The 288,358-nt window shown below is 44.2% G+C and overlaps 1 protein-coding gene across 1 annotated transcript; it reads left to right on the top strand.

The window, feature by feature from the left end:
* The first annotated feature begins 52,273 nt into the window (after window positions 1-52,273).
* SLC38A8 (solute carrier family 38 member 8) lies at window positions 52,274-250,278 on the top strand. The gene is made up of 10 exons (XM_069215726.1): window positions 52,274-52,718; window positions 87,618-87,816; window positions 140,511-140,670; window positions 166,396-166,500; window positions 169,010-169,067; window positions 171,277-171,391; window positions 184,056-184,203; window positions 191,019-191,218; window positions 214,407-214,458; window positions 249,933-250,278. Exons 1-10 carry the CDS (start codon window positions 52,530-52,532, stop codon window positions 250,033-250,035), a joined length of 1,329 nt encoding a protein of 442 aa, XP_069071827.1. The 5' UTR covers window positions 52,274-52,529; the 3' UTR covers window positions 250,036-250,278.
* Window positions 250,279-288,358: the final 38,080 nt, after the last annotated feature.

Here is a 288,358-nt window from a genome sequence, read left to right as displayed (position 1 = left end):
ACAGTTCTGAATTAACAGTTTTGATTAAAGTAGGAAGCTAATGGCGGGATCGGGGTGTGGTGGGGGCCGGTAGCTGCCCAGTCAATCAGATATGTTCGCTGTTGCGTAGTTTACACTTTAGAGGCATTCTCACTGCCTTACTATGTCAAGGCCAGTCTCACCCCAACTGTGGGAAGTGACCTGCAGGTGCTGTTTTACCGACTGTGTATTCTGATTCGTAAATGTTTATGTTCAACGTGCTGAGCAGATTCCACACCTTAGGTTGCTTGGTGAGTTTATTTTGAGGTAAACACGTTTTAGAGGTATACTGACAGGTTTGTTTAAAGACAGTCTCTTGATCTTTTTACTTGCCAGCTCAGTGAGCCACATCAAACTGTCAGAGAAATGTTTTGTGGGCACGGGGGACACACACTAATATATAATGGGTAGGGACTGGTTATCAACAGAAACACAATGGATCATGACCTAATTAGGACCAATCAGTTAAACGCTGCTGGCCACAATCAGGGTGTAAAGGCACAAGACCAGAACCAATTGACCATAGAGTACACCTGTAAGGCCCGCGTGTCTGCCAAAAATGTTTTGAGCCTGTTAAGCAGGGGTCTGCCACCAAGTAGCTTGGGAGCTACTGATATCTCGCCAGTTCCCTGTAAGTAGCTCATGGAAGCCCAGCCCAGAGGGTCAGAGCGAGGGTCTGGGCACATTGAAGAAGATAGCGATACTCATTTTCAGGCTCCAGGAGTCGAAGCAAGACAAACTAATGGCAGTCCTCCAAATAAACAGACACATACTGTGACAGCCCGCTGCAGTGGGATGGCCTGCAACATGACCACGTCTTCCCGCAGTCTATTAAAGTTGTATAGAGATTGGTCAGATTGCATCCCTCGTTCTATCACGCTGTGGAAAAATTAACACTTGGTTATGAAAGAATGATGGAAGGAGAAAGAGTAGATTTGCTTTTGTGCGGGGCTGCAAGGTGTGATAATTAGCGGTAATCATATATGGGAAGGTCAGAACTGGAATCTTATTGGACATGGTCATTTTTAGAGATGTAAAAAAATCTGCTTAATTTGCTTTTGTACATAAAAGTATGCATAATTACGGAAATTCAAATCCGTCATTTAGTGCTCTTTATGGCGCAAAATGCACAAGTGAATCAAGTTTTAATGCAAACGTACAATTTTCACAAAAAAGTGGAAGAAACACTGCTGCCGTAAACAAAAGTGCTTGCATATGGCTCTTTGCATTTATCCAGCACTCCAGTGTGATATAAGTACGTGATGTGGCTAATTGCTGTAATTTTTAATGCTGTAAAAAGCACAGTGCGAAATTCCCAAAACTACGCTAATCACAGCAGTATCATTTACATTTCACCCAGGCCTATTCACATTGTATCAGTGATAATATTCATGAGTAGCTCATTGTGATATTTATTGATGAAACTTAGCTCTCATCATAGAATAAGTTGGAGACCCCCTGCTGCAACGCAACAGCCAGACTCATCAACAGGATCAACCCCCATAGAAGCGAAGGCATACGAGACATACTGTTTTGGGACTTATCCAGGAAGTTGATGAGCATACCCCTTTCCTTACCTTACCTGCTCCTTTGCAATGCACCATTTAACAGTGTGTACCTCCTAAAAGGTCTACCCGTATTAGTTATATTTTATAACTTATAAATGCAAACAGTTCATCATCATAAATGTTTATTTTGACTAAAAATCCCCAAAACATACAACACAATTATAAAATAATAAAACAGTATTATATACATTGAATACTATATACATTCAGGCATCAGATTAAAAACACAATCCAGCAGATCAAGCTGAAGTCTACGGTACGACATCCAAAACTGTTTTCCGTGTGCCCCAAGCAATACTTAAGGACTTGCTCACTGCAAAGACAATAAAAGCAGACATATCTATTTTAAAAATCCTAAAAGCAATTATATACTGCTTGACACCCAAATTCTTACACTCTGGCCGAAGTCATTTCTGGTGGGCATCTTGATAGACTGGGCAGAAGAGTAAGAAGTGCATGTCTGATTCCATTGCAGCATGGCAAGTAGGGCAAATATCTGTACTCAAATCATCCTTGCCCCACTTCCTTGTAAATGCATTCTGGGGTCTAAATTGAAAGAATAGGTTTCTTACTGTTGATGGGTACATATCATCTAAAAATACCTCGAACCTCAGTACATGCTTGAAATCCAGGAATTGGCTTGCCGGCCCCCCACTTATTGAGGTTAGTGGCCAACCATCAATAACATTGTGCTAATACATGCTCTTCAATTGAGTTGCAGTGCACGTAGCAATATGAAGAGGGTCATCCTAAAGTTCTTTTAAGCCCCACTTGCAGAGCCATGTGCCCAAGTGGTTAAGCTAAGGAATCTTAAAGTTGGTATCCAGGATAAACAATTCCCGGAGTCTGTTCCAATAATATTCCATTTCTAGGAAGGACCAAACTTTGTGCCCATACAAAATTGGTCTTAAGGCTGCCAGGTGGGATATTCTTTTTAGGTCCAGATCAGGAGATAAAGGCAAAAGCGGGGAGCTATAAGGGACATTAAGTAAGGATTTAACAAACCTATTTTCTGATAATCCTAAAGTGCTGGTATTATGTGAGCCCCATAGCTTAGCCCAGGATTGCCAAGCTTTGTGCTTTGGCCCAATAGGCAAATAAAGCATGCAAGAGAGATGTCGACCTTGCATCTCTAAACATGCATCTAATTGCCATGGCCTTTTGCTGAGTTATTACGCTGTACTTCTGGACTTAGGGACCCCAGGATAATGTATTGGCTATCTTGATGCCCAAATAATCAAGTCAAGTTGCTCCTCTGGTTCTTACCCAATTTTAAGCCAATATAAATGCACATAGTTCTATTTGTTTAACTGGGGAAGGATTTAGGAGGTGTGCTCCATGAACATCTGGCACACATCAGGTTCAGGGAGAAGTTGTGACCTGTTTTTATACAGTGAGCAAATTTCAGCCTAAGGATGTTCCATCAAGTCAATCAATATTGCGCAGAGATGCTCTCAACATCTGTACGAAAGATAGAGTCCTCTTTTCTAGTACAGTTATTGAGCTTTTTACAGGATGTGAACAAAGTTATACAGGTTAAAGCAAAGCTAGTTCACAAAAATATTCTTGTTGACACTTTCAGGAGAGGTTTCTAAATGATCCCTCAACTCTAAAGCACTTTTTACAGTGATCTGATTAGGTGGTGTCAACTTTTTTTTTTCTTACAGGGCTCAGATAAGCCGTACGAAGGCATTTGACAGGGAGTTTACGTTTTAACATTAGTAAAAACTCCCTTTGTCAGTTAGCAATAATTCTTTATTTGTGGGTGAGTTAATTCAAGTTTAAAAACTTTATTAAGAATGTACAATATTTGACTGTTTGTCATGAAAATCAAGATCACATTCATTCATAAAAAATAACTGAATAAACAGGACAAATTATCATACAAGGGGCCCTAAAACATATAATTCTAAATGATCGAAAGTACTCTATAAAGTAAAAAATAAATCAGAACTGGTTAACAGAACAAATCAGCACCTTACATTATGAACAAGAACAGATAAAGACAAACAGTAAGAAAGACCTAGAATACATGACATGAGTAAGAAACAGTATTAAATGACAATATAAAAGCAAGAAGTTGCATAACCACGATAAATGCATTTTATATACATTTCATAAGAAAAATTACATACTGAACTCATATGGAGAACCTAACAGTTATAAATGCAAAATTGCGGAGTTTTCCGTATAGTATTATCGAATGGTAATAGTGAAGATCAGTTACAACATTGGTCAAGGGTAACTAGAGATTAACTCATTTACTAAATAAAAGCAATAATCTAAAATTAAATCTGTCCTATCTATAATTGTGAGAAACCATGTTCCACTGAGTTTTAGAAGGAATGTTATCTGTGTTCTTCCAATGTGAAGTTAGGTCCTGGAAAGCCACTGCCACCATAATATCAAATAATTTGCCCTTCGAGCAATAGTTGACCCACGTCTTATGATCACCTCCTAAGAAAACATTTATGAATACAAAGGAATAGAGGCTTCACAAATATGAAAACTTTTCAGTCACACTTCAGACATAGGAAAACGGGATCATAGGACATAGAATAAACATATGCATGGCGACACCTATCTGAAAACCACAAGACAAACAATGTTCATGATTTAAAGACTTTATTTTATACAAGTCAACAGGGGTATACAGCAATCTATTATTAAAATAAAATAGGAGTTGACTGGTGCTAGCAGAAAGAGAAATAGAGCAGATTTTGAACCAAATTAACCAAATTCAAACCCACAGATAAAGGCCAAACATATTAATGGTAAGTTTCCCATACAAGATTAATGACTGTTTTTTTCTAGGAGCCTAAGAAGAAACAAGAGCCTGTTATATAACGGAAGCATTACTTCCATTTAAACTGATTGCTAACACTGTAGGTACACAATCACCTGGAGTACCCAATGTATAACTGATATCCAAAGATTGTTTCAGAGAATGCACACGCTTATCATTGTGTCCACTACAATAACTTGGCAGACCCTACACTTGCATTACCTCCTGAATGGAAACAAAATTCCATATTGTTCTGATATTTTTGAAACTAGACGGATCTGGCTAGACAACCACATTTTTTTAAAACAGAACACTGTCACCAATTTTGTTTTTGTTACAATGCCATACAAGACTTAAAAGAAACTGATTTTGTTGTGATACTATGTCTCTAAAGGGGGGTTCCATAAAAACACAAATATTTAATGATAGGAGATATACAGAATTTAGGAGCCTATGGCATGACAAAGACTTCTTTTTAAGAAAAGGAAGCAAAACCTGATTGTTCGATTTCTCGACATTTCGGAATACCATTTCCTGAGAACTTGGAAACAACTTTCCATATCTGCTTGAAACCAAAAGCTGAATACTATTTAATAAAATCTGAAACATTAGCCTCAATTTAGGTTGTTTAAGTTCCTCCAAAGAAATCCTTGCCATAGAAAGCTAGAAAACAAACTGTTAAGCTTAAAAAATAATTCCCAAGGTATCTAATAGGCATTTAGTAATTGGAAGATTAATCATTTTAACTGTTCATAGATAATCAAACCAAGAAGGAAATAGTGAAGGCCACGTTTCTGCTAAGTTGGTAACCCTAGTTTGATTTCATCTAGGTTAACTTTAACATACTTAGGGCCTAATCCTTTGCATACCTAGCTGTTTGTATTAGCAATTCTGAATTTGTTTTTATACTTGCTTAAAGCACACTGAAACATGAATTATTGCACATTTAGTAATATTTTATATGTGTTGTCTTTGTGTTATTCCATGTTGTACACTGCATATTTAGCCTTACTGTTCAAGAAACTGCAGCCTTGATCTGAAGCTGGCATAACAAAACAAGAACTTCACAATTAGTGAAGTCAGCCTTTTTACCATAACTTGTTGTCTTTCTTCCTCAATATAGTATCACATTTTCCCATGAGAAGAGCCTGATATCTGGTCAGAAGTGCCCATCTAGTGTTTCTGTTTAATCATGTGCCCTGGTCTCTGCCCTTTACATTTTTAAAAAGTATATAAGTATTGTGATAGATGGTATAGAATTTAGCACTACATGTGCCAGCTGATCAGACAATGGAGAGTTGATCCACTTGAAATGGGAAACTGCACTTAAAATATTTTTGATGCATACCTCTATTTTTCATTAAACATGTTACACTGTTGTATGTTCTTTCCCCCAAGAGTCTGGTTTCTTTCACAGTACACAGAATTAGAGTATCATGTCTCTAAACATTTAATTTTAGTGCAGTTCCAAAGTACATCAAATTGTGGCATGCATCCCTAAAAAAACATTACGTATAGGCAAAACCTCAAATTTCTCAATATTCAATTCATACTCTGCGACTTCAGAAAAAGCATTCAATTCTTTCAAAAAAATTAAGGAAAGAAGTCTCAGATCTACATACAAAAATCAAAACCTCATCGGCCTACGCTGTAAATGTAACTTCTTGTCCATGAAATACAAAACTTGAGGATTTAGATCTCATTAAGCATCTAAAAAGGCTAAATTAAATAGCAAAGGGATAGTGGGTACCCCTACCCCTTCTAAGCAGAAAATAAGATTAGCAGACCATTTACAAAAAATGTGGATTAGTAGACCATTTACAAACAATGAAGCACTTGAATATGAAATATAGCAAAGAAATATAATTTATAATCCTAGGACCACACCATGCAACTTTAGGGATATCAACAAAAAATCCCAGCTCACACAATCAAAAGGTTTTTCAGCTCCCAATATGATAAAAATCCCAGCTCACACAATCAAAAGGTTTTTCAGCTCCCAATATGATAGGTGCTATTGATTCTTTAACAACTGAAGCACCATTGATAGCCTTTAATAATGTACTAGAAATATAAAAAAAATAACTCTGTTCTTGTGAAATAGCTTATAATCAATATTTGGTATTGAGATGGGTCTGTAATTTCTACAAGCTGAGGGATCCCAAACCTTTGTTGAGACAAGACACAGCAAGGCACCCATAAAATACCCTCTGTTACCAATAGACAAAAAATAATTACATATTAAAAAGCAAATTACGGATCAAAATCTTGGAAAACTGTAGACAAAAGTCAACAATAACACCTTCAAATTCAGGAGCTTTTCTTTAAACAACCTATTAAAAGCAGTATATAATTATTTTAGTCCCACATCTTTTTTTGATAATGACAAACCCTTATTGTTATCTCTTTTTAAGTTTAGCAAATAAATATAAGTGAATCAGAGAGGAGAGCATTCAGAAGTATATAATTCCGTAGAACAGTCTCAAAGCAATTAGAAATATCTGAGAGCTTGCAGGTGCGTGATTTACAATCTCGCATCTGGTGGATCTTTTTAAGTTGACTAAGATGCCAAAGTAGTTGGCAATAATAAAACAATTCATTTTTCGTGAAGCCCATTGGGCCACACAATAAGGACCAGGAATCGGTGATTGAAGTTAAGTAATTTTTAATACCAGTTAATAATCAGTTCAGTATATATGCATGTCAAGAGAATATTAAACAGATACAAGGTTACAGCTAGCAAGCTGAAATATTGCAATAGGCTCAGTCTCAGTAGGATAAGATACAAAATAATCACAGCCACAGCAATACAGAAACTGAGAATTAGAAATAGGTGTTCCTTAAAGAAACTCTCATTCTCTCACCTAAACATGAATATATTCTAAAGTAATCTAATCAAGATTCTAAGTTTAGTTTAAGGATGTTTTATGCAGTGGGGTCTCAAGGAAATTCTGAAATGCTTGAAGGTGTCAGCACAGTGAAAACTCCAGCAGAGGTCTTCCAGAATTGGATTAAGTGTTTAGCATGAAGCCTCACACTTCCAAGAATAAAGGAAAGCAGAGAGGTCTGTACCCCTCAAAGTCTCAGGGAATCATCTCTAACTTCCAACAGCGTGAACATTAATTAAAACAAACAGAACTTTCAGCAACAATGATATGTCTTCCTAAGCCAACAGGAACCAATCAGTTTGCTTATAAATCAAAAGGGTACACTGTTCCACAAAGACAGAAATCCACTGGGCACATTTGGAAAATGCAGTCAGCGGTTAGGTTCCCCGCTGTGGACTCTCACCCTTAACTAGGCGAAGCCAGTCCTGGGCTGAAATTATCCCATGGAGCACCATCCCAAATTGAGGATGGCACACATCGACTTAGATTATTAGGTGTGTAGCTCTATGAGTAAGTTAATTATTTTCATTTCTCCAGTACACATTTTTGCAATTAGCATAGTGTAGGAGTCCAATATTTTTTCCTTTTGATTTTTTTGATTTTGGTACTGAAGAAACGCCATCTGATATATAAGAACACCTTAGGCGTGAAACATGTTGACCTTCTTTGGTGATTGAAGACAGGTTTCCTTCTCACACTCATATTTCGATTGGAATGGTGGAACATTATTTCCTGCCCACTCCCCATTACATTTTTAACCTTGACCTAGACCCTCGACGATTAATAAATTTGGGTTTGTGAGGTTCTTGAGCCAATTTTAATCCTTTTTTTTTACTGTAGGTCCAAGTTTACTCCTACTAACCTTTGATCACGGCACACACGACCAGATAAGATCTCCGGCAAAGAGCCCCCTGAGGGGCCAGTCAGATATTGCAGCGCCAGTCTTACGACGAGCATACCCTATGATAAAGCATGACATCCTAATGGATGTGTGAGGGTTTACAAAGTGGCCAGTAGATTTCTGTCTTTGTGGAACAATGTACCCTTTTGATTTATAAGTTACATTGGGAGACTGTACACTGGACCAAATAAACCTCCTTGTCCCTCTTATGGTTAGATATACCAATCAGTTTGCTTCTTGTGGTGTGCATTTGCAATATCACCTGAATTTCCCACCCCACAGAAGTTGGACAGTTACTGCAACTTTTAGCGTCCCCCTTCCCGATATGTGAAGAATGGGATGCTTCATATGCTCTTTAGGTCTTCAGGTTTCTTGCCAAGATTTCTCTTCTCAGGCCTTGCTAACAATAAACTAATACATACAACATTCTCCTTTCTCTAGCTCAGAAAACCATGAGAACACACCTGCAAAATACATTTCAAAATTAAGGCCTTTAGTCAGGCTAATTTTAACTATTCATGTGCATTTTGAATATATGATTATACATGCACACACATAACTTTCAAAATAAATGCAAAATGTATGCATGTTACTTCTGAAAATGCCAATTAAAGTATAAATATGAACATGAATAATGAATATATGAAAGCAATTTAAATGAACATTAGTGTGCACATTTATAAAGTTTCAGTTTCACAATAGTTACAGTTCATTAATACATTTATATGTTCACACATGTTAATATTATTTAAGGCACACAGTAAATATAATGTCAAAAATAAATGTGAAATTGCTCAATAGTAACGTGTAAAGGATGGTGTTTAAATTGTGCTACTCCAATCCCTCCTCTGATGGCGATGACAGCCATAATCATAACACACATATGAATCCTTATCAGGTGAAATCAAGTCAAAGGCTTCAAGTTCTCAACAACTATTGTTTTCTAGTATTTTCTAGGTGTTTCATGTCATCATAAAATCTACACTAATTTTCTTCTGTTTCCATATACCTTCTAGTTCTTTTCAGTACCTTTCCATGTTATCCTTCCTTCCTTGCTTTTATACTCCTGTATCCTTTAAAGGTAAAGAACAGACATATTGCACAGATGGCGATAACAATAAGAAGTCTCAAGATAGAACCCAATATTCCACATCCTAGATTTCCAAACCATTTGCCAATTTCTAGAAAACACACCTCCAATTGCTTCCCAAACACCTGTAGCTTCTAAGTCCTTCAGATCTCCTTTCAGATTGGTAATGTTCTTAATGTATTTCTTTAAGTCCTTACTCTTGTCAGGGATTTAGGTACAGCATTGCTGGAACTTTAACATTTTGCAGACACTGCCCTCTTTCGCGAGAAGGATGTCTAATGCAAGACAATTCTGCAAAACCACGGATCTCATGGACAAATATCTAATCTTGAGATCATTCAAGATTACACCTGCAGATGGAATCACTTTACCAAAAATGTCTCTCACAATTTCAGCACCAATACTACCTCGTTTAGTTCTAGTTTTCATTTCCACACAGGATCATTCAAATGTTCCACGTGATAAATCTTTGGGAAAACTGCACCTAAATAACATGTACCATACCATCTCCTGGGCAATTTGAAATATGCATGCTCTCCAAAAACAAAATAAACTCCAGGAATAACGTGAACTTGTCCGCCCAGGAACAGAAGCCAAATTCCTAAATATTCAAAAAATTGTCACAATCACTTCTACCCATGTACTTAGCATTAAGGGACAATTTATATCTACCTGGACATAATTTCTCTTTGTGTTGCCAATCTAAAAGTAGTACAGGCATAACTCATAAGTCTCGTTGTTTCGCTTCTTCCTTTTTCCACTTTCCTTCATAGCTTTGATCCCATCCTATTTTCCCCCTTGCATCTATTGCTCTCTTCCTGTATTTTGATAAGTCCAAAAATTTATTTTCAACCTATGAGCATAAGCTGTATCCAGTGTCATATTGAGTTTAAGGAAACCATTAACTGTCTCCATTTTCTTAGCATGAAGACTCAAATACTTTAACAAAGGAACTTCAGAAAATACCAAATCATAATTCGAATAAGAATATTGGAAATGTCCCTTTCCATAAAACAGACTTACAAGAAGGCTACACGTAACACACGTATGAGGAATATGGTGAAAGACAATTCCCTCTGCCGCTGAGGCAGGTAAGTGCGTCCAGTGACATTGAGTCAAATAGGAAGATCATGACAGCAATTCAACAGAATGCAGATGGACCTCATCAAAATACCTGGTTGCAACGGGCTGAGAAATGTCCAGTTTGAAGCTGTTGCCACGTATCCAAGTCTGGAGCAGTGCCATGACTTTAGTCCTGGCGACTGGGAATTTGTGAAAAAACATGTTTGGAAAATGTATCCGGAGCGTAGGTGGCATGGACCGTACCAGGTCATTCTAGTGCTGAATACTGCTGTTAGTGTGGGGGTCTTCCCAACTGGATTCATGCAGCCAACACTCATAGATTAGGGTGTCCTCTTGATGATGTGACAGTACCTCTTCCTGAAGTGTAACCCACAATCGAGAGACAGCAAGATTAGGGTACACTGGATGGCGGATTGGCGCGTGCACTTTCATCTCGTACTTTTACAGTGGGAACGTGCCCAGGGCCCCTTGACAATTCAAAGAGAATCAGCAAAACCATCTAGAAAAAAAAACCTAAAATGTTTGGGGAACCAGTATCTCAGCGTGTCAGGTCTAACACTTGTCCCCCCACCCCCAGCCGAAAGTGGGAGGGTTCTACCCAGCTTCTAGGAAGTTATTCTCACTGAGGTGGAAAATTCTAGATAAACTGTCCGCAGTGGAGTGGTTCCCCCGGGCTTCACACTAAAGACCATTCCCTGTAGGGAGATGGACCATCTCAACAGCTTTGGATTCTCACCCCTCATCTGCATCAGCCACCGGAGAGGTCTATGGTCCATCTGGACCAGGAAGCAGGTGCCAAACAGATAAGGTCTCAACTTCTTCTGGATGCAGACCACCGCAAATGCTTCTCTTTTGATCGCTCTCCAGGAGATGAAGGCTACTGGCTAGACTATGCCTTCTTTGGTCAGCTGACATAGCACTACCCCAATGCTGTATTCGGAGGCGTCCGTCTGAATGATTAACTGGGAATAGTCAGGGGCCCAAGCACCGGGGCGGTCCACATGGCTTGCTTGAGGGAGTCAAATGCGGCCTTGCAGGCCTCGGTCCATATCACGTTTCGGGGCTGCTTCTTTGAGGTCAGCGCCATCAAGATGTCACAATGGTGCCATTCCCCTTGATGAACCTCTGGTAGTAAACAGTGAGGCCCAGGAAGGCTCTGATGCCCGTCTGGGTCTTGTGGGGCTCCCAGGCTAGGATGGCCTCAATCTTAGCCTGGAGGGGATGCACAGTTCCCCAGCCCAACCAGTGCCGCAAGTAGACCACTGATCCTTGCCCTATCTGGCACTTGCTGGCCTTGATAGTGTGGTGGTTCACTCTCTTACTCCTCTCCATCTGTCACCATTAGCATGGTGAACTCGGACCTCTCAAAGTTTGGTTTGAGGCAACTGACCTATAGTACCCTGAGGGGCTTACTCAGGGGCTTTAGATCCACCAGATAGGTGGTCTCTCCTTTTCTCCGTATCACCTCATAGGACCCGGTCCATTGGTCCTGGAGGGCCCCCGGCTCCACAGTCTCTATCACCCACACTTTTTGGCCAGGTGTCAACTCCACTGGAGTGGCGTTCCGCTCATACCATTCTTTCATGACATCCTGGCTGGCTTGTAAGTTGTGGGTGGCTTGCTTCTAGAACCTGGCCATTTGGCTCTGGAAAGCCAGTATGTAGCTCACTATATCCCTGGGAGTTCTTGTGGGAGACTGCTCCTAGCCGTCCTTGACCAAACTCAGAGGTCCCTAACCGGGTGCCCGAATAGAAGCTCGAAGGGACTAAACCCCACTCCATTCTGGGGGTTCTCCTGGTAGGCAAACAACGGGCACAGTAAAAGGATATCCCACTTTTCCTCAGGGCCTCTGACAGGCCTCTGAATATACCTTTCAAGGCCATTCATTTGGGGGTGGTACAGGGTGGAGAACTTATACGTCACTCCACACTCCTTCCACATGGCTTGCATGTAAGCCGACATAAAGTTTGTGTCCCTGTCAGACACCACCTCCTTGGGGAATCCCACTTGGGTAAAAATTCCCATCAGGGCCTTCGCCACCACAGGTGCAGTCTTGTTCCTCAGAGGGATCGCCACTGGCTACTGAGTGGCTTGATCCACCTGAACCAGAATGAACCTGTGCCCGGCAGCCGTTTGGGATCTACAGGCCCTACTATGTTGATGCCCATCCTTACAAATGAGGTGTCAATGACGTGCAAAGGTTGAAGGGGGGCTTTAAGCTTCGGCCCCACATTGCCACTAGCCTGTCAGGTCTCACAGGTCCCGTAGAATGCATCTAAGGACACCCTGAATCTGGGGCTATAAACGTGGGGACAAGGCCGCGCAAAGGTCTTGTCCCAGCCCCATATGTCCTGCCTGGTGAATGTCATGGGCCTATTTCAGTAGGAAGGCCCGATAACACTGGGGACCACCAGGGCCCTTTGGGTTCCCAGCCAGGAACCCTAGGCTTACTGTACAGTATATTGTCTTCCCAGTAAAGGTGAGGGGTCCTGAATTCATCACCAGCTGCTTAGGCTTCAGCTTGTTGTTTCAGGCCCTCAAGGGTGGGGCACTCTCTCTGTACCCAACAGAACTCTTCCATGGTGGGGCCTCCTTGCACTTGCAAATCAGTAAGCTTGGCCAGGGCACCAGGAGAAGTAACGTCCTCTTTAGTGGATGCCGGAGGGGCTTCAGTGAGTCCCGCGTCAGTCTCACCATAAGTAAATTCTGTGGCCCCATACTCTTCCCCTTTTAGCAGGGTGCTGGGTCACTGTCTCAGACTCCAGCCCCTTCTGGCTCCCTTCCCCGGGGAGCCATGGACCGTGTGGTTGTACAGATCCATTCCGTAAACCCCAACATTTCTACTATAGCCCGGACCTCCACTTTTTTCCAGAACATAGAAACGTCCACTTTCTAGAAAGTGGCATTTGTAGGATAATTTTGACAAAACCACCTTTACCATAAGAAGGGGTGTGTCATTGTGAATTCAATGATAGTAAACATAAAATGCTCCACTGCAATCCATGATTGCAGCCAGCATTAATTATAAACTGAGAACCCACATGGGTATTCTGCACTCCCTGGGCACATGTGCCCGGGTGCACGCACAAGCTTGCATGGGCAAGCTGGACACAAGTTTAGAATCACCAAAAAGGTGCAAGTGTGCCCATACAGGCATGCTGTGGCAGGCTCAGCATACATAAAAACACCATTGTGTAAGTGTGCACATATTGGCTAGTGGGTGTAGGATAGGCATGTGCACTTTCACCCTGTACTTTTACAGTGTGAAAGTGCTCAGAGCCCGCCAGCCTTTTAAAGAGAATCAGGAAAAAACTCCTAGAAAAAGACACAACAAAAGTTTGGGGAACCACTACCTCCATGTGTCAAGTCTAACAGCCATACATCATCATCTCTCTTCACACATCTCGCTCTGATCCAACCCTGCTGTTCTGCCTCTGACACATCCTCCTGCAATCTCTTCACTTCCTCTCAGGAATCAATAGTTGACAACAAAAGGTTAAAGATGGTTATAGTTGGTCTCACTTTCAGATTAATTTACATATTCACCGATGAATGTTTGTAACCCATGAGCACATTATTGTGCAACTCCATCAGCATAACAGTGGCCACTGACAGTTGTTGCAGGCAGCTGTAGAGCTTCAAGCAATCTCATGACATGTTTCCCGTTGTGGATTGGGGATCCAGATGATGTTATAAATATTCTTTGTGACCACAACTGACCGAAGTCAGAACCAACACCAAAGCCATACTATCTGTAAAAATAGTCCCTCTCAGTTGTTCAGAGACACAGCAAGCAGTAGTAAGAGTTATCAGTTCAGCCACTTGTGCCGAGAACACCCCTCAAAGCCAGGATGTTTCAACTACCCCTTAGACTGTACAGACTGCATAAGCAGCTCTCAAGTTTCCTTCATTGTCTCTTAAACATGACTCATCCACACACAGTATGTAATCAGATTCTACTAGTGGCTCATCTCAGATATCTGGCCTCTGCTTGGTGCATAGTTCAGTAATGCCGAGACAATCATGCTCAACCTCCTCATCATTTCTTATATCAGTGAGAAAAATCTAAGTGTCAGGATTTAAAGTAGCACATCCCTTAAGGGTCACATTTTCTGCAGCCAGTATAATCTGTTTGTATTTTGTCAACAGGTTATTTGTCAAATGCTGTGTGCGGGTATATGTCAACAAAATCTCAATTGAATGTGGCACAAGAACAGTTAGAGAATGTCCCATCACATACTTTTACACCGTTCTACGCTGACATATACTGCTGCCACAGCTTTAAGGCATCCGGGCTATCCTGCTGCTACAGAACTAAGAGTAGCAGAAAAGTACGCCAATGGCCATCTTTCATTTCTGTGCATCTGTGTAAGCACTGAGAGACTGCAGCACTCCCTCTCACTGTAGAAAAGAATAAGGGCCAGATGTAGCAAAGGTTTTTACCCATTCTGTGTCTATGGGAAAAAGTGTTCGTACATATGGCCCTAAAAGCTTTATTGTAATTAGGCATTCCTAGTGCCAGGCACAACAGAGACTATCTCAGCTCTAGGAAGGCAATTGAGCAGTCATTATCCCATGGTATCAGATAAGTCACATTTTTGTGTGTCAGCCTCTGTAAAAGCTTGACCACTAAGGAAATCTATGTATCCACTGGCAACAGTAGCCCACCACTCCCAAAAACATACTGACTTCTCTGGGTGGTTGGTGGATTCATTTCAAGATTCTTTCTTGGGACACCTACCTTGCTGTTTTCTCAATGTAATGTCTGAGATACAAAACGTCCTTCTGACTTTACTTACTCATGGACATTTTAGGGGAATTCTCAGCTAAGTGGTTCAACAATACAATGGTGTCTCGTTTGCAAGCTTCTTGAGTATTAGACACCACTAACATGTCGTCAATATAGTGAATTAGGACAGAGCTACAGGGCATGATTAGAGCCTCAGAATTCTTTTTGAGGATCTGATTAAAGATTAAGGGACTCTCTGTATACCCTTGTGGGACTCTGCACCATGAAAAAAAAACAGTTCTGGAACCAGAAGACGAACATGTACTGGCTGTCCTCATGGAAGGATACAGAGAAAAATACCTGACACAAATTGTTGACAGTGAATTACTCAGCCTCACATGGAATATGAAACAAAATAACAGCTGGATTTGGTACCACAGGACAACAGGGAACAAGAATACTATTAGTCCTTCTCAGGTCCTGCACTATGTGGTATTTACCACTAGGCGTCTGCAAGCCCATATTGTGTGAATTATATGGACTCTTCATTATCTTCTTCAAAATGCCTTGTTGTATCATTGACTCAACCACTGGAGAAATCCAAGCAAATTTCTCAGGAGTCAGATTGTACTGTGGGGTTCTTGGATACTCAACATTGGGTTTTACTTTTATGTGAACAGGCTCAATGCCCTTTATGAGATCAACATATTTTCCTGAAAAGTCTCAGACCCCAGGCTTTATCTTATCCTTAAGGTCTAGTGGTAAATCCTCAGATGTCATTACGGGATACAACCCAACCTCTGGCCCTTGACTTATAAGTTTAAAGTCTACATCTTCATCATGGGTCTGAAGCTCCACTCCTTTTGGGGTACAATAGATAATGCAGTTTAATTTTCACAACAAATCACGTCCTAGTAAGCTCACAGGACTCGAATCACACACCACAAACTGGCAATTTTCCTCAAAGGATGCTATTTTAATGGGCACCTCTTCTGTTAGGGGTTTGTCATTTGCTTATTTGCAACTCCTACAACTTGGATTATTTTTCACGAGAGGGGTAGGTTTGGAACTTTTACTGTACTAACAGTAGAGCGGGTAGCAACAGTATTGATCAAGAAATATACAGGGTGGTCATTCACCTCACCTTCTACAAATGGACCACTCTGGTCTTCCTCTAAGACTGTGCCAAGTAAGCAATCTTTCTTCCCCCTTATGCATTGTGATTGTTATTGATCGGAGCCATAGCCCTCATGTGCGGCAAACATAGGAAATTGCTGAAAAGGATTTTGATTTTGGAAGGAATCCTGATTTAAATTTGGAGCTTGATTTGAATGAAATTGGTGACCATTTCCATTTTGCAGTGGCATTAGAGCTTATGGAACTTGCATCACTGGAGCTTGGGGCACATTAGAATTTTGCATTCCCGGTCTCACTATTTTCTGTGACTGTACAGAGTTATTACTCTGGGACTGTGTAAACCCTGAATTCTGGACCTGTTTCTCATTCATCACTCTGTTAGGATTAAGACGATATTCCCGGTTCTAATGCCCTAACTTATTGCAATAATGATAAGGATTCGATCTTTTCAAAGTTGCCATGTCAATCCCAGAACTCTGGCCCATTGAAACACCATGACCTCTACCTTGTTGTGGGAACCCATTTCTACCTTGTATCATATCAGCTCCCTGCTGGTACACTCTGCATAGAACCAACATTCCCTACAAAAAGATGATTCTCGCTTCCTCTCTGTGCTGCGTTCATCTGTGCAACCATCAATTTCCCCTTCCCTTGCTTCTGCTTCATTTACAATTCATCACTACAATATTTCACAAATCTTGCAATCTCATCAACCGATTTATTCTGCCAACAGATCAGATGCTGTTGAATCATCAAGCTAACCTCAAGTCTCAATCCTGTCACAAAACCGGCCACAAACTTTTCCATATCTTTTGATTTGAGAGTCTCCATTCCACTGAGCTGCTTAAACACCTGGAACAATTTCTCATAAAAGGCATGCACTGACTATTTGGGTTCATAAGTCCTCCTGTCAACTTTAACTCAATGAAAGGGGCTCATTATGATAATGGCGGGATACCCTGCCAACACCCACGGTGACGTTCGATAGAAGACTCCCAGCGCGGCAATGCCCCTGCCGGCCCTATAATGATTTTCCTGCTGGGCCGGCGGGCAGAAACAGTGTTTCTGCCCACCGGCCCAGTGGGAATCAGGGCCTTTACATTGACACTGGCTCCAAATAGAGCCGGCGCCAATGTGGCAGTGCGGTGGGTGCAGCACCCGTCATGCATTTCACTGCCCGTAATTCGGGCAGTGAAAAGCACGACGGGGCTGTGCATGGGGGCCTGAGTCACCCATTCCGCCAACCTTTCCCTAGCAGTGTAAACAGCCAGGAAAAGGCTGATGGAATTGGACTCATAATCTGCAGGGCAGCTCTGCTTGCAGCGCTGCCCTGTCGGATCTGAAACGCCACCACGGCCAGGCTGCCTGGTGGTGGCAGCCTGGTGGAGGCAGCGTTTCCACCGTGGCGTTTACACCATAGTCATAATAGGGTGGGTAGACTGACACTACCGCCGCGGTCCACCCGCCACCGTGAGTCTGGCGGTTCGATTCATAATGAGGGCCAATGTCTTTAGCTGGTATTTTTCCTTTCAAAAAGGTTTTTCCCCTTTGATACATTTTCATCACCAACAGTGATGAGGCATCTGATATTGGATTTCTCTGAGGTTCCACTCTACAGCCACTTTACATTCTGCACACAAATCACTCAATACCACAATGTCAAAAGAGGTATTCAAATCCACCCACAAGACTAGTGAAATCTCACAAATTGAACAACCTGTTTATACCATTCCACTGGTTTTTCTCTCAATTTTGGGAAATCACTGGTGAGTGATGCATGATCACTCTTACTCCAAAGCACGTGGCCATAACTTCCACAAGGCACTTCCTTCAATGGAAACTTTGAAGTGCCCTCTCTATCCAATAAAGAGAGAGATGGCAAGTTTTCACTTGATCTTTCTTCTTTGACCATCTGCAATCCCACTGATCTAGCTCACTTCATTTTCGGATGCTACTAATTAATTCCTTAATTTGCATTTTTATTCCTGATGTTCTCATACTGTAAATGTCATTCTCTTCATAACATACACAATAGCTTTTCTACAATTACTTGGTTTACCTTAAATATACATCATAAGTTAGGGCCAATTTAGACAATTTATCATGAGTATGTCCTGCACACTTAGTGATGACTTTACACTTGAATACAAGTTTGTTTTCTTGGTAGACATCTAATCGGGAAAGACCAAATTTCCTTGTATTATCTCATCCAGTTCTAACTTTAGTCTGATCACATCCACCACATTTTCCCTCTTCAGGGACTGAATTATTTCCCTGCCTAATTAAGGACCTCCACTTTCTCTTGGGGACTCATTGAAAAATCTAATCAAATCAACTAGTTCTCGGGAATTAGTACCATTCTGTACTATAGAGGTATTGGCCATTATCCTTTCTCTGGGACTACTGTTGCTGTCACTTTGAGGTGAATTCCAAACATACATGTTAGAATTTTTTGATCTTTGAGTGGACTCTACAACAGGAGTAAACCTGTAAGATTCATGGCTGATGCTAGAGAGGCAACATAAGGGGTGTTAGAAATGGGGTTTTTGGTTGGCAGTCAGGATGCCCTCTGTCCAAGCAAGAACCCTCACTCTAGTCAGGGTAAGTCACACACAATCCAAAATCAGCCTGTGCCCACCCTCTGGTAGCTTGGCACGAGCAGTCAGGCTTAACTTAGAAGGCAATGTGTAAAGCATTTGTGCAATAAATCATACAACACCATAGCAAAACACCCCAAAAATACACTACACAGTGTTTAGAAAAATATATAATATTTATCTGGGTATCTTCAGGTCAAAACGATCAAAGTTGCAATATGAATTTGTAAAGATATCACTGAAAAGTGATATAAAGTGTCTTAAGTCTTTAGAAAGTAAACAAAGTCTCTTTCAAACACAAAGTACCTGGTTTCTGGTGGGGAATCTCCTCAGAGGGCCACAGGAGAAGAGGTACGTGGAAAACTGGTGAGTGCGTCGATTTCTCCTCAGCACACACGGACTTGCGTCGTTATTTTCCACGCGGGGAGTCGTGCGTCGTTTTCCGGCGCGCGGACAGTCTCTTTCTGTGGTTCGCGGGGAGTACCAGATGTCCCGGGTCTGTGCGTGGATTTTCCTGCTTGTTTTCCGGCTGCGCGTCGTTCTGCGGGGCTGCGCGTCGAAGTTTCGATCTCACGGCAGGCGTCGTGTCGATTTCTCCTGGGGAGTCGGGCGGCGTTGTCCTTGCGAGGCCGTGCGTCAAAGTTTTGATCTCACGGCAGGCGTCGCGTCGATTTCTCCTGGGAAGTCGGGCAGCCTTGTCCTTGCGAGGCCGTGCGTCAAAGTTTCGATCTCACGGCAGGCGTCGCGTCGATTTCTCCCGGGAAGTCGGGCGGCGTTGTCCTTGCGAGGCCGTGCGTCAAAGTTTCGGTCGTCCCGAAGGCGTCGCGTCGATCAGCGTCGGTGTGCAGCGTTTTTCTTGCCGCGGAACAAGCTATGCGTCGAAAATTTCGGCGCACGGAGCGTCCAAGAGGAAGAGAGAAGTCTTTTTGGTCCTGAGACTTCAGGGAACAGGAGGCAAGCTCTATCCAAGCCCTTGGAGAGCACTTTTACAGCCAGACAAGAGTTCAGCAAGGCAACAGGCCTACAGCAAGGCAGCAGTCCTTTGTAGAAAAGCAGACAGGTGAGTCCTTTGAGCAGCCAGGCAGTTCTTCTTGGCAGGATGTAGTTTCTGGTTCAGGTTTCTTCTCCAGCAAGTGTCTGATGAGGTAGGGCAGAGGCCCTGTTTTATACTAAGTTGTGCCTTTGAAGTGGGGGTGACTTCAAAGAGTGTCTAAGAAATGCACCAAGCCCCCTTTCAGTTCAATCCTGTCTGCCAGAGTCCCAGTAGGGGGTGTGGCAGTCCTTTGTGTGAGGGCAGGCTCTCCACCCTCCCAGCCCAGGAAGACCCATTCAAAATGCAGATGTATGCAAGTGAGGCTGAGTACCCTGTGTTTGGGGTGTGTCTGAGTGAATGCTCAAGGAGCTGTCAACTAAACCTAGCCAGACGTGGATTGAAGGGCACAACAAGATTTTAGTGCAAAGAAATGCTCACTTTCTAAAAGTGGCATTTCTAGAATAGTAATAATAAATCCGACTTCACCAGTCAGCAGGACTTTATATTACCATTCTGGCCATACTAAATATGACCTTCCTGCTCCTTTCAGATCAGCAGCTGCCACTTCAACAGTGTATGAGGGCAGCCCCAATGTTAGCCTATGAAGGGAGCAGGCCTCACAGTAGTGTAAAAACAAATTTAGGAGTTTTACACTACCAGGACATATAACTACACAGGTACATGTCCTGCCTTTTACCTACACAGCACCCTGCTCTAGGGATTACCTAGGGCACACATTAGGGATGACTTATATGTAGAAAAAGGGGAGTTCTAGGCTTGGCAAGTACTTTTAAATGCCAAGTCGAAGTGGCCGTGAGACTGCACACACAGGCCTTGCAATGGCAGGCCTGAGACAAGGTTAAGGGGCTACTGAAGTGGGTGGCACAACCAGTGCTGCAGGCCCACTAGCAGCATTTAATCTACAGGCCCTAGGCACATATAGTGCACTCTGCTAGGGACTTATAAGTATATTAAATAGCCAATCATGGATAAACCAATCAATAGTATAATTTACACAGAGAGCATATGCACTTTAGCACTGGTTAGCAGTGGTAAGGTGCCCAGAGGTCAAAAGCCAACAACAACAGGTCAGAAAAAATAGGAGGAAGGAGGCAAAAAGTTTGGGGATGACCCTGTCAAAAAGCCAGGTCCAACAAGGGGTATTTACCTTAGTCGTCCCTGGGACCAAAGGAGAATTTGCTGATATATCTACTCCAGTAAGGACTGTTAAAGTATGTGTTATTGTTCCTGTAACTTGGGTTTATACAAATGAACTGCAGGAGCAAAAGTGACCGGAACAGTGATTGCATTTGGGGCACTGGGAACAGTAGAGTTATCAGGGGCACTAATCCCTAAACTCGCTCCCATATGGTTCTTACTAGTATTTAGTGGTGCGGTGGCTACTCCAGAGTTTCCACTGGCAACTGCACCATTCACTTTCTCTGGTTGGTCCACTTTATATGGAGGCGGATGTGTCGATAACAACACATCTAGAAAATCATCCCTAGAATCACTATCGCTGTCTTTGCCTGTACTCTTTGAGTTTCCTGTCGCTTTCCCCTTGTTCTTCCCTTTCGTTTCTTTCCTTTTCTCAGGTTCTTCACTCATCAATGCAGGGTGGTGTCTAGTTCCCTCTACTATATCAGTTCTTCACTGCTGTTGTTCTGCATCCCATCTAGCACTGGCAAAGCTACGCACTGCCTTTCAGACTCTTACCTGATATTTTAACTTTTGCCTATCATGAGCTGTGTGCTCCCAAGCATTAAGTGCTTCAAACTGTGTGTGCCTAGGAGGTGGCTTCATTTTGTACAACATATTTTTCAATGATTTTCAAATTAATTATGCCATAGGGTGAGAACATCAATGCACCTTCTTTCTCTGTAATCTCATGCCATTGAATCAGCCAAATACATGTGTGAAGGCCCACATTTATGGCCATACAATGACCTAGAGTGTCTTCAGGTGGTGCCTCTTCCCCCTCTCGAACAGGTATTCTCACATCTCCTGGAATCAGATTTCGTATAGCCTTAAAGAATTTCATTTTTCAATAATAATGTCAATAATCACAAACAGGATGCGATCTCAAAAAACGAATACATTCTTTTTGCTAGCAATTTTCATCTGTTGTTAACAACTGATAACAGCATGCCACTAACACCAACTATCAAATCTCAGCCTGACACACTGTGACGTCCTTCTTATTCCTCGCAGCACCTCACCCTACTTTACAATTCAATGTGAACATTGCAATATAAGCATAGCAAACGTTCCAAGCAAATTCAACAGACTTTGTCTGCTCCACTAAAAAATTGGTAGTATTCAATCACACAGGAAATGGTCCGGAGCAACACTTTCCATTCTACTCTGACTCACACTTGAGTGAAACCTTGACCAGTGAGGAATCACCCAGATTAGAGTAGCTTCATCCCTGTGCAAGAGGATACACCACACCAATCGCACCTCACTCTCACACAAAGGTATTTGTCCCTATCTCAATTATGTAGCTGATGGTACCTCACAACTAACACCACCAAACTTAGCAGACAATTACAACATAGTGTAATCTACGCACCGGGATCTTAGGCTCCATTCACCCCGATAACCACTTCAATTCCTTTGCATTAAGCGCTTCCACATCCGCACAACAACTCAAAGCATAACAGCATCACACCACGCAATCTCAGCAAAACACCTTAAGCTAGCAATGTGTGACCCTATTGATACTCACTTCATTCCAAATTTCTAGAATACCCCTGCTCCTCAGAAATGGGACATGGGCTTTGGGGTCAAGAATGGGCTTGGGTAAGACTAGGATCTCACAGGGATACATTAACTTGCTCTGTCCCAATAACTAAACCATTCGACGTGCTACTATCAGAGTACACAGGTGCGTGATTTACAATCTTTCATCTGGTGGATCTTCTTAAGTTGACTGAGATGCCAAGAGAGTTAGCAATAATAAAACAGTTCAATTTTCATGAAGCCTATTTGGCCACACAATAAGGGCCAGGAATCGGTGATTGAACACAAGTACTTTTTATTACCAGTTAATGTTCAGTTCAGTATATATATGCATGTCAGGAGAATATTAAAAATAAACAGGATTAAAGCTGGCTAGCTGAAATATCACAATAGGTTCAGTCTCAGTAGAATAGGATACAAAATAATCACAGCCACAGGAATACAGAAACTGAGAATTATAAATAGGTGCCCCTTGAAGAAACTCCAATTCTCTCGCCCAAACATGAATAAGTTCTAAAGTCATCTAATCAAGATTCTGAGTTTAGAATAAGGATGGTTTATAGAGTGGGGACTGAAGGAAATCAGGAAATGCCAGAAGGTGTCAGCACATTGAAGACTCCAGTAGAGTGTTTCAGAATTGAAATAAGTGTTTTGCTTGAAGCTTCACACTTGCAAGAATAAAGGAAGCAGAGAGGTCTGTCTCCCTCAAGGTCTAAGGAAGTGTGCTCTAACTTCTAACAGTGTGAACATTGTTTAAAACAAACATAACCTTCAGCAACAATTGTATCTCTTCCCATCCCACCAGGAACCAATCATTCACTTCTCATGGTGTGCACTTGCAACATCACCTGAATTTCCCATCCCACAGAACTTAGACAGGTACTGCAACCTTGAACATCTCTGTTCCTGATACGTGATAAATAGGAGGCTTCATCTGTTCATTAGGTCTTCAATGTTTGTTTCTCATCTCAATCCTTGGCATCAATAAACATATACATACAACAATAAAATCATGAGAACGCACCAGCAAAAGAAAGAACACGCTAACCAGGCAAACTACATTTTAAAATGAAGGCCTTTATTCAGGCTAACTTTAACTAAACACTTAATGTGCATTCCACATACATGATTACACATGCACACATATAACTTTCAAAATAAATGCAGAGCATGAACAAAAGAAACGTGTGTTGCTTCTGCAAATATTACTTAAAGTGTAAATATGAACATGAAAAATGAATACAACAAAGCAATTGACATTAGTGAACACATTTCTAACGCTTCAATTTCCTAATAGCTACATTTCATTAAATGTATTTGAGTTCATACAATTTAATATTATTTAAGGCACAGTATATATAACATCAAAAATAAATGCAAAATTGCACAACATGTAAAGGATTGGGTCTAGAACGCGCTACTCTATTTCCATATCATTAAATACATTTACTCCTTAACATGACCAATATTCTTCACTTGAGTTTACTTTTTTGATCTTAAGAAAATTAACTAGGGCTTTACCAGATCTATTTGAACCCTGTAAAATCTTTCATTGGCTTTAAACAAAAAAAATCAAGCACTCTCCCTTGACTTCTTATTAAACTACATCTTTGTAGCAATCAGCTGCTCTATCCCATTATAATGAGAGGTATAGAAATTATAGTCCAACTTAATTATTTTGTCTAAAATAGCTCAATGCAGCCTTCTAAGCAATATTCTTCTTAAAAGGCACATACTTCATAATAATCTTAGGTGAACTGAATAAATATTAATGAATACTCATAGGTGAATCATCAATGCTACTGAACATAAAAAAAACATTTATATATATATTCTTTTTACTCACATCAAAATATCTTATGTTGTAGTAGGGTAGCATTAATCCTCCATCGAATAGGCCTAACCCTTAACAGTAAGATATGAAGATCAGTGAGAACAGGGACATGATCCAATAACAGGATTTCAGCAGTCTCTGTATTAACCGAAGAATGGGTAAGGCCTTTACTTAAAACAATATATATAATCAATTCTGGATTGAGAATTATGAATCATGGAATAAAATGTATATTCTTTAATGTCAGGATTAAATAGGTTCCCAACATCAGTTAAAGCTCTTTGCTAGAAACCCTTCTAAAGGTTCTCTGCTTTGCATTCAGCACACATATAACTTTGGAATGTATATCTGTAAAAGCGTAAATGATTTGGTTGCATGCAGTTACCACCCAAAATAATCCTGTCTCGAGGACACGTTAACATTTTAGTTAGAAACCTATCCCAAAAGGTGGTATCGAAATGATTAGGATCATAAACATTTTTAAAAATCAGCCTAATCTAGCAACGTAGCATAGGACAAAGCTAAATCAAACGCCCTATAATTTAACCATTGTAATTGTTCTTTTCGTTTTGCAGCTGCAAGCTCTGCCATCACATTAGTAAAAGAAGAAAGGAAATAATTAGGCCACTTGGTTATGGACACCATTTAGAAGTCACATTTGCAAGTCCTACCTTCGCTCTTGCGACCCTTGCAGAGGCGTAACAGAAGCTAAACGAGGCACTCATTAACCTTTTAAAACTCTAATTATTGTTGCTCCTTCAGAGGGTCTGGTAAAAGGCATCTCAAAGTCTCTGGCTGTCACTGGGCCTTTTTAGGGGAGATAAATAAAGCAGAGAGGAGGTAGAAAAGGAAAACGTAGTAGCCAACCAGGGGCCGCAGAGAGGCCAGAAGAGAGGAAGAAGACACATTAGACAGACAGATGAGGCACTGAAAGACAAACGTGTGAGAGAGAGGGTGAGAGAGAAATAAACAGCTAAGTTTGATTAGGAGAAACATCCTGTGGGGATAGAGATGTGTGATCGAGAGGGGGACAGATGAGAGAGAGGAGATGAAGACACAGACTGGTGAAAAAGAGACTGCAGAGAGACAGGGAGGGGAAGACAGGTTTTAGCCATCACAGAATGACAAAAGAGAAAAGCAAGCTAAGACAGACAGAAATGGAGGGGGAGTTAGGTGTGAGAAAGATGATAAAGAGACAGACTAGAAAGAGGCAGCAGAGAAGGGAGGCAGATGAGAAACAGATATCCGACAGAAGGAGGACATAGGCGATAGTCAGGGAGAAAAGAGAGTTAAAAAAAGATGGCAAGTAGGAGACAGATGTAAGAAAAGTAAAGATAGACTGCTATGAGAGTTCAGGCAGCCAGAAAAATGTGGATGAAGTTAAGAGTCAAAAGCAAGAGCTGAGATGTGGTGGAATGGACACATAGATGTCATAAAGGGGTCACCAGGAGTTGCAGCTGTGCTCTTTTTGCTTCCTCTTTGTGATCCCTTGCACTGCTTTTGTCGCATCTGCTTTCAGAGGTGGCAAAATAGGTGCTAAGAAAACATGAGTGGCTTGTCTTTATGGGCATCAGGGGTCTGCCCTCCTTGTTTTACTGGTTATTTTTTTATACTACTATTGTCTACCAATCACTATTAGAATAATAGAAATGTAGCTGGCATGTGACATTATTGACAGCTGAGGTAAGTAAAATAAAATGCTGTGAAATATATGCTGTGAGTGTGTGTGAAGGTGTTTGTGTAAAAGAGAACATTTATGTGGGAGATTGTGTCTGGTGGTATGAGCATGTGTGAGTTTAGGTGTGTCTGTGTGTGTGAAGAGCAGTGAAAGAGTGAGAGTGAGGGTGAATGTCAATGGGTATATAATTCAGTCAGAGAGAGTGAGAAGGAGTGAATGGGTGAGCGAATGAGAGAAAGAATTAATGTAAGTGAGTAATCATGAGTGAAAATGAATGAGTGGCATTACGGTCAGGGAGCGTAATGAGAATGAATCGCAGTAAGTGTAACTATGAATGAGAAAAAATGAATCATAGTGAGTGAGAATTGTTTCTTCTATTTCTGTTTTCTAAATCTTCCAAATTTTCTGTGAGCCGCTTAAGAGATTTATCCACTTTGGACAATATGTTAACTTTCCCCACAACATCTTCTGTGTCAATTTCAGATTCTCTCTTGTCTGGACCAGACCAGTACCATCCAATTATTCGCAGAGTCTTATTAGTGTCAACAATGAAATATTTCAAAGTTTTGATTTCCGCTAATAAATCTCAAACATGGAAGTAGTAGGAGCTTTTGATGCTGAGGTTGGGTCCTTTTTAGGTCTTTTAATCACATTTTCACTGGAATCTTTTCCAGAAATTGTTCCTGAGCCAAAGGGTCTCACCAACATACCACTGGAAATCACGATTTAAAACAATGGGAACCCAAATTGGTCACTGCACTCCTACTTCCTTATCATTTTTTCCAATGGGATGGAACTAAGGGCCAGATGTAGGAAGCATTTTTCTAGTCGCAAAGGGGCCAATTCGCAGAATCGGCCCGTTTGCGACTAGAAAAATGCTTTTTGGGATGTAGAAAGCCCAAACTGGGATTCGGTAACTTGTTACCGAATCGCAGTTTGGGTTTTGCAATTCGATATTAGGAAGGGGCGTGTCAGGGGCATCCCTTCCTAATACCAAATTTAGATGGTATGTATGATTGTTTTGTGACCGGAAATGCGGTCGCAAAACAATCGCAGTTAGCACCAATTTCAAACTGGTGCTAACCCATTCGCAAAAGGAAAGGGGTCTGCAGGGGACCCCTTCTCCTTTGAGAATGTATGTGAAAAAGAAATTTCAGAGCAGGCAGTGGTCCTCCCAGACTTTTCATTTTTGTTCTCGAAATGCATTGATTTCCTTTAAGGAAAACGGGCTGCATTTTTAAAAAAATACTGCTTTATTTAAAAGCAGTCACAGACATGGTGGTCTGCTGACACCAGCAGGCTACCATCCCTGTGAGTGCCACCATTCCCAATGGGGTCGCAAATTGAGACCTACCTCATGAATATTAATGAGGTAGGTCATTTGCGACCCCATTGTGAATCGCAGACACTGTAATTGACACTGTTGTACATCCGGTTTCGCGACTCGCAAGTTGCGAGTCGCAAAACCGGATCTTCGTACATGTGGCCCCAGGTGTCTTAAAACAGAAAGTGGAATCTTGGATGATACTTTTTTGCACTTCTCATAGATTTGCATGACAGAAAATATATGCATAAATGTCAAAAGAAGAATCTTTGGACGCACAACCAATAATTGACTGCCTTCAAATGACATTTCATTATGTAGTCTACACAATGTCACAGAGCCATAGTGGGGTCCTGCTGGTTTTTCATTCGGGATAAACATAGCCAGCCATTAGTAATTCAGTATAAGTACTAGCAATACCTCCACAACAATGAATAAGGCTGGCAAATGCTTCCCAGTAAGGCATATCAGTATCACAACGGGAAAAAAAAATAGCGGGAAAGACTAAGCATTGCCTGAGGACAACAGAGAAGGCACCATAACTGTGTTGAAAACACAAAACACTTGCCTCAAAAACATACTTCCATCTCCACCAGCTCTCCGCTGCTGTGACCTGTAGTTTCAATATCACGAAATTCATATCAAGCTGGCAACACCAGCAAAACATACTGTTACTTCTGTGGCGAGTGGAAGTCGGATGACTACTTCCATCATTGTCAAACTATGCAAATCAAAGTTCAATTGCAACAAGCTTTTATCAGTCATGTGTGCCTGGCACAACTGTAAACCACTATACAAATCTCAACCCTAAAGAAAAAGTACTTGTCCATAATGTAGATATGAGTAGGCTGAACAATTTAGGTGCAGAGATTGATCTGCTGTGCTCCGGTACTGTGAATGATTCTGTTCACTACACTCTAGTCTGTTACACACTGTTTATTTCAATCTGCCCAGTAGCAAAGGAGGGATTGTTTACCCATTTAGGAACAACCATTTTACTAAACCAACCCACATTCAAATGCACTCAAGCTATTAGTTCTACTGATAAAGTTACACATCTGCAGTTTAGAATTGTGCACTTTCAGAAGAAAGCTGAAGTTCTACATTTTAATATTTGTATATTAATTTACTTAATCCTACTAATTTGTTACTGGATTCCAAAATGGTGTGCCACCATCAGCTCTTCTGCACAACAAAGCCTATTTGAACAAGAAAGACCCATGCAGCTTCAGTAAAAAATGACATCTTGCTACCAGTACTGCAATATCATCAACAGCATCTTTTATAACTTTTTTGAATTGCACGTCTTATAACATTATCGGTGAGGTCAGATCCCTCCCTTGCTCTTTTGTAATGACCAAATATCTGTTTTCAAATCATAGATGCCCTAGTGTTGCTGGGATACCACTATATAATCCCTTCATCATGAGCAGCAGTCTAGTCACTTACACTGCTTTCAGTCACAATTACACACAAGAACCAATCAAGTGCTGATTCACCTCACAAAATCCATTCAGTCATCACCTATGCTTCTGCTATTCAAGCAGCACCTATAAATCTAGTCTGCATTAATAAATCTGTTCTTTTCTGGGATCTGCTCCTATTGGAGATCTAATTGTGCTAGGTTTCCCTTCCTATATAGAGCTACTCTTCAGGAGTGACCCAATGATCCTAATGTGACTGTAAAAGGGAGTTTGAGCCTGAACTGGTCGCACAACATGAGACGCATAAACTTCATCAGAGAAAATACTGCACATTTCAAGGTCTGATCACAAAGGTAAATCTGGCTGTAAATGTATACTTGCAATTGGATTTACCTCATTTATGTTCACCAGGAATTCGCAACTGAATTTCTTGCAGATGTAAGTCCTTTCACAGGTGCTGAGATCTCCGCCACAAGTGAGGAGATCTCCTCACCCACAAGTACTGCTCATGGTGTAGGTTTGAGGGAGTTTTTTAGTTTTCCAAGGCATTGTTAGCCTTGGACGTACAAACAAGTATGTTGTAGTCGTTCACAAAGTACTATCTTTCAGTTTTCTAGCCCAGAAAGAATTGTATATTTACTTCAGCCAAATGCTGGCATAAAATGTCCTTTCCAGTTTGGAAAGGGAAAAGGATCACCTCCAAATTTACTGTGGGTGTAGCGGGAAGGGTTTCTGCACACTGAAAGGTATTTCAATGCAGAATAAAAAAGTACATTTGCACTAGGGAAATCATTCCCGCTGTGCAAGAGGGCTCTGTACAGAGGGAATGCATTACAAATAAGTTAATTATGTGTGTTAGAAATGGGGTCTTTGGTTGACAGTCAGGTTCAAGCAAGGACCCTCACTCTAGTCAGGGTAAAAGAGAATCACCCTCAGCTAACCCCTGCTTACCCCCTTGGTAGCTTGGCAGAGCAGTAGGCTTAACTTCAGAGTGCTAGGTGTAAAGTATTTGTACCAACACACACAGTAACTTAATGAAAACCCTACAAAATGACACAACACAGGTTTAGAAAAATAGGAAATATTTATCTAAACAAAACAAGACCAAACGACAAAAATCCACCATACACAAGTCAAGTTATCAATACAAATGCAAAAAGAGTCTTTAAGTAGTTTTAAACACACACTAGCACTGCTAGCATAAAATTGTACCTGGTGCGCATCAAAAATAACCCCGCACAGGCAGGTGTGCGTAAAAAAAAAAAACCAGCACGGATGGGTGTGAGTCAGAAATCCAGCTGCACGATGATCCGAAAACCCTGCAGCGCAGGTTGTGATCTCCCAGCCTCTGTCAGTGATGTCGTTTCTCCTGCTCCATGCGTCGATTCTTTGGTCGCGTTTCCTGTGAGCATCGTTTCTCAGCTGCGGAGCCGGCGGCGCATCGTTTTTTCAGCCACAGATCGGAGTTGCATCAATCTTTTCCCACACAGCGCTCTGTGCGTGGATTTCCTTGTCTTTAGGCTGCCAGCTTCACCTTTCAGGGTCCCAGTAACTGGATGGGCACCACAGGGCAGAGTAGGAGTCCCTCCAGAGACTCCAGGTGCTGGCATAGAGAAATCTTTGCTGTCCCTGAAACTTCAAACAACAGGAGGCAAGCTCTAGATCAAGCCCTTGGAGATTTCGTCTCAAGATGGAAGGCACACAAAGTCCAGTCTTTGCCCTCTTACTCTGGCAGAAGCAGCAACTGCAGGATAGCTCCACAAAGCACAGTCACAAGCAGGGCAGCTCTTCTTCCTCAGCTATTCAGCTCTTCTCCAGGCAGAGGTCCCTCTTGGTTCCAGAAGTGTTTCTAAAGTCTGTGGTTTTAGGTGCCCTTCATATACCCAATTTCTCCTTTGAAGTAGGCCTACCTCAAAGTAAAGTCTCTTTTGAATTTGAAATCCTGCCTTGCCCAGGCCAGGCCCAAGACACTCACCAGGGGGTTGGAGACTGCATTGTGTGAGGGCAGGCACAGCCCTTTCAGGTGTGAATGACCACTCCTCCCCTCCTTCATAGCGCAGATGGGTCATCAGGGTATGCAGGCTACACCCCAACTCCGTTTGTGTCACTGTCATAGTTTTATAAATAAATCAAGACCAAAATGACAAAAATCCAAATTTTAGAAGAATAAAAAAGTTTTAGTGCGTGGAAGAAAATAGCGCTTTAGGGATTACTTTAGGCAGCACTGTACCGGGGCAAAGTAAAAGTTCAGACTGAACTCAATGAAGCAAGGCTGGCTACAGGACCCATGCAGGCCCTCGTGAACAAAGTACCTTTCCTGGTTGCAACAGCAAGATGCGTGGTGAGATGAGTCGATCGGGTACTCGCAGGGATGGCAATGCCTAAGGCCTTGAGGAAAAAGAGGGATATCCTCTTGGCATGCCTTCTGTTTGTATATATCAAGGTGCCACAGAAGGTAGAGGGTTTCAGCCCCTTCGAACTTTTGTATGTACACCCTGTCAGAGGACCTCTGAGTTTGGTCAAGGAAGGGTGGAAGGAAGCTCCCAGGAAAGTTCCCCAGGATGTAGTAAGCTACATGCTGGCCTTCAGGAGCCAAATGGCTAAGTTGTGGAAGCAAGCTTCAGACAGCTTAGAGGTTATCCAGGCTGTGATGAAAGATTGCTATAACCAAAATTCTACCACTGTGGAACTGCAGCTTGGACAGAATGTTTGGGTTAAGGAACCTATGGAACCCAGCACCCTTTAGGACCATTGGTTTGGGCTTTATGGGGTAATTAAGAGAAAGGGTGAGGCCACCTACCTGGTGGACCTCAAGACCTCTAGGCAACCCCACAGGTCCTGCATGTCAGTAACCTCAAACCCCGTTTTGAGAGGTCTGAGCTCACCCTGATGGTGACAGATGGAGAAGAGGCAGTGGAGAGTGAACCTCTTCCTGACCTCTTAGATTCCAATGAGAAAGATGGGTTTGTGTATGGAGTAATCCTTTCCTCCAGTCTAACTCCTGAACAGCAGAGAGACTGCCGCCAAGTGTTGGGACAGTACTTTTCTCTGTTCTCCCTTATTCTTGGGACTACCAATGTGTGTACCCATGATGAGGATACAGGGGTCAACCTCCCTTTCAAGAAAAAATCTTACGGGTTGTCAGATAAGGTGAGGGCCATTATTAAGAGTGAAGTCTCTAAAATGTTGGAATTGGGGTTGATAGAACCCTCCAGGAGCCCCCGGTCCAGTCCTGTGGTTCTGGTACCAAAGACTGCCCCACCAAGCACCACACCTGAACTCAAGTTTCTGTGTGGATTACAGATGGCTAAACACAGTCACAAAGACAGATGCTCATCCCATTCTCTGGGCTGATGAGCTTATTGACAGGTTAGGGGCTGCCCAGTACTTAAGTACCTTTGATCTTACATCAGGGTACTGGCAGATCACTCTAACAGAAGGTGCCAAGGGGAGGTCAGCCTTCTCCACTCCAGAGGGCCACTACCAGTTTGGAGTAATGCCCTTAGGACTCAATAATGCCCCTGCCCCCTTCCACAGGTTGGTGAACCACATCCTTGTTGGGATGGAGACCCTCTCAACTGCCTTTCTGGATGACAGGGCTGTCTTCAGTAGGAGCTGGGAGGACCACCTTTTTCACCTTCAGGAAATAGTTCAGGCTTTGTAACAGGCAGGCCTGACTATCAAGGCCAGCAAGTGCCAGATAGGGCTGGGATCTGTGGGGTACCTGTGAGACCTGGTGGGCAGGTGTAAGGTGCAGCATCTCCAGGCCAAGATAGAGACTGACATGGCTTGGGAGCCTCTCCAAATCCCAGACTGAGGTCAGAGCATTCTTGGCCCTCACTGGGTACTACAGGAGGTTTGTCAAAGGATATGGCAACATTGTTGCCCCCTTGACAGGGCTGACTTCTAAGAAGCAGCCCAGTAATGTGATTTGAACAGAGGCATGCAGAAAAGCATTTGACTCCCTTAGCAGGCCATGTGCACAGCTCCTGTGCTCAAGGCCCCTGACTTCACCAAGGAATTTTTCATTCAGACAGATTCCTCAGAACTTGGCATGGGGGTAATACTTTCACAATTTAATGACGGGCCTAGACTAACCTGTAGCCTTCATTTACTGGAGGTTACTCCCCAGGGAACAAAGGTGGAGTGCTATAGAAAGACGCTTTTGCTGTGGTCAGGGCACTGAAGAAGTTGAGGCAATTCCTGTTTGTCACTCACTTCTTGATTCAGACTGACCACAGGCCACTCAGGTGGCTAATTCATATAAGGGGTGAGAATCCAAAATTGTTGAGTTGGTCCATTGCTCTACAGGGTGTGGACTTCAGGGTGGAACAGACCAGGAATAGACCACACCAATTCTGACGGTCTGTCCAGGTTTCTCTGCAGTTATTGATGAGAACTCCCTAGAGGCTGGATAGACCAATCATCCTTAGGGTGGTCCTCCACCAAACATTTTGCCTGATTGCCTCATATTTTTGCTGCTTCTTTTTGTAGGACTTAGGACTCTGAGCACTTTACCACTGCTGACCAGTGCTAAGGTGCAAGGGCTTCTCCCCTAAACATGGTGAGATTGGTGTATAGACAATTGGCATATTTAATTTATTTGTGAGGCTCTTGTAAAGTGGATACCATATACACAGGGCTGTTAATGGAATGCTACTAGTGGGCCTGCAACACTGATTGCGCCATCCACTAAAGTAGCCCTTTAAACATGCCTCAGGCCTGCCACTACAGAGTCTGGGTGTGCAGTTTTCTGCCACCTAGACACTTCGACTTGGCAGTTAAAACCCTTTCCCAAGACTTAGGGGGTTATTACAACTTTGGAGGAGGTGTTAATCCGTCCCAAAAGTGATGGTAAAGTGACGGATATACTACCAGCCGTATTACGAGTTCCATAGGATATAATGGACTCGTAATACGGCTGGTGGTATATCCGTCACTTTACCATCACTTTTGGGACGGATTAACACCTCCTTCAAAGTTGTAATAACCCCCTTAAACTCCCATTTATTACACATGTCACCCCTAAGGTAGGCCCTAGGTAGCCCACACGGTAGAGTGCTGTGTAAGTAAAAGGTAGGACATGCACTTTTAAGTTTTACATGTCCTGGTTATTGAAAAACTCCCAAAGTCGGTTTTCACTACTGTGAGGCCTACTCCTCTCATAGGCTAACATTGGCAATTCCTTGATACACATGTTTCATATCTTTGGAATGGTAATGATAAATCCTCTTTACTAGTAACGTTGGATTTACCTTTACTATTGTAGAAATGCCACTTTTAGAAAGTGGGCATTTCTCTGCTCTTACAGCCCTGAGTTCCCATCTGCACTCATCTGTATTCATCTGCATTCTGGTGGCTATTCCTGGGCAGGAAGGGCAGGAGAGTCCCCACACAAAGGGCTGATTACCCTCTAATGATAGTCTGGAGAGAGGGCTGAGGAAGAAAGGATCCTTGTGCACTCCAAAGAGTCTTGTTGAACCCCTCAACAAGCCCATGTGTTTGTGGATGGTAAGGGGTAGAGATCTTGTAGTTCACCCCACACTCCTTCCACATTGATTGCATATAAGCAGACATGAAGTTGGTGCCCCTGTCAGACACCTTTTCCTTGGGGAAGCCCACTTGTGTAAAAATCCCCATCAGTGCCTTTGCCACTGTAGGTTCAGTTGTGGTCCTCAGTGGGATTGCCTCTGAGTACCTAGTGGCATGATCCACCAGGATAAATCTGTTGCCTATAGCAGTCTGGGGATCTACAGGCCCAACAATGTTGGTGCACTCTCTCTCAAAGGGTGTGCTAACAACAGGCAAGGGATAAAGGGGGGCTTTAAGCCTCTGCCTCATCTTCCCACTGGCCTGGTAGGTCACACAAGACCTACAGAACGCATCAGAGACATTCTTGATCCTAGGCCAATAAAAGTAAGGGACATGCCTTGCAAAGATCTTGTCTTGGCCCAGGTGTCCCGCCAGGGGAATTTCATGAGCCAGCTCCAGTAGGAAGGCCCTGTAACTTTGGGGGACCACCAGGGCCCTTGTCCCATGCACAGGGACCTTAGGTTCACCGTAAAGGAGGATGTCTTCCCAGTAAATGTGATGACTACCTGAGGCATCACCTGCTGCCTGGGCTTCAGTCTGTTGCCTCATGCCCTCAAGGGTGGGGCACACCCTCTGTGCCTGACAGAACTACTCCTTGGTGGGTCCTCCTTCCATGTGCCATCCAGCAAGCTCTGGCAGGTCATCAAGGGGAGCAATATCTTTCTTAGTGGGTTCTGGGGCGGCCACTGAAAGTGCCCATCCACCCCACTAGGAGAGAACTCAGGGGTTGGTTTTCTACACCCTCTGCCTTTCCTCTTCTTAGCAGCTGGTCGGGCCATTTTTCGAGGCTCCAGCCCTTTTTGACTCCTATTCTGGGCCGCTATGGTCCTTGTTGTGGCACAGATCCACTAAGGTAACCCCAAAATCTCCACATGAGCCTTGAGTTCCACTTCCTTCCAAGTAGTATGCTTAAGGTCATTACCTATCAAACAATCCACAGGCATGATAGGGCTCACTGCAACTTTCAGAAGATCTGATCCCCCCTCCCATGGAATAGGAGCCACTGGATAGAGACTATCTCTGTTGTCAGCCACCACAACTTGGTAGAATGCACTGGGTATCACCTGCTCTGGGGACACTGGCTGACTCCTTACTATAGTCATGCTGGCACTGTGTCCCTCAGAGCATCCACACCCTGCCCATTGATGGTGACCCATTGCCTATACTTGGTAGTATCAGAGGCCAGATGGATTTTAGGAACCACCTCACTGTCACCCATGAACACTAGGGTAACCTCACTAAACTCCCCCCCATTAACTGGGAAAAACTCCTCCCCCCAGGTCTAAACTCACATCCCCTGGGACCTTTCCTCCAGTGGGAGGCTTTGCTCTTTTTGGATACTTTGACCCCCCCCCCCCCATTGTAGTGTCCATACTCACTGCACTCATAGCACTTGGGAGTTATTGTCAGGATAGCTTTTCGTTTGGTGGCCAGATTGGGAATGAGAACCAGACCCCCACCCTGTGAGTTGTTTTGGGGGCTATTAGAGAAATCTGGCGGTCATTCTGACCGCGGCAGGCGGCGGTCGCCGCCCGCCATGCGGTCACCGCCGAATTACCGCACCTTGACCGCGGCGGCCATTCGGGCTTTCCCGCTGGGCCGGCAGGCGCCCGCCAAAGGAGCGCCCGCCGGCCCAGCGGGAAAGACCCTGCAACGAGGAAGCCGGCTCCGAATGGAGCCGGCGGAGTTGCAGGGGTGCGACGGGTGCAGTGGCACTCGTCGCGATTTTCACTGTCTGCTAAGCAGACAGTGAAAATCTTTGTGGGGCCCTGTTAGGGGGCCCCTGCACTGCCCATGCCAGTGGCATGGGCAGTGCAGGGGCCCCCAGGTGCCCCACGACACCCGTTCCCGCCAGCCTGGTTCTGGCGGTGAAAACCGCCAGAAACAGGCTGGCGGGAAGGGGGTCGGAATCCCCATGGCGGCGCTGAGGATTCCCTGGGCCAGGGGAAAACCGGCGGGAAACCGCCGGTTCCCCTTTTCTGACCGCGGCTTTACCGCCGGGGTCAGAATAGCCCAGGAAGCACCGCCAGCCTGTTGGCGGTGCTTCCGCTGCCCTCCGCCCTAGCGGTTTCAAACCGCCAGGGTTGGAATGAGGGCCTCTGTCTTTTATCTTCCTCCTCCTTCTTCTGGTGGAAACCCTGACCACACTTTTGGGAATCCACACCAGATACCCTTTTGGACATTCTGGTGCTGACCCAGATGTCTGCCTCCTCAGCAAGCTTCCTGAGGTCAGAAAGTTTACTATCCACTGGGTGCTGGCACAGCTCAGTAAAATAACCTCCTTTCCTCTAGAGTTTGCTCCTTTTTTAGTTGGGCAAACGTTTGTTCCTGCTACAGCTTGGCAAGCTCTAGCTTTAGTTTTCTCTCCTCCCTCCTGCCTGCCAGCTATTCTGGGGACAGGTTCCTTGATGAAATGATGCTCCCTGGTCTGGGAGCCATCAGTGCTTCTAGCAAATTGTTGACCCCTTCCACAGGCAGTCCCATATCCATATTAGAATCTAGGTTAAGCTCCTCCTCTGGAATTTCTGTCTCCTCCTCCTGGGACCTCAGTCCCTGCATTCTAGGCCTCTGCCCAGGCTTTTAGAGCTTTCTACAGCTCCACCTTCTGGGTGAAGCCTCTCATGGACACATGAAACTCCTTTCAAAAATCTTTGAGCCGGGGCACAGTAAAGGATTCTAACTTGGACAGCTCAAAATCAGTCACTTCAGTTGCAAATGCAGGTGTGGCTTCTCCAGAGTGAAACATGGTTTAGTGCAAAAATTAAAAAAGTAATTTAGGGAGAATTCTGAAAGCCTGTGCTCACCCTCTGGTAGCTTGGCACAGAGCAGTCAGGTTTATCCAAAGAGGCAATGTGTAAAGTATTTGTGCAACACACACACAGTAACACAATGAAAACACCACAAAAAGACTCCACACACATTTAGAAAAATAAACAATAACTTTATAAATAAATCAAGATTAAAATAACAAAAATACAATAGGTAGAAGTTCAGTTATACATTTTTGAAGAATAAAATAATTGAAGAGTTATAGCGCTTGGAAGCAATGGTTTTTTAGAGGTAACTTTAGGTTGCATTGGACTGGCACAAAGTCAAAGTTTGGGCCAACCTCAATAGAGTGCAGGCTGGCTACAGGGATGACAATGCGTTGATCTGTCCCACGCAGTGAAGGAAATGCGTCAGTTCTGAAGACAAGCACTGGAGTCGAGATGCATTTGTTCTGAAGTGCGATGCGCCGGGTTTCTGCATGAGGTCAAGGGATGCGTCGATCTCTTTAGACTGTTGTGGCTGCGATGCGTGGATCCGACATGCCGGGTTCTCAAGGCGATGCAGTGATTCCAAGGGCAATGCACCGATTCAGCTCCTGCAACTGGTTTGATGCGTCGGTGCTGCGCATGCAGACTGGAGATGCGTTGATTTCTGTGATGCAAGCATATGGGTCAGCTTCCAATAAACCAGGCACAGCAGCAGGGGAAGAGACTTTGATATCCCTGAGTTTCTAGCAACAGGAGCCAAGCCTTCAAGACCTTGAAGATCACTTGGGGTCCAAGGCAGAGTCCAGCTCTCCTTCAGCAGAGTCAGAGAGCAGCAGGCAGCAGGGCAGCACAGCAGAAAAACAGTCCTTCCAGGTCAGGAGTCCAGCAGACTGGCAGTCCTTGATACAGCACAGATGTTCTTCTAACAAAATCCAGTTGTAGGTCTGGAAGTGTCAGAATTGGTGGGATCAAAAACAATCCAGCACTTGTACCCAAATGTACCTTTGAAGTGGGTGTGACTTCAAAGAAGGGTCTTAGAAGTACATAAGGCCTCTTTCATCCTCAGCCCTGTCTCCAAACTATCATTAGGGGGTGATCAGTGTAGGGAAAGGTGCGGAAGACATTGTAACGCGAAGAGTTAATTAGCTTGAACAGTGTAGATGAGCGTGATGCCTGCTGAAGCCAGAACAACGTGGAAAAAATTCACGATGTTTGCTTTCAAGCTTGTTTTCTTTTGACATTCCGTAGATAAACTTATTCGCAGCTGCATGTGTGAGAAACAGGCTGTAAAGGAGAGTCAGTCTCAACCTTGAGAACGAGACCACAGTAAAAGATGGAATGAAAACAATGGCCAGGGAATGGCAAGGCAGCCAAGAGACATATACTGATAACATAGCTAGAAAATACTGGAAGGGGGTAGAATCCAAGCTTCAGGTTATTTAAACACTGAAAGGTGGGTGAGGGAATTTTGAAGCTCGCAGATGGAGTTATGAAACTGTAATCTTCAGACCCAGAGCTGCCTCCCTGTTTTGCTGTTCCAAGACCGTGACGCTCGAGGGGGAGAGAGGTCCAAGCGGGCGGTAGAGGGCTTCCCAGCATTCGTGGACTAAGTTAAGTTCCACCCAGGGATGAAAGGCTTTTTGTTTCTCTGCTCTATTATTATGATTGATTATTATATTTGCACTGTGTTTATAATCTGAGAAATTCAGCTCATTTATAGCTTTTTTTCCTGCCTTACTGAACATCATAGTGTGAGTCTGCCACAGTAATTGAAATATGCATTTTAGTGTGCAGTAAATCAAAGCTTATCTGAAGTATTCAACTCGTTAATATTCTGCTCCCTGAACATCGTAGTGTATCACATGTTGGTATACAGTTATTCCAAGTTTATATCTGTCAATTAACTCTTTGCTCTGATGTATACATAGAAGCTCTTTGTAGTGTACTTATATATATACATATATATAGATGCTTTTTTTTTATTTGCTATTCTTACTCTGTCAATGAACTCTTTGCTCATTTGTATACATAGATACTATCTGCAGTGCACATATATATGAATAGATGCTTTTCATTGCTATTCTTATTCCATTATTGTTAATGTGCTAAATGCCTGCATTTACCTGAAATTATAGTAAAGCTAAATTGTATTCATAATTGGCGTGTGGTCCTTCATTGAGCGTCCTTATAGACTTATACCAAACAGGTGTCAACCAGCCACCTGGATAAGACATTTGGTAACAGAAGTGGGGTTTTAGTCAATAATGCCTCTTTGGGGACGTAAGAAAAGTGAGGCAGAGAGCGGAAGGCAGCATGGGGCAGAAGCCAGATCCATTCCCGGGTGGTTAGCAACTGACCCGTTCTCTGGTGTGGCAGGGCTCCTGAACCGGTGGGCAGCGCCGGTGTTATGGGAGACATTAGATGAGAAAGTGACTCCCCTTTTAGTGGAAGATGCAGTTGAGAGTGTGAAGCTAAAAGGGGCAAAGCTGGAGCTGAAAGCAGCAGGGCAAGTGGGATGGCTTTTTCTGTCTGCGTTCCATACGGTATACAGGAAAACATTAACACAAGATGCAGAAATAAGAAAACTGCGGGATGAGGTTGCAGCCCTGCAGGAAAGGCAGTTACTTATGAAAGAAACTTTAGAAAGTGCAGTGAATAGGGGTGATCAAATGGAGGCAAGGTGCACCGCATTAGCAGTTCGAGTAGCAAAACAGAAGAGTAGGCAGAAGCTTAAAATACCCTCAGCTGTGCAAGTGAGGGCAATGGCACGCAAAGAAAACTGGGATCCTTATACTTGGGATGGAACAGTTTCAGATAATGATGATGACTGGAATTGGGAGGATGAGGTGGAAGTACGTGTAGCAGAACTAGGTGGAGTTGAAAGTGGAGAAGGACGTGCAGGTGAAATTGAAGGTGAAAGGGGAAGTGTAATGGAGGTTCGCCCACTCGTGCAGAATAAATCAAAGGGGGTGAATGGTGGGCAAATATAGAATTCACGTTTGGTAAGAGATTATACACAGAGTGAATTGTTAGAAATAACTTGTATGTTTAGGCAGATGCCTACAGAGCCCTTGTTTAAATGGTTGGTGAGATTGTGGGACACTGGAGCAGATGGTACATATTTATCACCAACTGAACTTTTGAAAATGGGATCAGTAACTACACACGCTATGTTAGGGAAACGGTTACGAGGTGCACAGGGGCAACAAGCTTTCTCTCTAATGGGTTGGTTGATGGAAGGAGTGAAGCAATTGTACCCAACTGCTATAGATGTGGAGGAGAGTTGGGGTCCTTGGCATACGATTTCAGAGGCAAATGAACAACTGCGAGAAATGGGGATGCAGAACGCAGTATACTCCCAACAATTTTTAGGACCTGATGTTGAACCCGTGACAGCAGGGATCAGGGGACGGTTAATCAGAAATGCCCCTCCGCATATGAAAGGTGCCTTGTTGGCCCTTCTAGGACCCGCTCAGGGAAGACCAGTGGGGGATGTGGTATTATTAATGGCACAATTAGAAGGGCTTGATAGACAGAAATCAGCAAGAGCAGTGGGGCAGGACAATAAGTATAAGGGAAAAGAATCTACAATAAAAGTGACCAGACGACAAATGTGGATAGATTTGTTGAGTGCTGGGGTGAAGAAAGAGGAGATAGATGGAAAGCCTACCCCTTATCTGTTTAATAAATGGAAAGCATTGCTGCGTAGACAGAAAGAGAAAGAGGCAGTTGATGAGAAACAGCCCTCAGCACCACCCATGGAAGAGTCTGAGAAGGAAAAAACTGAATCAGGGAAAAATAGGAAGGTGCCTGTCTCAACTCTATATCCTGACATGTCCAGCGATGGATGGGAAGTCCCAGACCCCTTATTATGAAGGTCAGGCCAAACCCCGGGGGTCAGAGCAGTGCAAGAGGTAAGCCCCGGGGACAGGCGGCCATATGTACCTCTCATCATTTATTGGTACAAAGGAACACAACATGTTATGGCACTGCTCAAAACAGGTGCAGAAGTAACTTTGATAAATGGAAACCCTAAGAGGCTGCCAGGGAAGGGTGTGATCATTAATGGTTGCGGGGGTGCAGAGACAGAGGCCAAACCTGTTAAGCTTAAATTGTCAATCGGTAAAGGACCCCCGTTCACTGCAGAAGTTTTCATAGCTGAAGTACCAGAATACATTATTGCCATGGATTTGTTACTAGGCAAAACTATTGATACGCAATGGGGAACATTTACTTTTGGTGTGAGGAGCGTATACATAAAGAAATCTAGGACAGTTCTGGTTGGGCATGCAAAGTGGAGTCCATTACATGTGCCTCCTCCAAAGGAGCATACCCGGAGGTCATAAAGAGATTTCAGAAACCATACAGGGGTTGCTAGATGCAGGTGTGTTAAGGCCGACTGTGAGCCCATTTAACTCTCCTATATGGCCCGTGAAGAAACCAGATGATACATATCGAATGACTGTCGACTATTGACAACTGAATAAAGTGGCTCCACCTTTGGCAGCCACCGTCCCAGACATCATCACACTGGTGGAACAGTTGAGTAAAGATGTGGGGGAATGGCATGCCGTGATTGATCTAGCAAACGCCTTCTTTTCAATTGATATCGATGAGGCCAGTCAAGACCAATTTGCAATAAGCTGGCAGGACAGACAATTCACATTCAGGAAGTTGCAACAGGGGTACGTGCATAGTCCCACGTTGTGTCAGGGGCTAATAGCCAGAGATTTAGCCAATTTCTCAGCTGGAGACACCCGACTTGCACATTACATTGATGGCATCATGGTCACTGGGGACACTAAAGAGCAAGTCACAGACACGCTGGAAAGATTAATTTAATACTTACAGCAGAGGGGATGGGCTATTAACCCAAAAAAGGTCCAAGGCCGGGTACAAGAGGTGAAATTCCTGGGCGCTATTTGGTCAGGACCAGTAAAAAGAATACCACAGAAGGTGATTGATACGGTACAGCAGCTAAAGACTCCTTCAACTAAGGCAGAAGCACAACGATTTATTGGTTTGATGGGATTCTGGAGACAACATATCCCTCACTTAGGATTAATATTGAGACCACTATATCAAGTTACACGAAAAAAGCACCCTTTCCAATGGGGACCTGAACAGCAAGAGGCCTTTGAGGGAGCAAAAGATGCATTACAGAACTATTTTGCGTTAGGTCCCATCACAGAAGGAGACCCATTTGAGCTGGAAATGATAGTACAGGATGATGTAGTGATGTGAAGTTTATGGCAGAGGCAAGGAAAAAAGAAAGTGCCACAGGGATTTTGGTCGAAGAGATTAACTCCCTCCATGAGCAATTACACCCCGTTAGAAAAAGAACTAGCAGGAGCATACTGGGCGTTAGTGGAAACAGAGCACATAACTGGTGACCGGCCGGTTACCCTAAGAACACGGGTCCCCTTACTAGGCTGGATAAGAGAAGGAGGGGTTGGCACTAAAGTAGGCAGGGCGCAGGAGTCTACCATCTTAAAGTGGAAATGGTATCTGCAGCAGAGGGCAAAACCGGGGCCAGCAGGAGTGTCGAAGTTACAAGAAGATATGCTGGGGGCAGTGGATTTACAAGCAATGGTCCCCTCACCAGAGCCATCTGAGATGGAGTCCTCACCACTTAAAACAGCCCCACCTTTTGAACAGCTCACAGAAGAAGAACAGCAAAATGCGTGGTTCACAGATGGTACCGCCCGGTACATCAAGGAAAGAGACAATGGCAAACAGTCGCATTCCAGCCTGCTACAGAAACGCTGTTGCTGCGAGGAGGAAATAATGGATCAAGTCAGCTTGCAGAACTGCAGGGGGTAGCAGCAGTGATCGAACAGGCCCCCATTGGAGAGAAAACGTTTGGGTACACTGACAGCTGGGCCACCTACCAAGGACTAGAAAGCTGGGCCCCGACTTGGCGCAAGGATGGATGGAAAATCAAAGGCACCCCCATTTGGGGAGGCGAGCAGCTATGGGAAGAGATGTGGGAGAAAGGGCACAAATGTCAAATCTATGTGGGACATGTGGACGCCCATTGCCCATCAGACACCTCTCTTGTATCTCTATTCAACAACACCGCAGATCAGATGGCCAAAACACGAACAGTAATCATCAATGAGGAGGCTGAAGCTGCTCTAGCAAACTGGGCTCATGCAACATCAGGACATCTAGGAGAGAATGGCACTTATGCATGGGCACAGCAACGACAGATTCCAGTCACTAAAGAACAGGTCCAACAAGCAGTAAAAGAGTGCCCCACATGCAACCAGATAAAACAAATGCCCCTGCAAAAGAAGCCTAGCGGCCATATCAGAAGTGGAACCGCAGCCGCTACAGTGTGGCAATTGGACTATATCGGGCCACTACCAAAGGAAGGAGGAAAAAGCTACGCATTGACCATGGTGGACACCTACTCTGGCCTTATGTTGGGTATGCCCTGTAAGTCTGCAGACCAAAAGTCCACTTTGCGAGGGCTAAACTACCTGATAAAACATTATGGGGTGCCTGATGAAATCCAAACGGATAGGGGCACACACTTTTCAGGGAAAACAGTGCAGGATTGAGCGCAGGAACAGGGAATTCGGTGGTTTTTACACCTTAGTTATTATCCACAAGCTGCAGGCATGATTGAGCGATATAACGGATTGTTGAAAGAACAGCTAAAAAAGTTATCAGACTCTAAAAGGATGGAGTAGTAATTTATACAAAGCCTTGTTTGAATTGAACAATAGACCAGTTGGGCAGCAGACTCCTTTCATTCGGATGACAGGGCATGATAAAGAAATCACCCACACAATGATTGTCTGGAAAACAGACCCTCGAGCTTGGTTACCTTTACAGGCTACTTCTGGCAGTATAGGACTGGACCTGTTTGCTCCAGAGGATGGAGAAATACCGGTAGGACAGGTGAAGACTATTCCCCTAGGAATAAGAGTGAGAGTACCATCCGGAACATATGGTAGAATTGCCCCTCGATCCAGCCTAGCCATCAAGGGAGTGTCAGTGCTAGGGGGAGTCATAGACCCAGATTTTAGAGGAGAGGTTAAAGTAGTATTATTGAACCAAGGAGATGCTACTGTATCGTATCAAGCACATGACAGACTTGCCCAATTGATTTGTGAACAAGCGTATACCCCCACATTGAAGAAAGATCTGCCCCCCGACCCCCGATAACACTCAGAGAGGTGAAGGAGGATTTGGAAGCACAGGAAGAAGAGTATGGGTGCATCATCCAGGGAAAAAGCCAGAGGCAGGAGAGATATTGAGTCAAGGGGTGGGGAGTACGTATGTTGTACTTTTAAAGAATTCTAATGTTCCTGTATTTGTACCTGCAGTGAGACTTACCCCACCGTCGTAAATGATGACATCAGCATCGATGACGTGGTTCCTGTTTGCGGTCATGATTATAACCGGAAAAAGTATATTAGTCCGACCAAATGTGGCAGAGAATGTCATCACGGACCTTCATGTCACTTGTGCACCTCAAGCCGCTAGGGTAACTGATGACCAGGGAAATGTTTCACTCTGCAACGTGAAGGTACCTGGAGGCAAATGGATGGCTGCCAAAGCTCGAACCTGGAAGGTAACTGGACAGCAAATCCGACATGCCAACGGACTGAACGAGTTGCAGGGAATGCCCGCAACGGTACAGGCTTTGAATTACATGCTAAACATGATATGTAAATATTGTGATACCATTGTACCTTTTACACCAGTACAGACATATCCGTGTAGATCTTATGATTGTTTAAACAAACAAGATATTTTACCAGGACATGTGGTGGTTGTTACAATATCTAAAAGAACTACAGGAGTTCGATACTCCAAACCACCTGCCTTTATGTTTTATGTAGCCGAAAGACGCGTGGTCAGCAATTTAGGCAACGTTTCCATAGTTCGATATAGAATAGGATGTAAGCAAGCTTTACATGCAAGCATAATTAACCATATTGTGTTACAGATAACTATTGCCAAGGGGAATGTCTCTAAGTACGATCCATTATGTACACCATGGACACTACAGTTATGGCCCTTGCCGAAGTTACGCATCAGAAGAGATCTAGGATCCATGATAGCCGGGGCCACCGGAATTGGGGTAGGGGCCCTGAACGCTTTTGATATTGAAGCCATCAGGAATAAGCTATCTTCAACAGGATATAATACAGGGGAGGTCATAAAAGTAATTTCACAATGGGGGCCCACACACTCACAAGAAGTATGGAAGGTTCTGCATGGGTTGTATCGTGATTGGCAATGGCATCATTTCACTTATGAACAATTTGGAAAAAGCTTTCAAAGCACCCAAACAATGTCCAAAGGAATTCAGTGCATACTATGGCAAAGTATTGTTAATCAACAGTATGTAGACTTCAAAGCGGAATGGGGACAGCTTCAAGGTGAATATTGGAGACAACAATTGCATTTGCCTGAGGAAATATGGGTAAAGCCTATACAATTCCATTGTGAGGGAGAGATGTGTTATGCTCATTTTGATTTAGCTAGAAGTAATCTTCCTCCTGAAATATGGTGCCCCTTTATATTGCACCCTGTAGTAATAGGTGAAGAATGGTGGATACCTCACACTGACAAAAAATGGATTGATCAAACAAATCACACCGTAGATCCCACTAGATGTGCAGATTGGTCTAAGGGGTGGGTATGTACCCACACTGGACGGGCGCTAGACCCATGCCTTCACCCAATACCAGGAGAATGTGAATGGTTACCTTATCCTATTAATGGCACAGACTTATATCAGATAGGAACAGAGAGTATATGTTACGTTACTAATCACCCCTTACTTATTAACGGATTTGTACAAACCACCGGAGAGCAGGTAATGTGTATGTGCAATATTACCAGCATTATTGGCATAAGTACTCACATCCTATACCCCCCGACTAAGTTCACCACAACCACATTACAGACGCAAATGCAAGCACAGTTAGAATGGAACATCCCGCTTGTTGTGAAGCTACCTAGATTAGAGGCAATCAGGCGCTACGCACAAATCACATTTGCTAAATTCAACATGGCAGCTAAATGTACCAAGGATGCAGCCATACAGATGACCATAGGCGCCAAACAGCTTATGCACACTGCTACACGCATCCAGCAAGAAACTGAGCACCATTGGTATGACATCTTCTTAGGTTGGGCACCAGGAGCTACGAAAACACTAAATATAGTGTTACATCCGCTAATCTGGTTATTGATTGTCTGTGTCACGCTAATGATTATACTATGTAGACTATATGTACGCACAAACCAGCTTTATACTAAAATGCAGGCGCTTAGAATAATGCTAACAAGTATTCGTAGCAATCTAGCTAGCGAAGTGTTACAATAAATACTTCTGGTTTTGCAAGCATCGCGCTCATCTAAGGGGTGGAGTGATCAGTGTAGGGAAAGGTGCGGAAGACATTCTAACCCAAAGGGTTAATTAGCTTGAACAGTGTAGATGAGCGTGATGCCTGCCGAAGCCAGAACAACGTGGAAGAAATTCACGATGTTCGCTTTCAAGCTTGTTTTCTTTTGACATTCCGTAGATAAACTTATTCGCAGCTGCATGTGTGAAAAACAGGCTGTAAAGGAGAGTCAGTCTCAACCTTGAGAACGAGACCACAGTAAAAGATGGAATGAAAACAATGGCCAGGGAATAGCAAGGCAGCCAAGAGACATATACTGATAACATAGCTAGAAAATACTGGAAGGGGGTAGAATCCAAGCTTCAGGTTATTTAAACACTGAAAGGTGGGTGAGGGAATTTTGAAGCTCGCAGATGGAGTTATGAAACTGTCATCTTCAGACCCAGAGCTGCCTCCCTGTTTTGCTGTTTTAAGACCGTGACACTCAAGGGGGAGAGAGGTCCAAGCGCGCGGTAGAGGGCTTCCCAGCATTCGTGGACTAAATTAAGTTCCACCCAGGGATGAAAGGCTTTTTGTTTCGCTGCTTTATTATTATGATTGATTATTATACTTGCACTGTGTTTATAATCTGAGAAATTCAGCTCGTTTATAGCTTTTTTTCCTGCCTTACTGAACATCGTAGTGTGAGTCTGCCACAGTAATTGAAATATGCATTTTAGTGTGCAGTAAATCAAAGCTTATCTGAAGTATTCAACTCGTTAATATTCTGCTCCCTGAACATCGTAGTGTATCACATGTTGGTATACAGTTATTCCAAGTTTATATCTGTCAATGAACTCTTTGCTCAGATGTATACATAGATGCTCTTTGTAGTGTACTTATAATATATAAACATATATATATATAGATGCTTTTTTTTTATTTGCTATTCTTACTCTGTCAATGAAGTCTTTGCTCATTCGTATACATAGATACTATCTGTAGTGCACATATATATGAATAGATGCTTTTCATTGCTATTCTTATTCCACTATTGTTAATGTGCTAAATGCCTGAATTTACCTGAAATTATAGTAAAGCTAAATTGTATTCATAATTGGTGTGTGGTCCTTCATTGAGCGTCCTTATTGGCTTATACCGAACAGGTGTCAACCAGCCACCTTGATAAGACAGGGGGTAATTAGCCTTTGTGTGGGGACAGGCACTGTCTATTCAGGTGTGTAATCCCCTTCCACCCTTACTGCCCAGGAAGAGCCATCGGAATGCAGATGAGTGCAGATGGGTACTGAGACACACCTAGCCTTCCTGTGTTTGTGGCTGTCTAAAGAGAATGCACAAGGAGTAGCTGTCACCCACCCCAGACGTGTATTAGAGACAGGCTGCACGAACACAGAGCTGTAAGAGCAGAGAAAAGACCACTTTCTGAAAATGGCATTTCTAAAATAGTAATGGTAAATCCAACTTTACCAGTAAAGAGGACTTATCATTACCATTCCAAAGATATGAAACATGGAACAGCTACTCATTTCCAATCAGGAATTACATCTTAAAAGTGGATCAAGGAATTCCCAGTGTTAGCCAATGAGAGGAGTAGCCCTCACTGTAGTGAAAACTGGCTTTGTGAGTTTTTCACTACCAGAACATGTCAAACTTAAAAATACATGTCCTACCTTTTACTTATACAGCGCCCTGCCGTGTGGGCTACCTAGGGCCTACCTTAGGGGTGACATGTGTAATAAAAGGGAGTTTAAGGCTTGGGGAAGGGTTTTGAAAGCCAAGTGAAAGTGGCAGTAAAACTGCACACACAGGCTCTGCAGTAGCAGGCCTAAGACATGTTTAAAGGGCTACTTCAGTGGGTGGCACAATCAGTGCTGCAGGCCCACTAGTTGCATTTAATTATCAGGACCTGGGTATATGGTATGCCACTTTACAAGGGACGTAAAGTAAATTAAATATGCCAATTGAGTATACACCAATATTGCCATGTTTATGGGAGAAGCACATGCACTTAGCACTGGTCAGCAGTGATAAAGTGCTCAGAGTCCTAAGGCCAACAAAAAGAATCAGCACAAATATGAGGCAAGTAGGCAAACTGTTTGGGGGAAGACCACCTTAAGGATGACAGATAAAACAAAGTCTGATCTCAACTTAGTTTAAAAATGTAACATGAGTCACAGTCACAGTTGGTATTCTGATCTACTTACACACAAATAATAATAATCCCTCAAATTGAGCAGCATACATGAGGTTTACATCAACAATGACCTAGCTGGACAACAAAGCCCCAGGGGCCTAACCAGTATGTGCATGCACTTTCTGCACCTCAAGAGCACATTGGTGTTGCAGGACTAGCCGCAGATGCTTATGTGGCCCCAACAATCAAGGCAGCAGACATGTAGCTAGCTATTACGGGTGGCACACAGTCAGTGATCCCCCTGAGGGCGACACTGCAAGGGGCGAAATGGGGTCCCATGGACCTCCCAGCCATATTTTTCTTCTATCTTGAAAATATTTGAGGCCCTCTGACAAAGGCACCCTCCTTTAACACAACTCCTAGCCAGAGGATTACACAAAACAGAAAGCCTTCTAATCTGGGATCAACTGTCCCAATTTTGGCTCAGACAGTATCAGAGCTCTCAAGTTTATGAAGTCCATTTGTAACTAGTTCGTCCAATTCCAGTTACTTTGTTGCATTCAGGGAGCTGTAGACCTCATTTTAGACTTGGATCAGTAGGACTTCTAATCCCAGAAGGCAAATTGAAAAATTTGCCATGGATGAATGTAAGATGGTGGCAGTATGAAGAAGTACAACTGCAGAAGGCTGAAGATTAAATGTAGTATGATGCTCTGAATAAATGACTCACTCACCAAGAACCTCTGCAAAATTCAGTTAATCTCAAAGCCCCTTTTCAAAGACGCACCACACACATTAATTTCAAGTGACTTCAAGAGGTCCGGAACAACATTACATGAGGAGGTCTGCAGATACCGATATTCTACAGTGAGCTACTCTTGCATGAAATTGGGAAACTTGAGAGCTATCCTCTACCATTATTGTCTAGAAGGCTTGTTATCACTGGCATCAACATGTCCTGAGGGTCGTCTGACACCTTATTCTAAAGACCTGCACCACAGGCAACTTACGAAATTGACGGCCTATGATTCAGAAACTCTCCTAGTCAGAGCTGTGAAGTTTGCCTGCTCCATGCGTGAGCGAGTGTTTTCTTAAAGGTTTGTCAGCTCCATGCGTGAGCCAGTGTTTTCTTAAAGGTTATGGGGGCTCAGGGAGGAAACATTATGAGTGCCTCTGTTCAGAACAATTTTGAATTATATTACCCAAAAAGTAAGAGAAGAATTTTCCTTTCGCACGGGCCCCTTGGAAGGTGGCGGCCCTGAGCAATTGTCTTCTTTGCCAGTGCTTTCAAATGCCTCTGGTGTGAATAGCTTATCCAGGAGTATTCTGGGATTTGTAGTTCTTGTTTATAATTGGTTAAACATGGTTACACTCCCAGAATGCAACAAAATAAACAGAACTAGGTGAACTGCTCATGCATGGAACTGGGCAAATTAAGAGCTTTGCAACAGGCACTTGAGTGGTCCTGACTCTGATGCCTTCTAGTCATTGGGGCTTTGACGCTCCTTATTTATAGTCAGTCTGGTACTTGGTTATTGATTATTATCTCAAGATATAATTGTCAAATTGAAATAATACAAATAAAATATACCAAATGTAGCACTGTAAATATATGTGTTACATTGAATATTACAATATATATTGAATTAAAAACACTAAATTACTTTGAGTGATACCTTAAAGGGACGGACTAGCTTAGAGGTGTCTAATGTAAGAAAAGAAGTAAAGGCTCCATGACATAGTTGCCTGATGACCGATGATAATATAAATGAGTTCCATTAAGCTAAAATGTATGTAAATGTATTCTTCGAGGTTATGCTCAAACTCTAACATTCATAAGGAAAATGTTACTCTGGGACCCTGTATATTGGAGATTAGGTTGTGGAAGTTAGAAAGGGAGTGGAGCCTCGAGTGCCAGCATCATAAGGGGCAGAGTACGATAGTCAATGTATACACCTATTATTTTGTCAACAAGGACAAGTGCGACAGTCAATCTGTTGTGATTTGTCACAGGAAGGCTGCGTGTTAGCATATCTTACAGGGTTAAGGCACCGGCTGCAGCGATCTTTCTGTACCCAGCAACTTCCAGGGAATAAGAACATTAAGACAACTATGGTGGGTAACTCACTTGTCATAGAGATCTGTGTGTGGTCTAGCTGCAGGTCCCACTCATCATAAAATAGCACAGAGGGTTAATAAAGACTTCTTAGTACAGACAACTCCAATCGCTGCCTTCTGTAGACCCCACAAACATTTTAAATTATGACTTTGTGTTTCTCCAAACTGAGCTTTCAACATGAAGCGCCTACCAGATGTTAGGGGCGACTCCTACACCTTGGAACCCCAGCTGTGGTGTGCTGCTTCTATCCAGGTTTTTACTTTGTATTCTGAAACTTATATTTGTGTTTATTACATTACAAAGCCGGGCTTCAAAAGACAGAATTCAAAGACAAAAATCTGGACTAGAGCAGCACTTCACACAAGGACCTGTGAAATGTGGCATCATGTAGCTCTCATTATATTTTATAGCACTTGCTATTCACTGATTTACACACTGCTTTAATTCTATGCTTCTGCATGATATAAAAACGCTCTGCCACATATAGTGGGACGAATAACACAGTAATAGCAATTAAACAAAATTAAATTAGTATTTGCTACATAAATGGTTGTGTAATTACTAATATATAGAGATACAGCTGACAGTCTTCCAGTTGATGCATATCTCTTGCATACAGAGGTTGTAAAAGTTAAAAACGGCATTTAAAATTATAGTTTCTCACTTAAGCACTTGTGAAGTGACACTGAACTGCGTGTTTTTTTCTCTCTATATATGGGACTCAAATATAATAAGTGGTGATTGAACTTTAAGTGAGGCATACGTGTTCGGCCCAGTCGGACGTGAAAATAAGCTCCCTCGCTTCTTCAGGTTGCCGCTCTGCACTCAAAGCGTTTGCCCTGCTGAACGCGTAGGTAATTTACTCTTTGACAAAGTTAACATATTTCAACGAGGCGTCCCGGATCCGCCTCAATAAGAGCTGTGAAATCCGGGATGCGGTCACACACATCTCATTTCTTACTCTGGTGTCGATGCCTCCCAGTAACCCTCGGGGCCTCTTAAATGAATTCGCATGTCGAAAAGTCTCCCTGAGATTTCAAGGTGCCGGGTGCCTAATGAAAGTAGATTAACCAGCATTTTCTCTTTTAATGCAATCTAGGGTTTGCAAATCTTTGCTCCGGCTTCGTATTCTGGACTACAAGTACCAAATGCAAAGATAAACTGTAGCCCTGAACAAACTACTTACACGTGACCTGACCTGACGCTGAATCACGTCGTAGGTACTACTAATGGAGAGCAGTGCAGGTTAGGTCAGAGGTCACGCATACCCCAATGCCCCCTCGTGCACACCCAGGTCACTGCAGAATGTCGCAAGGCTCTGTTAGTCACTGTGCTCCAATGTTTGACTTACATCTGGAAGAATTTAATTAAACTGACAGCCACTGGTGATTGGGGCAAGCAGCGACAGCTAATTGGATCACACAGCCTGCTCTCTGATTGGTGGAGAGTTTTCTTTTCTTGTACCCTTGGCTGTGCTCAGGCCCACATGCTTGCACACTTAGGTAGAGTGGCTGGTCCACCGAAGGCATGATGCGGCTAATGTAGGAAACATTTGCATTTCGTTTTAAGAAAACAAGGTTCTTTGCACTTACTGTACCTGCAGATCAAGACGACTGATCCATGGGCCGGCTCTGACCCTCACTGGCCTGGTTTCAGGTGCGGTTTTTAAACCTTCAGATCTGAAGTTGCTTCTTCGGTTAGTAAGAGGGGAGCAGCCTTCGCGGGAATGGAGGAGTTGGCCCGAGAGAGCATTAGCCTGCTATCTAGACCTGCGCTGGACACGGGGAGCCCCAATTTATCTACATTTGGAGCTGTTTTTATAACGCTGAAATCTGCCCTCGGGGCAGGACTTCTGAACTTCCCGTGGGCGTTCAGTAAAGCCGGGGGTATATACTCCGCTGTGACTGTGGAGCTGGTAAGTACAACAGATGGAGATTCATGGCTTTTAAAGATTGCTTAAATGTGACTTATGCTCAGGGTTTTTTTTATAGCGCCTCTCACTTTTGCGTCTAAGTGGTTTTGCTGCTATTTGCGAAGAAACGGTGAAAATGTGAGCAAGACGTGTTTCCAAAATTGCAAAACACTGTATTTTCAACAATAATTTCGTAGCATGTATATTTGTATATACTTGGCTTATTGCCTGAAGCACCTCTTACGCTGACCATCACATATTTTCTCGGTGACTGTGTATAGGGCATCTGCAAGGAGAGTAAGACGGGAACCTGGTGAAGACAATTGAATGAGGCTGTCTGACCTTTTGACTTTGAACTGTTTACAGTTTTATTAGAAGAACAATGAGTTGAAAGCCCACTGCACCTCACAAAGGAATAACAACCAGCAAGGCAAATATGGCAGATTTGAGAAGACCAGCATCTGCAGAGCTCCCAGGCTTCCCAGATACAAGCACGAGTAACACATCAAAAACCATGGTTAATCGTTGCATTCTGTGATTTGTAGTCCTGTTTCCATTATACAATGGGCTACAATTCTCAAAATGCACAGAATAAACCTGGACTGGCTGAGCGAGTCATGCAGGTAGTGGGTTCCTGGGGAATCTTGAGGACTGCCAATGCAGCTCTCTTTACTGAAGGTGTTTTTGTATAAGTAGTTCTTGGGTAGAAAAGTGGAACTACCCCTCTCGGTGGAGTCAAAGCCTCTCTGGGTATTTTAACAAATCGGTAAAAAGACATCTTGCTAACAGCTGTACTATGAAGCCAGACCTAATCCAAGTTATGAAAGGGGTAGGTAAAAGCTTAATTTCTGATTCAGCTTTTCTTGGGCAGTCTGAGAAAAATATTTATTTGCTACCAATGTCAATTTTGTAACTGGAGTCTTAAAATCGCTTCCCTGTAATTATATTATATTATATTATATTATGTTGTATTTGCATTTATATAGCACTTCCTACCCCTGGTGAGGTGTTAAGTATAGTACATCGGACAGCACACTGCTCTGGAACCCAGAGTTAGTAGTTAGTCCAGTGTTTTTGGTTATTTTTAGTTATGGGGATCGGTCTTGTGCACTCAAAAAAACTGTTCCATTCATTTATGTTTCTTTGACAAAAGGTGGAAATGTCAGTCTTGGGCAACTTGCAGAAATAGTTTAGTAGAGTTTAAGGTGAAGATGCATGTGACTTGGAGAAGGTTGTGCTCCGAATGAAGAAGCATACAGTGTATGGAAAGGAAGGAGAACCCTTTGAAAAGAGAGGTGACCCTCAGATATTTTAATAAATATCAGTTTTCGTTCAGGAGTTCAGAGGACTTTTTAATGAAATGGCATGCAATTCCAGGATGCTAGAGCGTAGAAGGAAACCACAATATTTGCACGTGAAGATTGTGCTATATTACTTTGATAAGAGACCGCTGGATAACAGTTTCAGCAGTGAGAGCTGATCAGCTCAAAGTCATGGCTGGACACAAACATTGAAAGGAGATTCTGCACGTACTGGTGCGGATGTCAACTGATGTTCACCCTTACGTTTTGGCTCTCTATATTAATTATAAAGTACAGTGGGATCACAGTATTAAAAAGCACAGTGGGATCCATTTTGGAGATTTCTGGTTTGACATGGCACAAGACTGTAGTGATTTGTGTTCTAAAGTAGAAATGTAGATTAAGCACCAGGAGTACCTAGTTACTGGTCTCGAAGAAGTTTAAATGATTAAATGTCTTTTTTCACTGAGTTGTCGATTTTAAAGCAGTGATGACTTGGACACTATTCAACAGCATGTTTCCTCTCTTTCCTTTGCATGCCTAGGTACCGACAATATTCTTATATATTTTCTTTGTGTACAATGAGGCCTCTCAAAAATACTCAAGGACTGATTATTTATATATATCAGAGTACTTTTGCAGCACCATTTCAGGATCACACCATTTTTAGTGACGCTGGTAAATCTTTTAACCGCTCTAGCACAGAGAGGCCGTTTCACTGGCATAAGGTGCGCCTTAAAAGTACATATAATATACCTAGCGTCATGAGCTGTATCATCAAGCTATGGACAGGCACAGAACCGAGCTGTGCGCTTTTTGAATGTAATCACTCTCCTTACAGCACATAAAGGGCCAGATGTACGAAGCATTTTACCGGTTGCAAACGGCCCATCGTGCCGGTAAAATGCATTTTGCCACGTACAAAAGGCACAAAGTGACTCAGTAACTTGTTACTGAATCACATTTAGTTTTTGCGATTCGGTGTTAGGAAGGGGCATGTTTGGGGCGTCCCTTCCTAATACCAAATAGCAGTGGTATGAATGAATATTTTGTGTTTGAAATGCTGTCGCAAAACATTCATATTTTACCGACTCCTCAGAGGAGGCGGTAATTCATTCGCAAACCAGAAGGGGTCCCTAAGGGGCCCCTTTCCCCTTTGTGAATGTTGGCAAAAACATTTTTTAAGAGTAGGCAGTGGTCCATTTTAAGAGCAGGCAGTGGTCCACGGACACGGATAATAAATATTAATGAGGCAGGTCCTTTGCGACCCATTTGTGAATCGTAAAGAGTAACTGAGAAACTGTAGTACTTCACAGTTTGTGATTTCCTAATTGCGAATCGCAAAAATTTGCTATTAGGAAAAAGCAAACCACTTTTTTCGTACATATGGCCCATAGTAACTTGGAATCCTTTAGCAGTGGTTGGAGTTAGTGCATGAGCTGCAGACAGCCCAGCTCAGAAACACAATGCAACAACCAAAGTACTGTGTTTTCAAGCTGCGCTGCCTGCACTTTATGTACTAATTTACATGGTTACAGCATGCACAGTTTCGTTCAAAAGAGATGCCTGGCTCTCTCCTGCACTTCTGCAAGAGTGGATTTTGGTACTTTCAGAAAGCTTTGCTACTTTATCTTTCATGTGCACCGAAGTTTGGACTCAGTGGTGCAAACCCTATTAGTCGGTGCAAAACTTCATTTTTATTTTTTTGTCTTTTCATGTTGTGAAATATTAGTGCAAAACAAAAGTGTTTTGCACCTTTGTTTTGCATGCGATGTAATCGGGAAATACTGCTGTAAATTTGCACTGGCAATGTGATTTAATTTGGACACAGTTATGTCAATTTTGATCATCATTTGCTAGACCGCTGTCTTTTCATATTCACTTTCCTTTCTTCTTTAATTCATAGAGTAGTGCCATATCAGTCCTTTTTTAAATTTTTTATTTTTATTTATTTTTTATTGATCACGCCTTTGGAGCTAGCCACCGAGGATCTGCACCCCGCAAGCAGCTCCATGTGTGAAATTCATGGTAGTGGGATATAATCAGAGATGCTGAACTTGTCTCAAATCATGTGTTGCCCTTTACACTAAACATGTTGTTGTGTGCCAAAGAGTGAGTGTCTGTGCTCGTGTAACACCAAGGCCGAACTGACCGTTTATATTCTAAGTTCAAAATCGGACAATAGTCCGACATGGAGTCTGTTGTCTTTGCAAAGAAAAATCTGTCTCACATCCCAAATTCAGTAGTTCTTTATAGCATTTCAGCAGCAGGGGTCCAGGTCCTTAGCATGGAGGATAGTGGCACCAGGGGTTGAGCTCCTAATGCCAAATTATTAAAAGGTAATCGTCATTCAGAAGTATCATTACATAAAACATGCGCACTCTAAGCACCCCCCCCCCCCCCCCCAAAATGAACAATCAAGTGTCACACTTAGCCTGCGTGCAAGTGGCACTGAATTACCAAACAATATTGATTCGAAAATATGGGGAAAACGCAGGTATGTATGCTAGCAAAGACATGAGCACTGAAGAATGAAACATTGTCTGCGTGTTCCTCAGGCAGTAGCTAGTAAATGGTTACTGTGAAGATACATATCACCAGAGCACAGAGCTATGGAACTGTTTGGATTATGAGTATTTTGCAAAATGCTGAAGGAATTTATTCAGCTGCAGCTGCACATTTGGAAACAAGAAAGCATATTTGAAATTTGAAGCGCACAACGCATGACAATTTATTTGAGGCCTTGTTATGTCAACTTTAACTCTATTATGGAAAAAATACAACTCATTTTACTTTTTGTGGCTTATTCTTGTTAATTAAACACTGTAGGAGGCTGGACTGGCTTGTAGTGAGTACCAAGGGGTACTAGCACCTTGCACCAGGCCCAGTTATCCCTTATTAGTGTATAGGGTGTCTAGCAGCTTAGGCTGATAGATAATGGTAGCTTAGCAGAGCAGCTCAGGCTGAACTAGGAGACGTGTGAAGCTACTACAGTACCACTTAGTGTCATATGCACAATATCATAAGAAAACACAATACACAGTTATACTAAAAATAAAGGTACTTTATTTTTATGACAATATGCCAAAGTATCTTAGAGTGTACCCTCAGGGAGAGGATAGCAAATATACACAAGATATATATACACAATAGCAAAAATATGCAGTATAGTCTTAGAAAACAGTGCAAACAATGTATAGTTACAATAGGATGCAATGGGGAAACATAGGGATAGGGGCAACACAAACCATATACTCCAAAAGTGGAATGCGAACCACGAATGGACCCCAAACCTATGTGACCTTGTAGAGGGTCGCTGGGACTATTAGAAAATAGTGAGAGTTAGAAAAATAACCCTCCCCAAGACCTTGAAAAGTGAGTGCAAAGTGCACTAAAGTTCCCCTAAGGACAAAGAAGTCGTGTTAGACGAATAATGCAGGAAAGACACAAACCAGCAATGCAACAACTGTGGATTTCCAATCTAGGGTACCTGTGGAACAAGGGGACCAAGTCCAAAAGTCACAAGCAAGTCGGAGATGGGCAAATGCCCAGGAAATGCCAGCTGTGGGTGCAAAGAAGCTTCTACTGGACAGAAGAAGCTGAGGTTTCTGCAGGAACGAAAAGGGCTAGAGACTTCTCCTTTGGTGAACGGATCCCTCTCGCCGTGGAGAGTCGTGCAGAAGTGTTTTCCCGCTGAAAGAACGCCAACAAGCCTTGCTAGCTGCAAATCGTGCAGTTAGCGTTTTTGGACGCTGCTGAGGCCCAGGAGGGACCAGGAGGTCGCAAATTGGACCAGCAGAGAGAGGGGACGTCGAGCAAGACAAGGAGCCCTCTCTGAAGCAGGTAGCACCCGGAGAAGTGCCAGAAACAGGCACTACGAGGATGCGTGAAACGGTGCTCACCCGAAGTCGCACAAAGGAGTCCCACGTCGCCGGAGACCAACTTAGAAAGTCGTGCAATGCAGGTTAGAGTGCCGTGGACCCAGGCTTGGCTGTGCACAAAGGATTTCCGCCGGAAGTGCACAGGGGCCGGAGTAGCTGCAAAAGTCGCGGCTCCCAGCAATGCAGCCCAGCGAGGTGAGGCAAGGACTTACCTCCACCAAACTTGGACCGAAGAGTCACTGGACTGTGGGGGTCACTTGGACAGAGTCGCTGGATTCGAGGGACCTCGCTCGTCGTGCTGAGAGGAGACCCAAGGGACCGGTAATGCAGCTTTTTGGTGCCTGCGGTTGCAGGGGGAAGATTCGTCGACCCACGGGAGATTTCTTCGGAGCTTCTGGTACAGAGAGGAGGCAGACTACCCCCACAGCATGCACAAGCAGGAAAACAGTCGAGAAGGCGGCAGGATCAGCGTTACAGAGTTGCAGTAGTCGTCTTTGCTACTATGTTGCAGTTTTGCAGGCTTCCAGCGCGGTCAGCAGTCGATTCCTTGGCAGAAGGTGAAGAGAGAGATGCAGAGGAACTCGGATGAGCTCTTGCATTCGTTACCTAAAGTTTCCCCAGAGACAGAGACCCTAAATAGCCATAAAAGAGGGTTTGGCTACCTAGGAGAGAGGATAGGCTACTAACACCTGAAGGAGCCTATCAGAAGGAGTCTCTGACGTCACCTGGTGGCACTGGCCACTCAGAGCAGTCCAGTGTGCCAGCAGCACCTCTGTTTCCAAGATGGCAGAGGTCTGGAGCACACTGGAGGAGCTCTGGACACCTCCCAGGGGAGGTGCAGGTCAGGGGAGTGGTCACTCGCCTTTCCTTTGTCCAGTTTCGCGCCAGAGCAGGGGCTAAGGGGTCCCTGAACCGGTGTAGACTGGCTTATGCAGAATTGGGCACATCTGTGCCCAACAAAGCATTTCCAGAGGCTGGGGGAGGCTACTCCTCCCCTGCCTTCACACCATTTTCCAAAGGGAGAGGGTGTAACACCCTCTCTCAGAGGAAGTTCTTTGTTCTGCCATCCTGGGCCAGGCCTGGCTGGACCCCAGGAGGGCAGATGCCTGTCTGAGGGGTTGGCAGCAGCTGCAGTGAAACCCCAGGAAGGGCAGTTTGGCAGTACCAGGGTCTGTGCTACAGACCACTGGGATCATGGGATTGTGCCAACTATGCCAGGATGGTATAGAGGGGGCAATTCCATGATCATAGACATGTTACATGGCCATATTCGGAGTTACCATTGTGAAGCTACATATAGGTAGTGACCTATATGTAGTGCACGCGTGTAATGGTGTCCCCGCACTCACAAAGTTCAGGGAATTGGCTCTGAACAATGTGGGGGCACCTTGGCTAGTGCCAGGGTGCCCTCACACTAAGTAACTTTGCACCTAACCTTTACCAGGTAAAGGTTAGACATATAGGTGACTTATAAGTTACTTAAGTGCAGTGTAAAATGGCTGTGAAATAACGTGGACGTTATTTCACTCAGGCTGCAGTGGCAGGCCTGTGTAAGAATTGTCAGAGCTCCCTATGGGTGGCAAAAGAAATGCTGCAGCCCATAGGGATCTCCTGGAACCCCAATACCCTGGGTACCTCAGTACCATATACTAGGGAATTATAAGGGTGTTCCAGTAAGCCAATGTAAATTGGTAAAAATGGTCACTAGCCTGTTAGTGACAATTTGGAAAGAAATGAGAGAGCATAACCACTGAGGTTCTGATTAGCAGAGCCTCAGTGAGACAGTTAGTCACTACACAGGTAACACATTCAGGCACACTTATGAGCACTGGGGCCCTGGGTTACCAGGGTCCCAGTGACACATACAACTAAAACAACATATATACAGTGAAAAATGGGGGTAACATGCCAGGCAAGATGGTACTTTCCTACAAACACATCATGTTATTAATTCTAATTCGGTATCTCAGGTAAAAGTCTGGGGAAGGAGTCATAATGACACCTCTTTGTTCTTATAATCCCTTCCAGTGAAGTCGGTTGCTGGTGTAGTGTATTTTAGCACAAAACTGCTTTGTGCTACCTATTTTCAACTGTCTGTAGTGATCACTCCACACACATTGAAGATAAAATAAGTATTTATTGAGTCCTGGGTAATTACATCAAGAACTGCTCCCAACACTGGCCCATCACCTTCTCCTCCCAACATTGTATCCCCACTATTATGTACACATTCTCCCCAGAACATTCATGTTGAAATGTGATGAAAAGGTTACATCAACACAACACACCTTCCCCTTTTGTAATATCAAAATATAAATAATACATAGGAAATAAAAAAAATAATTACATCTTACATCAACATTGTATTTATCTAATACTGTAATAATAATTAAGCAATAATGTAACTCACGCAGGAATACAAGAAATTTAGGAAAAAAAATCCTTGTGGTAATTTGGTTGAGAGATTCTTCAACCACTTCTGCTCACACTATTATCCTCAATTCTCCACTCATCTACCTCCTGAACAGCATGATGCTCATTAAGTTCATGTTGTGTATTAGGAACCGGAACCAATGGAGGGCTACACAACACCTGTGACTTATCTGCATTATTACAATCACTAACAAGCTTTATTTCGGCCAAAGCCATAGAAGCACAGTAAAATATACACAAATAACACAACAAATAAATATAAGACGTATACAACATCACAACAAGAATAAAAGTCCTAAAAACAATAGTGATATAAATATGTGCAACCAGAATATAACAATATAAAAGCGATTGCCCATGTATCACTTTAAAAGAATTAACAAACCCATCTGTGAAGATTCCACATAATACCCAAGAATTTTGCCAGAGAAACAACAAAGAATTGGAATCAAACCTTAAGATCTGCAATCGCAAAGCCACAAGATGACTACGCACGCCCAATCTTCTGCAGATCAGAGCCAACTGCTGCTGCAAGGACGTACATAGTACAGGCATAACAAAGGACATGAGCAATGTTTTTCCTTGACTAGGTGCATGCCGGACACATGTCCATGACACTGGTGTGCTAACCAACAGTAAATGTGTTCAAGGCCAGTGTACCCACTCTGAACTGGAAGTAAAGCTTCCGGTCCAAGGGTGCGGTGATCAGTTCCCAGAAAGATTCAAAGGCAGGTGAAGCCTTAAAGAGGTAGAATTCCTCAACTAGTCTAAATGAACAAGTTTCCTAAAACCATCTGCTTCCACACTATCCCAGTTGAGTCTTCTAAACATTCTTGGGTGGGAAAGGGGTTGCCACTGAATGATCCCATAGGCCGGCTAGTCCAAGACTGTGAAGCAAATGTCGAATGCAGCGAAGCCACTGTACAGTATAAAATTGTTCTGTAGCCATGACATCCTGCAGTGCCAGTACCTAATAGGCCAATTCAGGATTGGTCCTCAGCCATCTCCAGAACAGCAGTAGACACAACCTGGTCTTACCCTCAAAGTTTTTCAGACCCAAATCGCAACAAAGTGGATGCAAAGGGGTACTAGATGGAAGGAAGGCCAGATTACGAATAAACCTGCTCTCCACTAAAAAGAGGAGATCAAGTATGGAACAGACCATAATTCAGCCACATAAAGCACAGAGGCCAGAAGTGTAGATTCATATATATAAAGCACTGGGGAAATTCGCCTAAAGTAGGAATAACAATACTCCCTAGTGAGGTAATTTGGGTAAACTTCAGTGCAGCTTTACTAAGAAGGTGTTTCCAAGACAAAGATTTGGAAATCGTAATTCCTAGATAAGAAAATCTATCCACCATCTCAATGGACTCCCCTTCCGTAGCCACTCTTCCCTTAGAGGACTTGTGAGGATTAAACACCATCACCTTGGTTTTATCCTTGTTGACCTCAAGACCCCTAGCAGAGCAGAAGTCCACAAATGTTGGAGGAGCTTGTGCAGATTGTTCGGGGTCTTGGTGATCAAAAGGATGACATTCACAAAGAGGAGAATCAGGACTGTTGCCAGCCAGCAACGGCACATATTCATCTATTGATCGTAAGAAATAAACAATGACATATAAAGAGAAGACCATGGGTGCCAGAACACAGCCCTGTCGTACACTGTGCAGAATTGGAATCTCCTCTTTTATTTGACCCCGATTTTTCCCCCCCCCCCCCCCTCCCAAAATCTGACTTGCGCAGTATTACCATCATGTAAATGTCTTAACCAAGAAAAAAGACTCGAGGCATCTTCATTTTGTATAACACCCACCAAAGGGTCGGCCTTGGGACTAGATCAAATGCTGATAGAAGGTCCACAAATGCAACATATAAGGATCTTTAACCTATATTGACGGCATGCCTATACCTCAATAAGGGGTAAAGGACCTGATCAATTGTAGAAATCCTAGCGCAAAAGGCGGCTTAATAGGGGCTGATGATGTCACCGTTTATCATCCAGTCATGATTTCTTATAGATAGTGACAACAACTGCCCTTTTCCAAGACTTTGGAATATCTGCCCCTACAGCTATAACGTTAGCAATGATGAGAATATAGCAAGCCCACAGATTAGATAGAAAAACGTCAACTGGGACTCCATCTGGCTCAGCGGTTCTGACTTGAGCCACAGCAGAAAGTGATTTTGAAACATTCACAATGTTGAAGAGAGATGCCCGGAATGTTAAAGCAGTAAGAGGTGATGGAAAACTGCTGAGATTGGACGTTGGTATCTCTGAATAGTGGTTTGAAAAGTGTGCAATGTTGCTGACAAGTTCACTATAGGCCTCCTTATCTTTATGGGCTACAATGTGCCAAAACTGGGATAAATCTCTAATTGTCCAGGCTTCAAAAAGGCCATTCCATCTCAGGGAGTCCCACCTCCTCTTGGCAGAAGATAGAGGATTCATAGCACGTCCTGGCTAAGATGGTGGCCCTGGGGTCTCCTAATCAAATAGCATGGACCAGTTTGTGATGCAAGTCCCTGCACTCTTTATTCAACCATAAATTATTTTTGCCAGGCCAACCTCCTTTTGCTTTTAACTGGAACAACAAAGTATCCTGCAACCCGTTCAAAAAGAGCCTTGCGGACTCTTGTATACCTTCCAGGGTATGATGTCCCTGGTTAATCCGAGACAAGAGCTACCAAATCTTCTGTGAGGTCAGAGTTGAGATTAGTCACAAAGTCAGGACGATTTTCTAACTAGCACTTAAGGTGGCGTTTATCAGAAGTCACTGTTACTTCCTTTGAGGACAACAGTGGACTAGGAACTAAAAGTACAGATGAAAACAAAGGAGTAAGACTTAAGGAGAGGGGATTGTGATCACTCTTTGAGCTCTCAACTAGCACCATATCAATAAGTGAGTCCCAAAGCCTTACGTCTATTAAAAGGTAATCAGTCCTACTTGTGTGAAGAGGTTTATTAAAGGTACGGGCTTCCCTACTATCGGATTTTGTGCAACCATTAACAGCCCTAACATTCTCCTACTACTCTTTCAATTTCATGATCCATACCCGGCCACCTATAGTACTCCTTAACTATTCTCTTACTCTTCACAATTCCTAAATGACCTTCATGACAGAAGCACACAATGCGATTCCTTAACATACTAGGTGGGACAATTTTTGTATCTCTCATCAATAGGTTTCTAACTACTGATAATTCATTCCGAATTTTCCAAAATCAATGATATTTCTTTTCCTAAGAATCCTTCACCTGCCAGCCTTCTATTATCCATTGTATAATCAATTTCAACATTTCATCCTCTTTCATAGCATCACACCATTCTCTCTCACTTATTGCCAGGCCTCCCTTATATTCCGTCCAAGCTATACTAAATTAATATTCCTCATCATGGGACACTTCTCTCAGTGGTAATGGTAATCTACTTAGACAATCTGCCACTCTATTTTTAACTCCTGGGACATATTGCACTGTATAATTGTAATCAAACAATCTCATAGACAAGCGAGCTATTCTAGGAGTCGCCTTTAACAGTCCTTCAGTTGTAAGTAACTTTAACAAAGGTTTATGATTGCATCCGATTAAGACCTCAAAACCCCATTTATATTGTAAGAACATTTCCATACTCCATACCACCGCTGAAGTCTCCTTTTCTATAACTGAATAACGTTCCTCTGCTGGAGTCCATGTTCTGGAAGCATATGCTTCTCACTTTCATCCTTATCGATTTGAGTTAACACTGCTCCTAAGCCTTTACTCACATCTGTGGTCACAATGCATTCAAATTTTGGATCAAAACCTTGAAGTACCTCTGATCAATTTGAAAGAATTACATTTGTTCTGCAAATGTACTTCAAGGTTTTGATCCAAGTATAGTTTGATCAATTTGCAAAATGACATTTGTTCTGCAAACTATAATTGTAATTTGTCTTCCCATTTAAATTCAAAACTGTTCTTCAAACGTTGCCTTAAATTTTAGAAGTCTTTTCAGCAAAGTTCCTTACAAACTTCAAATAAAATTCAACTTATCCTAAAAAAAAAACAAGGATCTTAGTTCCTCTTTATTAGTTGGCATTGGTGTGTCTTTAATAGCCTCCACCAATTCCTTTTTTGGTTTCACACCATCCTTCGTGATTGTATGACCAAGATAATTCAATGACTACTGCAAATTTACATTTTGGGGCTTCAACAGCTAACCCACATTCCTCCAGTTTTCCAAAAACGTTCCTCACTCTCTCTCATTATGCTCCTGTTTAATTGCTCCCATGATAAAAAAATTGTCTTGAAAAACAGTGTTCCTTTGCTTTTGTTGAACAACTGGAACATGAATTTTCCAAAGACTGCTGCCCAGAGGCTAGTCCAAATGGCATTCTAACAAAGTGTAAACATTCCATGGGTGTCATAAACGCAGTGAAATTCTTTCTGTCCTGATGTAAAGGGATCTGATGGTATGCAGAGGAAATATCTATTGATGTAAACCACTGCATACCTTTGGTCAATGACAACATTTCATTTATTTTAGGAAGAGGAAACCTCTCCACAACAATGTTTCTATTCAACTCTCTCAAATCAACACATAGACGTATTTTGCCATTAGGTCATCACGCTACCACTAATGGCGCAATCCATTCCGTATCATCAACTTGCTCAATAATACCGGCATTCAAACGTTTTTCTATTTCGCCTTCTACTTCATCTCTTACAGTCACAGGTAAGTCCCTAATTTTGTGAAATTTTTTGTTTGGCATCCTTCTTTACAATTATTTTATGGCAAAAAACCCTTATCTTGCCAATTTTTCTTGAAAATACTTGAGGAAACTCTGTCTTCATATGTTCTGCCATATCCCCACCTAATTCCTCATTCATTACTAATACTTGTTTCCTGCTGTTAGGATTCAATATTCTATCCAATTCATTTTAGTCCTTCCACCCCAAAACACATGAACCTTCCTTGGCCACCTACAAGTTTCTAATGGCTTTCCTATTTTTATATTCAAATGTTAGTACTCTGTTCCCCAACATAGGAATCTGTTCTCCTGTGAAACTTTCTGGAAAAATATCAGGAGGAACTAGATCACTTCCCAATTTTCCCTCCGTCTACTGCCAAACACGTTCATTCACAATAGTAAATGGGGGCCCTGAATCTGCAACAATCAGTATTTCTATCCCACCTAACTTAATTTCACATACTGGTTTATTTCTTGTATCTCTAGAAAGTACACATTCAGGATTTCCATTCTCTTCACCAATAACACAAAGTACACCATCCCTGACATCACCACTCTTCTCATCTTCTGAACTGCTAGAATTCTCTTCCAGTGACTTCCCATTGGATTCTTTAATGCATTTGATTCTGTTATTGTTGCTATGCCTTTTACACACTCTTGCAAAATGGCCTTTAATATCACATGCTGCGCATTTTTGGTTGATTGCTAGGCAGGTTTTACTGTAGGCGAGCTGATTTAAGCTGCCACAATGATAACACTTCCTCCCCTCTGAGATATGGTTACCATAATTCTTCTGTTTCTCTTACGCCATTTTATCTGTACCACTTACTGTACTACTTTTTCTTTGAATTTTTCTTTTAGAACTCTATTAACCATTTCACTACTCTCTAATGGCTGTTGCGAGTTAGCTTTAAATCAAATCAAATCAAATCATTAGCATTTATAAAGCGCGCTACTCACCCGTGCGGGTCTCAAGGCGCTAGGGACAAAGGGGGTGGTTATCGCTGCTCGAACAGCCAGGTCTTTAGGAGTCTCCGGAAAGCGGAGTGGTCCTGGGTGGTCCTGAGGCTGGTGGGGAGGGAGTTCCAGGTCTTGGCCGCCAGGAAGGAGAAAGATCTCCCACCCGCCGTGGAGCGTCGGATGCGAGGGACGGCGGTGAGTGCGAGGCCAGAGGAGCGGAGGGGGCGGAGGGGGCGGGTGGGGACGTAGAAGTTGAGGCGTCTGTTGAGGTATTCCGGTCCCTTGTCGTGGAGGGCTTTGTGTGCGTGGGTGAGAAGTCGGAAGGTGATCCTTTTGCTGACTGGGAGCCAATGCAGGTGTCTCAGGTGTGCAGAGATGTGGCTGTTGCGGGGTACGTCGAGGATGAGGCGGGCTGAGGCGTTTTGAATGCGTTGCAGGCGATTTTGGAGTTTGGCGGTGGTCCCAGCGTAGAGGGTGTTGCCGTAGTCCAGGCGGCTCGTGACGAGGGCGTGAGTCACGGTTTTTCTGGTGTCGGCGGGGATCCAGCGGAAGATCTTGCGGAGCATGCGGAGGGTGAGGAAGCAGGCGGAGGACACGGCGTTGACTTGCTTGGTCATGGTGAGAAGGGGGTCCAAGATGAAGCCGAGGTTGCGGGCGTGGTCTGCGGGGGTCGGTGCGGTGCCGAGGGCCGTGGGCCACCAGGAGTCGTCCCAGGCGGACGGGGTGTTGCCGATTATGAGGACTTCAGTTTTTTCAGAGTTCAGCTTTAGGCGGCTGAGCCTCATCCAATCTGCGACGTCCTTCATACCCTCTTGTAGGGTGGTCTTGGCGCTGGCGGGGTCCTTGGTGAGGGCCCACATTTTACTACATTTATTTTAGATTTCTGCCCTGCGAACAATCAAAATGACTTCATTCAATTGTGATTCTCCATGAGGCCATAGTCTTTCTTGAATCATGTGGTTATTCACGTGCATCGGCTCCTCACCAATTCCTTGTACTGATCACTCCACACGTGTTGAAGATAAATCCAGCATTTATTGAGTCCAGGGTAATTACATTAGGAATTGCTCCCAACAATGGCCCATCTCCTTCTCTGCCCAACATTCTGTCCACAACTATTGTATACACATTCTACCCAGTACATTCTTTGTAGAATTGTGCTGAAAAGATTACCTCAGCACAGTCATCCCTGCCTCCTTGATAGGGAAACATGTTTATTGTATACCTTACAAAGACTATCACATAAATTTAATGACCCTAAGTTGTACATTGTAAAAGTGAAAATGTTTTATTCAACTGGAATCTAAACCATTAAAAAAACAACCCCACAAGCTACTTCCACTTCAGATTATCAGGCAATTTGTGAACCCAGAATCAGTCTGGAATATCGTGTTATCTGTAGATCTATGAAATGGCTTTGCTAACTTTTTCATAATAAACTACTTGGAACATATGGGAAAGCAACAGTCAGTCCTATACAGTTCTGATGAAATAAAGTAACATGCAGTCCTCTCCTCACAATACTATCTACAGGGTGAATAACATTTATCTCTATAGAATTAATTAATTTTAAATTCTCCATTAGGTTCTGATATACCCTTCTTCACTATTTTAAAACCTTCTTTTAATCCCATTATCTTCCAGATGCCTTCATAAATGTCCCTGTAAATATCTATTTTGATCCCTGTATATATCTATTCAAAATGTCTCCACCATATCGGCAGGTCATGTACAAGCCGAGAAGACAGACTCATAAAATTGCAGGAATGTATAGTCCAATCAAGAAACTACCTTATGGGCAGACTGGGAACAGACCTACTTGAAATATCCCATCACTTGCTGCAGTTTCTGGTTTAGATGAAGATCTCAAAACTTTTTCTTCATATAGTACTCTGTAATACTAGTCATAATTGACTGCTTCCTAAGATTGTAATGATGCCAATCCGTGACACAATACCACACATATTCTCTTCCTTTCTGAATGGAAATTCCACTGGAAGGAGACCATGTGCTCGCTTAGGAGTACTTTAGGTGTACTTCGGAGGCCATGTTTGCCACTCAGTCACAGTCCATTGGCGTAATACGTCAGGACCTAATTTTAATAGGCGGTAAAAAGATGAATGGGAATGGGCAGAGGAGAGGCAAATGGCTATTGTAATTACAGACCAGAAACTGGTGGATGACCTCAGATTGGAGGCAATTTGTAGACAGACTGCCAGGCACCAGAGGCGATCAGGAGATGCCAGTAATGAAGAAGTTTACATTGGGAACTATATTCTGGGAGGCGACGGATGCCCCCACTGCCTAATGGGTCCTGTGTCTGCATGTCTCTTTTATATGGATATTTTGTTTCTCCATCAATGGTATTCTGATAGTATATAAAGATATCTACTCAATACTTGTATTTTTTCCATTCTAGAACATCCAATAAAAATATTTTAAAAAGCAGGGTGTAACGCCTTCACTTTCTCATATTCATAGAACTATCGAAGACTCAATGGCCAAGCAAAATAACTCCATGTCTTAGTGGCAAGCAGCTGACATCCATGTTCATTTTAGAGTAAAAACATTCCAATGCTGTTAAAATCTAGAAACATGTTGTTTTATCTCTTTACCTTTTTATGTTAAGTCTAGCAGGCCACTTCCCAGCCACCTCCATGCCCTTTGTGAGGATGAGTGATGAAGGAAAGAAGGGTAGTTAATTAATAAGGATGGTGTCCCATCGCAATCCAGTGAGCTGGTCAAAGGAATAACTATCCTAGTCGAGGCATGTCTAAAGAAGAAGTTGATATATGTTGGAAATAAGTTTGGAGATGAAAGTAAATAATCCAATAATCTATGACCTTGGAATATAACTGGATGAAGGGATCACCAGCTTTAGGTAGCTGATGGTGAAGGGTCTGGCTTATACTTCAGATGTGTTTGAGGACATAGGGTGGTTATTTCATAGGAATTCCATAAGGGAGGCAGAAAAGATGTCTGTTATTCTCTTCTGAACCCTCAGGGCCTTTTTCCTATAGTTTTAGGCTTAGCATAAGGGAGTTCGCTCAAGTTGTACTTTTTGGAATGTAGTGGTTTTTTTTTTTGTTTTTTTCCTTTTTTTTTCCCTTAGGTGCTTGTATTTCAAAGAAGGCTGATGTATGCAGGCTGTAAGATGGGCTGGTACGTGTGGGTCGGAGCCTGGGATGTGACCATGTAGTGGTTTATGTATTAGTAAATAACAGGGCTACCCTTTGGCGGTCATTTAATGAAAGTTTACTAAGTTGAGCTTGGTGTGACGGTTAATGTGATCTGTTACCGAGAAAAGTATGGCACTTCTACAGAATGGGTTGTTCTGTATATTTTTATTCAGGTTTAAAACAGAAAAAATATAAACAAGGATATCAGTTGTACAAAAGCACATTAAAACATTGGCAAAAGAGGGCAATGAGCTCATTCACTTTCTGAACTGCAGATGATTATTTCAGAGGGGGCTGAAGCATCCCGCACCTCAACATCCAGCACCTATGCTCGAAGTGGTAGGTAGTGTACATATTTGAACATGTGGGGCATACATGAAGTTTCAAGTCTGTTGTCGGTTTGGTTTTCTGATTAGTTTCCAGTTTGATTTTCAGGTTAATTTAAATTTTGTTTAATTGCTCACCTTTTTGTCCTCTTGCCTACACTCCACTGACGCCCTCTTAAGTAGGGACTGGTAAGCTCATGTGGCCTCTCTATCCCCAGCTCCAACTGCAGGCAGTGGTCCTCCCAGCAAGTTGTCTGATGTACATCGCTGAAGCTCGCTGGTTAGCAGTCTTTTATATACAGGACATGTCACAATGGAGAATCTTTCACATATCATTATTACATCACCATTCTGTGGGTGATAATGTGTTTCCAAGCTAAACAAGCATTTGCAATGCAACAGGTCACACACTTTCTTAAGTTAGAGCTATTGGCATTGTAAATTCCTAACTGACATTTCTTGCCACATAAATTTTTCAACCCTGCCTCATAATGTCGTCTTTTCCTGCCATATAATTCCAGTGGCCTGGCATTTAACTAAAACACTTCCATTTACCTTCATCCTCTCTCTTAAAATATATTCAATTTATCATATAAACATTTATCAGAAATAAACTTTTGCATTAGAGTGTAATGCTCAAAAATATCATTTGGGACGGATTGAAGGGTGAAAGGAAAGAGGGAGTCAGGAGTAAAGATGGAGAGGACAAGTGGTGTAGTAAAGGTGTCATTGGCCCTGGAGTAAGAAAGGAAGATGGTTAACTGCAATTTTGGTAGGAAAATACAGCAGTAATTAGAGTTGAGTGAGGTCCATAGGTCTCTGGGCTCTGGTGCCACTGCACCTGTTGCTCCATTGACACCTAAGCCTCAGGAGAGAAAGTGGATGAGCTAGAAAAAGAGAAGCAAAAGGAATACAACAGGCAAAAATAAGAAAGAAGGGTTTGCAAAGAAATAAGAGAACGAGAAAATTAAAACACAACTAAGCGAAACAGAGCAAACGTGTGAGACAAAAGAAAAAAGGGAAGGAAGCTAGCAAACGAAAGATAGAGGAAAAATAATAAAGTGTGAACAAGAGAAAAATGAACATTAGAGAAAAATAAGAGATGGTGATAGAAACAAGCAGCGAAAGAACATGGGTGTGTATGTACTGACCTATCTTCCCCAGACAAAGAATGGGAAAACCACTTTTCTGGCACTGTTTTTGCTGGTGTTAGGACTCTGCACACTTTACCGCTGCTAATCAGTGCTAAAGTGCATATGCTGTCTCCCTTAAACATGATAACATTGGTTAATTCCCAATCTGCATATTTGATTCATTTGTAAGTCCCTAGTAAAGTGCACTGCATGTGCACAGGGCCTGTAAAACAAATGCTTTTAGTGGGCCTGCAGCACTGATTGTGCCACCCACATAAGTAGCCCCTTAGCCATGTCTCAGGCCTGCCATTGCAAGGCCTGTGTGTGCAGTTTCACTGCCACTTCGACTTGGCATTTAAAAGTACTTGCCAAGCCTCAAACTCCCCTTTTTCTACACATAAGTCACCCCTAAGATAGGCTGTAGGTAACCTATAGGGCAGGGTGCTATGTAGGTAAAAGGGAGGACATGTACATGTGTATTTTATATGTCCTGGTGGTGGAACACTTCTAAAATTCGTTTTCCACTACTGTGAGGCCTGCTCCTTTCATAGGATAACATTAGGGCTACCCTCATATACTGCTTGAGTGGTAGATTCTGATGAGAATGGTAATAGAAAATCCTGCTTATTGGTGAGGTTGGATTTTATATTACTATTTTAGAAATGCCACTTTTAGAAATTGAGCATTTTTCTGCACTTAAAATCCATCTGTGCCTAACAGCTTGTCTCAAATCCACATCTGGGCTGGTTGAAAGCTTCCTTGTGCATTTCACCCAGACAACCAACACCGGCTACTCAGTTACACCTGCACACTGAATGGGTCTTCCTGGGCTGGGAGGGTGGAGGGATCTGACACTTCCATTTGAAAGGCTAGTGGCCTACCCTCACACAATGGGCTGCCAAACCCACTACTGGGACCCTGGCAGACAAACCTGTACTGAAAGGGGACCTTGTGCACTTCACAACCACTCTTTGAAGTCTTCCCCCACTTCAAAGGCATTTTTAGGTATATATACTGGGTCCCTGACCCCACCAAATTAGACACTTCTGGACCAGATCCTGCAACCTGTCAAGTGGCTGCCCAAAGGACTCACCCGGACTGCTTTGCTGTGAAGGACTGCTGCCTTGCTGTTGCCCTGCTACCTTGCTGGCCTCCAACTTTGCTGAGAAGTGCTCTCCAGGGGCTTGGATTGAGCTTGCCTCCTGGTTCTGAAGTCTCAGGGCCAAAAAGACTTCCTCTCTTCAAGGAAACTCCTTGTGCACCAGAAATGATGCACAGCCTTCCCTGCGACGAGAAAATCGCTGCATTGCCGAACCGGAACGATGCAGCCTGACTTCCCGAGTGGAGATTGATGCAGCACCTGCGCCCCCTACTTCGATGCACAGCCATACCGGATTGACGGACAGCTGAGCTGGAACGACGCAGCCTGAGTGAAGAATTGACACAGCGCCTGCTGTGCGTCAGACTCTGACGCATCGGCCACCAGATCCATGCAGCGCCCGTGATTTTATCTCACACGCCCAGGATTTACATGCATCGTCCCTGGGCATCAAAAGAACCCCGCATCGCAGTGAGGATCCAAGATGTGCATCAGAAATCAACGCAAAGCCCATGCAGTGTGGGAAGAAACAACGCATCGTCTGTGCAGCGTCAGAAAATCCGACGCACACCTTCCTTTTTCTACTCCTCTCCTCCTCTGCGGTCTCCATGTGTGTAATTTTGACGCAAACCAGGTACTTTGTGCACGTGAGACAATTGTTGATTTTTAAAGACTTGTGACTCTTCTTAGCATTGCAAAAGTGATATTTCAACTTGTGCTTATCGAATCTTGATCGTTTTGACCTTAATTTAATCAGATAAAACTTGTATATTTTTATAAACCTGTGTGGTGTATTTTTGAGGTGTTTTTCACTGTGTTATTGCATGGTTTATTGCACAAATACTTTACACATTGCCTTCTAAGTGAAGCCTGACTGCTCAGTGCCAAGCTACCAGAGGGTGGGCACAGGATAATTTTGATTGTGTGTGACTTACCCTGAGGATTGTGGACCCTACGTGGGCAAGGGTGTTTACCTCTGCCAACTAGAGACACCATTTCTAACAGTTACTATAACATTTCAGCAGCCAGTACTAATTCCGCTGGCAGAGCGGCAGAATATACAGGGAGTGCAGAATTATTAGGCAAGTTGTATTTTTGAGGATTAATTTTATTATTGAACAACAACCATGTTCTCAATGAACCCAAAAAACTCATTAATATCAAAGCTGAATATTTTTGGAAGTAGTTTTTAGTTTGTTTTTAGTTTTAGCTATGTTAGGGGGATATCTGTGTGTGCAGGTGACTATCACTGTGCATAATTATTAGGCAACTTAACAAAAAAATATATATACCCATTTCAATTATTTATTATTACCAGTGAAACCAATATAACATCTCAACATTCACAAATATACATTTCTGACATTCAAAAACAAAACAAAAACAAATCAGTGACCAATATAGCCACCTTTCTTTGCAAGGACACTCAAAAGCCTGCCATCCATGGATTCTGTCAGTGTTTTGATCTGTTCACCATCAACATTGCGTGCAGCAGCAACCACAGCCTCCCAGACACTGTTCAGAGAGGTGTACTGTTTTCCCTCCTTGTAAATCTCACATTTGATGATGGACCACAGGTTCTCAATGGGGTTCAGATCAGGTGAACAAGGAGGCCATGTCATTAGATTTCCTTCTTTTATACCCTTTCTTGCCAGCCACGCTGTGGAGTACTTGGACGCGTGTGATGGAGCATTGTCCTGCATGAAAATCATGTTTTTCTTGAAGGATGCAGACTTCTTCCTGTACCACTGCTTGAAGAAGGTGTCTTCCAGGAACTGGCAGTAGGACTGGGAGTTGAGCTTGACTCCATCCTCAACCCGAAAAGGCCCCACAAGCTCATCTTTGATGATACCAGCCCAAACCAGTACTCCACCTCCACCTTGCTGGCGTCTGAGTCGGACTGGAGCTCTCTGCCCTTTACCAATCCAGCCACGGGCCCATCCATCTGGCCCATCAAGACTCACTCATTTCATCAGTCCATAAAACCTTAGAAAAATCAGTCTTGAGATATTTCTTGGCCCAGTCTTGACGTTTCTGCTTGTGTGTCTTGTTCAGTGGTGGTCGTCTTTCAGCCTTTCTTACCTTGGCCATGTCTCTGAGTATTGCACACCTTGTGCTTTTGGGCACTCCAGTGATGTTGCAGCTCTGAAATATGGCCAAACTGGTGGCAAGTGGCATCGTGGCAGCTGCACGCTTGACTTTTCTCAGTTCATGGGCAGTTATTTTGCGCCTTGGTTTTTCCACACGCTTCTTGCGACCCTGTTGACTATTTTGAATGAAACGCTTGATTGTTCGATGATCACGCTTCAGAAGCTTTGCAATTTTAAGAGTGCTGCATCCCTCTGCAAGATATCTCACTATTTTTGACTTTTCTGAGCCTGTCAAGTCCTTCTTTTGACCCATTTTGCCAAAGGAAAGGAAGTTGCCTAATAATTATGCACACCTGATATAGGGTGTTGATGTCATTAGACCACACCCCTTCTCATTACAGAGATGCACATCACCTAATATGCTTAATTGGTAGTAGGCTTTCGAGCCTATACAGCTTGGAGTAAGACAACATGCATAACGATGATGATGTGGTCAAAATACTAATTTGCCTAATAATTCTGCACTCCCTGTAGTAAGTAAATCCACGTTATCAGAGTAACACGGAATTACTAAATGTCTCAAAATCCACCAGCTGAATTAATATTTCTGCCCTCCCCTAGTAAAAATGCAAAGGGTGTTTAGAGCATTTACTTTATATCATGTTCTCCAGCATGTAGACTTTTGTAGGTTGACTTTTTAATCAGGGTAAAGAACATTTTCAGCACAGTGTCCTTGAGATTCAGCCTCCTTGTGACAACTGCTTATTACTGTTTGTGTAATTCTTACAAAGGATGCTTGTGACTTTGAGGTCTCTGAGTGTTTGTAGCTCTTCCCAGTAGCTGTATTCCCGTGGGCCATGTTTCGAGCCAGTGGTATATATGTGCACTGTATCAAGTGCATCCCTTTTACAGCTTTGCATGAAGTGCTGCTTCATCCACACTTTACTGCTTGGCCTGAGAGTGTGTTCTGTGACGAGACACTGCTAAAGCAGTGAGTGCTGCTATTTGAATTTAACTTCCCCAGCTAAACGCATGTTTCAAGTGGGGTAAATTGTAATGAAAATGCTCACTTCTACCCAATTGAAAAAACTCACAGGGCTGAGCATGGACGTCAGTTCACCAAAATGCCAGGGGTAGCAGAAGTGCCATCCTGTGCCCTTTGACCTCCACCTTCACTCACAGACACATACTTACACATGCATGCAGTTCACACACACACACACACACACACACACACACACACACACACGTACATCATACATTTAAAAACATTTTTACTTTCCTCAAATGCCATGGAAGGGCATATTCAAGCTAATTGTCGCTGATTTGTTACATTGATAGTGAATATTATGTTATAGTTCCCTATTAGTGTAATATAAATTGACAGAAAACAAAGAACGGAGTCCCAACTGACGTCCAGAAGGACGAGCTGCCCCTGTGTTCCAGGCACTGACTGTGCCACCTCTGAGGCCAGGGGTCGCAAAGGGCAAGTCCGGGGTCGCAGCTGTAACCCCTGGTGACCTCTTTGACTTCCATGGCTATAAGCCTGTCAATACACCTAAGCACCAGTTGTACCTGCTTGCACAAGCAATTTCATGATTTGGTCTTATGCCACACCACTTTCAATGTTCACCAGCCACCCCTGGGATTTAGACATTTCTTTTGTTGCGGCAGAACGCTGTAGATTTTCTTGATTCAAGCAAGGGAAAACTATTACATCTTTAAGCAATACACTGCAGCTCTAAGAAGAATGTGAGTACTTGCATTTTTCTAGATATATACAGTCACCCCTCCTTAGACATGCCTTCTTTAGTGAAAGGTGAGAGTTTTTGTGTAATAAGAAGAAATTTTAATCAGAAACCTTGACGTCAATTTATATCGCTTCAGAAGTTTGGATGATTGTATGCTGAAAGATTTGACTTCCTTTAATTCTACGATCCTATACACGAGAATTGCAGGCTACAATGGTAGTAACATTATCAGCCCTAAAGGTAAAATATAATTTTGACAGTTTGAGTGCCGCTCCAACACTGACACAGGGCTGTTTTCAGCAATTTGAGGCCGCCAGTAGTGGGAATCATATGAAAGAGACAGTCATGATTATTTAAGCATATCACTCTATTACATCCATTTTAACTATTCATTTGTAAAATAGGTTAACCATTTTTTTCTGATAATGCAAGAAGTTACACTCTGGTTTGTCATCAAATCTGAGAATATGGTACATGTCAGGAAAAACATCTGGTGTTCAGCACCATATTTTTTATTTAAAAAAGTAACGCTAGTGTCCAGACATTCGGAATATACAAAATAGCCTAAGGTACTAATAATGCTTTTCCCAATATTGTTTTGCTTCTACACAGATTATGGGTTGAACCTTCTGGAAAAAAAAAAGGGGGCCCTTTTCTGAAATCGGGATCTTCCAGCCTTCAGGGAAATAACAGTTTTTGACATGCAGAGATGGTGGTGTTGCAGTTCCGAAGAATATGCATTTTATACAAGCTAAATAACTTTTTAGGTCTCGTCTGCTGACAGCTAATGCGTTGTTGCAGTGAGACCTATTGTTTATAGTAAGGGGCTTGGAGTTAGCTCAAAGGTTACCACTCGTTGACTTGATTGTCGTTCTTATTTGCTACCTCCCAATTGTCAGGCGCCTGCCAATGCGACTTCCCGTATTTTAGTTTGGAACATACACCAAGTACTGATTGATTTAGTTTTGATTACTGTTCTCACTCTGTACTGTTTGTAAAACTGTCATAAATAATCGGTTGAGCTCTACCCTCCCTTTCCTCTGCACCGCCAAAATCCTCACTCTAAATATGTACATATAAGTTTCTTAGGGCATGGTCTTTCAGTCATTACTCACCTTACATCAAACCACAAAACTATAAACTATTACTACCCAAATTGTTCCTCAATTACGTTATCAAGCCCACTTTGTTTAATATCTCAGTGTGTTTTGTTTGTTTTTGTTTACCTTCATGACGTACAGGAATACATTTTCAATGGTGGTTGGTAGGATAAGCGCAGGAAATTCACGCCCGATTTGTTAATTGTGCTTGATGATATTCCAATGACAAGTAGAACTAATTTATTGTATGCTGCATGCTGTTGTAGACTCACTTCGATGGACAACAAACATTGAGCAGGGTATGCTACTGGCTTGCCTTGTGATTAAAGTTTGATGGCATGGGTGTGACCGATACACCTCTTCTGCATGCTTGCTTCACTTTTGGCGTGGCTTGGTTCCATTATTCATTTAGATTTCCATAATTCATTTTCGTGCACGATTTGTGATCTCTCTTGTGCACGTTGCTAGGCTCTATGAATGATTTGCTAGGTGAATGATTGCTAGGCGGTATGAATTGATTTCCGCATACTCTACTCCTGATCATTTTTGTGTCTGTCGTGTTTTTTTTTCATTTTTTTTTTTTTTTTTTTCGCTTCTCTCTTTTCTAGCTAAGACTGGCTTGTATACATTGTAATTTTCTCTCACCCAAATTCCTCTACCTTGATGATGATCCTTTTGTTCCCTTTTAAGGATCGAAAGGTTGTTTACTTCAGTACCTAGACTCAAGTGTAAAATATTGTTATTACTGTACATATGAGCACTGGGACTTTGTAGGTAATGACTAACAATTTAGTCTATTTCGTCACACTTTTAAGCCTGAGCTTCTTTAGTCAGAATTGACTGTTTTTTCTCTTTTTGCTGTTCCACACAATTATTGAATATCTATGCACAATAAATATATACGTATGTCTACTGCTCATAAATCGTAGGTTTGATTCTATTCCGGTGTATGTTGCGTTGCTCTTACGGTTTATTCGAGGACCCTTGTTCTTTTAGAAATGCATGTAATCCTGCTCCCTCTAGGCCAGGTGCCTCCAACCAGTCAATTGGGAGCTTACAGTTTTGTAAATCAGCACAGGGGCATTTCTCCTTTTAACATTTAGGTAAATCTGTGGTTACTATACATTATTATCACCAGTCTGTAGATAGCGGGGGCCTGATAATGAGCAGTGCTGGAGTTAGATTTATGACCCATGGTGAGGTACAGAGGTGTATAAATGAAGTACTAAGCTATCTAACTCTTAAGTCCTTCATAACTCAGTATTGGAGGTGAGAACAAAATGTTTATCAATACTTTTAAATCACAGAAAATGAAAATGAAAAGTTACCTTAATGATTAAGTTAACTTTTGAATTTCATTTTCTCAATCTTTTTTCAGTGTTTCATTTACAAACACCAGGCCTCTTGCTCACAGTCGCGAGTAGAACTCCATGCCATAGCTGTAACTGAAATATACAGTGTTTGTTTAAATGGGAGAAATTTAAAGCGCAGAAACATGATCTGTGTTATGAACTGTTTTCACTTTATATTTCTCCCATTTAAAAAAAATATAAAAAATAATTGTAGGTTTGTGTTTTACGTGTAACACGACAGTTTATATATCATTCTTTTGAATTGTGCAATCTCAAACATATTTTTTAACCAAGTTTGGACAGTTGGCAAAGCATTTGATTTCCAGAAACATAATATGTTAATTTTAGCTATGCCGATCGCTGTAGACAGCCATCTAAACACCTGTGAAGAGAGCTTACCTAGACCATGAGTATCATGTAGTAAAAATAAGCGAGGTGACTGAGATGTAATATTGGGGACATTTTTTCTCAGGTATTGTAATATTTGTATCCAAAATTGTTGTATTTCAGTACATTCCCATAAGAGATGTACGATATCGCAGTTGGGTTGGCAACATCTCCAGCAATCAGAGTTATTACTGAGTTTGGCAGAGCATAATTTAGAAGGTGACCAATGAGATCAATGTAGAATTTTGAAGTAATTAAATTTCAACCTTGTATCACGAAGGCCCTGATTGTAAATTTCCAGTACTTTAGACTATTCTTTGTCTGAGTAATATTAAGTCTTGTAGACCACCATAATTTTACATTTCTAGATGTATCATCTGAAAAAGATTTATCAATTAATAATGAATTTAAGCCTGATACCATGCCTTTGAAGTTTTTCCACATGTAAATATAACGAGCAATGGATGAGTGTATCATAGAATCTATAGTTGGATTTGTTATAGGGTTAAGAATTGTTATTAATAATACATTATTAAATTGTGATTGCAGGAGTTTATACGTATCTTTTAGTTGTGAGAATGGCTTCAAGGAGTTATTCTGTGTGTATATGTCTGATAGATTATTAATTTTATGATTTTTCCAGACACACCAATTAAGTTCTTTACCTTTGTATATAATTGCTTAGTTATTCCATATTGGAGCATTTAAATGTATATGAATATTACAGTTTATAATTGTATGTGCTTTTTGCCCAGCCACTTGGGAGGAGTATATGATTGGATTGGAGAGTTGTGAGAATTTTGGACATTTAGTGTAATAGCCATGGGGGTAGTGGTTTTCAATAGGAATTGTTCCAATTTCACCCATATGGGTGGGTTTTCGTTCTTGGATATCATATAAGTTGTGTGTGATAGTTGTTGTGCTATCCAATAGTTTTCTAAGTGTGGAAGTCTAAGGCCTCCTTTTAAAGAGGATGAATGCAATTTTGAACCACTTATACAAGGGTTTTTTTACTCCCCAAATAAACTGAGTTATCAAAGATGCTGTATTTTTTAAAACTTTAGAAGTAATAGGAAGTGATAACATACCAAAGACGTAATTACATTTTGGAATTGTATTCATTTTAATAATCTGTATTCTTCCCCATAGCGATAGATTCAATTGAGACCATCTAGTAAAATCTCTTTTAAGTCTAACTATTATGGGATTTAAATTATCCATCATAATATTCTTCAACCCTGTATTAAGTAGGATCCCAAGATATTTCAAATGTGGTGATTTCCATTTAAAAGAGAAATTGTTTAATACGGATGAAGTAGTATTGTTCTTTGGTAAAGCTTCACATTTAGACCAGTTAATCTTATAACCAGAAAATGTTGAGAATTGATTTAATAGATTAATCAGGTTTTTGACTGAGGAGTTAGATAATGTGAGTAGAATATCGTCTGCATAATAAAAAGCTTTAACCTCGCCTGTTGAAGTAGCAATACATTGTATGTTAGCATTTTGTCTAATTGCAATGGCTAAGGGTTCTAATGCAATAAGAAATAACAAAGGGGATAGTGGACATCCTTGTCGGGTCCCTCGTAGAATTTTAAAATAAGGAGATGTAAAACCATTACATGTGATCGCGGCTGTAGGAAGTTGATACATTCCCTTAGTTAATGTAATGAAATCAATACCAATACACATTCTATTCATAGTTCGAAATAAATATCCCCATTCTACTCTGTCAAATGCCTTTTCAGCATCTAAGGATCATACAATATTTTCTTCTATTTTATTACGTTGTTGCCATAATAAATGTAGAATTGTTCGAAGGTGATTTGAGGAGGATTGAGTTGGAACAAAACCTACTTGAGAGGGATGAATAAGTGTTGTGATGACTGAATTTAATCTTATCGCAAGTATTTTACCCAAAATTTTAATATCAGAGTTATTAAGGAAATAGATCTATAACTGGAACATTCCAATGGGTCTTTATCCGGTTTGAGAATTACAGTAATACATGCTCGCAGAAATTCTGGGGGAAAGTGACCCTTTTTTAAAGCTTCATTAAAGAAGGATTGTAACAATGGAATAATTTGGGCTTTTGTGATTTTGTAAAATTCAGTGGGAAAGCCGTCTTCTCCAGGGGCTTTACTTGTAGCTAAACAATCAATAGCTTTTGCAATCTCTTATGTTGATATAGGTCCCTCTAGTCTTAATTTTTGTGCTTGTTAATCTTGGGATCTTTAGGTTGGTGAAAAAATCATCTTCCTCCTTTGTATCTTCGCAGTTCAATGATGGCTAAAGTGTTTGATAATAAGTTTGGAATTGTGTAATAATGTCTGTTGGTAAAGTAAATAAGTAATTTGAAGAATTTTTAATAATAGGTATCGCTCTGGATGATTCCTGTTGGCGTAATTGATAAGCTAAAAGACGTCCCGCTTTCTCCCCTCTTTCATAGTGACGTTGTCAAATTAGGAATAAACATTTTTCGGCCTGAGAGGTATATAGATTATTGAGTCTGAGTTTAACTGATATCAGATTCTCAGGTGATTCAGATTTGTTATAATCTTTTGAAAGTGCTATAACCTCATTTTTCTAATGAATTCCTTCCATTATTCAATTTTCTTTTAGAAGATATGAATCTCTCATAATCATTCCTCTAATGACTGCTTTGCCTGCTCCCCATAATACACTAGCATCTGTAACTGAGTCTCTATTCTATACAAGGAATTGGTCAACATGTTGGCAGAGACTCAATTTAGCTTGAGGTGTCTTATACATAGAGGGATTGAATCTTCAATTAGCTTTGGGAGATTGTGTTAATCCAATATTAATATGTAAGTTTATTAAATCATGATCTGAGAGGCTATAAGGAACAATTCCTGCAGATGTTATTGATTGTATCATTGCGGATAAGGTTAAAAAATTATCTATTCTGGAGCGAATTGAGTGTGCACAAGATGTAAAGGTATAATCTCTGTCATCTGGGTGTAAAAGACGCCATGGTTCTTTTAATGCTAAATCATCTATAAGATCTTTCAATATATATCTATCATTTGAATGATGAGTATCTGGTTTGTCAGATTTATTAATGAATGGGTCCATAGTAACATTCCAATCTCCTCCAATCAATACTTTTGTAGACCCAAAGGAAGATAATAATCTACTAGTCTTTGAAATGAATATTGTTTTGGAATCATTGGGTGCATATATCGTGCCTATAATCATAAAAGAATTTCTAATACAAATTTTAACAAATGCATATCTGCCTTCATCATCTAACCATGTTTGAATAATTTTGTATGGTAAATTTTTATGAAAAAGAATAGCTACTCCACATTTCCGAATAGGTGTGTCATCGTTATTAGAATTACTTTGCGTTATGCTAGCATGTATAACTTGACCAACCTAGTCTCTTTTCAATTTTTCACTTTCTGATTCATTAAGATGTGTTTCTTGTGCTAAAGCAATATCTGTTTTTTGTTGTCCAAGAAAATTAACTATCTTCTTTCTCTTGATAAAATGTGTCAAACCATTAACATTCAAAGAAATACCATTTAAAGGTTTTAACTTGTTAATGGACATGTGAAAACCAACAAAATAATATCAATCAAAATTCTAATAATAAAAAGAGAAGGAATATAAAAATATGAATAAGAGATGAATAATAAAGATGAGAATTGGAGAAAGAAGAAATATAAGAAATTATAAAGTTTCAAATATGTCAATAAGTAATTATATTATAGATGAGTTTTTAAATCAGTGTGACTTTTATATTAATTTAGTAAAAGGAAAGTATTACTTATTAAAATGATCAAATAAATTGTCCAACACGAGTGATAAGACAATTTTGTACACTTAACACCTAAACTTTTATCTGGGGATATAAGCCAGAGAGTCATGAAGAGGAGAATAGAGAAGGGGGAAAATAAAGCCATTTCAAATATATGATATGAAGTATCCTACATCATAAATAAATATGATCTTGTAATGAGATGTATTTTGAATAGAAAGTAGATAAAGCAATAATATTTCCGCTCTATTCAAGTTTTTAAAGGCGATCTAGATTTATCTCTCGGTTGATACTTTTTCCATGCTTTAAATTTACCACCATGTGTCCATTGTCGTTGAACAGTCTCCCATTCTCCTTGATCTATGTCCTCTGGAGTGGTGGGAGATGAGAATTCTTTAGTTGTTGAGGGTGAGGAAGTCTTATGCTCCATCTCGGAATCTTTGTCATCTAAGTCATTCAAAAAGGATTCCAAGTCGTGAGGATCTGAATATTCTTTGGTTTTCCCTTGAAAAGTCACAATCATAATAGCTGGATCCAAAAGACCATATTTTATATCTCTTTTCTTTAATCTGTTGCGTAGATTTAAGAATTGTTTCCTTTTGAGATTTGTAGGTGCTGAATAATCTGCTGTGATTATTACCTGAGATGTTTCATATGGACCATGATTTTTGGCAGCCATAATAATCTGACGGGCTTGTTGATGGCGTAAACAGCAAGCTAAAATATGTCTAGGTCTTGTGGATTGGATTATTCCACGTGAGCTCTCTGAAATTCTAATGGCACTGTAAAAGTAATGTTCGTCAGGGTTGGGAGAAAGTTAGTCAAAAAGTATAGAATATTGTCTTTCTCTGTTTGCTCTGGAAGACCTATAATTCTAAGGTTATTCCTTCTGCTCCGGTCCTCTAAATAGGTCATTTTTTGCTGAATATACCAAATATCTTGGCTAGTATCAGGTGTCTTATCTATGCGGATTTCAATATCTGTCAATCGATTGTCCATTAATTGCATACAAGATTGAAACTTGACCACTTCGTTCCTCAAGTCTTGAACTTCCATAGTATTAGTAGGCACTGTATTTTCCAAAGAAGCAATGGAAGATTTTATGGCTAATAGTTCTTTTAAGATAGTATCCATAGCTGTTGAAGGTGATTCAGTAGGGTCAGCCATTATGTGTTTGGTTTCAGTGATAACTGGTATGGATTGCAAGGCTGCACTATATGACAGTTGTCTTATAACTTTAGGATCTGACATAGTAGACTTCAATTATCTTCTAAGATTTTGTTTACAATAATTATTAAAGTTTGTATCTATCATTATAGAATCTTTGTTGCAAAGTCAATTGTAAATCTTTTTTAAATGAAGGAAAGATAAAATGTTTCAGGTTCCACATCCTTGTACAGATGTGTTGTTTACCTTATTCTTATTTAGTCAACTTCTTATTAGAGCGCTACTACTTTGACATATATATCATACTTATTCTTGTCTTTAGATACTACATTGCTCTTTGATGTTCAACAATCGAATTTTGAGGAAGTGTGACCTTATTTCTTGAAAAATGTTTGATGTCGGAAAAGTAACTTTTGGTTCGTTTCCCTGACTCCAATCCACTCGGCTTTAAGGGAGAGTCGTCAAATTCCACGGCATTTGGCTCCGTTCTCACCTACATCATTTTTAAAGTAGTTGCAAAACAAATGGATCGTTGATTATATATCCATTATTATCCGGTAGATTTCCGATGAATTATTATCTTTTTTTTTGAAGATTTTGTTGTCGAAGAATTAACTTTTGGTTCGATTTCCCCAGTTCCGTTCTACCCGTCTAAAAGGGAGTCGCCAAATTCCACTGCATTTATCTCCGCTCTCACTAATGTCATTTCTCAATGGATTGCAGAGCAAGTGGAACGTGGATTATAGGTCCAATACCATCCGTTAGGTTTCCGATGAAGTATTTTCTAGTTTTTTGAAGACTTTTCTGTTGTTGAAGTAACTTTTGGCTCGATTCCTCGTCTTCGTTTCATTTGGCTTTTAAGGGAGAGTCGTCAAATTCCACTGTGTTGGTTCACTTACATCGCTTCTAAAGGAGATGCAGAGCGAGTGGATTGCAGATTTTAAATCCAGTAGCATCCATTAGGTTTCCGATGAAGTATTTTCTAGTTTTTTGAAGACTTTGCTGTCATAGAAGTAACTTTTGGCTCGATTTCCCCATCTCCGTTCCATCCAGCTTTAAGGGAGCGTCGTCAAATTCCACAGCGTTTGGCTCTGCTCTCCCTTATATCATTTCTAAAGGAGTTGCAGAGCAAGTGGATCGTGGATTATAGGTACAGAAGTATCCGTTAGGTTTCTGATGAAGTACTTTCCTGTTTTTTTAAGGTTTTGATGTCGGAGAAGTAACTTTTGGCTCTATTTCCCATCTCCATTCTACCCAGCTCTAAGGAAGAGCTGCCATCTTCCACGGCGCTTGGCTCTGCCCCCTGATTTTGTGTTTCTTGACTTCCGGATCAGCGCGAGTCAGCTCTGAGCATGCTGCACACTGCAGCTGCTTTAGAGAGATGCACTGCACAGAGCTCAGGGAGCCACCGTCACTCACAGAAGACTGAGGGAGGGGGAGCCCTGCCACGCCCTGGCCTGCGGTTGTTGTGTCCATTATGCCCCATTCCAAATCCCACATCTTTCTGCAAGTCTGACACCAAATATTCTAATATTCTGTTCACCGGAGCTAAACTGGTAGACGGCCAGTTTTACCACCTTATTAATAGCATTCTTAGTTAATTAAGGTGGCTGTACAAGACTCTCGCTCTGGCCATAATCTGGGGAGTAGCTTCAAGGGGGTGTTTGGGGAGTTACCCCCCCCCCCCCCCAGATAAATCTATTTTCTTGAAGGTAGTTGGGTACAAGTATTTTCAGTCGGATTTCAACAGAATTCTTTACATACACTCAGACAATAAATGCACACACTCTGTTTGAAAGTCCTCAAATATTGGTTATTTTACACAATATTGTGTTTTCCCTCCTACTACTTATACCAAACCACATTCCTTTCTCTTTCCTCTGCCCTTTAAGCTACTCAGGTGTGCCCTGCTTGTCCTGTAATGTATTAAAACAATATATGCCAGCCTGATTGTTGGAAAATCCAAAGCCGTCACCACCCCAATCTTACATACCAGGCTACGCCCCTGACTATTATAACTGTTTACCACAAATTGAGCTCGTCTGCCCTCACTTCGATACCGCTTTTACTGATAGATTGATGCAATTTAGATAAACAAAACTGCCCTGTGTGATGGCATATTCCTATACCCCGTGGTTGATACACACTCCCCCACGTCCACCCTATCTGGTAGGCAGTGCTTAATTTGTAAATAAAAACGTGCAGGTGCCCAAAGCTCTCCTCTTAAACACATGGCTGCTGCAATTAAATGTGTGAACACAGAATACTGAGACAGGGTAATCCTGAAGCCATCTCGGGCCTCCTCAATCCCTATAAAGGCACTTGCTGCCCCTTCAGCTCACTCTAGCAGCTTTCTACTTTCTCCCTTTGTGACGCTTTTTAGTTTTTCCCTTCCTCCATCTTTCCAGTATGTGTCTTTTGCTTGCCGTAAATTCTTTAGGCAGAAGACTAAGCCCCGGCCCTCAAAAATAAGTGACGGTGCTCAGCACCGGAAACAACAAGCACAAATTAAGCACTGCTGGTAGGCCATGGAAACGGACAGTGTGCCAGGTTGCTGTTTAATTCATAATAGTGGGATAGTTACTGCCATAAAGGTTTAAAATGCATGTATCCCCTATAATATAATGCTTTGAACATTATGAATTCTGTCCTTGCATGCATTCACAGTTCAGTTAAAAAATGTTGGGACCCACTATCCCAAGCTGAACAAGCTCCTTATCATACTTTGCTGCAACGGCTTGTACTAAGATGAATGGCATCCCCTAGCTGTGACTTTGCACTCATTAGCTAACAACCCATTTGATTTTGTTGTGTCCTGGTAGAAATATGAATTCACTATTTTGCCACATAGAAGACATGTATGCATTTCCTTTTTGAGGGGTCACTGAGGAGGGGTGCCCATTGGTCTGTATTTTCTGGAAATACCCCTGTCGTAATCTGTTTTAGGCGACCCCTATGAACCTGCAGCTCCAGTCTATATTGAATATATGAAATCTGATCCATTTGTACTCCCTCCCACTGGCCATTAAAGTCTGATATTTGCCTCCCAAAATCCAGGCAGGCAATGTAACATTACAGCCGTAGTTGTAAATCTGCTCTGTCTTCTTTGGAGGTTTTTAAAGTTCTGCTCACAACTTGTTTCGGAACAGCAAGGGAAAAAGTGGAACTCCAAGAAGTTCTTGGAGAAGAATGATGGACTATAAAAAAAAAAAAAGAAAAGAAAGGCAGGTTTTAGGCCTGCAGTTTTAACCTTTTAGCTTGTCCACGTTCGATCAAATGAACTTCAATTTTCATTGAATGCAAGTTACATAGAGTGACCAGGTACCATAAGCTGTTGGTATATTGTTTGTGTTGGTGAGATGAGGCACTCCCTTCATTCAGATTTGTACAAGGCTTTAAAGTTCTTCTAGGAAAGAACATCCATCCAAGATGTCCGCCAGTGCACCCACAGATGGTTGTTATCCTGATCTTTGTGCTCCTTTGAATATTTGTAGCATATTGCTATTATGGCATTTCAGCAGTGGACTTGAGGCTACAAGTTGAAGATGTGTTATGCGAATGATAGTACTATGACATTGGTGTAACCAGAGGAGCCTTAAATTGTTTTCTTTGCCAGCACAAAAGAACTAAAAAAATGTGGTAATAGATGAGATTCATCTTGCTGTTAATAAACCTTTAGTCTGATGCTTTGCGTCTCCCACGATACCCTGCACCCCTAACCCCTCCAAGTATGCTGTTAAATGGCTGGTTTAAAAGGTAAAAATATTTTCTCCAGTTTGCCCGAAATCCCAGATGTCTTTCTGATTTTTTTTTTTTTTTTTGTGGTTGCTGTATCATACTTGTCCTACACCCATGCCAGCCATGCAGGGTTCCTGGTGTGTCTGTCTTTATTGGCGTTCCCTTTTATGACATCTGTTTTTACTCTTTGGGCAGTGTTAAGTTCAGGGGAGGGTGGTTGTACTCCCCACAGCCTTCTAAAGTAAGTATCTCATCCTAAGCAACACAGTTGGGGAAAATAAAGATTCCAAAAGATCTATGGGAGAGCGCTCTTATTGCCATAATTAAACTGAAACAAGGACCACCAGCACTCAACAACTTTTATCTTCTAATTCTAAGACCAGAAACAATGTACACAAAAGTGCCTTTAGGATATTTTGAGTACACATGTTGTTGTATTCCTGACTAATGCTGCCATACGTGAACATGTTGACTTTTATCTCCCCAGGTCTCCTTGATATTTCTGATCAGTGGTCTGGTGATCCTGGGTTATGCCTCATCGATCAGTAAGCAATCCACATATCAGGGTGTGGTGAAGGAGGTCTGTAGTCCGGCCCTGGGGAAGCTATGTGAAATCTGCTTTCTTTTGAACCTCTTCATGATCTCTGTGGCCTTCCTGAAGGTTATAGAAGATCAGCTGGATAAATGTAAGTGTGCATTTGCTTCAGTTCTTTCCAGAAATGTTGATACTTTCTGAACTGCCCACTAATCTCTACAGGTGGAGGGAGCACACAGCTGGCACATTAGCACCTGTCTTCCCAGGTGTAATATAGTGTATGCATTGCATTGTAGTGTTACTACTCACAAGCATAGTTGTTTCCTATCAAATGTTATCTGCCACTCAGACTAAATAGACAACTCACTGCTGATGAATGGCAACTACCATGTAACATGCTTAGAGAAGTTTTGCACATGCTGTGCTAATATTTGATGGTGAACAGCTTTACTTGTGGCTTTTCATCATCAACTGCAAATGTGGCTTTTGAAAGGGATTACACCTGTCTTGGGGTCAAGACCTCCAGGTTACAGGAGCGACTGTTGCTTTCTACACTTGACGGTTGTGTGCACTTTGAGGTGCTTTACCAGGATCCTTGTTGATGTCTTTTGGCGCTTCAGAGGTATAAGTTGCAAAGTGCAAGTACTAGAATGGAGAACTATGGAACTCCGTATGCTATTCGAGTTGTTAGAGAAAGATTTGCCTACTTTAATCTGTTGCTGCTGATTAATCATGTAGGATTCAAGCCACTTTATATGCTTATTTTTTATAGTAATGCACTGTCGTAAGGGGAGGATGCTTAATCAAGGCCTATGATTTGCAAAATACCAGTTTTCTGTGCTGCTTGCTGCTCTAAAACAAGAATGTCATCTGTAACTCTTTGCACTCATGGCAGAATGTTTGTAGTTTGTCAAAAAGGACCTGATGTCCACAGCTAACAAATGAGCTGTACCTTAAAATGTCCCATGCTGCACCGACCATGCACACTTGAGAATGAAAAACCGAATTAATAACAAGCCTTTTCAATACAACGGGTCTCGCATTTACTCGAGTTAGAGCTATTAGCGTTGTAAAGAAGAAAAACGCAGCTCAATCGCACTATGTAAAATGCAGCGCGATCGCGCTGTGTGGAAAGTAAACAGATAAAGTAGTCCGGACACCATGCTGAAAATATCGATCCTTGTATGTTTTTGGTACTTTACCGGTGCTGTGTAGGTGGGGTAGGTCGCTCCCCCTGCCGCTGCAGCTCCTCCAAGTTCCCGAGTTCCTGTGTTCCTGAGACCCACCTAACTGTAAGTACCCCCCTCCTCCCAGCCCCTCGCCCTGCCCCGCGCCACTCACCTTCTCTCCTGCTCCTGCTTCTTTTCCTCCTCTCTGTCTCTTCCTCCTCGCTCCCCCTCTGCAATCTTCTTCTGTGTTCTTCTGTTCTTCTCTTCTGTTCTTCTGTTCTTCTGTTCTTCCCTTCTGTTCTTCTGTGTTCTTCCGGTCTTCTGTGTTCTTCTTCTCGGTGCTTCTGTGTTCTTCTTCTCGGTTCTTCTGTGTTCTTCTGTGTTCTTCTGTGTTCTTCTGTGTTCTTCTGTGTTCTTCTGCTCTTACGATCTTCTGTTCTTCTTCTGTTCTTCTGTTCTTCTGTTCTTCTGTTCTTCTGTTCTTCTGTTCTTCTGTTCTTCTGTTCTCCTGTCTTCGGCTCTTCTACCTCCTCCGTCTTCTTCCCCCGAGCCTGCCCTCCTGCTCCTTCCTCATCCCCCTCCCTCACTCGCCTCCCCCTCTCTCACCCCTAGCTAACCCGTTCGCTATCTACCTCCCTCACTCCTCCTATCTTCCTATCTCTCTAGCTCCCTATCTCACTATCTAACTCCCCCACTCTCCACCTCCTCCTACCTACCTATCTGTCTATCTATCTATTTCCCTATCTATCGACTTCTCTATCTATTTTCTCTATCTATTTCTCTATCTCTCCCCCCTCCCGCCACCCCCTCTACTACCTATCTCCCTATCCTCTCACTCTACCTCTCTCCCTCACCCACCTCTACAACCCCCCCTCCCCTATCTTCACAACCCTACTCCTATCTCTCTCCCTAATCTCCAAACCTCCTAACACTCACCCTCCTCCACCCTAAACCCCCTCCCCCAGCTCCTCTCACTCTACCTGTCCCCCCCCCTCCCTCGCGCTTTCCCGCCGCGACATCCTGCACGCCCCCGCCCCCCAGCTCCCATTCGCCCCCAGCTGACCCCTCCCCCCCCCCCTCCTACCTCTTATGGCGGCCGCTGCGCGACAGTGGTAGCGACCCTTGACCCAAGGGTAGGTCGCTCCCCCTGCCGCTGCAGCTCCTCCAAGTTCCCGAGTTCCTGTGTTCCTGAGACCCACCTAACTGTAAGTACCCCCCTCCTCCCAGCCCCTCGCCCTGCCCCGCGCCACTCACCTTCTCTCCTGCTCCTGCTTCTTTTCCTCCTCTCTCTCTTCCTCCTCGCTCCCCCTCTGCAATCTTCTTCTGTGTTCTTCTGTTCTTCTCTTCTGTTCTTCTGTTCTTCTGTTCTTCTGTGTTCTTCCGGTCTTCTGTGTTCTTCTTCTCTGTTCTTCTCGGTGCTTCTGTGTTCTTCTTCTCGGTTCTTCTGTGTTCTTCTGTGTTCTTCTGTGTTCTTCTGTGTTCTTCTGTGTTCTTCTGTGTTCTTCTGTGTTCTTCTGTCTTCGGCTCTTCTACCTCCTCCGTCTTCTTCCCCCGAGCCTGCCCTCCTGCTCCTTCCTCATCCCCCTCCCTCACTCGCCTCCCCCTCTCTCACCCCTAGCTAACCCGTTCGCTATCTACCTCCCTCACTCCTCCTATCTTCCTATCTCTCTAGCTCCCTATCTCACTATCTAACTCCCCCACTCTCCACCTCCTCCTACCTACCTATCTGTCTATCTATCTATTTCCCTATCTATCGACTTCTCTATCTATTTTCTCTATCTATTTCTCTATCTCTCCCCCCCTCCCGCCACCCCCTCTACTACCTATCTCCCTATCCTCTCACTCTACCTCTTTCCCTCACCCACCTCTACAACCCCCCCTCCCCTATCTTCACAACCCTACTCCGATCTCTCTCCCTAATCTCCAAACCTCCTAACACTCACCCTCCTCCACCCTAAACCCCCTCCCCCAGCTCCTCTCACTCTACCTGTCCCCCCCCTCCCTCGCGCTTTCCCGCCGCGACCTCCTGCACGCCCCCGCCCCCCAGCTCCCATTCGCCCCCAGCTGACCCCTCCCCCCCCCCCCTACCTCTTATGGCGGCCGCTGCGCGACAGTGGTAGCGACCCTTGACCCAAGGGTAGGTCGCTCCCCCTGCCGCTGCAGATCCTCCAAGTTCCCGAGTTCCTGTGTTCCTGAGACCCACCTAACTGTAAGTACCCCCCTCCTCCCAGCCCCTCGCCCTGCCCCGCGCCACTCACCTTCTCTCCTGCTCCTGCTTCTTTTCCTCCTCTCTGTCTCTTCCTCCTCGCTCCCCCTCTGCAATCTTCTTCTGTGTTCTTCTGTTCTTCTCTTCTGTTCTTCTGTTCTTCTGTTCTTCCCTTCTGTTCTTCTGTGTTCTTCCGGTCTTCTGTGTTCTTCTTCTCTGTTCTTCTCGGTGCTTCTGTGTTCTTCTTCTCGGTTCTTCTGTGTTCTTCTCTGTTCTTCTCTGTTCTTCTCTGTTCTTCTGCTCTTCCGATCTTCTGTTCTTCTGTTCTTCTGTCTTCTGTTCTCCTGTCTTCGGCTCTTCTACCTCCTCCGTCTTCTTCCCCCGAGCCTGCCCTCCTGCTCCTTCCTCATCCCCCTCCCTCACTCGCCTCCCCCTCTCTCACCCCTAGCTAACCCGTTCGCTATCTACCTCCCTCACTCCTCCTATCTTCCTATCTCTCTAGCTCCCTATCTCACTATCTAACTCCCCCACTCTCCACCTCCTCCTACCTACCTATCTGTCTATCTATCTATTTCCCTATCTATCGACTTCTCTATCTATTTTCTCTATCTATTTCTCTATCTCTCCCCCCCTCCCGCCACCCCCTCTACTACCTATCTCCCTATCCTCTCACTCTACCTCTCTCCCTCACCCACCTCTACAACCCCCCCTCCCCTATCTTCACAACCCTACTCCTATCTCTCTCCCTAATCTCCAAACCTCCTAACACTCACCCTCCTCCACCCTAAACCCCCTCCCCCAGCTCCTCTCACTCTACCTGTCCCCCCCCCTCCCTCGCGCTTTCCCGCCGCGACCTCCTGCACGCCCCCACCCCCCAGCTCCCATTCGCCCCCAGCTGACCCCTCCACCCCCCCCCCAACCTCTTATGGCGGCCGCTGCGCGACAGTGGTAGCGACCCTTGACCCAAGGGTAGGTCGCTCCCCCTGCCGCTGCAGCTCCTCCAAGTTCCCGAGTTCCTGTGTTCCTGAGACCCACCTAACTGTAAGTACCCCCCTCCTCCCAGCCCCTCGCCCTGCCCCGCGCCACTCACCTTCTCTCCTGCTCCTGCTTCTTTTCCTCCTCTCTGTCTCTTCCTCCTCGCTCCCCCTCTGCAATCTTCTTCTGTGTTCTTCTGTTCTTCTGTTCTTCTGTTCTTCTGTTCTTCTGTTCTTCTGTTCTTCTGTTCTTCTGTTCTTCTGTTCTTCTGTTCTTCTGTTCTTCTGTTCTTCTGTTCTTCTGTTCTTCTGTTCTTCTGTTCTTGTGTTCTTGTGTTCTTGTGTTCTTCTGTTCTTCTGTGTTCTTCCGGTCTTCTGTGTTCTTCTTCTCTGTTCTTCTCGGTGCTTCTGTGTTCTTCTTCTCTGTTCTTCTCTGTTCTTCTCTGTTCTTCTCTGTTCTTCTCTGTTCTTCTCTGTTCTTCTCTGTTCTTCTCTGTTCTTCTCTGTTCTTCTCTGTTCTTCTGCTCTTCCGATCTTCTGTGCTTCTGTCTTCTGTTCTTCTGTTCTTCTGTCTTCTGTTCTCCTGTCTTCGGCTCTTCTACCTCCTCCGTCTTCTTCCCCCGAGCCTGCCCTCCTGCTCCTTCCTCATCCCCCTCCCTCACTCGCCTCCCCCTCTCTCACCCCTAGCTAACCCGTTCGCTATCTACCTCCCTCACTCCTCCTATCTTCCTATCTCTCTAGCTCCCTATCTCACTATCTAACTCCCCCACTCTCCACCTCCTCCTACCTACCTATCTGTCTATCTATCTATTTCCCTATCTATCGACTTCTCTATCTATTTTCTCTATCTATTTCTCTATCTCTCCCCCCTCCCGCCACCCCCTCTACTACCTATCTCCCTATCCTCTCACTCTACCTCTCTCCCTCACCCACCTCTACAACCCCCCCTCCCCTATCTTCACAACCCTACTCCTATCTCTCTCCCTAATCTCCAAACCTCCTAACACTCACCCTCCTCCACCCTAAACCCCCTCCCCCAGCTCCTCTCACTCTACCTGTCCCCCCCTCCCTCGCGCTTTCCCGCCGCGACCTCCTGCACGCCCCCGCCCCCCAGCTCCCATTCGCCCCCAGCTGACCCCTCCCCCCCCCCCCTCCTACCTCTTATGGCGGCCGCTGCGCGACTGCGCAGCGGGCGCGCGCAGCGGGCACGCCGCTGGCGCGCCAGAGGCGCGCCAGAGGCAAGCCCGTCTGCGCCCGTCCGCGCCTGGCCCGCGCCCAGCGCCACGACCCCTGGTCCCCAGCTCCCCCAAACCCCGCTGATCCGCTACGACCCCACCACCCTCCACGCCCTCAACCCAGGGCGCTCCAAAACCTGCTTCCTAGCTCACCCCAAACGCACCCATGGACCCTTCGCCTGCAACTCCTGCAAACGCATCTTCCACCACGCAACTACCACGACCACAAGCCCACGCGCCATCAACCACCTCAAGTGCATCCTGATCAACGCTCGTTCCGTCCACAAGCACGCCGTTGAACTTTGGGACCTCCTGGACTCCACAGCCCCGGACATCGCCTTCATCACGGAGACATGGATGAACGCCTCCTCTGCTCCAGACATCGCTACCCGCCATCCCCGAAGGCTACAAGATCTCCAGAAAAGACCGCACCAACCAAGTAGGAGGAGGTGTCGCCATCATCTTCAAAGACTCCATCAGCGTCACCACCTCCACCGAAGACCCCCCCCCCTCGCCGCTGAACACCTGCATTTTCAGATTCGCACCGACCAAAGGACCACCCTCAGAGGATCCCTCGTCTACCGTCCTCCCGGACCTCGCGCCTCTTTCAGCGACGCCATCGCCGACTTCATCTCCCCGCACGCCCTCGCCTCACCGGACTACATCCTCCTAGGCGACCTCAACTTCCATCTGGAACAAAACAACGACCCCAACACCACCACCCTGCTCGACAACCTCGCCAACCTCGGTCTCAAACAACTGGTGAACACCGCCACCCACATCGCCGGACACACGCTCGACCCTATCTTCTCCGCCAGCAAACACGTCTTCTTCAGCCACACCTCTGCCCTACACTGGACCGACCACAGCTGCGTCCACTTCACATTCCGACGCGAGACCTCCCACCTCCGCACTCAACCCATCCCTCATCGACAGTGGAACAAGATCCCTGAAGAGCAACTCTTCTCCGCTCTCGCCGCCAACCAACCCACCCTCACCACCGACCCCAACGACGCAGCTCTCAACCTCACAAACTGGATCTCCAACTGCGCTGACAACCTTGCTCCCCTCAAACGCACGCATCGACAGACCAACACCAAAAAACCTCTCTGGTTCTCTGACACCCTCAAAGAATCAAAGAAAACTTGTCGTGCCCTTGAGAAGGCCTGGCGCAAGGACCACACCGCTGACAACATGACCGCCCTCAAGAACGCTACACGCGAACACCACCACCTGATCCGCACTGCCAAAAGGAACTTTTTCACCGACAGACTAGACAAAAACAGCCACAACAGCAGAGAACTCTTCAGCATCGTCAAAGAGTTCTCCAACCCCAGCGCCAGCGCCAACGCCGTCACGCCCTCACAGGATTTGTGCGAATCCCTCGCCACTTTCTTCCATCGCAAGATCAGCGACCTCCACGACAGCTTCGGACACCAGACCCAACCATACACCACTGAACCCGCTTCCCCGGACATCACCCTCAACAACTGGACCCACATCAACACGGAAGAAACCAAATCCATCATGAACTCTATCCACTCCGGCGCCCCTTCGGACCCCTGCCCGCACTTCATCTTTAACAAAGCCAACTACATCATCGCCCCGCACCTCCAGACCGTCATCAACTCTTCTTTTTCTTCTGCTACCTTCCCCGAATGCTGGAAGCACGCTGAAGTCAACGCCCTACTAAAGAAACCTACGGCTGACCCAAGCGACCTGAAAAACTTCCGCCCCATCTCTCTTCTATCTTTCCCAGCCAAGGTAATAGAAAAGACCGTCAACAAACAGCTGACCACCTTCCTGGAAGACAACAACCTGCTCGACCCCTCACAAACCGGATTCCGAACCAACCACAGCACGGAAACCGCCCTCATCTCAGTCACAGACGACATCAGAACCCTGATGGACAACGGTGAAACAGTCGCCCTCATTCTCCTCGACCTCTCGGCTGCCTTTGACACCGTCTGTCACCGCACCCTAATCACCCACCTACGCTCCACCGGGATCCAAGGCCAGGCCCTGGACTGGATCGCCTCCTTCCTCGCTAACCGCTCCCAAAGAGTTTACCTCCCTCCGTTTCGCTCAGAACCCACCAAGATCATCTGCGGCGTACCTCAAGGCTCATCGCTCAGCCCGACACTCTTCAATGTCTACATGAGCCCCCTCGCCGACATCGTACGCAAGCACGACATCATCATCACCTCCTACGCCGACGACACCCAACTTGTACTCTCCCTCACCAAGGACCCCGCCAGCGCCAAGACCAACCTACAAGAGGGTATGAAGGACGTCGCAGATTGGATGAGGCTCAGCCGCCTAAAGCTGAACTCTGAAAAAACGGAAGTCCTCATCCTCGGCAACACCCCGTCCGCATGGGACGACTCCTGGTGGCCCACGGCCCTCGGCACCGCACCGACCCCCGCAGACCACGCCCGCAACCTCGGCTTCATCTTGGACCCTCTTCTCACCATGACCAAGCAAGTCAACGCCGTGTCCTCCGCCTGCTTCCTCACTCTCCGCATGCTCCGTAAGATCTTCTGCTGGATCCCCGCCGACACCAGAAAAACCGTGACCCACGCCCTCGTCACGAGCCGCCTGGACTACGGCAACACCCTCTACGCCGGGACCACAGCCAAACTCCAAAACCGCCTGCAACGCATCCAAAACGCCTCGGCCCGCCTCATCCTCGACGTACCCCGCAACAGCCACATCTCCGCCCACCTGAGACACCTGCATTGGCTCCCAGTCAGCAAAAGGATCACCTTCCGTCTTCTCACCCATGCACACAAAGCCCTCCACAACAAGGGACCGGAATACCTCAACAGACGCCTCCGCTTCTACGTCCCCACCCACCCCCTCCGCTCCGCTGGCCTCGCACTTGCTGCCGTCCCTCGCACCCGCCGCTCCACGGCGGGTGGGAGATCTTTCTCCTTCCTGGCGGCCAAGACCTGGAACTCCCTCCCCACCAGCCTCAGGACCACTCCGCTTTCCGGAGACTCCTAAAGACTTGGCTGTTCGAGCAGCGATAACCCCCCCTTTCCCCCCTAGCGCCTTGAGACCCGCACGGGTGAGTAGCGCGCTTTATAAATGTTAATGATTTGATTTGATTTGAAACACCGGAAAAGGCATGACGTATGCATGCCTTTCACAAATGAAAGCAAGCTGATTTTAAAAGGCAAGCCCACGAACCAATGTAAGTGACTGACGTGACACGGGCATGGTTAGAAGCCCAAAGAGAGATTACAGAATGGGACCCCTCCCCCCTTTTATCTGGCCGTGTCGGGATCCACTCCTGGACGCCAACATTGTAAAGTATTCAAATTCGACTTTACAGTGTTGGCGTCTGGGTGTGGATTGTGACACCGGTGATAGTAAGATGTATCATACACAGTGGCAAAGAACCCAACGGTCGATTGAGAACACAGTTATCCTGCTGATTAAAGATACCTTGGCAACAAGTTCTGATCGTTGATTTGTTAAATGTTATGAAATGGCACCCTTCCCCCAATATTTACCTTTTGCAGACAAGTTTCACCTTGTCAGATTTCCCACACCTCGCCTACACTTTTCAAAAATGTGAAATGTTAGTATGTTTTCCTGGGTGTTGGGTGAACCGAGGCTCAAGAATTCCTGACACGATTGTGAAATATCAGTGATAAACAGTATCTAAAATACTCCGTACGTGGATACAGTTTTTGTTGGTCCTCTCCAGTGTGAGGTGTCCAAATACACATTGTCTCGTTTTGCCAGAGTGAGATCTAGCTTTTGTTATTTCATTTATTTCTTCCTTTCTTACATCTAAATGAATTACAACTTGTGGTATGTGGGACTTTATAGTGTAGGATGAGAGAGAGCCCCGTGAATTGCTCACCCAGAACAGCTGCCATGCACATGGTCGGCCGAGGCCAAGAGAGACCCGCACGTCAGCATACCTAGCTTTACAACCTGTTCATATTTTTTTTGTGACAGACGTTCAGTTCCTACAAAGTGGGCAGATGTGGAGGGAACACCCCCCTGTACTGCTCCCCCAGGTGCTGACCAGGAGATGGTTAGTAGAGGCCAGAGAGAGACGCGACTGGAGCCAGGATTGCTACTCCCTCATCTATTTCTGGTTTTTAAATTGTTCACTGGTGTCCAGGGGACATTAGTCCCCCAGTAGGGAAGATTAGTGGTCCACTCTCACCCCCTCCATTTCCCCCCCCCTCCAAAAAAAATCTACTCTCCCAAGTTATCTGCAATGTAGATGGTGGGTTAAGGCCACAGAGAGGCACACCTTGTGTTAGCATGCTGGGCTACCCACTCTTTAGATTTATTCCCTTATTTTAAGTGATCTCCTGGTGCTTAGGAGGCTTTACCAGTTCCCGGGGTGTGAGGGTCTGATTGGGAGCTAATAACTCCCGTCTCCTCCTCCTCGATGTAACTAACATTCTGATGATGGGCAGGCATCCCAGAAAGGCATTGCCAGCACATTCAAGTGCTTGCACGGTTTTCTTTTGCTAGAGAAAAAAAGATGTGTGGTATTGAGGGTGCATTTTAGGTGTGAATAGGGGGGGCAATACTCCTGATCTGCTCCTAAAAAGGAGGGTGCTTAAAATGGATATTGTGAGTGTAGATCCGTGAGAGAGAAGTTGCCTTGAATCCATGGATGTCAACTGACCGAAATGCCCGGGGTAGCTGAAGGGACATCTTACCCTATTTGACCTCCACTTTCACTCATGCGCACATACTTACAAATACACACAAATGCACCCTTGCTCCCACTTTTTCTCACATAAACACAAAGTCACCTGCAAGCACATACACACAACATCCTTTTAAAAGCATTTTTTACTTACCTAAACTACCACGGAATGTCATATTCCAGCTAATTGTACTCCATTTTTATTACACTAATGATGAATAATGTATAATTATTAACCATTATTGCAATAAAAAAATTTGACAGAAAACAAAGAAAGTGGAGTCTCAAGTGACTTCAACAAGGACGAACTACTACTGTGTTCCTGGCACTGAATTTGCCACATTTTGAGGCCAGGAGTCGCAAAGGCAGTGCCAGGGGTCGTAAGGGGTAGTCCAGGGGTCGCAGCTGGGGTGAACCTTAAATGATGTCCATGCATGAACCTTCAGCACATCATCCTTGTCATCTAAGATGCTTTTATCTTTTGAGTGTGGCACTCCAGTTGGTAATGCCTCCTATATCTGCATTACCCTCTGGGAGCAGTAGGTTTGTGTGATGGGGTTGGGGAGGTGTTGTCATGCTTTTGGGAGATGCTTCCAGACCTGGATTTAGATCCTGAAATCACCCTATAATTATTCCTGTATTAATCCCAGTACCTCACGGGGTGGGCATAGCAAGTGAATGTGCCCTATGCTCTGTATGGGGGACATGGAGAAGGTTCCCCATAAAATGTTTTGGAAAGACAATGTTGCTTAATGCTCTTTACAGTACACATTCCCAAATATATTGGCTAAAATGAAACTGCTTTTTAAGGCAGTGTGTCTCATGAAATAACATGTAGCAGTAGGTAAGATCTGACTTCAGTGTAATACATTACCAATAATTGACCCAAACATCATCATGAATTGGCACTATTAATACTGAAACAACCTTTTTTTTCTTCCAGTACATAACGTGGATCTTTTCAGATGAATCCCCAAATATCATTCTTAGATGAATAAGTACAAACAAAACTGAAATTCCTTATTTTCAGAATATAACCCTCTTCCCAACTACCAGTTTTTCAGCCACTAAGTCCGTTATTGTAACCCTCAAATACCTGCGTTTCTTGCATTCACTTCTTCCCCCCCTCCTCCCCCCCAAATAGGCAGAACACAACTCACATAATTGTCGAAGAGCTGCCAAGCATATGGAAATGGTAGTAACGAAAATTCAAGGATGCTCACCTTATACTAGCATGTGCATTAGAATGTATGGTTTGCCAGAATACATCAGTGCAGCACAGTTGTTAGTGATAGAATGCCATAACAAAGGTGCTAGGTCTACGGGTGGGAGGACTACGTTATGCAGCAGCAGGCTACTGGAGTTGAAGGGAGGTTAATGTGGATGCTATATGTCAAGACGAGACCGCCACCAGGTGCACACATAATCGCTTCTCCTACATTGCCCACTCAGTATGCATTTACTTTACATTTTATAAATCCTTCCTTTCCAGGTTACTTTCCGGTCCTGCTGGCTGACAGATTGCAGTGTCTCATTTTGCATGGCTCTTACCCATATTTCCTGGCTCCTGCAGGAAAGTCACGATTTTTAGCATTGTTACCCCTACATTTTGCCTGTTTATCATCGTGCTTAGACTGTTTTCACAGGGATCCTGCTAACCAGGACTCCAGTGATTGTGCTCTCTCCTCTAAATTTGGTAGTTTTGGTACCCTTTACAACCCACAATTGGCAAACTGGTGTACCCCTGTAAGTCCCTAGTATATGGTACTTAGGAACCCAGGGAATTGGTACACAAGGGGTCCCCCACGGGCTGCAGCATGTATTGTGCCACCCTTGGGAGCGCATGCAAACTGTCTGCAGGCTTGCCATTGCATGCACCCTTTCACTGCTGGTCACTGTAAGTCACCCTTATGGTAGGCCCTCCTAGCCCAGAGGGCAGGGTGCAAGTTAGTTTGTGTGAGGACACCTCTTCATGAGCCGAGGTGCCCCTAAAACGCTAGTTCCAATGCACTTGACTTCGTGAGTGCGAGGAAGCCAACCATTTTACCCATGTGCTGGCCACAGGTCACTCACTACCTACGGTTCAGCTACATCATGGTAATTCTGACACCAAAAATGCCTAGGTTCAAACATGTTGGAATCGTACCCCAATACTAATGTCAATATTGGTGGCATGATTCTATGCACTCTGGGGGCTCCTTAGAGGACCCCCCCCCCCAGTATTGCTTCTACCTGTTTTTCAGGGTTTGCGAGCAGTCAGCACTGCTGCGGCCCCTCAGACAGGTTTCTGCAATTGCAACATTTCCACAGCTATGCATCCTCTGGGGTCAGCAAGACTTCATCTGCACCAAAGAAGCAAGAAGGAATCTCCCTTGGAGTGAATGAGTTGCTCCCTTCATCCGTAGGCACCTAATGCAATGACAACAGGCTGCTGGGATCTTCTGCCATCCGGCTGCGGGAAGAATCTCCAACACAGGTTGTGTATTTGAGTGGTCCCTTTAGTCCTCTTTACCTGCTGTCCAACTTGGGAGATGGTGAGCCCTTGCCTGTCCTTGCAGGACAGTACCCCTATGCACTGCGACCCTTACAACAACTAAGGCTTGTTGACTCCTGCTCCAAAGGATCTTCAGGCTCCAAGTAGCCATGGCCTCAGCACTTCATCCTTGTAAGGAAAGTCTTTCCTCTGCTGCTCCAGCGGCGTGGGACTCCTCTCAAGGTGTGCTGATTGGGCCTCACTGCAACTTCATGTGCCTGCTGCCAGTGGGTTACCTGTTGGGGCTGTGACTGCTTCTGCTGGCTTTCCCGACTGCTGAGGATTAGCCCCTACTCCCCTCCAAAGGTTGAGTCCGCTGGACCTTGCTGGTCCTTTTCTTCCCTGGAAATCTTATTTTGCTCCAACTTTCATTTGCCAAGGCTTATTAGCGGTCCTCCTGACGACTGACCATCTGCGACCTGGGGACCAACATGGGGCATTATCTGCATGACTCCAAGGACCTCTCTGCAGCTCCTGGGCTCAACAGCTGAACAACTTCTTCCACCCAGATCTACATCCCCAGAAGGGTGGGTAGTGGCTCCTGCCCCGTCTGGACACTCCCGTGTGGACTGGACTCAGTCTACTTTTTCAGGGCACCTTCTTCCGGAATCCATTGTTGGGTTCCATCGGACTGATCCTGATCTTGCACTCTTCCTCTTTTCAAGTCCCTGTGTTAGTCTGTGGGAAGACCAGATACTTAACTCTGCTCTCCTGGTTGCTGGGGGGGGTCACCTCAATAGTCGCATCTTGGGGTCCTGAGTTCTCCCAGCTCCCCTCTAACTACTCCACATCCTTGGGTGGGGGAATTTATTTCACATTATTCCACTATTTTAGTATATGGTTTGGCCCCTATTATTAACTAATGTTTACCAATGCGCTTGTTATTCCTATATGCTAATGCGCGTGTGTGTGTGTGTATGTATGTATGTATGTGTATATATGTATATATATATATATATATATATTGTGTACTTTCCTCCAGTTGGGGGACTGCCTATAAGTAATCTAGTTCAGTGTTGCCATACAAAAGTACCTTTTATTGTTGCTACACTGTGTGGTTCCTGTCAGGAGTGATAAGTTATGGTGTGACTGCTGTGGTATTGCAAGTGCTTTACACTCCTCCTAGGCAAGTAGGCTGCTCACAACAGCTACCACTAGAGAGCCCTGGCTTCCTAGACACTGTCTTCATTCACCAATTGGGGTTGCCTGGGTCTGGTATAAGGTGCAAACACCATAGGTGTCCACCACACCAGGCCAGCTTCCTACAGCACCTAGTAGGCATTTCAGGCTCATGTCATTAGGTTGGGAATGAAAAGCCTTATCTGCCCCTAATTTGGCCAGAAAGGCCTTGTGTGATAAGAACATGGGGCTGCTGATTTGAAGAATGACCTGGAGAATACAATCTGAGTAGGCTGACCAATCAATTGAAATAGGATCTGTCAGGAACGTCATCACACATGCAGAGTGTTGATGGCTACTTTCGATTTCTACCCAGAAACCTGACGTAATAGTGTAGCGATCTATTTTTCTGAGGGTTGAAATTTCGTGCACCAACAAATAAATACTGGACTGACCTGGAATCCTGTGGGACAGATTTGCGGTGCCAGGATAAATACAGCTTACCCAAACTGGTATAATAATCTGGAGCACTGTGATGTTTCTCAGTCAAAACACGTGTTTATAGTATCTCTGTTTCAATTTATTACAACATAGGTAAAATAGATACAAGTGTCTATAAATGCATGATCCTTTATATGATAACATCTTTCACCTTACATCTCATTTTCAATCTGTTGGATACAGTAAACTATCATTTACAATTAAATGGACAAAGGTCAGCCAGTATGTATCGTATTATTTATATATATATATATATATATATATATATATATATATATATATACACACACACAGTATTTCCATATTAATCCCAGTACATCACCGGGTGAGTGGTCCCATTCCCTGAAGAAGTCTAGCAAGACTTGACCTTAGGACTCTGTGCACTTTAGCACTGGTTAGCAGTGATAATTGTGTATCTAAACATAGTTTGATTAGCATACACCTTATTGGCATATTTAATTTACTTATAAGTACCTTGTTAAAGTGGTATACTATATGCTACAGGCCTGTAAATTAAATGCTATCAGAGGGCCTGCAGCATGCATTGTGCCACCCTCTTAAATATTACCTTAAAACATATCTCAGCCATGCCACTACAGCCTCAATGCAGTTTTAAACTGCCATGTCAAAGTAGCATTAAAACCCCCTTGCCAAGCCTGAAGCTCGCATTTTATTACATATACGTCACCGTTGAGGGAGGCCCTAGGTAGCCCTTAGGGCAGGGTGCTGTGTAACCAAAGGTTTGGACATGTATTTTTACATTTTACATGTTCTCGTAAAAAAGAAAAAAAATCCTTTTTCACTACTGTAAGGCCTATTGCTTCTATAGGATGACATTGGAGTTTCATTATTACATTTAATAAGCTGTAATTTCCGTTTGGGAGCAGGTAGCTCTGATCTCTGACGTTTTAATGATAAACCCTCTTTATTGGTCAGATTTTTAATTACAATTTTGAAAATGCCACTTTTAGAAAGTTGGCATTTTCCTGCCTTTAGCCCTTTGTGCCTATAGCCTCTCTTGGGTCACTGGGTTTAGCTGAAAGTTTTACTTTGTGAATTCCTCTGAGACAGTCTCACAATAAAGGGATTGTGTTCTGTGTTCCTGTGTGGGCCATCTGCTGGCAGGGAGGCATAGTGGAGCAGTGGACAGCCCACTTGCAACTGAATAACCTTTGCCCTGCCTTAATACAATGGACCTAACACCCCCACATTGTCACTGCAGCCAGCTTCAATCAATCAATCAGTATTTGTATAGTGCTGCTTGGTCACCCCTGAAGGTATCCGGAGGTTAAGAAGGTCTCAGTCGAAAAGCCAGGTTTTCAGTCTCCTTCTGAAGTCTGCTTGGGAGGGTGCTGTACGTAGATGAAGGGACAGGTCATTCAAGGTCTTGGAGGCAATGTAGGAGAAGGAATGACCACTTCTGTGACGGATGCAGGGTGTGTGTGCGAGGGCCAGGGAGGTGGAGCGTAGGTGTCTGGCGGGTTGGTGGGAGTTCACACAGTGGTTTATGTATGCTGGTCCCTGATCGTATAAGGCTTTGTAGGTGTGTGTGTGAGAATTTTTAAATGGCATTTCTTCTGGATGGGGAGCCAGTGGAGGTTCCTGTGGTTGAGTGACACTGGCTTTTTTTTTTTTTTAGAAGGCTGAGGATAAGTCTGGCTGCTGCATTCTGCATTCTGTATGATCTTGAGGATTTGAGTTGAGATGCCAGCATAGAGCATGTTGCCATAGTGTAGCTGACTGTGACGAGGGCCTGGGTGACTGTCTTTCTGGTGTTGGCAGGGATCTATCTGAAGAGTCAACTAAGTAAGAGAAGAGTGTGGAAGCAGGAGGAGGCTACTGTGTTGATTTGATGCTTCAATGGTCATTTTACTGGTGAGGATGATGCCGCAGTTGTGGGTGTAGTCCGTGGGTCTGGGTCCAGGTTCGGAGGGCCACATGCTGTTGTCCCATAGGGAGGTGTTTTTTCCCGAAGATCAGCACTTCGGTCTTGTCTGAGTTGAGCTGAATCTAGTTGATTCTCATCCAGTCTGCAACACTGGTCATAGCATTGCAGAAGTTAGTACTAGTGGTGGAGGGGGCTTCAGTGAGTGAGAGGATGAGTTGTCATCTGCATAGGATATGATGTTGAGTCCGTGGGATCTGACATTTTTGGCGACAGGAGTCTTGTAAGTGTTGAACAGGGTGGGGCTAACGGACGATCCTTGGGGTACGCCTCAGATTACTTTTTTTTTTGTTTGGAGGTGAAAGGTAGCAAGCGGATTCTCTGCATTCATTCTGGAAAGGAGGCGATCCACTTGAGGGTGCTTCCCTGGACGCCAATGCTGTTGAGTCTGCTGATGAGGGTGTGGTTGGATACGGTGTTGAATGCAGCTGATAGGTCAAGGAGGATCAGGGCTGCTGCCTCCTTTCAGTCAAGGACGGATCTGATGTTGTTGGAAGCCGCTATCAAGGCAGTCTTCCTGCTGTGGTTGGCGCGGAAGCCAGATTAGGAGGTGTCAGAAAATTGTTTTTCTCCTGGTGTTCAGTGAGCTGGTGGTTTATGGCCTTCTCAAGGACTGACTTTGGTGGATTATGGGAGCGGAGAGAAGGGGTGGTAATTTTTGGGTTTGCTGGGGTTGGTAGAGTGTGTCTTCAGGAGGGGGCTGACCTCAGCGTGTTTCGATCTGCCAGGGAAGGTCGCTGTGGTGATGGAAGTGTTGAAGATGTTGGTAAGTTCCGCAAAAATTTCCTGGCTTCTGGGGGTTGGAAAACATGGTGGGAACAGGGGTTAGTGAGAGCTCTGGAGTGGATGGAAGACATGATGGCTGTGGTGGTGTGCATGGTGAGCGGAATCCTTGGAGTGATTGCTTGGTTGGAGTGCATATGTGTGCAGACGTTGTTGAAGTTAAAAGCAGTGGGTTGGGGGTCGAAGTTGTTGTAGATGGTGGCTATCTGGCTGTGGCAATTGTCCATTAGGGTGCCACAGAGTTGTTTGGGAGGGGAAATTGTTTTCTCTGTGTCTGACGTGCAGGAGAATTTCTTGACTATGTTAAACTGTAAACTTCGTACTTGTATAGCGCACTACTCACCCAGTAGGGTCTCAAGGTGCTGTACGCATACCGCTGTGGAACCCCTCCTGGCTTTTCCCTGTGAGGTGCCCACTCCTGGGCAGCCTCCAAGGTGAAGCTAGGCATCCCAGCGCTGTTGGGGCCGTTGTGGAGATTAAGTAAGCTATTGCCCAGAGTTACAGAGTGGGACCCATGAATTCAATTAGGCACCGATGCGAGAATTATCAGGTCCGAGGAAATTGAGCTCAAGACCCGCCGAGGCGGGAATTGAACCCTGGTCCGGGGCCAGATTTCTACATCAGGGTCTGCCACTCTAACCATTGAGCCACACTTCTCCACCGAAAGAGTTCTTTCGAGTCGTCAGCACTTATTTAGATGTCGTCCGTGGTTTCCTTGATTCATTGTACTTGTTGGGAGCTGATTTTGTAGGCAGTTCAGGAGGAGGGGTTTTTGGTGGTATGCCATTGTTTTTCTAGTTGTTTGCAGTTGTAATTGATGGTTCTGAGTTCTGGAGTATACCTGGCTTGTCTTAGGTTATGTTGTTTGGCTGGCTTCATGGGGGCGACTCCATGGGTGTATTTGGTGATCCAGGTGGAGAAGCTCTGCACGGCCTGCACTAGGTATGACATGGCTTTGGGCTAGATGGTGTTGAGGGCCTGTGCCCACTGAGTCTCAGTCACATCATCAATAGCAGTGAAAGGAACTGGAGGCTTGGTGATGGTGCCCTGTGTGCCTGTGATGGTGAAGGGGACGAAGGCATGCTTGGTCCAGGTGAGTTTTGTGACATGATTGCCCTTGACTTTGTCACCTGATGTGAAGACAGGGTCCAGTGTGTGTCCTGCTCTGTGTGGGGTAGATGACCAGTTCAGTGAGTCCTATGTTGCTCATGCTCTTGAGGAGAATGGTAGAGTGAAAAAGTTGCTAGATTAGTGTCAAGAATGTTCAATTCATTTAATGACACGGAGGCTAGGATTATGCTTCTTTCTTTACTACTCTTAACACAGCAGCCAATAAAATTATTTGTAACAAATCACATTAACGAAGATCATTAGACTACATAACCCATCATGCTCTTGTTCCCATTCACTAATCCCATGTGAGCTAATCCTTCAAGAGTCCAATACGCTCCCATAACTTCCTCTTTCTTTGCAGATTTGAGTTAAGTTGTTCAAAAAATAACATTAAACATTGAATATCCGATGACGAACTGACCATCTCCAATGGCCCAACGATATTCTTGCTGGGTACTTCGAACCATTTGAAAATCTGGGGATCTGTCCTCATTCTGTCTTTTGATCGGCACCTAAAACCAAGATAGGATGTTAACATGAATACCCTCAGTAACTGCAATCAGGGGAGGGCGAAATGCCATAAAACCAATAAACAATACACCTGAAACATCTCAACATGTTGACATTATTATATTTACCACAGTTATATCATCTGTTATTCTCCTGGAATCACAGAAAACAGGATGGGATAGTCCTTGACTCCTTGTCCTTAATAGAATTGAAAATTCTTGGTGCGTAAGCTAGCACATTTTTTATTCTATGTTCGGACCGGAGGCTCAGATTATGCTAGCTTAAAAGCTGGTTAATTACCATTGATGCAACATCCCCTACAGGTTTATAATAGAATTGTTTGAAAGTTGAATCTGATGACCAGTCGACTGCTTTCATTATATCTTGACGAGAAGTGCCTGGAGCTATAGATTTTGAAACCATTGTACCCCTCATGGAATGTGCTCCAAACACTCCAATATCAACACCAGACCCCTTCATAACATCTCTAAGCCGCCTAGATATAGTTGCTGATGAAACAGGTTTGAAAGGTTTTTGTAAAGCAATCAATAACTGTCCGTTCGGGTCATTCCTAACTGCCTGAGTACTGTATTCATAAGTCTTTAACAATTTAGCTACACATAACTGTTCATTAAATGGAAAATCAGGATACACAATAGTCTTGGTAAATGTTTTTGTTCTTCTAGTAATGGAAAAAGAAACTCTTTCTGGAGTAAATACTCTACCTGCAAGATCGAGCACCCTTACGTCCTCTGTTCTTCGGCAAGACACTAGATGAAGCAACATAGCTAATTTGGCAGAAAGCTGCTTTCTACTAAACAAATTGTTCTGGGGCCATTTCTTGAAAAGGTTTAATACCATATTTACATCCACAAAAAGGTATACGTGGTTTGTGGGGCATTCAAAACTGATACCTTTCAATAATTTTCAAATCACTGGGTGCATACCCACAGAAGTGTTACCTACCTGTACATGAACAGCTGCAATGGTGGAACAAACATTATTTTCTGACTCGTAAGATAACCCTTCTGAGGCCTTACAGAAAATTCACAATATCTGTAATGTCTGCTTCCATGGGATCTACGTACCGTTCCAGGCACCAACCCACCCAGCCTCTCCAAGCTGACTCGTATTATTTCCTGGTAGAGGGGGCCCATGCTTGCTTAATTCATTTTGCAGCTGTCTGAAATTCCTGGCAAACACCACTGTTGCCTGACAGCCTCCAGGCCATCATGGAAAATTGCTCCAATGGTACCAGCGGAAGAAGTTCGCCCAGAGGTCCCCGGATCATGTCCTGACTCCACTGAAGAAGCAGAGGGCAATCGCATGTCAATGCTAACTGAATCAGAACCCAGGGTTGTGCTTTCCAAAATGGTGTGACTAAGATCACTTCTGCCACCTCACCTGAGTGACCACTCTCAATATCATGGCAAAGGGGGGTTAGGCGTAATTCATAGCTCTTGGTCAGACCTGAAGAAAAGCATCTGTCTCCATCACCAATGGTTCCGGTCTCCAGCTGAAGAACTTCTTCAGCTTGTGATTCAATTGAGAGGCAAACAGGTCGATGTAGCAAGGCCCCCACGTTTCCTGGATCAGAGCAAATAACAGAGGATGCAGTTTCCAATGGCTGGGGTCTCTCAGATACCTGGAGTTCCAGTCCACAAGTATGTTGGATTGTCCCGTAATGTATACCGTCATTACTGAGATCTTGCGATCCTGGCAAAGATGCCAAAAATCCTTGGCTGTCTCTGCCAGGAGTCTGGACGTGGTGCTCCCCCATTTTGTTGATGTATTGAACCGCAGAGATGTTGTCCATCCTCCGCAGAATGCAACACAATATATTCTTCAGGGACAGTGCCTGAATAGCGAAGGAGCCTGACAGAAGTTCTAGGCAACTGATGTGCATATCTAATTAGGGAAGGAACCACCTGCCTCCTGTAGATACATCGCCACAACGTGAGCCCCATCCCCATCGGCTGGCATCAGATTCTATGATAACGTCTGCTTGAGACCCAAAATTTCCTTGCCATTCCACGCATCGATGTGCTTCAGCCACTATCGCAGTTCTGCTCGGACCTCTGTAGCTAGAGTAACTTGTTTGGTGTAAGCCAAGCCTTTCCGTAGATATTGAATCTTTAGTCTCTGTAAGGCTCGGTAATGCAGCAGGCCAGGAAACACTGCTTGGATAAATGAAGCGAGGAGGCCCACCAATCTTGCCATCACACGCAAAGACACAATTGGTCTGGGCAGGGCCAGCTCCATTCTTTCTTGATATCTCGAAGTTTGGATTTGGGGAGTAGGAGCATCGCTCTGTCGAAGTCCACGAAGAATCCCAGAAACTCAATGGACTGAGATGGGTCTTAACTGGATTTCTTTTTTGTTGATCATGAATCCTAGGTCCTGCAGAAGGTTGATTGTCATTTGGAGGTGCTCGATCACTGTCTCGTGCGATTGTGCCATGATCAGTATGTTGTCCAAGTAGACGATCATGCGTAGCTCTTTCTCCCTCAGGTACACTATTGTTGGCAGGTTCATCCCCTGACTTTTTGCCTCCTTCCTAATTTTTTCTGACGTCTTGCTGTTTGCTCTAGGACTTTGAGTGCTTAATCAATGCTGATCAGTGCAAAAGTGCAGGTGCTCTTCCTTCTAAAGTTGGTATGATAGGCTTATACCTAATTGGCATATTTAATTTGCCTGTAAGTCCCTTGTACAGTGGTATCTCTATACCCAAGGCCTGTAAATTAATTGCTACTAGTGGGCCTGCAGCACTGCTTGCGCCACCCACTGAAGTAGCCTTTCAAACCTATCTCAGGCCTGCTAGCGCAGGGCCTGTGTGCGCAGTTTTCTGTCACAGGGACCTGGCATCTAAATTTACTTGCCAGGCCCAGAACTCCCCTTTCACTACATTTAAGTTACCTCTAAGGTAGGCCCTAGCTAGCCCTATGGGCAGGGTGATATGTATGTAGAAGGCGGGACATGTGCCAGGTTGCGTGGCCTGTCCTGGTAGTGACCAGCAGCGTAACTTGGTGTCTGACTACAGTGAGTGCTGCTTTCTCATAGGATTGCATTAGAAATGCTCTGCCTTATATGTAGGGGGTATTGTCTGATTTATAATGGGTAGTGTAGGCATGTTTGGTATGGTTGTAATGGTGATGTGAAATGCTGCTTACTGGTGGAAGTGGATTTTTTTATTACTATTACAGAAATGCCACTTCTAGAAAGTGAGCATTTCTCTGCGCTTATGACTCTGGTGTTTTGCAGCTTGACTCCAAGTCACGTCTGGGCAGAGTGACAGTTGGGCTTTGTACATACTTTTCAGACCGCCTGTACACAGGGAGGGTGGAGGTGTCACAGAGGTGCATCTGCATACTGAATAGCCTTCCTGGGCTGAGAAGGAAGAGGCGGGGCACACCTGCATTTGTAAAGGCTGTCCCCTGGCCTCACACAGTAGGGTTGTTTACCCCCAACTGATACTTGGAGCCAGTGCTGGAGAAAAGAGGGGGCACTCCCAGAACCAGTTGTAACTGTTTGGAACCTCCTCTCCCCTTTCTTTGTGAAACACACTGTAAAGCTTAGTACAAGTACAGGGGCGTTTTCCCCACAATTTGGAGACACTTGGAATTTACCTGGAACTGGACACAGACTGATGGAGGGACTCCCCAGGAACCACCATGGACTGCTGCTGCTCTGCTGACTTGTGACCTGCTTGGTCATGTGAGGAACTGCCAACTGCCTGCATTTACGTTATGCTAGCCCCTGCAACTGCCTGCGGTGATGTTGGAGGAGTGCTGTTTGTGATGTTTATGGATATGGGTATAGCTCCTTGAAGAGCACTCTGAATGCTGCCTTGGGACTTTGAAGAGCGCTTCTGTTCGCTATCCTAAGCGTTTTGGAAAGTGCTGCCATGGCCCCTCTACACTCGTGGAGCACTTACCGCAGTGAATGATCACTGAAGCGACCTGGGCGTGTCGAAAATCGAGAGCACGCTCCCTGAGGTGCCTCTGGGGCACGAGTGAAACCTGAGAAGGAGCGAGCGCGCTCCTACCATGCCCCCCAGGGCAAAGAGCGCTCTGCAGAGTGCCCCCGGGGCACAAGTAGGCACCCGCTTCGTGCCTGCCCACATGTGGAGCCTTTGTTTCTCTAAGGGAAACGGGCGGGGAAGAAAGGCTCATTGGAGGCTCCCTGCCCCACCAGAGTCACTCACTGGAGTCCTGACGACGGGCAGGGGGGAAAGGAAGCCTCAACAGAGGTTCCCCCTGCCCCAATGGAGGCCCCCAATCTTCTCCTGAGACCGCGGGTGGGACTGAAGCCTCCCCGGAGGCCCCCTGCACCGCAGGTCTCCCTAAGGTAGCCCTACTTGCTCTTTTGGGGGCATTGTGTGCCCCCTCCCTCATTGGAGGGTCAGTTGAGGCCCAGGTGGGGCCCTCTGAGATCACAGGTCCCAGGAAGGGCCCATTATAAAACCGGAGGTGGTGTGTGTCGCCCCCCCCTCCTGCCCTATTCTTCAAAATGGTCCTCAGAATGAGCACATGGAGTGCCGGGGCCCCATTTTGTCCCTCTTGGCACTAGGAGTGCCTTTACATCACAAAGCAGGTACTTTTGAAGGACATATGATTCATGATGTTCTTGATATAGACATGATATAGTATTGTGTTAACCTGTTTCTTCCTGTGATGTGCCCTATATGTCTGCTAAATGTTCCTTTTTATGGGCATTCTATGCTAATATGTTTTCTTGACTTGCTATGTGTTTTATAATGCTCTTGGGACAGGCATTTATGATACTGTAATGACAAGTGCATTTGTGTAGTAAAGTGATTCCTGACTACTGCTTATATCGCAGGATATTAAGTAACCTGTGTATTATATGTGACTCCTGCTGGTTCTGCAGAGCAACTAATGTGTAACGTTCTGACCACTGCTGAGGTAGCAGGAAATTACTGACATGTGTTTGGTCTAATAATTGTGTTGTGTACAATACAGTATTTTCATATAACTTGGTGTTGTGTTTCCTTTGTGGTGGGGATAGTGCGTCACGTGTGTTGTGCAAACGCTTTACACATTGCCTCTGGGATAGGCCTGACTGCTCGTGCCAAGCTACCAAGGGGGTGAGCAGGGGTTATTTTGGATGTGTAACTCCCTTGGCCTAACTAGAGTGGGTGGGTTCTGCCTGGCTTAGGTGCATACCCTAGCCAACAAGGCTTATGTTGCAGAATATTAAGTAACCTGTGTGTTATATGTGAGTATTGCTGGTTCTGCAGAGTAACTAATGTGTAACGTTCAGACAACTGCTAATGTAGCAGGATAGCACTGACATGTGTTTGGTCTAATAATTGTGTTATGTACAATACAGTATATTTTCATATAACTTGGTGTTGTGTTTCCTTTGTGGTGGGGATAGTGCGTCACATGTGTTGTGCAAACGCTTTACACATTGCCTCTGGGTCACTGCTTGTGCCAAGCTACCAAGGGGGTGGGTTCTGCCTGGCTTAGGTGCATACCCTAGCCAAACAGAAACCCCATTTCCTACAGCTGCCATCGGCTTCGTGACGTTGGTGAAGCACCATTGGGCTGAGGACGGGCCGAACAGGAGCAAAAGGTACTCAAACCACTGGTTCCCTCCATTGGAACTGTAAGAATCGTCTGTGTGGAGGGAAAATGGGAATAGTCAGATAAGCGTCTTGTAGGTCCAGGTGGACTATCCAATCGTCTTCTTGAAGAAGGTCCCGCAGAAGATGGATTCCCTCCATCTTGAAGTGCCTGTAAACAATCCAGAAATTGAAATCACGCAAGTTCAAAAGGAGCCTGTGACTTCCTCCTTTCTTCTGCACTAGGAAGATGTTGCTGAAGAAACTGTGGTGGTCATGATAGCAACGTGCCACTGCATGTTTTTGCAGCAACTCTTCTATTTCTGCATCTATAAAAGATGCCTCTTGTTGGGGGAAAAAGTCAAATGTCTTGGAAGGTACTGCTGAGAGAGGGTCTGGTAAAACTCTATCTGAAAAACCTCAACTGTCTGAAGGTCCCACGCATCGCGTGTCAGTGACTTCCAGCTGTGCATAAATAATAGTATTCCCTCGAGCCTCTGCTGGATCTTGGCTTGTTGTAGCCGTCTCGAAAGGGAAAAAAAGTTGACTCCTCTAGCGGAGTCTTGGAATGCTCCTCTTTGGGTGCCTTGCAAAGACTGACGGCCTGGCGAGCGGCCCCTACCTCACCAGACCCTGGCAAAAAGGTTTGTATGAAAAACCTTTCTCAGGGAAGTTTGGGCCTTATCCAAGGCTGTGAAGGTGCTGACATACTCCCTATGTCATTAACAAACTTCCCTCCAAATAGTAGGCTGTCTGCCAAGGGACCAGCTTCCGCTGGTGCAAAATCAGTCTGTTTGGAGTCTATCCTCATAAGGATGGACTTCCGACGTTCAGTTGAGATGGCACAGTTGGCGTAGCCAAGGAGACAAATTGCACACTGGGTCCATTCAGTCAAGATATCTGGGTCAATGGCGTCACCTTTTTCTTTGGCGTTTAGGGTCATCTCTAAAATATGTCCAGCAGTTTGTCTAGGCATGCTCTCCATGCCCACACCCTTTTTAGGGTCTCAGGCATAATTTGCGTAAGAACTTTTTATGCTAAGGTCCACCTTTGGCAACCTTTTCTAGCACGTCTGTCTGGGACATTCCGCCCTGAGGCAATTGCGCTCATCTTTGTCAAAGGGTTTATGCAAGGTATTGTGCGTATAATCTGCCACAGCTCGTGCCGGGCCCAGTCTGAGGATCTAGGCTGGACCATGCTCTCAGGGTCGAAGTTGAATGGGACAGAGATGAGGGCAGAGGGTGAGGAGAATTGCCTTTTATTTCCAGGGTGGTGGGGGTCATTCATCCTCTGAACTCCCTGATCCAGGAGAGTCGAAATCAGAGTCAGAACTTGAGGAGAAATGGCTGCGCTTGGTCTTGGATGCACAGTATTTGTGATCCTCTGTCGACTTTTGATCCAGAGAAGAGAAAACCTCCTTATGTGGCCAGTGTTTTTTCTTGTCCTCATGCCTTACGAGGCACCTCAGAAGGCTCCCCCGTTGAGTTTGCGGAAGAAGGCATACGGCGGCCTTGACCTTTGGCATATAACTGCAGTTATGCCATGATGGTTCACAGTGCTACCGCCAAGGCTTTATTTATGGAATGTTGGACTGAGGCATCCAAGGCCTGAAATGCATCCCCCCTGCATTGTTCTCCAGATCTTCCTGAGGAAACCCATCATAGTATTCTGCCCCTTTAAAAAATTCTCTATCCAACATATTATTGGAATGGCTAAGGTCCAAGTCACACTTGGATTCACTGGGGAGCTGCCCCAAGGGGCAGAAAATTAGGTGGTAAGAAGGAAAAAGCAGTCTTCCATCCAGATCGACTACTTATGCTTCTCAGGAAAGCCTGTAATATTATTCTTATAGCCCACGCCTACTCTGGGGTCATGGACATTAACAGTGTGTGCACCGAGCTCAAATATGTAGAAATATATTGAAACAAACTTTCCATATATATCAATATATATGAAATTGCTGTCCTAAGTCTGCCGAATGTGTCCGTTTCGTGCTCTGATGTCAGTTACTGAGCACGCTTTGCCTAGCGACGGAGCGCTTGCTGTCAAAAGTATTGACTCACTCGTGCATAGCCCAGTCCTACCAAAAAGAAGCCCAGTCTCGCTATGCGTGTTGTCCCAGACTCGTTAATAGGCCTGATCCAGGAAGGTACGATGCGGCTGAGAAGCCATTGCAAAGCAGCCTTCACGTGAAGCGAGGGAGATGGTCCTACTTGTGCGCAACACAGAGGCTCCGAGCATCAGCTCACCGCTTCATCTAGTGCTTATGAAGTGAGTACACACTGTGTAAGTCGCAGGAGGTGATACACCTTGTACTGCACACACAACAGCTTATTTCTGCATACAAATGTCACATTTAGCGAGAACCATAAATCATACTTATCTTCGTGTGTGAGCAGCAAAGAAACAGTGTTCATGTTTAATAACATCCTATCTCGGCTTTAGGTGCCGATCAAAAGACAGAGTGAGGACAGATCCCCAGGTTTTTGTGTGGACGTGATGGTTATGGCTCCAAATACCCAGTGTTAGAAATGGGGTTTTTGGTTGGCAGTTAGGTTGCCCTCTGTCCAAGCAAGAACCCTCACTCTAGTCAGGGTAAGTCACACACAATCCAAAATCAGCCTGTGCTCACCCTCCGGTAGCTTGGCACGAGCAGTCAGGCTTAACTTAGAAGGCAATGTGTAAAGCATTTGTGCAATAAATCATACAACACCATAGTATAACACCACAAAAATACACCACACAGTGTTTAGAAAAATATAGAATATTTATCTGGGTAATTGTAGGTCAAAACGATCAAAGTTGCAATACGAATTTGTAAAGATATCACTGAAAAGTGATATTAAGAGTCTTTAAGTCTTTAAAAAGCAATAAAGTGTCTTTCAAGCACAGAGTACCTGGTTTCTGGTGGGAAATCTCCTCAGAGGGCCACAGGAGAAGAGATGCGTGGAAAAAGGGGTGTGTGCGTCGTTTTCCGCTCAGCACACACAGACTTGCGTCGTTCTTTTCCACGCGGGGAAGTCGGGCGTCGTTTTCCGGCGCGCAGACAGTCTCTTTTTGTGGATCGCGGGGATTACCAGATGTCCCGGGTCTGTGCGTGGATTCTCCTGCTTATTTTCCGGCTGCGCGTCGTTCTGCGGGGCTGCGCGTCGAAGTTTCGATCTCACGGTAGGCGTCGCGTCGATTTCTCCTTGGAAGTCGGGCGGCGTTGTCCTTGCGAGGCTGTGCGTCGAAATTTTGGTCTCACGGCAGGCGTCGCGTCGATTTCTCCTTGGAAGTCGGGCGGCGTTGTCCTTGCGAGGCCGTGCGTCAAAGTTTCGCACTCACGGTAGGCGTCGCGTCGATTTCTCCTTGGAAGTCGGGCGGCTTTGTCCTTGCGAGGTTGTGCGTCGAAGTCTCGATCGTCCCGAGGGCGTCGCGTTGATCAGCGTCGGTGTGCGGCGTTTTTCTCGCCGCGAAACAAGCTGTGCGTCGAAATTTTCGGCGCACGGAGCGTCCACGTGAAAGGAAGAAGTCTTTTTGGTCCTGAGACTTCAAGGAACAGGAGGCAAGCTCTATCCAAGCCCTTGGAGAGCACTTTCACAGCCAGACAAGAGTTCAGCAAGGCAGCAGGGCAACAGCAAGACAGCAGTCCTTTGGAGAAAGCAGACAGGTGAGTCCTTTGAGCAGCCAGGCAGTTCTTCTTGGCAGGATGTAGTTTCTGGTTCAGGTTTCTTCTCCAGCAAGTGTCTGATGAGGTAGGGCAGAGGCCCTGTTTTATACTAAGTTGTGCCTTTGAAGTGGGGGTGATTTCAAAGAGTCTCTAAGAAATGCACCAAGTTCCCTTTCAGCTCAATCCTGTCTGCCAGAGTCCCAGTAGGGGGTGTGGCAGTCCTTTGTGTGAGGGCAGGCCCTCCACCCTCCCAGCCCAGGAAGACCCATTCAAAATGCAGATGTATGCAAGTGAGGCTGAGTACCCTGTGTTTGGGGTGTGTCTGAGTGAATGCACAAGGAGCTGTCAACTAAACCTAGCCAGACGTGGATTGAAGGGCACAACAAGTTTTTAGTGCAAAGAAATGCTCACTTTCTAAAAGTGGCATTTCTAGAATAGTAATATTAAATCCGACTTCACCAGTCAGCAGGACTTTATAGTACCATTCTGGCCATACTAAATATGACCTTCCTGCTCCTTTCAGATCAGCAGCTGCCACTTCAACAGTGTATGAGGGCAGCCCCAATGTTAGCCTATGAAGGGAGCAGGCCTCACAGTAGTGTAAAAAACGAATTTAGGAGTTTTACACTACTAGGACATATAACTACACAGGTACATGTCCTGCCTTTTACCTACACAGCACCCTGCTCTAGGGGTTACCTAGGGCACACATTAGGGATGACTTATATGTAGAAAAAGGGGAGTTCTAGGCTTGGCAAGTACTTTTAAATGCCAAGTCGAAGTGGCAGTGAAACTGCACACACAGGCCTTGCAATGGCAGGCCTGAGACAAGGTTAAGGGGCTACTGAGGTGGGTGGCACAACCAGTGCTGCAGGCCCACTAGTAGCATTTAATCTACATGCCCTAGGCACAGGTAGTGCACTCTACTAGGGACTTACAGGTAAATTAAATAGTCAATCATGGATAAACCAATCAATAGTACAATTTACACAGAGAGCATATGCACTTTAGCACTGGTTAGCAGTGGTAAAGTGCTCAGAGGTCAAAAGCCAACAACAACAGGTCAGAAAAAATAGGAGGAAGGAGGCAAAAAGTTTGGGGATGTCCCTGTCAAAAAGCCAGGTCCAACATGACCCCCCACCAGCCTAAAGCCAGGGGAGAACAATCACTATCCTGATGTACTTCCCTGTTTGAGGCGACAGAACAAGGACCCAGGCCCACAACAGCAGGGGCATGCTCCAGTTCTTCGCCTTCCTGACTCCAATGGGATCCCTCTGTCCATACTCTCAGGGCCCACTAAGCCCATCCATGGGGAACCTTTCTCCTTTCCTGCGGATCCCATCTGTGCAGCACCTAACCTTACTTTGCTCACAGATGTATCCCAGGAGCAGGATAGTACCCCCATGACCAACATAGTGGTGTTGCCCACTCTACCCCTGGGGTGTGACACTTGTCCCCTCCCCAGGGATAACTCTGTCCACCCGGACAGCAAGCCACAGTGATTACTGACAGCTGCCAGGGATGAGAGCCAGGCCCCAGGCCTCTCAAAGCTCTCCAACCACTGTGGCTGTGGAGAGTGGGGGGCGGTAGCCCCAGGTGCTGGGCACCCTTTAACCACTCTCCCCTCCACCAGGTCAGGGATGACAGCCTGAACCTGGTCCTCCTCTCTGGGGCTTTGTACCCTCCCTCCTGGAGCGGTACCCCCAGAGTCCAACATGGCCAGGGGGCTTACAGAAGTCGCCCTGTACCATTCCTCCACCAGTGCAGGGCTGTTAACCTGCCACTGGCCCTCCAACCTGGGGTCTGTACCTTCAGGTTGGACTAGGGCCCGGGGTGAGGCTTCCCTCCCCCTGCCCTCCCTTCTGGGGTCCAGCACCCTCCAACTAGGAGTGGCCTCCTCAGAAGACAACATGGTAGGGGCACTGTTATCAGTAGCCCCTCCCTCCAGGTCCGGGGGGACACCCTGAACCTGGTCTTCCAGCCCAGGGTCTGTACCCTCAGACTGGATCACCGCCTGGCAAACCAGGACTTCCTGGGAGGCACACCTACCCCCCACCAGGTCAGAGTTTAACCTCTGCACCTGCCCATTCAACTCAGAGTCACCACCCTGAAGTTGAACAATTGCCTGGCACGCCAGGACTTCCTGGAGGGCACACTGACCCTCCACCAGGTCAGAGTTTAACCTCTGCACCTGACCATTCAACTCAGAGTCACCACCCTGAAGTTGAACAATTGCCTGGCGCACCAGGACTTTCTGGGAGGCACACCTACCTCCCACCAGGTCAGAGTTTAACCTCTGAGCCTGGTTCTCCAACCCAGGGTCACCACCCTGAGGTTGGGCAATTGCCTGGCACGCCAGGACTTTCTGGGGGGCACACCTACCCCCCACCAGGTCAGAGTTTAACCTCTGAACCTGGTCATCCAACCCAGAGTCAACACCCTGAGGTTGGACAATTGCCTGGCACAGCAGGGCTTCTTGGGAGGCACACCTACCTCCCACCAGGTCAGAGTTTAACCTCTGAACCTGGGTATCCAACCCAGAGTCAGCACTCTGAAGTTGAACAATTGCCTGGCACGCCAGGACTTCCTGGAGGGCACACTGACCCTCCACCAGGTCAGAGTTTAACCTCTGAACCTGGTTCTCCAACCTAGGGTCACCATCCTGAGGTTGGACAACTGCCTGGTACACCAGGGCTTTCTGGGGGGCACACCTACCCCCCACCAGGTAAGAGGTTAACCTCTGAACCTGGATATCCAACCCAGAGTCACCACCCTGAGGTTGAACCATTGCCTGGCAGGCCAGGACTTTCAGGGAGGCACACCTACCTCCCACCAGGTCAGAGTTTAACCTCTGAACCTGGCCATCCAACCCAGAGTCGACACCCTGAGGTTGGACAACTGCCTGGCACGCCAGGACTTTCTGGGGGGCACACCTACCCCCCACCAGGTCAGAGTTTGCCCTCTTCACCTGGTAAGCCAACCCAGAGTCACCACCCTGAGGTTGAGCCATTGCCTGGCATTCCAGGACTTTCTGGGGGGCACATCTACCCCCCACCAGGTCAAAGTTTAACCTCTGAACCTGGCCATCCAACCCAGAGTCGACACCCTGAGGTTGGACAACTGCCTGGCACGCCAGGACTTTCTGGGGGGCACATCTACCCCCCACCAGGTCAAAGTTTAACCTCTGAACCCGGTTATCCAACCCAGAGTCACCACCCTGAGGTTGAATCTTTGCCTGGCATGCCAGGACTTCCTGGGGGGCACTCTCACCCCCCACAAGGGACACGCCGTCCCCAAGGGCCACACAAGAGTCTGGTTGGCGCAGGTCTCCCGACCTCTGCCCATCCGGCAGAGTCTGGGTTTCCCCCAAACCAGAAACGGTCTCACCTGGGTCATTCCTGGGGGGCTCTGCTCTCAGAGCTGACCCCTGACTTTCAAGATCCTCCACTGGGGTCTGCCACCCCCTCTCAACCCTATGTCTGGACTTCTGCACCCCCTCACTAGGAGTGGTACTGCCAGACACCAGAACTGTTGGGATGCTGTCTACAGTCATCCCCCCAAGTTCTTCTGACACTGCGGGGCTTCCTTCAAAAGGTGGCCCTACGGTACAGGTTAGGCTCTGAGACCTACCTGGGACACTACAATCCTCTCCCACCTCACTTGGTCGGGAACCACCTAGACCACTCCCTTCAGGAGCACCCCCAAATGCCTCTTCAGACTCTCTGGTACTCACCCAAAAGTCTGCCTCCACTGTAAGTTCCCTGGGGTCAGAGAACTCACACTCCACCTGGTGTTGGCGTAGCTCTGGAAAATAAGGACCAGACATATGCTCTCCAGCAATTACATCACTCTGCCCTTCACATGTATTAACCACAGTACCCTTCACCCAACCATCTAGTAACTCAGCCTTGGAAAAGCACTCTACATCACCCTCTTGAGACTGGTGAGACAGTTTCTGTCTGTCCCTGACACTCAACCCAAACTCTTCTGGGATGTCTCTACACTCTATATCCAGGACGTCCACCAGGGGGGAACCCTTTTCTCTGTCACTCTCTGCTAGAGTCAGTAAAGTGTCCCTCCCCCCAGTAGGAATATGACTCCCTGTGCCAGTTCCCCAATCCTTCTCAGGGACCCTGTGCATAACTGGAACTACCTCATACCCTTGAACTGCCTGGGGTGTGTCAACTCCCTTCTTCAAGTTGGGCACCACATCTCTGGGCTTGTGCCCTTCTTCAGCAGTACTAGATGCAAGATTTTTGCTGCCACCATCTGAACTGGACTCAGCCCTTCCGGCCTCCAGTTTCAGCTCTTTACAGCTCAGCTCTTGAGCTGCAATCTTTTCTTCTTCCAGGGCTAAGAGACTTGCTGCCTCAGCCCTTTCAATAAACTCATCTAGCTCTTCCATCCACCGTGCTTGAGCCATGAGCCATTCCTTTTTCACTGGGTCTCTTTCCTCATCTGAGTCGTCCTCCTCCTCCTCTGAGGGGTACTTAGTCATTTGGTTTCTTGCTGCCTCTCTCTCTGCCCATCTGTCTTCCTCCCAGACTATGTAGGCATGTAGCATCTCTGCTTTAGTAGATTTCTTTGCTACAGTAAGGCCACATTCTCTGCAAAGCTTCCTTAGGTCCGCCTTAGTGAGGTGGTCAGTAGGCAAAAAGAATAAGTAGGTAAGCGATCCCATTCTGATAGGATCTTACCAGCAAAAACCAAAATCCAAAGTCCAAAATATCAATAGTATATCCAGGAGGACATCAGAGACCAAAAGTCAAAAAAGAGATAAAAAATCAAGTTGACCTTCAACTGTGGGTAGGTAGTGAAATACTTAGCTACTGTATGTCACTGCACAAACACAAGTCCTATCCTCACCGCTGATCACCAATGTTAGAAATGGGGTTTTTGGTTGGCAGTTAGGTTGCCCTCTGTCCAAGCAAGAACCCTCACTCTAGTCAGGGTAAGTCACACACAATCCAAAATCAGCCTGTGCTCACCCTCCGGTAGCTTGGCACGAGCAGTCAGGCTTAACTTAGAAGGCAATGTGTAAAGCATTTGTGCAATAAATCATACAACACCATAGTATAACACCACAAAAATACACCACACAGTGTTTAGAAAAATATAGAATATTTATCTGGGTAATTGTAGGTCAAAACGATCAAAGTTGCAATACGAATTTGTAAAGATATCACTGAAAAGTGATATTAAGAGTCTTTAAGTCTTTAAAAAGCAATAAAGTGTCTTTCAAGCACAGAGTACCTGGTTTCTGGTGGGAAATCTCCTCAGAGGGCCACAGGAGAAGAGATGCGTGGAAAAAGGGGTGTGTGCGTCGTTTTCCGCTCAGCACACACAGACTTGCGTCGTTCTTTTCCACGCGGGGAAGTCGGGCGTCGTTTTCCGGCGCGCAGACAGTCTCTTTTTGTGGATCGCGGGGATTACCAGATGTCCCGGGTCTGTGCGTGGATTCTCCTGCTTATTTTCCGGCTGCGCGTCGAAGTTTCGATCTCACGGTAGGCGTCGCGTTGATTTCTCCTTGGAAGTCGGGCGGCGTTGTCCTTGCGAGGCTGTGCGTCGAAATTTTGGTCTCACGGCAGGCGTCGCGTCGATTTCTCCTTGGAAGTCGGGCGGCGTTGTCCTTGCGAGGCCGTGCGTCAAAGTTTCGCACTCACGGTAGGCGTCGCGTCGATTTCTCCTTGGAAGTCGGGCGGCTTTGTCCTTGCGAGGTTGTGCGTCGAAGTCTCGATCGTCCCGAGGGCGTCGCGTTGATCAGCGTCGGTGTGCGGCGTTTTTCTCGCCGCGAAACAAGCTGTGCGTCGAAATTTTCGGCGCACGGAGCGTCCACGTGAAAGGAAGAAGTCTTTTGGGTCCTGAGACTTCAAGGAACAGGAGGCAAGCTCTATCCAAGCCCTTGGAGAGCACTTTCACAGCCAGACAAGAGTTCAGCAAGGCAGCAGGGCAACAGCAAGACAGCAGTCCTTTGGAGAAAGCAGACAGGTGAGTCCTTTGAGCAGCCAGGCAGTTCTTCTTGGCAGGATGTAGTTTCTGGTTCAGGTTTCTTCTCCAGCAAGTGTCTGATGAGGTAGGGCAGAGGCCCTGTTTTATACTAAGTTGTGCCTTTGAAGTGGGGGTGATTTCAAAGAGTCTCTAAGAAATGCACCAAGTTCCCTTTCAGCTCAATCCTGTCTGCCAGAGTCCCAGTAGGGGGTGTGGCAGTCCTTTGTGTGAGGGCAGGCCCTCCACCCTCCCAGCCCAGGAAGACCCATTCAAAATGCAGATGTATGCAAGTGAGGCTGAGTACCCTGTGTTTGGGGTGTGTCTGAGTGAATGCACAAGGAGCTGTCAACTAAACCTAGCCAGACGTGGATTGAAGGGCACAACAAGTTTTTAGTGCAAAGAAATGCTCACTTTCTAAAAGTGGCATTTCTAGAATAGTAATATTAAATCCGACTTCACCAGTCAGCAGGACTTTATAGTACCATTCTGGCCATACTAAATATGACCTTCCTGCTCCTTTCAGATCAGCAGCTGCCACTTCAACAGTGTATGAGGGCAGCCCCAATGTTAGCCTATGAAGGGAGCAGGCCTCACAGTAGTGTAAAAAACGAATTTAGGAGTTTTACACTACTAGGACATATAACTACACAGGTACATGTCCTGCCTTTTACCTACACAGCACCCTGCTCTAGGGGTTACCTAGGGCACACATTAGGGATGACTTATATGTAGAAAAAGGGGAGTTCTAGGCTTGGCAAGTACTTTTAAATGCCAAGTCGAAGTGGCAGTGAAACTGCACACACAGGCCTTGCAATGGCAGGCCTGAGACAAGGTTAAGGGGCTACTGAGGTGGGTGGCACAACCAGTGCTGCAGGCCCACTAGTAGCATTTAATCTACATGCCCTAGGCACAGGTAGTGCACTCTACTAGGGACTTACAGGTAAATTAAATAGTCAATCATGGATAAACCAATCAATAGTACAATTTACACAGAGAGCATATGCACTTTAGCACTGGTTAGCAGTGGTAAAGTGCTCAGAGGTCAAAAGCCAACAACAACAGGTCAGAAAAAATAGGAGGAAGGAGGCAAAAAGTTTGGGGATGTCCCTGTCAAAAAGCCAGGTCCAACACCCAGCAAGAATATTGTTGGGCTGTTAGAGATGTTTAATCTAACTGTGGTTCTATCAAAACAGCGCAGTTGGTACCTAGAAAGAAAAAGCAAATATGTATAATAATCAATTCAGATATACCTATCCTCAGGGTGGATCAGCAAAGCAGAATCAGTCTTCGTCCTCAGGACATAAGAATTAAAAAAGGGCAAAGTATTTAAGCATTAAAGGTAAGCACTTCTCTAGTCAAGACGCATTAGAAAATAATAACCTTTTGGTCAGGAAAAATGGGCAGTAAGCTGTCTTCTCTCAGAATGCATGACCGTCTTCTCTCTCTGCAGTGTTGTTAAGTCAAAACTGTTAAAGCTATCCCCTAAATCCCTATTGGTCAGTCAATCGTATGTTCACACTGTGTCCAATAAAACTTAAATCTCAAATCTATGAATTCTAATATTTCTCTGTTCCCATATTGTTGATTGGTTCGTCTTGCAATGTCCTCATCATCCGACTTATCAGGTAACAATATTGTTGCAGCTTCTACTCTAGTCAGTATCTTCATTGTTCTTGTTGTGGGAAAGTCAGTCTCAAACACAATACTCCTAAAATGTTGCATTAGCAAGAACATCATCTCCTAGCGGTCGGTTCACACGAAAAACTTCTGTTATGAGCACATTTAAACCATACAATAGAGATTCACAGTTTAACTCACTTGGCCAGCATTTTTTATTAAACGCTAAGAAATTCAACTTTTACATGAGGCCTGGCAAGTAGGCCAAGAAACTCGCTAAGTTAAGGCCTACAATTAATAAAGCTAAAGCTTAATTCATAACCCTCAATATGATATATTACTGCATTAGTCTAACATATATTCAACATTTCATAATATTAAATCATTGATTAGTACATTTCGTTAACATTGGTGGCCATTCTTCATAATCACATTTTCAAATGCGTGCATTATTTTTCTACGTTATTACATTTTCTACATAAACTTTTTATTCAAAATACATAAACACTCATCAATAATATTTATTAAAACACCTGAACTGGCAATCCCTCCTCTGATAATTAAATATGTAATCACACTAACTATTACTCACAAATTCTTTGCGCCAGCTAACATTTCTTCATAATTTCGTTTTCCCCTTGAATTTTCCCTGAAAAATGTTTCCCTTGTCTTTTCTTTCCTCCTCTGATTTATTCTTTGACCTTTACAATTTAATTATTTTACATAATTTGCATAATCCCCATATTCCCAATAGACAGACCACAACAATTAATATCCCTTGTAATATTTTCAATAGAATCCCATTCCAAATGTTGCAGAGCCAATTTCCCACTGAAGCAAACCCTTTGCCAACCTTTTCCTAAACACCTGGTTCTTTCAAATCGGCACTTGGATTAGTCAGATTAGGAAGTATGGGCCAGATGTAGCACAGGGTTTTTCCCATTCTGTGTCAATGGGAAAATGTGTTCGTACATATGGCCCTAAGTCTCTTATCTCTTTACTGTTATCAGGTATATACGAACAACAATGCCTAGAATTAATCATTCTACAGACTCCACCATCCTTCAATATCATCTTGCTTTAGACATTCTTTTAGCGAAGAGTCATATCTCTATCAGCAGCCAATTCAGTATCGATCAAGAGTACGGCCCATGAAAAAATTGTCAGCATGTTATCCACAACAGTAGACAACTTTCGAATCTTTATCGAATTCAGAACGACTCCCACTGAAGGAATCACTGCTCCAAATGTATCTCACACTATAGCAGAAAATGACTCCCTCCTCTCTCTCTCTTATGATGTAATTCCGTCCCTTCTGGAAACTTTTTCAATTCCTCCATTTGATAAATCTTTGAGAAAACTATCCCCAAATAACGTCCCATACCATCCTCTTGGAAGACAGTAATAAGCATTAAGTCCACAGATGTAGTAAATCCCTGGAATTGCAGGGTCCTGTCCATTCAACAAAAACGTCCATTTACTCTGAAACAGAAACACCTGCCTACATTCACTTGTTCCAACAAATAGTGTCAGTGCGCGATTTAGGCCTTTAGATACAAAGTTTCCCTACATGTTGTGCATCTGAAGCTAATTTCCCTTGCGTTTTATTGCACTATAAGCATAATCATTCTTGTAAGTCCTTTTCTCTAAGCCTTTTTCTAAGTTCTCTATTAATGATTTTCTCCAGTCGTCTGTGTGATCTAAGAAGCTTTTCTCTAAAGGTGTCAAATTATTTTTATGCGCATAAGCTGTGCCAAACGTCAATGTAGGTTCAAAGAAATCTCTTACTATTACTATGTCATTATCCTTAATTACTCTACCCTAATACCTAATTATAGGAACAAACAAAACACTACATCATAGTTTGAGTAAAAGTTCTGGATGCACTCATGATTATAAAATCTTGTAAGTAACAGACTACAACCTATCCCATTGGTTAAAGGCAGACTATGACAGGTGTCTCCTTCCTCGACTGATGAAGGAATCTGCATACACACAAAGCAGTTCTTCGCATCCATTGTCTCAACCTACTCAATAAGCAATAGAAAACATTACAAAAAAGTTCTCCTTGTGCATTAGTATCTTCATGCAAATATTTCTCATCAAACCTAAACTTCTCTAATGGAGTTAGTGCAGTAGTTGTTTGAAAAGCAGAAGTATGGTTGGATCCTCTCTTATCAAGAACAGACATACCCACAATCAATACCACAAACAATATCCCACAAATAATCACCAATGTTCATATATTTACAGCACCTAGCATCTCTACCTTGTTGACTAATGTTACTCATGATCTGTAAAGAATCTGATAGCAGAAGAACATTTAGAAAACACTTACATCAAAAATAAACAACTTCTTTCAGCAGTTCAGTTTCACTTCCAGGATCCCTTGTCCTAATCGGTTAGCAGCTTGTCAAAATCAGGTTTCAAAAGTCAAATGAGGTTATCAATGTCTCTTCCGGGTACTTCAACAGTTTCTTTCTCAAAAAGTTCTCTCTCAGATTGTTTCAACCCAGAACTTCTCTATCAAACAAAAAGACATAAACACTTGCTGCCATTCGTTTGTAGTTGCGATTCAGGACCTGCGTATCTACGACTTGCTATTCTCTTTCTTTTCAATTTTCCATCACCACTCAGCTCTCCTTCACTTAGATCTTCTCTTCTTGTTGTATCTATTTATCCTCAATTGTTGGTTCAACAACCACTTATTTTCTTTACTCCACTTGTGACTCCGGCCACTTATCTCCTTTCAGTGGACTCTCTCAGTATTCTCTTCAGAATCGAACGTGAACCTTCTGCTTGTTCTGTGGTGTTTTCTCTTGACGAACCTGCAACCGGTTCAGGAGGAGTCAGATCACTTTGACTCTGATCTGCTTCAACTCCTTCCCCTTCTGGGTCTGGCAATTGCTCTGTTTGTCTCTCAAGATCCTCTGCTTCTGAGAAAGCCCTCCTCTGACTAGGCTTTCCTGCTGCTTCAATTGAGATAGGCTCTCCCTCCCTCCTGGAAGTCTTCTCCTTAGTCTCTCAGAGGAGTGACTCAACCATCCTAAACAAGCTCAAATCCGGTCTCCGTTCCCCTTTGCTCTCTTCCGGCCCTGAGACTTTTCACACTATCGTTGGTACTCTCAGCAACGCATCTTCATGATCCAGTGGACATGCCACTTTCTCTGTGTGACTTGCATGAATCCAGTTCAGAATTCCAGCACACTTTACAGCTGTGGTAGTTGTCAGAACTGCCTGGTATGGTCCCTCCAACGAGGCTCCAAACACGTCTTTCTCACGTGCTTTCGGATGACAACCCAGTCCCCAGCTCTCAGGTTGTGCCCTGGGTCATGGATCGGTGGCAGTGTGTTGGCCTCCACCTTCTGAGGAAAAAGAGCGGACCACATCAGCCAGACCTTTGAAGTAATCCAAAACCATATCATCTGTAATGTTGACAAGTGCATTTGCTGGCACCACTGGTAACCTCATTGCTCTGCCCAGGAGTATCTCGTGTGGCGACAATGCTATCTTCTTGTCAGGTGTGTTTCTCATTCACATCAGCACTAAAGACAGTGCGTCAATCCATTTCAAATTCATAGCCGCACATATCTTTGCAACTCTTGACTTCAATGTTCCATTCATCTGTTCCACTAGTCCTGATGCTTCAGGGCGGTAACTACAATGCAACTTCTGCTCAATGTTCAATGCTGCACACAGTAATTTACTTACTATATTGTTGAAGTGACTTCCCTTATCTGATTCTAAAGAGATTGTAAAGCTGAAACGCTGTATCAGTTTCCTAAGCAGTAGTTTCGCTACTGTGAGACTATCATTTCTTCGGGTAGGGTACGCTTCAATCCAGTGACTAAGGACACAAACAATCACCAACACATCTCAAACCTCCACACAGGCATCTCCATAAAATCATTTTGCATTCTGCTGAATGGACCTCCCGCTCTTCTAATGTGGCTCAAATTAACTACTGTCTCTTTCACTGTATTTAATTGTTGGCAAATGACACATTGATGGCAAACTACTTCAGCAACTTGTCTAAACTTTGGGTTGAACCAATCATGTTTGAACAAATAAACCATGTCATCCCTCCCAATATGTGCTTGACCATGATAGCACCTTGCCATTTGAGATAACAGGCGATTTGGAAAAACCAACTGACCCTCCTCAGAAACCCACAATTCATCTTATCTTTGCACACGTTTCATTTTGCTCCATGAACGTTTTTCCTCCCTGTCAACATTATTCTGCAATGTTTTCAGCTCTTCCATGGTATCAATTATTTTCAGTGCATAGCTTGTCAAGTTTCATCTTCTTCAGGTAACCGTTCCCACTTGTCTTTGAACGATATACAGTTCAATGTGCAAAACCTTACGACTTGATCCGCATATCCATTTCCCAATGAGACATAGTCCTGCGACTTCAGATGTGCATTGCACTTCACCACAGCAATCTTTTCAGGCATTTGAATAACATGTAACAATTCTTTAATTCTCTCACCATTTCTCACTGGTGAACCAGAAGAGGTCAGGAAACCTCTCTGTGACCACAATTGACCAAAATCATGGAATATTCCAAATCCGTACTGTCTATCCGTATAGATGGTAACTTTCAGCTGAGCAGAAACATGGCACGCTCTAGTAAGGGCTATCCGTTCTGCTACTTGGGCAGACTACACTCCTTGAATCCAAGAAGCTTCCAAGGTACCTATAATTGTGCGCACAGCATATCCTGCTCTGTGTCCCTGTATTGTCTCTGACAAGAACCATCGACAAAGATAATTTGGTCATTTTCTTCCAATCGGGTAGCTCTAATGTCAGGTCTCAGTTTTTTGTGCACAAGTCAGCTACTTCAAGATAATCATGCTCAACATCTTCCTCTTTCTCAATTTCAGCATTTTCACTTGGAAGTAAAGTTGTCTGGTTCAGCACTATACATCTTTTTAGTGACACATTTGGTGACCCTAAAATACTCGTTTCGTATCTAGTTAACCTCGCACTAGTCAAGTGTTGGGTTTTCGTCCTTTTCCGTAGAATCTCAATAGTGAGGTATTATTACAGTCAGGGGATGTCCCTTCACATTGCCCTCACAGTGTGTAAGGCTTTGACCAACTGCACGCAAACAACCCCAAAGTAGTTGAAAAATATGCTACTGGGCAGTTTACACCTCCATGGACCTGTGTCAAGAACATGCCTTATGCTCATGACAAAATAATGTGAAAGGTTTTGTGTAATTGGGCATACCCAATGCTGGAGCCCTGCACAGGCTCTCTCTCAAATCAGTGAACACTCTCATTTCATCCTGGTCTAACACTATGGGATCAGTGACTTCCTTGTGAGTCAGCTTCTACAGTGGTCTTGAAATGACTGAAAAATGTTGAATCCATTGGCGAAAATAACCCACCATCCCTAGAAACATCCTAACCTCTCTCTGTATAGTCTGTGGATTTATCTGCAATATTGTTGTAATCCTTTCTCTGGATATCTTTCTTGAACATTTTCTCAATCTGGTGACCCAAATATTTCACTACTTTCTGACAGTACTGCAATATCAGTGGAGACAATTTATGACCATTCTTTCCTAAATGGTTCAATAGGGCAATTGTATCATACTTGCACTCATCCCTTGTTTTAGACGCAATCAGTAAGTTATCAATGTACTGCATCAAGGTCAATTGGAAAGGCAATTACGACGACTCCAAATTCTTTTTCAAGATCTGATTGAATATGGAAGGTGACTCTGAATACCTTTGAGGAGTTCTGCACCAGCGATAGACTTGATCCAGGAATTTGAAACAAAAAAAAAATTGGCTATCCTCATGAAGAGGCACGGAGAAGAATGCTTGTGACAAATCGATGACCGTGAACCACTCGGCATCCCATGGAATTTGGAACATTATCCCAGTCGGATTTGGCACCACTGGACCATATTTGAGCAGAATCTCATTTATTTTTCCCAAATCCTGAACAATCCGAAGATTCCCACCGGGCTTCTTCAAACCCATTAATAGTGAGTTACATGGACAGCTCAATACTTCTTTCAGAACACCTTGCTTTACAAAGTCTGCAATTATCTGAGCCACTTTTATCAGGACATCTTGCGGCATGTGGTACTGAGGAAGTTAGGGGAAAACTGCATTCGGCTTCAACTTAACAATAACTTTGGTTCCACTCCCTTTATCAAACCTACTTCTTTTCCTGTGAAATCCCACACTTTCTCCTTAACCGTTCCTTGTAACTCAGAATGAAGCTCTTTCACTGTGAACATCAGGAAAAATTCAATCAAAGGGTACTCCTCATTTGGAGTTTCACATTCTATCTCTGGGGCATGTTCTTCTTCATCATCACTATTAGTCTGAATCTCAGTTCCATCATTTCGACAAGTAATTAAACACCTTGTTTTCCAAAACAAGTCGCTTCCCAGTAGGGATACCAGACTTGAATCGCAGACTACAAATTTATGCAATCCCTGGAAGTTGTCAATCTCAATTTGAGCTGGATCTGTAATCGGGTTTGTCAAATACTGGTTTACTACTCCCGCGACCTGAACTGTTCTACCTGAAAGAGGCAAATTTGGAACTTCTGCACTTCTCACTGTAGAGCGTGTAGCTCCTGTGTCAACCAAAAATGAAATCTTGTGACCCATAACTTTTCCCTTCACATAGGGTCCTCTTTGATCTACGTCTAAGGCGGTCGCAAGCACACATGGCTCCTCATCTGAACTGTCACTTGTCCATTCATCTTTTATTTAATTCTCACTGTGTAACGGGAATTGGTGCTCTGTGTTACTATTTCTGTTTTGCCTCTGACCTGTGACCTTTTGAGAAAGCATCATCTGTTGCTGCTCCATTGGGGCTTGAGGTATTTGAATTTACTGTCTAGGTACCATGGGAGCCTGCTGTTGTATCGACTGCAACTGTGACGTTTGTGCACAAGGCATTCCTGCACCATCATTGGACACTCCTGTTTCCAATGTGCCACGGCTTTGCAAATGTGACATGGCAATAGCTTCTTCATTCCCTGCACATCATTCTGAACCACTACAGTATTCAAATCTGGACCACGATTCATATTGCCTCCACGACCTCTACCTCTCATCTGAGACTGGAACATCTAATTTACCTGCTGCTGCTGGGGCAATTGCTGTGAAATTCTCTTGCACTCCTGTTTGAGCGGCTTTAATCTACATCACCATCGCCTTCTCTTTCAACTTTTTTTGCTTCAACTCAATCTCATCACTACAGTATTTTGCATACTGCAACACCTCATCAGTCGGCTTTGCTAGCCAGCAAATCAAATGACTCTTAATAATCTGGCTAATTTCAGGTCTCAATCCATCCACAAATCTGAGCACAAAAGGAAGCATGTCTTCTACCTCAATTGTTTCTGTACCACTATAATGCTTGAATGCCTGCAACAATCTCTCATGGTACGCATGTATTGACTCCTTTGTTTCCTGAGCTGTCCTATCAGTTCTCTGCCAATCAGTATTCTTGGGCAAAATCCTAGATTTCAGAAACTTAATCACCTTATAGTAATATTTTGTTACTTAAGGAAATGGTGCACCTGTATTCTTGCCTCTCTCTGGTTCACTTGTTGGCCAATCTACACTCCTCCTAAATTCGATCCACAGATCTGCTGGAACCACTATCTCTAATAATGTGTTCAAGTCTTCCCACAAACACTTTGCAAGTTTCATGAACCTGTCTGTCTGCTGATACCACTCTAATGGTTTTTCTCTCAATTTTGGATAATCATTTGTATATGACAGAATGTCACTTCTGCTCCAAGGGACATGAACAAAATTTCCCCCTGGAATCTCTCTCATTGGCAACTTTTTTTTACTGGATCATTATCCTGCTGCACATTTTTAGTCCGCTCCTAAGAATCCTGTTTTCTCTTGTCTCTTTTCTTTACCCATCTGCCTTCCCACTTGTCTAATGCTCCCCAGGGCTGAGCACTTTGAAGCAATTATTTAAGGTGTGCCTTCGTTCCGGCAGATCTCATGTGTTCGAAATCTTTAGCTTCAAGATATAACCTGTAACTCCTTTTCAAATGCTTTGTTTTCTCTATCTCTATGCCGTACTTGTCTACTAATCTCTGATGCACATTGCTCACTTCTCTCGTAATCTTTGGGCACAAATATCTCAACTCAGCCTCTGTGTAGGATTCTAACCTATTCACCCCTGTAGTTCCCTCAATGAGTTCACCCACTTCCATGCTTAGCCTAGCACAATTCAAATGCTCCTCTTCTTTAGCAGCACTCTGTGGGGTATTCAACTTGTCTAACCATTCAATTAATTGCTGTGCTGTCAGTCCTTGTAGCAACATGTTACTTGCTTGAACCGGTGACACCTGCTGTGCAACTGCATTCGGAGTCTGCAGTGTCAATAATTTCAAACTCTGGCTACCGTTTGGCCCTGTCACCGTGGAGTAAATCTTGGCATTACCTGCGGCTGCACTTGGGGCAGTAAAATCGGAGTCCACTCAGTCTGAACAGTATTGGTCTCGGGAAGACCTGCTCTGTGGGCACCACTAACTTTGTATTCGTTTCCATAATGGGCACATCAGGATAAATTCTCTGCACCTGTGGTGGTTGCATCTGGGTCTGCACTACAGGAGTAGTAGGCACATTAGGACCACTTTTCACCACATACTGTGTCAGGTTATCATTAACCTGTACCGGACTCGCTGTCCCATTAACCTGTCTGAGCTGTCAGATCAGTACTGGTACTTGGACCACTCATCTACTGTATATGGTTGTGGTTGATCTCTCAATAACCGTGTAATAAACTCATCATCATCCGATTCCTCCTCTACAGTTGAAGACTTTCTAGCCTCCTTACACTAGGTTGGACTTTTACTAGTTTTCCTAGTAGCTTTCTTTCTTTCCTTCCTTCTCATTCTCCTGCGTTATTGCCAGAAACAAATTAATCTCTTGCAAAGTCTCCATTCTCCATGCTTTCTGAACACAGTCCCAGCTAGCCTCTGCTAGAGTCTTTCCTGCCTTTCTCATCCTCCTCTTGAATTTCAGTTGCTGGTGCTGTCTAGATACTAGCTCCCAAATCGCTAATGCCTCAGACTTTGCTGGTCTCGGAAGGGGCTTCGGTTCACATAGCACCATCCTTAAATGCCCCAAAACCCTCAAATTGAACGTCCCATTTGTAGGAAACGCTAAGTTCCCATCTTTCTCTGTCAATTTGCACCATCGCTTTAGCCAAATACATGGCTCGACACCCTTCTCTTCCATTACAATGTAAGCTGGTGTATTTTCTGGCGGTGTAGCCTCGCCTACACTTGCTGAAATGTACTTATCTTCCCCTAAAGCACTTTTCAATGCTTTGAAAAACTTAATCTTTTATACTTTTTGTTTATTCAAAATCAAATCAGGAAGTGACTTTTAATCCCAAGATTCCTTTCACCTATGTTCTCAACCAATTGCCTTTTATGGATGGCTGCCAATCCGTGCGTGACCCTTCTCACTAATCGACCTATCCAAACGCTGCTAAAATGCCATCACACTAATATGTACTGCGGCTGACAAAGTCTTGCGGCTCGTCCTCATTCACTCCAATTCACACAAAACTAATGCAAAATATTGAAAGCACTAATCAAAAAACAAATCTGCTGGTTTACTACAGGAAAGGTAACACAATCACTTCAGAAACCTTACATATTTTTCACTGATGGCTCTTCCCGCACTTACAGCTACTCCTTTCTCGGTCTCCCAAATTCGCAAGCAAAATTCGACCCACAAATTTTACTCTCAACTGATCAATGGGTCTGTCCTGGTGCACATAGGACTCGCCAAATCTCAGTCTAAATTTTCTTTCACTTACTGTGATTCACACACTGACTTGTCGACCACGCCCGATCAACCTATTATACCAGACAGATTACAACATAAAACCAAGTGTCTCATACACTTTTCAATATACTCCTGAGTCTTAGACCACTCAGGGTCCGTACATCAACAACCACATGGACAATTTTTGAGCACAAAACACCACACTCATATGAAGTTCGACTTCCCTACTCTCATACTACAGAGTACGCACACTCCCACTGCAACTTCATTTGGAGTACGCAAACTCCCTAAAATCCTTGCAAACCTCACAATTCACCTGCGATTTGCATAAACTGTGCAAGCACAATCTATTTCACTCAAATTATCACTATAATGCCGGGAACATCCTCAAACACCCATTAGCAGGATCCAGGATCTGGGAAACTCATTTCTGGACTTAAGGGAACATAATTTTCTCTCCAATTATCATCATTCAAAAACAAAATCCAAATCTCAATAATAATGAGTTCTTCTACCACCTCTGGGATCTTCAATCCTGCTATTATTTCTGTTAACACCGGTCACTCTGTACAGATCATATATGGCAAGCTGTTGATGAGACGAACCATCAGTCCTTTACCATGTCTCTGTTAGTCTATTATTCTATATCTGACTTCTATGGTAAGCTCTTAAGACCATCAGTCTGCTACCATCTCTGTTAGCGCGTCTGACCTTAATAATTAAACTTACAAGGGGATGCGAATAGGTTAATGAACCTTTTGACTCGAAATTAAGATGTTCTTACCATAGATCAGTACATAACCAATAATCAATGGAGTCAGTAATTGTCACACATCATGACCTTTCAGTCATGAATAACCACACTTTTAGTAAAGGTTTAGAATGTTTATTTCCCTGTATTAACAATGCTAAGGTCATGTAGAGTAATCTCAATATCAAATGAAAAACCTACAAAAACAATACTGGTTGTCCGAAGCGGCAGAAGAAACACCAGCTAATCAAAGCTTGAACTACAGCACATTCTAAAGTTATGGTGCAAATCAATAACAAAGTCAACTGTGTAAGCGTTATAAAATACATGGAATTCAGCAGAGAAATTAGTCAAGCATTCGTCCCTGTTATCGTAAGTCATTAGTGAGAATCCTTAACTAACATCAAATTAGCCTCAGCATGTTGGGCTTCATGCAAAACGATTTAGTAACACAAATTTGGAAAAACATCTTACTATGGTTCTATCAAAACCGCACAGTTAGTACCTAGAAAGAAAAAGCAAATATGCATAATAATCACAATTCGGATATACCTATCTTCAGGGTGGATCAGCAAATCAGAATCCGTTTTCGTCCTCAGGACGTCCGTCGATCAGCAAAGTATCGGGCTTCAGCATCAGAATTTAAAAATGGCAAAGTCTTTAAGCATTAAAGTTAAGCATGTCTCTAGTCAAGACGCATGAGAAAATAATAACCTTTTGGTCAGGAAAAATGGGCAGTAAGCTGTCTTCTCAGAATGAATGACCGTCCTCTCTCTCTGCAGTGTTGTTAAGTCAAAACTGTTAAATCTATCCTCTAAATCCCTATTGGTCAGTTAGTCATATGTTCACACTGTGTCTAATAAAAATAAAATCTCCAATCTATTAATTCTGAAAATGTCTCCATTCTCATATTGTTGATTGGTTCATCTTGCGATGTCCTCATCATCTGTCTTGTCAGGTAACAATATTGTTGCAGCTCCTTCTCTAGTCCGTATCTTCATTGTTCTTGTCCTGGGAAAGTCAGTCTCACACACATTACACATAAAATGTTGCATTAGCAAGAACATGCAGTCTGTTCACACGAAAAGTTTCCATTATGAGCACATGTAAACAATACAATAGAGATTCACAGTTTAACTCGCATGGTCAGCATGTTTTATTAAACGCTAAGAAATACAGCCTTTACATGAGGCCTGGCAAGTAGGCCAAGACACTTGCTAAGTTAAGGCCTACAATTAATAAAGCTAAGGCTTAATTCATAACCCTCAATATGACATATTACTGCATTAGTCTAACATATTCAACATTTCATAATATATTCAATCATTGATTAGTACATTTTGTTAACATTGGTGGCCATTCTTCGTAATCACATTTCCAAATGTGTGCATTATTTTTCTACATTATTACATTTTCTACAAAAACTTATTATTCAAAAGATATAAACACTCATTAATATTTTTTATTAGAACACCTGCGCTATCACAGGGTATTCTGAGTAAGAAAACCTATTTGATTCCGGGTAATTCCTATCATGCTGGACTTCCCTGAGCGTCTAGTTTTCAGAAATGTCTGACTTTGGTAGGATTCTCTAGGTGATTAATGTGCCCAAGCCTGTATATCACAGCTACCTACGTTGCCATAATGTATCTGTTTTCATGCAAAAACGTTGACATTGCATTTTGGGGCCTTTCCTGTTGAATTCGGGAACTGTTTTTATGTCCAAGAGTAGTGTTGAAATGCTGAATAGTAGCATTTTTAGTTGAATTTCCCTCTGTTTATTGGCTTCCTAATGTAATCGAGTGTGCAAATAGGAACGCATTTTGCACGCTGCCCCTGAATCACATGACGATATGGGTAACTCCAAATTTCGTAGTTGTCCAAATAAGCAATATTCCTTTTCTCTATATCTAGGGCACATTTAAAAAACTGCCTAAGGTCCCATTGTTCATTCATTACATTTTGCCTTAAGAGCTGGTGTACCTTCAGTACATAATGTAATACAATTATAATCTGCTGATCAGCTATTGTCTCTTGGGCGCACCTGTTCTTGGACAACAGTCAAGCATTATATATTCCCGGAACCAGAAAGGTCCGAAGGAAGTAATGGTATATGTACTTTTCTTAAGTCCATCGGGGTAAAAAAGAATAAGTTGATAATATTGTCACACGTTGCTTTTCTTCTTACTGTCATTTTTTTTTTTCCAATGATTATTTTCTTTGGGAAAACAAAGCTATATATACATAGTTTAACTCGTGGTAAATTTAGAATGTTGTCTAATTTTCAGAAACGTATAGTTTTTTTTAGGTTCTTCTCAGTTTTCACCACAAACTGCTTCCTTCCGAAACTGTGACGACGATGCTCGTAGCACAGCAAATGGTACGTTGATGCAATTTTTAGAAGAAAAAAGGCGTTTTCTTGCACAGCGCATTTTTCTGAAAAAGCCAAACTTTGGCTATATTTTGTCTGTTTAATCAGATACCTCTGAATCCACAAACCCTGTCTGTACTTTCAGAATTCCCAAAATGTAGGAAACATTTGTAAGAAAAAACGTTTAAAAAAGGGTTAAGCATGCAGGGCCCCAAACTTCAATAATATCTTGGAATGAGAGGAGACGGCTTTATTAACTAAGGAATTAAGGCATCATCAGCTGAAATATAAGGGTGTATGTGTGTGTGTATGCATATATATATCTAAATACTCATTGAAAAACCGGCCAAAGTAATGTTATAGTTATGTGCAAATTCCAGTGGCAACGTAATGTTTTAAACGCAAAATACCACTAAAATTGACTAGTTATAATGATCTCTAGTAACTATAACTTGCCCTCACAGCAAGTACAATGTTGTCATCAATAATGTTATTTCACATGTGGCAGTGATGTTATTAATGAAGGCATAGATCATGTCATAAGTGATGTAATGTCAGGCATTTTAGCAGTACATGGCCAAGGTGGAGGATCAGTGCTTAATTTGTGCTTGTTGTTTCCAGTGCTGAGCACCGGCACTTGTTTTTGAGGGCCGGCACTTAGTCTTATGCCTCAAGCATTTACTGCGAGCAAAACACACATATGGGAAAGACTGAGGAAGAGAAAAACGAAAAAGCGTCACGATGAGAGAAAGCAGAAAGCTGCTAGAGTGAGCTGAATGGGCAGGGAGTGGCTTTATATGGATTGAAGAGGCCCGAGATGGCAGCGGGATTACGCTGCATCAGTATTCCGTGTTTGTACATTTAACTGCAGCAGCCGCGTGTTTAAGAGAAGGGCTTTGAGCACCGGCACCTTTCTGTTTACAAATTAAGCACTGTGGAGGATTCTTGCTGGAGCCAGCGTACCTCCTGCACTGCAATGGAGCTCTCGGGAGCACCTCTGGCGAGAGTCTAGCAGGATGGTTACTAGTAAACAAAAAACAATCTTCCTATGGTAACTAGGTCCAAAAGAGAAGGTGTTATGTATTTCTTTTTTTTTCTTTCTTTTTTTTTTACATTAGATGTTTAGTTTGGGGCTGATTGCTTTGTTCTTCAAAGTGTACCTAATAGGCTCTCATTTGCATTTTTTTCTTTAATTTTAACTGATTACAGTTCTATTGTACTGCGAGTTATAATCAATATAAAGTGGGCATCAACAATCCCTGCCTAAAGAGAGGCATACTTTTGACCGATGGGAATGAGGATGTTTTGATGTATTTATTTTTTCACCTTTTTTTTTATAAATTGCCAATAAGACAATGGGAAATGGTGAAGGTCAGTGCATTTAGGCAATTTAGCAATTCAATGGCTGCAGCATTCACCACAAATTAGGATTTACTGCATTTGCCAAATAATTTGCAGAATTTACTAGATTGTTCTTTCTAGCACAAATTAACAAATATAACCCTGACTTAAAATGTGCCATATAATTTGTGTTTTGTTATTTTTTTGCAGCATAACTTTGCCTCATCATTTGGCTATTTGGGCTGCATAATCCAGACCACATTACACAAAGTCCGATTCTATTTATATATTTATTTTATTTTTTGTAAGCATGGAGATATTAAGTTTTTGATCGGATGCAAAACTTGAAGCTCGTTCCGTACTTCTAAAGTCAGCAGCTCTAGCCGTTAAGCCACATCCCATTTCCTCTGGGGCCATGCCTAGGTTTCAGGTCAATGTACCTCTTCAGCACATAGTAAGGCTACATTACATGCAAAATATTAGTTTATGATAGATGTGCAATCCAATCACCTGGGCTGGTTGACTTAGATGGTGCTGAATGAGTACAGTATAGCACCAACATGTATGGATTACAAAGATGGAATTGCTGCAGTTGTGCACCAACATTTGGACTGATACTTGCAGGAAATGTGGTCTTTTTGCAGGGTCGCCCCACGTTGCTTGACCCTATATGTTTGCTTGCTGTAGAACTCTGTGCATTTTACCCCTGAAAAACAGTGATAAAAAGTGCTTGTGCTTCCCATGGTGAAATTGGCATACCCTAGATTGGCATGTTTAACCTAACTATATGCACCAAGTATATGATAAAAAGGGTACCCACGACCTGTAAGTTACATGTCACTACTGGACTGCAGCACTCACTGTGCCATCCACTACAATGACCGTGTAAGCATTAGTGCAGGCCTAGCATTGGTAGCCTTACTATCGCAGTTTTAAATTGCAAACCCATCTGTCAAAACAGCCTGTTTTGAGAGGTCAAAACCTTTCTTTTAAATATTTATAAGTAACCTCTATGCATAAATTATTGCCCAAATGGCAGGCTACGTGGTGTTTAAATGTAGGAAATTAATGTTAAAATGTTCTTACAGTGAAAAAGCCCTCAAGCTAGTTTCATTGTAGCACGGTGGCTATTTCATAGTGAAGTGCTAAGTTACAATACTACATTTAATACTACTAATTTCCTGTAGGAAATGGATAGAAAACTAATAGACAGATAGAATTGTATAGTTATTGAAAATACAACACCGTGGCGAAGTCTGATGTTCGGTACGTTTTAAGGGAAAGGTACCTTTAGAAAGTTACCTTGTCCCTGCCTGAAGCCTCTGGAGACCTATTTTCAATAATTCTTCCACTTCTTCCAGCTACGAATTAGTATTTGAAGAGGTGCGACAGCTGCTCCCAGACCCAATACAAAAGATGTGGGTGGAAGGAAAAGTTGTTCCCTTGACAGGAAGACCAGTAGAGTTGCATACTGCATTAACTTCAAAGAGGTCTCCTATGTCACAGGCAAATGTTAGCTGACACCTGGAAAGTGCCTTTACTTTGTCACACACCCCACAAGCCATGGAGTAACTGATGACAGCTGGCCTCAGTTTGACTTTACATTGTTAAATCCTGCTGGTCTGATCTGCTGTGTTTTTTTTTAAAATTTATATACATATAACTCAAAGGGTCAGTTTAAAGGAGGGGAAACAGGAGGCCAAAACATTTCTTATGTATACCCTGCCTGCACACCATGCTTTGGTATACCATACTTATGTCTCTAGGGGTATTGTGGATATAGTGACTGTCCCAAACTGGCTTTTAGTGTTAGGTGTGAAAGGACACTAGGATTACACTCACAGTACATACTCTTCTCTCCCCCCCCGCCCCACACACACACACACACACAGCCCTCAGAGCTTAGGTTTAGTGTGGCAGAAGACTTCTGCCATCTTGAAAATCAATAAAGGGAATAGGATTGGCCCTGGGAACTTTTACCCCATTGCAAAGGGTGTGCCCAGGAGTCATTCCCACCTACTATCTAGTACTGGGACCGGCATAAATGTGACATGAGCACACTTGGACCTGTGGAGGATCAAAAGAGGACTGTATCTGCTATCTGAGACCTGAGAAGAGCCTAGAAGTTTGACCTGGACCCAAGAAAGACAACAGCTCCAAAGTAGTTGACTCAAAGGATCATAAGGATGACCTACGTTTAAGGCTACAGGGACACAACATCAAGCATTTTCCTGTAGCTTCCCAGCTGACCTGTGGCAACTGTACCATTTGTCCTCTGCCTGACACACTGTGTGTTGCTAAGTGCTTTCCCTGAGGTCCTGGTGTGTTTTAGAAATGTACTGCTGTGATGTATTGAGATTTAAAAGACTAAAGTCCGAAGGTAAAACCTTTGAGGATGAACCTGGTTGATGTATCCAATGCACACTCCATTGCAGTATTCATCAAATTGCACCTAGGTCCCGGTCTACCATGTCCATTGATTATCACTGGCACTTATTACTTAAAATGACAACAGTTCAATAAGGCAAACCAGAGCTATGAATTTTTAAAGTTTTTTTTATTTATTAAATAAAGTTGTTTTTTTTTTAATTTTATTTTATTTTTTAATTATTTTTCATTTTGCATTTTAAATTGTTTACTGTTTTGGTACTGCATAAATACTTCACACATTGTCCTAAATTAAGCATGCTTGCTCTGTACTGTAGCTCAGGTTCATTTAATGAGTTTGAGGCTTCACCCTAACAAGGGCTGTGATTATTCCTTGAGGTCAGTAGTCACCCACACAAAACAATCCAGTTTCTTACAATACATCACTGAAAAATTGCCCCAAATGTAGTCCTAAAATAACACCAGTGCAAGCTCTGTGAATTGACCTAGCACTGGGTATAGTATGCTTTGATTACTGGGATTAATTTTCCACAGCCTCTTGTCATTTGTATAATACATGTATGCTTCTTTTTTGTAGTGTTTGATTCATTGAACTTCAATGAAACAATGAGTGGTGATGACATGGACTACCCCTCTCACTGGTACACTGATCAGCGGTTCACTTTGTCGGTTGTCTGTATTGTGATCATCCTTCCTCTATCCATTCCCAAGGAGATAGAATTCCAGAAATACACAAGGTAAGAAAAGCAAAAAGAGTAACAATGAGTGCATCCTTGGCGTGAGTTCCTTTGGTCTACACAACATGTTGGCTTTCTAGACCTAGCTCTTCTGCTTGGAAAGGGGTGTGTTAAAATGTAGCGGAATGTTGTTTGAGAAGACAAACTGGACCTAAAAGATAGGTTTATTTTTGCAGCAGGTTTTTGTTTCGTTTTGGCATTTTATTTATTATTGTAATTGCTAGGTACAGTCTAAAAATATCTTGGGCACCACAGCAGTATCCCTTGGCTGAAGGTATAGAACATTAACTCTTGAAAAGGCTAGAGGGATGGGAGTTTTGCACCCCAGTTCTTCCATAGTGCTTGATAACTTTGTGTTTCAAATCTTTGAAGTTGTTGTTTCAGACGCCTTTTGTGGGTCACTTCTGAGTACACTTGGATTCCCTCTCCACTGCCTTCTGGTCCAGCAACTGGACACTTTTTGATGGTTACAGTGTTGTAAAACCGAGGTGCCTGCTTCACTTTTGACCCTTTAATATTCTAATGACTTACACTGTTGATATAAACTTTGACAGATAGTGTTGGTGAGCCCCTGTGACTGTAAACCATGTGATTGTGCATGTGTATCGATTCCATACTTAGTTGGCAAAATTATGGCTAAACTGGTATTTATAGCTAAATAAGGACCCTGTAACCTTGGCACAGAATAATTTATTGCAGTATTTTGGTAGGATGTTACCACATCATTTTGCATAAGCTCAGTGCGCTTTCATTGGTTTGCGCTGCACAAATGTGGCACATGCAAACATGGTAATTATCTGCTTGTTGAGAAGCGCTGTTTTATTTTCCAGAGTTGCGGCTGGGTTCATGTTTTCTTGCACTAAGTACCCTTTGCCATGGTGAAAGCAGGATTTGCCAGACCAGCTGTTTGGCATAAAAGAGATTAGAGCAGGCGTGTGCGTGTGTGTGTGTGTGTGTGTGTGTGTGTTTTAACACTGCAGCAATCCTTTACACACCACCGAGAACTTTGGTTTAAGTGCACAACGAAAATTGGCTACTGGAGAAATCAAACATTGCTAAATAATTAAAGCACAAAGGTAGCAAATTACATCTCTTCCAGGAGAAGGGAAAGCTCCACTTTTTTTTTTTTTAGAAGCAGCGCCTACTTTCTCTATTATAGATCTGTAACAGAAATGTATCAAAGCTGCCCCTCCAATCTCTTCACTGTCAAAGTTTGGAGGGACTAGGCAGAGTCAAGACCGGGCACACGTGGTCCAAGGAGGGTACTCAACAGGACACATTTGGTGGTGAAGGAGGGTACATGGCAGAGCAGACGTGATGCAGGCAGGGTACATGGCAGGGCTCACGTGGCGGAGGCGTTCAACGATCGCACGGTGTGTACTACACCAGTAACCAAGAAGTGATGGTCTAAATTGTGTGATTAATTCCTTCTTTCCAATTAATTAGTGTATTTCCTACGGCCAAGGTTTTCTAAGAAGAAGGACACTTTCTTACAGCCTGTGTATTTGCCAGCTTTCATTCGCTCACAGTTGACAACTGGGTGGTCTTATGAAATACCCAAAGCGCTGATAAATGAAGTCCCTAATTTTCTCGTCCCATCCACTGTCGTTCCTGTTTCTTATCCCCCATCTGCCAGGTATCACTTTCTTCCTGCCCCTACTGTCCGTTTGTTTCACCTAACCTCCAACCACCCCGTCTGTTTCTTCTCCTCCCCATGCCTGCCTTGTCCATGTATTCTCCTCGCTCCCAACAGAAAAAAGAAAAAAAAGCACCCTGACGCTTCATAGCTCTTCACCAAATGTAAACACCTTCCCATTCACCACTCCCATTGGACTGACAAAGCTAATTGATTCCCCCATGTTCTCCTATCGTTTTGATATCCTCTATCTGCATATTTCACACCTCATCTATTTCCTCTTCTGTACGCTTATTTTTACTCTGTCCTTGTCCTGTATTTACTTTCTTACATCTCCTTCTTCACCTCGCCGTCCCCCGTACGCATACAGCACTCCTACTCACTTGTAAGTACTGCGTTTTCATTTACTTTCGCAGTCTAAATATTTTGACATCTGTGTACCTCCTTCACATACGTTTGCCCAAAATCACAGTTCCAATTCCACCACTCCGTTCAGTAGGCAGTGTAAGACATTGAGGTAAGCCTCGACTCTAGCGCTCTCAAATGTGCTGCGCCATAAACGGCAACGCTCGGCCTGGCTCACACAGACGCCTACCTACAAGTGACTCCGTAGGCGCTGGTAAAAAGTAATATGCAGCTAGAAAAATAACTACAGAAAAACAGCTTCCTGGAAAAAAATAGTCTTAGGAAAGTAAATTAAGTTAAACGTGAAATGTGCACAGGACCAAAGTCGCTGATGTGGATTGACCATATGGTTTGTACAGTCATTATTCAAAAATAGATAAATGTTTTTTTTCCTCTTAAGTGAGTTACATAATTATATCGCTCCGTAGGAATGCATTTTAATGTCTGCTTCCAAATACCAGTCTCACTTAAAGTCGTGCCTTTTATTGGAAACATTTACATATTTAGTGGACCTGAGTGAACAAGCGCTTTCATGCAAGATTCCCAACACCCTCCCCATCCTTCCAGCCACTTATCCCCAACATGTAGTTGCTAACGAGATGCAGGGACACGTACTACCTTTTTGGGGAAAGTTCCTAACTTAAAATGATCACTAGGTGATTTCAAGATGTCTGTCTATGTTTGACCAAAAGCCATCCCTATTCCCCAATTGGAAGGTTTCCAATTTCTAGCTCTTTGGCATTACCCATCAAATGGGTCTTGTGTTCATTGCTAAAACGTCTTGTCATAAAGACTGTATCCACTGGCCTCCTGGAGAGCCTTTAAGGATACGTCTATTGTACAATAAAATTGGGATCACAGAATCATCCATTTTAGACTCAATTTTTGGATGAATATTTTGAAATAGGATTGTTTTACCTTGGGGAACTGTAGACTAATCTGTGACACATAGCAGGTATTTTTTTCAGTTTTAAATATTGCGAATTTGTCTCAAAGGCATTGAAACTTTACAGTAGAACCGGACAAAATACGTTTTTAGGCATGTTGAGGTTGTGATTGCAGGATGATGAGTCGAGGCCAGGATCAGAACCTGGTTCCTCAGTTCCAAGGTCTGTATCGCGAGATGATTATGAGAAGGATGTTCTAGTATATCAGCAATGGCTTGAAGGACCCTGTTGGAACCCCTCACCTCCCTAAACCCAGAATGGTGCTGCTTGTTGCATATGCTTAAGTCCAGCCTGTCGCAGAGGGTTACCAGGAGGTTTTGTAGAGCAGAATTCTATTCGAAGCAGCCTAGGTTGCCTGGCGGCGGGGCTCGGTTATTGAATACACCCGTTTCCATCGCAGATCTGCTGGTCTCCAGCTTTCTTTTGAAGAAAACCAGCCCTGCACTACGGGGCCTGCTCTACGGCACTTGGAACCATTTGTTTATTCCTTCACTGCGTATAATGATGCAGGCCATTAATCGTGTAATTTAGTTTAATAAATCAGCTCACATTCTCTGCTAAGTGCAGCAGGCTTCCTAATGGAATGGTTCGTTTTGTCCCGGTTTATTCTGTCCCCATAAATCTAAATTCCGCTTGTTATTGTGGATATAAATTAAAATGAGTATCTCTACGCTGATGGTAATTACATCAGCCTTTTACTGATGGTAGTTGCCAGGTCATTATAGTAGCGTGCAGTGCATCATTCGGGAACCTAATCTTTTATTGTCGAAGGATAAGAAACTGGGACTTCGGAGCCAAAGTATGTACTTATTATCCACGGTCTGAAAACCCTCTTCACATCCTGCGAGACGATTTCAGATGTCACATAAGAATGCTGCAGTTATCGGTGTTCACATAATGTATAAAGCTATTGTCCATTTAAATGTCTGACAAAGAGTGTGTGCAATTTGTTAATTATGAACACCAAGGGTTATGAACGAACTCATATATTTTTTTTTTTTTTATAAATACAGGAGTCATAATAGAGAAAAAAAATATATTGATCCAGATACTGTATCTCTAAAGGCCACCAACCAATGTCAATCCAGAATGCTCCCTCGCTTGATGTTGTCTGCCTCGGTTTTGACACATATATTGTGACATCATTCACCAAATGTCCTCTTTAAAGCTACTGATGGCAAAATGGCCGCTGCAGTAGTCTGGCAATAGAGCTCTATGTATATTTGTATGGATGTGGTATTTCAATGACCCAGACCTAGCCAAAAGACAGAGAACGTTGTCAACTGAGAGGAGAGTTAGTTGATTTGTGGACTGTTGATGCATTGTGATGTAGTGTTCTTTAAAGAGGTGCATCTCCAGCTCTTTTCTAAATTGGAGCACAATTGGTGTGGACATGATGCATACGAGGATTTGGTCCAGATCGAGGGTGTATTGATGGAAAAGGCCTGCTGTGTTTTTTTTCTTTTTTACTCTTCTCAGCTGGGAGTCTGATGGTGTCTTGGCTATAGATGTGCTGAGAACCACTACATATAGTGAGCTTGTCTCTGAGATAAGAGTGCTAGTCATGATGGTGTTGTAAATGATGCAGCTGGCTTTGAGGATGGTGAAGTCTGGTAAAGGGAACCAATGGAGTTCCATCAGGATGAGAGGATGTGATCCTATTTCTTCAGGCCCTGGATGATCCATGCAGAAGCGTGTAAAATAACAATGTCTCAAAAGGTATCATTATGCATTTTCAAAAAGATAAAAACAAATGGGCGTTTTGACCATAGTCGACTAACTCAGCAGATTGTACGGCTAAATGGCTTAAGACATGATGATTTGAGATTATTTAACTTTTTTCCCATGCCTAACACCTTCAAAATTACTTTTCCATCTCGCTATGTACATTGTTCTAGTTTACTCTGTTTTCACATGATTTACATGCGCCATTCATGTTCCTTTCTCCACAAGCCCTATGGCCCTCCTTACAACCCTGTCGGTCGGTGGTAAAGTGGCAGTAATACCGCCAGCAGGCTGACGGTAAAAAAAAAAAATGGGATTTGGACCATTGCGGTTACTGCCATCCAAGACCGCCACTTTAACACACCGACTGCCAGGGTGGTAACGGCCGCTGGGCTGGAGACTTCAGTCTCCAGCCCGGCGGCCGCCACAATCCCACCCTCTGGATTACGACCCGGTCTACCACTATGGTTTTTGTGCCAAACTTACTGCCACAAAAACCATGGCAGTAGGCACTATCAGTGCCAGAGAATCCCTTCCCTGGCACTGTTAGGGGTCTCCCCTGCCCCCTCCCTCTCCTGCCCCCCCCCCCCACATATACACACCCACACGCGCACCCATATACACACATGCACACACGTATACCCACCACCACCCATGCATGCACACATACATACCCACACACCGCAACACACACACACCAACATACCTTGTCACACACATGCATTCACAACACTCACAATCACTCATTCACGTACGCAACCTACGCAACTCACACCCGCATGCAAGCATACCAAAACATACACACAACACCCCCAGCCCCCTCTCTGGTCGGAGAACCGGACTTACCTGCTTGCAGGAGGTCCTCCAGCTGGAGACGTTCCGCGGCGCTGCTGTCAGCAGCAGCGTCCGCCAGCAAAACACTGCGAGGCCGTATCATTGCTCCTGATACGGTCGGTGGTGTTTTGCTGGTGTGGCGGTACTGCTGTCAGCAGCGCCACCTTGTCATCCGCCGCCATGACAGTCGGCGGTGTTCCGCCAGCATTCTTTCGGAATACCTTCAGCGGTCATGATACCGGTAGACGGCTGGTAGCCACAGCGGCGGTATGTTGGTGGCCGTCGCCGTGGCAGTAGGCAGTCAATACCGCCAATGTTGGAATGAGGGCCCATGTGTTCACTCTTTGAATTTTTGCACAATATACTAAGATTGTGTTGCTGTTTTCTACTTATGTACAGAATGATAATCTGCATTATTTGTAGTTTGGAGCCTTTAATTTTTCTTTTAATTTGTTTTTCCCTCTTTGAATAAGCATAATGATACCTATTGAGACATTGTTGCATGTTATCAGTTTTCTCCTGTTGTCTTATAAGAAGTATGCAGGATGCAATCAATGGGTGCCAGTCTAGTGTGTGAGAGGCCATGGAGCAGGGTGTTCCCACTATTCAGATGCAAGAGTATGAGAACTCGAACAGCAGTTCAGAAGGTGCATTCTGGAAGATATGGTTACACTCTGTTTAGAAGAAATAGCTGGTACCAGGCAGTCTTACTTTGGTAATGGCTTTGTTAATGCTTTCTCATCTCATTGATTCTTTGTTTTAGGCACTTGTGTCATTCAAACCTGAAAGCTTTGCTTAGTCCGGTGATACTCAAAGTGAGGCCCGGGGTCCACATGTGGCCCGCTGGACCTTTGTGTGGCCCACCGTTCATCAGCCATACTGGACTTCTGTTGATTTGACAGAGCTCTAACATAAAAAAAATGTTAAATAAACGGGCATGTATTAATTTACAAGTTATTTGCAGTTAAACAGAGGAATGAACTAGGCACTCCTGAACTGCTTAACCATAGGAACATCTTCATTTATAAAGACATCTTGCAGCAAGCATGTAAAAATGATACACTTTTTAAAATTTTGAAGAGACTATTTCATCAACATGCAGAAACTTTCACCTTAGTAAATCAGATTATATCAGTGCATTGAAGTATTTCTTTAATTATTTTTTTAAAAAGGTGATCGTTTTCAAACATGAATTTGGAAACATTCATGCTTCCCCACCACTCTGGCAACAATGCAAACAGTGAACTAAGAGATAACAACTGACTTATGTGCACCCTTTGGGTGGCTGGGGTTGCAATCATACATGAACAGCACTATAGTTAATTAAATGACACGCAGGAGAAGTTTTTGTTCAGCACACACTTTGAAGCCAAATCCTGGAATCTATTTGTAACTTTATTTTTTTGCTGTGTGGGAACCCATTAAGCAAGCAATGTTGTGGAGGGCAAAGAACGTCTCTGTCAATTATGTCAGTAAAAGTGTCTGTAATATGCTCCCAGTATGTTGTGAGCTGCCTGCAAGCCCAAGGCTTGTGCAACAGTTCAGCTCACTCCTCATGCCATCTCAGGCATTTTGCACTTGTGATATGGAAGTGACTATTAATTGTCCCTGGTGTAAGGTAAGCCCGATGGATTACATAGAAGTTAATCAACTTGAAGCGGTCATTCCTCAATGCCCCTGGTATCCTCTCCATTATGTCAGCCCAGTTTTGATCGGTGTGGGGCCTCCTAGGTCAGATTTCCATTTTGTTTGGAGACCATGTAAAGGCACAAGACCATCCGCCCCAATCGATCTGTACAAATAAGCCACAGCTTTATAACTCCCGGAGGATGTAAAAATATATTGACAGGTCTTATGATGTGGTGGTTCCTCTAATACCCTGCTCTAGTGTTTACCTATCACAGACGTCATTACCCTATATAAGAGAAATTAGCCTCCAGGGAGGTCATGTTCAGGCCCAAATTCTTAGAACCAGACGAGAGCATACTCCCTGTACAAGTCCCCAATCACTGTTGTCCCCACTTTCGTCAAGGTCTAATCCTCTCCAGTCTCCCCCGTGGGGCAGTGCTCCTAGTTGTCTCAGTGGTATGTCTGGTGAGTATGGGATCTTCATACAGGTCTTCTGCAGCATTCTGACCAACTGTGCTGCTGTGTCAAACTATGTTGTCTTCCTCTCACTTGGGTACCACAGCCTCAGTATTGCGACCATTGTGGATAGTGCGCACCTAGGTGCCAGTCTGCTCTCCAACCACTGCATCAGCCACTGTTGCTGTACAGCAAATAATAATTTTCAAAGTCCAGTACTGCTAGCCCTCAGTTGTCGTTTGGTCTCTTTGGGGTGTTTAAAGCTATGCACCTGTGGCTCGATTTCAACCCTCCCCCTTCTCTCCCTTCCCCTGTAAGTCCTGCATGAGGGAATCCAGCTCTTTGAATACAGCCCTAGAGATCCATATTGGTGGGACACCAAAGTAATAAAGTAATCGCAGTAGGGCAATCATCTTTACTAACGCCACTGTGCCCACTACTGAGAGAAGAAGTGTGCTCCAAAACTCCATACACCTCTTAAGGTACCTAGTAGCTGTCCCTACATTTCCATCTGGTAGGTCAGCAAGGTCATGATAAATTTAACACCTAGATACTGAAAACAGGCTTATGCCCATTGAATCCCAGCGAAGGTCGACAGTTTAGTGCGGTTTGAAATCGTGGAGAGCACCTGCGATTTTGTTTTTCCCCAGTTGACCCTCAGCCCAGAAAAACACCCATGTCGTTCCAGCAATCCTTTGCATGTGCCAGTTCAGTGGAGGAGTCATGAAGAAAAATGAAAAGGTCATCAGCCTATAACGCAATGTGATGTGTTCGGCCCCCACTCAGCATTCCCCTCTAAATAGTCCCAGTCCTAGCATAGGCAGCTAAAGGTCCTATTACCAGGCCAAACAATGGTGACAGTTGACAGCCTTTCCTGGTGCCTCTGTCCACCTGATAACATTCTGATACATATCCCCAGCGCGTACCATGACTGTTGGGCCAGAATACAGAAGTCTAGTCCATACTATGGAGTACACATCCAGTGAAAACTGATCCATGACCATGTAAAGAAAGATCCACTCAGGGTCATCGAATGCCTTCCCAATATCAGCCGTAAACACTACTGCCTTTGTGTGGTCATAGGTGTCTGACTCCAAAATTGCCAATAATCTTTGAATATTAATAGCTGTGTTGCAGCCAGGGATGAAACCAGCCTGATCCGGGTGAATAAGGTTGGCATCTGGGGAAGAAGTCTCGTAGCAGGGATCCTGCTAAGGACCTTGTAGTGTTTAATATCGATAAAGGAGGATAGGCCTCTTTGCAATGCACCATCTTCCCAGGCTTCAACAGGGAGACCACCAGACCCTCCTGGGTGGCACTGGAAGTGTGCCTGTGTCTTTAAAGGCATTGAAAAGGTCAACTAATTTAGGGGCGAAGTCATCCACATAAGTAGATAAAATTCTACGAGGAGACAGTTCCCGGCATTTTACCCCTGGTCATTGCTTTAAATGCTACTTTGTCCTCGGCAGTGTTTTTGTCTCTGCCCAAAGCTGCTACATCGGTCAGGCTAGTGTCTGAAAAGCGAAGTGTCCTAAAAACTCCTCTACATCCGCAACAGAATCATGTGACCAGCTAGTATAAAGTGTAGAGTAATGGTCCTGAAAGTCCCTATTAATGTCTTCTTGGTTGAAGATGCAAGTGCCCTAAGTCCGTTTCAGTTGCTAGGTTTGCTGAACCCCTCTTAGTCTGATTCTCCAGCCATGCCAGTAGCGTGCCACTACGGTCTTGTTCTGCATGTATCTTAATCTGACAGTTCCTACAGTCAAAGCTCCTATGGCCCTCTACTTTCTCTGCTACCTTTTCTTTCACCTTCAAGTGCTCCAATTGGGTCTGTGGGTGGCCCGGTCTCTGGAGTTCTGCTCTGCCGAAAGCTTCCTCCTCCTCTGCGATCTCTACTAATATGGTACGACTCATCCCACCACCTCCGGGTGCCACCTGCCCCTGATGATGATTTTGCAGGCATCCCATTCAGTTTGTGGATCAGATGCCCCTCCCTCGTTATCTGATATATACTGCTGTATGGTTTCCTGTATGATTTCCTGAAATGCTGCGTCTTCTAAAGCCTCCGGCTTTCCAAGTTTGTATCCAAGGTCTCCCCTTCCCCCCCCCCCCCAAACCAGAGTCACTAGTAATAAGTTATAGTCTGACTATGTGCCTGACAGGTATTTCATTGAGCTGATATTTCCATGTAGAGCAGGAGTGCATAAAAAGGTATTGAAACATATGTGGAGGTATTAGAGGGCAGATAAGTAGGATGTAACCTCGTCTAGAAATCAACTAGAGCCTACTCCACCTGCCAATCCGTAAACATGCAGTCTACTACTTGAGAATCAGCCCATGGTGGGTAAGATCTATCTAGCCCCGGCTCTACTGAAGCACATTACAAATCCCCTCCTATCATTATTTTGCCTGCTAAATAGGGGGTCAGTACTCTGGACAGTGTAGCAAAGAAGCCCTCTGTTCTAAATTTGTTGCATATATATTTAGAAACCTTATGTCCCATCCATTCAATCATCCTGTGACCACTGTGCATCTCCCCTCTGGATCAACCAAGTCTCCTGTGTGTTGAAAGGGAATGCCGGGTCTAATCCAAATAATGTACCCCAGGCAAATGCTGAGTGTTTGGTATAATACACCTGCCCTCTCTACCTCCGTTGGAGGGCGGCCCCTTCTTTAGCCATTAAGTGGGACTTCAGTACTGGTCTTCAAGGTGCACAGGAGTGCCTGTGCAAACAAACAAATAAGTGGAGGGTGTGTGGTTTGCTAGGACACCCTTCCTCCCACCCATCCCTAATAAAATAGCTGGTAACTCTCCACTGTGACCCAGAGGTCTCCATACGCAGTCACATTAACACCTTGTGCCAACCCTAATCATTCACCTCTCCAAGAAAAATGCTTGTCCACTCCCATGTCTCTCATATTAAGTCATCAGCCGTGCCTGTCATCCCCTTTGGCATTGGAACAACAGTCAGAACTGCTCCCAGAGTCTGACTTATTGTCCATGTTGTCCACATCCTCCGAGGTCAGGCTTGCTTCCCCACTACTCATTGCTGCTGCCTCTATTGCTCTCTGCTGGTCCCAGATGGCCTCGTCGTTCAATGGGGCTATGATGTCTACTGAGTTTACTCCATCTGCTTCAAGGTCGCAAGTGCAGATCCTGGCTAGGGCCTGCCTGGGTGTACAGGTCTATCCAGTTACACACAGCTTGTGGAGTTCCAAAAACTGCACTCCGTCAGGCATCTGGATTCAAAGTTTAACAGGGAACAACATGGCTTAGGGAATTTCCATCTTTCTTGGTGTTTCTAGACGTCCAGAAATGTTGCCCACTGCATTTGGACCTCCCTCATGAAAATATGGAATATCATGATTTTGCTGTTTTCATTTTCTACTGTAAGTTTGTCCTTCTTCCTGGCTTGAGTTAAGATATGATTTCTGTCCCTGTAATGAAGGAGTTTAGCAATTATCGGCCAAGGGGACACTTCAAGCAGTGGTGGGCGTGCCAGGACCCTGTGAGCTCACTCTAAGACATAGAAGGAGAATGACCAACTGGTGCCACCTCTTCTCTTAGCCACTTCTCCAGTTAGGGCAGCATGTTTGTTCCTTTGATCCTCTCCAGCAAACTCCGAACACGGATATTATTTCTCCTGGACGGTTCTCTGCATCTTCTGCTCTTAACTCCAGTACTTGGACCTTTCCTTCCATTGTCGTGAGGCGTTTGGGAAGGTTTATCATGTCAGCTGGCAGCTCCAGGATCATCCTTTTGGCTGTTGTAACCCTTTCTGCTAAGCATTGGTAATCATCCTTGAATTCCCAGTTTCGCAATCAGTGTATCAATTTTAGTTTCCAGTGCCTTCCAGGAAGTCGTGATTGCTTGGAGTATGTCTTATAATGTGGGGCCCCTCCATTATTTCCCTAGGGCAGAAGGACAGATCATCACCCCTGGTTGTCATTGCTGTGCCTGTGAAAGTTAACCCAGGTGTACCCTGGTCCCTCTTTTTGACTGACTTTCCCATGCAGCCCACTAGGGCTTGACCCCAAGTGCTGTACCAACTGGATGTAAGTGCACTGGCAGTGTCACACTGTGGGTCTTGCCGCAATCTACCCTGATGAGCCTTCATGCCAGTGTTGCCCCTACCAAGGCTTTTTGTGCACATACTCAAAATGTTGCCGTAAGTGCACCGGGTATGCCCAGACGTGGGACCCCGGCTCACTTTGCCACTGGAGTCTAGCTAGCCTGGCTGATGAAGTGATACCCTGAAACCGGTCCCAGGATGCTTGTTTCTGGTCAACGGAGGACCTGGCCTGGCAGTTCCGGCTGGACTGTTCCCATGGGTAACGGGGTCAAGACCGATTTGCATATGGCTGGGTCCAAACTAGGGTGGGGTGGTGAGCAAAATAATTGATGAATTAAACCCAGATCTGTGACCGGATGTCAGGGCTACACTTCCAGGGGGTCTGTATGAAGCTCAACAGGGCCCACCTCCAGATACCTCCAAATCTGAGTGCTCTTATAGCGCAGGTTTTTGGAGTGATCTGATGAGGGGAAGGTTGTAGGATGGGATCCAGCGGGAAAGGAGATCTGAGAAAACAAAAAGGTCATAGGAAAACAATACAAAGCTTGTTAACAATTCTGCACAGACTTGAACTGCAGTCTGGTGTAAGGCTTTCCGATTACTTTGAATTTTGAGTTACAGTATAGAAAGATGATTGAGAAAATGAAAAGGCGCAAGGACTTTCAGCAGTGGGTTTTGTCGAGCCTTTCCTTAATAAACATGCAATTGGTTGTCTAATGATACCTTCTTTGATGTAATATATATATGCCACAACATTCACCCACTTATGCTATTTTTGCATCATGAAGATCGTAAGTCAGCAATAAAACTCTTCAACTTGTAATCCTATTTATCATGTTTATAAAACTCTTGACTTCAGAGTTAGTTGCAGGCTAAACAATATTTTTAAAAGAATTCAGTGCACTTTTAATTGTATGAAAACATTCTGCCTGGAAGATGCTGAACTCAGTGTGACCCTGTAATAAATCAAACAGACCTCAGGACACAAAACTCAAATAACTGGAAAGCTACATCCAATCCAGATGCAATTTCTTAGAAAGAATAATCTTACCTTCAGAGCAGGGCCTGCTCTGGAAATACACTCTGCTCTGCTAGAGGCTCACATGAAGATTAATGAGCGAGATGACTGCATTTGATAACAGGAGACACTCGCAGGAAAGCTGTGCAATGCCAGCTAACTGACTGGATTGAGGAAAAGTTCCTTAGGAATGTCTTCACCGAGATGAGAGCAAACCGGACTGCCACCAGGGAGCCCCAGAGCAACAGTGAGCATCGTTTGCTGGGTGGGACCAGTTTTATACTAAGTGCCACGCCCAAGATGGTGGCTGTACAGCACGCTGGGAATTGTGGTCTCTTTCAGACTACTACAATGAAGCAGCACAACACTAGCAAACAGCTATATGGAGGAACAAACATTTGTTTAACATTCAAGATATGCCATATAATACCATAAAATATCTCATGGGGTAATAGCACAGTTTCATAAGAAAATGAACAACAAGACCACCAGTTAGCTTTGCAGGCGGCCTCGTGAGCTTTCCCACAAGATGGTTTGGCACACAATGGTAACAATGAGCGCACAGGTAACTTAGCAGGGGCGCGCCCTAGAGCGCGCATCAGCTGTGTTCTGACACTGGGGGTGGTGAATGTTTGATTGGTTCCACATTCCATCCATCATTTCTGTTTGTTTTTCTTTTGGTGGACCTTCGCAGCAAACCAATGGCATTGAAAGCCAAGCTTTCTCAAAATTGATGTCCAGTCAGGAAAGAGTGATATCTCAGCAATCTTCTTCTACTGTCTCTGGATTTTGCATGGTGGAAGGAAGGAGCTGGTGCCAAGAGATCTGTAGATTATGGATTGCACACACACTCTATATCCAAACCCGCCTTTATTTTAGGAAGTTCCCTGCAAGGTATATGTGTGAAAAGGATCTCCGTAACGTTGCTAGGTCAAGCAGGACTCAGCAGGGACTGTTTTATTCACCCCTAACCCAACAGATATCAAAAGGTTCTCAGAGAGGTGTATTACACCATCTGCTGCAAATTTGCAGATTTCATTCCAAAAATAGTTTCTAGGTCAAAAGGTTAGAAAGTTACTAAACAAAAGTGGCATACACGATTTTGCACAGTGGCAGACCATTTGATAAGGTTAACTGGCCACCTTTCAGTTAGTGATTATTGTATTCAGGTCGTCAACTAGTACTGAGTTGCAATCTTGCACAATCAGTATGATGGTCGTCAAAACGCTAAAAGAACAATATGATACAGCTTAAGTGTGACACTTTGACTCCTATATTGCCACTTCCTGCCATATACCTTTTCATCCTGGTCCATAATTTTATCCTCCATTGCCTCACCATTCTGTGGCCCTGTTCATAAAATGACACAGAGAGAACATGCTGTGAGTGGGGAATAATGAGCTGAGAAAAATGTTGATAGGCCCTCTCCCCTATATGTTAGCAGGTTTCAAAGGCCTGTGCCCTTGAAGTCCATCCGGTTTTAGTTATAAACATCTACTAAATCAATATTTCTGTACTGAAATATTGTCTTTTTTTTTTCTATACTTAATTTGAAAATGACTAAAATATCTACTACCAAAATATTGACTATAAATAATATAGAAAGTATAATAAAAATCTGCTACAACAATATAGAATGTTTTAATAAAAGTAGAAAATAGCTACTACAAAGAATTGTAAAATACTGTTAAAATAATTAAATATAAAGTTTAAATATTGGTAAAGTCATACGTTATTTATTTTATACAAATATATACAATTAATAAAACGTTTTTTAAACAAACATTAATAAATGAACTAATTGCATTGCAAATGTTAATTTTTTAAATACAATTCATACTTTAAAAGTCGATTTTTATTTAACAATTTTCTGTGATCATACTATACAAATGTTCTACTTTAAAAAAAAAAAAAAATAGTACGTTACTCAGAACATAATAAAAAAATTACAACATGCAAATAACTTATTTTAATTTAAAAACAAATACCAGCACCATAACTTAAATGATACCAGTGGACAGTAACACTCATTGTGCCATCCACTGCAGTGGCTCTATAAAGCTTGTCCCCAGACCTACCATTGTAGCCTTGCTGTTCAAGTTTAAACAGCTAATTCGACCTGTCAAAATAATCCTTTTTTTGACAGGCTTACTTACACTTTCCATTTAAAGTATAGGTCACGCATAAGTAGGCCTTGTTGCCCAAAAGGGAAGATGCATGGTATTTGAAAGTAGGACTTTAAAAGTTTAATGTTAAATATGTCTTTACAGTTACACCTCAAAGCTATTTTCACTGAATCTGTGTTGGATATTCCAGAAGAAATCAATGGGATGCAGTATTTAGTTTATTAATCCCTTTGGTGCTGAGGACAGAACAACTCTGTTTTCAGCACAGGTGCTTGTGTGCTGAGGATGGAACCGTTATGTCCTCGTCACAGCAGAGGGATTTGGTTTTTTTAAAAACCGCCTCTGTAACTGAGAAAGAGCTTTCCTAGCTCCTGAGGCTGTTTTTAGTTTTCATTGAAATGACGAGCAGCGCACATGGTGCGTTGACATCATCATTTCAGTGAACACAAAAGTGAAATAAGCTGATCGCCTCATTTCACTTTCACTGCCTCGGTGCTCGGGGAGCTATATTAGGCAGATGGGAGGGTTGTCATTGGAAAGGGGGGAATCTCTCCTTTGCAGTGGTAACCCTCTTTAGTGGATCCCTGCTGGGGGATCACTGCAGGAGGGTGATCCACCAAGCAGGGATCCAGTCCACTATGCACTTTGGAGGGGAGAGAGACCTTTTGGGCAACGGCTTTTGCTCCCCCCAACCCATAATATTTTGACCAGTTCGGTCTTTTTGCCCTCACGCGGGGAGGAGGGGATGAGGGGGGTGTGGTGTGGGAAATGGCAGAATTTTCCCCTGATCTGCTCCCCGGGGGGGGGGGGGAAGGCAGAAAATCCACTAGGCATCAGGGTTTTTTTTTTTTTTTTTTTAATTCAAACCTAGGGTTGGGGGCTGCTCAAAATGGGCATGCCAATGCCCCCATTCCTCCCAAGACAAAGGGCAACAGTCCTTCTGCCCTGCCTGGGGGCAGATGGGTGTTATTACCCCTGATCTGACCCCACCACCTGGTGGGTAGAAAGCCCACTAGATGCCAGGGAATATTTTTTTATTTATTTATGCGGTAATTACCTCCATCTGCCCCCCCATGGAGCGGTGGGAGAAAGACTGTGTCCCCATTTATTTTAGGCAAGGGCACTAGCCTATCATTTACGGGGCTAGGTTTCCAATAGTCATGATGAGGAATGGCATCAGCCTCGACGCGGCCCATGGAGAGGTGGCTCGGGGCTCTTCCAATGGTGGAGTGTGGGGTTTGACAACAGTCTAGCAGAAATTAATATATGGTGAGATCAGGGGCTATCTGGTAGGCGGAGGCAATTCTTATTACCTTTATTGGGAGTTCTCATAAACCTTTCCATTCACTTGAGTCCACCTGGGAGTAATCTCCCTATGCGCTATTCCTAGGGATCTCAAATACTCTGCATGTTCGCGACTCTGGAATGGAGGACTACTGCCAGTTTTGAGCTCTTTGATCAGACCAAGGGAGGCCAGGATTTTTTTCATTCTTCGGTATTACTTCACTGGTCATTAGTGAAGTAACTGTTTCCAACTCTGGGTATTTTGAAAAGTCATCGACAGCACCATTGTGTGCCTCCCATCTGGGAGATTTCTGAAATCCAGGGTTGCCTTGGTCCACGCTGTCTCAACTGGGGCCGGCCCGCATGGCTCCCCGGCTGCTTGACACTAATGACATGACCTTATCAGGTCCTCCACCTTCTCATCCATCAGCGGCAACCATGCTTTAGTTCCTAGGTCTTCACTATGCCCTGGTGACCAGCATGGGCCAGCTGAATAGCTCGGTCTGTGAGGCTGGTGAGAATTATCATCCATTAGAATTGACAGTTAGTTCCTGATGAACATGGTATAAACTTTCCATGATCCTTCTAGCTTCCTCGGTGAGGTGGTGCCATTGTTTTGTACCATGTCCCACTTTTTGGTTTTCATTGACTCCAGAGACTTTTGAATGCGACCACAAGTCTCCTGCATTGGTGTCATCTTTCGGTGTTTCGGTCTGTTGGGTGCTGGCATAACTGCGTTGACCATTTCTGCTTTGATCAGACCCTGTAATGCTGCTTCCATATGGGAGGCCTTCACTTTTGACAACTCTTACATGGCCAGGATGTCAGCTAGTGATCTCCCTGACTCTTCTAGAATGCGTTCTCTTAATTTCGTTGAGGCATACCCTTGGATATTTTGTCCCCTGTTTTCCTCATTCTCACTAGTAAAATCACATGTGCTGGCAGGTTCTTTGAGCCGCATGTAAAACATACCAATGGACTCCTCAGATTGTTGTCTGGCTTGTCTGAATACAAACCTTTCATAGCCAGTGTTGGCCATGGGTTCCAAGTGCACCTTTAGGGCTGCAGTTAGTGAGGTGTGTCTTCGGCTCTGATTCCACAATTGTTTTGGCTATTTGGTGTATGTTTTTACCCTGGGATGTGATATCATGGCTCTCTTCTGTATATTTTTTACCTTGGTGGCTTCGAAAAACAGTAGCTCTCTCTCTACCCAATCTTTCCATCTCGAAGCATGAGCTGATGGGGCACCCTCTACAACAAATGGCTCAATGGAAGGTATGGTGGCCATTGTGATGTGGTGTTGGTTATGGCGTCACTGAACTTTAGCGTCTTCGTTGCTGTACTTTCACTGTTAATGGATATTCACTTTGTTTGTGGTGGTGCCTGTCTTTACTGATAGATATATTTTTCTTTTGATGCCTTGTGTGTCTTTTTTTCCCACAGTGTTGTGCTAAATCTGTTTTTTTTTTTTTTTTTTTTTTTTTATTGTGTGTGCTGCTCCGCTCACCTTGTCATCCGGTATTCTGTTAGCTGGGTTGTGCACGCGGGGCATCTGTGTTGCTTTAAGACGCTTACCCCAGTGCCTGGCTCCACGTGTTTGCAGGGGGTGGGGCCACACTCGACTCCAAGGCGTTCTCCTCCCAAGTGCATGTTGCGCGCTGCAACAGACATTGGCTGTTCCTCCCTTGGGCCACTTACACCTTTTCTGCCACTCTGCTGTCAGGGGAGGTGTCCACAAAGATCGGGTGGGCTCTGATCCCAATGCCATAGACAGCAAGCCCAACTCCAGATATGGCATACCACGTCCTTTGGCATGAAGCCGTCACATCAGAATCTGCACAGCAGGTAAGACTCCCTTATTGCCAGCGTTGTCGGCTATTGTCCTGCCACTGGCAACGGAGTGGGGAAACATGATTGCAATGAAGACTCTGACACAAGTCGTGCTTTTAATAACTACGGTCCGGCTGGTGGTTTCACTCTTCGCGTGACTGAATCTGCCTGCCGACCTTGTCGCTTTATTATCCTCTGGTCAGGTGACCAGAAAGGCTGGAAGATTATAACATACAAGCAGGGGTGCATTGACTACTACTCCTCATCACTCAATTGTAGTGTTGCGACAGTGACTGAACTGGGTCGCAAGCGCTACTATGTACAGACACCTGTAACCACACAGTGCTAACTATGTGCTAAAAAAAAAAAAACCTGCTGTGACTTGGTCACTTGCAATGGTTCAAATCATTAGTGTGTCTGACATCCATGAAGTTTGAGCTTCTCCAGCTGAGCTTCTAAATGGTCAGATGCCGGTACACATGGACAATTACTAGTTCGTTACTTACTGCGTTAGCACTGCAGCACATCGAGTTAAATTCCACAATGTCAGCACAGGTCACTGCCGTTACTTTCAACTCCGAGACAGACTGGTCAAAAAATATTGTTTTCAACTATGCCAAAATGCCAAGGAGGTAGGATGTAGTGTTTCTGACATTTAGGCTTGCTTCAATTTATTCACCGCTTACTACCGTTCACTACACAGTTTCTCTTTTACATGGCCTGCAAAGCTAGGTGTTCTGTCACGGTTATTAAAATTATTAAAATAACTTGCCAAAAGCAACCACCAGTGTAAACTATCCATCCAGCATCGATAGAACATAGAATAGAGCCGTTCCTCCCTAAGCCCGCAAACACCATCTGTCATAATTCCTAAAGTTTTTCAAAAGAGGAAAGACCTGTTATATAACTTCTTCAAATGTATTGCTAGTACACTGCAGGTTATTTAATTATTGTGATCTGCAGGTTGCATATATGAAGAGCTAAATGGAAAATTCACAATGGACTTTAGTTTTGCATGCACGCTAAAGGCAAAATGCCTGGGATTTCCTTCACCTCACCAACATAGTTTTAGAACTTCTACTGCGCCCTATTTATGGCCTGAGAAATGCCTTACAGCTTTAATAATTAAACTGGTTTGCCAAAAGCAGGATTCTTATGTCCTTCCAAATGTCAAACAATACATGAAAGCCATTTTGTCAGGATATAAACAAAAACACATGACTGACTGGCAAAAGTTCAGATGGCCTCGGCCTGTAGGCTGCTTTGCTGTATGTAGAATAATCTTTGGGAAAGGAAATCCCTGGAGGACCCATTTGCCTCTGATCATGCACACTAGGTTGCCGTTGTGAGCAGGCCAGGGGTCCTGCTGGTCATGATGGCTTTGCTTGTCCACTACATCAACATAGCCAGCTGTATCATTTACAATGTTTGTAAATGGTACATCTGATTTTGATGATGGAGTGGACCAGCAATAGGAGCTCAGGAAGGATGGTGAGGTGATCATATTTCTTACTCGCTGAATAATACATGAAGTGCGTTGTAAGGTGCCTTCTCAGGTTTATGTCTTGGTGTCTCGTGTGCAGTCTGACAATAACTTGTATTTCCTCAGTCAATTCATTTGTAAAGATATTTCAATAACTAAATAAAGAAATCTGTGAGGTACTAAGCTTTGTTATTTTAAAGTCCATTATAAATATCTCTGTTTACAGAATAGACCAGCTACATCATTATCATGTTAACGGGTGCGCATGGGTGTGAGTTATAATTACCTTACGGCACAAGTTATAGTTACTTGAGGTAACTCTAACTGTAACTGGTAAATTTCGATGGTTTTGTGCATTTAAAATGTAAACCTAACTATAACATGCCTATAATCTTTGTTTTTTTTAAGGAGAAAGAAAAAAAAAAAAATATATATATATATATACACACACACACACACACACGTAGATGATCTGATCACTTTCACAAAGGTCTCAAGAAATCCACCCACTCATACAATCCTACACTACCAAGGACTGTAAAAGATGTAAGTTCATGTCTCACCCTCATTTTACCCCATGCTAGCAACATTTCTGATAATGTTTGTAGTCCCAGATTACCTGAAAATCAGCGAGGTCACTCCTTTTCCTAAAAGACTCACTATGGACAAGACCTGAACCACTTCTGCCCTGTATACAATCTCATCTGTCAGTCACAGAGCCTGAAAAGGGAAAGGTGTGTTGAAAAACAAATGGAAACAAATCTACTAGATGTATTTAAGCCAGGCTTTAGATCCTGCTGCAGCACATAGACTCTAATACTACATATAATAGAAGACATGCTATGTATATTATATGGCTGATAGTCTTGTCCCATTGTTCTTCCCAACCTCACTGCTTGTCATTAACACCATTGACCATGCCTCCTTGATGGAAAATCTTGAAAATGTGCATGGGAATCTGTGGCATGGTTAGGAGTATCCTATCTTGCCAATTATTCTCAACTAGCCAAATTATTTAATGCTCCCCAAGGTCCCATCTTCTCCTAAACACTCTTCAATCTGTGATTGGAACCTTTGACTTGCCTTCTGAGGCATTCCTATGTCTCCTTCTACTTGTTTTCTGATGTCGCACCGCTGTACCAAAATGTTTCTTTATTCGGAAGACCTAGATGCTATTGCGAAGAATCTCTAGTTATCTACAAGCATGGATGTTTCTATACCGTCTCAAAATGAAACCTCAAAGATGGAATTCTTAAGACTCCCCACTCAACACCCACCCACCAACCCCCCCCCCCCCCCCCTCTTACAAACAGCAAAACCCTGGTACAGTTCAACAAACCCACTCGATTGCATAGTTTAAAACCACAACCTTTTTAGGATTTCCCCGGCAAAATATAATTCTACACAGCCACTTCAGTACACTAGCCAACACTAAATGAAACTAATCCAGGGAACCAAATCCTCATCCCTACTGATGACTTCAAATGTTTTTCACTTTCTAGTATTCTCCATCCTTGATTACGACCACTCTTTATTGTGTGATATTTTCACAATACACCTGACCCCTCTAAAAACAACCCTCAGTGCAGCAGCTCAACTAAAATCGGGCACCTGGAGGTTAGACCACATAACTCCCTAACCCCTTCACCCTAAAGTGGAGTCCCCTTGACACTAGAAGCTCATTCAAGCTGCCCTGTATTGTTTGCATTTTCTGTACATGGAAAGAGACTACCTCACCTGCAAATTAGTTATCTCTGGTGGCTCCCACTTACTTTGAAATGCAGACTCTCCTTCTGGAAATCCCTTCTTTAAAAGACCTTAAGAACCATGAAGGAGTCCTTGTTAGACAGTGCCTCCAGGATATAGAACACCATACCTCCTACTATACGGACCAGCACCTCCTGTGACCTCTTTAAGAGTGATCTCAAGGATTAACTATTCCATCATTCCTTTCTAATATGACCAGACCTACCATCGCTTGCAATGCGCGACTAAGTCCAAAGTCATCACAAATACCTATACCGGAGTTCTGGTTGACCTCAGACTCACTTCATAATCCGAATAAATATTGAAAGTTTCTGTTGTTAATAGGATTGAATGAACCGGATTCCACTCTCCCAAACACACAAGCACCACCTTTCAAGACTACATTACAATTGCCGATTGCTAACTTATGCAGTTATGCACTTGCACACATCCACTGTACAGAGTATTGGCTTAATATGGAACTGCTATATGCTCATTATTTTATACCTCATGTTATTTTTACTATTTTTTTTTTTTTGTTAACCCTCCTTTGTAAAGCACCGTACTCTAATAGAAAATGTTTGTCCAGCGATAAAGATGCAAATAAATAAATTGCTGAATGTCGGTGGAAGTGCTGCCTTTAGTAGCCATGTTGTCTCTATCAGGATATCTGTTGGTTGCTGATCAGGGATTTGACTTGTTGGGCAACATGACTTCTCTATTTCCCTCTATATGACTGAGCAGAGCAGAAGCAGCACACTGATGGATTGACAGGGAAGAGTAAAGTGAGGTGGAGGGGAATAGCAAACAAGGATTCATCTGAAAACCTATGCTGTATCTAAGGTGTAGAAAATCTTTCAATGGTCTTAGCAAACATTTTACTTCAGTGGAACCTAAACACAACGGAAGGCTTTACATTTTATTAAAATACCAGATGCCATTGTTATGCAATATATTCTTTAATGCTACTCCACTGCAGCACTTAAAAAACACAACATATTTTAACAATCCAAAAAGGTATTAAAATAGCGTCAATACACTACATATACTGCAGAATCCCTAGACCATTCCGCTTTGTTATGCCTCTTCAGTGGCAGTAAGTAGATTTTTCTTTCTATTAATATTTGTTCAGCTTTAGGATAATATTTTACAATTGAGTTTCTGCCAGGTTATGTTCGTGAGAGTGTGTTTATAAAGGCTGCGTGCAGACACCAGCTCTAGCTGCACAGCAGGGCTCCAGTTACTCTGACCAAGCACCATTGTCATTGGTCTTAGAGAACCAGGAAATGGAAAAAGAAACAGTGGTTCAGTGGTTCCCATTTTTATACAGTAAAAGCAGACCGGAGATAGGATCCACTACCTGTGTTTTCAGAACTGGTATAAGTTTGTTCCCTTTTCCTAACCGTATCTGTCACATGGTCACGGCAGAGTGAGTAATATAGTTCACATCTCTTTTGAGTCTGTGTCTTGAGACATGTCAGTCTCTTGTGACATGGGAGATGGTATTTTGTGGCATCACTCGCCAGATCACCACACCCTTAGTCTGATAAGGCTTGAGGGTTAAGGAGGAACTATGGGACCACAAATCACTCTTCTTTTCCAGCACCTCCTTTCTGTCTCTGAAGACCCAGTGAGGTGGTGGATCAGTGTTTCCCTCCCAAACCCTCCCTTTTCATTCTGAAGGGGCCAGGAGAGGCAGGGAGACCAGGAAAGTGGCCTCTGTACTTTCTGTGACATTTCAGAAGTGAAACAATACTACCCTGATGTCACAGAAATAAATTATTTCTATAGGATCCCAGTATTGTTGTGGGAAGCTCTAAAGAACAATATGGTTGGCAGTAATTTTGTGGCTGCTCTTGGTAGAGCAAACATGCTGTGGTATGTGCCACTGAACATGCAGGAAGTTTATTCCTGCCTGACTGAAACCACCCACTAGATGAAGACCAACTGCCTAAAGCTGTACACTGACAAGACTGAAATCGTGATCTTCGTGGAGGGCACATCAACGTGGGACTGCACATGGTGGTCAAAAGAGCTAGGACTGATACACAATCTCCTCACACATGCTAATAACCTCATCACCATCAAAAGCAAACTCGTCTTGACTGCCCAAGTCAATGCCTTCACCACCTCATTCTTCACATACCCTTAGGATGCTAAGGAATATTTTGAAATGGCTCCAAATTAGCACCCAAAAAACAGACCGACAGATTCTCTCTCTCTCTCTCTCTCTCTCTCTCTCTCTCTCTCTCTCTCTCTCTCTCTCTCTCTCTCTCTCTCTCTCTCGCCCGCGTCACAAGCAAGCTGGACTATGGGAACATCCTCCATGCTGGGATCAACAAAAACTCACCAGAAGGCTGCAAACCATTCAGAATTCTGTGGGCAGCAACAACCTCTCTTGCTGTGCTCACATCGCACCACACGTGAAGAACCTCCACTGGCTCCCCAGTCACAAATGAGCACAATTCATATTCCTCAACCATACTTTCAAGGCACTACATAAAACTGTCCAGCATACCTCATCAATCACATCTGCTTTAAAAAACCTTCCAGAAACCTCTGCTCTTCTGGACTCCTACTTGCACACATCCCATGCACATGGAAAACCAAATCCGGTTACGCCTTCTCCTACATTGCTCCTTCAGCATGGAATGACCTGCCGCTACACATAAGCACTTCCTCCTCACTTCTTGAATTCTGCAGGAAGCTGAAAATCAAACTTTTCAACTAGTACTTTAGTCTTGAAGGGTGGCTTGACTCAAACCTGCTCAGCATCAGTGTACCCTCCCTGAATGATAGTGTGCTCAAAAAAACTCTCCATAACATCGTGTTAGCGTTGGAGTAGCTTTTTAATTAAATGTATTGCCCACCAATATTAGATCAATGCATCACACCAGGTTCCTTTCTATCAGCAACACTTTTGAACTTTTACATGAAGACTCAATACACACAGCTTAACAGTAAAAAAAATATATGTTTGTCAGTGCTGATAATCCTCCACTGTGTGTGAATCTGCACACCAAATGACACTTCAGCTCCGTTACACTCATAGAAGTACACGAATGGATGACTTATCAGCACCCTAAACTAAATCCTTTCAAAAAATGAATTCCTATTTTTTTCCTACCCCAAACAGCAACAATTCAGTGCAGCAGTGGCTCAAACTTTTTTTTTCCATTTTAGACCACTATACATAGTGTATTGCACAAAACACAAAGTTTGTCCTAGACAGGCACTTCGACCTACAAATGCATAAGTGCCTAGCTAAAGAAGAGCAAAACCAATTAAACTAATGTCATGAAATAAGATCCCCATCCCAGAAGAAGATCAGACACATACCTCAAGTGCTAGTGCTTCAGAACCGCACTTCGCCCATTCCCTGTTATAGGAAATTCCCAATTTCCATGTAACTCCGTTTAAGGCTGTGTTACATGTAGAAGCCAGGCTCATTCCAGGGGCAAGGAACCTCGACCACATCACTCTCCTGTTGATCTCATTTATTAGGCTACCAATAGGAGCTAGAAGCCACTATAATTAGCCTGCATTGCATGCAAAGCTGCCTGTGAAAGAGCTCCAAACTGCCTGTACCAGTAATAGACAATCACTCCTAGGCCATGCTCTCTGAGACAACTTGCTGCTGGAAATTGCGGGCTTCAACAAACCGATTCTGAAACACCGCTTCTTGGGAAATGCACCCAGGCGTGGAACGCCATTCCTTACTCATCAAAACACTTCCTACTTCTAAACATTAAAGAAGGCACTCAAGGAACTACTGACCCATCAATGTTGATCTGAATAGCCATCCACATGACTCTTGCGTGGGTCAACTGTCTCGTAGACTGAATGTTTTTATACGACTAATTTCTCTCCCTCAAGTATACTGAATGGTAGTGTTGCCTTTAGATTATTTTGCTTGTATATATCATATTTTTCTGTGTAAAACTATGCTGCTAATCACTAATATTTTTAAAGTATCCTAAAAAATTTTTATCTAGTTTGCGCTATATAAATATTTTCATAAATGTGGTAGGCGAAGGTTTTTGTTTAATTTAAGTCTTTCACTCTTTCATTCTGTACGTTTTATGGATAAAAAATGTAGACGTAAGCTAAAATCCTTTGCTTGTTTGGAAATAGAGGTCTTAGACATTTCACCAGTTTTCTAGTATCCTTGTTGATATTCAGCCATGTACTGAAGTATTTTTTGAAGTAGCGTTTACAGTTGTCAGCTTTCTTTACTCTTGCTAACCTCCACATGTACCTGGATAGCCGGGAACCCTTAATGTGGATGAGGTATGTCTCACACATCCATTCACATCTTCAGTGGCTTTGGTGGGCTGCACATTCTGCTGCAGCAGCCCCAGTTCAGAATGCAAATGGTAAGTTTCACTACTGCATTTGCCCCACTTGTCTATGAAACAGAGGTGTGGTGGAGTCTCTAAAATGCGCTTCTTTTGTGTGAGCAGGCTGGGAGACAATGGAGCTCAACATCAATGATTACGCTCGACCTCTGACCTCTACTACCTTTGCTTTTAGCATTCTAGGTACCTTGGCTTCTTGTTATTTGGCGGTGGTTGTTGTGGTCAAATATTACCTAATGAACGAGCACCCAGTGTTTCAAGACCGCCATAATTCCTCAAGGTATGTCTCATTTCATAAGTCCTTTCTTGTACTTTTGTTATTGTGTGTTAACTGCAGGACGTCTTTGTTAATGATCTGACAAGAGGGCTATAACATTAAGGCTTCTACAAGATGTTTTCGCAGAGACTGCTGGGTGTATCTACTATTCAGGAAGTCTTTCTCGAAACATCACAGGAATCTGAAATTGTAAAGTCGGCCCTCCAATTCATATGTGATCCTACCTCTCTATTTATAGGACGTTTCTCCCATAGTATATGTGGTGGGTCTCCTTTTAGGTGAGTGTAACTTATTCATTCACCTTTTACCATCTTTTCCCCTGGAGCTCATTTAAGGGTGGTCAGGACAATCCATGCACTCCCTGGATTGCTCTTTCGTGCCCGTGGCCCTGACATTGCTGTTGTGGTCTCGAGCGCCATGACGGCAGTACGAGGACCAGAAGGTGAATGCGGGATCCTAAAGTTCCTTTCTTCTGCCCTTCTTTGTCCCCTCAAGTGCAAGTATGGGGCTGATGCAGGGTAGGGGTGAGGCAAGTCAAACGTGATTTCATTTATTGTGCAGTTTGTATAAGGCACTAAAAACCATCTTGTGGTAGCCTTTGACTGGTTTGTGGTAGAGTACATTAGGGCAGAGGGCAGTCAACCAGTCGGCGAAATGATATTGTCTTCTGGTCTGAATCCTGGTGCAAGTAGATCGAGGTGCAGTGTTAACGTCTTAGTAGGTTTACCTGTGTCCTTTGTGGCCTGGATCTGACTGACAGTGGCCCGTCTCAGGCATCTGTAACTACTGGCCAAAGGCTGAGGTCTGCCACTCCTGCTGTCCATGGCAACTTGGTGAATTGATGTCCACGCTGTTACCCACTTCAGCTGTTGTAACCAGTGACATTAGGCCACTAGTTTATACATTTACTGTGTTTGAAATGTATTTGAATGTTATACCCATCCTCAGGAAAAAATACCCAATGTAGATTAGTGAGGAGTGGACTGCCCACCACAACCTAAACATATGTTTGTCCACTGTTTCCATGTGATTATTTTATGAACTTGAGTTCCTGCCCTATAACTTGCAGACTACTTGATAACAATTGTCTCGCTGCTATAACCCATAGCCTCAAATTTTGAAGTTTGTATTCAAGGAGTACCCCCACAGCCGTTAACGCAGTTCCCGTTCTCAATATATGTATATGTATGTGTCCCTAGTACATGGGCATTTGTGAAAGTGATGACGTTTCCAGGAAGATGGGATTGTTTATGGGAAGATTTGAGAAAATCGGAAATGAGATCGGAACCTAACCGAGGGAGACAAGGCATTTTGACCTATATGCTTAGCTTTCTTGGTCACCTTTGCTAATGGTGTTTGAACAAGCAGGCGTCAGTGATGATTTTGCTTGGAAATAGGGATAGTTTAAAAGAGGGTAAAATGGAATATATTTACAAGTAAATATGTGTCCTTATCTCTTGCTAATTTAGTTATTTATTTGACTTGGGAAAGAATTGGTCAGATTTGCATTATTTTCTGTCCTTTACAAAACAAGGAATTTAATAAATCAATGTCGCTTCACATTTAGATTGTTAGAGATGGGGCTTCAGTTCCAGTGAAAACCCGTACAAACCGTTTATTGTTACAAGAGAGTCAACAATGGCACAACATCCTTCATCGCCGTCATCTTCTGTGAAAGTAGCCATCCTTTTTATTGAACCCTTCCCCACCGACCCTCACTCCCACCACCTTCCCGAAACTGACGTATAAAGAGGTATACTGGTCTTCGGAAAATTGCTCATGGCGGGGAGTGTTTGAGACATAAGGCAAGGTAGAGTGAAGGCAGAAGTGCAGCAATATAATCTGGGATCTCAGCAATCCGTCCAGTGTTTGGCTCTGGGTGTTCATCGATCCTCGCTGTGACAGGATCTGGGCGGTCAGTAATCCTTGCGCTGATAGGATTCCCCTTTTGGTGTTCTGAATCATTGAAATGTGTGTTGTTGGTATGGACCCCATAATTTGTGTACGACATTTGAAATACGTGTTGGTCAGGACCATGCATGACCTTGCCATGCGTTTATGTGGTGAAAAAGGCCAAAAGGGTAATATTTCAGGATTAAGGAGGAGTCGCGGGCCTTCAGGGCATTTCCTAATGGTCCTATGCCACTTGGGAATTTTGACTATTGACTTGGTAGCTGGAAAAAAAACGATTTTCCTAATATGTTCAGCTATTGGCACAACTTAATCGTGGAGAACTATCTTGGCTTTCTCATTAAATATTGACCCAACTAAAAATATTTAACTGTTGGCTATAGAGTGAGACAGAATATCAAAACGAGTGTCCAAATTACTGTGTCATTAGCTTCCTGCACACCCCCTTTTCCCTTCACCAAAAAGCGAATTTCCCAACTTTCGGTGACCTCGTAGAGCAACGACATTGATAAGATCACGCTATTCAGTTCCCAAATATCAATATGTTTAATAATGCCTTTCTTCCTAATGTTTCATTCACCTGTTTTTTCCCATCATGCAGTGCTTCTTCCTTGGCTTCCATATTCAGTGTTGTGCCGACAATCTGCTTTGGATTTCAGGTAAACTGCACTTCATGTTTATAGAGTGTATCGAATTGTATGCATTAATCCAATATCAACACTGGGTTTGAGAAGGTTTCATTTCTATGTTTCTGTGTATTGCAGTATCTTAATTTGCTTAATAGGTACACAACGGAAAGCCCCAGTGTTGACACGCCACTGTTTTTATCACCAAAAATCAAACTGTGTAATCACAGCCTTCTGACAAATATTATTCCTTCACTGTACGAGATTTGAAAATGACAACACACAAAACTGCAAATCCCCTACTAGGAGACGTGTCCATGTTACAGCATGCTATAATAATCAGCATAACAAACATTTAATTCTCAATGATAAAGGGTGAACTAGGGACCGACTAAGTCGAATTGACTATTTGGCATCAACACAGACTGCTCACACCTGTATTTAGAAAAATACTTTGAATATTTAAAGTTGACACATTGGTGACATCAACTGCTTGATTCGCCTACAAGCACATTGCGACTCTAAATGGTGCATGTTTGTGAAGTATGGCTGCACCGGTAACCTAAACCTCTATCACTCTTTTGCACGTATGGAACATGAGCCTGACTCTTAAAATGATGAAGCAGCTGGGAGCGAATGGGATATGATCAACAAAATCCTCCCATCACCTTATGCGACCTTGGTGTAACACACTTAGTGGCCAATTCTATGCCCAGTCCTGGCTTCCTTGCTGTGTGTACCACAGGATCCAAGCTGCACCCCACAGATGAGGCCTGACCAGGCTGACACCGTCTGGGGTTGCCTGTGCTCCCTTCTGAGGATTGCCTCACCTGGCAGTGCAGGATGGGCTATTCCTATGAGAAGCGGGGCCAGTACTGATTTGCATAAGGCAGGCCTCTGTCTAGAATGGCCCATTGGGCTAACCGCATTTTTTTGTGCAATTGATAAACTGTGTTGCTACCACTACAATATTGTTGGTCATATGTGGTCTCTTTACACATAGTATTATATGTCTGATCTGTATTCTTTCGATTGTGCTTTGTACTGAAATGGTGTATAATATACTCCTTGCAGATGTCAGTGTGTGTATATAGAGTAAATATACACAGTTTGTGGTAAGCATCTATGAAAAAAACTAGGTGCAGAAGCCGTTTTCACAACTTGTGGGTCTCGAAGCATCAATATTTTTAGGGGCACCACTTGTTAATAACCAAGGCTCGAACAGAAGTGCACTGATCTTTGGCGCAAAAGGTTGCATACGACGTCGGTAGCTCCTAGAGCTTTCCATGAAAGGGCGCATGTCTGTTCCATACCGTCCTCTGTTTTTGATTGCTTGCTGTGCCACTGCACCAACTTAATGAAATACGTTGGTAATGCTTAGAACGTCTGACGTGTCGTCACTTCGACAGCTGTTGGCATTGCACAAATAACCAATTACCTTTCTTCCAGAAGAGCTGTCTTTGCGCACACACCTGAGCTTCTAACCCCTATGATGATTGTGCGTGGGTTAGTAATTTAGGACGGGGAAGCGCTTCCTGGGAAGTCAGGTCACTGATGAGCAATCGGAGGCCTACGTTTAGAATTTCTGACGTTGTCTTTGCATATGTTATTTCGAGGAGCTGTATAATCTTAGAAAGCCCCTTCTGTTTGGATCGCTGGCTACCTCCTGGTGCGCAGGAATCCTTCCATTTCTCGTACACGCATGGGAGCGTTTCCCCACTAATCTACGTACCTCGTGGGGCGCCAAATGTTAGGAAAAAATAAAATTTCAAAAAATAGATATGAGGGAATGGAATGATGCTGGTGCCCGAAGTGATGCACTGGGTGGGGCTGTTGGGGATGGTGGGGTCTCGGGGAGCAGTTTGATTGAATGAATGTAATTTCTGATTTAAGTTTTGAGAAAGGAATCGATTCTGCTTTTGTTATGTTTTAAAGAATGAGCCTAAAAGGCCATGCGGTTAATTCAAATGTATCAGTTTAAACCCTTTGACGTGCACCTGTGATTAAATGAATGCCATCACATTGATGTGTAGGCCAGTATTCCGCCCCTTGGATTTCAACCCTGGGAAAGACCTCTTCTCACACTCTTTAGTTAGTCATCTAGTTTGCTGCCACAATCATACTCTGGTGCAGTGGTGAATCGAGAAGTGCTCCATTACATTGGACAGTTAGCTCATAGGCGCCCTGAATCTGGACTGCGTTTACGCGGGTGCGTAATGTGCGTATTTCTTTCGCCTTTTAGTGCCACGAGTCTTCCATTGCCATCTACAGCAGCATGCGGAACCAGAAGCTCCTCAACTGGGTCATGACGTCTGTCGTCTCCATGTTGTTCTGCCTAGTGATTTACTCCCTCACAGGTAAGGTACATCTACACTTTGTTAAAAAGTAAAACACGGAAAAAGATGTTGTAACTTGTGCGTTTATTGAAAAGGGCAGCTTGTGTGAAATATTGTTGTGCTCTATTTGGAATGTCCATCAAATACAGGTAATTTGCACTTGGTAACAACAGTGTATATTCACGAGGCTTTACATTAGGAGTTTGTATAAAGTCCAGAGCCCCTTGCAATTTAAGTGAAAATAGACGGGGTTAAGTAAATTTGCTGAGGGTTTTTGATGGAAGCAACAAAATCCTAAGATCTTCTGGGAACCAACCACAGCTAAAGCAAGCCACCAAAAACGCCTGAATGGTTCATGTCCCTGTTCGATCCAGTCTGAGCATCATTTTCATTTTGAAAACTACAGTATATTATTGTGGGTTTCTTCTGCCATCTCCCAACAGTGTTAAATGTCTCCCTTAATGGAATTCCAAAACAATTCTTTTTTCGGTCTTTACTACATTTGTAATGAGGCCATTATGCAGCAGTCAACTTGCAATCGTCCGGGGCAAGAATTCATAATATGTGCCAAGAAGTGCTTTTGTGTGTGTGTGTGTGGTTTTTGTTGTAGATGTTGTATTTTTTTTTTTTTGGGGGGGGGGTCTGGGGGTTCACAGTCTTATGCCCTGGTTAAGGGGGGCGTTCTAATGTGCGACTTTACAAATAAAATAAATACAATTTAAACACAAAAGACAACTGCTTTTTCGTGATTATTTCCTAAATGGCGATGGTGGTTGCTGGTCAGCAAGCCGCTGAGTAAATAATGAAGTTTCTCTGCTTTTACCCGGCTGTTGGCTAAATAGTAGATATTCTACACCGTTTAGCTGGCAGTCGTGAAAATAGCAGGAAAAACCTCACTCCTTACCCGTGCATTAGTAAGTAACAGATTATGGGCCTGATTCTAACTTTGGAGGACGGTGTTAAACCGTCCCAAAAGTGGCGGATATACCACCTACCGTATTACGAGTCCATTATATCCTATGGAACTCGTAATACGGTAGGTGGTATATCCGCCACTTTTGGGACGGTTTAACACCGTCCTCCAAAGTTAGAATCAGGCCCTATGTGCTGTTTTGCTGGTAAAGTAAAGAAAAATACTATTTACCTGCCCTATAGCTATATACTTCATATATACTAAATGGCTGGTAGTTATGTAAACAGATAATAAACTTCTTTATTCACCTGGCCAATGGATAAAGACGACACTTTAGACACTATTTGACTAGTGACCAGGCATATTCAAAAGAAACCCTCTTTTACCCAACTTCTAGCTGAATAGCAGAAATTGTACTATTTATCGAGTGTCCTCCGAGATAGAAAATAAATGTCACAATTTACACAGAGGCTGGCTAAATATCAGACGTTATGTACAATTTGCTATGTACTAGGCCACCAGCCAAAGAAACATCATTACTTACCTGGCTGCTGACTATCTAGCAGAACGTATCTAGTGTTTGGCCAGCAAAAATGCCAATATCAAAGAAATATTATTATTTACCTGGCGCCTAGATAAATAGCGGACAGTAAGCACAATTTGGTCAGTATCGGTAAAATATCAGTCAATGACATAATGTATCATTATACCTAGCACCGTTTTAAAGTGGCACTTAACATCAAGTAAAAAGAGAAACAAGGCGTGAACACAATTGACTTCTGTCTCCTTTTGCAAGTTAGTGACAAAACTGCCTTAAGTGCAGTTTAAGGCCCGAACAGAACTAGCTCATAGGTCTAAGGGTCCATTTAAGAGACATTTTGATTGCCTCTGAGTTAATTTGAAAGACAGGGCTCAGAATGCCGCTCTATTATTTCAAAAGCTGAGACGCGACAACTTGGTAGGCCTTTTATGGAGCGATCACTTACTTCACAAATGCTCCTGCTCCTTTAGGTTTACCTAAACGTAGTGTTTTAGGAAGCTTTCTATTTTGCTTCTTAAGGCATGTTCTTGTTCTGAAGTAGAACCTTTTGTAGATTCCTTTGCAGTTAGCATGTTTAGGTAGGAGGATTGTTATTTGATGCTGCTCACCAGCTTGTGTGCTCCAGACTGGCTTCTCTGTTTTTTACTCAATGAACCTGCATCTTGACTGAACAATATTGCCCCCTTGTGCATCAAAAGTATTACTCTGATTAGGTGGCTAATGACTGTGTGCCAAGATTCTGATGACTAAGGGACACCCAAATTGTACCCATTCTGAGTGAAACTGGTTACTGCCCGCCATTCCAGGCTGTGCAATGACCGGTCTTAGTGCTAGCAAATTCATTTTTCACAAGATGTTTAACCAATGTCCCTGTTGGAAGATTGGAAACTGGAATCCAGATCCCCCAAGATGTACCTTACTCATGAATGGAAGCCCTGTATCTATGGTTTACTGAATCGTGAGGTACATTTGAGCCTGGGTGCATGCTGCGCAATTTGGACCCCCCATAATAGGCTGTTTTGGTCCATGCTAGACATGCTAGCCTTCACATACTGCTTCCTAGGCCTGCCTTCCTGAAACCAGTTATAGTTAGTGGATGAGGGGAAAGCTAGCAACGTATTTCCTTTGTCACATTAGGCTTCCCACTGCATTGTGACATCCACTTTCCTGTTCCCTATGTTGCTATTGGTCCCTAAGGCATTGCGATCAGATAGAGGACTCTCTGGCCTAGAGCCACCAAAACAGCTTTCACCAGTCTGCACTGGTCGACCAGTGATTCTTGGCATCAGAATCCAGGACAAGCTGGACAACAAAAGGAAGAAGCACTCTTCTAGGATTGTACTACTTTGTGTTGCAAGGATTGTATAGTGCTTCTGGCCCCTGGTAAGATGACAAAGCACTTCTGGGCCATCAGCTAAAGAAATCCAGTTTTTTGTGCATGGTTGGTATTGTGTGGCATATTTGGGAAACAATGGGTACCATACATGAGGGTCGAAAATGTGCTCCAGTCATTTCATAGCAGACCTGTGGTTGTGCTTAAACATGAAGTGAAGATGAAAGTTTTCAGAGATATATATGTTGCATTTACAGACGCATCCCATCTTCTTGGTGGTTGTGCTTGGTTGGTAGATTGTGGGGTTGGTAGTCTGGCCTATTTGGAAAGTATTAGGTATCGTGGAAGTTTCAGAAGATTGCTCCAATCGTGTGACAATTTAAAAGGTGCGCTTATGCATGGAGTGGGACGGAAAAGTGCAAGATAGGAGCCTAACTTACCCACCACCATCCCATATTCTGACTTATTTTTGCTCACCTGTGGAGGAACGACAAGAGTATACCCTCCAGTATTAAGTGAAACTACACCATACCTTAGTCAAGATTCCCTTAATGTAGACATAAAACAGAGAGCTTTCAAAAGGCAAAAGTGGCACTATCGGAACAAAAATACCCTCCCTTTGACTCAGGCACAAAGTCGACATACAAGGAGTGCATTGGGAGGCAAAGTAATCACATTGCTTCCATGTCTCGTAGTGATTGGCTCTGTTGCTACTCTCAATTCCTAGTTACTTTCCCTCATTATGGCAGTGAATATTCGGAAATAAAACACTGAAACTACTTTCTAAAAAAAGGTTGATACAATAACAACTTTTCTCGAAGTTTTAACTCTCAATAGAACAACCTAATCTTCCCTCAGGAGATGGGTACATAATGCAAATTACACAAAAAGTCCTGGAAGAATTATTTTAGAAAAACTTTCAAACGAGCATCAGATGATTTGGATTCTAATAAAAAATGTTTTAGATATTAATTTAAGGATGCAGTCTTTGAAAGCCAATAACGTATATACAAATCAAAATTGCCAGCCATTTGTAATGTTATTTCAATAGAAAAATCACAAATATTATCAAACTGTACAATATAGCTTCCTTATAGGGTCCTATAGACATTTGTTACATGACCAAGTCGTAACATTTTCTATGAGTGTTTCCAAGAAAAGAGCTTGCATTATTGAGAACCACTAAATCTCAAACGACTTTGGACCCAATTGAGATCTTGGTGGACAAGTTACTCCGTCACAATGGTGAAGGATATTCCATCTGCCGAAAAATAATTCCCATAGGATATAATGGGATCTATAGTTTGGTGGACGGGATATCTGTCACCTTTGTGACAGAATAACTCGTCCCCCAAGTTCTCAATCAAGCCCTTTATGCTTAGAGTGCATGTGGTATTGGTGGGTGCATTATGCAAACCCACTCCTGCAGCAGTGACTTCGATGATACAGAACCAAAGAGGCAGTTTCACTTGGCGCAATTACCCTGGGCAGGGATAAGTGTGGCAGGCCTGAATGGCGGATGTTTGTGCTCTGCAAGTGTGGCAGATTGACTGGAAGCAGACAGGAGCTTGGTTCCAGGAAATGCAGGCCCTCGGCTGTATCTCCAGTGGATGGTCATCTCCAGGAGCTGCAGTCTCCCAGAATATATTAGCACTTTTACATTAGTGGCGAGAATAGCTCCTCTTGCATGGCGCACCCAACATCAGGCAGTAGACCACCAGTCTTCTAGCATATTGCATGGATGCCAAACAACACAATATTGCTCTTTAGTTGAATGTCTTGGTGCAGTTTATTATGGGAACTGCTCAGAGAAACTGGTAGACACATTATAACACAGGTCGACTCCTGACTTTGCTGCATCAGGAAGTCAGCTTCTTGTTGATGTTCATTACATTGAGAACATTCTGGCCTTCTCTTCCTGGACCATCTCTGCACCTGCAGGGCCTGGCACTGTTCTTTCCTCTGACAAGGCAGGCAAGAAGGCTTCTCTCTACGTACTAAAAAGACCATCAGCTCCTCCATCAAGAAGTGCAGACTTCAGTTAATGTCCCCTCACCACTGGTACACTGGCTGTCATGCAGACCCACATCTGGTCACACAGCAGCTTTTTGAGTACTCTTCAGAGAACCCCTTCCTTGTGTCGTAATTTGGACTCTTGCTCTGGGCAAGACTGCTGGTTAAAGGATGACAGTACTTTTGCTTGTAGGCGACTATGCCTTTCCTACAACAAGTCGCAACTGTTGTCCCAACCTTACCGGCTCACTAGCAGCACCTCACCAGAAACACAATAGTAAAAGGTGATTTGTGGCAGCCTGTACGCATGGACTCGAGAATAAGACATCTCAGGGAGTGTCGTGGTTAAACAGAGATTACCCCTTTCTCACAGATATATCATGTCTCATACAAACACAGGCAATGACAAAGGTGCAGTAAAGTTTCAACAGTTTTTATTCAACATAACTGCAATTTGCGATAAGTTGCATGGGCTGCAATGATCAGGATAATGAATAATGCAAGAAACAGAATTGTGAAGACGAGAGTCATTATTACAAAGACCCCCACCATCTTGCAATGCATAGAAAACTCATACGAGATGTACTATGCCCTAATACCCTAATGTGAAAGGCCTAACCTCCTACCTAAAGGAGAGCTGGGTTTGTTAAACCTAATCTGCCAATGCCACGTCCATGAGAGGAGCCCCCAACCCTTGTTACCTTGGAATGAGGTCTCTATCTCAGACTCCGCAGGGACACGAAGACTGGGTCAGCGTCAAGACGACTGCAGCATCGATATCCGCGATGGTGGCGATGCCCTCTGGTCGGAATCCCTCTGATTATCTGTCTAAAGTGCGATGTATTTATACAGATCTTCAAGGACCCCTGACGTAGGTGTGTTCCTAAACAATAGATAACAGACATGCTTGGGACGGCAATTAATATCAACAATCCCTCGAAAGTATAGAGAGGGAAAATCCCTAAGTGTGAACACCTACTGTTTGTTTGTCTTTGTTGCTTGATCTTGACGCCTTAGCACAATGACACTGATAATGTAACTCATAACAAGTGGCCTAACTATCAACAAGGCAGCCTTCTTAGAAGAATTAAATAATTAAATGAGCTAAAACAGAGCAAGCTAAGTAGGTTAAAAGTCACTAGGTGACGGGGGTATGAGTCTGCAAGCCAGAGGCTAAGCTAACTCCTGTTATCCCATTAAAACGAACTAGGATTCACTACACTTGTTCCTGAAGAATGTTGAACATGAACAAAGCAGGGTTGTTTGGGACCCTCTGAATAGTGCCAAAAAAGGTCCTTCCCGAGGAAAGTAAGTAAAAGCAACACCAGAGCGAGGCATTGCAAGTAGCCTGTAGGTTTACACTGGAATCCAAGAGCTGACTCTGCCAAAAGCTTTGGTGAGCAATCCATAAATGGATTGTTGCTTCAGACTCACTTGAGTGGGACAGAAGTCAACCTCGTATTCCAGTCCAGGCTGCGTAAGGCACAACATAGCGGACTGCAGTACTCTACAGGTAAACCGCCTTTCACAGAGCCAGTGACCACATGTAAGAGAAAAGGGAGGAGTCATGTTTTAAAGGAGGCATAATTAGCAGCAACTCTTATGGCTGAAGCCCAGTTGGATTTGTGGGAATGTTTGGGCCATTCCCTCTTGATAGAATTCCACCACTGGGGAATTGGAACCTTTGTGCCCTCCCTGATCCTTTTGAACTTCACCCTGTATAAAGGAGAAAGAAAGTTGTCAGATTGGGGAACATTCAGGCTACAAGCCAGAGATTACCACTGATTTTGTTTACCTCCGGTAGGAGTCACAAAGGAAAAAACGGGAGGTTAATCTTAAGGTGGGGAGGATGAGCATGCATGCTACACACCTGAGATGACCACTGCATCTTTTGCCCAGGACAGGGAAGAATTTTCAAAGGAAAGTTGAGGAAGGAGGGATTTGTGGTGTAAACTAATCCCCACAATATAATCACCTAATGGATAATGTATTCTTCAATGGTTGAAGAATGGGATTGTAACTAATTGAACTGAATATCGTGGGAATGTGAAGGGATGCTCCCAGTAAATGGGAGAAAGATAAACAGGCATCAAAGACACAGCACATAAACACAGAGAGAGATTGTATTATTTGACTTCATCACAAAAATTAAGTGAAATAAGACACTGTGAGTAAACAGACGTTTTGTTACCTCTATTCTTGTGACACCTGGGTCGTTCATTTTACAGTTAATCTTTTGGAGAAGGGGATTTAAAACCATGGTCTAAGGTTTCAGACCTTTGCTCAAGTATAATTTTTCTGCTGTAGCTCAAATGTTGCCATTGTGAAAGGTACTGGTTATCCCAGCAGGTAGCTATGGTGCTGAGTTGAAGAAAAACTATCCAAAACAAGGGCACAAAAAGTATGAGATCTCTACACCTGACTGTCATCCGTCTTCTGAAGCAGTCATCAGGCCAGGGAAAAGGGAAGGCTCTACTTGGAATGGGCTCACCTTTAACAGCAGCGACTGTTGACCTACTCCTCACTTCTACAATCCAAAAAATGTCATTGCTCAGGAAGAACTCATCAGCAGCTCTTTGCTAACAAAGACCTCATTGAATTTCTATGGGTAGCCTTTTCTCCATTCTCCCTGTCTTCTGTGTCTTGGTTTCCATCCTCCAGCCGCAGTGGTAAAGTGATAAACCAGCATGGCACACAGTCTTACTTCTGTACACTTGCTAAACATCCACTGCACATACATGCACTCAACACTCGCATGGAATGTCAGCACAAAGTTCTGGGTGTCACACATACTATTCCACTGGTCTTGATACTAACACCCTGTTAGCTGTCATCCCAAAAACATATGCTGCATATGCACCTCCACAACCCTTCATCTTGCCATCAGAATTTCGCAGACCACGTATCTAATGCTGAAGCTACCCCTGCTGGCCTTGGTTCTCTGTGCTAACAAAGCTGGCAAATCAGAACTGTTTGTTACTTGGGGTCCCTCTCTATGCTATTTTAGCCTGTAGGCAGCTTTCCTGAGCCCTAGTCTGCTCATCAGAGCCTTCTTTTGATCCCGAGCTCTCCTTTGCTCATTGTGAAATCTCTTTGACCCCCTCCCATTTTGTTAGCCATTAAACATTTTTGCTGACTGCAGACTTCTGTGTTTTTCAAACCCTTTTTGCCATCCTTGCCAGACCACAATCTTTTGCACCCATCAATCTTTAGACCCCTGTGCCACGTTTCTGTCCCTCTTCTCTCTGATCCACCCTTAAACCAATGTGCCAGCATCAGATAGTGTCTACTGACACTAAGAACACTCACTGTTACAGCCTGGGTTTTTAGTCACTTTGTCTGCTCTGATATTTCAGCAAATACTTACCAGCAGTTCCATAAGTGCCTTGATAACAAAGTTGACCGCATAAGAAGCATGAATAAGAATTAATTACAAAGGGGGTGTCCTAATACATGTGATCTAGATTCATGTAGGTCTCCACCTCTGTCTGGACCTACACTGGAAACCACTGGAGATTTTTCCCTTGGCCTCACATGCATGGTCTAGCACTGCAGGCCCAATCTGAGGGTGGTCCCATCCCCTGAGTCTCCCAGCCTTGTTCTACTACTGAGAGGACTTGGGAGGAATCCCCACTGCCCATGTACTCGCAGCCATTGTCTAGCGCTGCAAAGCCCAAGGAAACATGGTCCTCTTCCTGGGGCATCACAAATATATGACTCAGCACTATGAATCCCAAGGAAAGGGCCTCCCCTCCTGGGAAAAACCCTCATGGTCTTGCTCTGTAGGGCCCAGGTAGGGTGGCCAACTTTCTATTTTCACTTCAGAGGGACTTTGAGCGTGTGGAAATTACATGAGACACGAGAAGACGCGTGTTGGGGAAGAGGAGGGCTATGAGTTGTGAGTCACATAGCACATTTTTGGAGATTCATTCTAAATCACCCCCCACTCCTTCAAACCAGGCTATCTTAAAGGATCACTCAGCTGGACATTTAGTTTGAGTGTGATTACTATTCATCCTGAATTTGGGTTCTGATCCTTTTACCATTTCCTGGAGTAAGCCTGGACTGCTCGCTAGTCCATATTTTGAGAGACACTTAAAAATGAACTCTGGATTCCCAGTAGATTGGAATAATCTTAAGCTTTTAAACACTAGTGGTTAATATCCCTATGTACCATGCATTCTGCCAAGTAATCATTTACTGCCACAAGACCCAATCTATTCGTACATTTTAGTCATGGAACTGGGACATTTGACATCTATTATCGACTTCACCTGAATATCATGGGAAAAAGACACTGTATTGTAAGGCAGGGCAAGGCCCAACACAAGACATCATTTCCCAGGGAAGGGCTGCCCTTTGGTCTTTCCATCAGAATCACCTCCACCCCAGTTACGGTCTAGAGGGATGGATAGAAATATGAAATCAGGAGATATATTTTAACCCACTCTTCCATTTGGCCAAATTGTGTGCACTTATGCAATACATTTTTTTTACCTATATCTATCCACCCTTTTTGGCAAGATTGAGAGTATTTCGAGTCAATAAAAATCTGCTAGTAAATGTGTGGTTAAACAAATGGATGGAATATTTTCTGGGGGAAGGGGCAAGTGCTGCATCACATGGTATATTCATCAAAGTGCAACACAGCAGTAAATGTACAGTTTTTGTAGCAGAGTGCTGCGGTCTCGGGTCTACTAATTTAACTGTTTGATTCTGGGCATATAAAGCGCTCCGTGTGCCTCCGTCCACTGACCTCACAATTTGTCAGCACTTTCAAATGGGATTAATGCGGAAGAAAGACCCCAAGGCATAGTCGCAGGACAAGTCCCCAGCGTGATTTTATTTCACACAAATGAGCCCTAGTTTCATCTCATTCACTGAATGTTCTCCCGGAGCTGCTTTGTGCAGGACCCCTCCTGCGCTTCAGCTCCTCCCTCGCAGCCACCTACAAGTCACAGGGCTGCTTGTCCTTTAGTGCCTCTTTGTGGGCAATCTGACAAGAGCCGCAATTGCAGGGCACACCTGCAGAATGGGACACTGAGGTTCATTGCAGAGCTTCACTGAGGACTTGTGCTTAATTTGTAACATAATGTGTGCCAGTGCCCACAACACTGCTCAAAAGACTGCAGCCGGTGCTATTAAATGTCCCCGCGCTGATTAACAAGGCTGCGTAGTCCTGCATCCACCTCAAGGCCGCTTTTATCCACTGCCAGATGCTCCCTGCCCCTTTATCTCACTCTTGCAGACTCCTGCTTTCTCCCTTGTTGATGGTTTTTCCGTTTTCTCTTCCTTCTCTTTTCCCGTTTGCATGTTTTCCCGTGTTGCTCTCTGGGAATACCTGGTAAGAAGAAATAGGTGCTCGTGAATCTCATCTGCCCCAAAAATGAGCGTTGGTGGGCCCCACCAGCAACCACTGGCTCAAATTAAGCATTGCTGGTTCCGACATAGGGGTGCAATCGACTGCTCATGGCCTTGTGCTGTTAGCAGTGTTGAGTGCAGAGCCTGGCAGTTAAGAACCCAAGAATCAGAAGTGGGGCTGCACAGCAACAGGTTTGTGTCCCTATGGTGGCACCTATTAGTGTTGGACAGCTAAATTCCTCAGTACCTGCACAGTATTTGTGGGACTACAACTGTTTTCTCCACTATGGTATCCCAAAGGGTGGCTGGTTTGTGGACGTAATAACTACGATGGGCAAGTAGCTGAGGTCTTCTCTCACCACTGACTGGCCATGGTTTACATGCAAGTTAACCAAAACCTGTGATTAATGAACTTGCAACAAATGTAAACCCACTGAAAAAATGGTCGGTGGAATCCATTGAAGTTACAAACAGAAAGCTAAATGTAATGTACTTTCCCTGTGGCTGACAACGCTATGCATAGAATTCCATTTGCAAGAATCCCTTCCAGGATTCAACCTTCTTATTCCTCCACCGCTTAAAACCATCTTTCTAACCCTTGAAAAATGAAAGCGAGCTTTAACGTGAGCTCTCAAGCAAATGCTGAATTCATTAGTAAAAACGTGTTTGCAGATTTACCTTTGCTGAGTTGGTGCCCATTTTTACAGTCAAGCAATGTTTGTGAATACTGTAATACAATGGCGTTGCTAATTAGCAGAGAAAGCATTAACTCCTGGCAACAAGAAATGTGAACAAGGCAAAGATTCCTATTGAAGTTTTGGGAACGGTGCCATGTCTTTGTAATGTGTTTTTTGATCAGCTGAGCCTATCTACAAAAACAACAGTGCTGAGGGATACATTCTTTTGTTGTTGACGAGGTGAGTGGTTGAAAGGGCTAGAACATGTACATCCCTTATGAGATTTGGTGGAGTGGCGTTTGTTGTGGTCTCTGGCTACGCTATATCAATACAACAAATAAATACTATGAAATAAGTACGAAACGATGTATAAATACTACAAATAAAATACAGTTGTTGGTGATGTATGCCCCATACAGTGTATTGCCAGATTGTGGTTTACTAAAGCCATCCTAAGATCACTTTGCAACTGGGTTTTGTTCCACGCTAATTCCTTTACCTATGATGTTTACTCTGAGGAGAGGCACAAACACTAACACAGCTCATGTTCTGCACTACGAAGGAACAAATAAACCACCTTCACTTCTGTGCCTAGGAAAATGGCATGCAAGCATCATTCATCATTTACCTCATCCACCATATAAACGGCCAGCCTTCAGTCTTTTCCGCTGTACTTTCCAGTTGGTTTCACTGTTGCACAAGGTTGTGCCCTTGTCCAACAACTGGTTGCCCACAGTTATTAATCACAAACAAAATATCCGAGATACAGCCAATCAAGAGTCATGCATTTCCAAGTTGCCATTTGATAATCCAAATTATTATTCAAAGATATCCCTTTAGCAATAGTGTGATTTTGTTCGATCTTTATTTGGTAGCAGTTCATCAGCACGATTACAACTAACGTGTTTTGGTCTTCACCAGGAGAACTTCTTCAGGGCTAATATTACTGGTATGCTTGAAAAACGTCTACTGAGTGTATAACATACATGTGTCTGCGCGCGTGTTATACCAGAATGCTTTTCTAGATGCGAAAGACAACGGTCCTGTTTTAAAGCTGTCCTGGTAAGGATAGAAACGCATTGCTATGATCATGTTGATGAACTGTTACCAAAAAAAGATCAAATGAAATCGCCACCTGTTGCTATGCTAGAAAGGAGTTCCAAGCTGCTCAGAGAGGGCTCTCAGGGGGCCTGTCAGGGCTGCTATGACTCTGCTCTAATGGAGACCAGGTGGCAGGTTTTGAGGAAGTGTGAGGGTAAGGTGGTGGACGGTGGAGGGTTTCGCGGCTGGAGGCAAGTTATTTGTTTGTTTCACATGGGGACAGGAAGAAGAATCCATGTTCTTCATGACCCGCATTACTCCTCTAGAGCTGCGTAGGAGCTGAAAGCAGGGACTGGCGATTTTGTGGAACATACACAACATAAAATTATACACCAGTAAAAAGTGAGTACTGGGGATACTTTTCACATTAGAGACCTGAGTGACATCAAAGGTAATTAGAGTTTTACTTTTGCTATCTATTTGTCACTCGGAACCCCTCGCTGAAAAACCCTGTTTATTCACTGTTACTCATCTGTAAATCTAATTGTTATTTTCTGCCATCCATCTGCTGCTTCCATATTAGTGCAGATCATATAAACAATGACACTGGAATGCTCCTTTCTCTAGTTGACAGCAATCAGTTGAGTGAACGGTGCATTGAGGTAACGTCTCACTGGTATTGTACTCTGTTTTGTAATGAAGTACAGAGGCATTGCAAGCCCATTTTATGGCTGCTTAAATGTGAATCTGGTGATTGTGCTGTTGTACACTCTGAGCTTCAGTTTGTTGCTACTCTTCTTTTCTAGGACTTTACGGCTATTTGACCTTCGGGGACGATGTTGCTGCGGACATTCTGATGTCCTACCCAGGAAATGACACAGTCGTCATTATAGCAAGAGTACTTTTCGCTGTTTCCATTATTACGATCTACCCCATCGTTCTCCTGCTGGGCAGGTATTTGAAGGACCAGAATTGAAATCCTGCTTACTGTCTCTTAACCCCCTGCCAACATGTCCTTACGCCAATCCATGCCATACATCTTATTCTTCATGCTTTGAATAGCTTTCTAAAAAAATTACAGTAGTACCTGAACGCTAAAAGACAAATTATTGCCACAGAGAAGGGACCTGAGGCCAGATGTATGAAGCAGTTTTCAAGTCCCAAACGGCGAATCAGTCAGTTTGCGACTTGAAAAATGCTATTTGGGATGTACAAAGCCCAAACTGCGATTCTGTAACTTGTTACCGAATCGCAGTTTGGGTTTTGCGATTCAGTATTAGGAAGGGGCGTGACAAGGGCTTCCCTTCCTAATACCGAATCCAGATGTTATGTATGATTGTTTTGTGACTGCGAATGCGGACGCACAACAGTCGCAGTTAGCACCAGTTTCAAACTGGTGCTAACCCATTCGCAAAAGGGAAGGGGTCCACATGGGACCCCTTCCCCTTTGTGAATGGTAGCGAAAATATTTTTTCAGAGCAGGCAGTGGGCGCACGGACCACTGCCTGCTCTGAAAAAATGAAAAAAAACTTTTCATTTTTGTTTTTGAAATGCGTTCCGTTTTCCTTTTAAAGAAAACAGGCTGGATTTAAAAAACATTTAAAAAAAGAAGGGGGATTCGGAGGATTAATGGTCCAGTGTATGCCCTCCTGTGGATACTACTATGCAATGAAATACACTGTTCCAAAAAGAAAGACAGGGTAAATACTATGGAGTCCTAATTATTAGGAGCAAGAGTCCTCACACACCCTATTGGGTGTCATGCTTCCTCATCGGACGTGCTCCTCGTCAGGCTGGCGCTGCAATGTCTGACGGGCACCCCCCGTAGGGGGGCTCTTTGCCAGAGATCTTTTCTCGATGATGCCACAAACCCCAGGTGTGAGTAAGGAGAAAAAGAGGAGAGAACAGAAAAACTAAAATTAGCTCAAGACCGTAACTGAATACTAAGTTTATTTGTCTGTTTAGGGTGATGGCCAAGATTAAAAATGTAACAAGGGAGTAAAATAGAGATAATGCTCAACCACTCTATATCATTTATTAAGGAAGAGAGGAGGCCAGGAAGTACCAGACCTACCTCAAAATGAGGTCGACATGTTTCACGTCTCCATGGTCCAAAAAGATCCTATGAAGCTTCTTTAGGACCTAATGCATCTTAAACTTCTCCTACTATAAACTAAATTGACTCCTGCAATCTGTCAGAAAAAAAGTTACCAGTCGCTTACATGAGTCCAATCTGTCCCGAACTTGCTGTTCCTATTAGACACCCTGAGGATGTATAAAAACAGTTAACAACATGTAGCTTATTTTCTAGATAATCATTGTCAGGATAAGTACAAAATGTCGTCAATAAAACAAGAAACAAGTGACAAACTGTGCACCACAAAGTGATGGTGTTGAAGGTGGCAAACCCATGCAAAGTGAATAAAGATGGGCTTACCCTCCCAAGTAGGGACCGGGCTTCATAGGACCACACAGGCCATTAGCCAGGCTTGCAAAAACTCTAATCGTCAAGAAGACAAAAAAGCAAAAAAACACACACCTCTGTTACAGTACAGATTGAGACTTAATCCATATAGTGTGCTTAACTTGTACTCTAATTGTATGCAAAATGTATCTGAGAGCACATGTTTAACCCACCCTTATAGTGTTACTAGAGCTGGTCTTGATTAAAAGAAACAGGAGACTAATATGGATACAGGGTTACTGTGTCTGATTATTTATACAGTGGAAAAGAACTTCACTTCAGCCCTGCACACAACTCCTAAGTGGACAGGCAGTAAAAGTGTCATGTTCGTAATACGAACAATCTGCCAAGCGCAAACAGAAATGTGTAAAAAAAAAGTCGGGAGTTCTCCAATTAATTAACCAGACCCGGAAATACACACAAAGGGGAACACTGGCTCGGAATCCGAACCCACGTTGCTTCCCCTTCCATTAAAGTAATCGCATACCCGGAGACAACGTGCTATACTGCCGCCTCCCGAACTGGGGAGGCCCTCACATCATTTCCCATATTTTAATGATTAAACAAACGAATGTCCGGGGCACTTACTTTTCTAGTCCTGGTTGCGTGTAGGTAACCTACCCCTGGCCGCGCTCCCGAATGATAAAGGGAGCCGCGGGCCGAGGGGTAGTAGTAGTCCTTAGCCCGGAAGCGAGAGCGTAATTCTGAAGGTCTCGTTGCCAGGCAACGCGGCTTGGCGCGTCCAGGAAAACCATCGATCGTGATGGTAGAAATAAAAAAAAAAGGGGAGCAGTACTGGCTCGTATTTGCCAGAACCTGTAGACAGCAGCCATAACAGAATGTATGGAGTAACATAAAAAGCTTCCATGCAAATAGGCAAAAGTATTACTCTAAGGACTACGCCGAACAGCTGGTTCATTTGAAAAGCAGCATAGTTTGTGTAATGAAGGACTGGCACAAAAACAAAAAGCAGTGGATGTCTGATATCCAAAACACTGTCCGTTTAAAATTATTATAGAAAGACTTGTCAAATAACACAGTGATTTTCAATAATGTGTGTAAGGGGTACAGGATTGAGTTGTATAAAGGCCATACTCGGGAGGCAGATGAATGCCAACATATGTTTAGTAGACAGTATAGGTTAATATACCTGCAATACAAGGGTGCTTCAATGCGAAAAATTAATCCAAGGAATATCATCATTTAGTCCTTGGAGATGTGTATTAAGTTTATACACCCAAGGTTGCTCCAGTTCAAAGAGAAATCTCGTACCCTTCTGAGCGCAAGTCTGCAGTACGACCCACCACATGTCTTCCAGACTATGGTTTGCTTCTATGTAGTGAACACTTAATTTAGTTGTGGCTCGACCGCAACAAATATTACTACGGTGTTTATTAATCCTCAATTTTACTGCTCTAGTAGTCATTCCTACATACCGTAGATTACAAGGGCAGGTGATCAAGTAAACACAGTTTACAGCGGTCGAGCCACGACTAAATTAAGTGTTCACTACATAAACTTAATACACATCTCCAAGGACTAAATGATGATATTCCTTGGATTAATTTTCGCATTGAAGCACCCTTGTATTGCAGGAATATTAACCTATACTGTCTACTATACATATGTTGGAATTCATCTGCCTCCCGAGTATGGCCTTTATACAACTCGATCCTGCACCCCTTACACACACATTATTGAAAATCACTGTTATTTAACAAGTCTTTCTATAATAATTTTAAACGGACAGTGTTTTGGATATCCGACATCCACTGCTTTTTGTTTTTGTGCCGGTCCTTCATTACATGAACTATGCTGCTTTTCAAATGAACCAGCTGTTCGGCGTAGTCCTTAGAGTAATACTTTTGCCTATTTGCATGGAAGCTTTTTATGTTACTCCATATGTTCTGTTATGGCTGCTATCTACAGGTTCTAGCAAATACGAGCCAGTACTGCTCCCCTTTTTTTTTTTTTTATTTCTACCATCACGATCTATGGTTTTCCTGGACGCGCCAAGCCGTGTTGCCTGGCAACGAGAGCGTCAGCATTACGCTCTCGCTTCCGGGCTAAGGACTTCTTCTACCCCTCGGCCCGCGGCTCCCTTTATCATTCAGGAGCGCGGCCAAGAGTGGGTTACCTACACGCAACCAGGACTAGAAAAGTTCGTTCGTTTAATCATTAACATATGGGAAATGATGTGAGAGCCCCCCCAGTTCGGGAGGCGGCAGTATAGAACGTTGTCTCCGGGTATGCGATTACTTTAATGGAAGGGGAAGCAACGAGGGTTCGGATTCCGAGCCAGTGTTCCCCTTTGTGTGTAATCCTGGGTCTGGTTAATTATTCGGAGAACTCCCAACTTGTTTTTGACACATTTCTGTTTGCTCTTGGCAGATCGTTCGTATTACGAACATGACACTTTTACTGCCTGTCCACTTAGGAGTTGTGTGCAGGGCTGAAGTGAAGTTCTTTTCCGCTGTATAAATAATCAGACACAGTAACCCCGTATCCATACTAGTCTCCTGTTTCTTTTAATCAAGACCAGCTCTAGTAACACTATACGGGTGGGTTAAACATGTGCTCTCAGATACATTTTGCATACAATTATTGTACAAGTTAAGCACACTATATGGATTAAGTCTCAATCTGTACTGTAACAGAGGTGTGTGTTTTTTTTGCTTTTTTGTCTTCTTGACAATTAGAGTTTTTGCAAGCCTGGCTAATGGCCTGTGTGGTCCCATGAAGCCCGGTACCTACTTGGGAGGGTAAACCCATCTTTATTCACTTTGCATGGGTTTGCCACCTTCAACACCATCACTTTGTGGTGCACAGTTTGTCACTTGTTTCTTGTTTTATTGATGACATTTTGTACTTATCCTGACAATGATTATCTAGAAAATAAGCTACATGTTGTTAACTGTTTTTATACATCCTCAGGGTGACTAATAGGAACAGCAAGTTCGGGTCAGATTGGACTCATGTAAGTGACTGGTAACTTTTTTTCTGACAGTTACAGATTGCAAGAGTCAATTTAGTTTAGTTTATAGTAGGAGAAGTTTAAGATGCATTAGGTCCTGAAGAAGCGTCATAGGATCCTTTTGGACCATAGAGACGTGAAACATGTCGACCTCATTTTGAGGTAGGTCTGGTAGTTCCTGGCCTCCTCTCTTCCTTAAGTTGATATAGAGTGGTTGAGCATTATCTCTATTTCACTCTCTTGTTACATTTTTAATCTTGGCCATCACACTACACAGACAAATAAACTTAGTTTTCATTTAGGGTCTTGAGCTAATTTTAGTTTTTCTATTGTTCTCTCCTCTTTTTCTCCTTACTCACGCTTGGGGCTTGTGGCATCATCGAGAAAAGATCTCCGGCAAAGAGCCCCACTATGGGGGGTGCCCGTCAGACATTGCAGCGCCGGCCTGACGAGGAGCACGTCTGATGATGAAGCATGACACCCAATAGGGTGTGTGAGGATTCTTGCTCCTAATAATTAGGACACCATAGTATTTACCCTGTATTTCTTTTTGGAACAGTGTATTTCATTGCATAGTTGCATTTAAAAAACAAACAAAAAAAAAGAGCTTTATTTAAAAGCAGTCACAGACATGGAGGTCTGCTGTCTCAACGCAGGCCACCATCCCTGTGACGGCGGCCATTCTCAATGAGGTTGCAAATTGCGACCTACCCCATGAATATTTGAGGTAGGTCATTTGCAACCCCATTGGGAATCGCAAACAGTGTCATTGACACTGTTGTACATCAGATTTTGCGACTCACAAATTTTGAGTCGCTCTGACACGCAATTTGCGAGTCGCAAAACCTGATTTTTTTTTTACATATGGCCTCTGGTGAGGTTACCAGATGTCTCAAGCCTAGAGTTGAGAAGATACAGGACCCTGTATGGCGGCCAGTATTTTTAAGGTTGCCCCTTTTCCCTTGAAGCTGCTGGCTTCAGTTAACAAAATTGTTCCTGCAGAGGAAAGTTTAATTTTAATGTAAAATGTATTTAGGCTCCTCATTTTGTTGAACTCCCCGATTGTGGAAGCCCTTCCGAAATATTCTGCTCATTTACACAAGTGTGGAAGTATGTGCATGGCAGAAATATCTAACAGGAAGGAGCAAGTCAAATAGAGTAAATACCTTGGAAAAGGAAGTTGGGACTGAAGAAATGGAAGCAAACCACCACATGTAATATAATAGCATTCAATATTGCCATTTCAATTTCCTGTATATGTGAAGACCCTTCTAAAATATTTCGTTCTCCTGTATTATTAACTTTCTTAAATCTTCCAAGTGGAAAGGTATACAGTCAGAACATGAGTTTACAACTCCCAGGGAGAGTTTGTGCTCTGTACCCTGATCTGATGACACATTTTCATCAAAGGGCTCGTTAGATGTCTGATCTGACTTTAAACAGCTGTTATGAAGTATACGATGCAAGGAAGGTAATAACCATATTTGATGCCAATGTTTTGTTGTAATGCCCAAATGTCATTGGTTTAACCTGTAGATGTCAGTCCCGGTTACCACCTGCTGTCTGAGGACTGATGTATCACAAATCCATTTGAAAAATGTGGATTATTTCTCAAGAACCGCATCACTTTAGAATGAACAAGCAGTCCTAAAAAGAAAATCTAGCATTGCAAAATCGATGGCTCCACAGGAAGTCAATCTAAATCGTTAGGAAATCCCCTCTATAATTTAAATGTATTTAAATCTGGTCATGAAGTCTGAAACCTTTTCATACACAGATGAAAGATAATATGCTCCTGGTTTATATGCTGGAATATTTTATGAATGTAGTTTTTGGGATTACAAAGTGATGGCAGAATCTTGCGTGCCCGAAAATTCCTAGTCTGTGCCGCCAGTACCATGGCAACTAAGTCGTTGCATTTTAAACAAATGTCATCTATTATCTATTAGAAGCTCCAATCATTGTAGACCCTAATGGACATACATCCACATTACAAATTGTGTGTTTTCTCATAGGAGGAGGAGAAAAGTGCTTTATACATCTTTCTCAAAGAATGAGAAGATGTCTCATGACCATTCTTTGTTTCGCAAGCATGCAGGTTTCTCAAATAGTAAATGTACTCTCTCAAGCATTTCTTTTGATACTGGCTTCTCTTGTCTTTGTGCTCTGTAGGATAATTGAATTCTTCATTGATTTACACCTAGATCATCCACAGTTTTGTTTGTTACAAACAGCTAACACTACTAATCTTCTGGTGTATTTTGTCTTCTTTTCTTTCTTTTCTCCCCTTTACAAAAATATGGCATTAATTGGCATGTGTCTGTTTGCTAGGGCTGTCATACAAGAATATTGGATCCACTACAAACGCCGATACCTGGTGATCACAGAACCCTATGAAAAGTTTGTTCGGTTCGTACTCACCTTCTTGTGGGTTCTCGTGACGCTCATCATTGCCATGTTTGTTCCAGACATCAGTGAAGTCATCTCCATCATTGGTGGCATTGGCGCTTTCTTCATTTTCATCTTCCCTGGTAATTATGCAAGAGCTTCTGTTATCCATGGAAGCATTGATCCACACATTCCTTCTACCTAAATGGAGAGGTGTTGCTACAAATGAGCATGTCATTTTCAGTAAGAGGGTGTTAAATTGGACTCTTCTATTCACCAAGCCTAATGTATTTAAGTTGATATACCTTAATGTCTTAAATGTAGCTCACTAAAAATATCTTTAATGTTTTACTGGAAGCAATAATGAATGTAAAGGTGCACGATGGTTGAAGAGAGCAATCCTTGTTTATTTTAATCAATTCCAGGGCAATTGGATATTTCCTGGAAATTACCAATAATGTAGATTACTGAATGCTCGAATTACAAAAAAAAGTAGAGATCCCTGCATTATACAGAATAGAATGCTTCAGCAATGATCGGATATCAGAATTCGCATTACTTGCATCCGGTCTTCAAAGTCAAAGCTCTTGCATGGTAGAAGATGAGTATGCCATTAAAAAAAGTTACACTTATGAGGCCCAAAAGCAAGACGCCTTTTGAGCTATTTTGTTGCATCTTGAGCAAGAAGTGATGGATACCAGAATGAACAGTCAGAATTCACCTCCAGCCACCAGTCCATGTAGTAATAGAGTGTAAGCCAAATGTCATAACTGGGTCAAACCAGTCTTGCTTCTGCTTACTAAGTTTGTTTATTGTCCAGTGGTCGCCGAAGGCTGCGTTAATTCCTCTTTATCAGTATAGTGTATTAATAATTCTAGCCTCAATATTGAAATTGCTGCATGAAAATGGATATCAAGAATATTGTTGGAATCCTGAAGGGCTCATTGGCTAAGGTTTCAAGGAAAGTAGTCCTAGGCATGTCTTCTATAATAAGATATCCCACTCTGGAGGTTGAATCGTTTGATTAATGATCATGCAGAGGTGGGTCATAAAATTGATGCTTGGTTTTATTTCACAGTTTTTGAGAGCGGGTTGGAAATGTATGTATGTAATAAAAAATAAGAAAAAGCCATATCAGAAGAAGAGGGCTATTCCAGTACCTCAATTAACCGCAGGACAAGAGGGAATTCTGTATTAGTCATAGTTTTCTTTTTTTAGATTTATTTGACATGGGGGTGTGCGCATGGTACAACTACTTCCTAATAAGAATAAGCAAGTTAATTGGAGTAAATCATTTGGAAAAGGAGCCTGGGACATAGGATGTGTCAGCAAAGCATCCCATGCAATATAATGTAATTTAATATTGCTGCGTCCTATTCCTATTTTTGTAAAAACCCACCTGTATATGGTACTCATCTTCCATAAAGTTTACCCTGGATGGTCACATTTCCTTTGGCTGAGAAGCTTGCATTGTCTCAAAGATGTTGGGCTTCAGTTCTCTCAATCTGGGCACTAAATCGTCATCTGAACTTTTTCAAACCCCCTACTCATGATCCTGTTTGCATAGTAGGTCAACAACAGCAAAATAGACTAGTAGTTGGCATTTGATACATGGGACACCCTTTCCCTAACCTCGAGCTCCCCATGCCTCTCTTTTGGCTGCAGATATCAACCTTGAGCTGTATGGGAACCTACTGCAGCTATATCTTTTAAACATCTAGACATCATCAGGTTTCTATCTCATGTCAGACTGCCCTGCCAGATTGGTCGGTCTGGGCAATACACTGAACAAGATGTTTAATTTGCAACTTTTTTTTTAAATAAAACATGGTAGTTTTCATTAGTCTCCCTTGCACAAGAGCATATCCCATCCAAGACTTGAAACATACGTAGATTGGGTTTGGGGTTAGCAGTGAACCACAAACTTGACCATGCTTTTGAGGGGTAGAGATTCCTTGGTGGGGAGATATCTGTACTGTTTGGGCATGGGGTTGAACGGCACACGGGAGAACCTATAAACCGCAGACATTTCTGAAAACTAGAGACACAGGGAAGTGCATGGTGATGTGGCTTCTTGAACTTCCATCACAATGTATTGCCTAGAATTCACTATAAATATCAAAGTACGGGTAAAAATCCCATTTCCATCACTTTTTATGTGGAAAAAAGTGCAAAACATCAGGGAAATGTCAAAAGTCTTAGAATCCAATGTTTCCACATTTTGTCCAATAAACACAGTGGTCCGTATCATGGGACAGAAATAGCCCACATTATGATCATGTGAAGACCACATTGACCCTTTTTGACTTCATACAATCACAGATTTTGCATGCTTCTTCCTTTACAATAGGGCCACCTACCCATGTGGTGTACTGCTTTATTGGTATAAGTGTTTGTACACTGGGTGCTGTACCCCACAAAATCCTGAACGTTCTGTCATAGAAATGTGAGGAAAACCTTTTTATTTATCAATGGTTGACCTGAGCAGGGTATTCTGGGTAATAATAAGAGGGTGTGGGGGGGGTCATGTATCATCCACGCAAGGCACACCAGCCAAGTTGTCTAGTGCTAAGGAATGTCTGAGGTTGGTAGGTTTCCCTATGTGCAGGACCAGATGGCTATCAGCCTCAGGAAGTTGCCAGATGATGTTTGGATTTTTTCATAGCCCAAGAAAAAATTCAAACCACGTCTGTCTCCTCACTGAGGCACAGACATGTCAACTGCCAAGAAGTTGCAGCTAAAGCAAATATTGCAAGTGAAGAAGAAATGCAGCGAGTGAAGTTTTTTTAAAAACAACTATAACTGGGGCTTGGATTATTGGTCTTCCAAAAAACCTTATCTATCCTACATTTTCTTTCCTTATGTAACTTTTAAATTACACTTTCTGTCTGGAGAATGGAAGAAGGTTACTTGCCTACATATAAACGTAATGACAGTTTGAACTTAAAGTAGCCATGTAACTATTTGCTTTGGGGTTGCATGATTGTTATTTAACGTATTTTTATTTTGAAATACGGTGAATGGTCCAGTATAGTCTGTCACCTTAGAGATTTGCTGTGGATCTGGTTACTAGGCAGCATGTGGTTTACACAAGCTAAAAGGGCCAGCCTGTGCTAGGTGGTGCTTTTTATGACGGGCTCCTCAACCAATTTCCAGGTTCTCTCACCGTCACAAATAAGACCACCCTGAGCTCCTGTTAGGCTCTCGACTTGTTTGCATTACTCTACTTTGATGTCATGGTCGAAACAGTTTCCAGCTATAGGAACCAGACCATTCTTAACGTTACTGTTGATTTCCTGTATGACAGAGAATAAGTCAACCATGTGAGTTGCTGAAAGATACCAATGCTCGGGAGATGTAGTTACAGTATGAATATTTTTCTTATACACTGTATGAACTGTTCTTTAAAACACTCTGCCCTACTGGTAGATGGCGATGTCCCTTTAAACAGGTTGCAGCCTTGTCGTGCAGCATATTCTCTGCCCCATGGGCTGTACGTTATTACATGCAAAGTAGCCATATTGGGGATGGATTTACTGTTCATAAATTGTACTGGCCCATCTTGTGTCAGTCTTGATGTGAAATCTTTATTTTCCATTTGCAAGCACAGCAGACATACTGACAAGTCTCATGTTTTGCTGTCTTACTGAGATGAGCCTGTGCTTATGGCATATTGTAACAAGCATCGGCAAAGCCAATAGGTCTCGCCTACACAAGAGCTATTGGCTTTGGAAATGTGTTTTGCCATGGTGTACACCAGGGTAGCTGCTGTTCAGCATGGCTAAAAGTTAGTGGCATGGTGTGTCAGAGTGGAGGGGTAAGTAGTGTCGTAGAATGGATTTATTGGAATGCTGTAAAGTGGAGTAGGAGGAATAGAGTGTCGTAGAGGGGAGTAGAGTTCAGTGGCAGTATTGTGGTGTGGGGTGGAATAAGGTTAAGTGGGTTGGACTGGATTGAGGTAGTGGGGTGGATTGTAGTAGAGTAGAGTGGGGTGGGTTGGGTAGATTGAGTGGGGAGGTTTGGTGTGTGGTGGGTTGAATTGGAGTGGGTGGATTTGAGGGGGGTGGGGTAGATTAGATTAGATTGGATTGGGTTAGTTTAGTTGGTTTGGATTGGTGTGGTAGGCTGGGATGGATGGATTGAGGGATGGATTGGAGTGGGGTGGATTAGAGTGGGGTGGATTGGATGGGGTGGGGCAGTTTGGATTGGGTGGGGCGGTTTGGATTCACTGGATTGGGGTGGATTGGATTGGATTGGATTGGATTGTAGAGGGGGAGGATTGGATTAGGGTGGGGTGGATTGGATTGGGGTGCCCAGGATGGACTGTAGTGGGGTGGGCAGGATGGTTTGAAGGGTGATGGATTGGATTGGGATATAGTGGGTGGATCAGAGTAGAATATGGTGGATTGAGTGAGTGGGGTAGATTGAAATGGGGTGGATTGGGGTGGGGTAGATTGGATTGGATTGGATTGGGGTGGGGTGTGTTTGATTGGATTTGGGTGGACTGGAGTGTGGTGGGGTGGAATGGAGTGTAGTGGACTGAACTGGGGTGGGGTGGATAGGTTAGAGTGGGGTGGATTGGAGAGGGATTGGATTGGAGTAGGGTGGATTGGATTGCATTGAAATGAGGTGAGGTGGACTGGAGGTGATGTTTGGATTGAAGGTGGGTGGATTGGGGTGGATTGGATTCAGATTGATTGGACTGGCATGGATTGCATTGAGATGAGTTGGATTGGCGTGGGATGAATTGACTGGACTGGGGTGGACTGAGTGGGGTGTATCTGATTGAAGTGGATTTGAGTGAGATGGAGTGGATTGAGTGGGGTGAATTAGATTGAGCGGATTAGGGTGGGGCAGATTTGAGTGGATTGTGGTGGATTGGGAGTGTGGTGGATTGGATTGGTGTGGCATGGATTGATTTAAAACGGGGTGGACTTGGTTGAAGTGGGGTAGATTATGGTAGTTTGGAATGGGTGGATCGACTGGAGTAGGATGCACTAATGTGGAATGGATTGGATTGGAGTGGGGTGGATTAAAATGGATAGTATTGGAGTGGAATGGACAGGGGTGGTGTGGGTGGATTGGATTGAGATGGATTGGGTAGCAGAGGACTTGATTGGGGTGAGGTGGGATGGACTGGAGTGGGTGGGTTGCATTGGAGTGGGTTAAATTGGTCTGGAATGGACTGGAGTGGATTGGGGTGGGCCGGCTTGGATTGGGGTGAGATGGTTTGGATTGGAGTGAGGTAGATTGTACTGGGCTGGATTGGTGTGCGGGAGGACTGGATCGGTGTGGGGAGGACTGTGTGGGTTGGATTGGAGTGAGGTGAATTGGATTTGAGTGGGATGGATTGGGATGAGGTGAGGTGGCTTGGATTAGAGTGGGACATATTATTTTGGCCTTGAGTGGGTTGTTTGAGACCGAAGTGGGATGGGTGGAGTGGGGCAGGTTGTTCTGAATTAAAGTACGGCTGTTTGGAGTTGAAGCAGATTAAAATGGATTGAAGGTGGGCAGATTATTTTGGATTGGAATGAGGCAGATTGAAGTGGGGCGATAGGAATGGGACAGATTGCTTTGGATTGGAGTGGGGAAGTTTGGAGTGAGGTGTATTGTTTTGGTTTGGAGTGGGGCAGATCAGAGTGGGCCCACGAGCAAAAACAAAAGAAAACATGAGTGGAAAATGAGAAAAGACGACTTTGCAAAATAAAAGAAAGTTAGCTATTAAAAATAGAAAATTACTATTTTGTTTGTCCTGCTGGGCACATGTTTGCCAGTCACAAACCTTCTGTTTGCAGGACACTACAAGTCAAAAAGAACAAAATAGTACCTCGATCGGGTCAGGAGCAGAGGTCAGGCTTTGATTAAGTTTAATCAATTAATGCTTGGTCCTTGAGCCACAGAGAGAAACGGAAATTATGCGAGGCTGAAGTGACAAATTATGCAGCTGTAAAGATGTGTCATGCAAGCCAACAAACGGTGAGTGACACAGGCTCCAAGCCCTTTACTGTACACAACAGAGTCTCGCAAGTGAAACGCATGCGCTAGTGCATGCACTTGCAGACGCGACCCCAAAAATGTTTTCTAGTCCAACAGAAACGTATGGGTACTTTTCTCTGCATACAAGTAATTGGACAGTGCCAATGCCAATCATCTAATCATTTAGGATTTCCTAAGTGATATAATGGCAAGGTCCAGGATTAAATTATGTCATGAAACTGTTTTTTCTACAATTTCTTTTGATCTCCTTAATGGTTTATATATTCACTGGTGAAACCTCAGCCTTTTGAAGAGTTGTGTGGACAGAAGGGAAAGATTGTATGCCCCCACAGTATGGTGAGTGCAGAAAGATTGTATGTCTCCGGACCTCAGTAGAAAATGCCCTCGGGAAAGCCTCCATCTCTTCTGAATGGTTGCATTTGCCATGGCCATAGTAGGCGGCAGATTAAGAACAGTGGTGCTTTTCAATTGCAGTGTCTAGATCTGCAACTACGGCAATGTTCGATATTCAACTGCACCCTCCGGTTGAGGTGGGATCTCTGTAGGAGGAGGTAAGGGACCAGGGAAAGGGTAGGAGGGTAGGGGGGAAATTGGGGAATAAAGCATGTGCAGGGGCACGAGAAAAAACATTGAAGGTACCCCTAGGGGTCTGCCTTATGCATAGTTTTGGGTGATTATTATTATTATTATTATTTTTTATCTTTTTTTCTTTCTGGGGCTAACCAGAAACTAATGTCAGTGAGAATTGCACTGGTGATGTTCCGCCTTTCAGTGTTAATAACAATGCGGAGCGCATATTCCATATGGTACCGACCCACACACTGCTGCAAGGTTAGAAGGTGTGCCATCGTGCGAACCGAACCTTGAACCGCTGAGAACCGTTCAGTGAAAAATTACAGGATCCTGGTTTTTTGTTTTCACCTACACTTTTGGCTTCTTTCTTCTCCCTTGTTTCGCTCCACTGGAGCAGTTTAAACAAATACATATATTTTCTGCTAGGAAGAACCCATGCAGTGCATTTGATTAAAAGAATAGGTGGCAGGTGGCAAAGGCCCCTCGATGCGGCAAAACCCCATTTGGTGAGCCAAAGTCAGACTATGTTACATATGCTGTGTGCAAATAGCAGACACAAGGCCCGCTGCGACAGAAAAGCTCAATTCCATGGAATAATGTATGTAGACACAATAAAGCAGCTGGATTTCTGACCAAGCGATGTGAAGGCAGAGGTGAAGAGGCCTTCTTTGCTCCCCACACCCCTGCTAATCTACTTTTTCTATACCTTTATGGTGTAGCTCACAGCTTCTGTGGAAGGAGTGGCCTAAAAATGTCCCTCCTTGGCAAACCTGACGAACATTGGAAACAGAAAAATGTATTTACAGCAGCTCGAATTATAAAAATAAAAAAAAAAATACACAGGATAGATGTAATCATTCTGTCAATGGACTTTAATAGTCTTCTATCCAGTATAACAGCAAATCGTGTCCCGTTTACAGATAATCAACGGTTCACATCTATTTTAACATAGGTGATGTCCTTATTAGCTTATGGTCACATTTTTCAGTTCATTTGCTACAAACTGATTTAGTACATGCACACGCTGCTTAGTCGTAGGGATTATTTTCTCTTTAGAAAGGTTTACTTCAACCTTTGGTGTCAGTTGGGCTTGAGCGTGCTGGATCTTGGAAGTCCTGAGCAGGTGAGAGTAGTGGGGTGGGGATGGGGATGGGGATGGGGTTGGGTGGATGGTCCCAAAATGCATTTTCCCCATGCAGTTTCCCACAGGAATTTTAGACACAACTACAGCCGGGAACCACTGGACGGAATTACACCAAATTTGGCAAAAAGCTAAATCTTGTCCTAGAAAGAGTAATTTTTATTTTTTTATTTTTTTAATTTGGTACAAATCTGTTCAGTAGTTTTGGTGTTATTAAAGAAATAAGATTTGTGTATATCTAGAGATGCAGATCCACACGCCAAGAGCAATGCTGTGATTGGTTGGCTGCAACCGGGGGGGGGGGGGGGTGTAGGATAAAGTGTAAATAAGGATATAAGGGGTCAGGATAGCGGTATCTGAACCCCATGGGACTGACAGAAGAGTCTGTTAGGGACCCTTAATGGGCAATAAATTGTCTCAAAACTTGTTTTTGGGGTGTACGCGGAAATGCTGCTCCACCATGGTACTCAGCATGGTCCCCATGTGAATCTGCATCATATCGATACCCCAAATAAATAACTTACACCCAATGACAGGCCCACTCACAAAACCCCTCACACACACACTCACGCATGCATCCATTCCGAGACCAGAGAACCACTCACACACCCACTTGCAGACCCACACAGGCATTCACACACCTACTCCTACACCTACTGCAACACCTACTCACACAACTACTCACACTCATACAGTCGCCCACCCATTCCGAGACCCAGAAAACCAGATGAACACTCCGTTCACCCACCCATGCAGCCACTCACACACCCACTTAGTCAGAAAACTGTTACACACCCATTCACAGACCCATGCAAACACTAACACACCCACCTATACGCCCACTTACGGATCCAATTACCCCCTTATGCACCCACGCGAGTGGGTATATAAGTGAGTGTATCCCACTTACGGACTCCCATTAAGGGACCTACTTATACACCCCCATTTAGGGACCCACTTATACACCCGCCCACTTAAACACACAACCGCTTACGGACCCAGTTATACACCCTCTTATGGACCCACGACCCAGTTATACACCCGCTTACAGACCCAGTTATACACCCGCTTACGGACCCAGTTATACACCCGCTGACGGGCCCACTCAAACACAGACCTGCTGACGGACCCACTCATGCACCCGCCCGCTGACGGACCCACTCATGCACCCGCCCGCTGACGGACCCACTCATGCACCCGCCCGCTGACGGACCGCCTTATGCACCTCCTTACGGACCACCTTACAGACACACCTGCTGACGGACCCACTTACACACACACACACACACCCGCTGACGGACTCACTTCCGGACCCTCTTGTAGTCCCACTTCCGGACCCTCTTGTAGTCCCACTTCCGGACCCTCTTGTAGTCCCATTTATGGACCCTCTTGTAGTCCCATTTATGGACCCACTTACACATATACACACAGAGCCACTTACAGACCCTTTATGGACCCACACAGCCAGTGACACATCTACTCACACACACTCAGACACAACCACGGAACTACTTACACTCTGACTCGCACACCTTTGCAGCCACCTACACACCCACTCACACATCCAGAAAACAACTTTGTTACCCATACAGGTACTAGACTGTTAGTCACACACCTTCACAGTTACACAGCTATTCACACACCCGCACACAGGCAGTGATACAGGTAAATAAATCACAATAAGATATGTTTTTATTAAACGTGTTTTTGTTTTGTATTCAATGTGTGCTTTTTTTGGGAACAGATCCACCTGCAGTTTAGCCAGCAGACCCCTTATTTGGCAGGGGATCAGTGGCATATCCATAGCTGAGTGAGAAATTAAAAGGATTTAGAAACAAAAAGTGCCAGTGTTTTAGAAAGGGATTGGCTCTGAATAGAGCCTTTGCGATTATGATGTGTAGATGATAATTACACATATAACAGGATGCAGTATTTTAGGTTTTTGAGGAACAACCTGTTGAATATACGCCATCTTTTCAATATATTTAGTCCTTATCGAAGCACACATTGTTATGGTACACAGAGCCCAGGTTGGGGTCTCGGAGAAATGCTGAAACACCTTTATTGGTATGTTTCCTGGTTTTCTCTATCTGCTGACAAAATTGGATTGACCACTGCCACTTCTGTCTTTGGCAAATGCTGGGGAACACCAAGGCGTATATGTATGTGTGTATGTGACATTAATTTAGCAAAGAATTTCCAGTCCTACCTCAGTAATTGTGCCTAGGTCATTGTCTCCACAGTACACAATCATGAGTTCTGGATGTTGGCAATCTGCAATGCTTTCAACTAAAGGCAGTAATTGATGCCACTGAAAAAACACAAAGTTTACATGAACGTTATAGTTAGACATAGCATTAAAAAAAATAGAAATTTACTGGAAAAAAATAAAGGTTACAGGTATGGAAAGTAGAATTAAAAATAAAAAAAAACTTAGAAATTCACTAAAAACCAAAGGTTAAAGGGATGTTATAGTTAGGTTCAGATTCTGCACACACAAAACTACAGAAATTCAGCAACTATAGCTATCTCAAATAACTATAGCTCATGCTCTAAGGCAGGGTTCTGCAAAGTTGGTCCTGGAGAGCCGGGTCCATGCCAGGTTTTTAGCATATCCACATTTAGAAAAATGTAGATTTCTGAAACATCTTTTTTCTAAATGTGGATATGCTAAAAACCTGGCATGGACCCGGCTCTCCAGGACCGACTTTGCAGAACCCTGCCCTGAGGTAACTATACCTCCCACCCATGCCACGCACTGCTAATTACCTCACATATTACATCAGTCATGACATCTGCTATGACATCATTGATGATAGCACTGTAACATTTGCAGTGAAATTATTGATGAGAAAACTGTGATAGGAAGGGCGCGAGTTATAGTTACCTTATGGTTATCCCAAGTACTTAATACTTGTGCCCTAACTATAATTGCTGAAATACTATGGTTTTGTATGTTTAAAATCTGAACCTAACTATAAAGCCCCTGTAACCTTTTTTTAGTGAATGAAACTATATATATATATATATATATATATATATATATTATATAATAATGTTTTTTCTCTGTGTAGATGTATTTATAGCCACTCTCTGTAGATGTGTTTATAGCCATTCAAAAGTACTTGATTAATGCCAACCCCAGTAGAAGTGCAGCAGGCTGAATCTACTGCATGAAGGGGTCATAAAATGACTCTGCCAGGAACTCCACTGTATGCCCAGGCATGGGTCCTTTGCTCACTGTGCCACTGGAACTGAGCCCATGCTGATGGGCCCTAATAAGGGCAAAACAGGTTTTGGGTTGGTTTTGTTCCAGTTCAGAGAGGATTTGGCTGAGTAGGTCAGGATTTAGCCTAGTAGGTCATGCTGGACTGTTCAGTTGGAGCAGGGTTGAAACTGATTACATAAGGCTGGTCCCAAACTGAGGTGGCATGTTGAGTGAAAAATGATGGATTTGGAAGCGGCCCAAGCGATTGTCTGTGGCTGAAAACAATTCAAACATTCCATCGACCACGTTGTTGTTGATGCCCTGGCAACATCTGATCAACAAGAAATAGTCTGTTTTAATGGTTCTACAATGCAAAGAATGAAAAAGGTGACTCCTTAAATTCAGGCCCTCATTAGTACACAAAAGAACATTCTGTTTGAAAGTGGGTTTGCAGTTGTTTTCAAAAAAGTGGATTATGGATTAAACTACTAGCAAACCTGTGAAATAACATTGCATTCTCTGTCTCTCAAGTTCAGTTTGTAGAAAGTTGGCTCTGTATATACTATCTCAAAGTAAGAGATAGTGTGCACAGAGTCCAAGGGTTCCCCTTAGAGGTAAGATAGTGGCAAAACTAGATAATTCTAATGCTCTATTTTGTGGTAGTGTGGTCGAGCAATAGGCTTATCAGAGGGTAGTGTTAAGCATTTGTTGTACACACACAGGTAATAAATGAGGAACACACACTCAGACTTAACTCCAGGCCAATAGTATTTATATAGAAAAATATATTTTCTTAATTTATTTTAGAACCACAAGATTCAAGATTTGAAGTAAATACATAAAATGCAGGGTACTCCACACCGGTAAATAAGGAACTTTGAATTAGGGCAGTAACTTACAGTTTTAGTAAAAATGGCAATAAACTATTTTAAAAGTGGACACAGTGCAAAAATAAACAGTTCCTGGAGGAGGTAAGTAATGGTTAGTTTGACAGGTAAGTAAGACACTTACAAGTCTAAGTTCCTGGGCATAGGCAGCCCACCTTTGGGGGTTCAAGCCAACCCCAAAGTTACCACACCTGCAGCACGGGCCCGTCGGGTGCAGAGGTCAAACAGGTGCCCAAAACACATAGGCGCCTATGAAAAACAGGGGTGCTCCGGTTCCAGTGTGCCTACAGGTAATTACCTGCATCTTTGGAGGGCAGACCAGGGGGTTTTTGTAGAGCACTGGGGGGTGGGGGGGAACACTAGTAGACACCAAAACACACCCTCAGTGGCACAGGGGCGGCCAGGTGCAGTGTGCAAAGCAGGCTTCTGGTTTATAATTGAAATCAATGGAGGGACCCGGGGGTCACTCTAGCGGTGCAGGCAGGGCACAGGGGGGCTTCTCAGGCCAGCCACCATCTGGGCTAGGCAGAGGGTCACCTGGTGGTCACTCCTGCACTGAGGTTCGGTTCCTTCTGTTCCTGGGGCTGCAGTGCAGTGCTTGGTCCAGGCGTCGGGTTCCATGTTAGACAGTCGCGGTCAGGGGGAGCCTCTGGATTCTCTCTGCATGAGTCGCTGTGGGGGTCCAGGGGATCGTCTCGGGCTACTCATGAGGTTGCAGTCGCCTGGGAGTCCTCCCTGTAGTATTGGTTCTATGGAGCTCGAGCCGGGGCCGTCGGGTGCAGAGGGTGAAGTCTCACGCTTCCGACGGGAAGAGTGAGTTCTTTAGAAGTTGCTTCTTTGTTGCCAAAGAAGTTGCTGTTATTGAGCAGAGCACAGGAGTTTCTTGGTCCTTTGGTTCAGGGCAGTCCTCTGAGGCTTCAGAGGTCGCTGGTCCCTGTCGGATGCGTCACTTTTGCAGTTTTCTTCCGGTCAGGAGACAGGCCGGGAGGGCTGGGGGCAAAGCAGTTGTCATCTCTGTCGTCTCTGCAGGGCTTTCAGGTCAGCAGTCCTTCTTGTTTCAGGTTGCAGGAATCTAATTTCCTGGGTTCTTGGGTGCCCCTAAATACTACATTTAGGGGTGTGTTTAGGTCTGGGGGGCAGTAGCCAATGGCTACTGTCCTGGAGGGTGGCTACACCCTCTTTGTGCCTCCTCCCTGGGTGGGGTGGGGTGGGGTGGGGGGCACATCCCGGATCCTATTGGGGGAATCCTCCAAACTTAAGATGGAGGATTTCTAAAGGCAGGGGTCACCTCAGCTCAGGGCACCTTAGGGGCGGTCCTGACTGGTGGGTGACTTCTCCTTGTTTAGTTTATCTCCTCCAGCCTTGCCGCCAAAAGTGAGGGCAGTGGCCGGAGGGGCGGGCATCTCCACTAGCTCGGATGCCCTGTGGCACTGTGACAAAAGGGGTGAGCGTTGAGGCTTACCTCTAGGTGTTACAGTTCCTGCAGGGGGTGTGAAGCACCTTCACCCAGTACAGGCTTGGTTCCTGGCCACAGAGAGCACAAAGGCTTTCACCCCAGGGCGGGCAGAAACTCATCTGAGTGACAGGCTTGCACTGACCTGTCAGTCCTGCACTGAAGGATTGGGTAAATTACAGGGGGCATCTTCTAAGACGCCCTCTGTGTGCATTTTGTAATAAATCCAACACTGGCATCAGTGTGGGTTTATTATTATGAGACGTTTGATATCAAACATCCCAGTATTCAGTGTAGCCATTATGGAACTGTGGAGTTTGTTTTTGACAAACTCCCAGACCATATACTTAATATGGCCACACTGTACTTACAATGTCTAAGAATGGACTTAGACACTGTAGGGGCATATTGCTCATGCAGCCATGCCCTCACCTGTGGTATAGTGCATTCTGCCTTAGGGCTGTAAGGCCTACTAGAGGGGTGACTTACCTATGCCACAGGAAGTATTTTGTGTGCATAGCACCCTGAGGGGAATGCCATGTCGACTTTGCCTTTTCCTCCCCACCAACACACACAATTTGCAATGGCAAGTCTGCATGTGTTAGGTGAGGGGTCCCAAAGGGTGGCACAACACATGCTGCAGTCCCTAGGAGACTTTCCCTGGTCACAGGGCCCTTGGTACCACTGGTACCTTTTACAAGGGACTTATCAGTGTGCCAGGGGTGTGCCAATTGTGGAAACAATGGTCCATTTTAAGTGAAAGAACAGTGGTGCTTGGGCCTGGTTAGCAGGGTCCCAACACACTTCTCAGTCAAGTCAGCATCAATAGCAGGCAAAAAGTGGGGGGATAACTGCAACAGGGAGCCAGTTTCCTACACAGTTGTTTAGGGCAAACTAAGTTTCAGTTGTGGCCAGCTCCCATATACAACGGGGGGTTGGGAGGGGGCATTCAATATCAATAAAAGTTTTTTTAAAAAGGCACCTACATGGTGAAGATCGTTGCGCATCATCTCTCGCAACTCCGACAGGTGACGTCACAGGAACCAGAAAACTCCACAAGCCAATCCTGACGCTGGTAACCAGCATGAAACCAGAGTCCGGATTGGTGGGAGCGGGTTCTCTGAGCTCGCTGGAGGCCTGTGCCTTCTCTAGCCCAGCTGTCTTAAGATAGCTGGGTTAGAGATGTTTAAAGTGTGCATGTGTGGCCTGCCGTCGCAAGATGGCCGGCCAAAGAGACATGCGCACTTTAAACATGTGCACAGCTCCCTGCTGCCACCCAGCAACAATTGCCAATCCCCGTCCTGACACTCAGTTCAGGACGGGGCATTGAAAAATAAAACGGTAGTAAAAAAAGATTACCATTTTTATTTTTCGGGTATGGGGGCATTTTGTTGGCGGGGTAACGCTCCTCTGCCCACTTTGAGGGGCCGCCCCTGATAAGTTTAAATAATTGGAAATAGCTGGTTAAAATGTGACTGGAAGGAGCACAACCCCAGTAGAATTGTCCTTTCTAATTTGTAGTGATTAGCATATGTAAATCTAGTGTAACTGAAGAATCTGTGATTTGCATATTCATGTGTAGAAAGTCTTCATGTTTTATCAGTTTCTCAGGATGGATTTTCATGCAGCTGGTAGCTGTATAGAAAGAGCTGATTAAACGCAATGAGTAGGTTGTCACAGACGCGGATTACTAGCAAATGATTTTGTAAATATTATTCTTCGATATTTAAGGGGACGGTTTTCCATATAAGGAAAAAAGCCAATATGTTTCTCTTCATCCAACGAAGCCTAAAAGATACATTGATGGCGAGTGTATGAGATGAAACGCCATTCATTGTTTGAGGCAGGGACCCAGCCGTTTGCTATGATTGTTTCTTTCGAAGAAAAACAGAACAATTGATGGGCAGAGTGCTTGAATTAATTTCAGTCACTGGTAACTGGAAACTACTCTTAATGCCTTATAGCCTATAGTTACGTTTTTTAAAATACTTTTGCATTACTCTGGTCTTGGTCAGGTCTGGAAATGAGCCTCCAATAGGAATATTCCAGCCATTCGTTTCCGGTCAGATCTCCTTTGGATGAGGATATAAGCAATGCTAGACCTTGTTTGCTGTGCCATCGAAATTCAACTTGCACGTCAATGATAATGCCCAAAGCCGTAACCAGTCTGTTGCTTTTGTTCCCATGCAGAAGGGATGTCTACGAGCAATTCAGGTTGCAAATTGCACATGGTTTGTCCCCTTCTGCAATAGTGCAAACAAGCTAAAAACACAATGGCATGGAATGTGCCCGGATTAACTAGCAGTGGTTCGGATACATTCAGTTATTTGAATTTAACACTTTTTTTTTGCTAATTATTTATCTGTTAAAGGCAGGAGATGCCAACATTGATGTGTGAGTGCTGGAGTTTGTGAATGATTTTCCTTTTGATTCTTGGTAGGCACATTATTCTTTATACATTTCCTGAAAATTTGGTATGTTGTTAATTATCGTTAGCTAACTGTGGACGCCTTTGTGCAGTGAGGCACGGTGTACAGTGATTTGAGCGAGGTGTTTCGTAGGACAGTTGTTCTTTGCAAAAGGGCACAGTTCGTTTTTTCATTAATTTTGATCAATATTGCCATTCGCTTAAACATGCAAAAGCAGTTGTTTAAATATATATATATATATATATATATATATATATATATATATATATATATATATATATATATATATATATATATATTAAAGCATCAAACACAAATTCAGCAGTCATAGCACTGTTACAAATTGTAATATCAGTATATTTCTCTACCACCCCCCCCACCCCCCCACCCCCACCCTTGTGTCACAAATGTAGATTTCTCAGCCTCTGTCCTCCGCGGTCGGGATCTCGTGCATTGCAGTGTTGATCATGTGTACATATATTGCCCCTGTGAGTGTTCAATCTCGTCCAGATTTTCGCCTATTTCCTGGGGGCAGCCTCTACTCTTATATGCCACCCGTTCCGCCAACATACACCAATATATATATATTTTTAAAATCTCTTTATTGAGCTTTTCCTGAGAAAGCAACCCAGAAAACCCAAAAAGAGAACATGGAGCAAAACCAGTTCTAGCACAATATGCATTGTTAGATATGAGTCCAGCATATCCAGTCTCATCAGCATATCGACGACACAGTGGGGCATAAATAGGCAAATTTAAAAAGCTGGGAAAGGCGGAAGCGGGGAGGGAGAGAAGAAACAGGGGGAGGTGGGTCTCTTAGAAGTCCAGAGTCACGGTCAAGATTTGGGCACAGAATACAGCAACTCTCCACATGACTCTCAGCTCAGGGACCCTCCCCCACCACGCCCCCTATGCCATCCTCATCATCTACCTGTGTCTGGCCAGCAATTCCCTCATCTTTATCCCCCAAATTATAATAGCACATCAGGGCCCCGTACTTTTTTTTTTTTTTTTTTTTCTTCCAAGGGCAGCCTCTACTTCTGTAAGTTAATCTCCCTGCTGCCATGTACATGTCCATTCCAACCTTCCACTCTTGAAGCGTGGTAGTCTCCGGCACACCCAAGTATCTAGCTAAATCTAGTTTGGCTACTATCGGGCCCAAATTACAGAATAGGAGCTTTGCCCTCAGGAGATCAATTTCAGTGGGTATACCTTACAGAACATACTTTGAGTCAAGTGGGATATCCACTGCATTTCCTGAAAGATAGCCACTCAGTATGTCTGAATGGTGTCACAACTTCAGAGCATGTGAAGGAAGTTTCCCCTGGTATCCCTACATTGAAAGCATTCCGGTGACGCTGCTCTCCCCATCCTATGCAGTCTACCTCAGTCATAATAAATAGAGTGGAGTACCTTGAATTGTTCTACTCGCAGCCGGGATTTAATTGCTATCTCCCAGCGATACATTAGGGCTACACCCAGTCAGTATCCTCAAATTCCCCAAGTTCGCCCTTTCATACCTCCCTCAGTACATCCACGTTATCTGGGATATTATTGCTAACGGTATTTGAGGTATATGCCACCAACTAAGTGCCAAGTTCAACCATAAGTAGTTGTCCCTCAAGCAGGACATATTCCGGTATGTCCAACCTCACTCAGCCTCTCCCCAATCCATGCGTAGCATATACCAATCTAAATCACGTTTCCAGAACTCTGGCTGTTGGCGGGACCCCCAGGTTTTAGCAATGTTTCCCTTAGCCACCACTAGGCCATTTTATCATCCATACTTTAGTAGCCCACGTGGCATCAGTCTCACCCCAGACATTCAGAATACACTGCTTGACTGATAGAGCAATGCCTGTGCTCCCAATCAACCTCAAGCAGTCAGTTGCCGCAATCTAGTAGTTGTGTATAAGCGGGCACTCGCAAAGGATGTGAAAGAAGGTCCCTTTTTTACTGCAGCCCATTAAACACTGGCCATCTCCCGTCTGCTCCATACAAACCATGATGGTCCTAGCATAGAAGGAACTGTGTAGGATTTGGAGCTGAATCAAGCGTAGTCCTGACCAGTTAGCCATCTTCAAAAGTCCTAGCAACACACTCCTGCCTCCCCTTCAGCTGTCGCATGATATCTAGTGCGTTATTAATCAGCTTTTTATAGGTGAGTGAAGTTGCCTTTTGGGGCATTGCAACAGCAGTTGTTAATAATTAATTTTCCTGTGAAATTCCCCCCCCCCCTCGCCCCCACATGTTCATGCTATCCTTTTGTTCACAATAGTAACAAACCTTAAGTGTTCGAAGTCAGTCAAATAGATGTAATACTTTTAGTTTTGTGGGCATGTTATTTTACTACAGTGCTTAAATATGTAGTCCATACTGACAAAGTCATTTTTCTTTACATAAAAGGCCGGGCTATCACTCCATCACCTCTGTGTCCCATCTTTAGCTGTATTGCCTATATCGGAGCCATAGTTTGTTTCTACTTTCTGGCTATCACAGTTAACAATAGTGAGACCAGTGCCAATTCTATTTTCTTTGTTTTTCCAGGTTGCTGGTTTCATTCCCAGGACTGATAACTTTGGGTAGACAGGAAAGGAAACCTTGCTATGTTTTGTAATTACAGCTCGAACATCCTTCAAGTAGATTAGCACTGGGGATGCCCACCACATGTATACTGGCTCATGTTCCTCCACCTTCTCTCCAACCCATGTCTGGTGTCCCTTTACAGCAAATGTACATTGTATCCGGTGTCTGGTATCAGACATCATTCATTTTTTTTGCATTCCTATGAAATATTAAATTATTAAATGTAATTGTGCCTCTCCAACAGACTATGCAATCCTTCTTTGATCTTTCTTTCTTTCTTTAAAATCTTGTTAAACCTTTCCATATATGCCCATTTCTGTGGTCCATGGCCTTCTATCAAGAGCTTGTGTATTTTAGATACTGACCGTATAGTGTCCTTTTAACAATTTTTTTTAAATGATGTTAGAGCCCTGTTGCCCGCTAGTATGTTTGAGGCATAGGTTACCCAATACCCAAGCTCCTGGTAGCCAAATCTTTTCGATCTCCTGCCACATCAGTTTTTTTTGCACCTTTAAAATTTTTTAACTCCTTCATTATCTTATGTGGGAGTGTGTTGTGATGGGTATGTTAAGTGTGGAGTTTTTGCTGTTCAATACTGTGTGTTTAGAAGTGTGCCAGTTATGTGGCTTGCATAGAGTCTATGTAGTCTTGATTTTTCTGGCAGACACTGTATCGCCCCCATATGTATCTTGCTGCTACCCCCTTATCCATATGTACCCAGTGCTTGCTGGAGTACCTCGGATTCAGTTCTCCTATGACCCTGATTGTTATGCTTTGTAGTGCACTTTTAATGTCTGGGAATCCTTGTCTTCCTTTATTTGTTCATAGTATTAGTATTTGTTTAGAAGCCCTGGCTGGTTTCTCTTGCCAGGCAAGGGGAGGAATGTTTTCTGTAGTTTGTGTAGAGTAGTGTGGTAAATTTTTAATTGGTAATGGTTGGAAGACATGTAGCAGTCTTGTAATCATTTAATGCTCCCTAGCCATGAGCTGAATTGTGTAGTCCATTTCTGTAAGTCTTTTATTTCATCCGTGAAAGGGAGTATATCGACTTTAACCTGTAAACATTTCTTCTTCAATTATCTGTATTGTCAATATTGACTTTATACCTCAACCTTTTCTATATTCCACTAACATTGTCAGTAGGACCTAAATTGACTTATTGTATGTGTCACATAGATTAACACATCGTCAATATACAGTCATATCTTGTGTGTTTTGCCTCCACATTTCATCCCTCTGCTTGTGTATGTTTTGAGACAGTGGCTTAGCTGAAGATCTTGCAGCCGAAGGGCTAAAAAGTCAACATCTTGTTTGAGGCTAGTCAAGCTATATCTACAATTTTTGACTCCAATGAATCTTTTCTTCTCTGTTCCGAGGGATGAATAGACCCATATCACATTATTAAAGATCAGTCACAGTACAACCAAATGGTCACACATTAAATATCTGAGACCAATTTAAAGTTTTAAAGAGCTTTATTACAAACTCAAAGTCAAGTCATAAATGAGTCTCAAAACCAGGGTATAGATATACAGAATCACTAAAGGAGAGTTAAAACATCACACAATGTTTAATCAAATTAGCATATGAAATACCAGTATATCAATAGCGACAATGCAAAAAATCAAGAAAAGTGTTTGATGTTTAATATCCAAATCAAGTTCTTCTGCCTAACCATTGAATCTAGATTCCTAACTATTTTAATATTTAAAAAGGTTTCAGAGAAAGGTCAGCATAACAAAACTTTTGTAGAAGATTCTGTCAGGGGAGGTGTGTGCAGCATGAAGCTGCTGAATCGCTAAGAATTGTGCTCTATACCTCAAATAGGACAGCTCAGCATCTACTTTTTAGTTTCTTCTATGTGGCCTTGGTGCAGCCTCACACTGAGGAATTTCAAAATGATAACTTCCAGTTCAGGATACTCCTTCTATCCATGTAATGCGTCTCTCAGACTTTATCTCTCATGCACGAAAGGCTCCTTATTAGTCTCAGCACCCACAGTTTCAGAAAAACATGCAAAAAGGAAACTTCACTTTGAAATTAAAACATAGGAAAGATGTGGGCCTTGCCTTTGGCCAAGCTGAATATGCACAAGTACACTTTCAAACTAAATGGATTATGTAAGTCTTCTTATGTAGATTATAACCTAATGATAAAGAATAAAAGTGCTTAAAATACTGTAGCACACCTTTTTCAAACCATGATTAAATGCGGTATACATGGAACATTATATTCATTTGTGCATTTTACTTGTATGAAATTCAGAGCACTACGTTTAAATGGTAATCACGTTATACAGAAAAATAACCAACCCTTCATTTAATGTTTTAAGAGATATTATGGCGCAGCCAGGTTCTGCTCTCTCAAGGGCATTAACCATTTGAGCTAATGCTTTACTTTCTGCTCCTGGTTCTTGTTACAGGTTTTCCTTCCGTTCTGTGTGAATGGTGAACAACATGATCCATAAATCTTATTTGGTTCACATTGTGTCACCTTTAGTAGACATTTCGTGAGGTGTGTGGATGGACACTTATCTGATGTGTTGCAGTTAGAATGGGGTACAAAATCACTGCGTTTTTTCAGCCCTTTTTACTTTCTGTGTGCATTCATTCACTGTTCAGGTGAGTTTTCTTCTGCTTCTCAGCTGTTGATGGCTTGGGAGGGTCTAAACTCTGATTCTGAGAGTACTGTCTGCAGACATTCTCTGATTCTGACAGTACTGTCTGCTGTTTTTGAAATGTGCTTTGGATTTATGAAAGCTTCTGCTGCATTCTTTCAATGTCTTATGCTGTAAAGAATTTTAGACTTTATTTATTTTAGTTTCTCCTTTTTACTGGCCTCTTCAGGGTACTTTCAAGTGTTTTTGCTTTTCTCTTGCAATGTTCCTTTGCTTCCTACTGTTTAAAGTTTATCTTCTAGTCTTTACAGGGAATGGTATATTTTGTCTCTTTAAGTTCTCTTTATTCTCGTGAGTTTGGGCCCATATGCTTCTTCTTCCAGCAGTTGATTTGACTGTGCTGCCTTCCAGTGTATTAGGGGTTCCCCTGCTGTCATTTTTGGGCGCTCTTTTTTTGTCTGTTTTGCTCCTCATCTCTCACATCTTTCCACCCCCATATATGGTCTTTGTTTCTGCCTATATGCTGGGGAGACAACAAGGGGTTTGAGCAGATCTAGGGGCCTGAGATGGGGATTTGTAAGTATCTTCTTCAGTGTTTGACTGTTGTAGCCATGGCTTCGCTGCTTGGTGCCCACTGACCTGCCGGCATCTCCACCTCATTAGATGCACTTACCCCACTCTCTTTGGGTCGATCTTCCAAAGCCAAGGAACCCTCCTCGCAATTTCTTGTTGACCTCCAGTCAAGCTTTTCTTGCTCAAGATTCCACATCTTTTCAAATCTCTGTGCATTAGTGTTTCCCCAATCTTGGCCACTCTTCCTACACACGGCCTTGCCTGATGGTAGGCGAGGAATGTTGGTCTGTCCTGGATTCCATCAGCATCCAGAAACCAGGCGGTGATTTTCAATCGCTTGGCCAGTGACACCATCATGGATCATATTTCTTCCATAATGTATCGTTGCTCGCTCTTTACACTGATATGTGGGATGTTTTTGGTAAATATACTGCGACCTTAATGATGTGCATCCGCCATCCTAGTTGGCTGGGTCATACCCACCAGTTTGAAATTTAGTATTCATGTTTCTCTTTAATTGTCGCCTCTATAAATATATAAGTACTCTGAGCAGCATGCACCAGTTTAGTGTTTTGCTCTGTGCTTTTACTCAAACAGCATAGAAGCATTAATAACGAAGGGCACAGTCTCTATCAGTAGAACCCTTACAGCAAGATGTAAACCCCCTTTTATCTAGGCTTAAGGGCTCAACTGTTACTGATGTCCAACAAGTAGATGACTTCGTGTGATTACTAGAATTTCCACCTTTAATTTGCAGTTTTCTGCATTGGGGTTTTTATGCCAAAATCAGGATTTTCACACCCCTTTAAGGTAACAAAATATGGTAGAATGCTTCACACATGTAATGGCTTGGTAGTTAAGAGGCAGAGATAGGTTAAAGATCATTTTAAAAAAAAATACTTTGGATTTACCGATGCAATAGTTGCAAGGCACACTGGGGTGACACTTGTTAAGAAAAATATAATTTTGACCTATGGTTATTAATAACAAGAAAGCAAGCAGCTCTAGTAGCTGCAAGTTGTGCTACTGGTCTCTAAGCTCTTGAGGGCTTTATGGCATGTTCAAACCTTTGCCAAGTTGTCCTTGTAATTTGCAGTAGTATGATGTTCTCGAGTTAGAAAGCTTTGATGCGTAGCTGAGGTACAAATAGTGCCCACCACAGCCTTGAGAAATGGCCAGCAAAGTATGCAAGCCTGTGATTTGCAAGGGAGCCATGTTGTGCGATGGTGGGGAGGACAACTACCACCACTCTCGTCCATGAATAGGTTCAATTCTCATGTGAGTAGAGGGATGTGGTGGGGGCTTCTAAAGTCTGGAGACCCTCTATTTTGCACCTAATTGGCTGATGGCTACGTTTTTAAGGACCGCCCCTGAATGTCCGATCTTCTGAAATATGATTTTTACTTTACCCCTCCTCACTGAATAGTGATTCATCTAAAATCGTATGGCTGTGCCCTTCTTAATCATATGGGCCTCAGCAAGTGAGGCAGGGGTCTTATGAGACCACGGTCTACTTCATGCGTTCCTTTGGACCAGTTCTTCACTTGCATGGATCAGGCTAGTGGATAGTGTGCAACTGTGAACATGTCCCACTATGAATTAGGGCTCTGCCCACAGATATGCACACTGCACCTATCAGTTATCTTCCTTCATGGACAATGGGCACTGAGCTTCATCAGAGTAAGTTATGTATATACAAATACGGTTAGTGTTATGTGCACTCACATTTTCATTGGGTGTTTTTCTACTTTCACGTGCACATTACACACAAGTGATCTGTTTGATGCATAATACTATGAGGCCAAGGTTTGATGTTTGGTTTGTGTAAATTCCCCAGTAACAATCCTTCCTTTCATTTCCCTTACAGGACTGTGCTTAGTGTGTGCAATGATATCCGAACCAGTTGAACGAAAAACAAGGTAAGTTTCACTTTCTCTTGGACAGCATTTATAATGATGACCAACAGCTACTGAAACAGCTTTCTTACGTTTCGCTTGCCAAACACCTTCTGGCTGTCTGTAGGCAAAAGCCTTTTGTGGGCATAACAAAACCCTTGTTGGCTTAGCGCCAGCCATTGGTTGCTATTAGCTATCTTTATTGTTGCTCCAGCGTGTTTGCTGGTTAGTTAATGGCTTGACTTACTCTTCCTATGTTTGTCCTTACCCTGGAGCATAGCCTTAATACTCCTCATTTGAATGAATGACAGTTTTACCCTACCATTCATCACTTTATGGGAATTACTTTTTTCTTTGTCTTTAAGCAAGCTATGAAAGTGCACATGTTTTCTATGCTTCTCCCATTTGTGTTGCTTCGCCAAAAAAGTGTTCCATGCCCTCTGTTGCTCCCTCCCACTTCCAGTTTCCCTAATATGATTCTTTGATACCCACCTGTAAGGAAATGCCTCCTTGGCATGGTTACCCCCTGACTTTTTGCCTTTGCTGATGCTAAGTTTTGATTTGAGAGTGTGCTGAGGGCTGCTAATCAGGCCCCAGCACCAGTGTTCTTTCCCTAACCTGTACTTTTGTTTCCACAATTGGCACACCCTGGCATCCAGGTAAGTCCCTTGTAACTGGTACCCCCTGGTACCAAGGGTCCTGATGCCAGAAAAGGTCTCTAAGGGCTGCAGCATATGTTATGCCACCCTGGGGACCCCTCACTCAGCACAGACACACTGCTTGCCAGCTTGTGTGTGCTAGTGAGGACAAAACGACTAAGTCGACATGGCACTCCCCTCAGGGTGCCATGCCAACCTCACACTGCCTACAGGTATAGATAAGTCACCCCTCTAGCAGGCCTTACAGCCCTAAGGCAGGGTGCACTATACCATAGGTGAGGGCATAAGTGCATGAGCACTATGCCCCTACAGTGTCTAAGCAAAACCTTAGATATTGTAAGTGCAGGGTAGCCATAAGAGTATATGGTCTGGGAGTCTGTCATGCACGAACTCCACCGCACCATAATGGCTACACTGAAAACTGTGAAGTTTGGTATCGGTGTAGGCTGACTGGTTTTAACAGCCTGCCACACACCAGACATGTTGCTGGCCACATGGGGAGAGTGCCTTTGTCACTCTGTGGCTAGTAACAAAGCCTGTACTGGGTGGAGGTGCTTCACACCTCCCCCTGCAGGAACTGTAACACCTGGCGGTGAGCCTCAAAGGCTCATCCCCTTTGTTACAGCACCCCAGGGTACTCCAGCTAGTGGAGTGGAGTTGCCCGCCCCCTCCGGCCACGGCCCCACTTTTGGCGGCAAGGCCAGAGGAGATAATGAGAAAAACAAGGAGGAGTCACTGGCCAGTCAGGACAGCGCCTAAGGTGTCCTGAGCTGAGGTAACTCTGACTTACAGAAATCCTCCATCTTGCAGATGGAGGATTCCCCCAATAGGATTAGGGATGTGCCCCCCTCCCCTCAGGGAGGAGGCACAAAGAGGGTGTAGCCACCCTCAGGGCTAGTAGCCATTGGCTACTAACCCCCCAGACCTAAACACACCCCTAAATTCAGTATTTAGGAGCTCCCCAGAACCAAGGAACTCAGATTTCTGCAACCTAAGAAGAGGACTGCTGAGCTGAAAAACACTGCAGAGAAGACGGAGACACCAACTGCTTTGGCCCCAGCTCTACCGGCCTGTCTCCCCCACTTCTAAAGACACTGCTCCAGCGACGCTTTCCACAGGGACCAGCGACCTCTGAAGCCTCAGAGGACTGCCGTGCATCTAGAAGGACCAAGAACTCCCGAGGACAGCGGCTCTGTTCACCAAAGACTGCAACTTTGCAACAAAGGAGCAACTTTAAAACAACACTTGTTTCCCGCCGGAAGTGTGAGACTTGGCACTCTGCACCCGACGCCCCCGGCTCGACTTGTGGACAACAATCGCTTCAGGGAGGACTCCCCGGCGACTACGAGACCGTGAGTAGCCAGAGTTGACCCCCCTGAGCCCCCACAGCGACGCCTGCAGAGGGAATCCCGAGGCTCCCCCTGACCGCGACTGCTGCTTCAAAGACCTGACGCCTGATAAAGACTCTGCACCCGCAGCCCCCAGGACCTGAAGGATCCGACCTCCAGTGCAGGAGCGACCCCCAGGTGGCCCTCTCCCTTGCCCAGGTGGTGGCTACCCCGAGGAGCCCCCCCCCCCTTGCCTGCCTCCATCGCTGAAGAGACCCCTTGGTCTCCCATTGATTCCTATTGCGAACCCGATGCTTGTTTGCACACTGCACCCGGCCGCCCTCGTGCTGCTGAGGGTGTACTTTGTGTGGACCTGTGTCCCCCCGGTGCCCTACAAAACCCCCCTGGTCTGCCCTCCGAAGACGCGGGTACTTACCTGCGGGCAGACTGGTACGGGGCACCCCCCTTCTCCATTGAAGCCTATGCGTTTTGGGCACCACTTTGACCTCTGCACCTGACCAGCCCTGAGCTGCTGGTGTGGTAACTTTGGGGTTGCTCTGAACCCCCAACGGTGGGCTACCTTGGACCCAAACTTGAACCCCGTAGGTGGTTTACTTACCGGCAAAAACTAACAAACACTTGCCTCCCCCAGGAACTGTTGAAAATTGCAGTCTAGTTTTAAAATAGCTATATGTCATTTATGTGAAAACTGTATATGCTATTTTGCTAATTCAAAGTTCCTAAAGTACCTACCTGAAATACCTTCCAATTGAAGTATTACTTGTAAATCTTGAACCTGTGGTTCTTAAAATAAACTAAGAAAATATATTTTTCTATACAAAAACCTATTGGCCTGGAATTGTCTCTGAGTGTGTGTTCCTCATTTATTGCCTGTGTGTGTACAACAAATGCTTAACACTACCCTCTGATAAGCCTACTGCTCGACCACACTACCACAAAATAGAGCATTAGAATGATCTCTTTTTGCCACTATCTTACCTCTAAGGGGAACCCTTGGACTCTGTGCATACTATTCCTTACTTTGAAATAGTGCATACAGAGCTAACTTCCTACACCACCCATTCTATGTTGCTTCATTCTTGTCTACCTCAGATTTTTTTTTTTTTTACTTTTAATAACGCCAGGACCTAGAACTCATCCATTGTTCCACCCAAACATCCTACATTGGTCCCCCCTCCCCAACTGTACCATTGTTGCTTTCCCACCTGGTCCTTAAAAAATATATTTTTTAAATGTACATTTCTGGATGGCCAGCAACTCCTTTTTCCTGCCCGGCATTAGACCAGTCAATCTTCAACCAAACATTTTGTCTTACCCCTCCATATTCTACTGATCTCTTTTTTGCTGACCTTAGGATTCTGTGCACTTCACTGCTAAACAGTGCAAAAGTGTGTGTGCTCACTCCTTAATTTATGTTAACATAGTCTTGTCTTTTTTTATTTTTAAAGTCCTTATTAAAGTGGTACTTCATGTGCCCAGGGCCTATACATTTAAAGCTAATAGTGAGCCAACAGCACTGATTGTGACACCCACTAAAGTAACCATTGTATACATGTCTCCAGCCTGCCATTGCATCCTGTGTGTGCAACTTTCAACTGCCATTTCGACTTGACAAAATACAACTTTTGCCAAGACTAAGCATTTCTTTTAAATACATATGTGACTCCTTGGGTAGGCCCTAAACAGCCCACAGGGTATAGTGCAATGCATTTAAAAGTAGAACATGTACCTTTATGCTTTACATGTCCTGATAGTAAAAATACTCTTAAATTAGTTTCTCACTACTGCATGGCTACCTCAGTGCCTACCTCTCCCATAGAAAAACATTGGAGTTACTTTATTGCACTTGCTAAGCTGTAACTTCCAAATGAAGACCAGTAACAATTCATGTTTGGTGTCTTTTGGATTGTAATGGAAAATCTTCTTTAATGGTAAATTTGGATTTTGAAAATACCACTTTTAGAACATTGGGATTTTCCTGCCTTAGTTTTTAGTGCCAATAGCCTGCCACTGAGTCACATGACTGGGTGTAGGTGGCAGTTTGGCTTTGTGTATTCCTCCTGGACAGCCACACACAATGTAGAGCTTAGGTATTTCTGGATGGGCAATCACTGGCAGGATGGGATGGGAACGGAGGCTGGGGGAAGCTCTACTTCCACCTGAATAGTCTGTGTCCTGCCTTCATACAAGGGTTGCATACTCCCCGTAGTTAGTCTAGAGCAAGGGCAGGGGAGGCAGAAAGCTTGTGCACTTCAAAGGGAAACCTCTAGAAGCTTCTTCCACTTCAAAGGAGGGAACAGGTATAAATATTGGAACTCAGGCACCAACTATTCAGTACGTGTCTGGACCTGTGGAAGACTGCCAGAAAGTAGGACTGCTGTGCTGCTGAAAGAACTGTTGTGGTGCTGACCTGCTGCCCTCTTGCCTGAGTGAGAAGGACTGGACCTGCATCCTGTACCCACAACCACCAGAGAGACTCCAGGGCCAAGTCTCTTGAAGTAGAACCTGGACTCCGCAAATGTGAGTCCTACCCTGACAAGTGTGTCACCCCAGTCCTGGACCCTTGGAAGTGGGCCTGAAGGTGCTTTGCCAGCCCATCTGTGGATCCAGCAGAACTGACGCATCCCCTCTGCTGCATAGATGCCCAGCAGAACTGATGCAGCGCCTCTGCTGCATGGACTTTTCTTGGCATCAGGACCCTGCATTGCAGCCTTACAGCTCCTCAGAACCGATGCATTACCTCAACTGTGTGATGCATTCTCCACACTGGACTTCGCATTATAAGCCCTCATCAATGGAATCCTTGACAACGACGCAGGACCTCGCACCTCAGCCTCACACGTCCTTGGAACCAACGCATCCCCTAGGTTGCATGAGACATCCTCGACCTGGAACCTCACAATGCTCCACACCCAGAATTTAAGGAACTCTTGTTCAGCTGGCCTAAATGGGGTCCTATAGCAGGCCTGTGCCCCATTGCAGTTGGCCTGTACTTGTGAATTTGTTCCGGTCCAGCGCGACTAAATATTCACAGTTGGTGCTTTGTGCTTTTTGGAGCTTTTTTCACTTAAATCTTAAAAATTGCACATTTCTGGTTCTGCTGAGTGGATTTTAGTCTTTAGTCATTTTGTTTTTATGAAATAAATGTACTCTATTTTTCAAATCTGGTATGGAATAACTCCTGTGGCATGTTCTCACTTTATTACTGTTTGAAGTGCTGCATAAGTACTTTAGATCTTGCCTCTAAGTTAAGCCTGACAGCTCTGTGTGAAGCTACCAGAGGGTAGAGTACAGGTCAATTTGGGGTTTGCATGTCACCCTGGCAAGGATTGTGGTTGTTGCTGGAAGGTCTTCATCCCCCTCAATCAGTAACTCTATCTCTTACAACCAACCATTCTGCTTAAAGAATTGCATGATTGCACAAGTGAAAATGTATTTAATGTACTGCTTCAAGTGGCGTCTGCCATCTTTGAATGGTAAATAAAAAAAATTAAAAAATGGCGTCCGCATCATTCAGCATTCATGTGCACACACAGTTACTGAGGCATATGTCCTCATGTATGCACATACCTCCTGATGACACAGCCTCATGATGTGTATGTGCTCTTGCGTGTGTTGAATCATTATTTCTGTTTTGGTTTTTTTCTGAAGCTGTATAGAGTCGCCCAATAAGCACTAGCAAAGCAAGTAGGTCTATTGGCTTTGCCAATACTTGCTGACGATGATACAGAAGTATGTTACATTTTTGTAGTTGAAGAAGGGGAGCTTTAAGGGCCTCTTACAAGTAACTGTGCATTCAAGAATTTACATATTCACTTTTGTACAAGCCACCCCTCCCCTTAAATAGGCCCTCTAATAAGTCTATACACCACCCATACAGCACATCAGAAACACTCAGTCACTGTCACTGACGCAACACACACACACACACACACACACCACGCACTCTAGAAAAACTTGCCACATTCTACAGATACACCGCCAATATCTCTTCGTGTAGGCTCCGTGATACAACACCGCCCCCTCCTCCCCTCCTCCGTCGGACCAACGCATGCTTGAGCACACGCAGTAAATGCACTAACCAAACATCTGTTCCGGAATGTGCAACCACTTGGGTTGCAATCGCAGCTAAAATGCAAGTCAAGCGAAGAAAAGTATCCATGAATTATCATAATGTAGTAATTTGCATTGCAAAGCAAATTTTATTGCTTTGGAAATTGGAGGGAATAATTGGAAATTCGAGTGACAAGCATCAAAGTCTACACCCGTAAGGGCTTGGAGAAATTCGGATTTTCACAGGGTTGAACTTTCTCACAGGACCAGGCAGCAAACAAAATAAATGCTGAGACAGCCAGTAATGAGGAAAGCTTGGGCTCTGCAGATTTACAACATGAAATGCAAGTAACGTGAAGAGAAGGCATCTATACCTGAATATAGATTCACAATTCCAATGATCTAGAATTGTTCCCCGTGGATCGACATTATGGAAGCCTGAATGAAGAATATACTGGTCATATCGCTTGTACTTTATTGTACTGTGAAGTAGTACTGAAAAGATGCATCACTCATATAAACATTTCACAAACCTAGAAATGGTGAGTGAATGGTTAATGTTGTGCATCAGTTGGAGAGTGCAGCTTGTGTTTGCATGACTTGCATATTTTGTAATAGGCAACTTAATCTAACTTTCAATTTAAGTTATAAGAGTAAGTCTCCCCGATTTATTCCAGCTTGTTGAGAAAGAAATACCCGTGTTGAGTTCCTGTTAGATGATGAGCGAGTATATTTTGCAAGTTATCACTTTGCCCTTGATGTGGTAATCGCCTGTCAGTGCTCCAGCGTTGTTCAGATCCATATGTAATTTTGTTGTACCATCCTCTTATTTCCATCCTACAGATGTTTACATCCATGATAAAGGTGGGAAAAATGATAATAGGCTGGTTAAAAGGCCGCCGCGCAGATCAGCCCACACAACTATTTGAACCGCACCACTTGTTGCTTTGATCTTTTCTTTTTTTAGCAGCGGTCAATCAAGTCAGCTTTTATATTTCCAAGTCTAGTAGGATGCCGCTCCATAACGTTATTTTTAGCACCAAATTTAGGGAAGTTCAAGTTGTAAGATCCCTAGCACTTCTTAGGCCAAGGTTTAATTCCAGCTCCAAAAAAGCACATCGGCGTAAGCGCCTGTTAATGCGCTGTTTAAAAGAAAGTTTGAAAAAATGTGCCCTAAATCCCAGGTATTTTAAATGTGGCAAGTCTTGACAGCCAGAAAACCGACTCTGAAACTGGTCCCTGTTGGGCTTTATAACATTGTCCTCAACCTAACTGGAAAGAAAACTGATTGACGTCTCCACAATAGGTATAAAATCCCTTAAGGTATTCCTTGTCAGTGATGCAATTTCGGTTTCTATTCAAGGTGTGGGGAAAAAAATGCTCTTTTTTGCGTGGTTGCCCCCACTTTTTGTTGCCTTTAATTACACACTGAATACTAGGGCACTGCTGTCCAGTGCCCAGTATGTGCTTTGAACCCTAAAACATGTAGAAAATGGCAAATCCCTGTTTGGAGTGTTTAGCCTTTCTATAAGACCATAGTATATGTTGCAAAAATACATCCTTGGCATGAAAAGTTAAATATCACCTGTGGATTGCATCACTTGTTGTCCTATTCATTAGTATGACAAAGGTAAACATGGCTACAGGTCTCCCATGGTAACCTGACTGCTGCAGTATAAAACCTGCATTGCAGGCTGTTAAAATAACCAGTTTTAACAGATTAAAAACACCACTTTTAGCAAGTCAGCTCTATTTAAACTTTGTACCTGACAAAGTAAGGTGCATGGTCTTTAAAAGTGGGACTCAGAAAATTAACGTTAACATGTGCTCCTCCTGAGGTCATGGGGTCCTTAGAAGTGTACTCCTGTGGTTGTTTGGGCACCAAATGAAGTTTAGCAACTTCTTCAACACTTTTACTCCAGAGCTTCAAGAGGACCGACCACAATAAGAATCTGACAGGCAGCTTCGCAGCTTCTGATTGAATCTCACCAATTGGATGTGATTGAACCACAGCACAGAAACTTCCCTCGTTGCTTCCATGGATGACATCCACATTACTTTGGACAGAGGAAACCTGCGGCCCTCTTCATCCTGGACCTCTCTGGAGCATTTGACAGCCTCCCACCTTATCCTCGTCCTACTCCTTCACAGCATTGGACTACAAGACAGGGGACTGTGATGGAGCTGTTCCTTACTGACTGGATGAACCTATTCAGTCAGCCTGGCATCTTACAACTTGGACTCCCACAACCTCCTCTGCGGAGTTCTGTAGGGATCCTCCCTGAACCCAACCCTCTTCAATGCATACATGATCCCTCTAGCCAGCATCATCTGCTCTCACAATACCAACGTCCTCTCCTATGCCAATGACATGCTACTCATTCTCCCCCTCCCAGACAAGACACCAAGTGTCCGGATTAAGTTCAATGCCTGCATGAGTGAAATCGCACGCTGGATGAAGATCACCTGTCTAAAGCTGAACACCAACCAAAATCGTGATTTTTCGGGAAGAGCACATGAGCCTGGGATTCCACTTGATGGCCAACAGAGCTAGGACTGGCACCCACCCATGCAAAGAACCTCAATTTCGACAGCAAACTCCCAATTAAATGCCATCACCTCCTCATGCTTCCGTCCTTTGAAGATGCTGAGGAAGATTTTCAGATGGCTCATAATCGGCACCTGGAAAATCATCATGCATACCGTGGTCACAGGGAAGCTGGGCACACCACACCTTAAGAAGCTCCACTGACTCTCAGTTCACACAAAAGCATGTTTTAAACTCCCCACCCACACTTCCATAAAACTACATAACACTGGCCCAGCATACCTCAACATTCTTTTACAAAGCTTCAACATATCCACTGGTTTGGACTCCTACTTGCACATATCCCACGCATATAGAAAACTATATCCGGTAGTCAAGCCTTCTCTTATACTGCACCTAAAGTTTGGAATGTCCTGCCACTACAGATAAGAGCCTCCTGCTGTCTTCTTGAATTCCGTAAAAAGCTGACAATTTGGCTTTCTGAGTAGTTCCACTAGACATTAGGTGTGTCTAGACTCAGACTGCTCAGTGCCAGGATATGCCCTAGGTGATAGCGTACTCTACAAATCTGCTGAACATAACAATCACACATTTCAGGTTTGCCCTCTGTTGGACCTGGCCCTTTCTGCAGGGCCATCCCCAAACCTTTTGCCTTCCTCCTTCTCGGTTTCTGATATCGTTTTTGTTGGTCTTAATATTCTGAGCACTTTACCGCTGCTAACCAGTGCTAAAGGGCACGTGCTCTCTAGTCTAGACATAGTAATATTGGCCTGCCCACAGTTGGCATATTTAATTTACTTGTAAGTCCCTAGTAAAGTCCACTGTATGTGCCAGGGCCTGTACATTAAATGCTACTAGTGGACCTGCAGCACTAATTGTGCCATTCACTACAGTAGCCCTATAAACAGGTCTCAAGCCTGCCACTGCAGAGCTTATGTGGGTAGTTTTCAAGCTGCCATTTTGACTAGCAAGTGTACCCACTTGGCAGGCTCAAACCTTCCATTTTATTACATGTCACCCCTACTGTAGGCCCTGATTAGCCAAAGGGCAGCGTGCAGCGTATTTAAAAGGTTGGACATGTACTCTTATGTTTAACTTGTCCAGGTAGTGAAAAACTCTCAAACTAGTTTTCCACTACTGAAAGGCCTAGCCCTCCCATAGTATGACCTTGGGATTGCCTTAAAACATCTCTCAAGTGTAGTTTGTAATTTGGAAAAGTATGGAGTTTGGTGTCTCTGGACAATTCAAAATCACAATTCTGGTGAAGTCGGCTTTTAAATTGTAAGTCTGAAAATGCAACTTTTAGAAAGTTGCCATTTTCTTACTTTAACTATTCTGTACCTCTGCCTGTCTCTAAATACACATCTGGGGTGGATGACAGCTGGGCTTTCTACATTCCTTTTAGACAGTCATACACAAATGGAGTTGGGGTGTGACATTTGCATCACAGTGACCCATTACCAGGCTGATGGGTCTTCCTGGGCTAGAATGGAGGGAGGAGCTGACACACCTATACAGGGTTGTACCTCTCCCCACACAAAGGGCAGCATTTCTCCCTGTAGAGTTTCTGGAACCAGGAGAGGAAGGAAAGGGACCTTGTGATCTTCAAAGGCCTTTGGGGTAGAAGTACCGGACCACGAACCCCACCAAATCAGAATTCTACTGGAAAAAAGGTCATCCTGCCAGGAAGAAGGACTGCTGTTCTGCCAGGAGGGACTGCCACTGTGCAGCTGCATTGTTGTGTTGGCCTACTGCTCGCTGTGTGCTGTAGCCAGGGCTGTCATTTTGCTACTTGTTTTGCTGTGTTAGCCTGTTACTTCTTGCCGGGAAGGAGTACAGGACCTGTTCTCTACATCCTTGAACTCAAGATTCTCCAAGGGCTTGTTGGCTTGCCCCCGGTTTTCCTGCAGTCTCGAATGTCAAAGACTGCCTGCAACTCTCCTGGTGCTGCGTGACTCTGCTATCTGTGAGTACTACCCTTGCCTAAGGTGCTCCCACCAGTCCTGGGCCTCAGAAGTGGATCCTCTGCTCATTTCTGCACAAACCGATGCACCGCTTCAAGTGCATGAGAAATTCCGCTGCATCGGAGGCTACTTGTCGACATCAAATCCACAGCCTGTGTAGCTCAACGACAATGCTCGGTGCGGCTCAATGACACCACCTTGCATTGACTTCAACAGAGCTTGACGACGACATGGGACCCTCTTTGCGTGGCTGGACAACAATGCAGTAGACTCTCGATGTCAACAAAAGCTCCATCTAAGGAATTTCTTCAGTAGACCCCACATGGGTTCTGTAGCCGGCTGCTCTCCATCACAGTTGGCTTGAACTGTGCATTTGCACCGGTCTATCACGACCTCAAGTAACCTTTTGACTGCTAGTGACTTCTAAGCACTGTTTTCACTTTAATCTTTAAAAATTCATATCTTGACTTCCACTCATTGGAGTTTTGTCACTTTGATCTTGTTTTAATCAGATAAATATTCTCTATTTTTCTAAACTGGTGTGGAGTTGTTTTTGTGGTGTTTTCACTGTGTTAATACAATGGAAGTGTTTCACTATTACTTTACATATTACCTCTTAACCTCTTCTGTGCCTTGGACGAGATGATCTCGTCCAAGGCTACAGTTCCCCTGTGCCTTGGACGAGATCATCTCGTCCATGGCACAGGGGAACTTGGGGGTGCGCTAGCGCGCCCCCCGTGCACCCCCCTCCCCCCCCCCAAGTCGGGGATGGAAGGGGAAGACCTTCCCCTTCCACCCCCGACCCCCCCCCCACCCCCCCCTGTGACGTCAGCGCGCGCGCGCGCGCTGATGTGTCACAGGGGCCTCCCTCGTCGCGCTGGAAGCTCTGCTTCCAGCGCGATTGAAAAAGAAATGCAAAAGCATTTCTTTTTCAATCACTTGGGAGGCCCGGAGGGGCTTCAAAGGGAAGGAAAAGTATTTCCTTCCCTTTGAAGTCCCTCCGAGGGTTTCAAAAGCCGGATTGCTTGCAATCCGGTTTTTGAAACCCCACTAGACACCAGGGATTTTTTTTTTTGTTCGTAGAAATTGACAAAAGGGAGCGACCCCTTGGGCAAGGGTCGCTCCCAGGGGGGGCATTTTTTTGAAAAGGCCTTTTCTGCCCCCCCTGGGGGCAGATCGGCCTTATTAGGCCGATCTGCCCCCAGGGGGGGCAGAAACCTCTAGGCACCAGGGACCTCTTTTTTTTTTTTTTTTTTTTTTCATTTTTTTTTTATTGAGGTGGGGAGCGACCCCTTAGGCAAGGGTCGTTCCCCTTGGGGGAAAATTATATTTTGGCCATTTCTGCCCCCCTTGGGGGCAGATTGGCCTATTTTGATGAGGCCAATCTGCCCCCAAGGGGGGTAGAAACCACTAGACACCAGGGATTTTTTTTTTTTTTTATGGTTATTGACAAAAGGGAGCGACCCCTTGGGCAAGGGTCGCTCCCAGGGGGGCATATTTTCGGGAAGGCCTTTTCTGCCCCCCCTGGGGGCAGATCGGCCTACTATTAGGCCGATCTGCCCCCAGGGGGGGCAGAAACCTCTAGGCACCAGGGACCATTTTTTATTTTTTTTTTCATTTTTTTTTTTTTTGGTGGGGAGTGACCCCTTAGGCAAGGGTCGCTCCCCTTGGGGGAAAATTATATTTTGCCCATTTCTGCCCCCCTTGGGGGCAGATTGGCCTATTTTGATGAGGCCAATCTGCCCCCAAGGGGGGTAGAAACCACTAGACACCAGGGAGTTTTTTCTTTGCGTGAATTTCACGCAAAGGGAGCGACCACTTAGGCAAGGGTCGCTCCCTGGGGGGGAGGGGAATTTATTTTAGGCCATTTCTGCCCCCCCTGGGGGCAGATCGGCCTATTATTAGGCCGATCTGCCCCCAGGGGGGGAAGAAACCTCTAGGCGCCAGGGCAAATTTTTTTTTTGTGTTTTTTTTTTTGGTTCTTTTTTTTTTTTTAGAGATGGGGAGCGACCCATCAGGCAAGGGTCGCTCCCCTGGGGGGCAAATTGTATTTAGACCATTTCTGCCCCCCTGGGGGCAGATTGCCCAATTTTAGGTCAATCTGCCCCCAAGGGGGCAGAAACCACTAGGCACCGGGGATTTGTTTTTTGGCGCCAATGTCACGCAGGGGGAGCGACCCCGTAGGCAAGGGTCGCTCCCGGGGGGGGGTGGGGTGGGGGTTGGGGGGGCAAATTTATTTTAGGCCATTTCTGCCCCCCCGGGGGACAGATCGGCCTATTATTAGGCCGAACTGCCCCCGGGGGGGGGGGGGGGCAGAACACTCTAGGCACCAGGGCAATTTTTTTTTTGTGTTTTTTTTTTTTTGTTGTTTCTTTTTTTAGAGATGGGGAGCGACCCATCAGGCAAGGGTCGCACCCCTGGGGGGGCAAATTATATTTAGACCATTTCTGCCCCCCTGGGGGCAGATTGGCCAATTTTAGGTCAATCTGCCCCCAAGGGGGCAGAAACCACTAGGCACCGGGGATTTGTTTTTTGGCGCCAATCTCACGCAGGGGGAGCGACCCCGTAGGCAAGGGTCGCTCCCGGGGGGGGGGGGTGGGGGTTGGGGGGGCAAATTTATTTTAGGCCATTTCTGCCCCCCCGGGGGACAGATCGGCCTATTATTAGGCCGAACTGCCCCCGGGGGGGGGGGGGCAGAACACTCTAGGCGCCAGGGCAATTTTTTTTTTGTGTTTTTTTTTTTTTGTTGTTTCTTTTTTTAGAGATGGGGAGCGACCCATCAGGCAAGGGTCGCTCCCCTGGGGGGGCAAATTGTATTTAGACCATTTCTGCCCCCCTGGGGGCAGATTGGCCAATTTTAGGTCAATCTGCCCCCAAGGGGGCAGAAATCACTAGGCACCGGGGATTTGTTTTTTGGCGCCAATGTCACGCAGGGGGAGCGACCCCGTAGGCAAGGGTCGCTCCCGGGGGGGGTGGGGGTTGGGGGGGCAAATTTATTTTAGGCCATTTCTGCCCCCCCGGGGGACAGATCGGCCTATTATTAGGCCGAACTGCCCCGGGGGGGGGGGGGGGGCAGAACACTCTAGGCACCAGGGCAATTTTTTTTTTGTGTTTTTTTTTTTTTTTGTTTCTTTTTTTAGAGATGGGGAGCGACCCATCAGGCAAGGGTCGCTCCCCTGGGGGGGCAAATTGTATTTAGACCATTTCTGCCCCCCTGGGGGCAGATTGGCCAATTTTAGGTCAATCTGCCCCCAAGGGGGCAGAAACCACTAGGCACCGGGGATTTGTTTTTTGGCGCCAATGTCACGCAGGGGGAGCGACCCTGTAGGCAAGGGTCGCTCCCGGGGGGGGGTGGGGGTTGGGGGGGCAAATTTATTTTAGGCCATTTCTGCCCCCCCGGGGGACAGATCGGCCTATTATTAGGCCGAACTGCCCCCGGGGGGGGGGGGGGGCAGAACACTCTAGGCACCAGGGCAATTTTTTTTTTGCTTTTTTTTTTTTTGTTGTTTCTTTTTTTAGAGATGGGGAGCGACCCATCAGGCAAGGGTCGCTCCCCTGGGGGGGCAAATTGTATTTAGACCATTTCTGCCCCCCCTGGGGGCAGATTGGCCAATTGTAGGTCAATCTGCCCCCAAGGGGGCAGAAACCACTAGGCACCGGGGATTTGTTTTTTGGCGCCAATGTCACGCAGGGGGAGCGACCCCGTAGGCAAGGGTCGCTCCCGGGGGGGGGATGGGGGTTGGGGGGGCAAATTTATTTTAGGCCATTTCTGCCCCCCCGGGGGACAGATCGGCCTATTATTAGGCCGAACTGCCCCCGGGGGGGGGGGGGGGGGCAGAACACTCTAGGCACCAGGGCAATTTTTTTTTTGTGTTTTTTTTTTTTTTGTTGTTTCTTTTTTTAGAGATGGGGAGCGACCCATCAGGCAAGGGTCGCTCCCCTGGGGGGGCAAATTGTATTTAGACCATTTCTGCCCCCCTGGGGGCAGATTGGCCAATTTTAGGTCAATCTGCCCCCAAGGGGGCAGAAACCACTAGGCACCGGGGATTTGTTTTTTGGCGCCAATGTCACGCAGGGGCAGTGACCCCGTAGGCAAGGGTCGCTCCCGGGGGGGGGGATGGGGGTTGGGGGGGCAAATTTATTTTAGGCCATTTCTGCCCCCCCGGGGGACAGATCGGCCTATTATTAGGCCGAACTGCCCCCGGGGGGGGGGGGGGGGCGAACACTCTAGGCACCAGGGCAATTTTTTTTTTGTGTTTTTTTTTTTTTGTTGTTTCTTTTTTTAGAGATGGGGAGCGACCCATCAGGCAAGGGTCGCTCCCCTGGGGGGGCAAATTGTATTTAGACCATTTCTGCCCCCCTGGGGGCAGATTGGCCAATTTTAGGTCAATCTGCCCCCAAGGGGGCAGAAACCACTAGGCACCGGGGATTTGTTTTTTGGCGCCAATGTCACGCAGGGGGAGCGACCCCGTAGGCAAGGGTCGCTCCCGGGGGGGGGGATGGGGGTTGGGGGGGCAAATTTATTTTAGGACATTTCTGCCCCCCCGGGGGACAGATCGGCCTATTATTAGGCCGAACTGCCCCCGGGGGGGGGGGGGGCAGAACACTCTAGGCACCAGGGCAATTTTTTTTTTGTGTTTTTTTTTTTTTTTTGTTGTTTCTTTTTTTAGAGATGGGGAGCGACCCATCAGGCAAGGGTCGCTCCCCTGGGGGGGCAAATTGTATTTAGACCATTTCTGCCCCCCTGGGGGCAGATTTGTCAATTTTAGGTCAATCTGCCCCCAAGGGGACAGAAACCACTAGGCACCGGGGATTTGTTTTTTGGCGCCAATGTCACGCAGGGGGAGCGACCCCGTAGGCAAGGGTCGCTCCCGGGGGGGGGGGGTGGGTGTTGGGGGGGCAAATTTATTTTAGGCCATTTCTGCCCCCCCGGGGGGCAGATCGGCCTATTATTAGGCCGATCTGCCCCCCGGGGGGGGGGGGCAGAAACCTCTAGGCGCCAGGGGAATTTTTCATTTTTTTATTTTTTTTTTTCTTTGTTTTTTTTTTTTTAGAGATGGGGAGCGACCCATCAGGCAAAAGTCGCTCCCCTGAGGGACAAATTGTATTTAGGCCATTTCTGCCCCCCTTGGGGGCAGATTGGCTGATTTTAGGTCAACCTGCCCCCAAGGGGGCAGAAACCACTAGGCACCGGGGATTTGTTTTTTGGTGCCAATGTCACGCAGGGGGAGCGACCCCGTAGGCAAGGGTCGCTCCCGACGGGGGAGGGTGGGGGTTGGGGGGGCAAATTTATTTTAGGGCATTTCTGCCCCCCCCCCCCCCCCCCCCCCCCCCCCCCTGGGGCCGGCTGAGCTACAGGCCAAACACCACAGGTAGGCACCTTGCAAAAAACACCTCTGTTTTCTGTGAAAAATATGTTGTGTCCACGTTGTGTTTTGGGCCATTTCCTTTTGTGGGCGCTAGGCCTACCCACAGAAGTGATGTACCATTTTTATCGAGAGACTTAGGGGAACGCTGGGTGGAAGGAAATTTGTGGCTCCTCTCAGATTCCAGAACTTTCTGTCACCGAAATGAGAGGAAAAAGTGTTTTTTGGGCCAAATTTTGATGTTTGCAAAGGATTCTGGGTAACATAACCTGGTCAGAGCCCCGCAAGTCACCCCATCTTGGATTCCCCTGGGTTTCTAGTTTTCAAAAATGCACTGGTTTGCTAGGTTTCCTCAGGTGTCGGCTGAGCTACAGGCCAAAATCCACAGGTAGGCACTGCTTTTTATAAAAAAATGTGATGTGTCCACGTTGTGTTTTGGGCCCTTTCCTTTCGTGGGCGCTAGTCCTACCCACACAAGTGAGGTATCATTTTTATCGGGAGACTTGGGGGAACGCTGGGTAGAAGGAAATTTGTGGCTCCTCTCAGATTCCAGAACTTTCTGCCACAGAAATGTGAGTAACATGTGTATTTTTAGCCAAATTTTGAGGTTTGCAAAGGATTCTGGGTAACAGAACCTGGTCCGAGCCCCGCAAGTCACCCCTCCTTGGATTCCCCTAGGTCTCTAGTTTTCAGAAATGCACAGGTTTGGTAGGTTTCCCTAGGTGCCGGCTGAGCTAGAGGCCAAAATCTACAGGTAGGCACTTCGCAAAAAACACCTCTGTTTTTTTCCAAAATTTAGGATGTGTCCACGTTGCGCTTTGGGGTGTTTCCTGTCGCCGGCGCTAGGCCTACCCACGCAAGTGAGGTATCATTTTTATCGGGAGACTTGGGGGAACGCTGGGTGGAAGGAAATTTGTAGCTCCTCTCAGATTCCAGAACTTTCTGCCACAGAAATGTGAGGGACATGTGTTTTTTTAGCCAAATTTTGAGGTTTGCAAAGGATTCTGGGTAACAGAACCTGGTCCGAGCGCCGCAAGTCACCCCTCCTTGGATTCCCCTAGGTCTCTAGTTTTCAGAAATGCACAGGTTTGGTAGGTTTCCCTAGGTGCCGGCTGAGCTAGAGGCCAAAATCTACAGGTAGGCACTTCGCAAAAAACACCTCTGTTTTTTTCCAAAATTTAGGATGTGTCCACGTTGCGCTTTGGGGTGTTTCCTGTCGCCGGCGCTAGGCCTACCCACGCAAGTGAGGTATCATTTTTATCGGGAGACTTTGGGGAACGCTGGGTAGAAGGAAATTTGGGGCTCCTCTCAGATTCCAAAACTTTCTGCCACAGAAATGTGAGTAACATGTGTATTTTTAGCCAAATTTTGAGGTTTGCAAAGGATTCTGGGTAACAGAACCTGGTCCGAGCCCCGCAAGTCACCCCTCCTTGGATTCCCCTAGGTCTCTAGTTTTCAGAAATGCACAGGTTTGGTAGGTTTCCCTAGGTGCCGGCTGAGCTAGAGGCCAAAATCTACAGGTAGGCACTTCGCAAAAAACACCTCTGTTTTTTTCCAAAATTTAGGATGTGTCCACATTGCGCTTTGGGGTGTTTCCTGTCGCCGGCGCTAGGCCTACCCACGCAAGTGAGGTATCATTTTTATCGGGAGACTTGGGGGAACGCTGGGTGGAAGGAAATTTGTAGCTCCTCTCAGATTCCAGAACTTTCTGCCACAGAAATTTGAGGGACAAGTGTTTTTTTAGCCAAATTTTGAGGTTTGCAAAGGATTCAGGGTAACAGAACCTGGTCCGAGCCACACAAGTCACCCCTCCTTGGATTCCCCTAGGTCTCTAGTTTTCAGAAATGTACAGGTTTGGTAGGTTTCCCTAGGTGGCGGCTGAGCTAGAGGCCAAAATCTCCAGGTAGTCACTTTGCTAAAAACAGCTCTGTTTTCTGTGATGTGTCCACGTTGTGTTTTGGGGCATATCCTGTCGCGGGCGCTAGGCCTACCCACACAAGTGAGGTATCATTTTTATCGGGAGACGTGGGGGAACGCTGGGTGGAAGGAAATTTGTGGCTCCTCTCAGATTCCAGAACTTTCTGCCACAGAAATGTGAGGAACATGTGTTTTTTTAGCCAAATTTTGAGGTTTGCAAAGGATTCTGGGTAACAGAACCTGGTCCGAGCCACGCAAGTCACCCCTCCTTGGATTCCCCTAGGTCTCTAGTTTTCAGAAATGCACAGGTTTGGTAGGTTTCCCTAGGTGGCGGCTGAGCTAGAGGCCAAAATCTACAGGTAGTCACTTTGCTAAAAACAGCTCTGTTTTCTGTGATATGTCCACGTTGTGTTTTGGGGCATATCCTGTCGCGGGCGCTAGGCCTACCCACACAAGTGAGGTATCATTTTTATCGGGAGACGTGGGGGAACGCTGGGTGGAAGGAAATTTGTGGCTCCTCTCAGATTCCAGAACTTTCTGCCACAGAAATGTGAGGAACATGTGTTTTTTTAGCCAAATTTTGAGGTTTGCAAAGGATTCTGGGTAACAGAACCTGGTCCGAGCCCCGCAAGTCACCCCTCCTTGGATTCCCCTAGGTCTCTAGTTTTCAGAAATGCACAGGTTTGGTAGGTTCCCCTAGGTGGCGGCTGAGCTAGAGGCCAAAATCTACAGGTAGTCACTTTGCTAAAAACAGCTCTGTTTTCTGTGATATGTCCACGTTGTGTTTTGGGGCATATCCTGTCGCGGGCGCTTTGGCCTACCCACACAAGTGAGGTATCATTTTTATCGGGAGACGTGGGGGAACGCTGGGTGGAAGGAAATTTGTGGCTCCTCTCAGATTCCAGAACTTTCTGCCACAGAAATGTGAGGAACATGTGTTTTTTTAGCCAAATTTTGAGGTTTGCAAAGGATTCTGGGTAACAGAACCTGGTCCGAGCCCCACAAGTCACCCCTCCTTGGATTCCCCTAGGTCTCTAGTTTTCAGAAATGCACAGGTTTGGTAGGTTTCCCTAGGTGGCGGCTGAGCTAGAGGCCAAAATCTACAGGTAGTCACTTTGCTAAAAACAGCTCTGTTTTCTGTGATATGTCCACGTTGTGTTTTGGGGCATATCCTGTCGCGGGCGCTAGGCCTACCCACACAAGTGAGGTATCATTTTTATCGGGAGACGTGGGGGAACGCTGGGTGGAAGGAAATTTGTGGCTCCTCTCAGATTCCAGAACTTTCTGCCACAGAAATGTGAGGAACATGTGTTTTTTTAGCCAAATTTTGAGGTTTGCAATGGATTCTGGGTAACAGAACCTGGTCCGAGCCACACAAGTCACCCCTCCTTGGATTCCCCTAGGTCTCTAGTTTTCAGAAATGCACAGGTTTGGTAGGTTTCCCTAGGTGACGGGTGAGCTAGAGGCCAAAATCTACAGGTAGTCACTTTGCTAAAAACAGCTCTGTTTTCTGTGATGTGTCCACGTTGTGTTTTGGGGCATATCCTGTTGCGGGTGCTAGGCCTACCCACACAAGTGAGGTATCATTTTTATCGGGAGACGTGGGGGAACGCTGGGTGGAAGGAAATTTGTGGCTCCTCTCAGATTCCAGAACTTTCTGCCACAGAAATGTGAGGAACATGTGTTTTTTTAGCCAAATTTTGAGGTTTGCAAAGGATTCTGGGTAACAGAACCTGGTCCGAGCCACACAAGTCACCCCTCCTTGGATTCCCCTAGGTCTCTAGTTTTCAGAAATGCACAGGTTTGGTAGGTTTCCCTAGGTGGCGGCTGAGCTAGAGGCCAAAATCTACAGGTAGTCACTTTGCTAAAAACAGCTCTGTTTTCTGTGATGTGTCCACGTTGTGTTTTGGGGCATATCCTGTCGCGGGTGCTAGGCCTACCCACACAAGTGAGGTACCATTTTTATCGGGAGACTTGGGGGAACATAGATTAGCAAAACAAGTACTATTGCCCCTTGTCTTTCTCTACATTTTTTCCTTCCAAATATAGGAGTGTGTGTAAAAAAGACATCTATTTGAGAAATTCCCTGTAATTCACGTGCTACTATGGTCACCCCGGAATTCAGAGATGTGCAAATAACCACTGCTCCTCAACACCTTATCTTGGGCCCTTTTTGGAAATGCAAAGGTTTTCTTGATAGCAATTTTTTACTCCTTATATTTCAGCAAATGAATTGCTGTATACCCGGTATAGAATGAAAACGCACTGCAGGGTGCAGCTCATTTATTGGCTCTGGGTTCCTCGGGTTCTTGATGAACCTACAAACCCTATATATCCCCGCAACCAGAGGAGTCCAGCAGACGTAATGGTATATTGCTTTCGATAATCTGACATTGCAGGGAAAAGTTACAGAGTAAAACGTAGAGAAAAATTGATGGTTTTTTCACCTCAATTTCAATATTTTTCTTTTTCAGCTGTTATTTTCTGTAGGAAACCCTTGTAGGATCTACACAAATGACCCCTTGCTGAATTCAGAATTTTGTCTACTTTTCAGAAATGTTTAGGTTTCTGGGATCCAGCATTGGTTTCATGACCATTCCTGTCACTGACTGGAAGGAGACTGAAAGCACAAAAAATTGCACAAATGGGGTATGCCCCAGTAAAATGCCAAAATTGTGTTGAAAAATTGGGTTTTCGGATTCAAGTCTGCCTGTTCCTGAAAGCTGGGAAGCTGCTGAGTTTAGCACCGCAGACCCTTTGTTGATGCCATTTTCAGGGGAAAAACCACAAGCCTTCTTCTGCAGCCCCTTTTTCCAATTTTTTTGAAAAAAACGAAATTTTCACTGTATTTTGGCCAATTTCTTGGCCTCCTTCAGGGGAACCCACAAAGTCTGGGTACCTTTAGAATCCCTAGGATGTTGGAAAAAAAGGACGCAAATTTGGCTTGGTTAGCTTATGTGGACAAAAAGTTATGAGGGCCTAAGCGCGAACTGCCCCAAATAGGCAAAAAAGGGCCTGGCACAGGAGGGGGAAAAGGCCTGGCAGCGAAGGGGTTAAGTTAAGCCTGACTTCTCAGTGCCAAGCTACCAGAGGGTGAGCACAGGTTAATTTTGGGTGTGTATCTGTCTTACCCTGAGGACGATTCTTGCCCCTGCTTGGACAGGGTGCGTACTTCTGCCGACTAAAGACCGAAATTTCTAACACCCTGCATGGGAAAGAGTTTTTCCTCAGAAAACCAAAGTATGTTTTCAGATTGGGTTTTAAAACCTTTTGCAAACTTCCCTACTTCCAGGCCCTATCAGGCCCAATCTACTAATCATATCACACTGGCAGGCCATCACAGTCGGTCTCAAGTCATGCTTACGTCCTAGTCTACCTCAACCATTAAAAACCAATGGGCAGTGATCTTTCTCCACTTAAATCTTAAAATAAAAATCTTATCTCCAGTTCCCCTTACTGGATTTTTGTTGAAATGTTGTCATTTTGCTTATTTTTTATTTTTATAATTTGGAGTGGGATTTTTATTGTGTTGTCTTTTTTTAAACTTTTTTAAAACTGTTTTTGTACATCTAAATGCTTTTTGTAAGTTAAGACTGTTTGCTTTGTGCCCGCGCTACCAGGGTTTGAGCTCAGATTTGTTACTGAAGACTGTGACTGGACCTAACAATGTAATTGCTTTATTACTTTCTCACAACATGTACTACTTACTTCCACTTCCTAAGAGTATTTGCTTTTGTTCAATATGTTCTGTTTCTGTATTTTTTTATTCAACACATGACTCTTGTGTAGTACATACTTTGAACTGAATCACCTCCAGGTGTCTTGGGGTGTTCAGGTTGTGGGTGGGTGTGTGTTTGACTATGCACAATTGTCTGTTGAGGCTGAAGGCTGTGTGAGTTTCTCACAGTGCCTGTCAGTAGGACATAAAGACATGCAGACATACATGCACATTCAGTCCGTGGTCTTTCTGCAAAATGTGCAAAGCGATGGTTTAATATGCTCCAATTTGGGCTGTGGAAAAGTATGACAAGCTGTCGAAATATGAACAGTGCCAAAAGGAAAGACATGGTCAATAGGTTATAAATGTGGCATGGAGGAGATGAAAAGAAGTGCATACAGAAGGACAGAGTGAAAAGATGGTGCTGAAATGGAAAGGGATGACATGAGATAGATAAAGAATTTCAGAAAGATGTGGGGAGTGTTGTGAAGGGAGGAACGGGAGACATTGAGAAACTCTGAAGGCTGATACCCCTTCCATAGACCATAGGTATATTTAATTCAGAAGGTCATCATTTCAGAATTGGAAAACTTCCAATTCTATATATTCACAATAAATTGTTGGTGATCACTTATCTGACACAGCTATCGAGCATTGGCAAAGGCAATAGGTCTGGCATTTTGGTTATATCTGCTGGTCGGGAGATGTGTTGGTTAAATAATAGAAAACACAGACACTCAAATAATGTGAAGTGGCACTTTGTACGAAGCACAGGATTTTAGTTTGCATGTTTTAGGCCATTCCATTAATAACATTGGCCACATTTTGAAAAGGGTCCCTAGTTCCGCTTATTTGACCACTGCTTCTAGAACTGCCTCAATACCTATTTCATCCCACTTAAAGCACTAAGGGCCAGATGTATCAAAGGGTTTTTGCCATTCTGTGTCAATGGGAAAATGTGTTCGTACATATGGCCCTAAGTCACTAAGAACAAGGTCAGGGTGCAAGAGTGTGACACGTTCAACTAGCAGTAGTGGGCACATTCTTAATTTGAAAAGAAAACTAAACTTTAATTAAACCAGTAATGAGGACTTGATGGGGCACTTGGACAAGACCAACAGAAGAATAAGTACAACAAGCTAAATGTTTTATGTTAGTCATTAGTGTAGTGCCTATTCAACCATTAGTATAGATATGGGCTTTTTTTTTTAAACACATTTTCATTGTTTACTCCATAAATCAATAATAATACTCATGGTATATTCCAATACAATGGTTTTCATAGTATATAATATTCAATACGATCATTCCTGCGATACAGCTTTACATTATAGGACTCGGCTATTGAATCTTATATTCAGAGTTCGTATTCATGATCCTTCTTAGTTAGTATTAGGATATGCTTGTTATCTCAAAGCTCGCCTGGTGAAAACTTTGTTCTATTTACTATTCCTTAACATATAACAGTTAACAATCCTCCCCCCCCCGTCTTTTTCAACTTTTCAACTTGACATCCTGTTCTCACCGTAAAAGCATAGCAGTGGCATGTCAGCCCTTTATTGTGGAGCATATGATCATTTTTTAGATCTGGTGTGGGAGGGATCATATCATGCATCTGTGCTCAAAGACGCCATCTAAAGATCACTTTTCCATTATTAACCCACTTCGATTTGTGCTTGCTAGATCTTATTAAAGCAAAATGGCCTGGTATGGCTATATCTGTATCTACCATTAGGCCCTCTCTGCCTCATATGCTGTCTTAAAATCCAGCACATCATCCCAGTCTAAAGCCATAGGGTGTCTTCCCACTTCTCTACTCTTGTCTCTTCTGAGTGCAGCACTCTCGGCTTTGCCCCATTCCAACACCTCCACACTCCACTATGTCGGTGAGGGGGCTAATGTAGCTTTCCACCGTCTAGTCAATAAGCACTTTGCCAGTAAAAGTGCCAAATCTGCGAACCGTGAGGCCACCCTCCCCTTTCTCGTGTGGGGAAACAGCCAAAGCAAACACGCCTCCACCTTCTCCCAGACACCACTTCCTGTTACCTTCTCTAAAACGGTACCAACCTCTTCCCAATACCTAGAAATAGTAGGGCAGCTCCAGAGCATGTGTAGTAGGTCTGCCTCCTCCACTCCGCATCTAGGACACAAGGGTGGTAGTGTAGGGTAAAGCATATGTAGTTTGTGGTGTGAGATGCGCTCAATGCAGTATGGTGTATTGTATAAACTTGAATCTTGTGTTCCATGAAACCCGACTAGGGTATTCTAGTATTAAAGACCACTCTTTGTCTGACAATTCTTTGCCCATATCTACTTCCCGTTTAGATTGAAGAGCTGTCAAGGGCTGCAGTAGATGTAGTCTGAGTCCGTGGTAAAGCCGTTTTATTAAATGTGTCCCATGTCCCACCATGTACATGGTATGAAAAAAATCGTGTGTGGGGGGTTCTATGCTATCCGGAGCCCAGTGTTGTTTCACGAAGTGTATTATATTTGCATGTAGTAAAAATAATGAAGTTGGCAGGTTATGTTTATGGACAAAGTCCATATGTGTAAGTAAGTGATGGTCTCTGAACAGCATCCCAATTGTGTCCACTTCCTCCTGTGTCCATTTTTGTATTCTGATTTGGGTTAGTGGTCCAGTCATCACAGGTAACCCTATCAGTGGGATGTTGCGGGCGTAGGGAACTGCTCTGGCTGTATATTTGAGCACAAGTTTCCAGTATTGTAAGGCTACTCGTAGCAGAAGTGGCATCTTCTCAGTGGGGCGGGACCCGGGACTTAACAAGGAGTGTAGGCAAGCTCTATCAAACATTGTATGGGTGAATTCTATTTCTTGCAAATTTCGCCCAGTGAGCCAGTATGAAGCTGGCTCGCCACACAGTAGGTTTTAAAATCGGGTGCAGTCATGCCCCCTTGGTCTACCAGCATTTGCAACTTCGCCAAACCAATCCAGCGCCTTCCCCTTCCCAAGATATGTACAAGCAACATAGAATGTAGCACTTTAAAGTAGGTGTCTGGCACCCTCACCGGTATATTCATAAAAAAATACAGGATACGAGGCAGCATCTTCATCTTGGCCAGCGCTAGGCACCCTGCTATGGATAGTGGCAGTGTTATCCAAAACTGAATCTGTGGTTTGAGTGAGATTATACCTCTCCGCAAGTTGCCCTCTAGTAAGTCCAGCGGGGTCCGATAAACCTGTATACCTAGGTATCGAAAAGTGTCTACAGCTACCCGCAGTCACCTATCACCAAAGCCCACTGTGGTCCCTATATCCAAATCACAGAAAAGGATTGCTATGGACTTATCATAATTTATGTCTAGTCCCGACAGTGGTGCAAAATCTTTAAATATCTGCGCAGCAGAACTTGGGCTATGGGCAAGGTTTTTCACATATAAAATAATGCCGTCGGCGTATAGCGATATTGAGTGCATTGTACTCCTTATAGCAGTTCCCCATGATTCCGTGTCTTGTCGCAGTCGGTGTGCCAAAGGTTCTACCACTAAGACAAACAGCAGGGGAGACAAGGGACAGCCCTGCCTAGTTCCCCCATGAATATGGTAGGAGGCTGAGACATTCTGCACCGTGCGTGCCCTCGCAGTAGGAGCAGCATAGAGCAGGCGAACCCACTGTACGTACTCACAGAGTAGTCCAAATCTTTCCAGAAATTCAAACATATACTCCCAGTTTAAGGAATCTAATGCTTGGCGGAGATCCAAAGAAAGACACCCCGCTTGGGGGTATCTCTCTCTGGCGGAATCTATTCCATGATATAACCGGCGTATATTCAACAAGGTGTTACGTGATGGCACAAAGCCACACTGGTCGGTGTGGATCAGGTTTCCTATAAAGGGAAAGAGTCTCCACGCCAGCAACTTAGCTAATATTTGATGTACTGTGTTCAGTAATGATAGAGGCCTATAAGATGAAATATCTGTCACAGACTTCCCAGGTTTTAATAGTGAAGTCACTATCGCTTGCTTAGTTGTATCAGGGAGGTGGCCGACAGCAAATGAGGCATGGTATAACGTCTCCAGTTGGGGGGGGGGGGAGGGGCACTTTTGAACTGTACAGGGAAAATAATTCGGATGGAAGACCATCTGATCCTGGTGATTTATTAGAGCCATTTCCTTTATGGCCTCCCGTATCTCCCCCTGTGATATCTGTGCACCCAGTATTTGTTTGGCTTCATCAACGCGTGTCGGTAGTTTAATGCCAGAGATGAAAGCTTTAAGGTGTACCTGATCTAATACTGGTGGGTCAGAATATAAAGTTGTATAGTAATCATGGAATGCCTCGTTGATCTCCAGCTGAGTATTTTTTACTAGTTTGTTGTGGAGTATTAACATGTAAAATGGGGGTGGGGGTGGCTCATCATTCATAAGGTGTGCCAAAAGCGCATCTGCTTTATCACCTTCACTGTGCGTGCGTTCCCTATACTTGACATAATCTACTTTTAATAGGCGTTCGAGTAGCTCTGCGTGTTCAGCTCTTGCCTCCCGTAGCCGCTGAGCATGTTGCGTCTGCACCACTGCCTCCTTCCCTAGGGGCCCCAGACTGTCCTCCACCCGCGTTAGCTCCCTCAGTATGACCATCTGTACTCCAGTCACTGCCTCCAGCATCGCTCCTCCTACCACCCCCAATAAAACCGCTATTGAGCACCTACAACAACAGGTCGAAGCCCTGCAAGAAAGAGTCGAAGATGCAGAAGGGAGATCTCAATGCAATAATGTACGCATAGTTGGTCTACGGGAGGGGAAAGAAGGTCGAGACGCCACACAGTATGTAGAGGACAGGTTGAAAGCCTTGGCAACGGACCGACTATAAACCCACTTCACAATAGAGAGAGCACATAGGATTCCTGGTAGGAGGCCCCCACCAGGGGCACCACGCCCCCTGATAGCCAGGGTGCTAAACTACAGGGATCAGGTCGCCCTGCTGCAAGTGGCGAGAGAAACAGATCCCATCAAAGTGGACAATTCTCGTGTTTCCCTATACCCAGACTATACACTGGCAGTTCAGTAAGTAAAGAGGTGGCTCAAGGCGGCCTAAAAGATGATCGAAAGAAAATAACTGACAGAATGAAGCAGACAGAGACGAGTGTTGCCAGCATTCTTCCAGACCAGAAGGAACATCTTTTAGGATACTTAGTTCCATCGTAATCAAACCCAGTCTTTGTTCTATTGCCAATCGTGACTCCCTGATTTTTTTTTAGGATGACATGAAGTTTGTCCATTGGGGCATCCATTGATGTGGCTTGCTCTGGGTCTCCAGAGGTCTGAACATCTGTGCCGTCAGTGTGCCTGCCCATTGTACGGCCCATGAGTTTTCTCACATGTACGACAGCCAACCCAGTATATTGATAAACCAGGCCCTGTTGTTATGAAGGGCTGTTATCCATAGAGGCTGCCGTCCTCACCGCCTCAGCTATTCATCTGTTCTCTGCGGTAGTAAGTATCTGGGTGTAAGGTAGGTGATAATGGTGGCGTTATTCACCGCTTTCTTACAGCGCCAGCTGGCCAAGAACCCGTGCCAGCCGCATGCTTGTAAAACAGCCGCTGCCCGCAGAGTCCAAAATATTCTTCTACGCTAGTCTGCCCGCCGCACTCCCCAGTGGGCAAGTTCGCAGCACCGCTCGTCCCCCACTTCTTATCTCTGCTTCGCTTTTCCTCCCGTATAGTACATCGCCACAGGAGGGGTGGGGCACTGTCATCCCAGACCGGCAGGAACGGCGAGGTCCACAACGCAGCAGCCCAGGCCTTCACGGCCAGCCTCCCTCACGGGCGCACGCCTTCGCACCCCAACTCACTGCGTCACGGGGCCGATTCAGCAGCTACTGCAGCCGATCCGCTTCCTCTCTCCCCGGGCCCAGCACTGCACGGAGTTCAGCGACTCCTTCGCAGCGCCGATCAGGGGCTCGCCACCACTCCAGCAAGCACTCAGCTGTTACTCCAGGGAAGGCAGCTGTCACTCATCCTTGGATGGTCCCGTTCCCTGCCGGATTAATTACTTTTAGCGGGCCCGGACCGGGAGCTCTGCAGTTAGACGACCGCCATCTTGGGCGGTTAGCCGAGCCCCCCATTATAGATATGGGCTTGGTGCGTATTCAGCCATTCATGTGGGTTTGCAGTATTAACCGTCTGGGTGCTACATTAGTGTATAATTCAGAAAGCAGGACAAGTAAAAACTCAGGATGTACAAAGATAAACAGGTGAATGGGAGTGTGCTTTCAATACAGAACCATCACTATGTTCCTTTAAAATCGTTGTGGAAATCACGTATGGTAATAATAGCTTTACCATTGCACGGTGCTCTAATTAGGAGTGGTTTAGAGATTGCATTGTAGGCACCATATGATATAATGTAATTGGTGAATTACTAAATTCCAGGTGTACCACCAGGTTAATTCAGTGGAACAGTAGAGATTTGTGTGGGGAGGGGAATGCCTGTTTAAACTATTTTATGTATCCCTGTGTATTTTGTATAATGTCACTCCGGCATGTATCAATATATGATGTAATAACTGTAGAATTGCAAAGGGCAGAACCATCAAGTTGTTCTAAAGGTGACACTTACCGTTTAGTTGTTCATACCTGGACTTCTTGCTCTTACATCTTACTAGGTCGAAGAGTGACAATGAGTTTTAAAACCACTACGCCACTGTCCCACTGTGCCTTTATCCTCATGCCCAATGCCATAGTGTTGTCTGATGAGTGGCATCAGCATGCAGTTAGTGGGTCTCAGATGCAGCCTGGTATGTCAACTTGTGTGTGTCTTTGACATACTGGTTACCATTTAACATGGCCATCCAATGAATGTTCTAATAATACACCTCAATTTCCAAATAGACATCATGAGAAACAGCCACATTGTGGAATGCCTAATGCTGGCGATAGCAAAGATCAAGGAATGGGTAAAGAACTGTTTTTTCTCTCTCCTGCAGTGGATCGTCCCTGATATTTGTTTCTGCACTGTATTAACTGATATGCAGTGGGAGCACCACCCAGGTCTGGCATTTTTGGATTGGGGATGAAGTTGTATAGTATCCTGTGGCCACAATCCAAATGTGGTGGCCATATTAAACTGATGTGGAGGTGTGCGATATTGGATTATCATTTTTGTGTGACGCCTAATTGGATAATTGTGACGGCATCCCAGTTTGATTGGGAGCTTGTGCTATACATGAGATCAGATGGAGTACATATGGGTTTTAGGAATGGTGACATATACAAAATTAGATGTTGATTTTCAGTGTGTGGCATTTGGCTTGTAGCATACTTTGGTAATTCAGGAATCCATTTGTAAGGATTTGGATTACTGTTTGAAGAAAGTAAGAACCCTACTCAAGCAACAGCACACAATCCTTGTCGGGTGAGCCGCAAAAGTCAATAACTGAACTTTTGTTTAAGCTTGGCACATAAAAAGTCAGGCTTAACATAGAAGCAATGTGTAAAGTATTTATGTTGTACTCAAGCTGTAATACAATGAAAAAACAATGTAATAAAAATCTCAAATCAATTTAGAAAAAAAATGATATTTTTAATACAATTACATCAAACAACAACAATCTAATCAGTAGAATGGAAGTTTTGAGTTTTTAAATGTTTAGGTAAAAATAGTTCCAAAAGGTGTGAAGCTCCAACTGCAGATATCTAGTCATAAAGGACCAGAACAAAGTCGCAACTTCAGCCTGCCCACAGTAGAGCACGGGCCAGATACAGTGCCAGGTTTAGCCTGCTGGAAGTTTTTCCTTGACTTCGGGGTGGGGTATGTGCAGCATGGCTTAGAGGAGCTCTTTGTTGCTTGGCATTAGCTCCACAGTAGGGCTCTACAGGGCTCTGAGTTGCTTAACATCTGACCCAATAAAGCTTTCTGCAAGGCTATGTATCTAATATGGTGGAGCCTTCAGTTAAGAAGGGATAGGTAAATTCTGATTCCAGCCAAGGGCCTAGGACCTTTAGGACCGCACTTGGGGGTCAATACTCACTCCCACAGAGGCCAGCAGATGGGAGCAAGTCAAATCCAGTTGCGTCCAGCCAGCTAGAATGCAGGAAAGGCCTCTAGAAGCTTTTGTGTCCCGTTAGCTCAGACAGGAGGTCAGCCAGCTGACCCTTGGAGCCACTTCTGGGGTCCAAGATTTAAGTCAAGTAGTTGCAATCATCCTTTTTCAGACAGCAGGGTAGTCTTTTGGAATCTTCACATATCCAGAAGTGCTCTGATTTGAGGTTCTGGGCATACCATTTTTTTTATATAGGGGTGGGCGTAACTTGTGTATTTCTGTGGAGCGTGATCATGAATAATTACCTAACAATTCCACAAGATTATGCTAAAAGAGTAATTCTGTGTTTCAGGCTATTTCTTAGTGCAAAAATGCCTCCTCACGGAGAGGACATTTTTGCACTGAGAAATTGTGCTAAATGTAGCAAACGCAGCTGCTCGTGCTCGCTAAATGTGCTCTTTGGGAATTATTTTTTTAACCGGTGTACTGCCATTTTGTACCATTTTCTTAGTGCAAAATGCACTCTTGTTTCCAAAACTGTTGCGAGAATGCATTTCTTTTTGCTAAGAAATAGCACTAAATGCAGTAGAGCATGATTACTAAGTGCCTTCTCACTCTCGCTAATCTGCTCTCGCAGTAGGATTGTTTCCCCCAAATTATGATGGGCGTAATTGGATAATTATTTGTAATTCCACATCAAGAAGTAACGTGGAATTAACAAAATTACTCAGATCACTCCGGCATAACTGACATTTTATCCAACCCTACTTTTAGAACAAATGCCAATCTGTGGGTGGTGATCAACCTTTTGTCTAACCCTAAAACTGGTTCTGGTCATTTGTTTTCTTTCCCCTTGGTTTGTCTCCAGACTAGGCAGTTCAGCTCAGGTGTGAGTTGCATCGGCCACTGACAGGGTAGGCTTCTTCTGAAGCTAAGAAGTGCTGGGTACAATTATTCTGGGCAGGTGGTGTACAGCTCCTCCTCAGCCATCCTGCCAGAAAGATCCTTGCCTCACCACACTTCGGCCCTTTGTCCACTAACTTGGAGGAATACAAATAACACCACAGGAGAACCATTAACAGCCAGGTGACCTTATACACTGGGTGAAAAGCACATTTGGCTTGGACAGGATAATGCAAACTTTCTAAAAGTGGCATTTTCAAAATAGTAATTTAAAATCGAATTTTGTAGTTTAGTTGGGATTTAAATTCCCATTCAAGTAAGTAGTAGTATTAACGTTATTTTGGTTTCATCAATGTAACCATAAAATTACATTTAAAAACACAGATAAAACATGATCACGATAAAACCACAGCACCATGGTAATTTTGTATGATGCAAGCAACTTACAATAAGTATTAAGTACACCGGGCATAGCCTAATTGATAAGAGAATTTCCGTAGACGCAATGAGGATTTGGTAATTCAAATGCCATAGTAATAGTATAATAGTTACAAAATCATGAAATACATATTAAAGTGGCTCATATGTTATCCTAAAATAAAAAGATAATCAATACATGTATTTAGGATACTCTTCTAAATAAGATCTCAATAGAAGTTACGAGTGACCAACCAACAGGTACCTAGGCAATAAGATTTCAGTTCCACCAAAAACTAGGACGTCACATTGATAATGCAAATAAGTCTTTGAATCATTGTTATACCTAGTCCCTAACTGATGTTATGCATTACAAGGATTATAAGTACACAAATACCCAGCCCTATGAGCATTTAGGGCCTACATTAGGTGTGACATATAAGTATTAAAAAGGAAGGGGAAGGCCTGACAAAACAATTTCTAGGTTGAAATGACAGTTTAAAACTGCAAGCAGGCTGCAAAGGTAGCCTGAACCATGTTTTTGGTGCTACTTTAGTGGGCGGCACAATGAGTGCTACAGCCCCCAAGTAGCATTTAAATTACACAGGCCTTGTGTACATATAGTACCATAAACTAGGATCTTATAAATCAATACAATATGCCAATTAGGTGTATTCCTATGTTTACAGGTTTAAAAGTGACAGAAAAAGGAGAGCACAAGGACCTTACTGTTGGTTAGCAGTGGTAAAGTACACAGAATCTTAATGCCAACATAAACCGGTTTAGCTATAGAAGGCAAATATCTGGGGGAATACCACACAAAAGATAGTGATCTCCAACAGGTGCTATACCCCTCCCCCCAAAAAAACACACACACACCCACCCTCCTCTGTAGTACCCAGTGAGACCTGAGAAGGCTCTCACCTCAGTCTAGGTCTTGGGTGGCTCCCAAACTAGATAGACTAGACTAGATAGGCTGCACCTTGCCCCCACTAACATGGTGTCCCAAGTACATAACTGGTCCTTGTTCCATCTGGCACTTACCGAGCTTGATAGTCAGGCCTGTCTGTAGCACTACCTGAGCACTTCCCAGAGGCAGTGGAGGTGGTAATTTCAGGTGGAGCTGAAAACCAGTGTCATCAAGTAGGCAGCACGGACATTTTCTTCCCCAGTCAGGACCGAGTGGGCTAACCTCTGGAAGGTGGCCCAAGCATTCTTTAGCGTGAAGGGCATCACCTTAAACTCAGTGACCCTCTGGGAGGAGAATGTCGATCTCTCTTGACTTCCTCAGTCAGGGCGACCTGCCAGTACTCAATAATACAGTGCCGAGAAATTTGACAGCCCCCAACTGATCAATGAACTGATTAACTCTGGGGCCTGGGTGAGTTTTGGTAACTTAATTGAGGCCCATGCAAACAGCAAGAAACCTAAGTGCTGGAGTGGTAACTGGTGGGGCATCCTTGGAAATTCTACCACTGGATTGGACCTCGGACTACTGGAGGGCTCAATCACCCCCAAATTTAACATCTTTGATAACTTATCCTTGATGCTTGCCCTCACCTTGTCACAGCCTGTAAATTTTATTCTTGACCGACATGCTGACTCCTGTGTAGATGTCATGGTACATCAGTGAGTCCTAGGCTCTGTGAGAAGAGAGAGGCAAACTGCCCCAGCAGGTGGTGAGAGTCCGTCTGTTGTTTTGGGGTCAGGGTAGGAGAGAGGACAACTCATCCACTGGCTGCTCTTGCTTTTTGGAAGATTGCAGGTCTGGGAAGGGCTCGCTCTCCTCATCCTCACAACTATCTATCATCAAAAGCATCATGTCTTCAGGCGTCTGAAAGTAGAGCTTGAGGCCATACAGATGTAGGACCCTTCAGTGGTTCCTAGAAGACTTGAGGTCCACCAGGTAGGTGATCTCCCATTTCTGCTCTTTCCCCTCATAGGGCCTGCTCCACTGTTCCTTCAATGCTCTGGGCTCTACATGTTCATCACCCACACCTTTTGGCTAGGCTGTTATTCCACCAGAGTGACCATCTGGTCATACCAGTGTTTCATAGCTTCCTGGCTGGCTTCCAAGTTCTCATTGTCTTTTTTTTCAATGAGCACTTCATCTGAGACCAGAGGGCCCACATGTAGCTCACTACAGTTTGAGGGGGTCTCTTGGTAGCTTGCCCCTCTCCTCTGTTATAAGACTGAGCGGTCCACACAAAGGGTGGCCAAACAGAAGTTCAAAGGGACTGAACCCCACTCCCTTCTGAGGCACTCACTATATGTAGAGAAGGCATGGCAAGAGGACACCCCGCTTTGCCTTGTAGGCTCTGGTAGGTTCATAATTATGCCTTTCAGGGTCTTCTGGAACCTTTTAGCATGCCCATTGGTCTGGGGAGGTATACTATGAAGAATGTTTGGGTCACTCCACACTTATCCAACCTGGACTTCATGTCTGTAGGCAGACATGAAGTTGGTGCCCTGGTCAAACACAACCTTCTTGGGGAAATCCACATTGGTAAATATCCCCATCAGTACCACGTCATATACATCTATAATGAGGGATGCTGCACATCGACAGCATGCCCTGCATTAAAATTTTGGCTATAATTATTAGCATCCAACTTACTGTTCATGGATTTTGAAAACGTAATTCCCTGATTATCTGCATAAATCTCTGACGTACACAGAAGGGAAAAGATGTCACTATGTGTAAGCATTTATTTGTCACGCAAAATGAAGTCTAGCATTAGTGACTTTAACAGCACCATCGACCTGTGATGTACACTTAAAGGGAAGTGCATGGCAATAATACATTTTTGTCTGATATGGATGAGAGTTACTGCACATCTTAATGTGCACATGGCAATTACCTGGAAGTCTTTGTTTGTTAAGAGATAGTGCATATATGTCTTCTGTGGTACACATGCAAGACAATTGTACAAGTCCTTTGGTCCTCCTCCTGGTTTTGTCTATACAATATTTTGTAGCTGCACACATTGAAATTGTAGGATTGTGCATACATTAACATCGTGAAGGAGAATTAATTGTATGTGAATGTTACATTGCATATCAGATTGAGAGACTGTGATCGACACGTATCAATGGAAATGTTGCAATGGAAAACTAGTGTGATACTGAATTTCCTTTTTAGGATCGAGCTTGCACATGCGTATCGCTTGCGAGATGCTTTGGTAGTTAGAAAATGGCTCAGTGCCCCGTCCATGTCACGCCAGTGTCTTTCATTGGTTCATGGGCTTGCCTTTTAAAATCTGCTTGCTTTCATTAGTGGAAGGCATGCATACGTCATGCCTTTTCCGGTGGTTAGCCCTCCTCGAGCGCAGCGACCAAGTACTGAAAACATACGAGGCTTGCTGTTTTCAATCAGGTTTGTGGACTACTTTTTATCTTTTTTTGGCAGTGCAATATCTCGCTTGGCAGAAGTCAAGCGCTTTGCATGACATTGACCCTGTTACATAGTTAATTGCACTTTTGCCGGTTATGTAGATAATTTCACTTTTGCCAATAGGTTTTAATACGAGTGAACTGTGGCAGCGCAATCGCGCTCTTTTTTTCCATTTATATTGTCAAGAACAGTCCGGTTGGGAGTTTACAGCTGCTAATAGCTCTAACTCTGAGAAATGTGATACCCGTTGCATTGCAAATGCTTTTTTATTGAGCAATAAAGAATCAACTCTAGATTCATTTTTCCACCTCAGTCAGCAAGCGATAAGATTAGCAGACACATATGAAAGATCCACCCTGGGACAGTTCTCTTAGCCCTTTGATCGATTGAGTCTTCCTGCCAATAGAACCTTGACCTTAATGGTTTGGGTGAAGTGTGAACAATCAAACGGCTTGTAGTAATGCAGCCTATTAGTCTGCCAGAAAAGTGCTGCAGTGTCTTTTTGGGGAATGAGCCCGAAGAGGACTTCGGAAAGTGTTTTTTTTATAGTTTAGTATGAGCATTGGTTAAACCATACCAATGCCTACAAGGGGAGACATTTTTTGGAACTATCAAATGCCATGGAAAGTCGCCTGTTAGACATCAGCAAAGGCGTCTGCCCACTTTCGTAATAAAAAGACACCTTGGCACGGTGCCAGGTTGTAGCAAATAAGAATCAACGTAGGGAAACGCAACAATTTAGATGAAAACCTGAATCCACTGCCTCGAAGTGTCAAGTGCAGAAACAATGCTACATACAGGAAGTATGCTGCTTCCTTTAGCAATATAACAAATGAACATGTTTGTAGTGATAAGCTGAATGCAATAAACTACATGTTTGCATTTGAGCGTTGGGAAAGATCATGGGCTACCTTTCAGTGGATGCACGGCTCACTAGCAGGTATTGATCGAGGATTGCTTCCTTTAGAAATCCCATGATGTGTATTACAGTATTTCGCATGCAGAAACCAATGTAACATAATTTTTTTTTTGGGTGTGGGTTGGATTTAAACTTTCTGTGAAAATAGTTGTTCACATGTCATCTGATAGTTTAAAAAAAATATTGACAAATCAGTTTTGCTGTCTTGAAACACCAACGATGTAGAATTTTGATCTAATTGCATCAGTTTGTATTGTGAAATCTGACACTTTCTATTTTTTTTTTTTTCAGGGTCTGCCTTATTATTTGGGGCCTAATCACCATCTTTTGTGGGGCATTTATCTTTGGTCAGAGCACTACCATTGCAGTCATGGAGCTACTTAAAAAAATCTGAACTGCAACAGATTTTTCAGTCTTGCACATTTAAAATCTGCCTTACAAAGGCGAAGAATGCATTTTCAAAATAATATTTTAATATATATTTTTTTGTATATTTCTTTTTATTTTTGGTTTGAGTGACAACAAAACATTTTATTACGGCTTGAAACAAACCAGGATTTTATCTATTGTTTTTATTTAAGTAATAATAATATAGCTTTTTAAAAAATTAAAATACATTTTCTAAAAATGCAGTCTTGCGTTTTTCTTAAATTGTTAATTACTGTTTTCTGAAATAAGTGTATCTTTTCTGTGTGCAATGTATGAGTTCACAAGCGATACTACTGAACGTACCAAATGTGTCGAGACAAACGTGCAATTTTGATATTGGATCATCACACTAACTAAATGGGCTGCTTCATGGCACTGGCCGATTGAGGTTTCTCTCGTCTTTTTTTTTTTTTTTTCCTTGAGTTTGTCAGTGCATTTGTTTTGGTTTAAAAAAAAAGCACTCACAGCTTTACAATAATGCACCTTCTTGCAATTCCTAATATAATATGAACGTTTAACTTTTAAAAGCAATCGTGGGATCCAGTAATACCAATAAATAATAAATGTATTGGATACTCATGCTTTCAAATTTCTCATTTGGCATTGAGAAGGTGAATCAATATAATAAAATAGAAGTTATTTTCCTAAGGATGCAATGGCGCTCTAGTTTACCAGTATTGGAGCCATCTTCTTGGATGGAGAAATGGTTTTGTGCTACATGCTGGTAATCAATACATAAAAATGAATCCTGGTTTACAGTTATTTGTTCTCTCCTTCACCAAATTTCTGGGACTCAGAGGGTAGACCAATCCCAATCCAAACATGCAGTTTCTGAAACTACTAGCCAATTTATGCATCAGAGCACTAGGTGTAATCATGTCCTTTAAGGAGATCCTGAAAACTCCCCCTAATCTACCCATGTAAGATCTTAAAAACCCTCCATAGGATTATGAACTGACTTAAGGGGCAGGTCAGTTTGTATCTTACAATAATATTCTTTCATACAGAAAGAGGGCTCTCAAAGTGATGTTTTACTTTCCATTGAGTTTTCTGATGAAAATTGTTCTTCTACTGGTTAATCTTCAGTAATACAGACTGGCCACCCCAAATCACATATTACTAAATCTGAAGAGTGTCAATAATTCGGTTCCCAAGAGATGAAGTTTGATTTTTGTCAGACCTACTAGCCACCACCAGAGTAGCTCAGAGCAATCCCCTATCACAAGACTCCAAACTGATTCTGCAGGGCATATGTCCTGCAGAGTCCAGGATCTGACCTTCTAAAGATGATCTAGGTACACCGGCTTCTTGGCCACCATAAACTGTTTGTTTTTCTTGCTTGTCAGGTTCCTTGAGCTTACCTTTCTGTGCTTCAGAAATCCAATAATTGGAACCAAGAGAAGAGTATTCTCTGTGGATTATATTACAAATGAACTCCAACTGCACAAATCGTAGAAGTTTTCACTTGTATTTCTACTTGTTGATCATACTTTTCAGGCACCCTATTTTTCTTATAAGCCATGTTGGGTTATCACACACTTTATATTAGATACTTTCATTATGCACATAAACCTCCTTTACATAAAACAATGCAGGAGCAAGCAGTTATTCGATAGATAAGTGAGCCTAAAACACCAAGAGAAATGACCCTTTTAGAGGAAGCCTTGTGGGCTCATAAAAGCTGCCTAATATGTTTTGTCTTTGGAGTGCCTTCCTCTGTGAGCGCTAAAATGTCATCATAATCCTTGCTTTTGGTGGGCTAGAGGAGCTAGGGGTGTTGCACAGGGAGGGGAGAAGGAAGAGCATTAAAACAAGGCATACAGGATAAACCAAATGCAAAAGCATATCTGTAAAACAGTTTTTGTTTTCAGCTTGTGGGGAGGCAAGGATTACTTCAGCAATGCAGTCGTGAATACATGAAAAATAGTTATCCCTTCCCTTTTCAGTAATTATTAGTGCACACAGAGTATAGGGATGTTGACCGTAAAAGCTTTGGCCTGTGTAGAAAGTTTAGTGCCAATACATTTATTTTTTATTTTTTGCGACACAGTTTGACGACAATGTAAAAGTTCTATTGTGGCCTACTCAGTCAGGGAAGTAGTTTGGCATCAACCTCAAGAGGTTCATCCAGAAGTTGATCAGCTAACAGACTTGAGTCTGACCAATTGCCCTCCTCTTATGTTGTATCAGGAACAGTGTAATCTTGTGGTATCTTGTGGTATGAAGTGTTGGGTAATTTTACTCATTGCCAATCTCCACATTTTGAGGTGAGACTGGTCCTACTGTCTGTGACTACTGCATCAGCTGAACTGAACATACGCTCAGCAGGCCCACTGGCTACGGGACAAGCCAGATACTTTATTGCCAGCCTGCTGAGCACTGGCCATTGGTGCATCTTCCCATACTAGCAGACCAATAGGGTTTGATCCACATAGACGTTTGTTGGGTCATCCAGATATTTTTTGGCCATCTTCTGAATGGCCATTGGAGCTGTCACTTGTCGACTTCTGTTGCCTTCGCTTCTGCACTTGACTTAAGCCCTGCCACTTGAAACCAAGTCTTGCTGAGGTTGGGTTTCTGGTGGTGGTGTTGCTGGTGGTGGCGTTGTTGCTGGTGGTGGCGTTGTTGCTGGTGTTGGCTACTGTGAAACAGTACTGCCTTCTGGAGGTTGAAGGGTGCATGCCAGAACTTCTGCCTGTGCCTCTAACTTCCAACCATTCTTCTTCGAGGTCCTTTGCTCAGCAATCCATGTCTTGTACAGTGAAACACCCCCTTCTGAAGAAGGAATGAAAGTGGCCAATATGTTTTTTTTAAAAAAAAAAAAATTTTTCCCCTAGGTCAAATATTGTGACACAGATGTACTCTTTGGAGAACACAATCTCTTTGCAGCCTGGGATTAACAGCCAAGCAAAGATTTTAGCTCTTAACCAACTCGTATGCTTCTTTGTTCACACCAGCAAACTTTTGTGACATATTTTTGAACTGGCCCTGCAGCAAATGCAACAATGGGATAGCTTGGCTCATCATACTGTCCTCCTTGCGGACTTCTCTAGTGAAAACCTTAAAAAGGAAGTAGCATTTGTGGCAGGCATTTGTCCAGGCTCCATTTGTCCAGGCTCCATTTGTCCAGGCTCCATTTGTCCAGGCTCCATTTGTCCAGCTCCATGGCAATGCTTTTCCCTATTGCATTCTCTCCTCTTTGAAGGACATAGTCATTGATCGAACTGTACTGCTCAAACAGACATTGCAACATGTAGTAGGTCAGGTTGCAACATGTTTGGCACCTCCTGTATGAGGGCTCCTACCTGTATTCTATTAGCACATTGAATGATCCTCGAATGCTTCCTGGCTTTAAAAGAATGACATTTGTGCAGCCCCTTCTGTAATACTAATAGGGCATTCCCTCATTTTCATGGGGGAGTGTCCTCATGCACATGACTCAATCTATTTGCCTTTGGGCCGGCTTCATATTTTGGACCTGGGTGCAAAGAGAAATATGCAATCAGGAGGTTCACTAACAGTTCACCACAAAAAGGTGGTGTGCTGTTAGCGCACCCCCTGAGGACAGTTCTCTTGAAGGGACAAAAGTGGTCACATTGACCTTCCCCTCCCCCCAAAGCAGGTGCAGTTACGCATTGCACCCACCTGCAAGGGAATGTCTGTAACCACTCTAAAGTGCACCTGGGTGCCGCCTGCATAGTGAAACATAGAGCAGCAGATTAAAGTCACCACTTGATGTTTCACTGAATGTGCTAGCCCAGGGCAGCTCCAAGTTCAGAGCATTAGGGTAGTGCATCAAGTGTAATCTAGTGCCCAGCGCATCTGTTTTAAGTTGCACCTGGCGCAAACACGAACAGTGCACATGATCTATAGTATGTTCCCTGGTAGCCTTTCCTCGTGATGTGTGGGACCTAGAGAGGTAAACTTTGTTTTCTGTGAAGACATCCCCCCAGATCCACTGAGGCAACAGCGAAGGTACTCCTTCTCACACCTGGCGGTCAGAGCTTGGAACCACCTTCCCCTGCAGATCATGACTGCCTTATCACTCCAGCAATTCAGGAAAGCACTCAAGACCTGGCTGTTCGCATGAAAAGATCATCACAAAGCAGTTAGCAACTCCAGTGCCCTGAGACCCTCACGGTTGATTTGCTGCATTTTATAAATCCTCGATTGATTGAAGGATGGAAATATGATACCCTTCTGGAAGAGAAAGTGAAATCTACAGCTCGTTGGCATAGTCATTGTCTTAGGAGCTGGAGGCTGGGATGAGTTGAACTTCTCAGAACTGGGGCTGACCCCTTGCCCCCCGTGAATGAACCAACATGGCATCTGTGAATTTGCTACAGGCTCTTGAAAACAATCTCCACTCACTTACCACAGGAGTTGTTTAGAACATTAATTTTCTGGCTTCCACAGTCATGTTATGTAATGTTGTTAAGTTTTGAGTTGCACAATGTAGACCTAAAATGGCATTTTCATTAACAGTTTTTGCATGGCCTTCTTTCAATGCCTGCATTCATATTGGCAGGTGGAGATCAATAACGGAGCCACCCTTTTCTCACAGCCCCTACAGCAGCTGCAAATACCTTAGCATCTCTCTTAGCAGTAATATGAACTGTTTAAAAGGAGTACTTTGCCAATTTCCCTGCTACTTTTTTTTAATCTGTGGGATTATAGTGAGGCATCACAGACTTCTGGGAGTCCACTCATCAAATTATCCACTTTCATAACAGGAAAACATTTTGAATGGAAACTTTGAAAAGAAACATAGGAAGACTGGGCACACCCCTTCCGTATTAAGGATGCTTTTCATTGCTTTAGAAAGAGAGACTCCATAAGCCCCATGATGGTAATGATAGGAAGCATCATACTATTAGAAATTGAGTCTTTGGTTGGCGGCCAGGTTGACCCTTGTCCAAGCAAGGACTTCCACTCTAGTCAGGGCTAAGGAAAAACACACCCGGTTAACCCCCGCTTGCCCCCTTGTTATCTTGGCATGAGCAGAAAGGCTTAACCCAGAGACAATGTGTAAAGTATTTGAACCAGTACACACAGTAATACAGTGAAAACACTACAGAATGACTCAACACTATTTTAGTAAAATATCCTATATTTATCTGAACAAAACAAGACCAAAATTACAAACATCCAACATACAGAAACAAAGTTATGAATTTTCAAATGATTAAACTTCAATATAGCACTTAGAAACACATCCTTCGAATTGGTGATATCACTGCATCGTGACAGATTTGTTCCCAACAATCCAACGCTAATAGCGCCGGTCACGGGGACCCCGTCAGGTACAGTACCTTGTGGAAATGAGGAAACAAGCTGGAGCACGGAGTCGGGGATTGCGGTGTTGCTGTATCCGATGCGGTGTTTGTTCCGGTGCTGCGGAGCAAAGAAGCGGAGGCATCAGGAAGAGGTGTTGGGTCGTTGCCACAGAGCGGTGGAGGTGAGGCAGCATTGGTGCGAAGCGTTGGATCCGCACATTTCCGGTGGAGTTGATATCCGGCAGTCACGGTGTGGTGCGGCACAGTCTGGTGTGTCAGACATCGGTGACACAGCACTTCAGGACTCCGAGTCGAGGACTTCAGCAAGGCTTCTGTGCCGTCGGGCCTGCAGGGTCGTCGCACTCCAGCGAGGGCCATGGCTTCCTTTGCCGGTGGCATTGCGGAGTCCAGCAGTGGCGTCAGTCTGGGGTTATCTGAAGTTGGTACACTTGGTTTTTCTTGATTTTCCACCAGCTTCTCCTTTCAAGGGCCCAGGGACTTGATAGGGCACCACCTGGCAGGGCAGGAGTCTCTGCAGAGGGTCCAGGTGCTGGCAGAGGAAGTCTCTGATGACCCTGAGACTTCAGAACAGGGGGCAAGCTCAGTCCAAGCCCTTGGAGATACCTCTCAAGCAGGAATATACCACAAAGTCCAGTCTTTGTCCCCTTTTTCAGGTAGAGGCAGCAACTTCAGGATAGCCCAATAAAGCGCAGTCACAGGCAAGGGGTTCACTTCTCCTTCAGCTCTACTCCTGGCAGAGGTTCCTCTTGATTCTTTGAAGTGATCTGAAGACTGGGGTTTTACATCCAATACTTGTACCCTTTTCTGCCTGTGAAGTTGCCTAAGTCTGTTTACAGGACCCTGCCATGCCCAGGCCTGGCCCCAGACACGCCAGGGGGTTGGGGACGGCATTGTCTGAGGACAGGCACAATGTGTAAGTGACCACTCCTCCCTCTACTCTAGCCCAGATGGCCCATCAGGATATGCAGGCTACACCCCAGCTCGCTTTGTGTCACTGTCTAGTGGAGATGCACAAAGTGCCCAACTGTTAGTCTGACCCAGACAGGGAATCCACAAACAGGCAGAGTCACAGAATGGTTTAAGCAAGAAAATGTCTACTTGCTAAAAGTGGCATTTTCAAACTAACAACCTAAAAATCTCCTTCACCAAAATATGTATTTTTAAATTGTGAGTTCAGAGACCCCAAACTCCAAATTTCTATCTGCTCTCAAAGGGACACTGCACTTTAAAGATATTTAAAGGCACCCCCATGTTAACCTATGAGAGAGATAGGCCTTGTAACAGTGACAAACAAATTTGGTAGTATTTCACTGTTCGGACATATAAAAACACACAAGTACACGTCCTACCTTTACCACACCCTGCCCCTGGGGCTACCTGGGGCCTTCCTTAGGGGTGCCTTACATGTATAAAAATTGAAGCTTTAGGCTTGGCAAGTGGGTACACTTGCCAAGTCGAATTTGCAGTTTAAAGCTGCACACACAGACACTGCAGTGGCAGGTCTGAGCCATGTTTACAGGGCTACTTGTGTGTGGGTGGCACAATCAGTGCTGCATGCCCATTAGTAGCATTTGTTTTACAGGACCCAGGCACCTCTAGTGCACTTTTCTAGAGACTTACCAGTAAATCAAATATGTCAATTATGGAAAAGCCTATTACACATACAATTTCACATAGGGAGCACGTGCACCTTAGCACTGGTCAGCAGTGGTAAAGTGCCCAGAGTAACAAAAACGGAGTCCAGCACACAGCAACAAGCTGGGAAGCAGAGTCAAAAAGTTAGGGGAGACCACACCAAGGATGCCAGGTATAACAAATACACGTTAGGTGGTCCAAGAAGGTTAAAGTTCTCCGCGAATAGCTGCAACACCTCTGTCCTCTTTGCCATGTGAATGAGTTGGGTCTCTTAGTTCCTCTTCAGAGGTTTCACTTTGTGTCAATGGTATTTTGCCACCTCTTCCCATTCTGACTATATACAGCTCTTTGTAGAAGAGGCAGATGAGAGATTGGCAGTCCTGCCCTGTACCGGAGTGCTGCTCTGTACATGGGGCTGCCTGTAGGAATGCCTACAAGAGTTCCTTTGTGAGAGAACACCTTGATGCACAGAACTGCTGTGCGAAATGGCCTGTTCTGCAGGGTTATCCCCAAACGTTTGCCTTCCTCCTACTATTTTCTGACCACCTTTTTGTAGGCTTTAGCACTCTGGGTACTTTACCACTGCTTACCAGTGCTAAAGTGCATGTGCTCTCTCCTCTAAACATAGTGCAATTGGCTTACACCTGTTTGGCATATTCAATTTACTTGCAAGTCCCTTGTAAAATGGTATACCATATACCCAGGGCCTGTAAATTAAATGCTACTAGTGGGCCTGCAGCACTGATTGTGCCACCCACAACCACCCTTGCAGTTCTTGACTCTGGGTGTACTTCTCCCAAAAGTAGGGTACGGAACCCCAGAAGGAGGAGCAAGGGAGGAAGGACTTGCCCTCCATTTCTGTCCCACCTATGGGTACAGACCCTGGGCTGGAGGATCAGTTTCAGGATATCACCCCTGGACTGGTGGGAGGTGGATTGGAGAAATGGTGCAAGGCACCTGGTGCTACTGCCTCCTACTCTGATAAGCCACAAAGGACAGAGGCCCCTGGGTAGATTGGGGCCAGGCTGTTGACACTGACTACTGTCAGTGGCCTCTGTTGGCTGCTGTCCTTATGGACAGAGTTTTTGCTTGGGTTGGGGGACAGAAGCCAGGCCCGAGGATGGGTTGGGCCACATCCCTTCATTGCCCCTGGTGATACTGTCTGCCTACTGGGATACATCTGTGAGGAGATTAAGGTTAGGGGCTTCACTCTCTTTCCTCTAAACATGGTATAATTGGCTAACACCTGTTTGGCATATTTGATTTAATTGCATGTCCCTTGGTGGTCCTGCAGCACTGATTGTTTCACACACAGAAGTAGCCTTTGAAACCGGTCTTAGGCTTGCCACTGCAGTGCCTGTATGTACAGTTTACTGCCACTTCGACTTGTATTTAAAATGATTTGACAAGCCTTAAACTCCCCTTTTATTACACATAGTTCACCCCTAAGGTAGGCCCTATGTAGCTTTATAGGCAGGATGCTCTATAAGTAAAAGGTATGACATGTTTTGCATGCCCTAGCAGTGTCATAAAGCCTATTTCATTTTTACTGCTGTAAGCTGTGCTCCTCTCATAGGTTAGCATTGGGAATTCCCTTATGAGTCGTAATTTCTGATCAGAAAGGATTAGCTTGTCATGGTTGGGATGTTTAAAATGGTCGTGATAAAACATGCTTACTGGTGTAGTTGGATTTTACATTACTGTTTCAGAAAGTCAGCATTTCTCTTTGCTTATAACTGTGTCCTTCGCAAGCTGTCTCCAATCCATGTTTGGCCCAGTCGACAGCTACACTTTGTGCATACTCTCTAGACAGCCACAACACCAGAAGTACTCGGTGTGACAGGGGATGCAGCTGCATTCATCTGCATATTGATCGTCTTCCTGGCCTGGGAGAGGGAGAAGTGGTTCCCACTTACATGTCAATAGGTTGTGGCCTTCCCTCAGACAGAGGGCTGATTTACCACCTACTGTTTGTCTTGAACTAGGGTTGGACTGAAAGAGACTGTTGTGCACTTCTGTGGATTCCTTTGAAGTCACCCCCTACATCAAAGGCATTTATGAGCATACGTCCTGGGCTATAACCCAATGTTTTAGACACTGCATGGGATTTGTAACCACTTGTTGCTGGATTTACAAATTGTACATTGCCACAGGACTGCTTTGCTTCCAAGTGGAATCATCATTGGGATTACTTGCTTTCTTTGTGCTGGTCTGCCTGCCTGCCTGCTAGGCTGCTGGAGAGACTGCCACTTTGCAAACTGCCTTTATGTGCTGGCCTGCTGTTTGCTCTTGTGCCCTCCAGCAGCTGGTTAGCTTGCTGCCCCCTGTTGTTCACCTGGAATCCAAGCACTCTGAAGGATTACATTTTTGTGCCGTATCAGTGATGTTTTGCCAAGGTGCTGGTTGGAGGGCTTTTCGCGTCTTGCTCAGGAAAACCAGAACCTTTATTAAGGTTCCCCCATTAGCTCATGGTGAGAGCTGTGCCCTGATCAAGCTTGGAGTGTGGCACTTCATTTCCTCCCCCTCGGCGCCCTGCTCCAGCTGCAAGCTTGCTGTCAGGAAAATCTGCAGTTTGCGCTTCCTGAGTAGCCCATAAGGAACCACCCTTGTGGCCGGACTTGAGTGATGCCTCAGGGCTGCAGGTACACTGACGCACCCCTAGCCTTACGTGTTGCCTAGGCAACAGGAAGTGGGCCACAATGCCCACATTGCCCTGGCCTCCCCTTTGCTGGAGCCGTGCAGCAACAAATCACCCCACAGCAATGCGGGTCTCGTGTCTGAGGTGTGCCGGCATACCCAGTTACTGTAGTTAACCTCCCAAAGTCTGCTGGGGGGGCCTGCATAATAGAGATCACTGTCCTGCGCTCAGTGCTTAATTTGTAAATAAAAAGGTGACGGTGCCCAAAGCCCTGCTCTTAAACACTCGGCTGCTGCAATTAAATGTGAGAACACGGAATACTAAGGCAGCTTTATCCTGAAGCCATCTCGGGCCTCTTCAATCCATATAAAGCCACCCACTGCCCATTTAGCTCACTCATGCAGCTTTCTACTTTCTCCCTTTGTGACACTTTTTCCTTTTACTCTTCCTCCGTCTTTCCCATATGAGGCTTTTACTCGCAACAAATGCTTGAGGCAGAAGAATAAGCCCCGACCCTCAAAAACATGTGCCGGTGCTCAGCACCGGAAACAACAAGCACAAATTAAGCACTGCCTGCGCTCCTTCGCGGGGGCCTGGACTGTTAAAACAGGGCCATGTTTTAGCTGCTGCACTGCATGCTCGTGGGCAGCTGCACTTGTAATCTGCGCATGGTGGACCCGTTGAGGTCTCCCCAGTAGTATTTACAGTGTGCACCCCCCTTTCCCCCTTGGGCTGTATCTTGGGGCATTTGTTTGGTTGTTTTCTGCATTATGGAGTAAAACCTCGACAGAGGTCCCCGATTGCCCATATAGATCGTGCCTCATTCAGGGAAACTCCTTGGATGTGTGCCTGGAAATTACCATACTACTTTGAGTAGGCATGCAGTGCTCCTGTGCCCACTCTTCATTAATGCACTCATGTCAGTCAGGCTGTGGTGATTCCGTAACCCTTCTAATAGGAGTGCAGAGGTTCCTGTGCCTATGTGTACCTACTGTTATTGGTGTACTTTTTATATGCATTACATGTACTACTAGTATGCCGTTTTTGCCCTGCATTGCCCAGAATAGCGAGTGCCATCTGAGTAATGAGATTACATGCAAATTATTTATGATTAATGCCTAACATACAAAGTATTTATGACTCATGCAAAATGAACAAAGCCTTTGATTCATGTTGTTTTATTCTTGGGATATAAACAATATAGAACACATGTGTATATATAATCGTGAGTGGCGTCTCTTTTGTGGTGTATTCATTGTGTTATGTGAGTGTGTTGCGCTTTTGCACTTTGCCTCTGATAAGCCTGACTGCTCTGTGCCAAGCTACCAGAGGGTGAGCACAGATTATCTTTGGTGTATAACTTACTTGCCCTGACTAGAGTAGTGGGTTCTGTCTGGCTTAGCTGTCTACCCTAGCCAATCAGAAACCCCGTTTCTAACAGCTCTGTCCCGGAACCAACTCTGTTGTCTTGTTTGTGTGCTGGTTCCAGTCGTCTTCAAGCTGCCATGGCAACTGGCAGTCGATCATTATTCTTGAAAAATCCTGCCATTGCTGAATCTGGCAGACATTCACCACAATAGCATTCCTCATTAAACCAGCTCTCCAACAAGTTGGAGATGAGCCTTCATGGTAGGTGCAACTACAGCACGACCTAGAAGTGATAAGGCAATGACCACTACTCCAAGTTGAATGCCTCTTAGTGAGCATTATTGACCAGCTGTAAACCGTCCCATGCTGGCGGGAGCACAGCCAGGAGGGCGGCGGGAAGAATGAAAAAATAATATCATGAATACAATTGTACAAATCTTACTTTTACCATATGATAAAGACTTGAACTTCTCAGCTGCCTCAATGAAGCGGAATGATGAAATTTAAAAAAGGGAGAGGGTAAGAGGGAGAGGGTTTAAGTTTAGGAAAAAAGACAAAAAATTAAAAGGGATGCTACAGAAAATCAAAATGAGGGATGGAATTTTGTTAATCTTAACCACTACCAATCGTTGCACCATTCCAAGCATTATTTGTTTGCTCATTATGCAAATATATCCAGCCTACACTCATTCCCTAAAAGGGGCAGTGTCGTCTACACCGGTGTCATCCCCTTTTAAATAGGAATACAGGCAAGACCAGACTTGTATTTGCCTCATTTAGCTTTGTGGCTGAAGTTCAGCTTGAGTCTCTCTGGCACAGCCAGCTACGGGACCCACAGCTTGGCATTCGTATGCCATGTATTGAAACTCATTACATACAAGTGATTGTTGCACATGCTTGACTGTCAATTACTCTGATAAATATTAATTCTGATAAGTCTGGCAGTAGCCAGGAGCTTTTGATTATATTTTTGTATTGTATTTGCATTTATATGGTGCTTACTACCCATGACGAAGCATTGAAGCACTTTACGCTGGGCAGCATGCTTCTCCGGAACCCAGGGTTAGTGGTTAATCCAATGGTTGTTTCATACTTTGTATTCAGATTAGTTCTGTACCGTCAAGCAAACTATTCCATGCATTCATTTCAGTGTCTTTGTGGTGAATTAAATTAATATGAGTTAGGTGTGAACATTAGTGAGGTGGGGGGCTGCTATGTCAATTCATGCAAATGGTTGTTGGGGCTAATAGGTGGGCTAGAAAAGATTAGATATTGTGATTTAGTGGTATTTGAAATGAGTTCTGGGCACATTGCAGAAATTAATTAAATAGAGGTTAAGGTTAATATGAATGCTTTAGAGTAGGCTTTACTCTGAGAGAGGAGGCATGCAGGAAATGTAAAGTAAGGAGAAGGTGTTTGAAAGGAAAAAAGAAGGGGCACCAAGCAGAAGTTGTAAGTAAAGGTAGGTTTTTCATGCCAGATTTTTGGTAATATAGAGTATGTTTTTGAGATAGCAAGTAATTTAAGAATGCAAGTCTGTAGCACGAAACAGTATGTATCTGAGATGATGGTGCTATGTTAAATACTTTTTGTAGGCACTGGAATCAAGCAAGCAGTCTGTCCACTGCTAGGCTACAACTAGACTGCTGCTCCAGCAAGGCCAGCTGATCAGCTCAGGGGATAGAAGTTTAAAGTAATGGCTAGACAAATATATAAGGAAATATGGAGAGCTATAGGCTGTGCTAGAAAGAAATAGTTAACCTCAAGATCATAGCAATGTGAGAAACTATATGGGTAAATAATGCAAACATTGAAAAGGAGATTCAGCAAATGCTGGAGCAAATGTCTTCTGATGTAATCCTCAAGATTGGCTTGCAATATTAATCACAAAGGAAAGTCGGATCCATTTTGGATGCCCTTGGGTTGACATGGCACAAGGTGGAGGGGGATGACATCTTCCGCAGCCAGTATAAATGTATTGTCTGCGTTCCTGTGGATGGACGATGTGGCAGGGCTCCCTATAGGAAGTTATTGAAGGCTTTGTTTGCAAGGGACTTCTGATTAGACTCTCTGAAGCACTGCCTTTTGATAATTGCTAGGGGCGAGGGTGGAAATGGCAGATGCTGTTCTGGAAGGCAAAGGGGACCATTAGATGAGGTTCAGCCTTTTGTCTTCCTCATTTACACTTTCAGTTGAGCTGATGACAGAAAAGTGAAGAAGCCTCAAATTTCTTTATGCCTGTTGTGGCTGCTGCAGGCTGTTTATTGCCCTGTAGTGAGGGGCATCACTACAAGGGCTGTGTCTGGAGTGCAGCCTGGAAAGGATATTTGGCAGGATAACCACCCCAGGCTGGTTCTGTAGCAATGAGAGTAAGCAATAAAATGCTTCCGCTACACATCTCCTGTGCAATCTGCAGGGCATGCACAGGTTTTATCCCTGACAAGGTCTCCTGTTTGGAGGTCCATGAATTGAGCACTATATGTTTTAGTTAGCACAAGTATTTGCCATTTGCAATGCCACACAAAAAAACAGAAGAAAATATTTTATGACTTAAATTTGTTTTTTTTTATCTTGGTGCCATCCTCCTTGCGCTCCAGTTGCCACTCCATTCCATACTCAGATGAGTTGCCTCTGATGGTTTCATTCTACAGAGCCACTTACCCCCCACTACTACCTTCCACCTGATGTGGGCCAGGTGGTAATGCGCTCAGATGTCTGGCCCGAGGGGTGCGTGATCGCTGTGTTTTTGATTGGCTGTGTTTTCCTATCTACATGTGGCATCTGAGTTTATAGTGTTTGGGAATGCGCACACCCCTCCGGCCATGTGTGTTTCATGGTGGCCAATCTCCTGGGACCATTGTGGTGTCGCTGCACCCATCTGTCATCGGAGTTTCCTGTTTGTGCATTTGTCTGCAAGCTACGTGCTGCCCCACCTGTGACCGGTCAATCAGTGATCTGAGGCCCAGGTCTCAGAGCCTGCCTGACCACGTATCTTGGAGGAGGGGTTGATGGAGAGTTCATGCCGGGTGGATTGGCTAATATTGATGTGATTTTGTTGGTATATATGATCGTGTCATGGTGCACATCGACGTTCCCAATATTCACACTCCCATCTGTTCTCCCACTTCAGTGCATCCTTTCCCTCTCCCAAGTACCCCTCTCTGTGTTTGCTAAAATTATATGTATAATATACTTCCCTATACTGGCTTTCAGGCAGCCCTCTTTATCTATTGGTCTGTTGATGTGCCATTCACATTTTTCATCTGCCCACAGCAGCATATAACATGGGCCAGTGGGTGAGCAGACTTCAGTCATTGGCTAACCTCACTGTAAGTGACCGCATTCTGTCCTTTCAAATGGAGCACATCCACACACAAGGAAATTCCCTTCAGTGCCAGGTGTACTATGGCTATGTGTGTTGTTAAGCGCAAACAAATGTGCTTCTAGCCAATTTTCTTTTTTTTTTTTTTTTTTTTTTTTTTTTAAGACCAGGGTCCAACTGCTTCCCCAAAAAAACAGTTTTTCCCTTTTTGCTCACTGTGCCCTTACAGACCAGGCCTGCAATAAATACAGAGACATTGGCGATCATCTCGATGAAATTAGAATCATGCATTTGAATTGGGACAACTTTGAGAGTTCATTTGAAACGTCTATGTCTATTACACAGGTGGTGCAACACATAATATAGAAACTATGCTGTACAAGGTGTTACCAAGGTTTATGATCCTCAAGTTAAATCTTGCTAAGCCTCAGGGGTATACGCCCTCACATAAGATTTTTGGAGATGTAGCCGATTACTAGAAAGACAATCATTTCTGGAACGGTGGCTGGGAACATGGCGGCTGTCTGAGGAGCCGGTCGCGGAGGGCGCCGCTCCTGAAAAGAAAATGCGAAAATAATGCAAGCCTTACAGGGGGCTCGCGGGGCTTGGCAAGCTTTACTGAAAGGGCTTGATTTTCCCCGTTTTCTGATCCAGCAGTGCTGCGACGTATGAAGGAGCTGGCGGGGAGACAGCACTCCTGGGAACACAGAGCTGCTCCGTTGCTGAGCCTCCCCAAAACTCAACCGTGTCAGAGAGGCAGCGGCTCGTGTTTCCCTCCGGGGAAATCAAGGCAGAGCGAGCACAAGTGTGGATACCGGTGGAAGGAAGAAGAACAGGTGCTTTAGGATTGTTCAGCAGGCTGAGGACTTGGGGACTTTTGAGTCTGGTAGGAAAGCACCAAGACTGGAAGGCTTTCTTCAGGCTTATGTTATAAATGCTGTAGAAACTTTTTTAGAACTTATGGTGGACAGGGTAAAGGGGCAGGTGGGGTTCGGGAAAGAAGGTGGGAAGGTGGCATTTAAAAATACTGTTGGTCAAGTAGCGTATTCCCTCTGTAGCGCTAAGAAAAGTAAGAAAAAAGTTGAAATTGAAAGTCTGGTCCACCCTCCTCAGAAATCTTCTTTTGTGAGAAGTAAAGCAGAGCAATATAATATTTCTGTTATAAGGCAATTGGATGCGAAGAGTGTTGGTGGGCTGAGTTACAGGAGAGCTTGTGTCACCCCTTCAGTTTGGTCTTATTTTCGATTACTGCCAGACGCTCCCAGGGTGTTAGCCGGAGGAACGAATACGCAAGAGTTGGACAAAATGGACAGATTAGAGTTTGCCGCTAGCCCAGAGGGTAGAGGCTCAGACCTCTGGGTGGATTGGGGAAGTGTGTTACAGTACACTCTTCCTGTGAATTCCATAGAGAAGCAAGCAGAAGCGAATGTAGTGCAGGTTTCCCAACCTGTTGGAGAGGTTCATGGGCAATCAATTGCGAATATGTTAAAAGCATTATCTATGGAACTGAAGAGTATCTTTGAGACTTCTAATGCCAATCAGGTGGGGATAAGGGGTCTCTGTCAAGATTTGGGGAAGAAAATTGATGATCTGGCAGGTCGTACTGCTGCTTTGGAGGAGGAGGTGGGGGAGTTAAGAGTGGCGGTGGAAGAAAATAAGGAGCAGATAAGATATTTAAAAGAAGGAGAAACAGGGGTGATGGCTAAAATGGAATCCCTGGAAAATAATCTGAGGAGGAATAATTTGAGGTTTTCTCAAGGTCCCGGAAGGGCTGGAAGAAGGTGACTTAAAAGGGTTTATGGCGCGTCTGATAAAGCAAGAGGTGAATGTGGAAATATCCGAAGAAGACATTGTTAAAGATATTCAAAGGGTGCGCCGGGTTCCGGCTAAAATGCCTCCCAACAGGGTCAGACCAGGGAAAATCTTAGTTTATTTTCAGACATACTCCTTGAAGGAACATATTCTCTCCCAGGCGCTAAAAAAGAAATTGTTAAGGGTAAACGGATCCCCTTTTGAAATCAGGTCAGACCTTGCGGCTGTGATTTTGAATAAACAGTGGGAGCTGGGTAAAAGAATAGATATTCTGAAAAAAACTGGGGGCTACAGCTCAGTTGAGATTTCCTGCGTCTCTAAAAGTTATGGTAAATAATAAGATGTATAATTTTACGAACTGGAAGGAGGTGGACGAGTTGATTATGAAAATTGAGAAAGAGGGCAGGAATGAGGCAGGTCTAACTTAAGATTGGAGTGTTCCCCCGGTAGGGAGGTTTTGTGGGTAATGTCCTAACTTAGGAGCGGTGATCCTCCTCTGACCTAGGTCAGGTCAATGTTTGGGTGGGTTCCCAGGGGAGGAGGGGGATTGGGTGGGGTGCAGGAGGAGGGTTGTGGGGGGCACTGGGTGGGGTGTATAATAGTGGTAAAAAATATTATTTTTGGTGTAAGTAGTTTGGGGGAAAGGGAGGGAGGGGCGGTGATGGTGAGCACTGGGTGGGGAGTATATTACGGGGAAAAAAGATCCTCAATGTGGTAAGTGGACCTGGGGGGTGGGGGAGGGATGAGTGGTTGGGGTGGAAGAAGGTAGGCGGTTTGGATGTCGGAAAATGGCAATAAAGAACTTGAGACTCCGGTCCTGGAATGTGAATGGTCTCAGGGTAAAGAGTAGGCAGAAAAGGTTGGTGCAATATTTGAGAGATGTCCTGTTCGATGTCTTGATTTTACAAGAGACTCATCTTTCCAGGGAGGAATGTTTTGAAGTTTTTAAGACATGCGGGTGGGTCCAGCAGATAGCCAGCTTAAATTGTTTGAGTGGTAGTAAAGGAGCGGCTGTTCTAATTAAGAAACATGCCAGTATTCCTTCTCTGTAATGCCCCATAGATAACTCGGGGAATGGGTGGTGGGGAAGCTGTCTGCTTTTGAATATCTCTTTACCTTGGATATTATGGTCCTAACAGGGATGATGCAGGCCCATTAAGGGAACTCTCAGATTCTCTTTTACAATATTTAGATCCTGTAATATGGGCAGGTGATTTCAATGTTGTTTTGAATTACGAATTAGATAGATCAGCGGGTACTAGGTCCAAAGTAAATGAGAAAATGCAGGGTCAGATCCGGGTAATGATGTCCCAATGGGGGTTATATGATGTTTGGAGGGATAAAAGGGGGTCAGAGAGAGGTTACTCTTATTATAATAAGAAGTGTCGGCATCAGTCCAGAATTGAGTATTTCCTGTTGGATATGGTTTTTAGGGACTTTGTTGAGTCAGTTGTACATATTGGGGCCCATTTATCAGATCACTCAGCGGTTAGTTTAGTTCTTAGGTTGCCAACAAAAAGGAGGGAAAAAAGGTGCACCCTAGACAGAACCTTGCTTCTGGAAGATGAGGTGGTTACGGAATTGCGGGCAGATTCAGAAGAATTTTTTAGGATAAACTTGGGTTCAGCTCCCTTAGCAATAGTTTGGGATACATTTAAGGCCTTTTTGAGGGGATGTTTGATTAGGATTGCTGCATATAGGAGGAAACTATATAATGAAGAAATAAGTACGTTGGAGACTCAAATACGACAGTGTGAGCAGGGCATGTTAAGTAAGGAGCAGGGTGAAGAGTTGGACAACTTTTTTAAGCAACGTCAGACAGCTAGTCTGGAGTTAGCAGCTCTTTTGGATCGCAGGGTTAGATTGAGATGTGAAGTTAATAGGGTGATGCATTTCGAGTATAGTGAGAACAGCAGTGAATTGTAGGCTTGGAAGATAAAATTAGATAGGGTCAGGAATCGGGTGACAGAAATCTGAGATGAGGACTCGGGTGAGATTAGTAAAGGCGCTGAGCAGGTGGAAGAGGGTTTTGAAAAAAAAATTCTTTAAGGACTTGTATACAGAAGATTTGAAGCCGTTGGAGGAGAAATTGAAGGAGTGGCTTGGGGAATTAGAGTTACCGACTCTGGATGAAGAGGAGAGAAGGATGATTAATGAACTGGTACAGCTCACTGAGGTAGAAAGGGTCATCTCAGCAGGTAAATTGGGGAAGGCATCAGGACCAGATGGGTTACCGATGGAGGTTTATCGAGCTCTGGGTAGCAGCATTTTAAAAATCCTGAAGCAATTATGTGACAAGATTATGGGGGGAGATGAGAATCTTCCTCCTTCTTGGAAAGAGGCGATTATTATGTTAATTCTAAAGCCCAGTAAGGACCCTAGGAAGTGTGATTCATACTGCCCAATATCACTGTTAAACTGTGACTATAAAATCTTTGCTAAACTCCTGGCTGATAGATTAGTGATGGTGATGGGGAAACTCATACATACAGACCAGAGAGGGTTTCTGAAAGGTAGGCATATGCATGAATTGACACAGGGATTGGTAGGGTCGATTGATTTAGCTACGTCATTGCATATGCCTTTAGCGGTGGTAATGGTGGATGCAACAAAAGCATTCAACAGGGTTAATTGGAGTTATTTGATGACGGTTTGTTAATCATATAAAATCGGAGGCCAATTTATTAGAATATTGAAGAAAATCTATCCGGACCCAAGCGCAAGAATTTTGGTTAACGGTATGCTCACTCCTTCAGTAAAGATAGAAAGAGGGACGAGACAGGGGTGCCCATTATCCCCTCTATTATTTGATCTTTATATTGAACCATTATCCTGCAGAATTAGGAGAGATAAGAGAATACCGCCTTTCCAGTGTGGGGACCTGGTTAAAAAGGTCTCTTTATATGCGGATGATCTAATGATTTATACAGCGAACCTAAGACAGGCTAAACCAGTTCTACAAGAGTTAACAGATGATTTTGGGGGGATTTCTGGTTATGCAGTTAACAATCATAAAACCGAAATTATGGCATGGAATATGGAACTCAATGATGAGGTAGCGAATGTAAAAAAATAAGTCAAATATTTGGGGATTACGGTGACAAAGGATATATGTAAAATGGCGGAAATAAATCTTGCTTTGGTTATGAGGGAGGTGGACCTTTTACTGAGGAAATGGCTAAATCTTCCACTAACTATAATAGGTCGGATTAATGTGGTAAAAATGGTGATAGTCCCTAAATTAACTTTTATTTTCAATGCATTACCATTAATGTTTAACAAGGTTGCTTTAAAGAAATTGCAGGGGAAAATTTGTAGTTTCATTTGGGCATCAAAATGTGTTCGTATATCATGGAAAAAGCTCAGGAGAAAGAAAGTAAAATGTGGTCTGGCAGCTCCTGATATACAGTACTATGCATGGGCATATCTGTTAAAAAAAATGTAAGACAGAGTTTTTATGCATTTCACCGTTCTGAGCTGGGGCAGGTGTTAACTGCTATGATGGAAGGCCAGGAGGTCCAGAGAAGTTTCTTGTATAAGTTTTGGGATCTGAAGTTCTTCAAAGAAATTTGATTTAAGATATTATATGATTGGGCAGTGTTGTGGTATGAGGTGAGGAAGATCACAAAATTGTCATGTTATAATTAATATGTGCCGATTTGGGACTCTCCTGGCTCCCGGGAGTGGACTAAAGATGCCCTGGCTATTCCTCTGAAAGAGGCAGTTTTTTTTCCAATGGAAACATCTTTGTTATAATGGTGAACTTAGAGACTTTGATAACCTTAATATCGAGGGAGGAGGAGAGCTGTCTAAGTTTAAATACCTTCAGATGAAGTCCTGGGTTGGGAATGTAACAGAGGAAGCGGGAACCAGACGCAGTTGGACATCTTGATGAAGAAGGAAGTGGCGAAATGGTATTGGCTGATGTTGGATATTGTGGATGGGGAATTTAACCTCCCGGAAGAAATCTGGAGGGAGTGCTTGCCGGAGCCGCAGCTTAAAGACCTTTGGCAAGTATCTACTATACTTTTGTATAACACTGTTAAACCTGCTGTGTTAAGGAGAAATCATCTATTCTCTATCCACAGAGCCTTCTGGACTCCCAAACAATTGTCCAGGCTGAGACAAGATTACTTGGTGAGGTGTAAGAAGTGTGGTTTTGCATCAGCTGATGATCTACATATGTTTATTGACTGCCCTTTACTTCGTACGTTTTGTCAAGAGGTGGGGGATGCAATTAATGACATTCTTCCCTCAGTCCCAAAGGTAAGACCTTCGATTGTGATGTTTGGCTGCTAATATGAGACACAGTAGATGGGTAGAGATGGAGCTAAACTGTTGTTTTATATGATGCTTGTGGCGAGAAGGGAGATTTGTAGGAAATGGATCAGCCCTGTCCCCCCTACTTTTATCAAATGGAAACATTCTCTAATTCACTATTATAAGTTTGACTGTTATAAAGTTTGTAAGAGTATCAGATTTTGGAATCCGCTGAAGCAATGGTTGTGAAGTGGTGAGGTATAAATAGATAGGATGTGATCCTATGATTATATCCTTCCCTCTGCTTTCCGCACTAGAGTTTTGGATGGAAGGTCTGCCCCGGACAAGGGTGACGAGGTTAGGGTTGTGAGGAGAGCAGTTGAGTGAGAACCTTTGCTGCCCCTCCCCCCATTGGTCATGTGAGGGAAATTTGGAAGATATATGAGGATAAAAAATGTTTTAAAAAATCACTTCTGGAACGTCCTGTGAGTATTTGCGACTAGAAACGTAACTTACAAAAACCCTCTTAGTCTTGTGGTTCCACATTCTGGGTGCAATCTGTTGCATGCGCACTACCCCAATTTTCCAGTAGATGGTGTGATATAGAAATGTCATAATCGTAATCATTCTTGGCCCTACCCAATTTTTACGTTCCAGCTGAAAAAATGCCAGAACATGTGTGGCTAGTGTAACTGTTCAGAGAAGGTATTACCCGATGCCAGGGCTACCCTGTCTGTTTCACAGTAAGGAAATGCTGATTTGCATTTCGGTGACACACTTTTGTCCAGGCCAAATCAAGGTTGTTTAAAATAAGGTCGGAAAAGACCGGGATAGCACATGCTTGCTTGTCTCAGGTCGGAGGCCATGCCTTATTTGGTAGATTAATGAATTGTGAAATTAGATTGTCACTGTGGAATTATGAATAAATATTTAACAGGATTTGATAGCGCCTAAAGCTAAGATGGTACAGAACTCTCCAGTGTGGAGGAGTTTTGGTGGGGGCAGCCTAGGAACATTTTAATATAATTAGAAATGGAAATATGTAGTTCTTTCCAGAATGAAACTATTGGAGGTCACATTCAGACTCCAGTTTCGAATTTGAGGGTGATCATAGTATGTCTGACATTCATGTAGTGGAAGGAGAGAGCTTGTAGGAGTTGACAATATGAGATGTTAACAATGGATATCCTGCTTTTGGTGGTCCCCAGAGAGAAGACCTGAATCTCCGGGGGCAGGTGGGTGTATAGCAACACAATTATGATGGGCAAGATGACATTGGGAATACTAAACTATGCTTGAAATGTGCACTATTTAACATCTCCTCATTTAGTTATGGTACTGAATTTATCACCCCCTAACCCTACTATGGTAAGATAGTGCTGTACAGTAAGATGGAAAAATCAGTTTGCTAAGATTAGTTTACAACAAAAAGTGATTCTAGACTATAAAGAAATTAAAGGGGGATCATTGTGTGTGAAAAACAAAGGAAAAAACAACAATTTCCTGAAGCAATGTCTAAAAAGAAACACTGTGTACAAAGGACAGCAATCTAAGAAGAGTAGTAGATAAGAGTTAATGCAGAGATTAATTTAGAGTTAAAATAAGAGGTGTGTTTTAAACTGGATTTGAAAACTGAACGAGGAAGCAACACTAAAATGAATAGGAAGGGCATTCCAGATTTTCAGCACATTGCCAGCAAAAGGTATTTTGAGAGTAGATCATTTGCTAAAGCGTGAACTCTTCAGGAGTAGAAGAGACTGACTATGGACCTTATTTAGAGTTAATAGGAGGGGTACTTCATCGAACAAAGTGGCGGATGTCCTGTCCACTATATTACAAGTGCATCATATTCACATAGCCAATTGAAGATTAACTCAATGGCAGTTTAGAATTATCCTTGTTTTCTGCACTGTTGAAAAGCAATGGTTTGAAGTTTTTCTTATTTAGGAATCTACCGGGAATTCCTCCAGAGGCCAGAATATAGTATGTTCATTGTAGTTATTCTGTGGGTTTGGATGATTTTGGAACTTGAAAATACATTTTCCAACCTTTCTCAGAGTGATTGGAAATGGTAGGATCCAAGTTACCTCACTGCCATGCTCCTCAGCATTGTACATACTGTCGTACTAGAAGTGATGGTATTGCTAAATTATGTTTGGTTAATAAAAAACATTACCAAAATCAAATTAAAATTACATCCAACCATCCCTTTGGGAACTGCCAACACAATTTGATAATTTATATTTCACTGTCTACTGGCACTACCACATTAAAGAAAAGAGGCTTTAGAGGTATTGTATGTTTACATTCCCTGAATTCTGAACACTAAAGTACCAATTTACTAAACCCCATCTAACATAATGAAATAAAAACCCAACTGTAGTTACTCTGAAATGTGTAAATATTAACTTTTTTTATATTCATTCATCCTCGTTACAAGAAGGATAAGAAGTTAGATATGATATCATTTTTCTAAGCTTAGAAAATTGTCTATGATGCTAAAATACTGGGCATATTTATTAATCTTTCACACACAGGGCAGCAAGCAAAGTTGCCTGCGCTGCATTGTATGAAAGGGATAGAGCACAAATGCTCCAAATTTACAAAGATATAGAGCATTTTTGCTCTCCTTGTGCTGGTGCCCTGTGTGCAGCCTACTGTCAATGCAAGCACCCTTGCACCATAGTACAAGTGTGCTGGTATTACAAGCAGGATTATTTGTATGCAAGAAGGCACAAAAAACAATCCTTAGAGGCATTTTCCTTTTTCTATATGTGCTGCAGAATGAAGATAGGGAGGTTTTCCACCTGGCAGACAGAGTTCAGCCCCTTATGTGCACAGTTGAAAGGTGTTTGACAAGATAACAACTACTGATAATGGAGGCTAGAGGAGCTGTCCAGTCACCGTGCTGATCAACCTACTGATTGGCATTGAAGAAGGGCATGAAAGACCATGTGTCTTGTGAAAACCCATGCATTCGTGTTTTCTCAAGTGGCTGAAGAAATGCATGCTGGTCCATGTGGCTTCTGTCTGCCACTCTGTCAGTGTTGCCCTGTGTGGCTGCAGAAGAGTATAAAAACGTTGTGCCGTATGCTGCCGATCCACCGATATTGCCTGAACACCACCAGTTAGGATGCAAAAGGGCCCATGTACCATTGGGACTGGTCCGCACTGTTGATTCCCCCAACAGGACTGACTGCAGTTGCACTGCAGCTTTGTCCATACTAACACAAATGAATCAATGGGAGGACCCTTGGTGTTTACACGTGGCCACTGGTCTCTGTTTCCCCTGAACCCACAACCAATAGCATCTGCAACTAATGTTTGACTCCAATACAGAGCAGGTGAAGTCACAGGGCTTCACCTGCACAGAGTGAGTACAGTTACCCTGATCTACAACCTGACCAAGCAAACCACACCTGTAACTGATTGGCAAAGCCATATCCTGTGCTTGATCATTCCCTTTTTCAGACAAAAACGTGTAACCGTCCAACACATACGCACTTAAACTGTCTCGAATTTTAGATTGGTACACTGTAACGGCAATACTTGCCTTTTGAGATAAAGGTATATGCCATAAGGCTTTCTGAAGTTGCTAAGCATATTTCTTTAAATTTAAATAAAGTCTTATAATTGTTCTTAAACAAATACCACCGCTTGAAGAAGAGATTTATTGTTAGCGATACATGTGCTGGCTGACTGACCTACGTCTTCTACCTCCCATTTCGTCTGTTTGACTTCAATACCCCTCGAAAGTCAAAACCTAAAGAGGAGGTATTTGTCTCTTAAGCGAGGTCACAATAGTTCCTAATTTTTGTCTGTCGAAGAACCAAGACAATACTTATCACATTGATTGCTTAATTAGTCTTAAGCCACTCAGTCTGGAAAACACCAATCTCACACACACACAGACACACACCTCCCCCCTCTCGGAAGAGTCAAAGCAGTGCAGAGGACGTTATCACCCAAATATGGACATTAATTGTACCATCAAATCGTTATTTCCCATATATTCTACTTCAAAGGTTTCCAAAGTTTTTAATTATGCACAGTTAATTAAAACCATCATACGTACGTAAGCCATACAACATTATCAAACACTTTAACCATAAAACCAATGCAACTTAGTTGAGCTAAAATAGCAATTAATTATATACGAGGTTGGTTTTTTTTCATTATTGGCCTCATCTGAGTTCTACGATCGTCAACTTTTAAAACCGAGTAAAATTCACACCACAATAATAAGAGTGGTCACGCTACAATAAATGCTGCAAACATACTCAGGATATTTCTTTCTTTAAACTGAAAACATTTTAAAAAATTGTATACTTTAAAACATGTAAATTTATTAGGGGAATTTTGTAGCAAATCCATCGAAGCTTGGTGTGCGTTCAAATTGTATCGCTTTATTAAAGGTAGTAAATATATGTTTCTAGCCTCTTTTAATGCCGGACAAAAGAGAAAAAAAAAACGAAACATATTTTGGGTGCCTTTACGACAGAGGTCATAAATAGAAGATTTTTGGGAAATTCTTATTCCACCTTGCTGAGACAATGTTTAGAGGGATGCTTCCTAAACGAAGAGACATGATAAAATGTCTATTACAATATGGGATTCGAAAAGAACAATACGGGTGGGCCCATCCAAACATAATATCATTACATATTGTTTTATAAAATGTCAAGGAAGCACAGTGGCCCTTATCCAACATGTGACTAAGTCGCAGAAATAAGGCTCTAAGAAAGAGTCGGAGATACCCTGGAGACCATCCCCCTAACAATTTACCATTACACTCAAAATGCTCTATGGCTCTGTTAAAGGTTCTCCCAAAAGTAAATTATGGCATCTTGCTTTATTTCTGCCTTAAGGAGGGATCTCGGAGGAGGAGTTAGGGGCATGAAGCAGTCTATAACCCATCACATTATGTTGCCTAGGGACTGCACAAGTGTGCCCAGTATTCCAAGCCCCAATCTAAATAATTGTACTGGCAGAGACAAACGTATTGAACAAACTTTTCTTAAAATCTTATATTTACACTTATTTAAAAATGACCATGATGTAATTGGGGGTATGCTCTAAAGTGTAAATTGGTGTAAGTGGAATTTCAGTTTTTTAGATTTGAATTAGCTAGTCAAAATGTTTACTCTTCATGGAACAATAGAAACTGCAAGAGTTTTGCATGAGCAAGTGCTTTATTGCACATATTTGTAACTATCAGAGGAGTTCCTACCTACAAAAGTGTAACTGTTAACCCTTTCTGCCCTTTTCATCACTCAAGTACCAGTTGTATGTTGGGACAATTTTCTTCTTCCTAAAAACTAACATTTTTGTTTTTGCTATGTTGAGCTTTAAAAGGTGCTTCTACGCATAAGTATGCAACCTCCTCAAACCGACTGGTGTCTGATCTAATAGGATTATATCATCCAGGACAGGAGAGTAAGCAGCTGTTTAGAGCCATTGTTTGGGAGTATTTGTTCCCTTCTTGAAGATGACTCGAAATCAGAAAGGTAAGGAGAGAATGAGTCAAAACGCAAGCCTGTTTTAAACCATTTAGTGTAGACACTGGGTTAGAAAGGCCCAGAATTATCTCAATAGTATTTCACATCATGTAGAAGAATACAAAGGAGACTACAAATCGAAATAAACCACTTGAAATCCTTAAAGCAGATACCTTCTGCCATAGTCAGTGAGTCTATACGAGGTACTGCTTTAGTTCTTCCAAATTTTAGCAAGACTTCTATTTGGTGTTTTACAATTCCATATGCTTCTAATTCTTCCAGTTTTTTTTCTCCGCTATACTCATTAAAGAATTCAATGGTCGCTTGTCTGGATGCCTAAAAACTTTAAAGACTGGCGCAACAAAGCTCTTTCTGTCAGGAGAGGAATGCATAGCTCAATAATGTGCATGATAGTTTCTTTCAGTTGTTTGCACCATCCACACAAATGCTCATGCTGGCAGCTGAGTATGAGGGCGAGACAGCAGCAGGGAGGAACAGTGTGCACTTCAGTTTAAAATGCACGTCACTTTAGCTGGCTGTCTTGCGACGGTCAGCCTGACATGCGCACTATAAACACTCCGACTGAGCTATTTTAGACAGCTGAGTGGAGAGCAGGCATAAGCTCCCTGTACCCGAAGGAACATTGAACCAGCCCACTTCAGCCAATACTGGTGCTTTTCTCATTCTGCCTGAGTAGCTTGAGAGCAGCATCTGGATTGGTAGAGCGGAATTGGTTGAGGTTCTGGGGACCTGTGCTGGAGTCACGGACTGACAGGACGAAGAGGAGCACAGAGCACGAAGCAGTGGGTAAGTACATCTTTTTTTAAAAAAAATTATGTGAAGTTGATTTGACTCGCTGACAGGCACTAAGACAAACTTTCAGTGCCTTAAGCCTTTACTCCAGAGCTTTCAATCCTGTTATAAACAGTGTTTAAAAAGAACCACGATTGAGAGCTTTGGCGTTGAGTCCAATGGTACTGCTGTTTTTTTTTTATCAGTCCTGTCATTGGGTCAAATATTCGTCTTACCAGTTTTATTCGTTAGCAACCACCACTGTATGACCGAAGACTGAGAGGATCAATACAGCTTGTTATAGTCCATGCATGCGAACGCTTCTCCTGAGTCTGTCTGTCTTCAATACACATGATAGCTCGCCTTCTGCATGCACCCATTCATGTTCTGAAGGACACACGCGTTTCCGACTTCATGAATTTGCAAATAAGTCAGCATTCCTAAAGGTACTTTCTATAGCTTGTTTCTTGGTGAGAAAAGCTAAGTTGGGTCATCCCAGATCCGTTTTTTACGCGGAATCTGCCCTTGTAGGTTCTTAGCTCGAACCACATTTTTCCAAAAGCGGCTTGGCGTGCGATGGATTGTTTGATGAAGCCGAACTCTAGTCTGACGTCAGCGGGTGAAGTGTTATTTGCTAAAAAGATTTTCCTGTAGGTGTGAACCATTAATGACTCCAGGAGTGTTGATTGACGCCAGCAAAACAGTTCACAACCATACGAAATAGAAGGTACAAATTTAGCACTGACTACCTTACATTAAATTTGTACACTTTTTGTCAGAACAACATCACTTTCGTTTTATAGGAATTCGTGACTATGCAGTTTTATATACTGTAGGATGCAATGTCTGCCTATCTCTGTAGTACAAATGGCTTCCTATCGACCATGTCGTCTATTTACATCACATAAAAATGACCACGGATGGCTTCAATTCTTTGATCATATCTGCAATAGAAAAGCCCATAAATCGAAATCTTCTAGTTCACCTCAGCTGGGAATATTTGGGTGAAAGCAGTGGCTCACGGATGTGCTCCTGAAAGCTAATATTTCAGTGTGGAATTTATCAAGGCACTTAACTTAGTTTGCATTTTAGCTCCCACTGGGGTCGGTATTTGCCCAAGCAATCCCAGTCCCACTTTATTGACTGCTTTGTGCAGCCTGCGTAGGAGACATACTGCCCGGGGTGGCAGGCAGTCGCAGGTAATCACCTGCCCAGAATGAGAGCGCATTCTCTGATCTACAAACTGAGTGACCTGTCATCCTCTGTGACTCTGATTAGCAAATCCATAGGCTTTATCCGCAGTGGTGGATCAGTTCTTCCTGAAGACATTCTGCTATGGAGGGGTCATATTCTTTTGCTCAATCCATCCTGAGAGGCCCAGCAAGACGTCAGCAAACATTTTTGCTGAACTATCCAGCAAAACAATAAAAAGCTAGTTGAAAGGATGAGATACTGAGATTTATTTTCATTGACACATGATCAAATGTCTTTTCTACCACACGTCTGCTATTAAGGACCATGTAGTGACATAAGGAATAGGGTGTGGAAAGCGAAGTAACACAGTATTCAGTCTGAGGAAAAGCCTTAGTGCTACATTTGTACAAAGCAAGGAGGTGGTGTGTGACACCAGTTTATTTAATGATTTCTAGTAGCTGAGGACTAAGTGGGCCTCTGGGCACTCTTACATTTTGTGCATGTGATGGCGAGGGCATGAGTGGGTAGAGTGTTCCAAAGAAATTGGCCAGTACTTTGGAAGATCAGAACCTCCATGGGGCCCATGTAGTTTAATGATAGAGAGGGCATGAATGTTAGCTAAGTGAAGATTGCAGGGTTTGTGGACATGGATTTGACAAAAAGGGAGCATGTTATTTATGGGCTCAAATGCCAGGGTTAACATCTTTCATCTACCCATGTTTTTGATTGTTAGCCAATCCGTCTACAGTTTGGAGGTTCCTGGTCGAATCCTGAAGGGAAAAACAGACTGCTGTGATCTAGGTTTGTAAGCATAGGTGTGCCAGGTGAAAACAGGGAAAATGCAACCTATTACAACGAATACTGGTCCCTTAGGGCAGTTGTAAACTTGCAATGTCCTTGGGCAGCGCATTCATTGAAATATGGTGGAGCTGCTTCATGTTTCTGTGCAGGCAGCAATCTGCCTGCATTTGAAGAGGAGTCCGAGATCACCTTGCAGCCAGGTGCAGTGCCTGGTTGCACATGCCTGCAAGGGATCCATGGGACCCCCTTTTGCCCCTTGATAGACCTGTCTTCCTGAGGTGCACTGAGAATGCGCCACCATTTTGTGTCGCATACTAGTGAACTCCCTAGATTCTGAGGGTTATCTCTGCAGATTGTCCACCATGGCTGCTCTCTTCACTAGAAATGACTCTCCTCCTCCTCCTTCCATAGTAACTTGGCAAGAGATGGATTCCATCATGGGGACAGCTCTTTTGCCCCCCACATGACTCTACACTTTCAATTAATTTGTTCCTAGCATTTCTGAGAAACCTGCATATCCCCTATTTGGCATCAAAGCACAGAAGATATTGGTGGGGGAGAATAGGACCGATTCACTCTCTATCAAAGGTGCAGGAGGTATTCAGGATCAGATCTCACAGGACTCACCCACAAGATGGCTGCCCCTGGGATCCCAGGAGGGATCTATTTTGCAAGTTCCTCTAAACTGTCCTATTCAGTCTAAGCAGATACCAGAGAATGCAACTCAGATGGTATTATCAGGCGATGAGCTCCCAGAAATGCCTGGACTACCCGCTGAACCTGTTCGCCTCTGCAACATGCTTCAGGTAATACTAAAGAAAATTAGAGAGATGAAATGCACCCAGCAGAAAGCTCACAAAAAGGTACAGATTCAACTAAGAGAAATAACAGGAATCTCCTTTAGATCAACACGAGACTAACTCAAGCTGAGCAGTGCATATCTGAATCAGAGAGGACGTTTGAAACGGTGCTAAATCCCCAGCTGCAAGTTTGAACTTAAGATACTGGAAGCTAAGATTAAGCTCAATGATACAGAGATCAGATGTAGATTCTCAAATTTACGATTTACTGGGATTTGTGAAGGGAAGGAACAAGGACAGGATCCAATTAAGTTTATCTTAGAGTTGATTTAGCAATGCATGTTCCCTGAGGCGCAACCCAAGACAGAGGATTTCTCTATTATGCCGGCCCATTGGGTTCCTTTTACCCAGCCCCTGAACGCCAGGTATCTTCATACATTTCTTGTAAATTTTAGAGATTTCCACACTAGAGAGAGAATTTTTTCAGAAGTTATTAAACAAAAAGGATTACAGACCTCAGACAACCTTGGATTCAATATTGTGCCAGACGTCAGCCACAGCAGCGCATTGTTGCAGAGAGTTCAAATCTATGGTCCAACTTCTTAAAACAGGGCATTCAAGAAGCCATAGTACAGCAATCTACGCTCAAGGAGCCACTCAAGGGACAATTTCAAATACTCAGATCTGTCAGACAAGCCAATTCACTATTACAGCAGATGCGCATGTAAAGTGACAGAACTCTCTTTGAATATATAAGGTCCTCATGCCTAACGTAGGTTCTACTGCGCTATTGAATAATGAGCACAAAAGAGTTAAAACAAATCTAATTATTTGAATTCTCTGCTGTTCTTAAATGAATTAGGGGTCCAGTGAACGCAGCGGCCTCCTGGGCAGGCCAAGTCATCTGCCCCTCCAAGGCACACTGTTAAGGGATGGCAGGGAGTGTGTGGGTGTTCTGGCAGCCCTCGATGGAGGATCTGGGGCAGAAAAGGTTCTAATTGGTGTCTGGTCCACAGGGGGAGGGGCACAAATGTGGAAGAAGAGGGAGGGGTGGGGGTATGTTGGGGGGATGGGGTACAGTTTAGGTCAACCAAGCTAGGGAGTGCAAAAATAAGGGGAAAATAATGCAGCAGAGTGATCAGATTGAAGTAAGCTTCTCAGGACAGGTGGTTCTGTCGTCTTGTAGAGGTGAGTGATGTCACATAGAAGGATGAAAACTTTCTCTTGCAATGTTAATGGTATCAATAACAAAATGAAGGCCCTCATTACAACCCTGGCAGTTGGTGATAAAGCAGCGGTAATACCACCAACAGGCCGGCGGTAAATACCGCCAAATTATGACCATGGCGGAAACCGCTCAGACAGACAGCCACTTTACCACACTGACCGCCAGGGCAGAATCAACAGGCACCACGGCTGTAACCGTCTAGAGCCAGGCGGAAGACAATGTTCCGCCCACTGTATTATGACGCACCAATCCGCCACCTTTGCCGGCGCGGTACCAACATCAAAAGCCTGGCGGAAACACTGCACAGATGGAAAACAACTCACCTGTGGAGACTCTGGGAAGAACCACGCCACCATGGAGCATGAGCTGCATGTCTTCCCAATGCTGTTCTACGTGCTGCTCCACCCAAACACCAACAACGGTAAAGAAGACCATGGTGAGTACAGCCACCTAGCACACGAGGGGGAGGAAAAAGAGAGTGACACACACAAGAACCCCCATCCCCAACACCATACACACAAGCAGATGCAGCAATATAACATATTTACCCCGTACCCCTCAGGAATAATGCAAGGAAAATAGGAATTGATGAAAGTGAGTGTAATAAGATAAAAAAAGTAGAAATACATGCATCCAAATTACAAAGTATTTTCATATTTACAAATGTAGGGACACTGCCCAGTCCTCAATGTTCGTGGGCCACAGGGCCACATTACAAAGTCCAAGGCCCCACTTTACTCCTGCAACAACATGGAGAGAACACTGCAGGGGCATCAAGGGGAACGGGGGGGCACCTCAGCTGGCAGATGGAACAACACCACTGGTCCTGGAGGGGGTAACATGCCCATTACTCTGTCCTGGGGAGTGCAAGGCCACAGTCTCTCAATTGGGTGACTTGCTCAGATGCCCTGGAGGGGGCAACATGCCCTGTGCTTGGTCCTGGGGAGTGCAAGGCCACAGTCTCTCAAGTGGGTGACTTGCCCACTGGCAATGGAGGGGGTAACATGCCCTGAACTTGGTCCTGGGGAGTGCAGGCCACAGTCTCTCAAGTGGGTGACTTGCCCACTGGCAATGGAGTGGGCAACATGCCCTGTGCTTGGTCCTGGGGAGTGCAAGGCCACAATCTCTCAAGTGGGTGACTTGCCCACTGGTTCTGGAGGGGGCAACATGTCCTGTGAGCTTCATCCTGGGGAGGATAGGGTGAGTGGATGGCATCTCCACTTGTTCTGGAGGGGGCATCATACCCTGTGAGCTTCTTCCTCTGGAGGACAGGGTGAGTGGATGGCATCTCCACTGGTTCTGGAGGGGGCATGGTGCCCTGCGAGCCTCGTCCTGGGGAGGATCGGGTGAGTGGATAGCATCTTCACTGGTTCTGGAGGGGGCATTGTGCCCTGTCATGCAGATACTGGGGAGTGCAAGGTCACAGTCTCTCAGGTGGGTGTCATACCCACTGGATTTGTAGGGGTCATGCCGCACAACAGCCCATGGGTGGAGGTTCAATGAATGTCCGGCGGCGGTGATGGCTGTTCAGTGGTGGTGCTGGTGGTGGTGGTGGGGTAGCGCCAGCCCATCCCCTGCAGTCTCGGATGGCTGCCCAATAGTGCTGGTGGTGGTGGTGGGGGGAGGCTCCAGGCCATCCCCTGCAGCCTCGGATGGCTGCCCAATGGTGCTGCTGCTGGTGGTGGTAGGGCAAAGCTCCTGCCCATCCCCTGCAGCCTCAGACGGCTGCCCAATGGTGCTGGTGGTGCTGCTGGTGGTGGTGGTGGGGAAAGCTCCTGCCATCCCCTGCAGCTTCAGATGGCTGCACAATGGTGCTGGTGGTGGTGGGAAGCTCCAACCCATCCCCTGCAGCCTCGGACAGCTGCCCAATGGTGCTGGTGGCAGTGCTGGTGGTGGAAAGCTCCTGCCCATCCCCTGCAGCCTCGGATGGGTGCACTACCATGGTTGGCAGTGGGGGCTCCGACTGAGTCCCAGCACCAGACTCCTTGCCCTTCCTTCCTGCAGCACGTGGGGCAGGCTCCTTGCCCTTCCTTCCTGCAGCACGTGGGGCAGGCTCCTTGCCCTTCCTTCCTGCAGCACTTGGGGCAGGCACCCTTTCTGCCTGGCTGGCTGGTGGCCGGGATCCTTTCACACCTGGAGTTAATGGGGACACTAATGTGCCCGTGGTCTGGGTGGCTGAGGTGCTTGCCTGGGTTTTGACCACCCTGGCCTGACGTGAAGGACGGAGGGGGTAGGGGTAGGGAAGAGGTCAATGGTGGAGAGGAAAAGCTTCTTAGGGACATTGGGGCGGGAAGAAGGAGAATGTTTGGGATTGGAGGAACAGGGAGTGGTTGTAGGAGGTGTCAGTCTGCTGTGTTTGGGTGCAGCTGCATGGCCTGGATGCTGTTGTGGGGTGAATGGCTGTTGGGTGTCTGAGTGCTTGCGTTTGTGTAATTTGGGAGGAGGGGACACAGACACAGTGGGAGAGGACACATGGGACGTGTGCATGGATGTGGGGGTGGTGACTGCCAGTGAGGTGTGTGATCTGATAGGTGTGTTGGTGATGGGGGTAGTGGTTGAGGATGTAGTGCATGCAGGTGTGAGTGTCCACCCAACTGGGAGGGAGGTGGAGGACGAGGAGGAGGGGGACACAGTGGAAGCAGTGGATGATATTATGTCTGCATCTGGATGGTGTTTGTGTGGCGCTTGTATTTGCCACTCAGGGCAGCAGGGCTCACTGGGGCAGGGCCTGAGGTGCCTGGGGTGAAGGAGATGGCCACTGTAAAGAAATGGCTCCCTGTTGCAGTTACCCCCCACTTTTTGCCTGATACTGATGCTGACTTGACTGAGAAGTGTGCTGGGACCCTGCTAACCAGGCCCCAGCACCAGTGTTCTTTCCCTAACCTGTACTTTTGTATCCACAATTGGCAGACCCTGGCATCCAGATAAGTCCCTTGTAACTGGTACTTCTAGTACCAAGGGCCCTGATGCCAAGGAAGGTCTCTAAGGGCTGCAGCATGTCTTATGCCACCCTGGAGACCTCTCAATCAGCACAGACACACTGCTTGCCAGCTTGTGTGTGCTAGTGAGAACAAAACGAGTAAGTCGACATGGCACTCGCCTCAGGGTGCCATGCCAGCCTCTCACTGCCTATGCAAGTATAGGTCAGTCACCCCTCTAGCAGGCCTTACAGCCCTAAGGCAGGGTGCACTATACCATAGGTGAGGGTACCAGTGCATGAGCATGGTACCCCTACAGTGTCTAAACAAAACCTTAGACATTGTAAGTGCAGGGTAGCCATAAGAGTATATGGTCTGGGAGTTTGTCAAACACGAACTCCACAGCACCATAATGGCTACACTGAAAACTGGGAAGTTTGGTATCAAACTTCTCAGCACAATAAATGCACACTGATGCCAGTGTACATTTTATTGCAAAATACACCCCAAAGGGCACCTTAGAGGTGCCCCCTGAAACTTAACCGACTGTCTGTGTAGGCTGACTAGTTCCAGCAGCCTGCCACACTAGAGACATGTTGCTGGCCCCATGGGGAGAGTGCCTTTGTCACTCTGAGGCCAGTAACAAAGCCTGCACTGGGTGGAGATGCTAACACCTCCCCCAGGCAGGAGCTGTGACACCTGGCGGTGAGCCTCAAAGGCTCACCCCTTTGTCACAGCCCAGCAGGGCACTCCAGCTTAGTGGAGTTGCCCGCCCCCTCCGGCCACGGCCCCCACTTTTGGCGGCAAGGCTGGAGGGAACAAAGAAAGCAACAAGGAGGAGTCACTGGCCAGTCAGGACAGCCCCTAAGGTGTCCTGAGCTGAAGTGACTCTAACTTTTAGAAATCCTCCATCTTGCAGATGGAGGATTCCCCCAATAGGGTTAGGATTGTGACCCCCTCCCCTTGGGAGGAGGCACAAAGAGGGTGTACCCACCCTCAGGGCTAGTAGCCATTGGCTACTAACCCCCCAGACCTAAACACGCCCTTAAATTTAGTATTTAAGGGCTACCCTGAACCCTAGAAAATTAGATTCCTGCAACAACAAGAAGAAGGACTGCCCAGCTGAAAACCCCTGCAGAGGAAGACCAGAAGACAACAACTGCCTTGGCTCCAGAAACTCACCGGCCTGTCTCCTGCCTTCCAAAGAACTCTGCTCCAGCGACGCCTTCCAAAGGGACCAGCGACCTCTGCATCCTCTGAGGACTGCCCTGCTTCGACGACGACAAGAAACTCCTGAGGACAGCGGACCTGCTCCAAAAAGACTGCAACTCTGTTTCAAGAAGCAGCTTTAAAGAACCCTGCAACTCCCCGCAAGAAGCGTGAGACTTGCAACACTGCACCCGGCGACCCCGACTCGGCTGGTGGAGAACCAACACCTCAGGGAGGACCCCCGGACTACTCTACGACTGTGAGTACCAAAACCTGTCCCCCCTGAGCCCCCACAGCACCGCCTGCAGAGGGAATCCCGAGGCTTCCCCTGACCGCGACTCTCTGAAACCTAAGTCCCGACGCCTGGAAAAGACCCTGCACCCGCAGCCCCCAGGACCGGAAGGACCGGACTTTCACTGCAGAAGTGACCCCCAGGAGTCCCTCTCCCTTGCCCAAGTGGAGGTTTCCCCGAGGAAGCCCCCCCTTGCCTGCCTGCAGCGCTGAAGAGATCCCTTGATCTCTCATTGACTAACATTGCGAACCCGACGCTTGTTCTAACACTGCACCCGGCCGTCCCCGCGCCGCTGAGGGTGAAATTTCTGTGTGGGCTTGTGTCCCCCCCGGTGCCCTACAAAACCCCCCTGGTCTGCCCTCCGAAGACGCGGGTACTTACCTGCAAGCAGACCGGAACCGGGGCACCCCCTTCTCTCCATTCTAGCCTATGCGTTTTGGGCACCACTTTGAACTCTGCACCTGACCGGCCCTGAGCTGCTGGTGTGGTAACTTTGGGGTTGCTCTGAACCCCCAACGGTGGGCTACCTTGGACCAAGAACTGAACCCTGTAAGTGTCTTACTTACCTGGTAAAACTAACAAAAACTTACCTCCCCCAGGAACTGTGAAAATTGCACTGTGTCCACTTTTTAAATAGCTATTTGTGAATAACTTGAAAAGTATACATGCAATTGAAATGATTCAAAGTTCCTAATGTACTTACCTGCAATACCTTTCAAACAAGATATTACATGTTAAATTTGAACCTGTGGTTCTTAAAATAAACTAAGAAAAGATATTTTTCTATAACAAAACCTATTGGCTGGATTTGTCTCTGAGTGTGTGTACCTTATTTATTGTCTATGTGTATGTACAACAAATGCTTAACACTACTCCTTGGATAAGCCTACTGCTCGACCACACTACCACAAAATAGAGCATTAGTATTATCTCTTTTTACCACTATTTTACCTCTAAGGGGAACCCTTGGACTCTGTGCATGCTATTCCTTACTTTGAAATAGCACATACAGAGCCAACTTCCTACAGCCACCCTCCTGGGTGAGTGGGCACAGGCTATTTGCTGAGGAGCTGCTGGGAGGGCAGTGCTAGTACGGGGGTGGCGGCTGTCCTTGTAGCTGGGGTGCGCACAGAGGTGTCTGCCACCACCAGGGAGCTTCCATCGGAGGAGGTATCTATGTCTGAACTGTCCCCTCCAGTCTCTGCCATGGTGCCTTCAGCGTCGGTGGGCTCTGCCTCTTGGGTCCTGTGGGATGCAGCTCCCTCTGTCGCCAGTGCCTCTGCTCCTCTGCTAGATGATGCTAATGCACATAAGGACAGGATGACAAAACAAAAAAGGGGGGGGAGAGACAAAGGATACACTTGGTCAATGGTGGCTCCAACACCACCGCTGGCGTACACAACACACTCACACACAGGGGGCAGCCCAACGCACTAGGCAATGCACTACCAGTTACAATGGGTGAACCAGAAGGATAATAGAAAGAACCTTTGGTCTCCTGAAGGCCAGGTTTCGTTGCCTCCATCTAACAGGTGGATCCCTGTGCTACTCACCCAAGGTCTGCCAGATCATTGTGGCATGCTGTATGTTGCACAACCTTGCCTTGCGATGCCATGTGCCTTTTCTGCAAGAGGAGGAGGCTGGAGATGGCCGTTTGGCAGCATTGGACCCTGTGGACCGTGAAGAAGAGGAGGCTGAGGATGACAACAACAGAAGTGCAGTCATTCATCAATACTTCCAATGACACACAGGTAAGACAGTGTTATTTCACTTTTCATTGGCAGTTTGGTGTGTGACATTGTCACAGGCAGCCTGTGAATTCCTACTGCTATGGCCACTCACAGTACCCATTGGCATCACTTTTTGCAGATGTTAGTGCCCCACTATTGCTCCTGGTGTGTTCAGTGCAGCCAACTACAGGTCTTTCCTATGTAAACATTACTGTACAGTTGAATTGCAATGTTTGAACCTTGTTAGAAGAATACATTTTGAAATAATTTGACATACTCCATATTTGTATTTTTTCTAAGGGTGTTTATTTAAGTGCTATGAAGAAAAGGGGGTAGTGCAATGGGCTGGAGTGATGATGGAAGAAAGTCCAGGGTAGAGTCCAGTCTATTGGTAGCACAGGTGCATTGTCCAAGGGGGCATAGGAAGGGGGAGCAATGGCAGTTCAATGTGGACAGGGTGACAGAGTGGGACACAAGGGTGACATTCAGGAGCGTCTTGTTTCCTGGCGGGGGTCTTGGCAATAGTCTCTGGCTTCTGCCTGGATCGCAGGGAACATTTGCAGGGTGGTTCTCCTTCTGCAGGGGGAGGGGTGCTGGTGGCCTGTTGGTCCTGTGGCGGGGTCTCCTGTCCATTAGCGGCAGCGGAAGTGGAGGGCTGTTCAGTAGTCTGGCTAGTGTCAGGGGCCCGCTGTTGTGCCACTGCCTCCCTCATACTATTGGCAATGTCTGCCAGCACCCCTGCAATGGAGACCAGGGTGGTGTTAACAGACTTCAAGTCCCCCCTGATCCCCAGGTACTGTCCCTCCTGCAGCCGCATGTTCTCCTGCATCTGGCCCAGCGTATCCTGGGAATGTTAGTATGCCCCCAGGATCGCAGTGAGTGCCTCCTGGATAGTTGGTTCCCTGGTCCGGTCCTCCCCCTGGCACACAGCAGTCCTCCCAGCTTCCCTGTTGTCCCGTGCCTCTGTCCCCTGAACTGTGTGCCCACTGCCAATGACCCCAGGTCCCTGACTGTCTTGGGTTTGTGGTGTGCCCCGGGGTCCCTGTAGTGGTGGACACACTGCTGATTGACGTGTCCTGGGGATAGAGGTATGGGCCCCCACTGGGTGGGTGCTGTGGTGGTGTTTCCTGAGGGGGGAGACTCTGTGGTGGTGTGAGAGTGTGCCTGGGTAACCGACTGTCCAGAGGTCCCTGATGGGCCAGGTTGGTCATCCAGATCCAGGCAACCAGAGCTGCTGTCATCACTGTGGGCCTCATCTGGGGGGGACTGGATGTTGCTGGCACCTCTTCTCTGGTGACATTGGCTTGGGTACCTGTGCCATATTGTGCATGGGTGTATTGCCCTCTATGTCTGTGATTGCCCTGCCAGCTTTGCCTTGTGTGAGTTATTTGGTGGGCTAGCTGATTGTTTCTAGTGTGCATGCTGTAGTGTTAGGTGTCCATGCAGGTCTGAGTGGTGTCCATGCATTGGTGTGGCATGTAAGGCTTGGCATTG

This window comes from Pleurodeles waltl, chromosome 12 (assembly GCF_031143425.1).
Source record: "Pleurodeles waltl isolate 20211129_DDA chromosome 12, aPleWal1.hap1.20221129, whole genome shotgun sequence".
NCBI lineage: Eukaryota > Metazoa > Chordata > Amphibia > Caudata > Salamandridae > Pleurodeles > Pleurodeles waltl.
The sequence above is the reverse complement of the archived record's forward strand: the minus strand, read 5'-3'. Positions and strand labels throughout refer to the sequence as shown.

Excerpts from the sequence above, each read along its gene's own strand:
- SLC38A8 (XM_069215726.1), top strand. The coding sequence starts at position 52,530 with ATGGAGGAGTTGGCCCGAGAGAGCATTAGCCTGCTATCTAGACCTGCG. Across the intron at positions 87,817-140,510 it reads AGAAGATCAGCTGGATAAAT|TGTTTGATTCATTGAACTTC; the intron begins GTAAGTGTGCAT and ends TCTTTTTTGTAG. Across the intron at positions 191,219-214,406 it reads CTTCATTTTCATCTTCCCTG|GACTGTGCTTAGTGTGTGCA; the intron begins GTAATTATGCAA and ends TTTCCCTTACAG.